General features: G+C 41.5%; 6 protein-coding genes across 22 annotated transcripts in view; 5 read left to right on the plus strand and 1 right to left on the minus strand.

Moving 5' to 3' along the window:
• The first annotated feature begins 1,027 nt into the window (after nucleotides 1-1,027).
• Nucleotides 1,028-20,404, plus strand: git1 (G protein-coupled receptor kinase interacting ArfGAP 1). Of its 2 annotated transcripts, XM_053873122.1 has the most exons (21): nucleotides 1,028-1,419; nucleotides 6,661-6,794; nucleotides 6,910-7,022; nucleotides 7,149-7,254; nucleotides 7,530-7,616; nucleotides 9,970-10,100; nucleotides 10,181-10,275; nucleotides 10,343-10,385; nucleotides 10,823-10,849; nucleotides 11,314-11,362; nucleotides 12,561-12,633; nucleotides 13,174-13,271; nucleotides 13,962-14,073; nucleotides 14,422-14,546; nucleotides 15,104-15,256; nucleotides 15,960-16,316; nucleotides 17,119-17,199; nucleotides 17,330-17,406; nucleotides 17,617-17,796; nucleotides 17,863-17,926; nucleotides 17,987-20,404. In XM_053873122.1, exons 1-21 carry the CDS (start codon nucleotides 1,368-1,370, stop codon nucleotides 18,200-18,202), a joined length of 2,373 nt encoding a protein of 790 aa, XP_053729097.1. In that variant the 5' UTR covers nucleotides 1,028-1,367; the 3' UTR covers nucleotides 18,203-20,404. The 2 variants fall into 2 exon arrangements, with proteins under 2 accessions (XP_053729097.1, XP_053729098.1); XM_053873123.1 differs by lacking the exon at nucleotides 10,823-10,849.
• Nucleotides 20,405-21,082: 678 nt separating this feature from the next.
• tp53i13 (tumor protein p53 inducible protein 13) lies at nucleotides 21,083-25,941 on the minus strand. The gene is made up of 9 exons (XM_053873138.1): nucleotides 25,581-25,941; nucleotides 25,422-25,496; nucleotides 25,170-25,205; nucleotides 24,956-25,014; nucleotides 24,800-24,878; nucleotides 23,005-23,133; nucleotides 22,522-22,704; nucleotides 21,611-22,289; nucleotides 21,083-21,548 (listed from the first exon to the last, which is right to left on the minus strand). The coding sequence occupies exons 1-9, from the start codon at nucleotides 25,671-25,673 to the stop codon at nucleotides 21,442-21,444; spliced, it is 1,440 nt and encodes a 479-aa protein (XP_053729113.1). The 5' UTR covers nucleotides 25,674-25,941; the 3' UTR covers nucleotides 21,083-21,441.
• Nucleotides 25,942-26,313: 372 nt separating this feature from the next.
• Nucleotides 26,314-37,762, plus strand: LOC128764194 (nucleolar protein dao-5). Of its 14 annotated transcripts, none has more exons than XM_053873741.1 (32): nucleotides 26,317-26,359; nucleotides 27,097-27,177; nucleotides 27,438-27,538; nucleotides 27,640-27,741; nucleotides 28,170-28,241; nucleotides 29,154-29,232; nucleotides 30,499-30,527; nucleotides 30,604-30,687; nucleotides 30,901-30,993; nucleotides 31,073-31,195; nucleotides 31,268-31,360; nucleotides 31,907-31,952; nucleotides 32,030-32,088; nucleotides 32,170-32,203; nucleotides 32,267-32,370; nucleotides 32,524-32,604; nucleotides 32,693-32,770; nucleotides 32,846-32,944; nucleotides 33,020-33,106; nucleotides 33,181-33,219; nucleotides 33,295-33,333; nucleotides 33,473-33,550; nucleotides 33,618-33,704; nucleotides 33,891-33,986; nucleotides 34,128-34,223; nucleotides 34,399-34,503; nucleotides 34,707-34,799; nucleotides 36,537-36,638; nucleotides 36,749-36,850; nucleotides 36,972-37,043; nucleotides 37,101-37,145; nucleotides 37,216-37,762. In XM_053873741.1, exons 2-32 carry the CDS (start codon nucleotides 27,156-27,158, stop codon nucleotides 37,567-37,569), a joined length of 2,694 nt encoding a protein of 897 aa, XP_053729716.1. In that variant the 5' UTR covers nucleotides 26,317-26,359; nucleotides 27,097-27,155; the 3' UTR covers nucleotides 37,570-37,762. The 14 variants fall into 14 exon arrangements, with proteins under 14 accessions (XP_053729724.1, XP_053729716.1, XP_053729722.1 ...); XM_053873747.1 differs by having other exon boundaries at nucleotides 32,693-32,710; nucleotides 32,882-32,935; nucleotides 33,017-33,106; XM_053873738.1 differs by having other exon boundaries at nucleotides 31,271-31,360; nucleotides 32,524-32,622.
• Nucleotides 37,763-38,779: 1,017 nt separating this feature from the next.
• wu:fb18f06 (protein FAM133) lies at nucleotides 38,780-40,155 on the plus strand. Of its 2 annotated transcripts, none has more exons than XM_053873387.1 (4): nucleotides 38,780-38,920; nucleotides 39,030-39,100; nucleotides 39,218-39,439; nucleotides 39,907-40,155. In XM_053873387.1, exons 1-4 carry the CDS (start codon nucleotides 38,899-38,901, stop codon nucleotides 39,910-39,912), a joined length of 321 nt encoding a protein of 106 aa, XP_053729362.1. In that variant the 5' UTR covers nucleotides 38,780-38,898; the 3' UTR covers nucleotides 39,913-40,155. The 2 variants fall into 2 exon arrangements, with proteins under 2 accessions (XP_053729362.1, XP_053729361.1); XM_053873386.1 differs by having other exon boundaries at nucleotides 39,030-39,099; nucleotides 39,214-39,439.
• A 2,043-nt stretch (nucleotides 40,156-42,198) lies between these two features.
• igsf11 (immunoglobulin superfamily member 11) lies at nucleotides 42,199-153,424 on the plus strand. 2 transcript variants are annotated; one of them, XM_053873616.1, is made up of 8 exons: nucleotides 42,199-42,644; nucleotides 78,759-78,788; nucleotides 136,414-136,577; nucleotides 147,522-147,729; nucleotides 147,832-147,987; nucleotides 149,044-149,166; nucleotides 149,408-149,555; nucleotides 150,488-153,424. In XM_053873616.1, the coding sequence occupies exons 1-8, from the start codon at nucleotides 42,584-42,586 to the stop codon at nucleotides 151,083-151,085; spliced, it is 1,488 nt and encodes a 495-aa protein (XP_053729591.1). In that variant the 5' UTR covers nucleotides 42,199-42,583; the 3' UTR covers nucleotides 151,086-153,424. The 2 variants fall into 2 exon arrangements, with proteins under 2 accessions (XP_053729591.1, XP_053729592.1); XM_053873617.1 differs by lacking the exons at nucleotides 42,199-42,644; nucleotides 78,759-78,788 and adding an exon at nucleotides 123,988-127,712.
• A 31,083-nt stretch (nucleotides 153,425-184,507) lies between these two features.
• The window catches only part of lsamp (limbic system associated membrane protein), an 879,542-nt gene continuing 775,691 nt past the window's right edge, over nucleotides 184,508-288,358 (plus strand). Inside the window, exon 1 of the mRNA XM_053872548.1 lies at nucleotides 184,508-184,703. Within this exon, the coding sequence (XP_053728523.1) occupies nucleotides 184,640-184,703 (64 nt within the window). The 5' untranslated portion in view covers nucleotides 184,508-184,639. The remainder of the gene's footprint in view (nucleotides 184,704-288,358) is intronic.

Raw genomic sequence — 288,358 nt, forward strand, 5'->3', positions numbered from 1 at the left:
AGAAGAAAGGGTTGCCTTTAGCAGGTGGGTAGCAACCACCGGAAATGTCCATCAGAATTCTACACTCTATTTTGAGGGGAATGAGATTTAACCTTTATTTTTGTATTACATCTGATATGAATAAGGTGTTCATTTTCAGCCTGGAGTCAAAGGTAACATGGGGTTTAGATGAAACTCAATCATGCGCCAGGACAAAACACAGTCCAAGTCGCGAATAGTGCACATCAGGGACATATATGACAGAAAATTACAACCTAAACAGAATTCCATATCAGTCTATATTTTAATTCTTGGGTGTCAATGTTGGCATGAAAGATTTATGAAAGATCACAGCTTTAAACACATCCACTTTCCAATCCCATGCATTTGCATCAATGTTATGAATTTTCCAGATTTATTTATGTTTAAGCAGATATGCCAGTGATGATGTCGACATATAAGAGGAGATGAGCAAGGTCTCTTTTTGTGCCAAAGCTCTTGTCCGAAGTGATTTGGCAGGCACTGGACCTAGAGTTGACAGGGGTAGAGGAGTTTGTGGACGAAATGAGATGCGCTTGTATTTTTTTGTTTACTAAAAAAAGCCCTCTGTATTGACACGTTACGTATTTAAATTGATCGGTCACCCCAACTCAATAATTATCAATACTTATTTATAACCCTTGGGTTAATTTTACAATTACCGCCAGCAAAAACCCAACCCTAAACACGACTGAATATCTTATTACAGGATTTTTGTATCTGTTATTGAGTTTGACACTTTTTTCATGCTTTATGCAGAATGTATTTTATTTTTGAAGCCTCAATGTTTTTTTGTTTTGTTGTGTAGACACAGAAGTTTGTAGAGTTTCCATCTCCAGGCTAACTCATTAAGTATTAAAAAGAAATGTTTATCAATTCAATTATTATTATTATTATTATTATTATTATTATTATTATTATTGAGCTCTCAAGGCCAGTGAGGCGATGTGGCCCCTCCTCACCTCTTTGCCCCGCAGGTGGGCTGCAGAGTCTGGGTGTGTGGAGCGGAAACTGACAGGTAGAGAGCTGCCGTCTCCCGGCGAGTCGATGGCAATGCAGCGAACAGATTCAATAAATATTGCGGTAAGAGCTTCCCACTGGTGGTGATTAGCTCCGCGATGTAAGCACAAGTTGAGGACCGGCTTCGAGTTCAGCTGTGGACGTCAACCAAGAGGGGGGAAACGGGGAACTCTCGTGTCACTTGGCCGGAGCAAGCGCTCCCACCACCCGGCTTCCGGAGATTCAGGGGCCGCATCGCTTGACGGCAGACGTCGGTCTGTAGCTCGGGGGAAAAGGGCGACGACCACATCTCCGCCGACGTCCACCTCAAGGTTCAAGCCACTACCGAAATGTCACGAAAGCTACAAAGGACTGAAGTCTGCGCCGACTGCAGTGCGCCAGGTAAGGGCGAGACAATGCAACAAGAAGACGCTAGGGTTTTCTTGGAACAATGCGACGGAGGGGGGCGACCTATTGGGACATGGGAGCCGAGATTGACGCTCTGTCAGTGGGACTGCAAAGTAGGAAAACGGCCAGGGCGTCCTATCACAGTTTAGGCCCAAAATAAACAGTGGCAGAGGCGTGCTATTTACGACAAGTAAATCTTTATCGCGCGCTCGAGAGGAGGCAGTCGTGGTTGTGTGTTCCTCACGTCTGCCGACGGACGTGTATTTGGACATTTTGTTATTGTTTACACTCGGCTGGTGTTGTGTACCTGGCTACCGTCGTTAGCTTAGCTTAGCCTGCGAGCTAACTTGGGCTATACGGCAAGTTTAGCGAACCGGGTTTTAACTGCGAGTGACAGAGAGGATATTTGGTCTCTAAAACTGCAGTATTTCCGAATGAAACAAGTAACTTACATTTAGTCTCATTATTCGGTTGGTGTTTTTACTTTAATTTATTTTAAAATTGATGAACTAGAGATACTTGAAGTCACAGTTTTTTTGAGCGAGCAGATACTTCAAACACCACTGTTACTAATTCTGTGACAACAATGGCAACAACCATTACTACACACAAGAACTATGTAGTTTTAAATCAGATGATGCTGGTAGTGATTGTTTTGGATTGTTAAAACTTGCTCAATTTAACACCCATTCCAAGTGAGATTGCTACAACTACTACTGACATTGAAACAATCCAGGAGTGGTTCAACTATATATATATATATATATATATATATATATATATATTTTTTTTTTTTTTTTTTTTTTTTTTCTTCTTGTGATCCTTTTGGCGAACAATCATCTGAGACTTTGGTTCTGAATTGGTAACTATTTAAAAAAAATGGCCAAAAGTGGCCAAATTGTGACAGGCTGCATCGCGGCATTGAAACAAGCCAAACTGCAAATTTGAAGCCTAATATACTGTAGTTCCTACTTTACGCAAGTAGATTGCGGACACCTGCAACTTCAGTATTGGCAAACATTTGATGGCGTTTTCTATCAACTTTTAGGAGTAAACAGGTTGAAAACTAAACCTGCCAGCGACTAGGACCGTTTTAGTTGCTCAGTGCAGCAGTAACAGAGACCTGGAGAGCAAACTTTGACTGACACAGATTCAGAAGAGTGACATTCACAGACTGATGAAGATCGTGTGTGAGGCAGAAAGTGCTTCTGCACGTAGTGACAGCATGCCAGTTTGCTGTGACAGTTCACAAAAAGAACATAGTGGAGCTGATCAATGATTCATGGTATGGGGAACATTAAAATGCGGAAATGTCAAAGCGACATGGTAGAAGTCAGTCACAATCCTGCTGTAAATGACCCTTGGTGATGCCCAGCCATCGTCATCATCATCATTGGTCTTTAGATGAGGAAGTGTTTTACCGGCGAATCAGATGAACTTCTGTAAAAGTTATGCCATTCACTGTGGCCGGCGCCTGATGACCTGATAATATACACGTTAGATGAGTAAATTTACTTCCATTGTAGGCAGATATTTACTTCTCATGATTAATAACTAGCATTTTTACTGTCATTCGTTCAGTAAATGACAAAATGTTTTACTTTTTAACAGTTGAGTTTTCCATTGAGACAATGTTGCATTGATTAAATGTTTGAAAGAATTTGGTTGCAAATAGAAAGCTCTTTATTTCCTCATTTTAACATCTATCCAAGATAGAGAGTTAATGCAACATAGCATAGTACGGGGTGATTTGACACCAAAATTCTGAGATATTCCTAACTCTCATGTTTAACACATTTAAGTAATTTAAGACATAGTGTTGTGGCAACTTAGTGACATATGTATTGTATTTATTTTCTATGTCAAAGACAAAAAATGATGTATCTCTGCTCATTTTAATTCGCTTCTGTGTCAACTAAGATGCTGTCATTGGTGCTCTAAAAATTGCCGCTCAGTTGCGTGCACATTCATTCATGTGCATATGCACCGTCTTTATAGCAGCTGCTCTCTTCACAGCTGCTCACATGGACAGCACTGTTAGCATTTGGTCAAAGCTTAGGGCCCCTATCCCTCAGTTGTCACATATATGAACTAAATGCAGTGTTTGGGTCATCGGTTTGCATTTTGTCGTCACGCAAACTGCTGACTTGGTCCGCAGTGGCAGGCCACGTCCTTGCCACCTAGCCCTGACATACTGGTGGAAAACTTGAGTCGTTCATCCACCAAGACTGATGCAGCCTGTCTTACCGGTGCCTAAGGACATGTTTTATCACATCGTTTCACACCTCATGTATTATAGCAAGAAGGATCATGCCGTGGTTGTAGAGCAAAGTGCAGCTGTTTTATTTTAACCTAAAAAAATCCATCGTTTCGATGGCATATGAAATCACCTGGGGTTGAAATTAGTCCACCAACTGAATTTGTGCATAAACGCAGTCATCTCTCAAATGATAGTGACTGATAGTTTGGTTGACTCTGAATGAGTTGAATCTTGTGGTTTTTTTTGTGGAGAATATATCTTTGTATATTCTATAGGGCAGCAATGTAAAATAGACATGTTGTCAGTGCAAAATGTTTGAGTTATAATCGAGCAAATATGCTGCTGCCAGTCATCGTTGTATATTTAATATCTTAATGGTGTGGTGGTTTGAATGATCCTGTGGGCCAAGCTGATTGTGTAGCCTTTGGAACTTTTCCTATTTTTCGTACAGATTGGGGAATTAAATGGATGCAGCCCAACCTTTAAAACGGTCCTGTTATTGCTCCAGAAACATTCTGCATGGCTTTGTCTCCTATCAAGGCCATTTTGAACGTTAGGCTTCATTCGTAGCAGGCCAAAGATTCAGGCGCAGTTCATCTAGTAATGGATTATTTTAGCTCCATTAATACGCTAAGCCCAGACAGTTTTATCCTGGCCCAAAAAGTGACTAATGCACGGAGTAGCTGTGTGTGTATGGTTGAGCATATATACATACTGACATGCTAGTGCAAACACTCACCTAGAACAAAAGTCTCACCTCAAACAATAACAAAATAAGGTCTGCTACGGATAACTGAAATGTAGGATGTCCCGATGCCACTTTTTTGCCGACCGAGTACGAGTCAGGACAATTGATTACTTGCACATACTGAGTACTGACACGAGAACGTAATGATACCTTAACAACCATTTTAAATGATGCATTTGAAAATTATTCTGCATGACTCCATTGCCACTGATTTCACTTTGAACATTTCAGGTTTTGCCTGGGCAATCTACGTAAATGCTAAGATCGTGGTCCTGCATACTGGTTTACCTGTACAGTGTCCCCTCGGCTTTACGTTCTGATAGTTCAAGCAACCATAATGTGACCCTGGGTTAGCGCAAGTCTTTGTAACCACTGATAACTTAACTTATTGAGCGGTTTCTTGAATTAAGCACAACATGTCCATGTTGCATCCTAAATTTGAACAGTGAACTTTCACAACTTGCGAAATTTGATCAACAAGGATCATGGCAGGGGGCAAGTGCCTGCTAGGAAGGCTTGAATCAGCTGATCTTTTTTAAATCACCTTCTGCGAAGTTACGGTGGAAAACAGTGCCGGAAAAATAAGGTGTCCTCAAGGCGTCCTGCCTAAAAGTAGGGCATCCCATTTTCAGTATCAGACGTCCTCGGGACACCCAGAGCTGGCGTGCAAAACAGCTTGACAGTTTTGATGGAGATCACTCTGTTTCTTTACACTCTATTTGAAAGATCCCTAGACTGTCACAAGAGTTGCAATCTCCATCTGCTTCTTAGAGCTGCCAAGTGGTCTTCACTGGAAAATCTTAAAAAGACCAATATTTTGACACAGCGGTCACTGTGGCACTTATAATTACTATATAATTAGTCAAACAACAAAGTGAATTCACATTTTCGAAACCCTGAAGGTTAATGAAGATATAATCCCGCATTTGTTCAGTGAAGTTAAAGCATTATGTTAGTGATTAGTAACCCAGCACAAAGTAAGTTTTTGATGTTGCTCTTGCTTATCCTTTTGTGGCCTGAGGGTCTGAAAATGACAGACAAAGAAGTGGCCCGCCTGCTTCTGTGTGAACTGGCCCCCAGGCAATTGTCACTGCTGTGGTATGTGTCACACACATCAAACGTTAAGTGTTTTGGAAGACTTTCATCTGTAAATCTCAAAGTGTTCGGAAAGGGTCTGAGGTCTATTATCATGTACGGTAAAGTTCCTGAGATTTGAATTTGATCACACATTTGCGGCAGGTTTATTGGCTGCCCACTTGTGATGGGGCTGTCGTGTTCCACTGCACCCTAGTGGTGCGCTGTTGGATTAAAAACTAGTGACTGTAGAGACCCTTCATATAAAGAGAACTGTTGAACTAATCCAGGGGTGGCCAACCAGTCAGAGGCTAAGAGCCACATACCTTTATTGTGTTGCTACAAAGAGCCACAAATATGTACATGTGGCAGACAAGACTCACCTGAACAGTAGTATCGTGATTAAAGCACATCCCTTTGTGTCACAGAGTTGCCAGTTTGTGTCCGGCGTCCCTTGTGCATTTTAAAATTTATACATTTTACCGTGATGCTCTTCATAATATCAAGCGGCACAGATAGAAATGTGCATGCAATTTGTTTTAGTTTTTATATTTTTTTGTTTTTATATATATATTTTTTTTACCTGGCTCATGCTGCCAATAACGTGGCCCTGGTCTGTGTGTGTGTGGGCGACGCTGCAGACTGGAGCGTATCATGTCGACTCTTCCCTCCACTAAATTCAACGGACTACATGGCGATCAACGATTAATAATACGCGAAACATATGCCATGGGTTTAGTTTTGGTCATGACAAAGTCAAACGTGGAACTAAGTCATTTCAAACGTGTCTCATTGCCATTGTTTGGCGCACATGCGGCGAGGCGCATTGGTTACGTTTCAAAGTTAAATGCGATTCAAAGTCTTCGACCAATATCTTGAAATTTCGCTGGAATAGCTCTTACTGTTCCGGCTTATTTTCGCGGCTCATGTGGTGAAGAGCCGCATGAAACTGGGTAAAGAGTAGCAAGTGGCTCGGGAGCCCGGATTAGCCCGGCCTGAACTAACCAGTGTGAGATAGTCTGAGATTTGTGATGTGGAATACCGTACCGATGCTGAAAGACCGTAGAAGACTGGTCAGAATGTCGGTAGTTCACCAAATCAGTTCGTACAAACGTGTCAGTAAATGTAGCTCTGAAATTTTAATTTCTTGCAGACCCAGGGTGGACGAGCATCAACAGGGGGGTCCTGATCTGTGATGAATGCTGTTCAGTCCATCGCAGTTTAGGTCGCCATATCTCAATAGTCAAGCACCTGAGACACAGTGGATGGCCTCCCGCACTGCTGCAGGTAAAATGCTGTTTAAGGATGGTTTGATGAAACCCTCTCCCTTTTTTTTTTTTGTCGATGGCATTTCAAAATGTGTAGCATCTTCATTATCTGGCATCATTGCTGTCTGTTGCAGATGGTTCAAACCTTGGCGGGGAGCGGGGCCAACTCCATATGGGAACACAGTCTCTTGGATCCTGCTCAGGTGCAAAGTGGTCGCCGAAAACCCAACCCCCAAGACAAAGTCCAGTGAGTTGCCGTTTTAATAAACGCCGAATGGAAAGTTGGATATATTGATTTGACTTCACTTGTCAGGCACTATTATTGGAGATATTATTATGTTTTCATATTGATCTGTTTCTGTTTTCTCTGCAGTCCAACAAAGTCAGAGTTCATCAGAGCCAAATATCAGATGCTTGCCTTTGTGCACAAGCTGCCCTGCCGCGATGATGATGGCGTCACGACTAAAGACCTCAGCAAGGTGAGAGCCGTGTGTTCATCTTGAGATATGAATGCATCTCAATGAGTCAATAAGGGCATATTAGTCTGCTAAACCTGCACATTAGAGCTCAGCTTGCGGCTTCTCTTATGGGATGGTTCTCGCAGATTTGAATATCTTTGATGCAGCCGGATGATATAGTGATACTATCTTAATGTGCTGTAACTCCAGGGTGGCTTTTTAGGATATTTTTGTTTATCCACCCACAACTCTGCTGTCTTCTTTATCTCCTCCCCCTCCTTCTGTTTCTCAATTAGCAACTTCACTCAAGTGTGCGGACAGGGAGTTTAGAGACGTGTCTTCGGCTGCTGTCTCTCGGAGCTCAGGCCAACTTCTTTCATCCGGTACGTATATTGAATTTGCCTGCTGACACACTGTAATCGAGGGGAAAGGCATTATGTTCCTGTTTGTGTCTTACATAAATAAAAACGATGAAGACAGTACATCTGCAGAATTCACTGCTCTTTTCGAAACACTGCCATTTCTATGTGTGTGTTTACCAACTGAGGGCTGTCCTGTCCACTTTTACGAACATTATATTGGGTTTGTGTTTCACAAGTTGGAGTTTTTTTTTTATATTGGGGAAGGCATATTAACCATTGGTCAGCCATATACTTGCTTATTTACTGTTAATAACCAGCAATTGTGGTGTTGCAGTGAACTTTCAGTGACCATTTTAGTGTTAAATATAATCATGCTTAATAAATTGTTCATCCGTACTTAATACCGTATTTTCCGGACTACAGAGCGCACCGGAATATTAGCCGCACCCACCAAATCTAAGAAGGAAAATGGATTTTGTTCATACATAAGCCGCACCGCTCTATAAGCCGCGGGTGCACCGTTGCTGTCTGCGCCACAGAAAATGCATGAGGATCACTTCTAACGATCCTCTAGTACTAGTTTTGAAAACGGGGTCCAGTGTCGAGACTGACTCATGAAACAATCTTGCCAATGTTCTGAACTCCAGTCATGAACTCCTCACATCTTATTTACATTTAAAGTGTTCAGAAAGCGCTGTTTTCACCCTCCAGTAGATCGTCTCTGTTAGCAGAGCTGCGGACACGCGGGCGAAAACAGCGCAATTTGAGCGCTTTAAAGGTAAATAAAACGCCCGTGATGTCATCGGTTTGATGTGACGAAGCTCAATATTTTTGCCAGCAAAGAGCATGTTCATTAGACTCTAAAAACTCGGGATGCTCCGAGAGACAGGGAGAGCACTCAGCTGAAGTAGCTGTCTTCAACCTCTTTCATGAAAGTTCTCACTCTGGACGGTTGCAAACGTTTCAGATTCACCGCGAACGCTGCATCTGACACACACAAGACTGCAGCGGATTCAGTCCCGGTTGATTCCGTCTTAAAACGACACCTGAGAAAGGCTGCTCATCTGGCGCGGTGAAATTAATGATTATTTCTCGGGCAATATGCTTCGCGTTCTGAACGTCACGCTCAGACCGGCGAGTGTCGCGAGTGACCGCTGGTTCCTGCAGTTTCACTTTCATGAGCACCAGAAAACTCTGTGCTCCGTCAAGTGCTGGTGTTTTAAATATCGTATTGAATTCGTGGCGTTGACGCCCTTTAACGTGCATGTGCTGCAGGATGCAAACTTGACATGACAGACTGAAAAAAGCTTCCGCATTAGACACGCCGTTGCCAAGCGAGTGGCGAGTCGGCAGGGAGGAGCGGACGCATCACAAACCGCGGGCGGTGCCTCATCAGAACGGCTGCTGTCACATGTGCTCGGATTTTGTGACCGGCAATGACAGGCAGTGGTCGGCATTCACAGATCACAACCAGTTCAGCCTTTCATAATCGGTGGCCGATTGTTTGGAATATCCCTGTAAAAATCAATATATTAGCCGCATCGTTTTATAAGCCGCAGGGTTCAGACCGCGAGAAAAAAGTAGCGGCTTATAGTCCGGAAATTACGGTAATATGTATTACTGGCTAATATGCTGCTGATACGAGTGTGAATAAGTAGTTTCCAAAACTAACTTGCAACTAGAATTAGACGTCTTTATTGTTCGTGCAAGGATGTCTAGTTTCCATGTAGCATAATAAAGTCTATTTACATGGAAGGTTGTTTTTTTTTGAGATCCACTCTTTTAGTATTTTCTCAATCATTATAAGGTTCTTGACGTCAGGCTTACAGAATTGGACCACTTTCAGAATAATGTTGAATTACATGTTTGCTAGGAAATTGATTCAGAATTAGATCGAGAATCAGAGGTGAAATTTCAACGGCTCACGTGGGAACAAATTCTATTTGAGTAGAGGTGTGGGGGAACAGCCTCAAAAGCAATGCTCCTTCTCCAGTGATTCTGCTACAGATGAAGGCTGTAATCATAATATAAAATTTAGAATATGGAGCACGTAAGAATGAGCCGTTTGCTAAAGCGAGATTACTGAAGTCACCAGTGGTGGTGGAGAGAAACTCCGGATCACCTATAGAGACTGTTTAAACAGAGCAGAGAGGAAGAGGGAACTTCTACCAACCATATGGTAGAACCACACTAACACAAATGTACACTGCAATAGTGGGGGTGAAGCTGTGGAACTTCAAAATTAATCTGGAGAAGAAACTTCACTGATCAGAACCGACTGACGGCAACACACAACTGACTGACTGTAGACAGAATTGCACAATGTAAAGGACATGATGTCATTTTTTTTCTTTGAATGTTGTGTTCCCACCAGGAAAAAGGCACAACCCCTTTACATGTAGCAGCCAAAGCTGGTCAGATCTTGCAAGCTGAACTATTAGTAGTATATGGTGCAGACCCAGGAGCGCCGGACATCAATGGGCGCACGCCCATGGATTATGCAAGGTACTGCTGAATTGAAATATACAGTATAACCAGTACAGTTAGCTGATCTGTGCGTTGATGTTATTGGTTGTGTGATTCAGGCAGGCGGGCCATCTGGAGCTTGCTGAGCGACTAGTTGAGTGCCAGTACGAGCTAACAGACCGGCTAGCTTTCTACCTGTGTGGCCGGCGTCCTGGTATGCATACTTGCATTCAGAGAAACACAAAAGCTGATAACTAAGTTCTTGACCTTTTCTTTCTCAGACCACAAGAATGGCCACTATATCATTCCTCAAATGGCAGACAGGTATGGACTTTCTTGTCAGTCTGTGGATCAAGCTCTGTTATAGTTGGTGATTATAATTATTCATGACAATGCGGTGGAATATTCTACCCAATGAGTGGCGCTGTAACATATGAAGAAGATTGACTGCATTAATATAATCGTCTTCTTCCTGATGTAGAAACATGTGCTTTTGTAATTGGGAGAAAAGATTATGACCCGCTACGTTTTTATATCAGTTCAGCATTAAAACCAGGACACTTGAAAATCATCATGTGACCTCAGCGGATTACTTTGGCTGCACGCTAACTCCACTTGCATCTGTTCTGTTCTTTTGAGTGATTCCTTTGGTGAATTAAACTGGTGTTCATGTGGCTTCTGTACTCTTCTTTCTGTCTGTGTCTATCTCTTTCTTACTCGATTTCTTGTTCTCTCCTCTCCGCTGCGCTTGGTGGAGCCAGAGCTCGTCCTAAGTGCCCGTCACAGAGGTACCTTTACTTCCCTTGTTCAGTTTTTCTCACAAAAAAATCCCTTCTGCTCAGCATTTTCTACCCTTTTCTATAGTGGAACTCTAGTGGTAGATTTTAGGTTACGTTCTGTCCATTATGGTCTTATATTAAGCTGACACCTACAAGTATTTACGAAACATTTTTCACACATTCCTATAGCCAAGTGTTGATGAAGAGCAACACAAGCATTCCATTGCAATGGCTACAGTTTACACAAGAATATGTTTTTCATGGTTGGGGTTATACAATTTTCACCTCCTGCTTCAGTCTTTTGAAATGCTAGAGACTACGCCTCCCCTTCGATTTCACTATGCTACTGTTCTCTGCTGATCCTTCATCTTTTAATTCTTTCACATTCCTTCGTCTATGTGCTACACACCCTACCTTTATGATCCTGTCCAGTTTTCTTCTCCCATCTAACCCCTGAATATTGTCTTTTGTAGTCTGGACCTCTCAGAGCTGGCCAAGGCTGCCAAGAAGAAGCTGCAAGCGGTGAGTTCATTCGTGATGCTGTTGAAGATATGATCTCACTGAAGTCTCACATGGGGCTTTTTTTGGCGTATAACGCTCCAGTTTCTTGATGCCAAATGCATGTTTTACTCAGCTATAAAGTGAAGTCCTCAATTTAGATTCTATGCACCCGATGGGTTTAAAGTTGGTCTTCAGTTGCAAAAGAATGTATTGTGTATTTCACATTTATATTTAGGGCTCCCACAGAAATATTTATTTGGTGTCAGAAATCACATTGAATTTCATTTTGTGGGAGCATTTCTAGTCTAGTGCATCGTGGTCTGCAGAGATTTAGGAAGTCTGAGGGAATGGATATTGCAGATCATTAGCTACTTACTTGCTCATATACTTTAGTGGCCCCTTGTGCTTGTTAACAAATGCACAGCACTGAACAGGGTGATACATCAGTGTCCTGCTGCTGTGCGTGTTGTAATTGTTGCACTGTTCTTATTGGTTACCATTTACTCATTATCCTATGAAATGTTCTTTTTATTTATTTATCTTGCAAAGCTCTGAAATTGCTCCTGTGGCTAATGCTGAGGTGAAGACATGCTTGTAAATATTTGTGTAAGATAGAAGACATTTGGTCTTTAATAATGCAATAAATTTGCTCTATGAGCAAAGAGTATTCTGATTTAAAAGTAGAGAGCACATTCCTGAGCTTTTTATCTCATACCTGTGCATCAGGGACATGAAGAGGTGTGACCAGGGAAGATTCAGTCGATAGTTGCAGATGCTGACTTTAGAGTGTCTGAACCCTGCAACACCTAATGCTCCCAATTGGCTTCAAGTTGTTTCCATTATACCATCAGCCAACAACATATTCCCATAGTGAGTGTACTGGTATTTCACTTCACTATGTACCACTTTGTCGTGGCTGTTTTAAGCAGATACCTGTAGCAGAAAAAAAGGATTCGATAGGTTAAAATGGAGTGGTCTATAGCTGTAAAGATTTCACATGACACTGATAGTGTTTTCCCTCATTTTTACAGTTGTGTGGTTTGTTTCTCTGTCTGTGTCAGTCTTATAAAATTCAGTCAGATGGATATCAGCTTTTTTTTTTTGAAACCATGACAACAGCCTTGATTCATTTGATTTTTTTTTTTAAGCAATTTTCTGCCCGACAGATCTCAATGACTCTTTGGACAGCCATGCTAATGTATCTGTTTGTGTGTGACAGCTAAATAACCGACTGTTTGAGGAGCTTGCGATGGATGTCTATGACGAAGTTGACCGCAGAGAAAATGACGCAGGTGATTTTCTTTTCCTCTCTCTGTTAAGTTGCACTCAAGAAGAGAAACTAACTTTTTCCCATTACAGCCCATGTGGCAACATGACTCTATCCCATCATTGATGTAATTGTCAGAGATTGGTGAAGTGATGTCGACTGCTTTAGCAGACAGGCAGCAATTTGGAGAAGCTCAAACAGAGTGTGAGGAGGAGGAGGTGGGAGGAGGAGAAGCTGAGGGAGGAAGTGCCTCAAAAGTGTTGACTTTCTCCTCCTCTTTGCCTCTTTCTTTCCCTTAGTGTAGCAGTCAATTTGTGCTTTTGACAGAAGCACAGCAGGTAAGTTGTGGGGGCACACGCAGACACTCACACTTCATTGACAATGGAAGAGCTCACAGTACAACAGCTTGATTTGTGCTTTGTTGAGACCAGTGTGTGTGTGTGTGTGTGTGGGTGGGTGAGCTGGCGAGTTGGCTGTTCATGATCCAGCCAGATGATTTTGTTGCTTAAACAAGCTAAAACTCAAATGCAAAGACTTATTTTTGACCATTTATTTCTGTCTCCAGTGTGGCTGACGACTCAGAACCACAGCACTCTGGTCACTGAACGAAGCGCTGTGCCATTTTTACCCGTCAACCCCGAGTATTCTGCAACTCGTAACCAGGTAAACACTGCACACATGCTTTCAATTTATTGATTGCCATGCATGAACACTTTTGATTCCCCATGTGAATATTGAATCAGGACTTGTTTTGAGTAACATGATGATCCAATGCTGCATTTAACTCTCCCGTTTAATGAAGAAGGTACACGTGTTTCTAGTGAAGATGTAATCTGTCAGATATTTTTTTTCCCCCTCCTGTCTGTGTGAACAAGAAAATCCCATGTGTCCTCTCACATATTTTCTCGTGATGTGTTGGGGCTCATTTGTGTAAACATTGACTTTTAGCAGGGACACAGAAAAAAAAGCGCCACGTTTGCTTTGCCTTGTGTGGGCAGTTTGTTCTGCTCCGTAACAGCAGTCTGCTTGTGGTGAGAAAGGAAGCAGTTTTTTTTTTTGCTTTCAGAGGTGTTGTAAAATAGTGCTTTTCCTCGTGTGTCCAGTCATGAAACAGATCGTTGTCTTCATTCCGGCTGCTAACTTACAGTAGTTCTAAAACGGCACATGAGGGATGCATGAGCGTCATCTGTGTTTAGGATGAATTGGTTTTTCCACATCACATGGTCGGTGACCACAGTCTTCACATAGTGTTCTCTGCATGTGGAGTTTAATAGTCCACTAAACGCAATTTCTGAAATGATAGAATCTTGAAAACTAAATTCTTCTAATGTGGTTGTTGCTCATCTCTTCCAGGGACGTCAGAAGCTCGCTCGTTTTAATGCCCGGGAGTTTGCCACCCTCATTATAGACATTCTGAGTGATGCCAAAAGGAGACAGCAGGGAAAAGGTCTCAGCAGCCCCACTGGTGAGCTCTCCAGAAGGGAGGGGTGGGCTGGTTCTAATTTGTCAACACTGAAGGTCAGAAGTTTAATCTCGTGCCCTCGCTGTGTGTGTTCAGAGATGAATGTCATTTCATGTACTGTATATATTGCTACCTAAAGAAAGAGGTGTGGAATTAACCAGCAATCTTCAAACAAATCATCTTTATTGCATGGATTAAATATATAATGAGGAAATATTCACTATTTTACAGTAACTAATGAATGCTGACTTTTTGTTGTTTACATCTTGTCACCTTTTAAGTTTTAAGGTTTAGGTGGTTTCATAAAAGCTTAACAATAATTCAATGCAAATGTACTTTTTAATCCTTCAGACCTACTGGATATTGGCTTTGATGACGACCAGCATGACTACGACAGTGTAGCCTCTGATGAAGACACTGACAGTGAGCTGACGGCCCAAAACAACAACAACACGCAGCGGAGTAACCGCGCAAAGGTAACACACATGCTGTCTTCGGTGGGGGATTGCTACTTTGCATCGAGAAAGGCCATAAAAGCCCTTCCATAGCTTCCTCCATTTCTTCTTGTCCCAGCATGCTGTTGAGGGAGTGGCCACAACGCAAGCTGCCACATAGCTCCTGAGTGACATCACATGCTATTCTGGGTCAGAGAGGCATTGTTCATTCAGAGAAGGAGAAGGGAATGATTATAGTGAGTGAGTGAAGTGATATAGTTCATCTTCAGATTTAAACATTGTGAGCTGCTCTGCAGAAACTAAATAGCTAACATCAAATGGATATAGGCATGATTGTTTTTTGAGAAATTAGTATTGTAAACGTTCCACATGAACAAGAGGTTCTGTTCCATGAGCTGAAGCTCAACTCTGTGATGTGTGTGAGGTCAGCTTCTGTGGTCGTACAATGGCTTGAACTCAATTTGTCTGTTAAAATCATATCCTCTGGTTGCGTACCAGGAGGTCCAACACTGATACCTGTTGATATTTCAAAGGACTGAGATTGCTTTCTTTCTGCTCCCTCCCCTTCCCCTCTTCAGAGCATGGACTCGTCTGATCTGTCGGATGGTCCCATCACCCTGCAGGAGTACCTGGAGGTGAAGAAAGCGCTGGCCTCTTCTGAAGCAAAGGTGCAGCAGCTGATGAAAGTCAACAACAACCTGAGTGAGGAGCTCAGACGGCTGCAGAAGGAGGTACAGAGAAGAGAAAACATTGGATTAATTCGATGTTTGACCCAGAAATGATTTGGGAGGGAGATGTGCCGGGACAAATGATGAAAATTTGGGGGCTGTGAAAGCAATAAGAGAGAGGCCGGGTGGGAGCAATTGATCCAGACAGAAGGAGGGCAGCATGACGGAGTGACATCTGAATATTTCAATCTTTTTCAAAGTGTGTCATTCTCCTCAATATTGTTCATTCGATGATGTATTGTGTGACTTTCTTTTCTCAGTGTGGTAACAGAAGAAGCTGCCATGTTCTGCATCAAAACTCTTTTATTTACTACCATGTCATGATTCCCAACATTTATTTCCTGAATGTGAAATGCATAAGTAGGTTTATTATGAAACAATCCGCTGTCATGCATGGCGGAATATTATACGACAGGTTTTATAGTTGTTAATTCAGGTATGTAGCCTTCCACTCCTTACCCAACACCCACTTCCTGTCTCATCATCCAGAGCGTGCATCCTACGTACCCCTCCTGCCAGCTCATGTGTGAAGTGCCCTGTTTGACCCATTACTGTTGATGTTATTATGGATGCTTGTCTTTGACCATTCGGTTGACACCCTCCCCTTCCCCACAACCGCCCCATTTTCCCTCCTTCCATGCTTCTCATTCCCCCCTGCTCCCCTTCCTCCCTCCTCCTCCACCACCCTCCTCCTCCTCTTCTGTAGATCACACGGATGCAGACAGAGAACGGCGTGCTGCGGGGGAGCCAGCAGGCTGGGGGGGCCGCCGGCCATGGGGTCGGGGGACCTGGTGGAGGAGGAGGAGGCGGCGGCAGCACCCACTGGCAAGGTGGCGGTACGCGAGGAGTAATGGGTGGAGTGGGACTTAGTGGATTTGGGTCAGGAGCAGATCCCCCTGGGCTCTCAGTGCCCTCCTCAGTCACCCCCCACTCCCACACGCATCGGAGGGACCGCCAAGCCTTCTCCATGTACGAACCAGGCGCTGCCCCTGGCCCCACTGCCCACGGCCCCCCAGCCCTGGACTCCCTAACAGCTCGGCTGCAGCCCCTCAACACACCCAGCGTAAGTTAGAAATCTTCCGGCCCCCTATTTTTAATTCCCACCTTCCTCCTGGTGGTCCTGGTTGGTTCTCTTAAGCCTGACTAATGGACGATGGTCTGGTCCTTCTCTCTGTTTTCCCACTGTCCCTGCAATTCCCAATCTTTCTTTTTGAATATCACTGATGCCAAATTCCCAATATTCGATAGCCCTACGCTGTCCACTGAGGATCAAGTGAAACTTTCATCCCACTGAATTGGAAAGGGCATGGTTGTGACCCAACAGAGAAAGATGGAATATGGGGATTGTCGTGTCTGTCCTCCTGCCTGATGACTCGGCTCTCCAGCCTGCACTCGTCGTTTCCTTCCAATCTACTAGCGCTGGGGCACAAGTCCATAACCATTAAGATGGAGATACAGTCTGCAAATGACATTCACCTTCACCAACTTTGGTGTTCGGCGCTTCTGACCACACCTGTTGGTTTACCATCGCACATTGACCTGTCTGCTTTTCTTTCCATCTATCTCCTCACCTGTCTGTCTCTGGCTCACTGTGGTGCTGCTGTGCATCCCGAGGATGTAAGCAGTCGCTCATTCATTTGTTTGGCATTCCATCTGGAAACAGACCCTGCTTGAGAATAGCATCCACATGAAGGTCCACCGCAGTTTTATTGAATGTTACTGTTGAGTCACAGAGAGCTTGAGTGCACAGCAGGGGAACAGGATAGCTGATCTGGGCGCTGCTTTCTTTAGTCTCTGCCTAGTGTTTCTCTCAGTCTTTTATTTGTTCATGGATGTTTTTCCTCCGTCGCCTCCAATCTTCACAGGTGCGGAAAGGTAGCACTGGTGGTTTAGCATCGTATGGTGGCCATCATATGTCCTCGTCTACAGAATCAAGCCGATACATGGTACGTTTTTTTTACCTTAATGAAAAGATTGCAGATCACGACACAGCTTAGCTTCCTGCAGCCTTTGTCTTCGTCATGTTTTCGCAGATTAAGTGTTGTAAGTAGTACACGTTGTCTGTCTCCCTCACAGGTGACGAAATCAGAGAGGCACGGCAGTGGAACTGACAGCGACTACGACAACACGCACACTTACGACGTCTCATTAAGGTTAGAGGCTGAAATGTTTCATGTCAGTTATTGTGCCTCTGTGTGTTTATGTCTGTTTAAAATGGTTTTATGAGGCTCATTCGCATAACCCTGACAACCGTCACTGACCAGTGGAGAAGTTACACTAAGCTGCTCACTCAATGCCGACCAACTGTCTGGGTGCAACTGTCCCAAACCTGTTAGCGTTGAAGTGTGCGTGTCTACTGTCAGCATGGGCCGCAGCAGTGAGGAGGAAGGTCGTGGGGAGTCGGAAGAGGGAGGTGGGGGAGGTGACGTCGGCGAGCCCGATCCTACCCTGCCCTGCACAGAGGACGTCATTCTGAAGACGGAACAGGTGACCAAGAACATCCAAGAGTTGCTGCGGGCGGCGCAGGAGTTCAAACATGACAGGTCAGTGTCGACCTCACTAAGTCTGGAAGTGTACCCAACATTACTGATCGTGATGTCTCTCGACAGCTTCGTGCCATGCTCTGAGAAAATCCACTCCGCAGTCACTGAGATGGCCTCTCTCTTCCCTAAAGTTAGTTCAACATTCACCGCTGTTGTTCCGTGCGTAGCTGTAACTGTGATGTCTCTACAGCGCCCTGCTCTGGACGCGGTCCACGGCTCCTTGCGCCTGTTGGCTTCCAGCGCTTCTCGGTTACAAGTGGAGTGTCGCAAAGCGGCGCCCTCAGAGCCCGGCGCCCCGGCTGTGGACTACCAACTACTCACCCAGCAGGTCATTCAATGCGCCTATGACATTGCCAAAGCTGCCAAGCAACTGGTTACCATAACCACTCGAGAAAAGAAACAGTGACCCGGCAAACTTGCATGGTTGGATCGCAAGGAAAGACGAGGGCGGGGTGGGAGGTGAACGTGTGGGTGAAGAACAGATGAGAGGGGTCTTCTGGAGCAGGGTGGAGGAAAGATTTTCTCCTACAACTCAACAATTAAACTGGAGTGAGTGCGGCAAATCTGAAGAGAGATGACAGACGCGGCAGCACCTGTGATGTTTCTAGCCGGGCTGTCACTCACCATCTCTGTTTTTTTGGGGGGGAGCAAGGAGAGCAGAAGCTTGAAGAGAGAGCTGAAGACAAAGGGAAGCAAGCCAGCGCCAACTTAGACCCTATCGTTTTCCTGTCTCCTTTCCACCTCCTCCTCCTTCTGTAAGACCGAATCTGTCTGTCCCTGCCTTGAGCGACCGACTCCCATCTAGCTCCGCCTGACTCGGACCCTCGCACTTCAGGATTGTTCCGACAGGGGTCTCTGACTATTTAGCAACCTCCCTCTGTTAGTGGGACACAGCATGATCCAGCATGTTTTCATTTCTCCTTTTTTTTTTTTTTTTCTTTCTTTGATGGAGGTTTGATCTGCACCTCTGATGAAATACTGACTAACAAAACACTTACACTGGAATCCTTGTGATTTGTCGTTCTCATGCCTTTTTTAAGTATTGATGTTTTTACTGACTCATCTTGATTTAACTGTTCATGTATGTTTATTATTGTTTTCCGTCTTAATGAGTTTCATTTAACGGACTTGGGAGAGCGGCGAATGCGTCGGACCTCATCCTGGGATTTCTGGATACCTGTGAAACTATCCTGAGGATTGGTCCAAGCACTCTGAAGATTTTAAATGTCCTACTCTGCCTCGGATCCTCAGCTAGTCTGTTTCTATGTGCGATTTTTGAAACCAGTGGGATCATCTCATCATCCTTGACTGCAGGAAAACAGTGAACTGGAAGTCGTCGTGGATGTTAGGTGGATAGAAACTGTGCTAACTCGGCCTGGAATATCAACTGACAGATGTGCCACTTCTGTGCTTGATTTCGTTTGCCTTGGTTTTTTTTGTTTTGTTCCCCACTTAAAAAAAAAAGTCTGGCAAGCACAATCAAGCCCACATTGTGATTTTTTTTTTTTTTTTTTTAAGTTCATTTATTGACAAGCTATTCATGCGGTTGCCACCTGTCACTCTTTAGAACGTTGGGATCAAAACTGTGTTTTCGTTATTTAAAAAAAATAATATATTGCACTTAGCCTATAGATCCGAACAAGTCTGAGTTGAACAGTCGCATATTTCTGCCTTTGGCATCAAGGAGACCTTTCTTTTTGATGCCCTTTCCCCCTGTCGAGCACTTTTCTCTCCGGTTTCATCGCGCTAAAACGCTTTCCAGCCCTCCTGCTCAACAGCTGTGCTCTCTGTCCGTGTCAATGATCCCTTTTTTTTTCTGTCTCTGGAGGCAATCGTTTAGTCTGTTCCTGTCAAAGCAACTCGTCTCCTGAGGACTCTTGAAATGTATCGTTTGATATCAAATGCCTTTGCACATCATCTCTCGTTTGACTGGCTACACTAACATACTGTGCTGAGTTGGCAGACATACCTGAGCGTAAAGGGCGGGGGGGGATTCTTCCCTGCTTCATGCTATATTTTTATTAAGCTACACATGTCAGTGGGATATTTTAATAAGCCAAAGTGACTCTTGGGATTTGGTGTCATGTTACCGCATCACCCTTAAAACTCCTGACACCTCATACGGAGTGAGTCGCCAGTGATATTGTGATATTGCACTATTTTTTACCATCATCTGGGTGAACTCAAGTACAAGCAGTGCAGGACTTAAGGGGCTTAATGTGAGACAAAGCCTAAGTTGCACTTTGGTTAAACACTACAGTCATCTCATAACAGAGGGGGAGAGGTTGGAAAAAAAACAAAAACAAACGCACATAGCCTCCCCCGGGGTCAGCAGACACTGTTCTATGGTGCCTCGCGTGAATGTTCAAAGCTTCAGTCTGTTTACGCCCGATAACTTTTAAGTCAAACTTTCCAGTGTCAGACACCCTCTTAAGTTGGACCAATGACTCTCTCCCCTGTTGCCTCATTGTTCTTTACTTTGGGAGATGAGTGCCGTGAGACATGTTTTGACAGAATGAAAAGAATTGTACAAAGTAGAGACTTAAAAGGGTCAACTGTTATGAACTCATAAGCTGTACATTTGTAATAAAATAAAAAGTTAATTGTCCAGCTTTTATCGTTTGTTTTTCTCCACTTTCTGTACAAATTCATGGACGGATGTTTATAGTGATGGGGCTTCATGATACAGAGTCCTTATTTTCAGAGATCAGTCGGTGGCGCTCTCAGTTTATAAATGTTTGATATTAATTTGAAAAATGGAAGGTTTCATTGAGATGAGTCAAACCCAGGTGGTTTGGAAGCTTACCATCTTGCGGGTTCTGAAAGTGAGGGCACTGTTTCATGAAGCCTCATGAACCCATCACTAGATGAACATCGTCTCATCATAGGGTTGAAATGGATGTGTAGTTCACCACACTTCAAGACTTCTGACCATGATCACCATGTTCTGTGAGTAATTTTTCACCCAGCGGTTGGTGACCATTTCCACAGCACCAACAAAGAGGACATCAGCAGTGCCTTTAAAGAATGTTTTTTCCCTGTTTATATTTATGGCATCACGCCTGATATTCCATATTTAAGAGCAGAAGTGAAATGGTGTTGGTGGCAGCATTTCTTTGTCACGTGTCAGTTGTCCTGAGGTCATCCGTCTCGACCCAGTGGGTCGAGTTAAAGCCACATTTGACCCAGTTCGGATACTCGGGCCACACCTGAAGGTGATGGTGACAGGCACTGCCTCTTTAAAAACACAAAATCTTTGCCCTTTACCAAGCAAATACTTGCACATCATAAAACCAAATATTTATTGACACAAGCAACAACCGGTTCACTCAACAACAAATGCCACAAGCTGTTGCTTAAAACAGCAACTTAAATACAAAACTCCACATTGTACAAAAATAGTATCTCTGAGTGGCTGAAGGAAATATTTAAATCTACAGTTACTTCAATGGAAACATTCATATTTACTGACTTTGTAACAAGTGCAGTGATTGTACAGCACGGACCTGAGTTCCTCACTTAATCCTCCTCGTACCTGTATAACTACTTCTGAATGATACAAATACACAACAGTACGTTGTATTCCAAAAATCATTTAAGGAAGAAACACCAGTTAAATATTTAAATATTCTTCAGGAGTCCATTCTAGAGTTGCTCGTCTGAGCTGGAGGAGCTAGGCGGATGAACATACTCCTGTCTTCGGCTCCTTTGTCGCCTTTTCTTGGTGATTCGAAGCCTCCGACGAATGACATCTGAAACAACGCGGATGTTAGATAAACTCCTGCAACTCTCGACCCAGTTTTGACTCACTCACCTGCTACGTTATCGTAGTCATGACACGGTTCCGGCCAGTATAAGCTCGGGGTGATTCTCCAGTGCCGGTACAGACGTGTGTAGAGAACGGACACGACAAGGAGAACAAGCAGGAAGCCCAGTGCCGCTGCGGCCCAGAAGGCATCGTCCGTGCGGGGCGTTCTGGGCATCCCGTTCCTCAGGAATTTGTCACCAACCTTAGCTCCCGATCCCTGCTGTATGCTGAGAACCTGAGAGGTCGGGGGGCGTGGCAGCAAAGACTCCGGCTTGGACTCTTCCTCCCTGCTCTGCACCACTTCCCTCTCCTCAATCCCGGCGCTCTCCTTTTCCGACAACGTCTTGCTTGCATCATTTTTCTTTCCCGACTTACGAGAACGTGCACCGTCGTTTTTAGATTGATCGGCTTCAGGCTGGGATCCATCCTTCGAGCCGACCTTTGGGGGGCCGTTCTTCACTTGCTGAGGAGCGATCTTGGTGAGGTTGGCCTTGACGTCAGATGGTCTTGATTCAACGTGAGGGCCGATGTTTGAGCTCTGGTCCTGTTTTCCTCGGATGCTGGCTCTTCTTTCCCGTTGAAGCTGATCTTCACTTTGATCGTTGACAACATAAGACGGGTTTTTCTTCACGGTTTTGGCCAGCAGAGACTGGATGGTCTGCTCACAGCATTGCCTCAAAGTCACCTGGAGAAGAAGCGCGAGATGAATCAGTTCTAACATACAGGCTTTTAGCTAGGAGGGCGTCTGGGCGTCTGCAAAACATGAAAAAATGGACGGCTGATTCCCGACTGTATCTTGGCTGCCAGACTGGTATATGGCAGCATCTTGTTTTGCAGACGCCCAGACGCCCTTATGGCTAAAAGCCTGCTAACCTTAGCAGCGCTTTACTGCCATTACGTGATGAAGGATCTCAAACCTTGGATTGTGGGCGTCGAGGTCCAGGCCTGGGCCTGATCAGAAACAACTTGTATTTGTTAGCCTGGTTCCCACTGCTGAGCATGTTGTTGTTGGCACCGGAGGTCTCCAGCCAGTCACAGACATCTGAGGAGGCGGCAGTGGAGAGCTCCAAAGTGCGGCCCCAAGCCACCAAAGCCACCGGCTGGACACAGAACACAGAGCTTTAAATGGACGGGAGACTTCAGTTACTCAGTTCTCTTCAGCAGGTTTCACATGTCGTGCAGACTTAAACAACGTAGCACCTTCGATAACACGCTGGATTTTGTCTTCAAACCTGACCAGCTTAGCAGGTTTATGTCATCCAAGTGACATACTCACTGTGATCTCTCCCTCTTATCAATGCTATTGCAGCTACATGCGTGTGTTTGAATGTGGTTTCATCAAACGTAAATGGCTCCAACAAACATTTGAACTTAAACACGTGAGGCTGAGTGCTGCCTACCAGGGTTCTGTCGAGCTGAGGGTGCGGGGTCATGACGTAGTGAGACAGGCAGGTTCTGGCCACGCCAGACAGGAGTAGACGATCGCTGCTGGGAGCACAAGGGTGGTAGAGGAGAGCCACTGCGCCTCTCTGGCGTATAAAGGAGAGCAGCATGTTGAAAGGAAGAGAATTTCAATGTTAGATTGTCTCGCCGAAAAGAAAACGCACATTCATAGTAATTTATGTTTTCTTTTACCGACATATTCAAAACGCGGTACAAAATATTCACATATTGAAGATTTATCATGTCAACATGTGTGTAGAATGTATATATTAAATCGAATAATACATTACCCAATAACCCTTTTGAGCCTGATCCTTGCTCTTACTTATGAACTCAAGTATCCTTTTGCATCATAGTGATGCTTCTTTTTTGTCGCATTTTGGTTCTTCTGAGATATTTAAGGTGACTCCTGGAGAAATTTAGTTAACCTCTGTTCAGTTAGGTTTTTTGTGTTTCTCTTTTTTTGTCACTTTTATGAAGCAATTGTATTTTCATGATGAATTATAAGATAACAAGGAGGAAAACTAAAGAAGAAAACAACTTACAGCGCATTAACAAATGAAAAAGAGAATACTAAAACAATAATAAATATATATGAATCTAATGGGAAATCCAAGTTTTACATTGTAGCAGTGTATACATGTACTCAAGTTTGACATTTGTTGTTTCTCCTTCATCTCAGTCCACTTGTCTTCAAACTGTGTCTCTTGCTGTCTTGCCGATGCATTATTCTTTCAAAACTAAAATATTCTCAACAATATCAGCCCACTGTTCGCAAGTCCCTGGCTCACATTTCCCCCATTTGAGAGTAACTGCTTTTTTACTTGCTGTACGCAAGACATTGCTCTTCAAATGTGAAATGTTGAGAGATAAAATGAGGGGTTCAATGCTCCTCATAACACAAAACACTCTTCAGTGCATCACAGATCACATTGCAAAATGTTTGAAGAAACGGCCATTTCCAGAAGGTGTCATTGTCCTTCTCTCTGTCCTCTCTGTCCCTGTCAAGTTTTTTCCAAGAGCATTCTCTGCATATCCTTGTGTTGGTACATGTCAGGTGTATTTTCCTTGTTTTACCTACTCAGCACTAATTTGAATGTTCAATTCTCTTTCACATTTTTCCCCAATATAGCCTGTCGATACATTTGTATTTAAAGACTCATATAATTTGAATTGTTTACAGGCCTTAACCATTATTTATTCAACTGGGCCCTTCTTATTTGTTTCTTTTTTGTTTATTTTATAATAATCTAAGTTGTCGAAATAAAGCATAAGTTGTCGAAATAAAGCATCTTTTGCTTTTCTAAGTTTCTCTCGATGTTGTGAAATCAAAACTCACATTCTTTGCAGTCTCCACCTTCTCCACCTTTAAAACAAAAGATTTCTCCCCTAGTGTAAACGTTAGCGACTGCATTACGCTATGTTGTAATAGCTGCATAAAATAAAACTGTATGTATGGCTTTAAAAAAAAAACAGAACAAATATGAATGGGCGACGCACAGTGTCAGACCTGTGACTGCCAAACCGTATTGAATACAAGGTGAAAAAGAAAGTCGATGCGGATCATGTGAGCCGATGTAGATGATGAACAGGAGCACTTGTTGTTGTGTCAAGCAGTTTAATCACAACAGTCTATTTACGCAGCCAAAAGTACACATCCGCCAGTGTTAATCTGTTTTCACCATAGGATACACTGACCATATTGTGCTGCGCAGGATCAAAGAGGCAAAACAGCCTTTCAGCGTGACTTACATGCACATTATGGAGCCATCTTTGAGGAGGACAGTACAAGTACTCTCCACTCTGGGCTTCCACCGGTCGGTACGCACCACTGCAATAACACAACACGGTGACACAACACGACTGTCGTGACCTATATAACACTGCAGGAGGGAACGGCGGCTTTACCTGTTGGGTATGGAGTTGGCGTACGTGATGGGCTTATCCATGCAGACCTTCTTGGCCGGCTGTGGGAAAACAGCTGATCTTATTGACTGAGGCGACACTTTTGAGGTGATGGAGCATTGATGTTGACTTTTGGGTTTAGGTAAGGTGTCAAAGGTTGTCAGCAGGGATCAATGAAACAGAAAATAAATGCTCTGTGCCTTTGGTGTGGACTCACCTCAGGATCAAAAACTTTATAGATACTGGGAAGAGTCTGTGGACAGAAGTGCAAAACGCTCAATCAGCCTGAACAAACAGAGAAGCGGCCGCATGTGTGGACTCGGGTAACATGACTTTGCACTTTAGTGGGATCATCGTTGACAACCCGTCAATGAGGCAGCGTCACCTTGTACGTTGATTTATATAATTTCATAGTGTAGAAGACGCGCACTCTTGATATGAGGGTGATGTCTTCAGTCACCATGGTTACCTGAGCTGGAGGCTCGGGCCACGCTGGACAGTCCCACAGACCAGCATCCCCCGGGAGGTCCCGACGCAAAGACAGCTTCAAAACACATATTAAAATAAGCCTCTTTGTCCCACATAAATGACAGCACACTGAGCTCATGACTTAGATAGTCACTCTCACCTTGCTGTTATCGCACCCTGGGTCCAGTGATCCGGATATGGTACAGCGACCTACGCTGACCCACAGCGCTGCCAGGACAGTCGCTGTCAGCATGGTGACTCCTACTCACTCATTCAGGCGTGTCATCGTTATTTATCCTCGTCTAATGGCTCTCCTCACCCGTCCTCTGAGATCAGTCCAAATGTTGCCTTCACTTCCACCACAATCGCGCGGAGGATGGTTGTCAAGCATCACACAATGCCCAGCTGCTACGTGACGACTAACACGCCCACTCGATCGCGTCCACGGTGTGTGGACGGCCGCGACATTTCATTTCCACGCCTCAACTGTATCTGCGTTTATCTTCAATGCAAACCAGCCATGATACACATTCATTTAGCACATTTTTTTTATTTGAACTTCCTTAAGAGAGCTTCAAAATAAGACATTTTGTAAAATAATATACAGGCCAGTTGATCTAAGTGTTGATGAATACATTTATTCAGATGGTTGAATAGTTTTAAAGTACGTTTAAATAGGTTGCATTGTTTTTTCCATTTATTGTAGGTATTTTTATTGGCCGATCTGTACTTTTATTTTGAAGAGGCGTGTGGCTCTAGAAAGTCAAATTGAGCGAGCTGTACAACTACGGAAACATGAAGGGAACAAATGCTAGTAAATCGCGGATGTTGTAGTTACAGAAGGTGGACACTGGGTGTCGACATTCGGTCGGTGTGGCCAGCCATTCACTTTATTTTGGTACGACGTGGAAGCTCGTTGAGAACTATGAATATTAAAATGTAAGTTGTTCTTCACCAGCAAGAGTTAAGTAAATAAAAATATTCTGAGTAAACCATCCGTTTATCACGAAGTAAGGTATACTTTAGAGCGTTCATTCACGCCTTCGCATGACGTCAGAACAATGTTTTTTTCATACATGTTGATGGATGAAGAATTATGCAGCATTTTGTGTGGGGCAGCTGGAGGTATGGAAGGAATCTGACAGCTGTCTTTGTGAGGGTTGTATGTGTGTCCTCGGGGGGCTGAAAATTATCACTTGTCTGTGGGTGAAAGTGACCTCATAACACTGTGAATTCGTCAGTGAATATCTGAACACAGTTTATTCTGTAAAGAAACACCACCCGTAACAAACTGCTTTATCGATTTTATATGTTCATTCATAGCTTTTAACCTGCAAAAAATGTGTAGCACTTCACTGCTGATGAATCCTCAGGCAACTAAACAGGATTTTCCTGTCAGCACAGGTGAAACGTCCTTCAAAAAACAGCAGGGTTTGGCTGCAGGTAGATTTCAAAACAAAATTATCCGTGACATTTAATGTCAATTGAATGGACCAAGAAGTCATGCGGTTATGTATTCACCTTCATCTGCCTTGTTATTAAATATGGCAATGACGATTTGTTGCTTCCACATCTGTGTTACATGATCAAAATACAAAAAAGGCTTTTATTTTGAAACCAGCAGATCTTCCTTAACACACCTTTTTCCCTCTCCCTTCTCTTTCCACACACATAAGTACACACCTTTTTGCCTCACTGACTGGGGTCTCAGGGCGGAGGAGAAGTCGGGGCCACCATGGAGGCCAAGTTCCCAAAAGGTTTGACGAGTTTCATGACTATTTTTAAGTCCTTGCAAATAAATGAAACACAACATTTTCGTTCATTCTGCTATTGCATTCTGGAATGTTGACTTTGCTTCTCATGCTTGAGTGACTCGTCTCTAAGAGACATTGTTCGAATCAGGACGTTGAATTGCATAGAAGTTCAAATATTATGGTCAAGATGTCAGCATGCATGTTTGCATATAATTTGCTTGCGTATTTTTTATTTTTATTTTTAAATGAACTCTGTTGCTCAGGTGGACCTGGCAGTGTGGAGGAACCACGAGTGGTTGAGTTGGAGCCTATTGACCTCGGGAAGCTGGAGGTGGACAAAGGTCTGGGACCAGAGGTCGAGCAGGTGAGCGGTCAGGCAACTGCAAAATTCAGAATGAGTCCATTTTGTGAATCTTTTTTTTTTTTTTTTTTTTGAATGACGTGCATTGTTTTCCTCTCTGCCAGGAGCAACACTCCTTGGACAGCTCTCCATCATCCTCGGACAGTGAGGATGAAGTCAAGAAAGGAAAAAAGAAGAAGAAGGTGAAGAAGAAGAAAAAGAAGAAGGTATGGGTGGAGATTTTACCCTTGGAATTTGTCAACTATTTGTTTTTTAGCGATTAGAAACTTGTATGTTATCAGCTCATCATGCTCCCTGTGAGGGTGTTGCCTGGATTCAAACAAACATTTCAGGTTTGCTTTGCACAAATCAAACCTGCTGAGTGGGGCGTCGCCTGGTTGGTAGAGCAGGGAGGAAGTTGGAATGTCATTTGTTTTGAAACTACTGGGGCTGTCACTTTTGCGGTTCGTTTTAATGGGCGCTGCCTTTGTTGTAAAATGGTGTGATGAATTGTTGCTTTATGTGTTGCCAAGTGACGAAGAATTAAAGTGACTCATTCATTTGTTTCTTTTTCATTTATCATTTTATTTAACAAAGGAGAGAGCAGGTGAACCTGCCATTCCCACCATCATAAAAAAGCTATGTCTTCTGACAGGATTCAAGCTCGTCCTCTTCTTCCTCCTCTTCCTCTTCATCCTCCAGCAGCTCTTCGGAGAGTGACAGCGAGGTGAGTTGTGGCGATAAAACACGCCCGTCATGCCATTGCATGTCACACAATCAAAGTCATCACACGCCTCACAACACCCCACAGCAGGTCTTGACTCCGACTTGACTGCACATGATGGAAATAAATGCTTCTGTCTTGTGCCAAAATATCTCTCTGAAAGAATGTGTTTCTTTTTTTCCCCACGCTAATCCAGTAGAAACCTCTCCTCAGAGCACTGCTAAAAATGAAAACCCATGCCATGAGCACAAACACAGTGACGTCAGCCTAGGCTGATTGTGTGGTTTTAACTTTGTTGCTGCTTCAGGGGAGGATTTAAAATCTGACAAAAGACTCACAAGGAGGTGATCATCTGGCATCTTCCGAAAAGCTAAAAAAAGATTCATAAGTCTCTCAAATACGGTACCAGTGGAGCTCCGGCAATGTTTGAGTCAGGTTTTGCGAGTGAGACACCCCCCCCTCCTGTTTGACAGCGCACACAACAAATTCAAATTCAGTCTGGCATGGAGCTAAAATGTGAGAGAATTTTTGATAAGCTCCAGCAGGCCACATAGCATGACTCCGGGGGCCGAATTTGGCCCCTGGGCTTTGAGTTTAAGACAAAACACTGACTGGTTGTAATCTACAATCTCCAACTCTACTGTGAGCCTCTCCCAAACAGCAGTGGAAACTTGTGACCTGTAACCGCGTTCCTGTTCTCTCAGTCGCCACCTGGATGTTATCACCATCGATATGATTAGGGACAGAGATCCAGATTTGTAAACATGCAACACAAAGTTTCCAAACTCAGAAGACAGAGATCACCTCCGATTCTCACCATGTTGGCAAGACATAGTTAAGAACCATGCAACACAAAACCTAAATATGTGTATGATTACTGAGAAAGACTAATGTAAAATGGTGTGTACCGTGTAGGATGAAAAGAAAAAGAAGAAAAAGAAAAAGAAGAAGGAGGGAGAAGTGACAACATACGTGTGGGATAATGTCATCATTGGTAGGTGGAGGAAATTCTCCCATGTACTATGAATGTGTATTTTATGATTGTGTTGTGTCCAGATTTAGATTAACATTTAACAACATTTAGATTTAACATTTACTTTGAAATGTGTGAAGTCTCAAGAGCTCGAGATTTGATGTAAAAAAAAAAAAATGGGCAGAAGACAAAAGGCAGATGAGCGAGGCTTCAATTCGACATGGATCATTTTTGTTGGCAGAACACTGACAGGAAAAATGGACTCCAGTGTATTCAGTCGTAGATCAATGGCCTGTTACACCCCCCAAACAAACAAGTGAACTGAAGCTCCATAAATTTTTCAAAAAAAAAACCAACTTCTACCAACCAATAACTTTCTATCTGATTGTCAACACTGAGACAATTTACAACACTTCAATAAGAAACTTGTCGTGACTGACCATGAGTAAAGTAAGAGCGACTCGTGGGCCACATGTGGCCTTTTGACAGCATTTCTGCAGCCCACCAGGTCAACACGAAACTATAAATCTGATGAGGTAGGAATGTTTCCAATAGCAAACAATTTTACTGAATAACTTAATTTTCTCTATTTCCTTATGTCTTGCTTGTGAGTTTTTTTCCAGCCGTCAAAATAAAGAAAAAGTGAATAAATATACAAATAAAAGCGCTTTTAAATCACATTTTCATGTTTTGACAGTCAACGTCCATGGTTCCTTTTTACTTATAGTTTTAATAAATTACACCATACTGTACATGCATACAAAAATATAATCATTTTTATACAGCCATCATGACATACTAATACATATAATTTTCTCATTATTTAAAGTAGTCAACCCATATTAAAAATATGAGGAGGAAAAAAAATGTCAATAGTTTTTTTAAATGTATTTTTAATAATTGCAGAAATAAAAATTAAAAATGCTAAATGTGTTTTTTTTTTACATTTGTTTCATTGTGAGCAGTTATTGTAGAAAAATTCAAGAGAAAAAGAAAAAAGCAAGTGATGTAGCATCTGTCATCCGCATGTCTGTCACTTCATGTTCTTCATCTGTGCTCCATCTGTGTTCATGATGAACACCAGGTAAACACCACATCGATTCTAGCAGCAGTTTTTGCTCCATTCCATTCCATTAGCATCATAAGGCTGGCGAGCCTCAGGCTTTACTGGCTTCATCAGTAAAGGTGACAGGATTTCCATAAAACGATCATAAGTGTCTGTGCCTGCGATGGATGTTGAGACGGACTCATAAATCAGAGTAAATGATTTTGCATTTGTGTTTTCAGATTCCAACTGTGAACTACAGGAGCAGCATGTGAGTGAAGCATCAACCCGTTGAACAAAACACTGCTATTTTGGAAACCTCATCGCTAAATCATCTTTTACTTCAGGATGTAAGCTCTTCAGAGGATGAGGACAAAAAGAAAAAGAAGAAGAAGAAGAAGGATAAGAAAAAGAAGAAGAAAAAGAAGAAAGTAAGTGCAATTTTGAATTGAAATATTTTAAATTATGTCTGTGGAGCAATTAAGTCTGAGTAAGTAGAAAACATTTTTATATGTTTTAACAAAAAACAAATCTCATATACGTGTGAGACTAGAAAGACTAGATACTAATATAAAATTATACACATAATAAAATACGATCTGCGGGAGTAGATGAAGCCATGAATTGTTTTGCCATTTCTGCAGGATTCCTCCTCCTCTTCTTCCTCTGACAGTTCCTCTGACAGTTCATCTGACAGCGAGGACAAAAAGAAGAAGAAAAAGAAGAAGAAAAAGAAGGTGTCACCATTAAACAAACACACAAAAAGTAAAATACTTTCCAGATTTTAAATGGTTTCGGTTTTCACATGTCCCACAGGACTCGAGCTCTTCCTCCTCAGATAGTTCCTGTTGTTCATCATCCTCCTCTGACAGTGATGACGGCAAGAAGAAAAAAAAGAAAAAAGACAAGAAGAAGAAGAAAAAGAAAGACAAGAAGAAGGTAAACAAATATGGAGGTCTAAGTATATGCTTTTGTTTAATTGGTTTATATCATTCATTTCTTTTATTGAAGAAGGATTCCAGCTCATCATCCTCATCCTCTGACAGTGACGAAGATAAGAAAAAAAAGAAGAAGGATAAGAAGAAGAAGAAAGATGAGAAGAAGGTAAATGAGTTGAATTCACCACGACTCATGACAAACTGTCAGCAGAGAGGCTGCGGCGTCCGATAACCCTGTTATACTGGGAAAGGGCAGCAGAAAATAAATGACCTTTCACACTCTCGCCTCCACAGAACTTCACAGCGACCAGTGTATGTGATGAAAACGGCTTGTGTTTTGTTGAGTTTTTTCTTCAACCCAGTGCCATTTTCACTTTTCTATTATTGACAGGCTTATGAGGCTTCATGAAACAGTTTCCCCATTTTTAGAGCTCACGAAATGGCACTCTCCGCTCTAAAATCCAGTGAAAGCCCACATCATTTTGAAGCCGAATTGATCAGATTAAAAACAAACAAAACTGACCAATGCTATGTTCTTTTTGAAAACCTTCACTCAGAGAAACACACGCAGAGAAAGCAACCAGTGTAGCGTTGAGCCTGTCTGGACCTGTGCGAGTGTGTCCTCAAACATTCTGCTTCACCTCACCTGTGCATATTTCTGTTCACTTCTGCCTTATTAAAATTGCTGAATACATAACTGTTAACGTTACAGGATGAGGAGCAGGAGGAAACTAAATCAGCTCAACTTTCAGCAGCAGGTAAGTTAAGTTGTGTTGTGTGTTGCCACAATCAAACCGGTTCGTCGTTGACAAAGCAGAACTTGGATCCTCTGTAGGTGTCGAGGGAGAGGATCCAACTGCTGATGGTGTTGTCGCCAAAGTTCAAGATGACCAGGTGAATTACAGATTGACTTGTTTGAATTTTTTTTCTTCAACAATATGTATTAATAACTGTGGATTTTGTCGCGACAAATAGGAGCTTCAAGCAGCTGCAGTGGGGAAAACAGATGGTAGGTCTTCATAAATGTTGCAAGCAGTTTGGCGAGATTGTGAAGATTGGTCTTTCCCTGGAGAAGCAGGAGGGCTTGGTGTTGACGATGGCCATGTGAGCGACGACGAAGGAGAAGGAGGAGAAGATGGACAAAAGAAGAAAAAGAAATTGAAGAAAAAGAAAAAGGTTAACATGAAACTTACTGAATTGTTGACACGGTCCTTCATCAATGCACCAATGTCGGCTCCGCAACAGGATTCTGTCTCCAGTTCCGATGACGATAAAAATACGGAACAGCTTTTTCTAGTTCAATATATTGATTGAATTTCTTTATCCTAGGATTCTGCTTCCTCATCATCTGACTCTGAGAGCTCCTCTTCTGACAGTGACGATGACAAGAAGAAGAAGAAGAAAAAGAAGGTGAAGAAGAAGGACAAGGTTGGGTCTTTGTTTTCATGCGTCATGTTCGCTTGGCTTATAAGTAGCAATGGATTACTTACCTTCTCAGGGTTCCAGTTCCTCCTCATCTTCGTCTGATAGTGACGATGACAAGAAGAAAAAGAAAAAGAAGAAGAAGAAGAAGAAGGTAATAATACAGAGGATTGGTTTGTAGATTGCAGCCCAACCTCTTTCACTGATGCTTCTCAACTTTATTTTCAAGGATTCAAGCTCTGATGACAGCTCCTCTTCATGCCCCTCTTCGTCTGATAGTGATGATGACAAGAAGAAAAAGAAGAAGAAGAAGAAGAAGAAGAAGAAGGTAATAATTCAGAGGATTGGTTTGTAGATCGCAGCCCAACCTCTTTGATTGATACTTCTCAACTTTATGTTCAAGGATTCAAGCTCTGATGACAGCTCCTCTTCATGCTCCTCTTCGTCTGATAGTGATGATGACAAGAAGAAAAAGAAAAAGAAGAAGAAGGTGAAGATCAGAATGATATGCTTGTTAATATTAGTCCATTTGTGCAGCTCATCTTAGTCTGCTTTCTTTTGAAGGAATCCAGCTCCTCTTCCTCTGACAGCGATGATGACAAGGTGAGAGAAGCATTGACCAAAGTCATCTCATTGCCTGAAAGTCTTTCTGATAAAACTGCTGTATGATTTATGTAGAAGAAAAAGAAGAAGGACAAGAAAAAGAAGAAAAAGAAGGTGAGCTCATTGCTGTCATGTCTGGCCTACGGTTATAATGAAATGGAGTTTAACAATTGGACATCAGTAAACATACTACAAACGGAATTGTCATCTGTAATTTTACGTTTTTGTGTAATTCACGTTTTTTTTCTTTTAGGATTCATCCTCCGATTCCTCCAGTGATTCCAGTGATGGTGAGAAGAAAAAGAAGAAGAAAAAGAAAGACAAGAAAAAGGTGAATAAAGTCAGCTGCTTCACATCCATATGCATTAAAAACTAAATAGTTTTTGTCTTCCTTACAGGATTCCTCCTCTGACGCTTCAAGTGATTCTTCAAGCGATGATGACAAGAAGAAGAAAAAGAAGAAAAAAGACAAGAAGAAGAAGAAAGTTAGTGAAGACACAGGGTTTTGGATTTATTAGATTATTAGTCTGTCGGTTCTAGTTAGTCACAAAAAAAACTGAAGTGTCGCTTAAACTACAGCCAACGTTGCAAGAAGGTTGCTTACACCTCTGTTCCATCACTGAGTGAAAAGTCAAGACTCCATCTCAACGGATGCTCTTATGCATGTACAGGATTCCTCCTCTGACTCGTCCAGTGATTCTTCTTCAAGTGATGATGACAAGAAGAAGAAAAAGAAGAAGAAAGACAAGAAGAAAAAGAAAAAAGAGGTAGCTATGTCAAATACAAATGAAAGGTTTCCAAGAATGTTGCAAGCGCTCTTGTTTATTAGACCAGTGAGAGGCAGGTGCACTATTAATCCAGGAAGATTCTCGGAAAATGTAATAACAACAAATGATGTGTCTTCTCAGGATTCCTCCTCTGACTCTTCAAGTGATTCTTCCAGTGAAGATGACAAGAAGAAGAAAAAGAAGAAGAAAGACAAGAAGAAGAAGAAGAAAAAAAAGGTAGCTATGTCAAATACAAATGAAAGTTTTCCAAGAATGTTGTGAGTGCCCAGTGAGAAGCAGGTCCACTGTTAGTCCAGGGAGATTATAGAACAATTTAATAACCAAAAAAAAAGACAAAGACAAATTAAAAGCCATGTGATTTTTGATAACAGCAAAAGATGTGTCTTCTCAGGATTCCTCCTCTGACTCTTCTGGTGATTCTTCAAGTGACTCTTCGAGTGATGATGACAAGAAGAAGAAAAAGAAGAAGAAAGACAAGAAGAAAAAGAAAAAAAAGGTTGTTGATATCAAACAAAATGTTTCAGAGCGTATGGTGTGTGAATGTTGTGTGCGCTCTTGTTTATGAGAGCAGTGAGAAGCAGGTACGCAATTAATACTCAAAATAACAAAACTGTCAAAATCAAAAGTGTCATTTAAATATATGTGGATTTTTTTTTTTTAAAGCATATTGAACTAACAACAAATGATGCGTCTTCTCAGGATTCCTCCTCTGACTCTTCGAGCGACTCTTCTAGTGATGATGACAAGAAGAAAAAGAAGAAGAAGAAGAAGAAGAAACACAAGAAGAAAAAGGTGGGTGATGTCAAATCATGATAGTTTTTTTCAAGTCTTCCATATGGGTGTCATGTTTTTAGCGAGAAGATGATGAATAATTATGGCCGAAAACTCAAGAAATATAACAAAAAAGTTGGAAACAAGAAAATGTACGTTAGGCATCTGTGTTATGACAAGTGGTAGCCTCTCTCCTTCTTTAAGTATGAAGATGAAGATGAACTAGTTTATGTGTGGGAGGATGAGTGGGTGGAGGAGTTAAATGGTTCCTGTGTATATTTCATGTCATCTAAGGCAAAGAGCAATGAATCCACTCTGTTACTATCCCTTCTTATTTTCCATAGCAAGGCTGAGCGTCAGGCAGGCCAGTCCTCTCAAAACCAATTCTACTCTGTCACATGATGAACGTGCAAGTCAGAACAGGTTCTGCCTGCAGTGTTGTTAGCCAGCTGGACACTGATGGAAATTGTGTTACTGTTGGCTGAAGAAGAGAAAACAGGGGGCAACTACTGTATAAGGACGAGTACAGTAGTTTCATGTACGGTAGGAACGTTGACTGTGGGGGACTATGACTGGAAAGGATCATGTGAGCTGGTATGTTCAGAAAAAAGGTAGGCATGTTATGTGTGCTGGAAACTTGGAGTAGATGGGAAGAAAAATGAGGTGTTTTTGAAGGGCAAGTATGTGGACTACATGAGCTTGAAGCTAGAAGTCATGAAGAAGTCCTTAGGCCTCACCTTCAGGATGTCTGGGAAGAGGAGTTGTGGGACAAGCTAGATGAGGTGACAGAGAACATTTTCCTCAGGGAGAGAATCGTGATAGGAGCCGACTTCGATGTAAGAGGGAGAAGGAAACGGAGGATATCAGGAGTAGAGTCAAGAAGAGAAATGCTGAGGGGACAGATGGAGGTAGACCTTGATAAGAGAATAGAGATGGCAGTGGTGAGCTTCCAGACGTAAGAGACAAGAGTGGAGAGAGGAGCTCACAGGTAGAGAAAGGAAGACCAGGAGACTTAGTGGTTGGGTGAGTAGGTGCTTGAGGTGAGTATCAGGATAAAGAAGGAAGCAAATAAACTGGGGCATAAACTGAGAGGTGAGGAAAGCAGATGTATAATATGTCTGCTATAATCATTTGTGTGAGACACTGAATGACCAGGAAGGAGAGAGGGATAAAGGACAGACAGGGGGTCAGGGACTGGAGCAAAATAGCAAGGTGGAAGTGGGATGAGGAAGGGGGTGAAGATACCTGGCAAAGTGGAGGAGTGTTTTGGTGTCCATTTCCAGGACAAAGGAGAGCATCAGAGAAGCATGTGAGGGTTGTCCAGGATATGTCTGAGGACAATGGTGAGGTATGTTGTAGGACAGTGGTTCGTAACCATTATGCCGTGGCCCATGGTTGGGCCGCGAGACGCTTAGTTTTAATACATTTGTCACATATGGTGGCAGTAGTGTGTCACTGCATTGACTTGACAGCTGCAAATCTGTGAGAGTTCCCAACTAGTTCTTCAAAAGAAAAACAGTAAAAACTGTTCACCTGTTGAAGCAGTTTTGAAAATGACAACATTACATTAGTTATATCCTCTTTGGAGTTCAGATAAAATCTATTATTTTTATTTTATGATAATGAATTGTAAGACGATCAACGGAAATGCTTTTCAGGTGCAAAAAATGATGATAAAGTAAAATATTCTCGTATTTGGTCAAAAGTCTCAAGTGACAAAAACAAGGAAATGATGCAAAGGTTGATTTGATTCTTCAGGATTCCTCCTCCGACTCCTCCAGTGACTCTTCTAGTGATGACGACAAGAAAAAGAAAAAGAAGAAGAAGAAGGACAAAAAAAAGAAAAAGAAGAAGAAGAAGGTGATACAGAGCACTACACCCCATGGATTTATTTATTTATGGATGCCCCTCAAGAAACCCGGAATATGTTATAAGTTAACATCATTGCTGATGAACATCATCCTGTGCAGGATTCCTCTTCTTCCAGCTCCAGCGATTCCTCCAGTGATGATGATAAAAAGAAGAAAAAGAAGAAAGACAAGAAGGAGAAGAAAAAGGAAGACGAGAAAAAGGTAGCTGAGGAGCCTGTTATCCAATAAATCTCCATCAAAATCTATTCAGCCTACATTACATCTAGCGGTGATGGGGACCAGGAAAAAAAGAACGGAACTGATGCATGTTTGCTCATTTCAGGACTCCAGTAGTCCGAGCTCACCTGACAAACAGGATGGCAGCGACAAAGAAAACCAACAGAAAGAGCAGAAGGTAAATCAAAGATAGCCTTCTCTCCAACTTCTGACTCGTTCTCTGCTTGTCCTCTAGACTTGTGAGTCCCTTGACAGTGAAAGCAACCCGAACAAGACTCTTGTAAGCGCATCAGCCTTTGGTCATTGGGTGACTTTAACTTTGTTTCACCAAGTTGTGTGCTTTATTTCAGGGCTATCCCGGGGTCAAACAGGAAGAGCAGCCTAAAGTGGAGCAGTCAGGTGGTACTGCCCTTTCAACATCTGCGACCACCAGCCCGATGCCCGGCGGCAGTGGCGGCGGCGGCGGCGGCACTATCATCACATACGTCACACTTCCATCCAAACCGGTGGTGAAGCTGGATCCTGCGGGCTCTCCGTCTGTTTTGAAGCCATCGCAAAGCGTGAGAGACCCGTCACCCTCCCGCAAACCAGTCAGCGCCATGGAGGCTCTGATGGGGAACCCAAGGCGGTACGGAGAAGGGAGCACTCGCACCACCACCCACCTCACCTCCCTTGACCTGCTGAGAAACCCCAAACAGCAGTAGATGGCAAATGGTATTGATCTGAATTATCAAGCGCACGGAGCGCAGTGGGAATGTGATTGAAGAGGGGGGCGGAGGTGTTGTCTTGGTGTCAAAATCTCATGACTTCATGGGTCTTAACATTTTTTTGACTTTTAAAGAAAAGGTGTACTGTGGAAACAAAACATGCTGGATGAAAATTAAAGGCTGCTTTGAAATGAAACCTGTTGTCTACCTATGTCTACCTATGTCTGGTAGCAGAAGAAAATGTGTTGTCAAATTACTGCAATGCAATGTTCCCTCTAATTTTTCATGTGTCTGAGCAACACACAAACTCTCTGAGCAGTCACTTGGACACTGTGAGCTATATATATATATATATATATATATATATATATATATATATATATATATATATATTTCGAGATGAGGTATAAAACCTTTCCTGTCTCCGCACTGGACCGTGGTAGAGTGTCACAGGGGAGGTGCTCGCTCTCCACACCTCCGAGGCTGGAGCGCTCACTCCAGGGTTTGATGTCCTGTTGTGGGCTGGAGCTGGGACAGGGATGAGGCGAGTCTGGGACAGAGCTAAGTTACTTGGTTTATGACTTTGTCACAGCCAAACTGCACAGAAGCGCACATTCAGAGCTGGACACGCACCGGGCACCTCTTCACTTCTGGAGAGACGTCACTCACTCGGCAACCCCTCCCACATGCAGCGGCCACACACATAGAGGAACAGCGCACCTGCAGCAGACACTCTACATTCACTCCTACAAAAGACTATTTTAAGGCTTGGAACGCATTATTTCTTTTTCCATTCATTGTAATGGGAAAAATCCATTCAGATTTCGGCCATATATATATATATATATATATATATATATATAATTTTTTTTTTTTTCCATGACTGATTTTGTGATTGCTGCCCTCCGCTATAGTCCAAAAAAGGCGTGAAGGTGAGCTCACATTCATATCATGGTTTGACCAACGAACATACGCGGACAGGCAAAACAAAACAAAACAAACTCGATGTCCAGCACGCAGAACCCGGAACAAGGGTGCGTTCAGGGAACTACGTCATCACCGGACTGCTCGTAGTAACATTTTCAAAAGTCCCTATTAAAGGATAAACGTTGCTTTATCGGACCTTATTCCATTCTCGCAAACTGGGCTTCGAATTGTCCCTCAAATAAATAAAATTTCTGGCTGCGGCGGTCACGTGGTTGCCAGGTGTGGTCACGTGCCGTTGGGTGTGCCGCTGTTTCCCCTGTAGAAGAGGAGCGCAGTAAAGTGCTCGTCGTTTACTCTCGGGAGCTTCTCGTTCCACTCTGACCGCTGCGAGCATTGACCATGAGCTTTTCCCTGGGTGACGGTAAGATTTAAGCCTCGTCTGAAGCTAGTTTTACGAGTGCGACTTTGGGTGCATTCACTCGTGCGTATGAAGCGTCACAGCACTCGTTTGTGCGTCTTGTCTCGTGCAGCCGTGGGTGGTGAGGATGAGGTGAAGAAGAGTGACGCTGAAAAGAACGAGATCTCGTGGCCGTGGAACAAGGTTTCAAATACACTCTTCCACATCATGAACTTTGAACACTGTTCCTGTTGTACTTAGCATGTGATGAACCAAATCCATTCTTGTTCATGTGACTTTTCTGGGATGACTTGTTCGAAGAAATCCGATAAGGCGAAGGACAAAGACAAGTCTAAAGACAACAAGTCCGGTGAGAAGAACAAAGACAAGTCCCACGACAAGTCTGAAGACAACAAGCCCGGTGAGAAGAAGAAGAAGAAGAAGAAAAAGGAGACGAATGAAACCAAGGACAAATCTGCCGAGGAAAAGAAGGATGGAACATCATCCTCCTCTTCCTCCTCCTCTTCCTCCAGCAGTGATGAGGTACGCACAATTCAACTCAAAAGTGCCCAGTAAAGATGAACTTTCATCTGAGAGTCTGAAAAAAATGCTGCTCATCGGGTTGCACACTGCCACACCTGAGGTCTCTGTTAGCTGAATCATCGCATCATTGGTGTGTGGAGAAACCCACAACAAGTTCAACCTGCTGTGCGTGTTCAGGTAATCACTGACACGCTGCGGCTTCCCACTTTGTTTTATGCAAACACACGCACACCTTTTCTGATTGGAAATAAACAAAGAAACGGTGCTTTTCAACAGAAAAGCAAACACTCCTTTGACTTGTCGGAGCAAATTCCTGATGAAAACTGAGTGAAGCGAAGGCGACACTTGTTAGAAACCTGGTCTGGCCTGAGGACGCCTCCTTACATTCCATCTAATTCATGCTGAAACTAAGATGTTGATCAGTGCGGTGGTATCTTTAAGGACTCGTTTTTCATCTGTCGTTTCAGAACTGATGCTTCCTGACCGACCACACTGTTGAGTCAGCTTGAACCAGCTCTTCAACTTCAACACTGAGTCGTCGTCAATATTCTGCTTCACCACTAGATGGTAGTGTTTCTCCTGTTTTGAGTATTTAAAGAATTGTACGGCCAAAACATGAACCACGGTGGCGTCACAAAAAGTGAAGGTGCATGAATCGACTGCCCACTGAATAATCCAGCACAATTAAACACACTATGATTCTCACTTTTGTGTGTTTTTGCCAGGCTTTCTGTCACAGTAAGCTTCGTCCTCGGCTGCCAGACAAGTGCTGAAGGCCTCCTCTGGGCCTTCTTAATATTTCATAGATCAAGAGTCATGAAGTCACTTGTGAAAGGAATCGATTGTAGAGGCGACTCCAACGCTGAAAATGTAGGAAAGTTGAGGAAGCTGAACATTGTGGGGAAAAAACAAGAAATCTATTATCTTATATTTTACACAATGACATCATTATATCATTTATATTTATCCGGTTGTAATTGATCATTTTTCTCCAGCTTACCAGATTTTTTTTTCCTTGGAGAATTTTTATAAACTTACCACAGGGAGGCGTTGCTGTCTCTTTCGCTCACCAATGGCGTCAATGGTCGCGTAGCAACAGCCGGGATAAGAGTGACTTCAATCCGAGCCGCTCTCTTTCATCAAGCGTTAGAAGACGCACACGAACTCGAACAGGAAGTCCTCATCTGCTATTAGCAAATCAAAAGCACCAGTTCCCCCCCCCCCCCCCCCCCCCCCCCCCCCCCCTCTCTCCAGGTAAGCTGTGTGGTTCGGCAGAGGCCAAGGTAAACACACTGTCATGTGCCAGGGATTATCTTGTGACACACTGCCCCACACGTGTTATGCAACCTGAGATTTTAAGAGTACAGCCATGTACTGACAGTCAAGATATTTAAATGGACAGCTGGCTTTCTGTGTCATGAGCCAGCCACCTGTCCTGGATGCAACCTACCCAGGTATAAAGAAGTAAAAAGTGGTATGAATTAGTGATGATGCGGAACACAATTTCTCTCTATCTTTTTTCAGCGCCTTTTTGGTCCATTTGTGTCCTTGTTTGGTCGAGAACATGACTCTCTGGCCTGTGTCCACGTTAAATGTTTGATGAGGAGAAAACAGGTTTTAGGTTTTATTTGTCATCTGACAGCAGTCGAGTAAGCAACTTCCAAACTTCGCAAAAACAAAACATATCGCTCACGGCTTGTCCAACCAAGCTTTTAGCTCAGGTATTCACGGTGACTTAGTGGAGTTCAAAAACATGGAGAGAGACTCCTGGAGACTTGACCGCGGTGAGGACGCGGGGGCAGCAGCCGGTGCAAAGAAGCCCAGACATCTCTCTTGCCAGCAACCTACTCCAACTATTCAGGGGCATGCTGAGTGTGTCCTGAGACATCTGAAAAGATGCCAGAGCCCCAGCTGACCTGTCGCGTGGCCAAACACCTGTTCTACTTTGAGTCTCTCCCTGATGACTGTGTTTATCTTCCAGCTGAGAAAAGTAAGTTCAGCCTCTTATATATAGTTATTTAAATAATTTCCCATAGCTTCTTTTCAATCAGTCTTGCATTTAAAAACATTGTTCTGATATTAGTTATATTTCCTAAGGTGACGCATATCTTCCATGACTGTTGTAAGGGGTTGTGAAGGCCCCCTTTTTCACCACATACATTGTATTTAAATAATATTCAATATCTTCAATACATTGTTAATAGCACGTAGATGGACAATTGTATTTGTAGTTTTGACCTCACTACGGCCATATAAATATAAAGGCTTTATGTGGTCCCCAAGTTGCAGTTGTCCCACTTATTACTAAGACAATTCTGGGTTGAAAAGACAGACTTTATTTTGGATAATTTCCAATGGCTTTTTGTTGTGTGCGTCAAATATTTGTGTTTGATTAAACAGTAGATTTTGCCCACAACATTTTAAAAACTTTGGTGGTAATGTTGCTCTTAGTAGTAATAGTAAACGTTTTTATGATGCCATTATCACAAGTTAGAGACTGTAAAACCTTGATAAAATTCGAGCCAGAAGCATTTAAAAAATAACATTACTCCAAGTATTAACAAACCGAATTGATAGTTGAGATACATTGTTTAAAAAAAATAAATATCAGATTTCATTAGATTTTTTAAAGGCTTATATTATGGCGTTGAGGTGTAACAAAAGATAAGAGGAGGCAAATATCAAAACGAGTTTTATTTTGAAGGGTGCGCTGACCGGAAGCGTCGCAGTTATTAAGCCCCGGTGACTTTGCATCAGGTTCCACGCTCAGCTGCTGCAGACACAGAATCATGGAGCGCAACAAGAAGCGTCGGAGAGTGTCAGCGTGCGGACCGGAGCGGAGTCAGCAAGTGCTCAGTGCGTGAGTGCGAGTTGGGGAGAGACGCCACGCGGTGAGGAGGCGCTCAGCTCAGTGTTGGAACAGTCCGAGCGGACAGGTACAGAAGCGCCGGCGGGAGGAAGACATGCTCTCGAGGCTGTTCCTGGACATTTCCAGTCGTTTTGGGAAAATGTGCGCTGCCTAAAGGGGAGAGACGGAGTTCGCCGTTGCGTCTGATGCCGTCTCCAGGAACTTTTCTCGGCGGACTCTGAGCTGAGCGTGTGTTTCCAGAGAAGGGGCCGCAGCCTCCTGAACACCGAGGAGCCATGGTGAAGTTCCATAACTCGGACCTATGGATTGCCTGGATGCTGGTGTTCTGCATGGAGGGTGAGTGGCACGCGCGCTCGTGCCATGTCAAATGTAACCGTTCTAGTGGGCATGCGCGCGAGTAGGTTTATGGGGATTTAAAATTTTAGACAACTTCTCTCCGCGTGCGTGCCATGTCCATTTGATCCCCCCCACCCCGCTCCTTAATACTTTTGGATCAGGCCGCTAAATCCGCGGCATTTCTACCCCCCGAAAAAAAAAAAAAAAAAAAACGAAAGCAGCGATTTGGGATCACTTTTCCTGGTCCTCATCCCTTTTTCTCCAAAGCACTTTTGGTTATGCGCGTCGCACGTGCCCCCTTTTTGGGGGTGTTTTACGCGCGACCTTCGACCTGCGCGCTCCATACCAGCACATCCCTGATACACATGTCGCGGGGGGGAAAAAACCCGATTTGATCTCCCGTGTTTTGAAATAGAAACGGAGCAGACGGTGGAGAGTTGCGCCGATAATCCGCCCGATTAAGGAGCAGCATGGTGACCGAGCACAGAGCAGCGAAATCACTACATATCCCTGTAATTCTCCTGTGGGAATTAAACTGGAAATACATGTGCGTGTGTATTCCCATCATCTGCAACTTTGATGACATTATGTCCTCTTTGGTCATGTGCTTTTCATATTGTTGAGCAAGCATGTGACTCGCGGTGCTGATGCCGGAGTCTGATTCACTGCTCTTCACAGGGGACTTTTTCTGTCTCGGTTTAGACAGCAAAGTAAGCAATACCTTCTCATGAGCTGTGAAACAAGAGCTCTTTGCCCGAATTCAATGCCTATAAAATGCAGAGCAACAATTTAAATCCAAGCTGAACCTTTAATTTAGACATTAAACAGACTTTTCTGACAATTTCAGTTAAAAACCGAGTCACAATATTTGCCAGCAAAACAGACCACGCTCCTTGTATGTGAACATGAAATACTGTTTTTGACTGAGCCATTGTCAGGCTGCATGGGTTACCTGTCACTATAATTAAATTTCCACTCACTTTGTTTATTTTCATTGAAGGAAAACTGGAAAAAAAACATTCAAATATAATATATTGTCTCTCAAATGATCCTGAAATGAATAATTTCTTTCCAAATACGCCACTCTGATATGACTGAAACTCCACAACAGCTGTGTAAACCCAGGAAGCTGCAGTGTAGCTCAGAAGCACTGTTTTCTCTCCCTCTGTCAGCCACAACCTGACGTGTCAATTTGGACAGGACACTTGTGTGAGATTGAATTCAATCCCGATTGCAGGTGTTTCACTCCGCTGCTCTCTTATTTAACAGCGAATCCCTGCCACTGTAGTGTATATGGAGCCGTGTCGCCTCCACTCACAGGACACACACACACACGCACGAGCGCTCAGAATAGTTTGATTTGATCAGCTGGGGCCATGGTCTGGTGAAATGGCTCCGAATGGAAAAAGGTACACGGTGGCCGGACGGCCTCCTTGTGGCCACCCAGCTGGAAAGTATATTTCAGTCTCTGTATTGAGTGAGGGTGAGTTTTGTGCTTGATCCGAGAGGATGAAGAATGTTTCCAGGAATACAGTGTGAGGCTGTAGAGTCAGTATTGACTGTGGTTTGTTCAGCAGTGTGTGCTGACCTGCACTTTTTTCCCCGTCAGACATTGTCACTCGATCAATCTGATCAGCTTGTTTTGTCAGCGGATCCTGCATTGATCTGACGTATTACACAATCAAGCCTCAACTTCAGGTCGTGGAGTTTTGATGACGGATGTAGAACGCGGGGAAATGGGCAACTGTCAGAGCGAAAAAAGGAAAAGTTACCCAAGTCGGACAAACTGCCTGTGTTTATGTGCTGCTGGATTGACAGCTCCCACTGGGCTCAAGTTGCTCAGCGTCTTCTGCAAAACAGACCCAGACCTGGAGGAACTACGGAAAATGTATTTCTAAATCCACTTCCTCTAAAGATTCCTGCTGAGATCGTACCACGTTAATGCATATTTCAATATATCTGGCAAAGATATACCAATATTTCTGCGGTTATTGCGTCCGCTGGTTTCTATCCGAGTCCCTGAAGCGGAGCAGTACTTGCATTACTGAGCATGTGATTTAAATGCCGGAAAAATAAAATGCAAATGGGTGTTTCATAAATTGACAGTGGATGGATGTTCTCAGAAATATTGATCGGGTTATGCTCCGACATCTTGGCATTAAATAATGACATTTATTCTTCAGTGTTTTTGGAAAAGTGCTTTGTCAAAATGCATCAATAGACACGCATAGTTTTCTCGTGTCCTCTACCGTGAATAATCTGTTCCTTAAATACAGAGATGGAAGCTTTCTTGCCCTTGAATTGTTTCCGTTCCTTTCATCTTATACAGTATATTGAATCGACATGTGTCAAACTCATGACCCGGGGACCAAATCTGGTCGGCTGGGTCATTTCTTCTGGCTCACAAAAGCTTTAGCAACAAGCTAAAGTTTACGACAGCTTCATATCCAAATATAATACACAATGTAATAGTTGATGAATTTTGATAAGAAACACTGGGGTATTTTATTCTGAAGTTAAGGCCCCAAATGACTGTTAGTGCAGTGTCAATAAATGGCTTGGATCTGCCCACAACTTGGACATCAGCTAGGTTTCCATTAGGTTTATTTGTAAAAGACAGGCAATTATATTTCCAAAGTTTTGACCAAGTACTGTTGTCACATGTTTATGTTGCAACAGAGTTTTTAGTGCTGCTGTGTTCTCTCAGAATTATTTTGGGATAAAACTGTGTGCATGTATTCGACGTCGTAAAGAATGAACACCGAACGTTTTCACTGCTTAGTAGCCTCTTATTGCGGCAGACTTGTCACGCGACGACCTGTGTCTTGAAAGTATTTTGGGGATTTTGAAACAGAATTTTACATCTTAAGTCTCCATTAATTATGGTTGACAGAGGCACGTGAGCTTCTGAGACGTGAAATTACTGAGGAAAACTTTCCGAGGCGACGTCTTCACAGGCAATGAACTGCGCTTCAGTGACTCATACTAGCATGCTATCAGAGATGACCCGATAAAGACTACGTTGCGAACGGAGTTGCATTGTGACTGACGTCAGCAGCGTGGGAAATACAGCAGACGATGCTAGCTGTAGCCTACATTCGCAGCTACTTTATGTCAAGGTGCTTGAGGAAAAACGTCAGTTTAGAGGAAGCATTTTCAAGGGCAATGAAAAATAATATGCCCCCACCTTGCATGAGTTCGACACCCGTGCGCTTGGACTCCAAAGAGCGGTGAAAGAGCTCCACAAACAGATCTAACCCGCTCTGGGTTTTCCCTGCGTATGAATGAAGCCAGTAGCATTCATCATGTGATCCTCTTTCAATCCATTTGTAGCGTCTCCTAGCATTGTAATACTCGCTGGATTGTTTTTACTCTCTTAGCTTTGTTGCTGGCGAAAATGTTTTTCTCAAGTTTGAGGAGTCAACAATGGTGGCTCTGTGCTAATAAACCGATTGGTTCAGCAGTTGTCACAACGAGGCCCCCCGGCAGAAGCGACACAGAGCGGCTCTGTCTAGGATCCAATTGAACGATTCTCACAGAACATCCCTGAAGGGCGTGGTGTGCACCAGTCCGGACGTCCAGTCAATGCACAGAGCCAAACCCGATCGGTGCTGCTGCTTCTGAACATTTGATTTGTCCGTGAATCTATTTTTTTTTTTTAAATAAAAATGTCCAGAAACCTTCAGACCAACCTTCATTCTACTGCGCTGAAAGACTGGGTCAAGCTTTCATGCGCTTCTCGTTGACATGCAGGACGTTTAGGTCGGCATCAAAGCTCCGCAGCTCGCCTTCAGCTTGTTAACATTTGAGGCTCCGCTGAAAGAACCACTCTGAAATTGCACATTAAATCAGCCCTGTTTGTTGTTCACACCGTTGCCGTGGATCAGTTTGACAAATCGTCCTTCACTCAGTTCTTCACTCGGTGACCTTCAAACGCCCTCTAAAACAGTATCATAGCTGTTGTGTTGAGCTGAATCAGTGAAAGACATAATTTAGCCGTAGGTTTTGGAATCACTGGAGGGATCCTGGTGCATTATTTATGGCTCCCTCTAATGGTACACTTTAGTAATGTTGCTATTAATACATTGCAAAGTTGAAGATAATGGCTTGTGCAGGATTTCTGCTCTTTGGTTCAACTCCACTTGTTCACAGGTCTTCTGGTCAATATAACTTTCTCTACACATTTTAAAGTTGAGAAGTGCTAAAACGGTAAAACTGTTCAACTCCCAACCCGGGGGCTTAAGCCAGCCCACCGAAGTCTAGTTCCCTGGCCTCCGGATGGTTGGCTCATAACTAACGTCAATGATACACTGATCCAGTGGTGCATTATTGCTGTCAAGTATATCCAGTGGTGAAAAAAACTTTTGGACACCCTTGAAATGTGACAAATATTATCAAGAAAAATCTTTCTTGTGTTTCAAAAGATGTGGCTGCATGATATGGATGCAAACAAATACAAATAATCTGTTTTTTTTAATGTATTTATTTGAGAGAAAAACTAACTTCAATGTGATTGTCAGCATCAAAGTCAACAGGGAATGTATTCAAAACTGAAAATAATGATATTGATAAATAAGTACATGAACCATCACATCATCAAATGACATTGATGGCACTAGCTGACAGACCAAAGCATGGTGTGTCCAAAGACTTTTTTTCCGCCACTTCAGATGCTTTCCAACATGGAAAACATGATGCAGAAAGAATGGAATTTGATGGATAGTAGGTTGACTGTCTGTGAAGGAAGACAAACACCAAGATAAAGTTTTCTGCCGCTCTATATTGCTTGACATTTTTACCATGATGGGGCTGATGACGCTTCATGAAACAGTGTCCTCATTTTCAGAGCTCAGTAGGTGGCGCTCTTGGTCTAGAAATGATGTGAGGCTTCAATGAAACAGTTTTTCAAACCATTTTTCAAAGGCAGACATTGCCAGCTAGTTGGTTCTGAAAACCTGTGCACTGTTTCGTGAAGCCTCATCTCTATCTCATGTAGTAAATCTTCTCTTCTTAACAGTAACATGCTCTTTCTCGCTCTCATGGTCATATGAAAGTGACGGAACACAGTCGGAGACATTACGAACGGGAAGGAATCTGGTGATACGATACACATCCTAATACTGGAGTGATGTGTCACAATATATTGCAATGCTGAGAGTACGGTGTAATATTTGCTACAGGGAGCCTTTATTTTATGGGAAGAAAATAGTGGATTTAGCCTCCAATTTTTTAAAAAGAGTTCTGGTAATGCACCGTTGAGTAATATGTTATATTTTGATGAAAATAAAATATTCTATAATAATATATATTTAGATATAATATATTTGACATCAAGAATTTGAAATTTCAGAAGGTTCAAAGTTGGCGTAAAGATCAGATTTAAAAGTGTAGCCTCGCTCTCAGTAAGATGAGTTCATGAAATATTCTCTATGAGAAGTGTTTTTCTGATCCCCGATTGGTTCATAAGGATAAAGGGAGTCTTGCGTACACATTGAGACATAGTGATTAAAAATCCTATTTGACTGTTTTTTTTTTCTTCTCTATTTACTCGTTTTGCCTGCTGCTAAAAAGGAGCAGCTGGAACGCGAGTGTCGGACAGATGGAACTTTCCACCTCGATTACTTTTTGCCCTAAAAATAGCCTCTAAAAAAATTAAAGGACCTCTGGGACCTCATGCAAAGTGCATGCTTGTGTGTGACTACATGTGTGTGTGTGTGTGTGCGACAGAACTTCAGACGGCGAGGTCCTCTGATGATGGCGGCAGCGGGCATCCAGGGAGTGCCAATGAATAAATGATAGGCAGATATTTGGGGGGATGGAGACGAAGACGAGAGCGTTCAGCCCCAGTCCCACGGACTCTTATATTAAACCAGGCCCCAAAAAGTCCACCGCCGGCCGCTCGGCGCTCGGCCTGGCATCTGGGGCGAAAGCATCTGATGTGGTCACTCCGCCCAAACCTTGAAGCTTTTATCTACCTTTTTTATTCGGGGGTAATTAGGGTGTTATGACTGAATCATGAGTACTGGGAGCGAGGCGAAGCTGCGTATGCTAATAAGTTGTTTTTGAAGATAAAAAAAAAGTGAAGAACTCATCAAGTTGAGTTTCACCTCTGAGCCCTGCGCACCTGTCCGACTGCTCTCAGATAAAAGTTTCAAATCTTTTAATACTTCGCGTGTATTAAAGGGCTTCGGGTGAATTCATTCGTGTCAGAATAGAAGTGTGACCCCTTCGCCAGCATCTTTAGAATAGGTATTCATTTTTTTTTTCCACCCATCATTCCGTAACACTCCAGTGGAGCGAGCGTGGAATGGCAGTGTTGGTCAGAGCAATATGTGATTGTTGTTTTGCAGGAGAATGTCATACTCTTGTTTCTCACATTGATTTCTGTGTTAACACAGTGACCGCTGCTCTGGAGGTTTTCAGATACGAGGGATGAACGTCTTTCTTACTTCATTTCATCAAATTTAATAAAATTTTTTTAATAGTTGCATTTGCAACTATTTTTTGACCATGTTTCCACTTCATTGTTGACGTCACATTGGAATTTGAAAGTAGTTTTTTTTTGTGGTGTGCTAACAGTCAGGGCCGATTCAGCAAAAAAATTGTCATGGTTTTTATTTTTTTTCATATGATTAGATTATTCTAGATTTTTTTTTAAATTAATTATTTAATTTTTATTTAATTTTTATTCTAGATTTTTAATCTGTGAAGAAAACTTTAAAGTTAATTCACATTAAACAAATAAAGCAAAAGTACAGTGGCAATAAACAAACACAAAAAGAATCTCCACCCTACAAATGCAAAAACAAATATACAGTTCACTCTATAGGAGGAAAGCAAATGAAATAATTAAATGTAATAACATAAGCACTCTCCTCTTAGCACACTAAGGTAGAACCTCACATTGTACCGTTGTAATGCTTCATAACAGATGTCCTCAGTTTTGGTTTCACAGTCTATGAGAGCTCATTCAGAATACTCAAACTATGTTTTGAGCCGGCACTTTTTCTACGCTTCATCGTCATCGGTCTTCAGAACACGGCGACCTCTTATGGTCAGGGTGGAGAGGTGCATCTATGCAAGTAGCTGATGGGTCAGTATTTAATTGAGACGCCACTGGATTTCCTGTGTCAATCATGGACCGACTCTCCATGTGACTTTTTGCTGCCCTGAACACATGGCATCCGGTTGCACCACTGACCTCACACGGCCGACCGTGCCCTGAACAGACAGGATACGGTGAGCAAGGTCTGCAGGCAGATATTAAGCCAAGTGCCTTCGAAAACATGCAGCTGTCACTCTGGGATTTGGCAAGTGACCAGGCCCAAACCTGCCCTTTCCAGCATGTCGCTGGGCACAAAAGCTAGATGGAAAAAAAGTGTATACTCTTCGTTTCATGTCATTTTTTATTACTTGTTTTTTTAAAATGTATTTTTTTGTCTGCAGCAGACTGTAAGTCTCATTGAGGCGTGCTCCTGTTTCATGTGTGTGTGATTGAGACGAGCCCCAGGCTCATCCATATTTAAAGCGGATGTCGTCCTTATGTCGTGACACCCTGAAGATCTTCAACTTGAAATGAGCAGTTTTGCTTTGCTGGCTTTTGAGCTCTGACAGGACCTCTGCTGACGGAACTTCCACTGCGCACGGGCACCTCAGGGGATGTTGGGAAGCAATATGAAGTTAAGTTTTGAATGAAAAAAAAAGTCTCTCTGTGACAGTCTCCTCTGAACAAGCAACTTTCAATGTAATGCCCATGAGCTAGTCATTGATACTTGAGGAAAGGTCAGGCGTTTGTATATATATATATATATATATATATATATATATATATATATATATATATACACACACACACACACAGTGCTACCTCGGTTTTCGAACGTCCCAGAATTCGAGCAAATCGGAGTTCGAACAAAAAAATTGAGATTTTTTTGCTTCGGATTTCGGACGAAAATCCAGAACTCGAAAAAAGCCGGAAAAAAACATAACGTGCGCGGACCGATCAGCTGACCCACAACGCACTTTGTTATTGTGTATAACGCAGCCTCTGTATGCAGACGTGTTCCGTTAGCTACATTTACTGACTGTTTTTTCTTCATATTGAGGTGTAAAACCTTTCCTGTCTCCGCACTGGACCGTGGTAGAGTGTCACAGGGGAGGTGCTCGCTCTCCACACCTCCGAGGCTGGAGCGCTCACTCCAGGGTTTGATGTCCTGTTGTGGGCTGGAGCTGGGACAGGGATGAGGCGAGTCTGGGACAGAGCGTTACTTGGTTTATGACTTTGTCACAGCCAAACTGCACAGAAGCGCACATTCAGAGCTGGACACGCACCGGGCACCTCTTCACTTCTGGAGAGACGTCACTCACTCGGCAACCCCTCCCACATGCAGCGGCCACACACATAGAGGAACAGCGCACCTGCAGCAGACACTCTACATTCACTCCTACAAAAGACTATTTTAAGGCTTGGAACGCATTATTTCTTTTTCCATTCATTGTAATGGGAAAAATCGATTCAGATTTCAAACAAATCGCTTCTCGAACGGCCGTCTGGAACGGATTGTGGTCGAGAACCGAGGTACCACTGTACATATACAGAGATAGAAATTGGATATATATATATATATATATATATATATATATATATATATAAAAAAGTCCCTTGACATTTATAAATGAAATACTGAGAACGTTACAGATCACTTCCTGTTTCTTTAAAAGGCTTTTCCATGCTGATACATCCTCATAAGTGTCACGCTGACCGTCTCTGTTCACTGTATCTATTCCACGTCTGTTTTCTCTCCTGTGTAACAATCCATGTTAATCGACTTACACCTCACAAAGACCCTCCCACACCATCACTCCTCCCTGTGCGTGTTTTATTGCGGCTCTCCATCACTTCTGCCAGGCTATCGTTAAGTTGATCTCTGGTATTACCAAGAATAGTTGTTGTGTTTATCATTGTAATCCTTTATGAGCTCAGATCAATGGTGAAGGAAGTGCTTCTCCGCGCATGTTATTCCCACAAGTGTGCGCTGTGTGTGCGTACATGTGTCGGCGCGTTCCGCTGCCAAATAAATCACAGCGGCTCCCCCAGGATCAAGGTTTCCGCCGGACCGTTCACGCAGCTTCAGACCGTCTGATTGTTCTTTCGCTTCATTTGCTAAATTGGAACTCTCTCGTGGGGAGATCTCCAGGAAAGCCTTTTATTCCCCTCCACACTGGGTTAAAGGGGCACTCGGTTAGTTTTCAGTGAACCGCTGACAAAAACAAAACAAGCATCTTCTGCTTTAAAAGCCCAGTGGGACGTCACACTGTGATGTTTATTTACTCAAATGACCATTATCCTCCATGATGCTTCTGCTTCCATGCTACATGACACATGAGAGCCGCCACGCTTTCAAATGTTCTTGTTTTAAAGATGAACTCCCATGTGATTAAACTGATTTAAATTGAAACAAACCAATAACACATAACGTACCACGGAGGTCGACATGAACATGAGGGTTTTCGGCATGTTTTTCATGAAAAAATCCAGTTGCTCGTGGAACTCAAATTGCGCACCTGACTGGACATATGAAGAGATGGATCACTTGAGGGTGTGTCAAATGACACATTCACAACTTTTTTTTTCCAAAAAAGGGGTTCATTATTTTCCCTTTTATCTCTGCATTGTTGATAAAAAGGGCAACAAGTGTAGTAATCTGATAAAACTATTGAATAGATGCATGAAGCTACATGAATAAATAGTTACATGGCAACATGTTATCTGTAGTGCTGTCAAACATGTTGCTGAAACTTTCCTTTCCAGAATGTTTTCAAACAGATACAGGATAACTTGCGATTAATTGACTTTTTTTAAACTATTCAACAGCCCTAATTTTATGTTATTTTCACACAGCATGGCACGCTTCTCCACTCTTCCATCACGTCACTGTTTCACACAGTTTTTTTCCTTTTACTCTGAATTTACATTTTTAATTTCCGACCAAGTGGAGGCAGAAATGCACAGATAAATAAATGTGGAAAATCTGAAAATAAAAATAAATGAAATGTAGAGAAAAAAACATTAAATAAATAAATGAATGTATAAAATTTTAAATGTATGTGAAGATGATATACATGTATAAATAAACAGAAACCTGTGTGATATTAACATAAAATGCTCCCATTTAATTATTATTTATCTTTACTTATCTGTATTTTTTTTTTTGTCCTTCTTATGTTGTCAAACTGAAAGAATATGTCTGATCGACCAATAAAATCAATCTCACTTTTCAATTGGCATATTTTTTTTGAATGAAAACATGATTTTTTTTTTCTAAATATAGTAAAGTGAGCTAACTCCAGTTAAACCAACCCAGTGGAGGACACGTAGACGCATCTCTCTGTGTGGTGTTTAAACGCCTCTCTCTCTCTGAACGTCTCCGCTGAGATGTCGTCACGTTTGTGTTTCCAAACGGCTCCTGAAAGAGCGACTCCAGCTGCTGTTGCAGTATTTTAGACTGCGCTCCCCGGAGACCAGCCGCCTCACATCACTAATTTGAAATTGATTGTTTATCGATCCACACAATGACTAAATGACCCTGCAGCACTTGATGAACCCATCGGCCGAAGTGGCCGGCGTCACACGCGGAGATGGTTCAGATCCTGCGACCTGCTTCCAGGGCTTGATGGTGAGCGGAGTTGTCTTGGCCAGATAATTGCATCCACTCTAAAAATACACTGGATCCTTTCAAATTCCAGCGGAATGTAATTCAGCAAATTGCTCACCGTTGCGCACGATGGCTTGTCTCTGCCCGTCTGTAGTGGCTACCTTCAGCGGCAGGTGCTCTGCAGGAAGGATGTTGAGAAATAACCAGTCCGGCTTTGAGATTCTGGAGAATCCGCCTGTTTTTAACAGCTAGAAACACCGTCCATCCATTGTTGCATTTACATTGAAGCTACTTCTACAGTTGAGAAACAATTTGAGATTCACACTCACTGTTGCTGTGTGAAAATACAGCATTAAAAGAAATAAAAATGTAAACTAGGCAGATTCTGATGCATTAAATATGCCCAAAGCCTTTCGCAGCCATTGGTAATTTATAAACTGTCTCCGAGGGTGAAACGCTGCTGTTTCTGGTGCATTTGCTCTCCCTCTGTATCTTCTCTCAAAGTCATTTAACATTTGCCGATGCGAAACAGATGACGGGGGATATTTCAGTTCCCGACACAGTTCCTGGGCTGTTTTACCTCAATGTATTTCTCTCATATTACGGTCATGGGGTTACCTTTTCTGCTTGTTTTCTCCTGGGTTTTGAGGACTCACACACTAAATCGCAATGAGTCAGGAACATCGGCAGCTCTGACTCATAGCAGTGTGGAGGTCAACTTGTTTTTAGAGCACTGTTGAATTTGCTTTTTAACAACTTGTAGTAAAAAGGCCACATAAAATGACTTGATGACTATATTTGGCCCCCGGGACTTGGGTTTGACTTCAATTATGTCCTTGAAATAATCATGACTCGCTCACCGGAATGTCGGATGGTGTGTTTTTATGTGCTATATTGATGATGCAGTTAAACAATAGTGAGGTGGAAATCTGCATTCTAAGAAAGCATGCGTTTCAGATGGCTCCTCCTCCGACCACGCCTACTCTGTTGCATGCGGATCGAGGTTGAGGGTGGTAGACACCCACACATGTGTATGTATAATCGTGTTACTGAAATTTGACCTCAAATGTCGATACTTTTCTGAACAATTGAATTGGTCATCTGTTGTCTTTCCTTTGAAAGTAAGGCTGCAGCCAAAGACCGAGCTGAGGTTGAGGGATGCATAAGGAAATGCAAATTGATGGCAGAATCCGAAAAACAAAATCAAATTATGCCACTTATTAGCACCTCAATATTTATGCCGAATCATGTTTCGAATTATAAATCAATAACAAAATAAACAAAACAATGTCTGATATAAAATGAAATACCATTCAACACAAAACAAAGGCTTTGAGCCACTTGTACGAGCGTCTGACTGACTGACCAAAGATTATAAGATGCAACTGATCTTAAAAACACAGTGCTTTTAAATCATGTATGTTTTTACGTCGAGGATTTCTACTACACAGTGCATTCAAGTGCAACTGCTGAAGATGATATTTTCTCAGCTCACAGTGCATTTCTGCAGCTAGCGTCTCTATTAAGACCCACTGTTGTGACGTGGCTGTCGCGGGGAGCTTGCGGACAGGATCATCTATTCTGTTCGCAGAAATAGCTCCATGCCACAGACCTGATGGCTGTATCCAGACGGTCGCATTCTGGCTGTGTTTGGAGAGGTTAAAGGCTCTCTGAAAATTGCATCCCTAGTATCATGATGCTAAACTTGCCATATCGAAACCCAGGAAAATATTGGCTACTCAATGCCATTATCACGCGATGCGTAACCGTATTGCTTCCCGCTGGGATGAGAATAAACAAAAATAAACAGCACTAATGCAGGAATTAAAGCGTGTATTAACAGGCAAGCACAACCACTGGCAGTCAATTCAAAAAAATAGTTCTATATTCAGAAAAAAACTGTAAATAAATAAAAGAGAATCACAAGTGCAGATCAAAGCAAAGTGAATGTCTTCAACTTAGACTAGACTTTATTGATCCCTTTGGGATGACTGCCTCCAGGAAATTTACTGGCAAAACAGCCACTTCCCTGACCGGGAATCGAACCCGGGCCGCAGTGGTGAATCCTAACCACTAGACCACCAGGTAAAAACCAGTAGACCAGGGACTATGGGAGCTATTTATTAAAGTACTTGATCCTCAGATGCAGAGATGCAGAGTGACCAGGGTTTGTTTTTTGTTTTTGTTTTATATAATTTTTTCTTTTAAAACATATGTTTGTGATCAGGTGCGAATAACATCAACTCACTGTCTCAGTAGCGGCTAATATTGTTTCATCTCCTGGAAATATATTTAAAGTATTCGACCAAATTGTCACACTTTCACTTCAGCACGACTGGTGCGTTACCACTGGCACCGCCCACTCAGTAAGTTGCTGTGATGCACGTGGACTTCTTGAAGTTGTGAAGTCAGGAATTCACAAGTCTTGGTGTTGTGTTCACAGATCGTGGGCCCTTTAGATTTCTGAGAAAAATACACACATGTACTTCAAAATGTTGTTGACAATACAAAGGTATAAAAATGAAGATATGAATGAAAATAGATGGTTTGAATGCTTCCTTTGTTAACTGGCGTTTTAGAGGATGAAACTCTTCTTAAGTGGAAAGTCGAGTTTCATTATTCTTGGTGGCCTTTGAATATGAAAGAGTCAATAACCTGTTTTGGTTAGATTTTTTTGCTCAGATATTGAGCTTAATAGTTGATAACATGCAACTTCTGCAAAAAAAGAATATGAAAGAAAATAATGCACATAGCTAAAACTCTTCTTGTACTGTTGTGTAACATGCCGAAAGTTGAATCTTTTCCAGTGCTGCTTGAGTTTTTGTTACTGTTCTGTTTTTTTTTTTTTGTGTGTGTTTTCAGCTTCAGAAGTTCCGACAGTGCAGCATTACTCTTATCTAGAGTAAGTGCAACCTCACATGCGACCATTTCACACACATCCCCCTCTCACTGTCTCTTCATTCTGCATCCACCGACTCATTCAGTTCCACACATGCACAAAAATGACTTTCCAGGGATGAGAGTGAGACTAAAAAGTGGTCCCCGGTTGTCCTTGCAGGGAACGAATGAGCATGTCAAATCTGATGCATGTGAACAACCAGGAGGAACAGCGCATCCAGGCACACTCGGAGAGGAATGGAGAGAGGAGTGTGTGTGTGAAAGAAAGAGATGGAGCGAGAGAGAAGGAGACCATCTGTGCTTTGTTACAGTAGACTTCACCTTAACAGTGTGTCTATAGCGAACAGAGCGAGAGGGGGGTCAGGTTGGACGGACTTGGGTCACATGTGCGCCCACACACACACACACACACACACATGCTCACAAATGCACCACACTTCAGCATAGAAGCAAAGAAACCTAAACTATGAAGCAATTCCGATACTGAGCTGTAGGTTTTACGGGGAAAAAAATGTTGCGTTTAAGGAAATATTTACCTAAAGCAAACATGGAAAAAGGTCTCGCTATCTTGCAAAACACCCACACGCCTACGCACTCGCCGCATCTGCCTGCGCAAGCTAAAGGCGTTGATCAACTTTGAAGTTGTGCTTCACACAAATGCTGTGATTTACATAAAGGGTGTTTATTATTGTGGGCTTTTCCTCGAGTTTGTATACGATTATAAAATAACTAGCGGCAGCTTGATGAGCTTACTGCGCGTTAATGCAAGAGAAAAACAATCCCTTTATTATGCAAATACAAGGAATGTCTGTTTGTCTGGGGCTCTTTCTCTACGTTCTAATGAGAGCGCGCACCATTGTTGTCGCATTGTCGTCCAGACAGAATAATTTCATCCTTGTTAAATGCGTTGAGTAATGGGAAGAATCCTATGTTCCAGTGTCGTCGTAATCCAGGTCAATTGTGATGGAAGAGAACGTGATATTTTGTAGGTCCTCACAGTGATTGCGTGTTTGTAATTGTGCTGGCGGAATGACCAACATTTGTCATGAGTTTATGGACTGAAGTAATGCGAGTTCAAAGGTGTACCACGGTGGTGAAATGCATTTTAATGCTGGACAACCTTAGGTCCGTGATGCAGCTTTCACACTGAAAATAGCTTGTTGACCTTTGATGAGGCTTCATGAAACAGTGTCACAGCTCAATTCCAGAGCTATTTTGATTCATATCATGATCATGGTTAGTCAAATGATTATTCCATGATTTAAGATTTTGCTGTTCTTGAACTTTCAAACTTTATTGAACAATGAAATACAATGAAACGATGCTTAAAATTATGATTTTTTGTCATTTCTAATGAGATCTTGAGGAGGAAGTCACTCCTTTCATAATAAAACTTCCATATTTGAGCAGTCTTCCTGCTGTCCGCTGCGTGACTGAATGACAAGGAGCACTTGGTTTTATCACCCCTGTCTCTGGTTGCACGTGAGCGGTTGTTTTATATATATATATATATATATATATATATATATATATATATATATATATATATATATATATATATATATATATATATATGCACTTGAGTCTTCTCCTCTGAGGTTCTGATGCTGAAAACCATGCCACCGTTGTACAGAGGACCGAGTCAGTAGCTGACGGTGGTTAATATTAGTGTCCCCCAAGCCGTGTAAACAGAGACTCGAACTCGCTCGGTGACAGGCAGAGCTCATGTGTAGCAGGTTTACTGTGCCTCCTAAAGTAGCTTTGCACCGGGGAACTTCCACAGGAATGAGGCATTGTGCAGCGTTTGGGTGCTCTCAATTTAAGAATGTGGTTTCATTGGAATGGTTGTTCAATTGAACAGATTTTAGAACAGAGAGTGCCACCTAGTGGGCTCTGGATATGAGGGCACTGTTTCATGAAGCCTCATCAGCCCATCACTACCGTCCTTCATGCAGTAATCGGTTGCGTTCACACTGTCACCAACCCAGGACTTACCTCTCAGTGAGATGCAGTATGGCTGCTTCACACCCTCTGCGCTGTGACGTACGAGGAGAAATGCTTTGCAACAAAGCTTTCCTGACATGCAATGGTAAAATTGTATTTTATTTTGGTTATGACTCATACATATTTTTTTGTGATGGTAGGCGGCCCAAAAAAGTTCAAATACAAATGAATATATAGCTCTTGGTGAGTTCCTTCTTCCCTGGTGTGCTGGTTAAAAAATAAAGACCAAGAAGGCGAACCTTGGCATTTGAAGTTCTCTTCTCCTCCCTTGCCTCACCCTTGGTTTCCAACTCCAACGTAATGACAAGACTGTGGATGCAACCAACTGAAATCAATATCCTTCTGAAGGTAGCTTTCATCTCAAGGCCGGCAGCTTCTTTGTGTGGAGGTTAACTAGAGGAGCTGTCGGAAGTGCGGATGAAGCCTGTACGACCGTGACCCAGCAACAGGTCAAAGACCAGTGATATGGAGCTCTTTTATAGGTGGAGAATTGGACTTATGTCCCGCTGAGTGGGATCCAAAGAAATTTAAGTGGCTTAGTGGTTTTGCTTCTTCTGTAGTAGTACCAACACACTGCAACCTATTTACCCACAGTGTGTCAAAAATGAATGAAAGATAGAGGACGGTTCACGTGTTTTGAAACTAACCGCTAAAATTAGCCTTCTGTAGTTAGTGGAGACAGTGATGTCAGATTCAGTTTAAAGTACTTCTTCCCATCAAATGTTGACATTTACAGACGCAATAAATATAAACGCATTGTTAAACCCACGACCTGCTCTGTATTTGAAATCGCTCGATGTAATCCGATTCCAGCAGTCACCGAGCTATCGAATTCAATTGTCTCTGCGACAAAAGGATCCTTATATTTTATTAACACATTTATGATCAGAGGCAAGTCAGAGATGTTGCCCCCCTGCAGGGCGCTTGAGAGGATCCTTGGAATATCAAAGTGGCCAGGAAGTCGGCATGTGAATTCTTCTCCACAAACGCTGAAGCCCTGGTGTTTGGACTGGGTGGGCGGTTGTAGTCCAACAACAATAAGGGGCATGGATATCAGGGGGCACCATATGCTGCTGTGGCCCATCACCCTTTAATCCCAGCTTCCACTGTCTTATCAGCTCGTCCTCTCTGACTGCCTGGAGCTGCGCGGAGGGGGCTGTCCGCAGCTCTGCGCACTACTTTTCTCAGTAATGTGCTCAAAATGCAAATCCTCCCGACCTCAGATAGTCTTGCCAAACTATGCTAGAATTATACAAACCCACTTTTCCTCTCCCCCACGCGTCATTACGAGGAGAAATGTGTGCTGCCCTCACGATAATGAGATAGCGCTGTTGTTACGGGGACACTGCGTACCAAACCAGTCCGGCGACAGGGAGATTTTAACAAACACAACAATATAATAATATAAGACCCTGTCACATGGTGGCGCCCACGTTGCAGGCAAGTTCCTGAAAAGTTAATCTGAAATCGTGTGAAAGTGTTATGACACATTCTTCGCAAAGACAGCTTTGGATTGATGATCACACGGCCAGGCTTGAAGCCCTGTTTTGATCATCAAAGGGCGATGGCGGCCGCAGCTGACCCGCACTTGGGCGTACGTGATGCATTGGTTTTTCGTTGGTTCCACAAATTCTCTCTGAAAGGGCCCGAAGTTGATGAGCTTAAAGTATTTGTGTGTGAAATGAATCTTGCTGAGTCAGCGTGTTCAAGAGCCATAGCAGGATCCCCACAATACAGTAACCCCACTGTTTGACAACGTAATAAAACTCGGAATAAAGGAATACTCACATTTAGATTTGAAGAGCTAAATGAAAGCGGCGTTTCACTTTATGAACTTGTTTGATGTGATTTTATGGACCTGTTGACAGCATCACGAGCTTTTGTGGACAATAAATAAATATCAGGCGGAGAACAGAGAAGTCTTGTTTTCCATGTTTAATTCTGTACTTCCTGAGTATATGCTGTAAACACCTCTGCTGCATAAAAAAACAAATAGTTTTAGATGGTACTGAACATAATAATAATTTTAAAAATGAGTATCGGTGAGACCTCATGATACAATACGTGGGTCACAATAATACTGGATATATATATATATATGGTATATTGTAATATTCAGCAAAACTGAAGAAAGAACACAAAATTATACATGAAGTTGAAAGGACAAAGTAAGTCAAAACAAATGATCACACTGTAGTTGAAAGCAAAGTAAAAACACAAAAGTGACTGGCAGCTCCAGTGATGGGCTGATGAGGCGTCATGAAACAGAGGCCACTAGATGGCGCTGAGCTCCACAATCCTTCGATTTGAACAACCGTTTCAATGAAACCTCACATCATTTTAAAATCAAGAGCGCCACCTGCTGAGCTCTGACACTGTTTCATGAAGCCTCACCTGCCCATCACTACTGACGTCACAAAAAAAGTTGTATTTTACGTCCTGCTTGGACGTATGTTTAGAACGCAAAATCGCCATTAAACTGCATCAATTAATTTTTTTCTTTTTAACTCTTGACAAGTCCATTGAGTTTCTGCCACTGTCCCAGCTACACAGGGAGCCCTAGACTGATCAATCCCGATAAACAACAAACATTCAGGCAACCATTTTAGTTAGTCCCCAAAATGCCTCTGTGTGTTTTGGGTCCGAGGGAGGAAACCCGCTCTAACTCGACATTGAAGGGAGAGAGATGAGCTTTGACCAAACTGGGACTTTCTTTCTCTGAAACTGTACACACAGGACTCTGCTACTGGGCCACCTCATTGTGAATGTCAGGTGGGGAAGATATCAGTGACTTAAAATATGAACAAAAGAACAATCCAAGTTGAAATAAGTCGCTTCAAAAGACGGATGTTTTTGGACGAGATTTTAAACAAGCGGAAAAGCTTTCATGTTGTAGTCGACACATTCTTCAACCGTGCAGTTCGGACAGACAAAAAAGTAAACCTGACCTAATGTGAGGTACAAGTACTACGTCATTAGAATGCCGAGAAGTGACAGTGTAGTTGGCGTGTGACGGCGGCCATAACAGTAGCGGTTGCCCACAGGGACAAGTGCTGAAGTAGCGTTATGAAATTCATGAAGCAGGTGTTCGCTCAGATGTTTCCCTCTGTTAAACCCTGTATGCTACTGTGCAAGCCACCAATCACCACCGGAGAAACTGGAGGCATTGCGCTTGTCACCAGTGGCTTTGCACTTAAATAATCAAGTATATTTCAGATATTAGTGTTTAAGACGTGATAAATGCCAAGAAGTCCTGTGGGAAATAGACCAGAACTCCACGAACAATGGTGAAGCGATGAATGTTTTTGCTCTGCGATGCCATTTACAGGTGTTTTCAACTTGTCTGTGTTTTACGTTGCGTGATCAAGTTGGACACCATTTAGTTATTTTGAACCATCTGAATGGAGAGTGATCGTCTCAAGTCAAAGAATTCTCAGTTGTTGGCAGCTCAGTAAAAGAGGATACCAGCAGTAGTCACCGACAGCTGCACTTGTTTAATCCAAATACCATATATTTCGATTGAGAATATCTGCACTCAAGAGTAAACTCATAATTTCTCACGAGATTTAAGTGTTGCTGCTGGTTGCACAGTCTGGTGACTGATAAACTTAGATTGGCTTTTTATTTAAAGGCACAGAAGTCTGACTAGGAACACAGACATTTGTCATCAGACAGCAAAAAATCTGAAAAGATGACATCACTTCTGACGGTCAAATCTGCAAATTGCTTTTTTTTTTTTTTTCTAAACAGCATTTGCTCAGAAACTGTTGGTTCCCTCTCATGTTTTGAGCTGCAGCTGCTCAGTGTCCCCTGCTTAGAGGTGATTTGTGAATATGGAACAATGTGTGAACGACTGAGCCAAGGCCCAAATCATCTGCTAAAATGGGCTTTGCTACAGATTATGTCCTTCACTTGGGTTTTGACCCTGGTTTTATAGATTATGGGTAGCTTTGGCTTCATTTTGATCATTGAACAGACCTTGCGTGCAAACCGCAAACAGGCTTCCAACGAATATTGATTCGATATTTTCCACCGATAACACCTTTTTGGACTGTAATGAAGAGCAAAATCTCGATCCGATCGACGCGGACACTTCAGAAATGCTCAGATTGGCAGATGAATGATCCTCACGTGCTCTGTGGTGCGTGTGCTGGAACGTGTGATGCTCAGTTGGGAAGCCCCTTGAAAACGGCTCACCATAAAGTAGCTGTGCAATTGCTTATCATTCCAGGCAATACTTCAGTCAGAGAGACGTAGCAGTGGTCGGAAATGCTCGACCGCTTCCTAATTTCTTTTTGCCCGAGGCATCCAGCCTCCTGATCAGAAAACATGATGGGGTTCATAAGGGTGAGTGGTGAAGTCAGATAAGAATAATTGTCTGAGCATATGTTTACCATTTATGACCGAGCAGCAGAGTATTCAGTGATCACATCTTGGGAAGTATTTCACTCAAAGAGTACCTGAGTTCGGAATATATATTCTGAACTATTTGGAATAGAATATAGGAATGGAATGAAATTGGAATAGAATATATATATATATATATATATATATATATATATATATAATCTGCAAACATTGCATTGTATTTAAAATAAATTTTTGTGTTACATATTTAAAGAATACAGACAAAAGAAAATGGCATATCGGTGTTTTAGTCGCATCTCGTACTACTAAAAAAAACAGTTTGGTTTGTCATTTTGTGACCTGGATTTATTTGGGAATGAATGAATAAAATTTAGTCATTTGTAGTAAACTGGATAGTGCAACTTTTAGTTGTAAATTACATTCATCTCTGACCTTCAGTTTGCAAAGGAACGTATTTGCTTGTAACATGATGGAGTCGTGGTTCAATATTGAGATATTGCAATATGGGCTTGTTTGTTGTATGAGCTACCGGGGAGTATTACCAACTTACTGCCCAGTTATGAATCAACTGGAGCGGAACAAGAAAGCAAAACCAAGTTTCCATCACCGCTGATCGCTCACTTGACAGCAATAACAGCACAGTTTCAATCCAACATTGAAAACATCATTCGATCCAGCACTGTCGCAGCTGTGCGTATGCGCCGGTTGCTTTTATTCAAGACAGCTGAAGACTCCCACAATAAATGCAAATGACGGCGCATTCATAAAATGTGTGAGGAAACTCGGACCAGTGAAAGAATACATTGATTCAGGAAGATTTCGGTGTCGGACTTACTTGTCTCCTGCTACTGCTTACAGGTGGGAGGACTGCGTAAAGTACATACTCACCTGCATGTCATTTAATGTTACGATCTAATGGATACGGTGGAGGCTGCATGAAACATCCAGTGTCATCCGAATTTATGGCCGTCTTAGCAGACTGGGAACCCCTCGATTATGCCGGTTATTGCCGTTAAGATGAACAAAGGACAAATTGAAAATGGTCTTTCAGTGGATCCAGACAGTTGAAAGGAAAGTGCTGAGAAATCCACACTCATGAAGGTTGTTTGGAAGCGCCCTGGCTGTTCCAACAGAGACTCCCGCTGTTTGTTTTGGGCCGATCCTCGGCGCACACTCACCCAGACGGTCTCCGCAAACACGTATGCCGCGGCGTGTACATCCTCACAATGTCAAACAATCCAATTAGCTGCGATCTAGTCAACTGGGGTAATTACCCCGAGACTATTAAGCCGTTTTCTCCCTGTGCTCTGTCACAGCTGTAATTATGGCAAAGCAACAATGATGTGCAATTACAGCTCCCTGTCTGTCGGCGGTGATGGGCTGGCAGGCAGGAGGCCCGGGTGATGGAGAGCCTTCTCTTCCGCCGCGGACACAAGTGGCGGCTGCCAGGTGGAGCTGGTGAAGGACGAGCTGCGTCCTCGCCGGGACCCGGGAGTCTCAGCCCCGCTCTCATAAACAGATCTGAGAATCAATGGCAGCGTCTCCAGCGATCCGTCTTGTCTGGCCCTGTAAACGCTTGACATTTCCCCTTTATTAAAGCTGCGAGATGAAACGCGGAGTTTTAATGATGACAAGAGATGATCAATGGGGCCATTGTGCTCGGCGGGGAGGCTGTGTTTATTAACACAGGGCATTGTTTCCTCCAAAACGATTTCTCCGTCTTCATGGCATGACTCTCCCCGCGGAGCTCGGGTGGCTCAGACGGTAAGGTTCCGTCCCCTTTGTGCATTGTAATCACGCGGAAAAGAGCAAGATAGCGCTCCGGCGGTGGCGACCCGGAGACGTCGCTGGTCTCTATTCCTGCACCATGAGGTGGCGAGACGCCTGACAAAGGGAAAACGGTTTGCTCAAATGGGAGAAGGCTACAATAGCTCCCAATGAGACCACCAACAGTGCGCTGGCTCATTCATGATTCGCCATTGTTATTGTTCAATATAGCTTTGATAAAAGCGCATGAATAGAGAGATGAAACGGCCACTTTGTAATGGATTGTACCTTCTCCAGGCCGGCGGGGAGGACTGCAATTTTAATCTGTTCTTTAATTTGAAGGAAAAGGCTTGCGTGAATGGGAGATTAGATAAAGACAACAACGCGCTTCAACACGCCGCGGCTTTTTCAACAATATGAACAGAATTGGTCATCCAGAGTGAATCGCGAGCGACCTCATTTCCGTGTCGGTATTAATTGCGTTCTGTGAGTTTCGACGACTTCTTCTTCTTCCCTCCTCCCCCTTCAACTCGAAAACATCTGGCGCCAGCCTAAATCCCCCAATCTTAAACCATTTAACACTTGTTTGCTTTGTGTCGTTCCTCGATCTGCCGCTCTCTCTCTCTTCCGAGGGCAGAGGGCTCTTGACGACTCAAAAGCTCAATTTATCCCCTTTTCATTTCCGTTCGCTGCCTTCCATTGTGGGACTGCGAAAAAAAAAAAGAAGAATTTACAGTTCATTTGCACCGCGCTTTCTCGCCGCAGCCGGGTAGAGACTCAGGTGGGCACGAGTATTAATAGATTTCTCCGTTTGTGACGCGGGACTGAAATCACACTTGCACACTTCTTAGCATTCAGATGGCGTTTAATGTTCGACACAGCAGTCTTTTCTAGTCAGCGCTGTTCTGCCTTGCAATAAAATTACCCATTTACTTCTTTGTCAATGGGTTGCTAGCCAGCCCTCTGTTCGCACCGTCACTCACTCTTCTGACTCACTTTACCCTTTAATGTGTCTGTCAAACCATATTTCACCGCCGCGCTCCACTCCCTGCTTGTGTTCCAATGATGAATATCGTTCTCTGCCTTTCTCCACTTTGAAAAAGGCCTGGAAAGCCTTGTGGGGTCCGAAATGCTAAATGCCAGTCTGTCTCTGCCAGGCGACCGCTTAGCGCCGCCGTCTCCTTGGTGATGAGACCAGTTATTGGGCAGCTCTGCTCCAGACACCGATTTGTATGTGCGTGGCAGACTGTGCGTCAGTACATGTTTTATGTGTGAGACTTTGCTCAGTGTGTCGACGTGTACAGTGTGTAAGGGAGTGAAACGCAGTGGTATGGCGAGACGTGGATTCTCTGGCTCATTATCATGTGAACGCATTATGTTTCCTGTCAACAAGCTTCTGGCAAACAAGGGAGCCTCTGTTCTCGGTGCCAGGGCTTGAGCGGCCACAGCGGCCAGACCCCAGTGCGGTGCAGCTCTGCTCTGGCACCATCCACCAGTAGTTTAGCTCCGCACACACGGCTGTTGGCCACTTCCCGCATCAATCCGTCTATTTGGCATTCTAACAGCCTGTGAAGAAGAAGTCCTGAGGAATGAAACGCAAAGATTCCCAAACACTGTTTAAATCCACTTCAGCTTTTTAAAGTCGTGCATTCCACTGAAAGGGAACGCGTTTATCTGACATGCCATTATCTGCCCTTAACATTCTTGGACCATGGTCTATATCAGACCTGGGCAATGTGTGGCCCGGGGGCCAAATGTGGCCCTTTGACTGCATTTATGTGGCCCTCATGGAGTCAGAGTGAGACTATAAACTATGTAAAATTAACATTGTTGTTGTCTCTGACATTTTTGTGGTGTGCATTGTTTTTGTTCATTATGATGCAACTGAAATGTAACTTTCCTGGTTTGATTTTTCTCAATTGTTTGTCTTTTCCGTTGGCCATTTTAAGAGTATTTCTTGTCCCTTAAAATACATCAGAATTCAAAGTAGATTTTGAGATGTATGAGACACATAGAGAATCTTTAAATGTAATGCAGTTTAAATTAAATAAAACACAACAAACCAACATTTTCTGTGCATTTATAAAGTGTAATTTCATACTTATACATGATGTGATCACTGGAGTTTTATTTTCAAGTTTCTCTTACCCTCCTATCTTTGGGTTTGACAGCCCCTCTCAATGGTGACATGCCAACTCTCGCTGCTATTCTTTTTTCATGGTTGTAATTTTAAATTTAAGAAAACGTTCAATAGTGACATTAGTACTGGCAGAGACCCTTATTTTATCTGATGATCACTCTGTAGTTGAATATTTATTGTGTTAGTCATTGGTAAATACAAATTTCTTGGGTGAGTTTTGTGTATTTCTACTTTATTAATTTATTATTTATTTATTATTACAAGTTTTGTTTCACATTTGTTACTGTTTGTATATTTTTTTACATGAAGCATGTTTTCCCTTATGAAAACACATGATTTTTGAAATTTGTATTGACAATTTTTGCCATTATTGTGATGCCCTACTACCAATCTGTTCCATGTTTAGTTCAATACTTGCAAAATTAAATTAAATATCATTTTGTTATTCTTCAAATTCATTGATAAGCGGCAACAAGATAATTTCCTGACACTCACACACACACACACACACATATATATATATATATGTATCGGTTTCGGTAGTGGCTCTCTGTCTGTGATGCTGAGGATGAACACGCTGAGCTCTTCCAAAATCGAACTGGCGGTCCTCATTAAAAACAGCTCTTGGCCTTGGTCATTATATGGCCACTAATTTTCCACAACAAGCCTCACCATCATTAATGGGACTTAAGCTGTGTGTGGCTTATTGATCTGCCTGACAGAGAACAATTCTTTGATACACAAATGTAGCGTTGGAGGTCAGCCCTCCGGTCGGTGCGCTTGCATCTCACTGGGACCAATTTAGAGCGAATAGGCCCTAAAAGTACGGATCCCCACGCTCATGCAAACCTGAAGTTCTGGGCCTGGCTTCCTGTGACAGCAGGTTACATGGTGTGTCCTCTCTGGTGAGGAGCTAGTACAAGGAACATGCTGGTGCTCTGAGTGGCTTTGTGAGAAACTACATGCTGCTCTGCACTTATTATGCCTTATACTGTCTGGTTGAAGATGAAAAAGTCATGCTCAACACAAGTGTGGAGAAGCGCTCATATTTTATGAAGACCACCAGGCGCTGCTTCTGTCCTCAGCCCAGGTGAGGCTGCCTGCAGGTGGGTTGGAACGTTGTTGATACATGTGGAACACTGGGAAAGAATGGAGTGAGGCATCCGTTGAATTTTTCATTTCTTGCCGTCAGTGCTTTCGTCAGGAGACATAGGGAAAGCTGATGTTTACATCAACATTAAGCATGAGTCGGTCAAATGATTTTCAGTGTAATACATGGAAAACAAGACACAAGCAATAAGGCCAGCTCTTGTATAGGTGACGGCAGCATGGGCATCAATAAATAAGTGCAAACTTCTGAACATCACTCTGAGAGTGTAAATACTTTGGTAAGAGACTGAAGAGGAGAGGTAGACAAGGTAGAACAGGAACAGTGGCAGCTGCAGTTACAGGGAAGTACCATATAGAGGCCTGTCATGATGAATGATGTAGAGACAGTTCAGATGCCAAGGCTTGAAGCAGAGTTGACTCCGTATTTTGTTTGTCTTGTCCAGAACATCGTGGAATGCGCATAAACAATCTAGTCCTAACTATTTGTTGAGTGATCTTACAGTATGTTGATCCCTTTCTGTACTGCAAAATGATTTGTTACTTACGTTTTAAGGACCTCTGCTATATTATTTAAGCTTGATCACAACTGATATTTCAGTCGATGACACTTCTCTGTAGCCTCAAAAAAAGAATGAAATTCATGTCTGGCTAATAGTTCGACATTATTATGGTCAAGGATCCCCGCTGCATGTTGGCGATCGTGTTGCAAGCGGATAGCACGGAACACATCATGTAGGTGGTCTGTTTTATTGATTTTTTTTTTTTTTTTTTAAATACAAAGAATGTACTTACAATCGGAAATTGAGTGTATGTGCATGCAAAGCTTAATGTTACAGACAAGCTCATGCTACTGGCAGGACCAACCAGGTAGCCTTACTTTTCAAACCTCTGTCATTGTTTTCAAGGTCCAAATGCAGGGTTTGAATTAAAAATATTTAAGAGAAAACAGTAACACAAGTTAAAAAAACGTCATTTGTATATGTTTGACATGCGTTCCAAAAGTGTGTAGCTGGTTTACAGTGGGTTCCATTCATCGAGTAAAACGTTTTGCTAGGTGGTTGCATATTGACTTTTGGAGAGCAGGACTGGAACGTAGTCAAGGGTTGACTGTACGTGACCTTTCTTTGATGGTCTTCACCCAAGATGCCCTCACACTGTGATAGTGTTCCCAGTTTTGGTTGGTCTTGCGTCTGTTTCACAGGGAGGAGGAGTACACTCTTACATAAGTACGTTTAAATTGCTCATGCTTAACTGAGGTTACGATGTATTCACAAACAAGCAGGGCGCTATCGATCAGTCTTTATGAAACTAACCTGAAATAAAATGTATTTTCAGCTGTGAATTGGTGAAACCACCACTGTCAAACTCAGTCATGAAAGGGACCAAAATGTTAAACACAGTGTAAGTCACAGGCTGAAGTCAATTGCTGTTGGATTAGGTAACGTGCCACAGATGGTTACGGCAGAGTCACCAGTTAGAATTAATGGAGTATTTTCCATATTTACTCATCTTATTCTCTTCCACTATTCCCTACTGCAGCAGCAGCTGGAGACCCATATAAATGAACACTCATGCACTAGATGGGCAATTTAGAGTCACCAATTCACCACTGGATGGTGGGAGGAAACTGGAGTGTCTAGAGAAAACCCACAAAGGCACAGGACGACCTTCTTCCGCTTTTTTGTAAATTGTCTTTGACTTCAATTTCGAGACAATTATATATTGTCTCAAGGCCCATTTAAAATTGGGCCTTGAGTTTCACGTGAGTGGATTAAACTTGATTCAGGAGTTCCCTTTTTCACATTTCCAAAGGAGGCCTTATTTGCCGGATCTTACGTGTTATCTCTGGTCCTGGGTCTGCCTGATTCAAGCAAACCACCTCAACTGTTCTTTGTCATCTGCACTGAAGTGCATTGAAAAGCAGCTCGGAATTCCAGGGTCTAACCTCTGTAGAAACCCGGAGATTTATGGAGGTGGTGAAGGAGGACGTGAGGTTTGTAGGTGTGAGAGAAGAGGAAGCGGAGGACAGGGTGAGATGGAGGAGGGTGATCCACTGTGGCCACCCCTGAAGGGAGAAGAAGAAGAAGAGCCTTCTTGCTTCTGGGGAAATCATGGTTCTTGAGTCACATGTTTGTGTTTCCTAACCCTGGCAGATGCTCTGTTGAAGGACCTATTGTGAGGATAAAGCATAGGCAGATCATAACTGGGCACTTTGGTGCTAAACTCCCATTTGGCCTTGACAGTGTAATGAAAGCCTGACTCGGGATGAAAGGACAGTCCTGCGCTCAATGAATGCACCAGTGCACTCAGTTTGTTTACAAGGTGTTTCCACTCTTTATTTGGTGGAAGGCATCTTCAGTGAATTGGTATGTACGTGCATGCGTCTTTATTATGTTGACTTATAGGACGTCTGAGCCCGGGCTTCTCTCCTCACACGTCGGCTTAATTGACCTCTGGAGACTCTTCCTTCCTTGGCGATAATGAATGGATTATACGATTATTCTGCATTTGCTTCAGATGTGAGATTTGTTTCGAGCTGCGAGAGAACTGAAGAGGCTCATTATTTTTTTAAATGAGCCATTTGAACACCCCATCTCATGTTTTAAACGTTTCTTTGATGAGGCTTCAGAAATAGTGCCAATAGGAAACACTGGCTCCATTTAGATAAACAAGCGTTTGCGATGAGAAGATAAAACGTCAGTGTTCTTTCAGAGTTTGCGTCATTTTGCGCTCCGACTTCCAGTCTTGTGAGCGTCGTAAAAAAGGGGGGTTTTGGAGGTTTAGCATTATTTATGTAATAATTTTCCTCTACCGGGAAGACAAGTTACCGTTTCGCATTCGCCAGCTCTTCAGGTGAGCGTAAATATTTTACGCGCAATATTAAAAGGTCTGATCATCAATGATTTATAGTCTTTGTGCTGTAATGTAGGTTAGGGCCCGGGAGGCTTGCAGGCTGAAACGTAAAACAAACAAATCAGTCCCCATAAAGGAAAACATCTTTAAACACCCTTGATAGCTGAGAATGGTGAAGATGAAAAATGATCCGTCCAATAAAGTCTCTAATTTGTTCCCCCAGTCTTCAAGGACGGAGATTCTTTTTCACAGTGGACTCGCAAGCACACGCACTCTTCGCACCTTCACGATCACCAAAAGAAAAAAGGAAGCAGCGCAGCATATCTCTTGTGAAACAAACAACCTGATTAAGGCTCAGGAGTGGAGAGAATCAGGTGTGAACACCGTCGGCGATGAAACCATGTGTGAACGTATGCCAAGGATGTGTTTATGAACAACGCAGTTTGTTCCGATTTAAGAGACGCTCCACCTCCTGAGGGAGCGCTTCCTGGGCACGTTGTCTGCATTATGGCCGCTCTCTACCTGGTGATCTTCCAGCTGAACGCGTGGAGCCACGCGCGGCCTCTGGGATGTGTCTGTTTCCCTGGAAGCTGCGTTTCAGCTGGGCCCACTGAGCATGCTTTCCTCTGCAAAGAAAAATTCTGCTTGTTTAATGGACTCACTTAAGACACAATAGTTTTTAATGGATTATGATAATCACCTCGGCACGAAATGGGGGGATGTAAACTGCCACTTTGCAGCTCAATTAAGACTAATATCTTTATGTCTATTTGTTGCTCTACAAGTCAGCGGGGATTGATGGCTGAACCGGAGGCGTTTTTGACTTTTCCTCTTTTGAATTAGTTGCCAAATTAGGATGTCTGGCTCCATTTCTTTGGACAATTTATCCGCTAACTGTGAAGTTTTGGACTAAAGTAGCCCAAACTAATAGGTATGTGAGAATGGCATTGAAGCTATCTGCACCATATGTACCATAGAAACCGTAGCAAGGTCTCTCAAGCAAGAAAGAGAGTGGCTGGGTGTCTTCACTGTTGTTTAAGGGGAGACTGTGTACGCCTCAACCTTTCTATCACAGTGGACCGGTCGACGCCTGACCATTTGAATGTGGCCCGAAGTTGCCTTTGAACCGTCAGATAAGGCCTCTGCACGTTTGTGTGCTTGGCACGTGGGAGTCACCGATCATGATAAATCCATATTTCAAGTACGACTCCTGCTATTGTCTGTTAAAACTTCTCTTCTCCTGTCTTTTCACAGAGCTTTTTACTCTTTGTAAAGAAACTTTCCAAAGACGGATGTTTCTGACTCATTTTGCATTTTTGAGCTTGTGCGTTACATTTTGGCTCTCATATGACTCTCATGTGTGAGAAGCTGGACTTTTTCTCTAAATAAAAGTTTTTTCTTCAAAATAAAAGATCATTCAAACTCGGATAATACATAAGAGAGAAATAATTAATAATTTTTTGTGCGGCCCGGTAACGATTGATGCACGGACTGGTACTGGTCCCCGGCCCAGGGGTTTGGGACCTACTGGTGCCTCCCTCGTCTCGTCATACTTACTCCAAACTTTCAATAGGTTCAATAGGTTCAATTGTAAAAAGTAAGACATTCGGCTTCATATTTGCAGCTGGGCTTCTTTAACTGCCTAGATGTTGCCTGTCACAATTTCACAATAACACGACACATTTTAGTCACCCGTAGAATGTATTCCACCATCCAGTCAATGAACCAACCCTTTTGAAATGCTTGCCATAAGTTCCAGGCTAAATAGTCCTGGAAGAGAAAATAGGAAACAGACCAAGAGCCGGCCAAGAACGTATGAATTACCTTCACACCCAATTGTTATTGTGACGCTAAAAAATGTGCCACTGTTCGCTAACTTGTATTGACACAAGTGTAGTGAAAACCATAGGGGTGCACCGATCAATCGATGGATATCCCTAAATTTGCAGGATCGGCAATTGGCCGATATCATTTTTTTGGAAATGGACCCTGTCTCCTGATTTTATCTACCAGAGTCATCGGCTCTAACGCAATGCTAACGCATTGTTGCGATGCAGGAACCAAGCAAAGCTGAAACGAGTCCTTTATCAAAGTACACACTGACCAAAACACACGTACGGCAACAGAACATTGTCACACAAAAACATTTGACATCTTTAGCCTGTCACTCTTTCATTGCCGGCTGAAATGAGGGAGCTTGAGTGTTGAAGCTATTGAAAACCTAAAAAGTCATTTTGCAAGTGCAGTATTTCACCACATGTGATGACATTCTTAGCTGTTCGTTGTCCATGACTCCTCCTCTAATAAGTTACTTAGTGCTACTTATAGGAGTTCAAGTGATGTAAATATTAAGTACAACAATTAGAAAAGGCGCAGAGTGAAAAAAAATCTTTAAAATAAACCTGATGCATCATCTCTCTCAGTCTAAGTGAACTTACTCTCATTGTTTAAATTGTTAGAAAGCTTTTAATAAAACTGTTTTTGACTTGACATATTTATTGGTGAACCAACAAGCCTTCCTGTGTCGAAGCTGCAGAATGTCAAGCTTTCATGACACAGTTTCAAGATATACTTGAGCACAGTTCGATATGTCAAAAAGCTGCGATTGATATTTTCCAAAACCCAACGTAGAACATATGTGAAGACAGAAAGGCACTGATTCCAACTGATGCAATGTCAGATGGAGCTATCCAGAGGCCAGGTCTCATGGAAATGCAGGCTGGTTTGTGATATGTTGCATTTTAGCACTCCTTTTTTAAGCTGCTGGTGAGAGGGTTTACAGCCAGGGCGGTGTGGTCTCCATGGAAACTGCCATTCCTTCAGAGGTGTTTGGCAGACACTGCCAATTGCTGAGCTTTGGTAATGGTCTGAAATTTCTCTGCAAAGTGCTCAGAGGTTGAGATTAAATTCAACCGGCCCGGGGTCGACTCACGCTGTGAGCAATCACGTCGCTTCAGACGCAAGAAAAGAGCATAATGACATTCAGCGAGGAAAATAACCAACTTGTTGCTCTGATCAGATGCTAATTTCAGGTGTATTTTTCTTCCTCATCTAGACCTTTATTTTGTGCACATTGTGGTTAGTGAGTCGCTGGCCTGTTTTACTGGCGCCTCGATGCTTCTTCATGGTGGACTTGAACATGTGTTCAAGTCTGGGCAGGTATTGCTGCTTAACAATTCGTGAAATTCGTTCGCCTGCTCGCCGTTTAGGTCGTTCATGGCTGTTAGTTTGAAGGTCTGCAGCTGATCGCTGGCATGTTGATCACAAGCCATAAAAACATCAGCCAAGCCTGGTGTCAGGTTTGTAACGCTCACAAATTCTGAGGGATTTATACTGAAGGCTATCAGGACAACATTGAAGCTGACTCCATTGCTACTCCAGATCCACGCAGATGTTGGCATTAAACAATTATTTTAATGTAGTTGGACAACGACAACCCATTTTTAAAACTTTTATTTTACATTAGAGATTCTTTATTTGTCCCAGTTGTATTATTATTATTATTAGCCTTGTTTTTAAACAGATTAAAACTGAATTGCAGGGTTTCCCCTAGGATTTCTTTTTCAACAGTGGCAGTGGTTCCCCAATGTGGTCGCCCTCAAATGCGCTTCGACTGAAGCGAAACAAGGAAGCGAACGGTGGAGTTTCGGCATTCTTTGAATTAATGACAATAAAAAAAAAAAGTTAAGAACCATGAGGGGTATCTCTCACACCAATATGCAGCACTCCTCACTTGTGAGGAATTTAGCTCCATGTGCAGCGGATGTGTTGCTGTCATTTCTTATGATGTTTGGATTTGGATTCCTCCCTTAATAACGTGCCATTATAGTCATGTCCACATCTAAGTGTGTTGTGTTTCCACTTGTTGTGATGTTTCCACTTTGTTTTATCATATGTGCCTCTCTTAACTCGCCACACCACAAGTTGCAGAGCGGTATTTATATAGTATTATATAGTATGTTGTATTTGGTCTCTAATTGTGCTCAAACACATAGTTTTGATTTATATGAAGGATTTATACAATATAATTAACATTCGAAAAGAGACCATCTGCCACTATAATGTTTCTGACAATTTTATTTTGTGCATTTTTCAAAGAATATATTTATTTTTCATTGTGAGTGCAACTGTAATATAACTTCCTTGTTGTATTTTGTTCATATTTCTTGTCCCTTAAAGTACATTGGAATTGAAGATAGATTTTAAAATATGAGAATCATCAAGAATCTTTAAATGGAATGTGTGTTACATGAAATGAACAATCAATGTTTTTGTGTATGTTTTTAATAACTTATGTATTTCATAATGATATCCTCATTTGAGTTATTTTTTTTCCATTCAGTTTTCCCATCATGTCGACATTTTATTTTCTCTTTGCCTCATTTCTTCAGGCTTGAAGGCCCCCGACAAGAGTTCATAGAATGTGGCCCCTGGAGAAGTGTTATTGCCCACTCTTGCTGTGATGTCTGAATTTAACCTATACTGTATATATGGACTAAAAAGTCAAAAGAAAATACTTAGTTCAGACATTAAATAATGAAATTCAATTGACTGTTAATATTGCTTCACCTGCTAAAAATGGTCCTCATCATTTGTCTTAGATTTTTTTTGAAGTCGACATGAGGACAGAATCCCAAGTTGCATGCCAGCACTATGTGCGTTCATGTCAGTGTGTCTCGTATTTGTATGCCACGGTGGCTCTTGTTGTTTCCTACAGCCTGGTGGACCGTGTCCATTCAGTCCTATAAAACAAGGGGTCCCAAGTGAGGACACATCGAAACACCCATATGCATTTTCTTGAAAACCCACTTTAATAACTGGCTACAGACTTTAGAAAAAAATATATCTGTATCATAAAATTGATCATTGAAATGTTTCATTTAAGCATTGATAGAAATCTTTGACTCTGAAATCTCTCAAACTACTGAATTATTCAAAACCATTTCACTTACATTTTAATAAAGTTAACAACCATTCCTGCTTGACTGAAGCGTCTCTTCCCATCCTGGCTCCAGCAGGAAGTCGAACTCTATGATTCCTCTTGTTTTAGTGCATTAATTCCCTACTGGAACCAGTAATTTAGGGCAGCATGGTTCTGGGAATCGGGGAGAAAATATTGTTTAGGGAAATTTACTTCTAGCAGTGTTGGTGGGCACATTTTGGCACCCGCAGGCGTATAAAACATTCATTTAAATTCCCACTGATTGCATAATTTATCATGTATCAAAACTGAAGCGGCAAACACATCTACAAAGTATTTTCTGTTATGTTCTCAGTGGCAGTTGGCAATGAAACAAGCCTCCCATCATGACGATGAAATAAAGTAAATCCCACTTCGCACAGCAGACATGTATCTAATTTGATGTTCCGGAATATCATATTACCCACGTTTTCACTATTGACCTGTCGGGAAGTAAGATCTGGCTGTGCGCAACATTTATGTTTGTTCGAGACAAACAAGATTTCTGGATGGTTTCCATATCAAGTGACTCCAGTCCGTCGGTATCACATGAGTTATTCACCAACCCTCAGCTGGGGATGTCGCAGCTGGCTGTGATGTCGATTATCTTAACATGTTGACAGGGAGAAGTGCTGTTAAATTCCAGTATGAATGTTATTTTTATGAGTTCAGTCTAAACCAGGTTCTCCTGAAAGGGCTTGCGTTGTGTTAGCATAGCATCGCACCTATGCTGAGCTTTCCGTCCACCGTCTGAACAGGAGTAGTGAAATACAAGTCAAACTGATGTTGACTTACCGACCCATTTACACGTTTCCCCTTTCTTTGGTCATTTCATTGTTGTCCCTGATGTCAAGTATCAAGTGCAACCGGGACCATCCGCCGTTATGGCAACGCTTAAGTGGAAAGTGTGATCCAAACTCTCCATCCAGTGTTGAAAGTGTTCAGCCACACTATCTAGTGCCTTCGGTTTATATTATCCTATCAGCCTATTATATCATGGGAAATGTTGTTTTAGCTATTATTATTACTAGAAAAGCGAAGTCTGAAATATAAAAAAAAATGTCAAAAATATTCTATCATCAAATATGATATAATATCATCTAAACATGAACTTGTATGTAAATATGTTCTTGACTATTTATGTAATATTTAAAAAATGTAAAAAATTATTATTATTGGATCATTGGTATTCAGTATCATTTGGTATTCGGCCAAGTTCAAATTTTCATCCCAAATATTAAATGAGATCACTTGTTGGAGTCTTCAGAAATGGAAGGTAAGCACTCTAGTTCAGCAGAGCTGAAGCCATTAGCTACTCAGCCAAAGTACAGTCACCATTCCTTGCTAACAGTTGGAGCTGCGGGCGAAAGTGGCAGAGGTGGATATGGCGCATTTGAGTGCCTTAATGTCGATAAATCAGTCCTGTAATGCCATGGTCCGATGTGATCATGCTCAATCTTGGCAGCATTAAGTCCATCCATACTGTGGTGACAAAAGCGTGATTGCGTGACTCGACTGACAAGCACCATGGGAAGTCACCGGAACTGAGTTTATAGTTGGGAGCGCACATGCTGTGCTTAGTTTGTGCTGTTAATTGGTTGGTTACGAGCAGCGAGGGAGGAGTCATCGCAGGACTTCCATGTAATCGGTATCTTACGGAGCGAGCAACAAAATCCTGCGTAGTGGTGAGAGTTAGCTACTGTGTGGGAATGAGCCATATCTGTGAAATTCATAAAAAGCAATATAGTAGTGTTGTAGTCCTCGAAATTGGTCTTGGTGTCAAGACCACCTTTTTAGTCTCTCGGTCTCGTCTAGGTCTCGAATGCATTTTTACTCGGTCTTGTCTCAGGATGGGTGGACTCAGGATCTCTATTCAAGACCAGTCAAGACCGACAAAAAACTGCTATATTTGGTACTGGTAAGAATACTGGGTTTTTGTTCCATTTTTTGCGTTTTTTTGTGTTTTTTTTTAATCTACTGGAGGGTCACAGTGGGTGCTGTTTTTGGTTGCAACTAACCAGGAGGATACCCAAACACCTATGAGGAGTCTGGCGACTGTTGACAACCTGACTCACTTGCCGATCAGTTGCCGACTCCTTATATAAAATGTCTTGGTCTTAGTCTTGTCGTATCTTAATACTCTTCAGTCTGGAGAATATCTTGGTCTCGATTGAAGTGGTCTTGACCACAACACTACCATATAGGACACTAATAAAATTTAACTTAACCATGTATCACTCAGCACGAAACTGATGCACAGTAAGATTGTTATCATAAATAGTGATTAAATAGAAAAAAAAAAAAAAAAAAAAAATATATATATATATATATATATATATATATATATATATATATATATATATATATATATATGTAGAGAGAGAGAGAGAATGAGAAATATAGGATGCAAACTTGTAATACTGGAGAGAGTATACACTTTCTTTTTTATGGTTTTCTGCATAAGTACCCGATACACAAACCTAAACTTCATATTATATTTTCATTCAATTCAATTCATGTCTATGAAGGGTTGGGTTTACAAACATTAAGGAGAGGGGGGCTTGAGGATCACTTCAGGTCATGTGTTTTTGCCTATATATTCCAACTTGTATTGCCATGTTTGACATTTTATCGTGTCTAAATGCTTTTTTTAAGCCATAATCTAACAATGTCATCAGTTATGCACAGAGAGTGTGTACATAACAGATTTGCATTTCAGTGTTAACACGTGGCTTGATGTATTTAGCACACGTTTCTGTTGACTTTTCGGCGGCTACGCATCCGTGCACAATAATTACTGAATGCTCAGTACCAGGCTTTAATTAACTAACCCGGGCATGGTGCATCATTTGTCAATAACACCCATAAACACCCAGTCACGTTTCTCTGCCTTCAGAGGACATCGAATTGACTCCCTCGCCGCCGCGTTCTGGCAGTTACCAACACTATAACTCAACCTTGAAACCCCTTCTCCTCGCTGCACTTATAGAAACGTCACATTTGAGCACATTTGTGAAGCACCTGTTCACTTCCATGTGAAGACCGTGCGGCGAATAAGTGTGTCGGACATGAACGCTGAGGCGAGATTGTACAAACAATGACTTGCTGTTGCAGGAGTATAAAGAACACGTCCTGAGTGACACGACTCAATAGGCAATTACAGCCGGAGTATTGAGTGTGGCTGCTGACAGGAACAGAGACGGTGTGGTGCGAGCTTTGTCTGCCCACCGAGAGAAGCCAATCCTTGATGCCTTGAAATGACTTCAGCAGGAGGGGAGAGCTCTGCATGATCTGCCCTGGATTCTCTTCTGGAACAAAGCAGTAATTATTGTGTTTTTCTGTGTTTTCTTTCTCTTCAGGCTCGTGGCTTGACCTGCACGCTGGGAAAGGTAGAGAAAAAAAGTTTTGATCCCTCTTCCAAATCTCTTAATTCTGTCTCCTCTTTTCCTTTCATCAGTGTGCAAGAGAGGAATGATGATTAGGAGGAATTAGACTGTATCTGTGTGTGTGTGTGTGTGTGTGTGTGTGTGTGTGTGTGTGTGTGTGTGTGTGTGTGTGTGTGTTAAGCTAGCAAGGCATTATTGGGGAGATTTGTGAGTTGGTTTTATGTCAAATTTTACTGCACACACACACACACACACACACACACACACACACACACACACACACACACACACACACACACACACACACACACACACACACACACACAAGTGCCTAATCACATGAGCACAAAATGTGGATTACGGGTGTCTTATGGTGTCAGTCATAATCGCACACAAATGCATACAATATCCCACACACACACACACACACACACACCTGCCATACCGTTATAAAGGCAGCCATCTGTAAAAACTGCACGCTTGAGGAGCCACAATGTAATGGAGGAGCATCAGCAGTGGGCTTTTTTTCTTCATGCTCTGATGTCCCAGACACAATTGTGCTGTTTGGTCAATGTTATTTTGCCATCTAGGCAGCGTTTCATCATCGTCGCGATAGTGGACGCAAAAGCCATTTTTTTTGTGGGTTTATTTCTGGCAGATGGACTCTTTGGTTAATATCTGTGGCCTACGCTCGGTAGATCCCAGAGTATTTTAGTCCCGAATAATCCTCACCATCTGCTGTCTCTTCTGCAACGTTTGAGCCCTCAGTATCGCTCATTCTGTTTATTTCCTGCTGCTTTCAGTTACATTTTTGTCTTCCCGCGACGTCTTTCTGTGAGCGCTTCCTGCCGCACTTGCCATTCAGGAGCGCTCTCTCTCTCCCCTCTCTTTTTACACATTCACTCTCTCAACCTACAGCGTGTTCCTCCGCCCTCATACACTCAGTCCCAAGATGACTGCTCCCTCTTCCTCCTGGGCTCTTCATTTTATTCATCTCCGCCTCTTTTTCATGATCTAATCCGCGTAACAGCCTTGAACTCCATTTTAATTTTCAATTTAACTCCTTCTCGTCGGGATTTTTGTCACTTTGCCTAAGTCCTCCGCTTCCTTTTATAGTCACAACCTCATGAAACCATTATGGCTAATCCTTATCTGGCTTTAATGATACTTATAATTAAAAGTTAAGTTTTTCTCCATTTATAGGAGTTGACCATCATGTAGCTGCGTCATTTAAATATTTATTTTTATGATTTTTCTGGGCTTAAAGCCGAGTAAGATGACAGCACGTTCTTTCTTTTCTCTAATGCTATGTACATTGATACGGGTCTAAATTCTTCTTGTCATAAACCAGGTCGGCCTCAATCTATTTTCCATGTTGCTGCCCTCGGTGAACCCAAGTTATTGTCTATTATCCTTTTACATGCATTTTTGATGTTTTAAGTGGGTTATGATGTCACTGGCTGATCCAATACAGACCCTGATACAAACTGGTATGACATCACCGCAGTGGTTGTCTGTCATGTCGACTTTTCACCAGCACACAGCTGGATTATCATTGGCTGAATGGATTAATGTGTGTTTCCGTGTTACAGAGTCAGACTGTCTCATAAACCAGACATGGTAGCGATGACTCCCGTGTCAAGTGGGTATTTGATAAAGCTGGATACCTTAAACAGACATAGATAATACAGATCCTCTTCTGGCTTCAGCTGGAATGTCATCATAAAAAAAAAAAAAAAAAAAACGCGCTTGCTGTGCTTTTGTTCCTTGGATTTGATGGCTAAACTAAGTGGCCTCTTCTGAATGAACGTATACGCTCTGAGTCGCTTGGATTGATACTGCTCTCATTGTAAACTATTTCTCTGGGCAGACAGTTGTGTAACGATAGCTTTCGTTGCGGTTGGAACTTTGGTTTCTGCCCATTAAATCTCTGCTCTCAGAGGCTCAAAGCCCCTGTTTACAGGCTTCAAAACAATTTGGGTCAAAAACAAACGGCATATTAGTTGTTTTAAAAGCCTTTTTATTGGCCATCTTTGATTTCTCTTTAAGCCGAGACGTCTCATATCTCTGATGCTCGTATTAAATATCTGCCACCGTCACGTCATTTTTATTTTTTTAACTTTACTGCCGCACGGCTAATATTTTTCTTGGATTACAGAATTGGAGTGTAAAGCTCTAAGAATGCCAGCGATGAATAAAAGCCATGCAATCTGCTTCACTATTCAAAATCTTTCTAATTGAAATGCTGAAAAGATAGCTTTGGTTAATCAGCTTACAGATGTAGTCCGTGTTCCACGGATAATGGAGGGGTCTTAATACGGAGGAGTCGATCACCACCTCTGAAATTAGAGTTCACATAATGCGACGTGACATCAGTGAAATATAGGTGAGAGGCTCACTGTAGTCCATATAAGCTCAACACTAGTTGCCTTTAAGGAGACGGCAAAAATGACTAAAATGTACTCCAGAGTTTGACTTGAGAACATGACATGAGAGCAGAGGGAGGGAAAAAAAAGCCTAAATTGAAGCATAAATAACTGAAAGAGGCGATTAAGAGGAAGATCCCCGCTCACATGTCTTCCTTAAAAGGATTTGAACGGAGAGTGCCTTTGGCTATTGTCAGCCTCTCAGCTTTATGTTAGTTTTGACGTAAATCAAACTGATAAATTCTGCAAAAACTCTACAGGTTTTTTTTTCAGTTTTCCTAGAATATGGGAAGAAAATCTACATGAAATAACAGTGAGAAAGAAATGTCTTCAGCTGAAGATACTGAACGTCCGCGAACTGAAAGGCAGTTTCTGCTCTTAAGAGCTCGATTGCATGTATTTCTGTAAACATTCCTCAGAATCCAAACTGTTAAACATGAATGTTAGCGCTCTCTTTCGAGGTAGTTAGCTCAATAGAACAACTCTACATTTCCGTATTCTGCTCTAGAAGATTTCAAAACAGTGAAAATCAGTGTTGCTGCCTTGCTGGTGTTAGTGTTTTGAGTGCATTTCCAGTGTCTACATATAGATAAAAAGATAAATATTTTGTTATGAGATTATAGTTATGATATTTAGTTATTAGTTATTTGTAGAAGCAAGACCCAAATGAAGGAATTAAAATTGTTGCTGTGCTGCTGTGTCTCTTGCACAGGAGACAATTTTTTTGTTTCACACTTTGCGATGACTGTGTGTTCAGTGAATGTTGCAATAAGTGTTCAATATATTGTTGAATTTCCCCACTGAGGGACAAATAAAGGTCATTTAATCTAATGTAATATCAATGCCCTCTCTCCAGTCACTCGAACGTAACAACTGTTTAACTACTGAGTAATTACACTGAATGAAATACTGTGTCTTAGAATCTGAAAAAAATTACTATTTTTTTTTTCATAGATATAGATATATCAGGGTTCTCCCCAAGAATTTTTTCACGTATTGTATGTCCACTTTATTGGTCCTCCATAACTGTCTGTCCAAAGGGGAGGAGTCATCCTTGACTGATGACAAAGTAGTATAGTCATTGTGCGTCATATGTGACTACATATCCACCAAAACAGCAGAAAACTCCCCCTACACTGGGAGAATCTGCTGGTGACAAGCCTGTGTTTAATGTTTGATACATCCGGTCATAATGCGTGAATATTCTTCCTTCAGTTACAAACAGAAACATATCTACAAAAGCACCCAGAGAGCGCAGACCTCCAACAGGGAGCTCATTTCACCTGACTTTATAAAGCAAATAAAATCTTATGGACTTATAAGGTGGAATCGACCAAAGCAAAACCCACGACAAAGGAAACTGTGATGTGAGACCTCGCGTGTCAAGCTGTTGGCGATCTTTTGTGGCACGTTCTGTAATGTCTGTGGTGCAGCAGTAGTCTTACGAACGTGGGATGGAAATGCGGAACACCACCAAAATTAATCATGAATTCCTTGTGGCTTCACCAATATTTCCTGAAAATGTGATTGAATTACATTGAAAACTCTTCAAGTTACTTTGCTTAACAGCAGATAACCGCCAGCTATCATGCAACATAATGTCTTGGTGCAGGGAGTAAACCAAAAATGTGTCCGTCATATTCATCAAACCAAACAAACCATGCTGGCACATTCATGTACTGAAGAAGATGTATTTGGTGTCCTATAGTTAGTGCTGATAAGCACTCAACTGTTCAGGCAGTCTTCAGTAGTGGTCCTTGAAGGCTACTGTAAAGACAGTCACACGAGGTCCATACCCCAGTTCTCTTCTTTACGTTAGGTGTCTTAAACTTTTCAGGCACTGTGGGAATTTGAATGAAAAGACTATTACTATAATTCCCAACAATAAGATACTACTTCTAGTTTAAGATAAAAATAAGTAATTGAATGAAATATACTTTCTTTTGCAGCAAATGAATGCCACCAGTTTGGCACGTTTTCGAGGTCATTGCTCATTGACCTTGAGATTGGCCGGTCAACAGGAGAGACTACATAGGGGTCATGCTTGAATACAAGTGCCAATAGTTGTGACTGACCCGCGTATGCCATTCTCAGCCTGTCTGTGAGCCTCTTTAGGTTTGTCAGTGAAAGCAGGCGAATGTCAGATTTGTCGGCCTGTAATCTGGGAACCTGATGCCTCACTAAATATAGGTTGTCAGTGCATAAGACTTTCAATCAAAGGGATTTAGCATTGCACTGTTTGTGTTTGTCCCTCATCTCTGACTTGCGCGCTCACCTTTATTTCTTATCTGACAGAGCACTCACACCCCCACACACACACACACACACACACACACACAGATCTGAGCCTCTGTTTATGAGATGGGCAGCGGTCACGGCTCTGTTACATGAGTGGAATGTTAGCACCTCTCGAAGCATCGCCAAAGAGTCGGCTACTCGGTGAGACGTGACATCTCACCTCAGAGTTCCTGAGCAGCCTTTACGGCTTTAAGATGACTGCGGAGTTCCTGCTGTAACTTAGAAGGGAACTATAATTCAATTTAAGTTGAAACCCATGACATATGGAATGAACAGAGCACGTCACATGGTTATTTAAGGGCTCGCGCATTTTTCGTTTCTATCCTTGAGGTTCCGTATAATCCTTTTAATAAGCACTTCAGAATGGGATCTTCGTGACCTTGTAGTGAAAGAGTTATCGACGGTAAAAATGAATCGATTAAGAGTAGAACCTTGACCGCGCCAGATGTGGCAAACAGACCTCCTTGTAAATAAAAGGAGCATAATTGGCCTTTGTTCCAAAAGTTGCGTAACAGACTTATGAGAGAATTTCCACCACTTGCTACCGTGGTCAAAGCTTGCCATAAAACCACATCTTAGAGTCACGTTGACGGAGAGTGTAGGGAAAAACACCAACAAAAACAATCCAAAGAGAGAGATGAAAGGGAAGGAACATTTTGAAAAGAACAAATTAGTCACTTAAAACGCACGAGTTACATCAAATTTGTTGCGTAGTTTGATGTGGGTGTAGCACAAGATAGTTTTGCATAACGTATGTGGGTCATGTTTTCTTGATCTTCCATAATGCATCCGATAAAACAATGACTTGCTTAAACACCCTTCTTTTTTTACAGCAAGAGTTTTGGGACAAAAGTGCAGATGACTACGCAGAACACTTTCAGTCAAGGACGTTGTCTGCTGGGTATTTTTAACAGTCGGAGAGAAACGCAGACGTCCTTTATTTTACACAAAGACACTTCGTCTCAGTGACTCAGCAAGAGTAATATGGATGACATTTAAAGTTCAATTAGCAGCATAATGAGTGTCACCAGTGACTGAGAGGAAACACTCTTGTACTCCTGAGAAGTTACTCTGGGCCTCTGACTTTTGTTGTCTTCCTCTTTGTTGTAGTTCATGATGAAACTATTTCAGTTTTACTGAATTCTCATTTAGTTTTGGCCTCATTTTGCTCACCATTTAGCTGTTTTTTGATAGCAACAATATAGCTTCACATGAAAGAAACAGTGATAACTAGGCCTGTCACGATAATCGATGAGCCATTTAGTCGTACGATAATTGAATGAACTCCTGTCGATGTCGATTTATCGCCATGTTTGTTTGCTTGTTTCATTTCCTCCTCTCTCCCGATTGCTAACTAGCCGGTCTGACAGGAGGGTTCACTCTGCCCCACGATTTCAGACACCTCTCCGGTGGCATTTGTGTCACAGCAGAATGAACTGAGTGAACCCTCTTGTCGGTCACCTCAGAGACAGTCGTCTAGTGAGCACTGGATCATTTTAGCAAGCGAGTGAGATCCATGAGGAGCAACACAAGATACTGTTTGTTTGTGGAGCAGCGTTACTAAGCTCAATTCTTGTTCACTGAGACTATGGTTGCATTTTGTATTGCATTTTTTATTAATTCATTTTTAATTTAAGATATTTAAAAGTTCTTTCAAAGACATTTCAACTACAATGTTAAACTGGACAGAAATAAAAAAAAATATTATTATTATTATTATTATTATTATTATTATTACATCAATGGTTCATTTGGCATCGTAATGTTGGCAATAATATTGTTTATTGGCAATAATTTGTTGGAATACCTATTGGCCAGCAAACTTTGCAATCATGACAGGCCTAGTGATAAGTAAACAATGGTTTTATATTTAATAAAATAACCTTGACTATGGCAGTTCAGGTGGCCACCTGTGACTCTCCCAGAATGTAAAACGCTTTGTGTTCTGATATCAGTCTTCATTTCTCTTTGTTGCATTCCATTCATTTCCATTTTGTTTCACTTTTTCTTACATTTCAGTACCTCACAGTATTATTGACCATTTATTATTTATTTTTAAGCTTTTGTTTCTTTCAGCTGTTTTTAACATATTAATGTTGATAGTCATCTATTCATACATTGTTATTGGGGTAAGATGGAAATATGATGGAAAATATTTTGTTTATGACTTTGTTTTTTTTATTGTGATGAATAAAACATGTTTTATTTCTTTCACTTTTTTGCATTTTTTCCCCCACGCTCATTTTATCACACATACATTGCATTCATTCTAATAGTATTTTCAATTGAAAATGAATAATGATCTACAAAGAGAGAACTCTGCTTCAGATAGTTTTTTTTTTTTTTTTTGGATTTTGTGCTAGATGGATGTAAAAATGATACTTCCATTTTTACGTCTTGTTTTGCTGACACCAGCTTGACTGGTGTAAGTGTGATGTTGTCTGTGAAGTTCCTCATGTTAATATTCTTGGGACTTCCAAATGCCAGCGTTCTGCCCTTCGCCAGGTAAATGACTGAAGGTTTTCTCACCACGTGCGAGGTGTGCAGATGCCACAGCCACAAGAATGTAGGGAAAGGGCACAGCGAAAGTCCCGCCGCTCATTACCATCACTAACAGTATCATTAATCATGTGCCTGGAACGTCCATGATCTTAAACTGGGGGTTGGTTTCATAGGATTCCGGCGATATTGAAAGGACTTCCATTATATAGGCCACAAAACAGTGACAGCAGCCATGTGTTAGCTCCCAACAAGGTCAGTGACTGGGGTTTGTATCAAGTGATGAATTACGTGAGAGTAGAGGTGTGAGACGTTCAACACTGTTGCCCCACATTTTCCTCTGGCTTCGCATTAGAAATGGAAAATGCAACGCGATCTTTCAACGCGAAATGTCCCATTTTTTTTTTTTTCAGTTCAAACCTACGTTGTGTCTGTGAAGTCGGGGTTGTGGGTAACGGTGAGGTCAAGCCCTGGGGCTTCAGCAGTTACTGTTGGGGTGTTAATTTAGAAAGTGTCGCGTCAGAGAAACAAGAGCCAGGAGGAGACTCCTGACAGTGCCGTCGCATTAGACTCCAAAACATGGTGGAGTTATGAAGAAAGGCAATGAACGGTTTTAGATGGGAGCAAAGGTGTTATTGGTCAGAGGCACAGTTTAGAAGCAAAAGGCACAGGGGAGGGAAGAGGTTCAGACGGAAGTGTTCTGTGTGACTGACAGAGAAAGAGGGTAGGACCAGTAAATAAGGGGGAGGGTGTAAGCAGCTGTCTTCAGATGTCTGTCTCATCGGGCTCAGGCAAGAAACATCTCTAAACCACAGGTTTGGAACAGCAGTGGATTTGAAATGGAAAAACATCTCTAACCTTTCATTCCTCCTGATGCCCTTCTTTCTGTCTTCTTTTTTTTTTTTTTTAAACCACAGCGGGCCCAACTACATAGCAGCTTCTCCACTAGTGCAGACAAAAAGTCAGGTGGAGGTTAAAACGGTTTAAGCAATCTCCAATTTGAATTTCGAGACTGACCCCCTCTTTCTTCAGACTTTTCCTCCAAGCCTCAAGACTATTCAATTTTTCATTGCAGTTCGATTGAGGGGGCGGGATAATCGGTTGTGTTTGATAGACATGTGCCTACCAATGGTTTTGAATTAGTCCGTTGAAATGATGGACCTGTGTTTTTACTTTATTACTTTTTTTTATTTTGCATTAATAGTTTTAATTGTGTGCAGTGCAAATTGCAGATGTGTGCGGGCAACACAATCTCTCTCCCTTGGTGTCAATTTGCATGTGTTTTTTTTTTGCATCCAATGTTGACGCTGAGGTCTGCCTTGCTGCATTTTTGTGTCATTGGAGTAAAGTGCTTTCTCTCCCACACCACGTTCCAAAAGGAGGGTTTGGATGGTTGGAGGGGAAGATTGTGCACTCTCAACGCTACTTTGACTTCAAAGTTAGTTGGTCTATTTCGCAATTTATTTAGCACAATCCATCGTGACATTTGCACTTCACCGACTGATTTACTTCCATTACTCTGTGCACAGTGCATGGCATTTGAGGTGCTACATAAACTAAGACACAATAGATGCTACAGAGAGAAAGAACTATACTGTGGAATGTGAAACGTGTGTCAGTTGATAGTGGAATGCGTCGACATGCAAATGAGGGGGAGTCCACTAGTACATAATGGGCTGCAACTGATGACTATTTTAATAGTGGACTAGTCACTGACTCCCCAAACAATTCGGCAACAATTCACGAACATAACAGCATGTTTGATTGTTGTGTTGTTAAAAAAAAAAAAATCATAAAAAAGACAATTGCATAGCTTTTATTGTTTCAGTTTGAATTTAAATTTCTCAAAATGTTGCATCTCTTGTAAGTATAAATTTCCGATGTGTTCATTGTGAAACGTGCTTTCAACGTTTCGATGTTATGTCACAATACATTGTGCTAAGCTTGTTGTCTCATGAACCCATTAAAGTGGTTGCAGCCCCAGTTGTAAATAGTCGCTATTTGGAAGTGAGAATGTGTTGGGCTCAGTCGATGGCAGTCTCTTTTCTGTAATCGATAATTCGGAACCACTTTTTTTTACTGATACCTCACATTATTTTACAACTCAAAGCTGTCAAGTTTAGGTGGAAAAATGCAAAGCCTCTCCTATCCTACTGTTTGTGGTCACAATCTCAAGTTCCACAAAGAGGAGTCCGTTACAACAAATATTGATTTTGTTTCGTCTCCACTCTGGCTCTGACACCGAGCATGACAAAACATCACTCCTATGACTGAAGGCTGCTGCACCTGTGGGAGGAAAAGCAGAGTGACTTTGTGTGACATATCTCTTGTCCCCGCGGTCACTTCATCGTCTCCATGACAGCTTCTCTCAAAAATACACGCAACAAGCCTGAAATAAAACACGCAGCTTTCTGGACATTTGGTTATCGGGCTATGTGTTTTAAGGGTGGCTCGGTTCAAGTCCTTGTACACATGAATTATTCAGAAACGCCACTTTCTTCGCTCAGGGAGAAAAAGACCACCTGTCATTTTGAGAAAATTAAAGGATCGTAATGCGTCTGTTGTGGGATCAGCGTTTGCCGGCTAATGTTAGAATTACTCTTTCCCAGGTGCGGCTGTGATTTTCTTGGCGTACGAGAAGGAATATTTCACAGTCATTATCAAAGACAGGCGTAGAAAAGAAATATTCTCTTTCAAATCAAGCATCACAAAGATGCCTTTGAATATCAATCTGAATAAATGAATTTTGAGGTGAAGTGGAGGTCTTTTTTTTTTTCATGTCGGCCATCCGTGCACGTCACATCTGCTTCAGGAGAACTCATTACTCAGCAATCATGTGTCTAATTTTTATTTTCGGTGAAGGCCATTGGATATAATTTATTTACACATCTGTGAATTATTCAGAGAAAATGTTTCTAGATGGAGCTTGCAAGCTAACTGACTGCCGTCAACCAATGCATGGTTTATTTCATGATCCCCTTCGCTCTCTTTTGTATTAGCGCATGCCTGTAGGCGACTTCGCAGCGGCTCTTCAGAGACTCTTTCGATTGCAAGATGGTGTTCGCTTCCCCTTGCAGTATAATGCTGCTTTAAACTATTAAAGCTGCTTGTTTGTTCCTGCTTTTCTCTCCCGCAACTCTTGTTAGATTCCATTCATTTACTTTTAAGGAAACCAGAATGACAGTTTTTCATACACAGCATGGTAACTCTACGCAAAAACCGCAGTTCATACAGATTAGGATTTCTTTATTTCCCTGTAAGTGCAGCATCAAAAGTTTGTATTTAATTCTGTGCACGACATTAAAAACGTGTTCTTCAACCAAAACTTTTACATTTCAACACCAAATCTTTTTTACTTGTGGAAATATTCCAGTAATGCAGAGAACATGAACACCGATGCCTCCTCTCTCACTATTTTAAGTGAAGTGTGAAGTGTGTCTGGGTGCTCCTGTTATGTGGCATCATACTTCTCAACATATGCAATTAAACCAAACTAAAAAATAGTAACTAAAACGATTCCTACAGTGCGGGAGCAGATGAAATGGGTTAACTCTTCTTTTTCGCTGTCTCATAAATCTGGAAATGAACTACATGAGGCATCAAATGTCAGCAGCTATTTCATTTGAGTATGGCTCGGCGCACCATTCACAAAATTAGCTGCTGGATTACTTCCTGCATCGAGGTCTTGATGCGGAATAGAAATCTCCAGCTCCCTTCGATTTCAGTGCAGAGCAGCGCGGTACCGTACGGCTCAAAAAAACGTTTCTAGTGTGAGTCAGGGGTTAGCGTCCATCTATAGCTGGCCATCAAGTTTTTTTATTTTTCTTTAATATTGAACAAAAACATCTTCATTTCGATGTATTTCCGATCAATTTGCTACACAGAAAAGCTGATGTGGCACCAGGTTTTAAACAGCTCTTCGCTGTGCGTCCAGCTGAAGTGTGTGTTGTGATTCTAAATAGCAACAGGCGGACAGCGTGAGGTTTCTTCACACATGGTTTCAATATTAAGTGTCCTTCATTCATGCGGTAAACCATCACGTCTTCGGCCAGGGTCAATATCCTCTGATTCAACTTTGCTGATAACCAGTTTTATGCACGCTAGCTTGAAGAATGAGCGGGTTTTGCTGTCCTTTAATTGACATGTGGGTGGTTCGCCTGATGTCATTTTTACGAAACAGATTCGTGGAGAGGTTTTACATATTGTACCTTTGATGCTCTCCATGACTGTAAACCAGTGGTGATGTGATTTGTGTGGCAAGATGACTACAACACGTGGTGTCCTGTACACTTTTTGTTTTGTTTTGAGCCAAGCTCCATTTTACTGTGTAAATCGTTTTGCATTTTGAATTTATTTCCTTTATCTGGCCAACTTTTTTTTTATTGTATCCATCCTGTTTCTTTGTCCTTGCTGTCCTCTTTCATCTCTACTGTGTTAGAGACCACAGACTGAGCCTTATCAAAAGCTGTTTTATAAGGCCTCTTGGGGTTTTCCCAAATGTGTTTGAGAAAGGCATGTGTCTTCAACTCATATCTACAAAGCCATATCCACCTGTCAGGGCTCACAGGGTATCTAAACAAGCTCTCCTGTATCACGTGGAGAGGATGTTTCTTTCTCCTCAGTTGCTGTTTTGATCTTGCAGAGGTCTTTTGGCTGCTAAAAAGCATCAAATGTACATCCACCTTCTTTTGTATTCTGAGTATTTAGCACTAAACATTTGCGGTTCACCCCTCACGGTCCTCAGAAGCCGCTGAAGGCAGTACATTAAAGTTTCTGTCTCACGAACGAACACACTTCTCCCGCTCCCCTGACCATGCTGCGAAGATTCCCTCCGTGCTGCCTCTGATCTTCTGCACATCAATCCCTCATTCCTCAAAGCAAAAATGGGGTGAAGGAAGGGAGATGACAAAAATGAGATGACAGATCACCTGCTATTTATAGAGCAAGTCTTGCGCCGGTTCCCTTATTCATCTTCTCCCATTTGCCCCACCAAACCCCCCAAGCCTTTTTGGCTGTACCGTTGGCTTGGCAACTCTTCATGCAAATTGACCCGTCGCCCTGAAAAATGTATCAGGTGCTATGTGTTTGATATTGGGTGTCGTGGAGTGGAGCTGAAGCCTGAGGGCCTGCATTTGAGATGTTTTATTAATAGTTCAGGGGGTCAAATATTTTGGATGTTGCTGATCTATTTTAAGATATATGATAATAATATATACATGCATCCATCTCTCTGTATATATTATATTCAAAATCATTATTATTATTATTGCTAATAATGCGAACATTTGTCTTTGCTGTTGTTATTATTCTGCAGTTGCGCTTTTGTCCTCTGTCTTTATAATTTTTTTGGTCCTGTTATTGACCTTTTATCTGAGATAAATGGTCATACTAGAGCGTAAAGCATACTTTGTTTAAAAGCAAACATAAATATACGCTTGGTTTCCTCTTGTTTCATGTCTATTTTACGACATTTATTTAATCACATAACATTTATCGGGGTTTCTGCTAGGATTATCATCAATTATATTTATCATTCTCATCTGATATTCTTTTGAAATGTAATTGAAAAGTCTTTCTTAACATCATTACTTTTAAATCTACATCAATAAAGGCCATGTAATCTAATGTAATTCAAATTATTATGCGAGACGGGATGTAGGCAGTAAAGATAAAAGACACTATTTGGGATTTCATTGTCTGGTCTGTTTTTGTTCCAATCTGTTTTGTTTGTTACCAATAACTACATATTTGTAATTTGCCAGTGTTCAGCTTACATGAAAATAACAACATTGAAAATCCATGCAGGTCCCTGTGGAAGTGGACTAAGGTCTCATAGCTTTCTATTGATGTTTTGCAGTCAATACTGAGCAGCAGTGGTCTCCTGGCACAACAAACTCTGTCTAGAAAGAGACAGATTACCCAAGTCTGGAGCCTTCCATTCTCCATTCCCTTCTGTCCATTTGTCTGTTAAGTGTTTCTATAGATTGTGTCACCAGCCAGATTCATGCTCTACGCACTCCGCGCAGCGATAGTATAAAGTAAAGATTAAAACTCCACAGATAATCTGACCATGTCATCTGTCTGTTTCTCTGCTGCTCTCTTCCTCTTTACGCTGCTTCTTTTAGAGGCGTTTATTTTTCATCCATGATTTAGCGCCTGGAGTGACGATTGATAATTTGTTTTGCAAATGAATTCTCGGATTTCTCCCACCATTCTCAACATGTTCTGCCCCTTGTATTTAATCTTTTTGAACACACTGTAATTCAGTTAAGCTTCAAAAAGTGTTTAGTGCCGTCATGATGAATGAAAGTGTCGGCTGCTGTCTGAGTCGTGAAACTGAATTTCCTCCCTAACATTGTGATTTTGAGCTTTAAAATGGCCTTGCTATCAATACACAAGTGAATACGTAAGACACGGAATAAAGAGAAAATGTCTTATTGTGCAGTCGTGTGTGTGTGTGTGTGTGGAAGATGTGGTGCTTGATTTTGTTTCGAACACCAGCAATCAGCGTCTATTATTCAAAGAAGTGGTGGAACACACAGTGGTGCACAAGCCTCGGTGCATATTAATTCAGTTTTACCGCCGTTTTCACGCTCCCTTTGACTTTCATCTTCCATCTCACTCATCAGCATATCATCAGCATATTGCTGTGTTGTTCCCCTCTTCCGTCAGTGTTTAACATCCGTGTGGCTTTGCATCCACGCTACTTATTCTAATCTATTAAGCCAGAGGGAGGAACAGGAAGGATAACCTTCTATGGTTTATTTCCTTAAGTGTATTTATTAGAAGCGTGTGTGGTGCCGCTGTAAAACTCAAGTGGGAAATTCCACTCTGTTACACCACATTTTCGCAACCTGGCTACATGTCTTTTAGGCAGGAATGTGAAAATATGAACGTGAGTACTTGTAGGGGGAGACAAATTGGAGCCAGAAAACTATTCCTTCTCCTGCTGGGAGGAGAAGTAGAGCTCCGTTAGCCCAGCTGACATTCCACTTAATTTGATTCATTACTGTGTGGGGACGCTATTGTAGCCACATGCAGAGGGAACTGGGCCACTGGTGGAGTTCTGAGTTATGTTGATGGAGGATAGGACAGCGGACGCTGCGTGATGAAATGAGCCCAACTGCTGCACCTTTTTCACAACTGCAGTTCCCACCACAAATTGCCTTGGTCACAATTTCCAGCCATGTTTGCGAGCCAATTGTGGATACAAATTGGGAGAGCAATTTTTTTTTTTTTTTGTGGGGATCAAGTGCAACCAGAACTGAGCCTAAGTTGGAGCCATGAAAGGCTGAACAGTGTGACGTCGGCGCTGCTTTAAAGTTCAAACTGAGTTAGATAATGAGGACTGTAGCGATGCAAAACTGTGACTCACGTCTGGTGTTGAACCCCTGCTGAAAGTTTGGTCTGCATCTTTCCAGGTCCAATGCATTTATGATATGCCCTTCTCCAATTCTAATTCAATATGATAACTTCAGTGGGGCTGAACTCTCAAAGGTTGCTGCGCATTGAAGTACATTTTGAAGCAGCGATTACTTATTCTCAAAAGTGGATGAAAAAAAAACTTTTTTTTTTTCAAATAAAACATATGTCCTGTCTGTGGTTTCTGCTCTTTATTATTTATTATTCAGACAATAGCTGCAATACTGTTTATTTATACATCTTCCTGGTTAGTATTTATCTCATATTTATTTATTTTTGAACATATAGTTTTGTTTTTAGAAACTGGGGGCTTCAGACCGAAATTTTGTTGCCATAATATAGTGACATGTTTTTGTTCAATGACAATAAAGAAAGTCTAAGTCTAAGTCTTCATATGAATTGTGAACTTGGAATGACTGTTTTAAAAGGAAAGACACGACTGGCCTGATGTAACCTTGTTCATGCGGCTCCCTGCCACAGACGCAGCATGTTCTGTGGCAGGGAGACCGAACAATACGTGGCTGTAATATCATGACATATGAATGGGTTCACAGGGAGAGGCAAGGACGATCTGTCTGCGTGACTCATACAGTATGCACAGAGTCCAGACAAATGGTGCGGTGGGTGGTTTGAGCTTTTCCAAGTCACTCCATCAAACACCTTCACAATACATTTGAATGACCTGACTCCAAATCCATTTGAACTTGTGGACCAAAACTCCAAATCCATTGTCTGTTCTAAACTTTCGTAAAATGTGGACAATGATTCATCATTTTTGGTCGGCAGAAACAAACGTGATGAGTAAATCCTTGTGTGTCACCAACATCAACTTAACCAATACATGAGTGGAAAGACGAAATACTGGGTTTTCATCTTGTGTAGAATATATCTATATGAATAAATAAGCTTTGCTTCCATACGCTACCATAAACTACATTGTGATTCTGACAAGGTTCTAGTAAGTGGATCAAACACCGATGAAACATCTTGTGAGTTCAGTGGAGGTACAAAACACTGGCGCACTGAAACACTGGAAGTAGCGGCATGTTCTTTTTTGAGGAAGAAGAACAGGTTCATGTAAACAGAGTTTTATTTTTATACCCACCATGTTATTTTGAAAGTGTCGACTCGATCTACTGAGAGAGGATGAAGTGTCTGAACAGTTCAGAGACGGACGGCAACAGAGAACGATAAATTCCTTTCAATCAGTTCCTGGTGATGTTAATTGTTGACACAACGTTCGACAACAAAGTACTCTGAAGATGGATGCATTGTCAGGCATCGTGATTCAGACAACACATTATCACTCTTGCGGTATACAATACTTGCTTTTTTTTTTACACTTCTGCATCTATGAGGGCGGCTGTTATCTATTTCTATGCTTTTACAGCTTTATTTTGGTTATTTTACTGCTATTTTAGTACGTTCATACTATTATATTTTATTATTTATTAGTCAGAAAGTTAGTACATTTAGTAACTGCTATATCAAGCAGAATTATTTCAAGCTTATAATATTTAAAAAGTAGCGATTGGAGCTCATGGTTATGACCAGTGGAACGCACGATGCTGTAAAACGACTGGACGGTGATCTGTGCATCAAGCTCAGGTGCTGTTTGTCCCGCCCTCCCCTCGCCTCTCTCAATCTCACCGCGGTAATAAAGAGTGAGCGTGAGGTCCTGGAGAGGGCCTTGTGGGACTGAACTGCTGCTTGCTCAAACCATTTTCCAACATCATCTACCTCGGCATCTGATTTAATCAGGACGGCTTTAACATCCAGTGCAATGTTGTTTGTTTGATCATGGAGGAATTATTCCTGTCAAGGAAGGCAGTTCAGGGGTGGGATTTTTTTTTTCTTGCCAGCTTATTTTTTAATGCACCAGAGGACACGTGGGGTCCAAGGAGCAACGCGCTTTTGCATTATGTAGAGCAAGATGTCAATTTCTGAATTCGGCATGTCATTTACATACCATTGCAAAGCATTTACGCTTGTTGGGTAGGATGCTCCCATTGAATCTGAAATAATAGAGAGGTATTTGAGATGATATTATTGAAAAACTGCTGGGTGTAGTCTTGTACTGAATGCTAATTTTGTCACTATCAATTTTAAAGATGTCATATATGCTGCATGCATGCTGCTGCATCACATTATTCATTAATCTGCAGGGAGCAGCTCCTCCGACCCAACGTATCTGCATCACAGGGGTCCCCACAGCCAATGACACATATCATTTTATTCATATAAAACACACATACCCCGGTTCTTCTCAGGGTACGGCCGAAGAATATGCATTTAAATGATCATTATTATTTGTATTACACGACAGGTGAACACATAGTTATTACTTGGGTTCTCATTACATGTGCTGGATTCCTGCTGAGCTTATTCAACAAATGCTTTTTTAGAAAACTATAAAAAAAGAAAATTCATTTGGCTGTGCCTTTTCTGTCATCCGCACCTCTTCGTACGCTCGCTGACGTTTTTTAATAACACATTTGGCCGCTGCTGAAATGAAACGGCGACATCATTTCCCTGTTGGGATTGATTTTGGGGCGTCCAAGTAAGCTCCCACGTTTTTTTTAAAATATCTTTATATTGTTTGGAATCAACTTTCTGAGAGCATCAGCAGGTTCTACAACACAATTTTAGATTCAACTCCTACATATCTCATATCACAACTCTTCAGTTTAATTCACACGAGAGGGAGGAAAGTGGTGAGATAAAAATAAGATCATTAGAAGGAGACAAAACGGCTCGGAGGCGGTGGATGGATTGTAATCCTGCTGTACACCGGGGGAGAGGCATTTTGATTGACACTCACGGACCACAGTCATTCATCATGTTACGCTTTCTTACTCCGCCACAGGTGATTTTAAACCTACCCATCCGCCAACTTCATCTCCCAAAGCCACGTTTTTTTAGCGCTATAAATCATCATTGAGCCGCTGGCTGCTGGCTGCTAAGTAAGGTGGCTGTGCTCCGCGCTACCATGTGGGAAGTGGAGAGAATCAAAGGAGGGCAAGAGGTTGAGGAGTCGAAGGCGAGTGGGAGATGGAGGGACTTCAGAGTATATTCATCTGCTTGGCTGTCACTATGGGTGGGAAATCTTTGATGTAAACTCTGCGACGGGTGGCCTTGTTGAGACGACTCTGACTTGAGTGAGCCCTGAGTAGTTCATGTCACCGAGCAGATGATGTGCTGGCTGAAAATTCAGACGTTTATTTGCTTCCAGGAAGTGGCACTTGTCCTATGGTAATAGGTGTGCAGAGCTTTGGAATAGAAACCAATGGCACAAGCACGACCGAGTCAGAATAAGGCAGTCGCTTGACCAAACCTATTGGATGGAATCTTTTGTCTCAATACAGGCGAGAAGTTTGAATTATTCAGAAGGCAATGTCACTGAATTTGAGGTCGATCACTTGGTACAGTCATAATCGAACCTAAGGAACTAATGGCTACATTCAGGCGTAGCTGAGCGACAAGCTGGGTTATCGATGTATGTTATAGTCCAGCTAGAAGAGAATTCAAATCGTTTTTAGATGCATTCTAAAAGTCTGTTACTATTTTTCAATCATTCTTCTTTTTACCCCTTTGTCACCCCTTTGTTGTACTGAAATTATTCAATGTTGTTGTCCTTTCCTGAGGCGCACACGGTTGGTGTCAGATGCTCTCAAGCTCCCAAACTAAATCCTTTTTTAACATAATGTCGCGGTCAAAGCAACTCCGGCTCTGACTGAGTGCTCTTTATTTCCAACAAAACACACTACAGATGAATGGTGTTTGCTTTCATGAGGGTGCATATTTTTTTCACTTCCTACTACGTAGTTTATTTGACGACTAAAGATTTATTCAGCTCGTATTAACCTGCCATCAAAAGAAATGAGCTCATCCAAGCAGAAGCGGAAGGTCACGATAGCAGTTTACCCGGGGAATTTGTGCCTTTAACCTGGTTGACTCCAGCTCCTTCTTTATGCAAGATGGTGTGGACGGAAAAGCATATTTAATTTCATTAATCGCTGGCTTAGACTTAATGACCCGTGTGTATTGGAGAGGAGGCACCAGAGTTGCTGCTGCCACTGTACTTTGTACATTTAAATCGCTCTTGTGTCACATTGTTGCATCCTAGAAGGCGATGAGGGCGTTTGCTGCTGATGAAACGGAGCACTTAGGGAGTGAATTAAAGCAATGAGCTTGACCAGACAGGCTCAGTGTGTCACATTGACCACCGCCGTGGTTTGATTTCCTGCTTCATGACTGAGGCTGTGGGTGAAGCTTTTTGTCATCTGACGTGGGGCGGGACTTGTGCTGCGAGATGACTGCATAACTTGAAGCGCAGCAAGGGAAATAAAGCAGAAACAAATCCTGCTGTTGTTTTTGTTTGTGATTGCGTGCGGAAATTGTGGCGTCTTTGCAATGTTGAAGATCTGCCATTTGGCTTCTGGACTCATTTATTGGTAGTGTTCAAAAAGGCTTGTCAATAATTTATTTTGTCTTAATCCGAAAGCAACTGGAGGTCAGAATACAAAAATAGCATTTGGAACATATGAAGAAAATATTTGACAGGCAACTTTTTAATTTGATACTTGGTGAACTCAAATGTTACAAGCTCTTACGCTGCCGTATTTCAGCTTTCATCGGTCATGAACTTTCAAAGGAAACTTCCACTTCTTAATTTGGCAAAAATATTCAATATGCAAATAGAAATGAACTCTAACACATGGTTATTGTCATAACTAGCTGGTAAAATCAACATAAGCCAAAATTAAAGCAAAATGGTTTTAAAAAATCAGAGGTAGTTTGACGCGGACAAAAGAAAAATAGGAATCTGTAACCTATCTTGTTGGTTTCACTCAGCACTGTTGTCACATTCAGTTGATGGAAGGCCAAGTGTGTTTTGAGCTTCTTAAACGTAATATTGGCATCAGTAAATCAAACATATGTTGTTGAAACAACAGAAATCGCATTCGCAAAAGTGTGGCACAATTGTAATTTTTTTTTTTTTCATTTGCATGTAATTGCTTCATGATGGTCTCCTGTCACTAGTGACTCAAAGCCCACATACTGGCATAAACATGAACGCTGGGCACGAGACTTTTCAACTGTGTTGGACTGGGCTAAATGACATGGACAAAATATAGTACAGTGGATCCTCAGTTTCCGAACGTCCCGGAATTCAAATACAAGTTGGAGTTCGAACAAAAATTTTGAGATTTTTTTGCTTCGGATTTCGAAGGAAAGGCAGAACTCGAACACCCCCGAAAAAAGCCGGGAAAAACATAACATGCGCGGACCGATCAGCTGACCCACGACGCACATTGTTATTGTGTATTCCTCTGTATTCAGAGGCTGCGTTATACCGCACATTCAGAGCTGGACACGCACCGGGCACCTCTTCACTTCTGGAGAGACGTCACTCACTCGGCAGCCCCTCCCACATGCAGCGGCCACACACATAGAGGAACAGCGCACCTGCAGCAGACACTCTACATTCACTCCTACAAAAGACTCTTTTAAGGCTTGGAACACATTACTTCTTTTTCCATTCATTGTACCAGGAAAAATCGATTCAGATTTCGAACAAATCGCTTCTCGAACGGCCGTCTGGAACGGATTGTGGTCAACAACCGAGGTACCACTGTATCTCTATATTCCTGCCAGATATTTTGACAACTATTGGAGATGGCGACAGGTTTAGTGAAAATAGATTCTTATTCAAAAGGAAAATAAGATGTTTGCCATTGGCTGGATTCAGCTGTCCTACAAAGGCGAGCTTCAAAGGGGGTTTTTGGTGAGCAGATCTTGGCTTCCCATTATTAACTTTGCCTCGACCAAAGCTTGACAAGAATATATCATATCTCATTGTAGATAGGATGTATTGGTCAGCCTGTTGGAATTATGTCTCTTACTGCAGGTCATCGCACTGAGGAAGGAGAGATTGTGGGGCTGAAGTGGAAGCCAAGCAGCGTCTCAGTGTGAAAGTGATCGAGGCATTAGTCCTCTTCTACTTCTATTTCCTTTGCTTCTGCCGACTGTATGTGTCTGCTCCTTCTACGTGTTCTACTTCCTCACCTTCCCCTTCTTCACTACTTACAGTAATTGCCTGCATCTTATCCCGCTGCTGCCCCGGCTTCCTTTTCATGTCACAATATTACTTGAAGATAAAGCAGTAAATGACGTGCTTTTTACAAAAGCTGTTCTTCCTGTTAAAACTAATAGCTCTTTTACCGTGGAAGGTTCTTTTCTGTCATACTATCAATGTCATGCTTGTATGCCAGAGTACAGGCCTGGCAGGGAAACTCTGTCTAACTGCACTGTATTTTGTCACCTCTGAAGGGGTTATTCATTATTGTATTTATTGGTTCATAGTTGCCAAACTTTGACAACTCATCCATCTTCAACTTCCTTAAAATAGGGTACTGCGAGTCAGGTTGTTCTGTAATTCAAAAGGAGCAGGATTGTGGATTTAGGATGGTGCTGCGAGACAAAGGAGAGTGACAGCTCTTGTGTCTGCCCTGCAGCATCACTGTGACGCAGACCCATGTAGTCACACAGACGGCATGTGAGCAGCAATTTCCTGATGTCCGCTACAGATGGCCTGTGTCATGACAGATTAATGGCACTATTGGGAAGAAGCGAGCGGGAGGGAAGAAAAAAAAAAAAACGTCTGACGCAGAACATTTCAATCGACAAATTGTCAAACTAAATTCTTAAAAACTTGAACCCTTCAATGCTAAAGATGATGGTGACCTTAACAAAATAAATATAAGGATTAATCTTTCATAAATTTTGGCTGCTTTGAGTGGTGTGACAAACAAGAACTAGCCCTTCTTCGCAAGAGCTCCATCACCTGTTTTAATAATATGTGATACAGGTGTGATGCAACTTGAGGTCAATATCTGCTGCTCTATGGTTAATATCTGTCACATCGCGGGCTCTTCATGTTTGCAGGGCCGCTGTACAGTGCTGCGCGGCGGGATCAGTGGTCAGACACAAATACACACAGTACTCCCACTCGCTCCAGGCTCTTCTTCTGCTTGGCTTGCAAGTGCTTGTCCTCTCCTTGGCTAAATGGCTTTGGGTGGCCTCTCGGATTTGCTCTACGATATCACCACTTAACTTTCCCTTCAAGAAAAAAAGCATGTCTATTGTTCCAGCACTTAGGTCTGACTGGCCGTTTGTCCTTTTTTTTGGCCAAGTGCGAGACAAAAGAGCATCACAGAGTCTGGTTTATTATTCTCACACCAGCTTGCACTAATGGGTTTTATTTTTTCATCATCACCACATCCTTCAGCTGAAAATCATTTCAATGTTTGAGCATCCTTAAGTGGCTTAATCTGCATCTGGGGATTTAGAGTGTGTATACAGTGGTTGATATTGAATCCATATATATCCTGCGTGCAGTCTCACATGCACTATTTGCCCACTAAACTGTGAGTTGTCATCACTTTACGTCCCAGAGCTTGAGCAGTTGTTCGGGTCTATTTGTATCCACCCCGATGTTGTTCCCACAACACAACTCTGCTTTACAGCAAGCTTTTACGGTAATGTGTTCTTTTGAACTGTTGCATGGTTTACATTAAAAGCAGGCTGAGGTGTGTCAAATTGTTTAAAAAAGAACACACTTCAAAGAAGGGAGGAATCTAGGGAAATTTTTTACTGTTGCGGCTGTTGCTGCTGGAAACCCGGAGGGAAGACACGGGGGGTTAAAGCTGACTGAACCATGTTTTTCTCTGTGTGTGGCTCGCCTTGAGTAATTGCTAAAGAGATCAGGCATGTCAGTAATAAAACTTCTGCTCATTTTCACAGAAACCTTTTACATATAATTAGCATACCGGCATAGATGGGTAGCTGTTAACTATCTGCTAGATGTCGGTGTCACCAACCATGAGCTCCTGTGGGAAACTTCTTCCACTTCTTATCAAGGATGTTGTTCAAATAACCAGTGGAAAAGAGGGTCAGGTCTCGCACCTAGAGGTCAGAGTTTGCTGTTGTTGGGATTGTCACTCTTTGCACTGCCACATTTCATCCAGTCTGGTACGATGTTCAGTGGGCAATGTGCCTCGGGTTGCGACCCAAACCAGCTGTCTTGCTGCTCTGGCATGTTGTGCGCTTGTGTGTCGGTCTGCTGTGCACAGTGAGATGCGGAGGGTCATCCGGCACCATCGATCTGTTGATGTCACTCCTGAACTACTCACTGCAATTATCTGCGACCTAACCGGACTCCCCGCTGAGTCTGTATCATCATCCTGGATCTTGGAACCGTCACTCTCCTTTTTCCAATATGCGCACGTTGGTTCCCTCTTCGCAGTTGTTCAATGAAAAGCCAGGGTTTGACAACCTGAAACCTTCCCCTCCATCTAGTCTTCACGTTGGTTTATTTGTGAAAGCAATAAGTCGGACGTGGATCGAAGTATTTCAATGACATTTTAAAGGTTTGGTTGGAGTTTATTGAGGGGGCGACACATGTCACGATGAATGGGCTGCCAGATTTTCCCTGACCAAAAATGGCAAATGCCATGTTTAATTCCGCTCCTGACATGAAAGGTGGCATGGAAGGGAAAGTAGGGAATCAACAATCCCACAGAGAAACAAAGATGCCAAGGGGGGTTAGGACCTTTCTTGAATTGATGACAAAACACACAATAAATTTCACTCCTATGTCGTTGCCCAGTCCGTTCCGTCAGTATATGGGCAGCAAACTTTAGTTCTGTGAGCAACTGACATGTTCCTGTCATTTAGTCTGAATGATAACTTGGGATTTTTCAGTTCAACATACACCTAAACCACCATCACCATGTCCATGGCCTTGTTCCATGCTGCTTTTTACGTGTTGTTGTGATGCTTTGTCATTGTTTTATCCGGTGTTACTGTATGAGTCGTGGTTTTCGCTTGCAGGTGGAGCTTTTAGATAGCTGCCAGCACCAAGTCTTAGTGTGTGGTGTGGTACGTTGAGATTATCCGAGCGCACCACAGACATAATGTTACAGATTTTATCATCATTTGTGGGGTCTCTGACAGCTAGAAAGTTATTATGTGTGGGGCCCCCTTTTTCATTCGATTTAGGTAGCGTTCCGTCATGTCATCTGAATTCACTGTCATTTTTTAATTCACTTCTGTGGGTTCGCTGTTGTGCAAACTTTTCTTCATGTGTTTTGCAGAGATGCGTTTTGCTGTCTGTTTGAGCTCATTGTGATCAATGATATTTCTAATGCAAATTATGCAGATAAAATCAATGCAATAACTCAGGATAAAAGGTAAAATCACAATGTGGTTGGTGGAGGTTTGCGCTCTCTCCAATACCTTATTCTATTATGTTATATTATGATAATATACATTATTATATGAACATCAATATCACTTATTAATAATAATGATTTGTTCCCTTATAGGAGACACAGTGTGCTGGATGATAATAATGTAGGTTTTCATATTGTAAAGCAGCATTTAGTTAAACTCTTGAGAATATAAGAATGGTAATATTGGGCTGTGATATTTTGAATTTCTTATAAATGCTGTTCTTTAAATGGACACGATCAATCGAGCGTGTGGAACTTTGAACGCCTCATCAATTGCACTTGATATTAAAGCTAAATGTTGCAGAGATGAATGTCGGAGACAGACACTTTGTCATGACTTGGCACAGAAATGAAAGGTTCCACACCTGCTTTATCAGGATTTCATCTCCTCTTTGCATGTCTTGGGCTGTCAACAGCATGTAATCGATCACGCGTTTTCCAACGGCTCTGACTCTTATCACCTATCAGCACCTCACATCTGACTTAATGATTTCTTGTGCGACACCTTAAGATGAGAGTTCTATTTTCACACCGCAGCAGCTGAGGCATTTGGAATGGATGAGCAGTTATTTTAGGAGTTTTTACGCACCAGGGCAGACCATATAAAACAGCTTATCCAACTGGGTGTGTTAGGGAGGGAGATTGGTGAGAAAGAAAAAGCAGGAATGTGAGCGTCTTGTTTGACCCCAGAGAAAGTGACATGGAGATCAAGTTGCCGGTGCCGCTTTACGGCGGTGGCTATTCCAAGAGTCAGGGTATGGTTCCATCTTTGTCGTGTAGGAATACCAAGCAAGGGGCGAAGTCCTTCTAGACTTGCCCAACTTAGCGCAGGATTCATGTGTCACTGAGTCGCCTTCTCATCGAGGTATAACAGAGGTGTGGAGAGACACTAGGCATGTGTGTGAGATTGAATGGTACAAGGATATCCCCGGCCTGGAAATTGCTCTTGTTTCAAGGTGATCTCGGCTCCTAATTTTGGGAGGGGTCGTAATATAATCGCTGCGGCGACGCCGCTCGGCCGTCCATGTGCAATTAGCTTTTAATTGGATAAGCCCTGTCCATCATCTAGTGTCTAAACACCAGCGACACTGCAGGGTAGGATGAGGCGCCTTATCTGCTATACGTGTGCTTTCCCATGAATATTACTTTCAGATACGCGATACCTCACGGTTGTCGTTAATGACATCCTTTAGGGCTCTCTGATCGGTTTAATAGTGTAAGGTGGACATAATTAACCACGCAGCTCCACCACTTTATCAGGTGCTTTTTGGTTTCTGTAATGATTCAAATAGTACCAGCAAAAAATTGAGGGTCACACACGTAGCTACATGAACAGTGGTGTGAATCTCAAGTGACAGTAGTCTAGACTGGAGCATATGAGCTCTTGAATAAGTTTTTTTGAACAAGTTAGATGTTTCATGTTTTGTTTTTTTTTCTGCCGAAGGAAACAGAATTGGACTGTTTTTAATGTGAGGGTCAAAGGAAAGTGATGTGTCAAAAAGGACGCCAAGATTTTGGACAACTTGACTCGTGATTTTGGACAGTGGCCCGAGGCTGCTATCAGGGGAGCAACGAAACCTGAAGCCACGTCCGATGTTTTTCCGCACTTGTTTCAACTGTGCTGTACAAACTCAGCCGTTTCTGCAGACCACACAAATCCATTGTAATGTTGAAAGAAAATTAAGAAGACGACATGGCACATGAAGCTTGTGCATAACGGCAAGCGTAATGGAAAAAAAATGGAACTGTTGCTATGAGTCAACACTGAATTACAAATCTACAGAGACACTGTTTTTGAGTTTTTAGCAGCTCTGTGGTCACCGCTTTGATGATCCATTGACATCTGCAATGGAGTGTAAATGTATGATTTCAATACCATCAATACAATAAGTTCTTGACTTATTGTGATTTGAGAATTATTTACTATATATAATTACAATATTGACAATACCGGAAACGGTTGTTGACAAATAAGCAGTACTCCGTATTCCGCTGTTATTGTTGTGAAGCGCTGACTTTCAGAGAGACAGACAGGGAACAATTTCAAATTTATTTGTTTTAAAATGATCAGATTTGGTGAGTGATATTGCTGGTTCGGTGTGGGTGAAAAGCCTGTCTGATGCTGAATGTGTGCGGATACGACCGACTGCATGTGGACAGGACCTTAGTAAGGGAAAGAATACTATTTTTGACTGGTTCAATCGAATGAAACCAAGACATGCTAGAACTGGTTCATAACCTTGACAATCTTTTGGTTGCCAGTAAAAAGACCCATTGGATGGTCTGACTGAGTGGAGGTAGTGATTGTGAAAATAAGTTGGGGCCTCGAATAGGATCTTGTGGAACGTCTCTATACATTTTTGTGTCTGCATTTCCTTCCAATATGTAGTTCTCTTGCCATACAGTACAGAGCTCCTTTGGAGTTTCTTGAGTGCATCCTGGATGATATTTTATGTCACAGATAAATGAATGAAATAAATGAAAATAGCCAAAATACACAACATCAGAATTCCTCAGTAGGATTTGGAATAAAGACACATTCATCTCATGTCTTACATTTGTACCTTCTTGTGCTCTCATTCCTGAAGTGTAATTGCTGAGATATGACGCCACTCAATATGTCACTCTGATAAAATGGCAGGATTTTATTTTTTTAATTGATATCTGTTAAACCCAAACCCCCAACACCATGAGACACCGTCCTAATGAGCTCACCCAACGAGCCGAGGACGCTAACGGCCCGAGACAATTCGTCCTCACCAGTCATTAGCGCGCACATCAAACAACACGGACTGGACTGGGAATCCATCAACAGCTTTGACAGTCGTCCGAAATCCACGGAACATAAATGCAAATGCGTTCAGAATCACGTTGAACACACGAGTCATAAACAGCTGCACTGTCATTTTGATTCCTCCTTCAGGTAGAAAAAAAAACTCAGACTCATTGCTGAGACTCGATCAATCACTGACGACTGCAATAGATCAAGGTAGTCAAGCACGAGTCAGTTAACAAACCGTTGTGATGACTGACTGAAATGGTCATGTGAGTGAGTGGAAACGCATTCTGATAGCAGCGAGGCGAAAATGCTTCATGACACACCAGTTGTTTCTCATGGATGCTAACCTGCTGGTTAGAGAGCAAATCTGAATTCACACAAGGGAAGAGTGCGGAAGGCCGATCTGAGCTCATTTGCATCATTTTCCAAAGCAGCATATGCAACTGCGTGTGGGAACTTGATCTTATCAATTCACTGTTTTCTCTTGTATTTTTTTGCCTGACAGTGTAGTTCAGGACGTGTACAGTGAGGATGAGCTCCTGCTTGTGTCCCCAGTTTCAATAGAAAGTTAACTGATATTATGCACGTCACGTCAGCGCCAATTAAGCCCGTGCTTACTGGAGCCCCTTTAAGTGTGATTTTTCACAGGCGCCAGTGTGAAATCTCAAGGATTGGATGGAAATTACACCAAATCTATATTCAGAGGCAGCGGCAGGCTCTTAACTCCTTTCATCTAGTCTCTCTGGGTTAGTCACCTAATGAAGGCTCTCCAATTCTGCCATTTTTAGAAAGACACAACAAGTTTGAAGGACATTACATTTAATGGTATAATAATCAAATGCACCTGTCTAAATAAATAAATTAATAAAGCTTGCCATGTCTATAACCTGACCTGTGGTTTCATGTCATTGGTAAGTGTTGGTGGTTTCCCCTGGAAACCTCTGTGTGTGATTTGAAACTAATCCTCCTGCTGGTGTGCGACTCAAACCCAGTCTCTCTGGGATCCCTGTGTAATACGCAAAGTGATGGAGAGATCGCCGCCAAGTGAACTGACTGACGCTTTGTATTTTTAGATGAAAATGTGGTTTACAATCTCCTGCATCTCGTGTTACTGCGTGTTACCGATAAAGTCCCACATGAGAAATTAGTTGGCATGGAGATGAATGGCCTTGGCTCTGTTTATTTAAACAGGCCTGCTTCATGTCTCATTACCAGTTATCGAAATGAGAATCATACAAGAACAAAAAATGAAAAAAAAAAAGTTAAAACCCAATTGAAGCAATGCTTCTTTTCTGTTTTCCGCTTCCTGTCTTTTTAGTCTGAAGTGTGAATGGAGTTGTGTTTTTGTCGGTCTCCATCTGTGTAGTGCTGTGTTGCTAAGAGAGTGTGCGTGTTGTATCTCTGAGTTTACAAGGCGTAACCTTGTCAAATAGGGCTGCATCATGTGCTGATCATCTCCCCCAACTGTCCCGAGGACAGGCGCTGCTCTTTTCCCAACTCTGTGAAGGATCTCTGTCCTCCCCATTTATTCAACTGCGAGCTTCACAACTTACAATGAAACGTAAATGTTTGTAGTCAGATTTTCAGCTTTCTGTCTTTCTTTTGATTCAGTGTGGTTTTCCTCAGTCCTTTGATGGACTGGTCATAGGACTATGCTGTCCCCTGCAACCTTTATTTGTCTGCCTCCTGTGACACAAACTCGTGTGGTTTCTTTTCAAAAGACTGTTTCAAACAGTAGCATCTTCTGTGTTTGGGAAATATCAACGGGCTGTACAGAGTGTGCCTGTGTCCATTGGAACTCATAACAAATAAATACTATAAATGATGTTAACATTTTGTCGGAGAATGGTTTCCAGCATTGCAAATGTGGCATGTACTCTGGCTTACGAAGCACTCCGGCCAGCGTGAAGATCGACTCTATTTCCAGATGCATAATCTTAAAAACAAGTTGTTCTCACAGCGGTGATTCTTCAACAGCCTCAGTTCCTTGGAGACAATGAATTGAGAGTGTGACTGCAGTATATCTATGAACAGAAATGGATATCCTAATAAAATGAAACAGCACATTTAAAGGCACATTTGTAACAGTTTTTACAGGGATCAAAGGAAAATAGTCCTGACAGGGAAGAATTAAATGCTTAGCCCCTTCTGTGTGTAAAAAGTACATGCATACATTGTACAAAACAGTGGTTTACTCTTGTTAATAATAATAAGCACAACATCCTTCACGGAAAATTCTCTGTTAACAGTGTGGCAGCTGTACCTCTTCCACCTCTGAGTCAACCAATAAAACTAGATCAAGCTTTGCCGAATTATCACAAAAAATTCATTTTTTTTTTCTGAATTTCTTTACTAAAATTAATGCCTCGACACAGTACTTCAAAATTCAAATATAATTAAAGCACATCCTGTTCTTCTTGCTTTTATGTCTGAAATAGAGTGAATCTTGTTGTTCAGGGTGGTTAAAAAAAGACTCTTCAGTTACAGTCAAAATACAAATTTCAATTCAAATTGATGCATGTGGTGAGAAAATATTTTTTTTACTTTTTTAATTTTTTGTTGCGTAACATGAATACATTGAAAAATTGTCAATAAAAAAAGAAAAACTGGATATGGCAATTGTCTTGCTAGTGGATATTTCTGTTTGTAAAAAGTGAAATCCTGTGTAAAACAGTATATTTGAAGTCTGCTACGAGGGCAGCTGCCATACACGCAGGATGCTAGAAATATGAAGAAATGTCAATATGAAGATGTGATCTGCAACGCTGTGAGGTCGAGGAAAGATGACCTCAAATGTCGTGCAATCGATAAGTATGACTTTATTGCATTGAAAGACTATTTGGTGATTGAGGACACAGGTTTTTGGCAGCTGCTGTAATTTTCAAACTGAAGGTCTCCATTTGCAGGTTCATCAACATTTCAGATGTTGCGATTATAAAGATTCATAATAATCTTGTGTTTTATGTAATGGCCAAATGTGTATCGTGTGGTAAAGTATAAAAGCAGCGACGCAACATTACCGCCCCTTATTGAAACACAGCCATCTATGCCCCTGAGGTGCCTGAAAAGTTCTGTATCACTTTCTACTTTCTCCTCTTTTACATGCTGCTTTTATCTCTGCTGCTTCATAAAGGGAAAAAAAAGGAGGGCTTCACCCTGAGCAGACTTTCAAAGAATTGGTTGTTGCTAATTGATATTCCAAAACGGCTCATCTACGCCTTGGGCAAACCCTGTCTCGATGAAACAACACAGGATAACCAACAAAGCCTGCTGTCTTGTAGATCGCTGAGAAGCTGGGATCTCACCATCAGAAGTTTCTCGAGCTCAGCCTGGGTTCAGGATGTTCTTTTTGAGGTTGATACATTTCAGCCACCAACGATGACCATATGTATGATCTGTCTTGGTCGATGTGGATGAGATATATCCTCTTTAAGAAGCTATCTGGTGAAGTTTTTATTCATTGTGCTCGGAATAATTTCCCAAGGATCCCCTGAGAATTCCTTTGAAGGATAAGTGTAGACGGCTTACACGGTGGGATAACACACCGGCATGGCTGTTGCATCAAATCAGAGTTCCGTAAGTCCATTCGTTCAGTTTAACAAGCTATACGTGCACGCTGATTACCTGACTCTAAGATCTAGCCGCTTGCTTCCTGCCAGAGAACTGCAGCTAGCGACTCTACTTGCTCATGGGTAAACACGCCGCTCGGGGAGGATGAAGATCAGCACTCCTCGCCCGTCATTTCCCCGCCAAGACCTGAGCTCAAACCGTCTTTCCAACACCATTCCCCAAGACAAGTTGTCGGGAGGAGTTTCAACCAAGGTCACCAATTCATTTTCCAGCCCGTGACAGTTCTGTGGTACAGATATGGGTCAAAGCTCTGGGAATGCAGTCGTTCGCCTCCTTTTTTCTCCCTGACCCTCCTCGAAAGGGCTTTATGAAGGAGGTGGGAATGACTGCGGAAGGGTTGCAATGGAGGAATGGGGGGGGTCGTACGTGTATAGTCTCTCCGTTCTCCGCCGTCTCTGTGGATTTTCAGTATAAATTTAGAAGCTCCTGCAGCATTAAGTGCCGAGCGAACTCTTCAATGATCTTTCATTGATTCCGCAGCACCATATAGAGGCCCATTAAATTGATCTTGGAGGCGGCTACTCGAGCAGCAGCCTGTTCGTATATATCACTCCGGCCCCACTCCCTAGTCAGTGTTTTGAGAGGAAGGACGCCACATACTTGGACCGATTATGGTGCTCATTATATGTGAATTGTTTAGTACCAACGCCGGAAAGTAATCACGGATTCATTATGCCTGTGTCCCACGTGGGATTAATGTGAACAGGAATGAGAAAAGTCGGAATGTGTGGTACCATTGGCAACACTCACAATAGGGGACAAGCACTTGAGCGATCTTTAGGATCTCGTATGGTACCAGCAGTTCCCATTGGACTGACTCGTGAGGCATCTCAGCCAAATGCTTTTCTTCCTTGCAACAAATGAATGGAGATGATGCTGGCTCTCAGACCACATTCTGTGTTCATTTTCTTCCCATTGTCTCAGCTCCCACTTGTATGAAATGCACACTGGCCAGCAGAGACTGCTCATTTTGCCAGCCTCTATTTTCTCCAACAATGAATTCTCTTTGTTATAAAATGAGTTTCTTTTCTTTAAGAAAAAATAGTCCCCAGATCATTCATGTTTTTACCAGCAGAACCCAACAATATCTGAATGAGTGCAGACACGCACCGTATATCCATCTGTGTAAGAAATGGCATTCTTGGCCGGGGCGCTTATCGAATTAGATGACAGCGCTCTGTGCAATATCATGAGAGAAGAGTGGAGATTAACCATGCACGGTGAAATAGATGTGGTTTCAGGAACGGTTTACACTGCTCTTTATCCTCATAAGAATTATTATCATGAGCTTTTTCACTTTCAGGGTGAAGGGGGATGTGAAGCTATCCATTTGAGAAATCGAAAGTTCTTATATCGGCGAAGATGAATGCATGAATCATTCATAATGTGAACCTCTCTGGGCACGTGTTTGCCCTTCCCCCCAGCCTTCTTCACAATTTTCCCGACTTACACACGTTTAACATTCACCGTCCGCCGCGTCTTCTCATCTCGCCGTGTGAGTTTGATTGGGAGGGAAATGTAAAACTCACCAGACATGTATAGATCTCACCTTTTTTTTTTTTTTTTTTTAATCCAACATTTTGTTGCCTGGAGTGACTTGCAAGCCTCTATAGCTTGCATTCATTTTTGTGGTGTTAGCTGTCATTACCATTCACTTGAGGTGGGCTCTCCCATGAGTTGCACGCGGTAAATTCATGTGTCCTGCATGTCGAAATATTAGTATTGAGTTGCTCCACATCGAGAGGAACCAGCTGAGGTGGCTCGGGCATCTGATCCGGATGCCCCCTGGACGCCTCCCTGGGGAGGTGTTCCGGGCATGTCCTACCGGGAGGAGACCCCGGGGAAGACCCAGGACTCGCTGGAGAGATTATGTCTCTGGTCTGGCCAGGGAACGCCTCGGGATCCCCCGGGAGGAGCTGGAGGAGGTTTGTGCGGACCGGGAAGTTTGGGCTTCCTTGCTCCGAATGCTGCCTACCCGACCCCGGATAAGCGGCAGAAGAAGAAGAAGAAGAAGAAGAAGAAGTTGCTCCAACATATCGTGATGACAACTATCTTTATAACTATCATTAAAAACACACTCAACTTTCTGTACATTTTGTCGTGAATGTCATAAATAGCTTGCCTATTTTGCGATTAAAGGGCCCATGATGTGCTAAACTGACTTTGTCACACAATCATAAGCTATTTTTCATCCAACAGTGGACCCACACATGGAGATTAGAGACTACTGCTGTTGATTTTTAAGACTGGTGCGCCCTGATAATCTCAACGTACACACCACCCACATGGAGACTCTGGAGCTCATCTGGAAGCTTGAAGTCTCACGTGATGAAATGAAAATCCGGAAAACACAACGCATCACATGGAAGTGGACAGGATGACGATGATCTTGAGTGTTTCTTAAGGGAAAATCCAGAATGAAAAATCATGATAACAAAATGTCGGGGACAGATCTGCTGCTCGCAGAATGAAAACTCAAGACTTGAATGCTACTTGTTTTTTTACTCAAATCAATTCATGTCAGAACTCCCCTTAGCTTCCTTGTTTTTCTGTCGCCTGGATTTCCAACATTCTGTTCCACATCACAGTTCAAGTTGGGAGTGATTCGAACTCCCCACACAGGATTTTTGACAATGGTCGAATGTGTCTAACGTTTACGATTGTCAACGCCAACCGTTTTTTTTTTTCCGATTATTTGGGCAGATCCACTCTCAGCGCTCCTCAGACTGATGGATTCTCTGATAGCATCATCACGCCCAATTGTTGTTATGCGTGTACCGCACTATACTTTGCCTCATCATTCAATACCAGCAATACGAAGTGAAAACTTCGGTGCATTTTTCGCTTATATACACGTAACATCCGACTTACGACCTGCTCGATTTACATCCACCCGTACTTGTGACCACAGCCAGCAGATGCGTATTTGTTTTTATTCAATGTCTGGCACCACAGCACGTAGCAGCCCGGCATTAGGTACAACAATTGTGGCAGCCAGCCGCCATCAGTACAGCACAGTATTCCAGCATCTTACGCTCACACAGCGATCTACCACTACAGTTGTACCTATAACCCTCGCGTCGGCTATTTTGAATGGCATTCGACTTACGTCCAATCTGACTGGTTGGTTGAAAGCGATCCCGGTGTTACTTGAACAGATTTCTGAAATCAGCTATGCCCCCATTCCAACTTCAGAGAATAAACTTCAGTCCGACTTCTTCGGTATAAATGTGCAGTATTCAGTGACTCGGAGTTGCGTACATTTAGATATCGCTTTTTTTTTTTTTTGGCACCAGATAATTTAATATTTCTTCCCGTTTAATGACAGAGTTAGAGTTTTATTCAGAGATACTTACTAGTGTGAAAGTTATGTGGAGACAAGAGGGAACAAAAGCCAAGTCGACACTGCCAGTGATGCAGACAGAGAGAAACTAAAATAAAACCAATGACAACTCAGAGAAATGGAATCTCTAACAGTCCCATTCAGAAATACTCTGGAGGCTTTTTGGAGCTAAAACTCTGAAAGCTCTTTCCTGCGATGGTGATATGTTTTGCTGGTTTTATAACCATCGAGGACTGAAAGAAACGGCTGCTGCCAATGCGTGTAAATGTTTGATCTACATCCATATCTGGCAAGTTCACTTTTACTTTCAGCAGCTAATGGAGTTTTTTTTCTTTTTTATCCCCAATCCCTGAAGTAGGAATGAAATCCTCTTGAGATAAAGCGTGCGAAGTGCAACACAGCATACATACATTTTCTTCAATCGACACAAATATTGTAAGGATTTGTTCCTTGCTCTGTTGATCATCCTGTTATCTTCACGGCTTCTGCAAGATCAGAGTTGCTTGATTTACTGTGAGGATAATACCATATGTTCTCAGAATGAGATACGTGTTGTCCTCATGCGCAGGTTAACATTGTATTTCCAAGATGGAGAATTTTAAAATAAAATCCATGCAATATTTACAGTAGGTTTCAACTGTTACGCGAGCACGGGTGGTTATAGATGCGTTGCGTGATATTCCAGCCCTGTTCAGCTATGTCTCTCCGGAGGTAACATTAACTGATCAATTTGTGTTTTATTCATAATTCAAGAAGCATGAAACATTTTGCTTTACGGTGCTCTAGATGTATTGCTATCTAAGGTCATGGAAAGGTCTATTATTTATAGAGCTAACTGCACAGCAACATGCAGTTTAACATCTGCAATTTAGCATCGCCGCGCTCACCACGGATATTTTCGGGAACTATATATATCAGCGTGTGAAACTCTGGCTGGAATGTTCGTGCCCACCGTGTTTTCTGCCACATGGTCCAGGTGGCATTGGGAGGCATCCCTTCCGGCTTCCAGTCCACACACATGCACACACACCCGCCAGCAAACTCCGTTGGATGACTGCACGTTTCTACGGATGATCACATTATGTAAGAAAACACAGACCTAATAGTTGGTAAACCCAGATTACGCAGGATTATCATCCTTTTTGCTCCGCCTCTGCTCCATCTCGCTTTCTCACTCCCTTTGTATGTGTGGTTATGTTTGGTAAGAGTGGATGATGAAGGATGAAACAGTAGGATGTGTGTGTGTTTGTGTGTGTGTGTGTGTGCACGGTGGGGGGGTGAATGATGCCACAAACACCAGAGCCAGATGGGACAGAACCCCTAAGCAGCTTAGAGTCACAGTAATCACGCAGGCTAAGTTGCCATCAATGGTGTACGTCCATGTTTGTCTTGCTTGTATGTATCCGCTCGCCAAATATTGAAGATGCTTCATGAGAGTCTCCAGAAAAGTATTTCGGCAAAATGAAATGAACAACGTGGGTCAAAATGTGGCTTTAAAGTTCATCACCCTGCATTTGACACCAAAATATGTGGCCAATAACAGTAGGTATGGCGGACTACAACTCCAGTGCCCCCCAGGGGGAGGTCCGATCGATGGGAACCCTTCAATTGCTGCTTTCATTTTCTGTTCTCCAACCATGAAGGGAGACGTATTTTCACTCGGGAAACGCACGCACGGGGTCATCATTTCAAATATGTATGCGCTGTGCATGAATATATTTGTAAACATGCGTACATTAAGCTTGCTTCATAGTGAGGGGAGAGCTGTAGAATCACAGGGGAAAAAAAATCAGAAAAATGAATACAAGCAAACTGTAAAACCCTAGAGAGACACTCGCATGAATGTATTTACCTACATGAATATTCAATAATGGGCTACAGCACTTCACAAAGGGAAGTAATCACTGATTTATTTATTAGCGTTTTTGACATGCCATGCAATTATACGGCTGGCGGCAAGCTGTTTGGTTGCACTCTGCTCGGGATGCGTGTGTTCGGTGCTCCTCATTCTGTTTAAAATTGATTTCAAGGGATCAATAGTGATGATTGTTCTGTTGGATCTGTAGTAGCAGAAATCAATGGCATCATGATTCGGACTGTGTGCGTTTGACTCTGGATTATTTGATCAAATCCGGTCAGAACCTTCAGTTGTCGTCAGGAAATGAAGAAAACTGACATCACCTTAAGCGACTATCACTGGAGCCACAACTATATTGCCGACGTTTCTTGTGGTCTCCAGAGAGGAGGGAGATGACAGGCCCGCCAAACTCTCCGCTCATTGAACATTCGGCCGCACTTTTGATGGAATTCATTTGAATGTAAATGATGCTGGGATGGATACAAACGCTTCCATTGGCCCTGTCGCTAACTTTTGCAGGGTGATGCCGCCTTGATGTTTGAGTTGGTCCGCAGAGAGAGCGGAGAAGGGAGAAATGAAACCACAAAACATGTCAACAACATGCCGCCAAGAGAGTCTCTACAGTCATTAACAGTTCGGTCACGCAAAGAAATTACGCCGTCACTCAACGGGGCGTGTCAATAATTTGATCAATATATGTCTTAATTCTTAATTTGTTGCTATAATTTCCTTCCAACGACACCCGTTTGGGCTATTGACTGATGAGGGCCGCACAATAGACCAAAACTGTTGATTTCTTTTCAATGTTCTCGTGTTTTTCTTTTCTCTTACTTCTATCCACAGATGTACTTAGAGTTGAATGCATCCAACCTTATTTTCGGGGATCAAAGACACGAGACGTACAGGTTGCAAGTTGGCACCTCAGTGAAACATCTGCCTACATCCCATGTCTCAATTCCTGAAGTATCTGTGTTGTGTCAATATCTCTCTCTAGCTCTTGTGTTCGTATAACTTTATTGATAGACGTCAACACAACACAGTGGTGAGGGGCTTATGGGAGATGACGTCACAGCTGTTGTGAAAAGGGTTGCTGCACATTTTCTGAGCATTTGCGCTTGTATTTACAAAGTAAAGTGAAAGTGAGCACGAAGGACGGTACTGAGGAGAAAATAGGTGACGCGGAGGTTATCTTGTCATGTCAAATTTTGGTGTAACTTCATTTAACAAAATCATTTTTATTCCCGTACAGACTGTTCTATTATGACAGTTATTATTTTTTTAGCACATTTTTGTAGCTGATGGATTTGAGTTCCGTCAAGGCACATGTGAAACGGTATGGCGCCACTTATCTGCAAATTAATGTTGCTGGCCCATGTCATTACTGTGTCATTAACTACAAGCCAATGATGCACTAGAGCCAGCAATTTTGTCTAATGCCTTTCTTGATAAACATCACAACTAGCATTCTAATATTGTGTGGCTGAAAGGGCAGAATATGCTTTTTTATACCACATATTTCAGTGTCTCTATTGCAGGCTTTCAGCTGGAGGGGCGTCTGGGCGTCTGCAAAACATGAAAAAATGGACGCCCGACCATAGCCTCGCCTGGCAGCCAAGCTACGGTTGAGAATCAGGCGCCCATTTTTTCATGTTTTGCAGACGCCCAGACGCCCTCCAAGCTAAAAGCCTGATTGAGAGGCCTTATTGGTGAGTCATGGATCATAAATTCCTCTCCTATGACTGAAAATACTTAATTGTTAGAAATTGTCGCCGACGAAGTTGTGTTGCATAGATACAGGAGAAATCAAACTCATGGCTGTCGGGCCAAATATGGCCGCATATGTGACCATAGGAGCAATAAAAGCATATGACTGATGCGAACAAAGGGTGTACATTGCTTTAAAAGGTGAGGGCTCATACCAAGGATATACATTCTGTGACACAAAAGAGTGACTGGCCCCTGCCTCTAGTTTGAAGGCCGTTGTCCAATAAGCCGAGGTTTTTAATCTCAACATTTATGCTGAAACGAAACCACACAAAACAAAAATCCTGCTTCCATGAAAAAAAACAACCACGAGAAATAAAATTGGCTTTTGCAGTATGTCCTTTTGAAAACCACTATTATACTGGTCAAATTATGGTATTAGTATGATTGTTTCTTCGTACATAATATCAAGATAATCGTCCATTAATATAAAGAAAGGGACGACAGATGAATATGACTGGGGTTCATTTTTCTTCACAGATTTTAAAGCTATGATTGAGAACAGATCGATATTTTTAAAAAAAAAGTCTCGAGATAAGAATATCCCAGCGAGGACGAAGGTTCAAGCCTCAGTAAATAGATTCCTGCGCTCGTGCTCATTTCAGTCCATGTTAGAACCATTTAGCATCATATAGATCTACAATTTATGCTCGCACCCATCTGCCCTTCACCCCTCCACCACTAATCACTGTGCTTTATGAGGCAGCTCCGGTTTCCTTCACGTTCTGAGGTCTGACATGACATTCACCAAACCAAACCTTTTTACACCAACATCGATTTCCGGTGTCGACGGGGACGCGAGTCCTGTGGCCATCTTGCCCTCAGCACCATAGATCAAGGAGTATTAAAGCTTCCCGTTTTATATGGCTCTCTTTATATCATCATAGCCTTTTCAGAGGCCTGCCTTAGCAGATATATGGTCTCTCTGAATTGATGCCTGCAAATTGGTTACATACGCATTTGAGCGCAGTTTGGGGGAAACATATTTCTTCTTCTCTTTCAACTTTCACAACCCTTCCCGTAAAAACATCAGCATAATTCTTATGCCGCTTCAGTCCTTCCCGATTGGCCCGCAGAAAAATCTGTAATATCGCTTTGTAAATTGTACGAAGTCAGTGTTCTCTCCACCGCTCTTTGAGACCGGAATAGACGGATGAAGTGTGTGACTGCCTCCACAGTCATTATAGAATGAATACGTTCATTCTGTGCGTCGCCTCGAGCAGTGAATAGCTCAACTGATTATTTAGGGGCGTGTTCTTTGTTTGCCCATGGAGGGACGAAGGAGCGAGACACTCACGGAGACTGAAGGAAAATGTGTTATCACTACCATACAATCTAATGTGTCAGAGGGTGCATCAAAAGAGACAAAAGAAAGATGAAAAGAAAAATCCAACTGCAAATATTTCAGTGGGTAATGTTCAACATAATATCAACATTCAACATGGCCAATTTATTTGTTGCAGTCCATCATTTTATTTCAACACACATCAACTGCACTGCTTTTTTTTTTTTTTTTTTTGACACTTTAGTTGTTGCTAGTGCGTATAATAAGCAATTAACTGTGCAATAATGTAGTGTATTATCATACAAATATATAGATTAAATACAGAAACACAGACACAGAAGTTTTCTGCTCTTTTGGTTGAGGTTGTCAAAAGTATCAGGACTCAAATGCTGTATCTGCATACAATATGAATTCACCATGGTATCGCATGCTGCCCAGAAAAATAACCCAAATATGATCCCAAGTCAGCTTTGAAAATGAGCAGCTGTGGCAGAGTACATCTGAGGTTCAACCCACCCAATATATATATATATATATATATATATATATAATAATTCAGGTTCTTTATTATGAATTTATTTGCCCCTTTTTTCTGAATATTTCATGTAATTATTATTTATCTGAGGTTCTGTTTTTAATGTTAATTAAAAAAAAATTCTGCCGTTTTTCTTTAAATCTCAAATTTGGACAGCAACTAACTAACTATTTTTGATAGTCCACTAGTCACTAGATCTTAACACTCGGGCTGATGAACATGCTGACATGTCGGATTGTGGTGTTGTGGTGTATGAAAAAAAGCCAAATTAAAAAAAAAAAAAGGAAGTTGAAGTATGTACTTTTATAGTTTTAAATGTCAAATTCTAGTTGCTCAAAATGTGGTTTAAAAAGTATGTTAGCAAGTGCTCAAATGTTGCATCTGACTTTAGACTGTCATGTTTCTATTATGTAACATTCTTCTCAGACCCAGCCATTTCTCCACTTACTGAGCATGTACCATCAGCATGTTCTAAATAAAAACACTGTTTGTGAAAAGGTTTGACTGTGCATGACAAATATATGAAGTTACATTCTGAAAACACTGTATTACATGTAAATGCCCTATTCGTTGCAGTATTTTGGACCTTTGAATGTTGCAAAACATTAACATCATCTATTTTTACTCTATAAATCCCACCCACACTATCTCAAACTAGTGAACTGTCAGTCTACTCGAATTCCTTTTCCCATGTTTGAGTAAAATGTTGGAGCCGGCACCTCATCCAGGGTTCAACATTGTAAACCCTGGAGATGGATGCTAAGCCCCATTAATAATACCCTCCTCTTGCAGTCCAACTCATGGGGATTTTCCTTCACAGAGGGGATACAGTGTGAGAGGCGGAGTGGCACACAGGCTGAGATGGATCACGGAGGGATAATGTACAATGGCTTCGATAGCTACACCCTGAATGGACCTACTTTTGGGTTTGCCTCGGGGCTTTGAGAAAGAAAAACGGGATTCCGCTCTTCAAAAAAAATGAACGAGGAGATAGCAGGGATGTGCAACTTATAGTGTTGATCTTACATTTTGAAATACCATAAATGATCACAAGGAGAGGAGCAGACCTCCACCAGAGAGCAATGAGAGCAAAAACAAAGGTCAGGAGATAGTCTAGATTTGTTTTTATTGTGCATATTGTATGATCTGAGTGCTCACTCGGTTTGTTCACGAGACTCCCTTGTCTCTGCTTACACACAAGCATGGACACATACGCAGAGATCGCATCAGAAGAGCTGCATGTCTGTCAGAGCTCTGTCTCCGAGGATCCTCCCCTGCGCAGAGACGAGCAGAAAAGATCAATGGACTCGCATTTATCGAGCTAGATATTTCCCCTCCCACCCACATGAAAGTGTACACAACTTTTACTGCACAATAATGCCACAACCCACCCAACGGTCGCTGACCTGCCCCTGGACAGTGGGGAAGGTATTGATTTCACCATAATAATGCACCCTCCATGAAGAGCCGCAGGCAGCAGGGGAGATGGGGGAGCAAGGAGGGGCAAAGAAGAGGAGAGGAATAAAAATATCAAGAGGAAAGCGCTGGAGGACATGGGAAGGGGAGGCGCAAGTAAATGATGATGAATACAGCTAAGCATGGTGTCTGTTCGGCTGGAGAGAAACACAAGTGGAACCAGTCAGTGTGAGAAGGAACTAAAACTAACAAGCAAATAATTGAAAAATTGCGCCCCCGAATTATCCACAAATTGTCCCACAAATTGACTGAGCCTTTTGTTGATAGGGTCAACAGTTGCTAGGACATGCGTCTCCGATTGAGCCATCAGCTGCTGTCTGACAGGAAAGGCACTTGTCTCTCATGTGTCCAGACCAGCAAGACTGTCTGGTCCTGAGCTATTTTGGGAGAAGCAAACCTGCTTCATGAAATGATTGAATCCATCATTGCAACACTCGATGTGCACCAGTGAGTCTGTCTCCGCTTACTCTGTTGCGCTGAGAACTAGTTGTTTAGATCTTTGTAAATAGATACAGTGTATTGCGATGAAGATCGCACAAAGAAAGGGGCGACAATCCATTCGACTTACAAGAGGAGACGATACTGAGTTCAAGAGAAGTCAGACGAAAACCGAAAACACATATGTATGACCACACTTCAGCAGTCAGCCAATGTAGTTGCACTCAGGAAAGTGTTTATGGATGACCTTATTCTTTTTTCGCTCTGCAACTTTCAGCTAATCGCTGTATGCACTGAATATGGACAGTTTTAAAGAAAATGCCAGTGCATCTCAGACCAACTCTCGCATCGCTGAAATGCATGACTGTGCAGTTCCGAAGACTGTGTGCGGTGGATGCAAACATACTGGGAAAATACTGTTTTAATAAAGGAAAAGAAATGTATCCAAATATATGTCTTCTCATTTAAGCAGTGGCAGTGCACCTTGCTAGTTAATACGTGGCTGAAACCCTGCATTACAAATGTAACATTTCATGTAATCTGCAAGTGTTTCTATAATTATTCCTTAAGTCCTTGATAAATCCATATTGCGTGGTAAACTTTATTTTATTACTGATTATCATTTTTTCAAATGTAGTATATTGCGTGGTAAACTTTTTAAAAATTTTATTTGTGATTCTAATGTATTCAAATGAAAAGTCATATTTTATCATGAACAATTTTCACACATTTTTTTTTTTGGATCAAAGTTGCTAATGTATGCAGCTATTTTACTTTCAGTACTCAAATATTGTTTGTGTCCGTGACTAGGTTGGTGTTTATTATTTCCATTGGACACTCAAGATGCTACCAGGCAAAAACATTCAGGTATTCTCTTGACGTCATTCCGGTTGCACCCAGTAAGCTGCTGCAGCTACTTTCCTTTGTCCTCTCTGGTCGGTTTTGGCGGAATGGATGTAGTTTATGTGCACTACCACCCTGCACAGGTTGCAAATAGAAGGATAAGTCAGTCTGATGGGCATTTGCTGTTCACTTTCTGAATCCAATCTCCCGTCATGTCGTAGCATGTGATCTCACCACATGACATTTGACCACACGAGTACCTCCAGTGATGTTTGCTCAAGAAAACCTTCAGACTTGGTGGGACAGTTGAGTGTTTTATAAGGCACTGCCAAATCGGCTGGAGTTCCATATGTCCCTGTGCAATGTCCAGATCGATGATGAATAACCTCAAATAGCCCTGCTGGGTCGGGCACCCGCTGAATGAAGATGGTGAATGGAGCAAAGGGTCATGAGTTCATGCCTGTGTTTGTCATCATGTCATCACTATAGATAAGTGGCTGATGCCGTCTGGCAGCGACGTAGGTAAAGCTGCAGCTTCACTGATCAGAATCCTCCTCTTTCTGGGGCATTTGAAACGATGTGTTTGGAGGTGGAGTGGAGTCCTCCTCAGAGCCTGATGGGCAGCACGTGCGGCTCCTAGCTTGTCAGCTGTTCTGCCTTCCGTCCCCGGCGTTGTCTCTCACGCGCTTTTTGTGTGTAGGGCATGCACACTCCTCTTTTTTCCTCTCTCTTTTCATCCTAAACTCTTTGTAGAAGAGAAGTAGACGGCGTGTTTGCCAGCCATATGGCGGTGCCAGAGGCATCCAGAGCAGATGTGCTCAGCATTGGAACTCTGCTTCATCAAGCAGACGCACAGATACCGAGGCTTAATCGGGGCCTGTTACCGAGGAAGAGGTCACCGAGCGACAACTAAATTATCCAACTCCCAAAGTACAGAGGCACACCGGCTGCAGCAGGATACAATCCACATTCAGACTCCTCGGAGAGATTAGCGGGTCAATGAACTACCGGCCATTGATGTTGTGGTTCTGCTAAATATCACAGTGATGTTGGCAATGTTGCGTCATCTTCCTTCACCGTGCCACATTTCTGTTTTTCGGTCCCCTATTCATCATTGGTATTTTTCTATAGTAACTTAAGGTATTCGCGTCTTGATTTTGTTTTGTAGAAATGACAAAACCTGATGATGTCATACTGTCAGAACGGGATCTGAATTTTCCTCATACTACAATGCCTCTGTTTCATTGATCCCAACGCTTATTTGCTCGACATTCAACAGTGATGAAAGTTTGGTGCTTTGACTTTTTGATATTTTTGTTGCAGTCTGGGAAAGAGCCCGGGTTTGCTGAGGAGTGCTGATTCAGCATGTTAGTGTTGATTTTTTCCCTCCTCTTTTCTTGCTGAATAGTAGAAATGACAGAGTGTGTAGGTGTGCGTGCGTGCGCGCACGTGTGTGTGTGTGTGTGTGTGTGTGTGTGTGTGTGTGTGTGTGTGTGTGTGTGTGTGTGTGTGTGTGTGTGTGTGTGTGTGTGTGTGTGTGTGTGTGTGTGTGTGTGTGTGTGTGTGTGTGTGTGTGTGTGTGTGTGTGTGTGTGTGTGTGTGAGAGAGAGAAAGAGAGAGAGAGAGCAGTAAAGTTTCCTTTGGAAGAAATGGGATGTAAATTTGACCAGCGTGCAGAATGAAAATACAGGCCAGCTCCAGCGCCTGCTGAGCCAGCATGAAGAATATGTTAGAAAGCATCGCTGCTTTGGTCAACACCTTAAACCAGACGCTACATATAAAATCAAAGGCCAGAGTTTCCCACAGCAAAGCACTTTCATCCCCTTTTCTGACCCAAACTATCACGTTTTTAGACCATCAGTACTGAAGGCAGACAGTATTTTTATTTGATCATCAGAAATGATATATTAATATTATTAATAATCTAATATGTTAATAACACACACAATTATGAACTAAGTGTTTCACATTTATGCTGTTCATTAGAGCAACAAGTCATTTTAATGGAGGGATATTTATGTTATGTGATGTTCAGCGCACCTGTGAATGTAGCGAAGTAGAGTTGACCTTTGTACTTAGTGATCCGATCTTTCTTTTCTCTCTTGCTTGTGCACTCCATGACACCTCCATCCTAACTTCATTGTTCATTTGATTTCCCTTTTTTTCTTTTTCTTTTTTTGTCATTCATGTGTCAAGGTTTCCACCGTCTTATATAGTTGCAATTTCACTGAGGCTTTTTTTTTTATTTATATATATATATATATATATATATATATATATATATATATATATATATATATTTTTTTTTTTTTTTTTTTTTTTTTTTTTTTACACATTAAAGTACAGGCAAACACATTATTTACATTCTAACTCTAAATACATCATGTGAAGAGCTGAGATGTTTTGAAAGCGTGAAAAGAAGTAGTTAAATACAACTGTCAAAGACTGTCAGAGACAGAAAATTACTTGAATACTTGTACAAAAAAAAAATACAGTGGCATAAAAAGCAACATTAAATACAAAACATAGACTTACAGATAGACTTACAAATAGTACAATTAAAAAATAAACATGAACAACACAATATTTTAGTGACATGTGCCAGTGACTTCACTGTAAAAGCAACTCACCATGAGCAAATGGTTTTATTTACATTACCATACTTTTTGGCTGTAAATGGGACAAAAAAAAACGTATAAAAAAATTGTTAGCCGAGAAAATAATGTACCTTCACTGGACAGCTGTGTGCTAACAGTGCGGTCGATGTACCACTTTAACTGAGTGGATAGATACCAAAAACAGATCATGAGACATTGGTTGAATCTAATTTTTTTGTCTACATGAGGAAAAAAAAATGTAGTTGGTAGCGGCCTGCGGAGTCGATTCACTGTGAAACATTACTACTGTACTGTTGAAGGCTAGAAGTAGTGATGAACAGATTATCGGTGTTGATATTTGCCATTCTGACATATCGACAGTCAATAAAATGAGTTGCAACCCATAGCACCATCTGATTGGCTGCTGAGTGGACACGCTCCAGAGAGCAGTAGATAATGATATAAGAAACACCTGAGTCCTCTACAACGCAACACTCCTAGTAACACATGCAGCTGCTGCGTGTGCTCGCAGATCAATATGGAAATGGTCTGTGAGAGTGAGAGCAAAAAGCTAATGAAGTCTATTCTGTCCAGTTTTATTGCAGGGAAGAACGTTGAGGGGAAGAGCGATTTGCTTTTACACTGTGCCGTTGGACCAGTCCAGTTTCTCATCCTCCGGCTATAGAAGCAGACTGAAGCAGTGGGGAGAATGTCTGTTAGAGTGGGATTTCAGTTCCTTCATATGACATGCTGCTGAACCTGGGAGCTCCCGGCACTTTCTTGAATTTAAAGGCGAAAAGAAAAAATCCACATTTACTGAGAATCAATCTCCAAAACTGGCTACTGCTCAGTGTCAGTATTGAGGAAAAAACACAACACAAACAGTGAAAGAGCGCCGTTCTTGAGGATGGTTCCATTGAAGTAAGGCATTACCTCACCCTCCCTGCCGTCCCGACTTCTTGGGTCTATCATGCCCATGATTTGTCCTCTCATTTTCAGACGCATTTCTGGGCAATGTGGCACTGATTCCTATCCTGGATTCATTCATTCAGAGGTTTAAAAAAGCCCATTCATCTTCCATGACCCAATTTCTATCATGGAAACATGACAGCCATGTTTTATAATATGTGACTGACACAAAAAAACTGAAAGCAATTCGGGGGATTTCCATAAGCCTTGGTTTCTGTGGTGTCATGCAATTTCTTAACTAGTTTTTTGATTTCCATCGCAGCGCAGGCCGACATGGACAGACAGTTCTTGGAAACTCATCTGTATGATGCAGTGGTGCAAGAGGGAGTAAAGCTTTAGTCCTCTCTGTAACATGTTTGTGAAATATGAGGTCAGACTTTTTGTGAACTCTCTTACACGAAACTGTGCTGATCATTTGACATTTGTCAGGGTTTACCACCGTGAAAATGATGGTTAACTTTCACTCTAACTAAGGAGGTCACTAATGCGTCAGTAGGGCGTTAATGAGGAACAGCTGTCTACTGAGGGACGTCAAATTTTCTCACACTGGGGCAACCGCAGTTTAGTGTTTGTGTAACAGCTGAAAAAGTGCTGTCGAAGCTTTCTAAAAATAGCAACGACTGACAAGAAGGATAAGTGTGTGAAAAGTGGAGATTGTTTAGGGAAAAGTTTCAGAAGGCTTTTCCCAATGGCAAAAAAATGTAATAATGTGTGACTCTTTCTCCCACATCTGCCTGTTTTAGCCCACTGTGATGCCTGCAGACTGCAGAGTCACTCCTGTCATGGTAAAGGCAATATTTTTCCCGACATAGGGAGGATAAAAATCAAAATAATGATAATAATTCTGGCTTTTTTTAATGACAGTGTGACGTGTACTGTAAGTCAGGAAACCGTCAGTATGTATAACAAAGATAATAACTTGTTAGTAATACTATTTTGCTTTACGACATTACTTAGTTTTACATTGGTTTAGTGACATACTTGATGCACGTTTTAGAAAGGTATATACACGTAACATCCAACGTACAACCTGCTCAACTTACATCCACCCGTACTTACGACCACGGCCAGCAGATGCTTATTTTTTTATTCAATGTCTGGCACCGCAGCACGTTGCAGCTCGGTAACACGTACGACAGTTACGGCAGCACAGTATCCCAGCATCTCACTCTCACACAGAGATCTACCACTACAGTAGTAGCTATAACCCTCGCATCTACTATATTGAAGGGCATTCGACTTAATTCCAATCCGACTTACAACCGGTTGATCGGAACTGATCCCGGTCGTAAGTCAGATGTGACGTGTATATGTATGTAGCACTGCCTAGTTTGCTCAGTATTGAAAAGAAACAAGATGAATGAGTTGTTTTTATTCACGTTTTGACATTTATCTGATCAACTTTGCTTTGGGTAATATTGTGTTTTTTATAAAGCGTAATTATCAATACTTAATGTGTGTTCCCCAATCTAACGTGTGACAGAATATCACAGTATCGTGTTATACAGTATCATCGTACCTTGACCCAAGTATCACCATATGCATCGTATCATCTGATTCTTGACTCAACCTCACCAGGTGCCCGCCAAGTTAGGTTTGTTGGAAAGTAGCTACTTTTCATTGCAGTCTGCAAGTTTGTCTCTCGTACATATTTTTGAAACTACATTGAAGAGAATTTAATTCATAGTACAATTTTGATTTCAACTTTTCACTCGTGTCATTCCATCCTTAGAGCACTGGTTCTCAGCTGGTCTGGATTTGGACGCCCAACATCACCCCTCAGTGGCAATCTGTCACCCAATGTACAAAAATGATCATTCCACAGCTTTATTTAAATATATTTTACAGTGCAAAAATACTTGACTTGGGTTCTCCCCTGCACTTAGAGCACCAGGGCCCCTGAATGTGGCAGGTCCTCGCCCTTTAAGGAGGACTGTCAAGAATGTACTATGTGCTGTGCCACCCCTGTCATGGTGAGAGAAAACAAAACGCGAGTACAAAGCTCTCACACGAAGCACAAAGCTGATAGAAAATAAACAAGGAAATAACCAAGGAAGCAGCAGAAAAGGCACGGTCAATAGAACTCAATAGAGCTAAGTCTTGAGGGGATCTTTACCGGTGGACGTGGAGCAACCATCTGGCAGTGCAGACTGGAACCAAGGTGTAGAAATAAGCAGAGCTTGATCAGCGGATGAGTTCCAGCTGCGCTGCTGAGAAGTTGAACAGAACGAAGGAAACGGAAACAATGCACTGGAAAACAGGAAATAACAAAATAAAAGCACACAAAAACCGAAACACGACAACCCAAGTCGAAACAGACTCCGGCCCACGCTGAGAAAACACCCTGACTTATCAGTTCAAGGGCTACTTTTTTTGTCCAAGCTAAGATCTGATACCTGCTGATACATTTTGGGTCCCAACCCCCCAGTTGAGAATCACCGGCTCATGCTCCCCTTCCGCCTCAAAACATTCTAATTTCACAAGTGTGAAACACTGCGCTCTGATAACATACTCTGGCTTCAGAGAGTTCACGAGGAAGGTGAGTCATACTGGGACTCAATCTAGCGATAAATCATTACCAATCCCAATTCCAGCAAAAATGGAGTGACCAAATCACCCTCAGGAAGTGGACCTGCTCCCAAGTGGCCGGACTGGTTAGGGCCTTTTTTTTGTTTTAAATCCCTCCTTCATTTAGAGCAATACCACCGGGAGCGAACATAAGGAGGGGTCAAAGACACAGAGATAAAGAGATGAATCCAGAGAGCATTGTGGGGAAAGCAGGAGTCTGAGGGAAGCATACTAAAGAATACAGCAGTTTCAGAACACAGCACTATCTGCCAAGGAGCCAATTAGTTGCTGAGGGGCTTCAGACAAGGTTACCTCAGGTTAAACCGAGGTTCTGCAAATAGTCACCTTGTATTATCTACTGGCTGGCGCCTTGAAGGGAGAAGCTTAGTCTGTATTTATGTTCGTGCAGACAGTTGTGGGAGCAGGAGAAAGGAGTGATGACCAGTGCAGTGACTGATTCAGGGGCATATCTGGATGTATGTTGCTTAAGTTTCATTGTCACAGTGCGGCAGTGAGAAAAGAAGGTTATGTGTCTCACAATAGTATAAATGAAGGTGGCAAGAGTAGAAAAACTACGCTCAAAATACCTGGTGGCGTGATATATAATGAGTTCCTTCTGCAGAGTTCTCTAATTTATTTGGAAATGTTTGGCACAACCGGGAAGTTTAAAAAAGACTTTTGGAATGACAGCTGCCAAATTGCGAAACAGACTCGGCTGCCAATCTTGTCATCTTACTGGCAGATCAGGACGCCTGCCAGGATGTTAGATTTACATGCAGACACCGTCGCAGGTTTGCCAAACACACACCCCTGCCAAGAAAAGGAGTTACGACACACAGAGACGGCAGGGAGGCTGAGTGACAGCTGGTGTCTGGTGGGGAAACGAGTTTGCGTCTTTCAGGTATTGTGGCGTTTTCGTCAAGTATAAAAAGCTGCACATTTGCGCGGCGCCTGTGCTTGTGCATGTGAACTCTCAGATTAGGGATGCAAGTTCATGATTAGTGCACTCTACTGAAGTCGGGGCTTGATGTTTTAGTCTGTAGATATCTGCGTAAAGCTGTGTCCGGGGCTACATGTGCAGAGCCATCTGTTTCATGCTTTAGCAGTAGTCTTCCAGTGCGCGGACTTATCTGTGCGCGAGGGCAGTGGCCTACTTTAACCTTCTGCTTATTCGCTTTAAGCAGGCAGGCACATTAGTTCAGCTGATCACTCATCAGCATCAGCAATAACTTTCGCTGCTGTTAAATAATGGCAGGACGTGTAAACTTTTTACTGCCGTTTTGTACTTCAGCATGAGGCGCGGGCGTGCAGCGTGTGCTGCGCTTCAGCGGATACGCGCCTACCCGCGATGCACGATGACACGTGGTGGTGAAGTGTCTGAATAACTTCTCCAGACAAGGGTCCAGTGTGTGTGAGGCTTTGTGGAGTGGTGCATTAGGAGCTCAGTAAGACGCACTAGTCCGACTCAGTGGAGTTTAGATGAGAGTATTACGCTATGTAGGCTAGTCAGAGGCCCCTGTTCGAGAGTTGGCTGTAGTAGCTAATAGGTCAACTCCGATGGGTGGGGCGGGAGATAAGAGGGAGGATGAGCACGGGATTTTTAAGGCCCTTTTATTGGGCGAATGTTTGCTGGATGAGCTGTGGAGTTTAGAGATGATACAATATTTTAAGGAAAAAATCTGTCAAATGGGTGGAATCATGTGAGCAAAAAACACTGGCAGATGTTGGTATCATTGTTTGTTGACATGTTACCACGTGATGTTAGAGAGGAGTGACACTGTTGAGTGTTAGAAATGCACGTACCAGGTGAGATAAAGGAGTAAAGGACGCAATGAAGGAGGACTGGAGTAGAGATGAAGGTGGCAACCCCTGATGGGAAGTACAGAAAGAAGAATTACGAATCGGCGAGTCGTCATAAAGAAAGAGAGATCACTTGACTCAAATTATACATCGTCTCATGTAGCCTTGCGTTGCCTTACCGTCTTAACAAAAGTGGCAACAATTGAAATTGTAATTGCAGCGTACGGTTGGGCGACTGAAATGATGACATGAGCGTGAATGAGGCAGGTAGAGGAGGAGGATGAGTGCAGCTTATCTGGCTCCGGAGAAAGTAGATGTTCAAGACCCAATCTTGGTGGAAAAGTTTTGCTGGCTTGCTCAATGAAAATGATGCACAGGCCAGGGGTTCTTAACCCTTTTGATCTCACTACTGCCACCATATGTGGCTAATGTATTAAACTGAGCGTCTTGCGGCCCTCATGGCCCAAAGGTGTAGAACAAAGAAAGTGGCCCTGTAGGAGGCGCTCATGGCCCAAATATCACTGGCATAGGCAACCATTTTACCGGCGTCTTGCTTGTAGGATAAAGTTCACGTTCAAGTTGAATTATTTCTTGAATCTTGAATTTGTTCTGAGCGGTAAAATAGTGTATGACACCCTATTGCACATACCTACCATGGGCTGTCGACATACACGGTCACGGCACAGTGGTGCATGGAAAACAGGCTGCATCCATGTCAATCAGAGCACGGCTGTCGGCTGCAGTACCTGCAGGAAATCTCTTGATAAAAATATACAGCAGTATTTGTAGACTTTGTACATCACATGATACTCTTGAATCACTAACATGATAATGAAGCCCGGCGACACTGGCACCGTATGCTGTGAAATGGAGACAGCAACAAGAAAAGTGATCATGACTAATAAAAAAAATCAATAATGCCTTATGTTTTTGGCATTTTTACAAGGTATAATATATGTAACATAAATATATAAAATAAATGTAAAATAAAATACATATTATAAGCTACAATATAAGTATAAAAAGTTACAGTACAAGTATAAAAAGTATTAAATAAAATAAGTATATAAAATAAACAACATTAGAAACCTAATGATTTTGAACTCATGGTATCGTCATTCTCTATTGAGTAAAGTGGTGACCCGTGAATGACGGTGATGTACCTGAAGATTCCCGCACCTGACATTGATATGATGAAGGCCGACTGTGACACCATCATGTGAGCAAGTGTCTCCCTGAGGAACACATCAACACAAACAGGTCAGCGCTGGGATTCATTCAGAAAACCTCTCAGTACCTGGCCGACCACTCTGTGATCGTAGTGATGCCACCCCTAAAACAATGTACCTTTTACTTCTTTAAAGCTGAGTTACTTGCTAAACCCGAATGTTTATCCTTGTGTTGCATTGGTGATAGCACTCATGGTCGTGTGCATGTGTTGATTTAGACCTGCACGATTGTTTTGAAGCGCAGCGTTTGATGTCTGGCCATCAAGCAGCTGGGGCCGCAGCTTCACCACCTGAGTTTTACATGGATTTCTTCACTCGCTTTTTGACTTAGCCCACTGGCTCCTGGGCAGTGGCAACATCACAGCATTGGCTTCGCTCATAAGCACAGCTTACCATGAAGCCCCAGGGTCTGCGGGAACACAAAGTGCAGCATTTGTGTGGGCACAGGTGGTGGCCCACATGAGTCCTTGTGTTCTTCTCTTTGTGTTTAATTTCACTCTTTAACTCATTTTCATCCCAATTTAGAAGCATTTTTTGCAACCATAAACCGTCTTTGATGCCAGGGAAATGGCAAAAGGATAAAGATTAAACATGAAATATGATCAACGCTGCCAACTGTCACGCCTCTAGCAGGAGATGCAAGATTTTATGCTCGATCTCTCTCCACTCAGCACTTACTCTTTTGCTCGCACTTCTTAAGAGGTCTCATGCTCGGAGCAAATGCAGCTGACATGCATGCAACTGTCCAACAGATTTTTGGCTTGAAATTGTTCACAACATTGTTGGAAGTGAAGAACAGAGATGAATGTGAAGTCAAACACAAAGACTCCAGACGTTCACTCACTGTCGCCTTCAACCACCACTCTACTGTATAGAGGTTAAAATTAAGTTTAATCCCTTTTATTTATGTTCACTTGGAAGAGGGATTTTTTTTTTTGGTTCTTCATTCATTCTTTAAGAATGACTGACATGAATTCTAAAATTGTATTCATACTTTTTTCTTGTTACAACGACACCCATTAGAAATGAAATAATAGAGGTATATCTTACTGGGTCACACACCAAAAGTTCACCCACAGTGCCTCGAAGTTTTCACACATTTAGGGAGTGCTCTACACATGATATACTTTATGTTTATGTGCAAGTATCTTTTGTTTTGGGAGGATCAGGCCTCAGCTGATAACAGAATAAGGGAGTGTGTGCTGCTTTCATCGCATTATAGCAGTAAATCTGCTGTCAAAGGAAGAGTAGCTGTGTTTTTCTCAAAGGTTCTTTGTCTTAAGATGAGCTCTGGGTCACCACATACTCTTCTATAACTGTTAGAGCTGAGCTAAGAAGCTACATGCTTGGTTTTTCTCAGTTGCTTGCTTCACAACAGACATAACTTTACTGAACCCTCACGCTGCTGCTCACATACTTTATATCTCTCCAGGCTTTCACATGCGTGACTCTTCTATACAAGTGAGTGAATATTCATTTTCACAGCCCAATATCTGCCATAAACAAGGGTGTATGTCAGTGTTGTATTCCGTCCGCCCTCCTGCGCTGAAGTCTTGCCGAAGGCTCATCACGTCACAGCATCTGTTTAGGAACGGAAATAAGTCTATGAATAATAGTTACAAGAACACAGCGCGCAGAAATGGCTTACTTTATGTTACACCGTGCGTCAGTGTGAGCGAGTATGTGTTTGAGAGAGTGTGAAAGGGGAAGTGTTGTATTCAGCTCGCATTTGTTCTCCATCCCATCATGCACCTGCACCTTGACGGACTGAGTAAGCACATACATACATAAAGAATTCCATGCACTCTGAGGTGCATGTTCGTCTCATGCATAAAACAACGGCAGTTTTGACACTTGGCTCTACATCGGAGAAAAAAAAAAAGAGAGTTGCTCTGAAAGAACCTCTCTTTTTGGTTTTCTCCTTCACACCAGAAGCATTGCCTCGGGTTACTTTATCAATTGGGTCTCGCTGCTAACTTTCGTTTGACTTCTTCACTTCGATTTTTCTTCCCAACTTTTTTTAGACACCTCTTTCTTATTTCTCCTTGTGTACATGGCGTTTTACGAGTGCTGTCGACGCTTTCTGCCTACTCATCATGACTCAGCCGCATTGTTCTGACATTTGAGATATTTTGATCAGCCGTTGTCAGTTAAGGCATTGTCCCGAGTCACCACGAGTCCCCTCAGTGTCAGGAAAGATTTGAGTTTACAGTGCTGACACATTGTATAGAGTGTTAAAGCGTGGGAGGTCAAGGCACGGCAGGAACATGATTTATTTTTTCATAATGGTTGCTGCAGTGAATGTGAGTTCAAAACAAGAAAGGTGTGTAGGTGGCGAGGGTGAGACCCCATTCTTCAACTGAACATCACACACAAAGTATGTTCTGCATGTCTTCTGAGGTTGTTTAATTCAGGTGCAGACCCCCCATTATTTGAGAAATAATCCTGGGGTGAACCCTGATAACTGCTACCAATGATGACTGTTGTAGGTTGACAAAATGTTCGTCTTGGAAAAGCACAATGTAGCGAAAATATCAGTGAAGATTCCGATCATTTAGAAGGGATCAGATAATAATTCATCAGTTGGATTGGGATTTTGACCTGAGGGCACCTGGGGTGAGCAATGAAATGTGTTATGAGGCTACATTATACAGACAGCAAAAAAAAGAATAATGTATTTAAATTGTGCGACTTCAGTATGACAAAATATATGCTGGAAATATGTTTTTGAATGTATATATTATTTGAATTTAAATACATTTTACAGTAATATATTCGAAGTGCTGAGTATCTTGAAACATATGGGTAAAACAATATGGTACAAAGGCTTTTATTTGTTTTATTTGCTTTTATTGTATTTTTGAGGGTCAACAGATACCGTTTAATGATCTCCACCCAATGGAAGAATCTTTTGTATTTTGTCATTTTGAGGCCCTCATAAACGCATGTGGACCCCAGGCTACGGAGCAAAGACACATGATTCTTTCAAGCTCCAGCTCCACCTGCATGAAGTGGTTGCTGACTCCATGTCGCCGTCATGTGTGTTCCTTCTCTCTCTCTCCCCTTCCCATAAATTATCTATATTTAAGACAAACCCAGGAAAGAGGTAAAGCATGACAGGCGGTGATAAATCACAGTTTCCAGCATTTGCATATCCACCAATATAGATCTGCAAATGTGTGCTTTTCATCGTAACCTCTGCCAAGGAGGTTGATGTTTACACGGTCGGGTGCTAGTGCTGTTACCTGCTTTGGTCAGGAATATTAAATACTCGCTGGCGTCGTATGTCTTCAACATGATTTTGTATTAGTCTAGAACATAGTGACAAGTACAGCTTTAAATTGGACCATTTCAAACATGATTTAGTGAATGAATTTATTAAAAAATATTGTATTTTTCATCTTATTTTATTGCATTAAATTTGGTGCTGTATTCACTTCATCATTGTCATGTCTTTTTTATTTTACTTTATTTTATTTTAAAATCAAAACCTTGCCCATTCTTCTTGTTTTTTCATCAAAACAGCTGAATAATAAAATAAGCTATTACTTATTTTATTACTTAAAAAATCGCCCAATATTAACAGTTAAGAACTTCATCTTCAGGTCTTCATTCTTAGCATCCAATGAATGACACTAGGGTAAGTTGAACTAAGTTGATCTATTTTAGTTTTGGTCCAATAAGTTCTCGCTTCTCTTCCCATGAAGTCTTCAGTCAGGCTAGTCTGGAACCAAGTGCCTCAGGATAGCTGAGGGCAAGGTGGCGGCAAAGGAGTGCAAAAGATGTTTGTTGGCTCAGCAGAGAACATGTAACAAGAGAGAAGTCAGTGATGCCTTGTTTCAAAACCATGGAAATCATCCTGTAGCACGATACCGCTAGTGAGAATACTTCAGAGGCATGTTAGCCAAGAACAAAACGCTAGAATCTGCACAACCACAGCACGTCTGTGGTACAAGCAACAAGGCGGAGTTGTTTTTCTGTTACTTTGCTGCTTCTTGTCAAACGTCTATATGTCTGGGTTTCAGCAGGGCTGGTGTCGACTGGACGTTTTCTGAACTGGTCCCGCGGTTTGGTTGCCATCCACGCAACCGTGAGGCAATCATTTGCAACACTGTAGTGAGGTTGCTGGGCTGACAGAGCAACAGAGTTTGTCTCAGATGAGTCCCTGCAGAGCCACTGTACGTGTCAGATGCCAAATATGTAACAGACGGCCTGCCTTGTATTTGTGCGTAGTCTATGATCACAGTGGTGGTTGTACAGTAATGGTGTGTGTCTGCGTGGGTGTGTCTCCTTCTTTGACGTCCAGCGCTTACATGATGAAGATGTTTCCTGATCCTCTGTTTTGGAATGAGCCGTCCAGCTGTTGTGAGCCTGTCCAGAGAAGGCTCCATGTTGTATAATGTTGTGTTATTTTTCACCAACTTAAAGTGTGAGTTTAACCAAAGGTAGATCTTTGACCCCTGACGTGATGGTTAGAGGTCGCATCGGCGGACGATGGGTGACGTCCTGTCTCAGCAGGGAGCGGATCTGGGTGGTGTGTGTCATCGAAGTGACTCACCCAAAACTTGATGAATATATTTATAGACTGAGTCACGCCCAAGAAAATGGCATGTTCCCGAAAGGACTGCCAGGATTACGGTCATATTAATATTGGACCGTGTTTTGATTTTTGACGCGTTGTGTGATGAAGTGTTACACTCCTTGATAGTATAATCATATACTTTGAAGGTTGTGTTCTCTCATCTTAGCGTGTAGCAGTTATTGCAGAAGTTAAGTGACAAAAGGTAGCAAGTCGTTGTAGTATGCCCTTGTTGTGAAAGTTGAAAAGTGGCTGCATTTGTTTTGCATTAGGTTCTGGTTGAGACAACTCTCCTGAATAATTTTGAAAATAATGACTGGCTTCTATTTCAGGCAAGTTAACAGTGCCAACAGTGAGACATACACATACTTTAGATGGACTCATTTCTCAGTTTGGTGTTGAATGGCTGGAGCACATCGTACAATGTGTGTCACTTAGTTCAACATTTCCCATCCAGAGGTTGTGTTTCAGCTGGACTTGCAAGTTAGTTTTGTCGCCTTTTTTCGGTTATTGTCACCACTTTAAAACAAATTCTGCAGACTGTTATTGTTGACTGACCTCATGCATGAAGTTTCACACACATGGGGCAGAGTGCGTCCTTCACGATACTCCTCAATGGCCTGTCTCCTAAAAGGTGGCGTCCTCCTCGACTGGCAGTGAGGAACTGCATGCAGAAAAACAACCAAAAAAAACATGGGAAATCTCTCCCTACGCTCGGAAAGTCTCATCATATCCTTCGATTAATTGACTTATTGATCGTGAGGACTTGCCCATTGTCTCAATCTAGTTATGCCTTGGTCGTGGTCTTGACTTGGGCTTGGGTTTGTTGGACTCAACCAGAGCAGTAGTGCTCATATTTCAAGAGAATTATAGAACTGAGAAAACCATCCTTGAAATATCTTATTCTTATCGTCTTAGTTTCTTTGTGTGAAACTGCTGCTGTCTTTATTTCTCTCAAGTGTGTTCAGCCAATAAAGGAAAAAAAAAACATCCATAATTTGTTCAAATCATTTTCATATATATATTTTCTTGTGAGGCAAAGCAAAACAGCATCTTGAGCCCCTGGTGTGTAAAAGGAAGGAAGTCGAGCGCAGCATTTCAAGCAGGCAACGGAGCGAGTGCAAAAAAACCCCAAATTAAACACATTCGATGTAATAACTGACAATGCAGTATGATTTAATAGAGGTATATTTACTTCTCTCGGTTGCAGTTGAGGTTGAGCTGTGCTCCCGCGTCCTGCGCGTAACTGCGCATCATTTTAAATCATCCCCAACAAGGACGGTTCACAGGACATGATCAATTATCTCTAACAACATCAGCGTCATCATTGGCTTCGCCAGCGCTAGATAAGATGACTTACCAGTAGGCGTATTCAACATGGACACACGTATTCGGGGGGAGGTCTAATGTAATTTAGAATATAATTTCTTTAGCCGGTCTAGAAATAGGTTGCTGCGTGTGCAGCTTTGTCTCTGTGAATGTGTTATGGCTGACAGCTGAGTCCAGATGTGGAGAGCCGCCCCATATTTCCTTTGACAGCCAACAGCCTTTACCATGCGGGTCAAACGCTACGAGGCTTGTTTGGTATTCCGCACCAGCACAACAAAAAGCAAATTGGCTCCACAAGCGGCATTATTATCGCGCCTTGTGTTTGCTTGGCGTGTATTGATATGGACTGAGTGGAGCTGCGCCTCGTCTTATAAAATGAATAACTCAAGCGACGGCCCTGACTTAGCCAGCTTTTCTCCGACTCGCTCCCTCTGTGGTCCAAGTCTGTAGCAGTGAGGAAAGAAATTTGTTTACTTGTAAGAGTTTAAACACAAATGAAAGGCTTTGAGGAGACAAAGGATTAAGAGATTAGAACTTTCATTTTTAAGGACATTTTATGACCACTAGCTTGAGCCACACAACGTGTCCAAAACGTTTGTTGATCTGCCCTGATGTTATGAAGAACTAATGTATACTTGATACTCACCAGTCCTTTCCTCTTGCAGTGCATGTGCGAGCTCTCGACGTGACGGTGTCCCAGAGCAGCATCCAGGTGGCTCGCGGACAAGCGGCCACCCTCCCATGTTCCTTCACCACCAGCGCTGCTCTCACCAACCTCAACATCATCTGGATGGTGATTCCACTGTCCAACGCCAATCAGCCAGAGCAGGTACTGTTCCATGTGGCACCGCTACTTTGTTCTCATTGTAGACAGTTTTTGCTTTGGTTGGAGTCCGACGACGGCTGACTGACTAACATGTTTTCCGAAAAACTCCCATGTGTTTGCAATACCTGGACATCAATTATTTGCAATCTCAACATACAGTCGAAACAGGTACATGCAAATACAAACACTGATAGCTTTTTGCTAGTAAGGTGCTATCAGATGCAGCGTAAGGGAAATTCAACCAACCACCATCCTGAGTCGAGGGGCTCTTCTTTTGATGGCATTCAATGCAAAGATGGATACTGTCCAGTACCATGATGGTGAGGACGGTCAGAGAGGAAGATCAACCATTATGTGCCGTCATTTTCGGGTTATAAGCCACTACTTTTTTCTCGTGGTCTGAATCATGCGGCTTATACGACGACATGGCTAATATATGTATTTTTACAAGCTAAAGAGCGTCAAACAGCGAAATATTGAGCCTTGTCACATCAAACCGATGAAATCACTCACGTTTTATTTACCTTTAAGCGCTGAAAATACGCTGTTTCCGCCCGTGTGTCCGCAGCTCCGCCGACAGAGCCGATCTCCTGGAGGAACGGAGACGAGAAGAAGCAGCTGAGACCAGCTGTGTTCTCAGCACTTTGGGCACATGGGCGAAAACAGTGCACTTTGAGCGCTTTAATGTGGATAAAAGACGTGATGAGTTCATGATTCAAGTTCAGAACATTGCCCAGTTTGTATCATCGGTCAGTCTCGATGCAGGACACCGTTTGCAAAACCAACTTAGAAGTGATCCTCATGCGGTTTTAAGCCAGGTGCACCACTTTCTACGGTGCATACAGCACCAATGCACCGGTGCAGCGTATGTATGAACAATGATTTACTGTATTTTCCTCCTTATATTTAGTGGGTGCGACTAATATTCCAGTGCGCTTTATAGTCCAGAATTTGCGGTATATCATCCACTTGCATAATGCTCTGTAGCTGCAGTCACTGACCACCATCTGAAAAATTAAGTGTTGTCCTCAAAAGCTGAAGCACTTATTAAAACCATTGATTTTGGCACATTAATTCTCTTGTGACTTGTGTAGATTCCGTTTTTGACTGATGTGAAAAGTCATTCCGATTTTTATTTTAGACTGTAAAATCATTAGTACTTGTCAAAATGTGAATGCAAATGTTTAGGCACATTGAGGGATGAAAGACAAATATTAAAAGACTGATATTACTGCTTGTTGTTAAGTCAAGTTAGACTACAAAATGAAGCTTTGCATTGGAGCCGGTAGGCTGGTCAATGACACCTCCGAAATGATCCTGAATGAACAGCTAAATCCATGGACAGGCTTAAGTACTTTTCTGGAATTATGAAAATGTGAAAGCTGAAGATATGGCTTTGTTTAAAACGTGTAGTATCTGTAACTTCATGCCTTTTGAACAACATTTTCTATTCCAGACATTTTGACTGAAAGTGGCAAAACTTGAATTAAAATTAGAATTAATATTGACTGAACATATGGCTAAATATATATTCATCAAATTAAAATGTACGCTACGTGGGATAAGTAGTACTTATGAAATTCTAATCTTGAATAATGAGTGTTTTGTTTGTACCTACAATTGGTACTCCTTACGTTATGGCTGCGGCATTATGATTCATGGCTTCATTTGCAAAACTGTTAAGTGTAACTAAATGCACAAAATAAAAAGTGACAGGAAAGCAGTCGAATTTCCCCACTGTGCAATCTACATAGAATAATAATATTGTTTAAATAAGTAAATGACTCATCTAAATGCAAAGAACAATCATGAGGTGCGTAATATTGTAAAATGTGTAGACGCTAAATATGCAAAAAGTTATCGAGTAGAATGTCAATGACGTGATTCTTGAAGTGTGTCTTCAAATGAATCATCTCGCTTCTATTTACATTAAAAACTTGTCAACACAAAGCAGTTGTTCTCTGAGTGTTGAATGAAGATTAAAATTCATGGAGGTTTCAGAAACACAATGAGTTAGTAAGCTTCTGATACAGCGATACAGTCGATATTGTATTCTTCGTTTTCTACCACGAGATGTCTTTGAATTAAATCGCTCCAACAGAGAGTCTCCCTAAAGTTCGGCCCACAAGGATGAAGAAAAAAAAGCTCTCGCTGCGTTGCATCTGAAAGCACCTTTGTGATGTTACATTAGAAGTTGTGCTGCGCATCATGATGTTGTGTGCTAGCTGACATCAAAATACACTGCCTAGTAATATCTATCCTTCCCTTTGCTCGGTAGCCCGTTGAAACGTGTCTGGTTGGCGCAAGCGTAGACTCCCCAGCTCCTTGCTCTTTCTCACCTCTCCCCGCTCCTGCCTCGCTCATCTTCCCTGCTTGCGGGGGCTTCTGTGATTCCATTTGAGTTGTTTAACATGCAGCTGCAGGCCGTACAAGCTCACCTGCCTCCCTTCACTTTGAACCCCGGCGCTGGTCGTCCGTCCAAATAATACAATCATCTTCTGCACTAATTACCTCACGCCTACGACAGGCTCTACATCGCAGCTGTTCTCATCGCACTAACTGGCACACACACCGGCACGCGCTCAAACTAGCATCCAGCGAGCTGACTGGTCCGACTGAGCGTGCGTACCGGGCTTATATGTATATGAAACGTGTTCACACACGTATGTGCCAAGTGTCAAAAGGGAAGGTTGACACCTGCGTATGAACCCAATTTTCCGTCAAGTGGATGCAAAGCTCATGCATCAGTGGAGGTGTGTGATGGCCGCGGTGCACTTTTCCATCCCCCCGTATCACGTATATAATATACCATCACGCAGACAGTCAGATTCACTGCACTTGTTAAGCTCAAGTTCCGTGCAGTAAATGGGGAGAAAACAAGAGAAGAAGGTATTTCTCTGATCAAGTTTGTTGCACGACTTCGTGGAGCTGTCTGAAGAGTGAGCCATGAGGTGCGGCGTGGGGCGGAGGAACAAGTGTGAGGCCATTTAGGAGGAAGAAAGTGTCATAAATGATTACGGCTGATGCTGAAAGCCATTAAGAATTACTGAACAGAGGTCCTTCCACTTGCACACCCTCGCAGCCGCACTTCCTCGGCGCTTTACAGCGAGCTTTGGAATCACTGGCTCATCTGAAACCGAAACACACAATTAAATGGTGTGAGCGGTGAACTGGTGTTCGTGGCACGGCTTTGTCAACCCTCTGGCTTTTGTTTCACACCCGTCGCCGTATTATGTCAGGTGAACCTGCGCACTCCAGAATGGGCGTCGTATATTTTGTTAATGCGCTGAGTGAACATTGTCCATCTGGGCTCCCCTCAGCTGTCTGAAGAGGTTAGCAGACTGGCTGCTTATGAATTCAACGTTATTTTTAGGTGTGTGAATAAATCTGGAGCATAAATGATATAGAACTATAGATTATGCCCTTGTTGTTGTCTCACTCTGTCTCATTCATGACATTGGTTTACAGTAAGTGTGAAGTGTTAATGTATCCTCCACTTCCATCCTGTTTTTGCTTCATGTGAAATGGAGAACTGTTGAACTCCCTTTTCATTTGTACGCCACTCCCAAATATCGTCAACAGTCGGGGCTCCCTCTTGAGACCATGGTGAGATCTGTGTTGAGTAGCAGTGGTGGGCTCATGAGGCTTCATCAAAGCTCTCATCAGGTCCTGTTTTCCCTCTTCAGTATTCAAATCTCACACACTAGTAGAGTAGCCTCACATCAAAATAAAAAGTGTTTGTCATCACATGTTAAAGTACCTTGCTCTAAACACTCCTAAAAACTACAAACAACTACCAAGATGGTGCATAAACTGTGCCTGTGAGTCCCATCCGGTTCCAATGGATCACAAATGTCCTTCACTGAAGCGTGTAAAGCAGATTATTTAAAACCTGTTTGTTCCTCAATGAAACTGAGTCTTGCGTCATTTGTTGCGGCACCTAAATCAGTGCATCCGTGTATGTGATGCCACACCAACTCCCAACGCTGAGTGCTGTTCCAGGTGACCCAGACGGGCACAGCACCGATCTGCCTGGGTCACATCGAACACACCCACTGTTCATACATTGAGACGTTCTCCTCTTCCCTCCATTCGTATGTTTCACACTTCATTTTTCCTTTATCCAAGACAAGTTTATTGGTGTTTTAGTACGCAGTAAAATCACAATATTCACTTCAGTGAGTGAGCAGATTTCGACATCAAAGTCCAGATCCAGGACAATGCTTTTATTGGAGAGATGCTTTGTCTCTGTTCAATTAGAAAGAGACATGTGCCTGTGATAGTGTTTGTATCATGTTTGACCCTATTTTCCGAGGAAAAAAGTAACAGAAGGATTGCTTAACTGTGGGGAGGACAAATACATTATTATTATTATTATTATTATTATTATTATTATTATTATTATTATTATTATTATTATTATTATTATTATTTATTTATTTATTATTATTTATTCATGTTCAAGTGTTGCTTATTCAGGTTAAATATGATATTTAGTATTGACTAATGTAGCGTTGGTAATGTAGCGTATTACCAAAACTACTGCAACCTGGTAGCATGTCTAGTTCAAGTTGAGAAGATTTTACTACTACAGGTATGTGAAAAATTACTATCATCGACAACTACAAGTGTTAATAATTAATAAGTTGATTTTTGTGGGGTATTTGTCCTCTAATTCAACAAGGAGCCGGTCTTTTAGGCATCTGTTTTGCAAGGAAAAACTTGGGCCTCTTGACTCTTTTCAGACTGTGGCAGCCTGAACTGCTCTATTTTGTAAACTCATGCATTTTAAATGTGTTTTTTGGTTTTATCGGTCACATTATCGTGATACAAATGTCTCTCAATGGCCCCACTATGGCATCTGTACGTCCTCAACCAATCACAAGAGAGTAGGCGTGGCCAGGAGCAAGAGAGGCTTTTATGAAATACACTTCCCAGACTGCTTTCTTCAATAGATAACTTTCACTTGTGTTTTAGTAAAATGTACATCCTAAACTCCTCCACATGGGGGACAGTATCAATGTTATGAAATACAAACAGCCCTTTAGAAGGAACTAGTCCTCCACAATTGAGATTGTTTTCTTACATTAATACTGTTTAAATAAGCCATTATTTTCCACTGGAGCACATTTTTATTGCCTGAAACATGTGGAATAGTGATTACTTTCGCTAATCCTTTGAATCTGATTGTCTGGTGCATAGTGGAGCTCGTGGTTATCAAGTGAACATTGCTGTGCTCACAGTCTAAAACCTTCTGTGTAAGTGAAATCTGTGTAGCGCTCGGGTCAGTCGATCGAATTATACATAAAAACCCACTGCAGCACTTGTGGTTTGATTTCATGTATACACAAAGTACTTGTCCTGATAAAATGTGTCGGCATTCACCATTTGTTGAGTCTGATCACAAAGCGGGTGTGTAGCTTGATCTGTGTGAATGTGTGTGTGTGTGATGTTCATATGTTGTTTTCTGTATGTAAAGCTGCTCAAGCTGTTGTGATCAAATAGCATGACCTCTTTTTCCATGCTGTTGCATGGAGTGCGATAATCCAGATAAACACACAATTGGAGAACACGTGACTAAATGACGCTCCGGATCCCATCACTATAGAAAAAAAAAAAAGTTTGGGGATTGTTCATAAAATAAAGCTCTTGCTACAACCATTGTGGGGAGACGGACCAGTGACTGTAATATTTTCACTGATCCCTCAAATCTTTTGAAATCCAATTATGCGGCACATTCTCGACTTAAGTGATCCTTTCTTTCATGCTGCAAACATGACAGGACCAGTTCATCACTGTGACGGATCCATTATAATCCAGTAGAGTATATCCAGCAGATACCAGGATCCTGTGGGTCGGTGGCTCAGGACCAGTGTAAGAATTAAGCAGTTTAATGGAAGGGCTACCAGGACTGGGTGGTGATGCAATTGGCCGCTGGCATCTTTAGGAACCGACCTTTAATGCTCGAGTAGCGTCTGATATAATCCAGAATCTTTTACACGTACAAGACGCCAGACGTCAATATTCATTAACGTGCCTGGGCTGAATTCCCCAGTGCAGACAACAACAAGATTAATGTGCTTTGCAAAAACTATTTAGGATTTACAGACACTGTTTTAAATGAATTATTGTCTGTAAGGACACATTGAAAACACAATACTGTGGTTAGAATGAGAGAATGAGGGATCAGTATGTGTGCACTCTTGATGGTACATTCATTGGCTATTACAAACCACTACTACTGCTGCTGCTTCTACTACCGTATCACCCACAATATCATCACATACTATAATAATACTATAATATATACTGTAATGCCTGCTACACAAGCCGTAACATCATCATTAACTACGACTATGACAACTACAACTTGTACTGCTTCTGTTGCAGGAAACTGTTACACATCCCGATGGAAAGCTATTTGGTCATACATTTGGCATCAACCTTGTTTTGGCTCCACAAGTACTACATTTGCAAAGTAGTTCTCAATTTTGTAGTGTGCAAGCACCTTACTAGTAAAGCAGTAAAAGTGTCCCATGTACGAATACTAGAGCTAAACAATGCTCCCTAATAATACTAGTCGACATACATTTAAAAAAATAGCTACTAGTAACCGTTATATGCAAATAAATGAGCAAGAAAAAGTGAATAGTTTCTTCCTATTGGATATTGAAAATATTATAACATGTCAGAAAGTGGGATATGGCAATATCCCCACCCCGACGTTTGCATTAGGTCTACTTGTGCTACTAGTGTTGGGGTCGGTTTTATTAGCAGTGATCATAAACCAAAAAACTGTACTACGAGTGAACTTTTTTCTTGTTGTACTAGAATTACTAAATATAAAATAGTGATTCTTGTGAAGTTTTTTTGCACTCTAGTGAGACTATGTGATACAAGTGAAGCGATTGTTTGGTGTCAGGAATATTACTAGTAAAGCTAAAAATGACTGTTTTTGTCGTTTGCTAGTAGTATAAGTAACTCAAAGGAGAATATGGCTTCACTTGTATCACTGGTCAAACAAAATTGAGAACTAGTACACAAAAATGTAGAGTACATGTAGAGCGAAAACAAGGTTGATGTTGAATTTATGACCAAACAGCTTTCCATACATCCATCAACATCACCCAAGTACCACTACAATTACTACTACTGCTGTTTCTGCTACTACTACACAACCCATAACATCATCAAATACTTCTATTACTACTGCCCCCACCGACACTCCTGTTATACTTCCATCACTACTGTTACTATGTCTACGACTTCTACTGCTATTGCTGCTACTACTATTACACAAACTGCAACATCACCCAAGTGCTATTACAACTGGTACTGGTGCAGCCATTACAAGTACTACAACAGCAAAAGAGCTGAAGAGCTATTAGCAATTAGCATGCTTTGTTATCCATTTGCATGTTTTTTATTTGGCATCTGATTTAATGTGTGTTTGCATGCAAAAAATGTATTTTTTCTATGGTTACATTAGCAACCTGTTTGGGTGCTAAACTGTCCGACTCTGATATGAGTGATGGAGCTCTTGAACTCTCTTTGTGCTCATGTGCACAATGTGCTGGTGCGGGTTTTGTAATATAATATATAATATACAGTGGTACCTCGGTTCTCGACCACAACCCGTTCCAGATGGCCGTTCGAGAAGCGAATTGTTCGAAATCTGAATCGATTTTTCCCAATACAATGAATGGAAAAAGAAGCAATGCGTTCCAAGCCTTAAAATAGTATTTTGTAGGAGTGAATGTAGAGTGTCTGCTGCAGGTGCGCTGTTCCTCTATGTGTGTGGCCGCTGCATGTGGGAGGGGTCGCCGAGTGAGTGACGTCTCTCCAGAAGTGAAGAGGTGCCCGGTGCGTGTCCAGCTCTGAATGTGCGCTTCTGTGCAGTTTGGCTGTGACAAAGTCATAAACCAAGTAACGCTCTGTCCCAGACTCATCCCTGTCCCAGCTCCAGCCCACAACAGGACATCAAACCCTGGAGTGAGCGCTCCAGCCTCGGAGGTGTGGAGAGCGAGCACCTCCCCTGTGACACTCTACCACGGTCCAGTGTGGAGACAGGAAAGGTTTTACACCTCAATATGAAGAAAAAACAGTCAGTAAATGTAGCTAACGGGACACGTCTGCATACAGAGGCTGCGTTATACACAATAACAAAGCGCGTCGTGGGTCAGCTGATCGGCCCGCGCACGTTATGTTTTTCCGGCTTTTTTCGGGGTCCTTCGAGTTCTGGTTTTTCGTTTGAAATCAGAAGCAAAAAAGTCTCGAAATATTTGTTCGAACTCCGATTTGTTCGAAGTCCGGGACGTTCGAAAACCAAGGTACCACTGGATATGGTTTTGTAATGTAACATGTCATCGCGGACGATTAGCTGACATTGTCGTAATGTGATTTGGGTGATGGCATGTCTCGAAAAAAAAGAGGAAAATTATTTAAGACAGACAAAAATAGACAAACAAAGTTAGTTAGTAATTTTAACAATGACTCTCACTTTTTAACCCGCTCCGTACTTTTACTAGAGCAGTTCCAAAACCATTCTGAACCTGATTTGACAAGTCCAAAATTTTTTGAATTTGGCAATCAACAGATGTTTTAAGACATTCCATTCCCACAAGAGAGGTTCACTGGAGTGACAAAAAAAAAAAAATCTTAATTCCACAACACAGTTGCCTTAGGAGACACGGAAAGGAAATACTTTTTGGCTTAGTTGTTTATTTTGTTGTCTTCCTCCGTCATCTGAGGATTTGCAGAGTTAATCCACAGCTACAATCGTGCACTACCAACCGTTTAAAGTGAGCAGAATAGATGTCGGCCCATATTGTTTCCCAGAGCATCTCTGAGGACACAAAACAGTGACAGCTTACTGTCAGTGAATTAGAGGGAGGCTGCAGGGGTTTAAAGGTTTATTGGGGCTTTATTTAGGCAGGGGCAGCATCCCTGGTGTCCTCGGCCAACAGGGGTTAACCAGAAGTAGGCCACGGACATGAGTACGGTGAGGTCACGTGTGAACACAAAACACGCTACATCTGTTGCCCGTGTTTTCGTGATCTACGAGATCTATCCGGTAGATGACGGAGATGTGTGTTGCCTGACCAGCGTCCAGACTTGAGCCAGCAAAGTTCTTAGGAGCGTCTGCCATCTGAGCTCCAGCCATGACCTCTTTTCTCCCCACGCACAGCCATAACCAGGTCACATGACTGGATGAGCTGATTTATGGCCATACTAAGAGATCAAAATATGTAGATTAATCGCCGAGAATAAACTTCAGGACAAGATGGACGTGCTTCTGCGATGTGTGTTTAAAAAATGTGCTCTGTAAGTGATGGTAAAATAAAACAGGCTGAAACTTCTTGAGAAAACATGAATAAAACTGAAGTTTCACTGGCTCCGACACCGCAGCTCTATTCTGAAAGCGGAGCCAGTTTGCTCAGGTTTTTGTCGTACGTGCGAAAGTGCAAGTGTGGCTAAAAAAATGACAATAGCTGGGTGTGTGTGACGGAGGTCAGGTTAGGGTCTGCCTCATTCCCTGGCTCATTCATGCGCAGTCACAAGCAGCGTGTTGCCTTAAAGGTCAATCGATGGGATCATTTTCACCGAGCATGCAGATTATATTGTTAGATCATCAGGAGCCCTGCGCGGGGTCACATTGGTGCCGCCCGTTTGAGAGCGTTCAAGCACGAGCTGTAGGAGAGGAACAATTTGACGGGCAAGATTTAAGTGCAACCACACAGACATTAACACCTTGTAGTGGCTGAGGCACTGGCAGAACAATCGCACACACTCATAACTCAGAAGTGATACACTTCCCACGAGTAAATGGATGTGAGCTGACACACACACACACACACACACACACACAGAGGAGATACAGTTGCAGGCTCTCATCACAGCTCAGGAGCTGCCTATTCATCTGCACATAAGAGGACAAAGCGAGCGGACTGCACTCAGGAAATTGCAGCCGCGCAATTTACAACCGTTAAGCAGCGGTGGAGGACACAGCCGCGTACACACTCGCACATGTAGACGCTCGCACACGCACACACAGAAGCTGGTTGTTTCACTGCTTGGCTCTTTGAACAGTTCAATGAGGGCTTTTTTTTTTCTTTTTCACCCAAGTGAATAGCTCCTCTTATGCCACCCCGTGCTCCGAGTGTGTGTGTGTGTCAATACATGCTATGTGTGTGTCCTCTTCATCTTTTGTGTGGGCACAGCTGAGGACTGTTTTGCATGTGGCTTTGACTTGGAGGAGAATTTTTGGAGGGATAAAGGGCGTCGCTGTTTGACAATAATCAAAGTTTCGACTCCTTGTGAGTCAGCTGTACTCATGAAAATTTGAGAGAGTTTCCTTTGTGGAATTTCTCAAGAAAAATAACTTCATTGTCCACTTTTTTCATGAGAATAAAATTAAAATGAAATAGATCAAGCCCGTACAAGAACATAGTGAAATGACTGTAAAAATATCTTATAAAAAAATCCCTTGTGTATATTTACCTTGAGCCCCAAACTGCCCCAACAGTAACTTCCAAACAAACTTTTTGTGTTTTCAAAAGAGGTGCGTCATACAGTAGCTCTTATTGATAGAGCTTGGTCTCCCTCTAGTGATTGATATTATATGCAAGGAATCGTTTTGCTGATTGAAATAGATATGAATTATGAATATGAAGCTAAAATGATCATCTGAATTTAATCATGTCATATTCGCTCACTTTCCTGACACTACTCTTGGAGTCCAAAAGTTTTAATGGGTGGTGGGGGCGGTGATGTTTCTTATTTAGACAGTGGGGAACACAAAAGCAGAGGGCGTTGTACATCCCTCGCTGTCCTTCAATGGCGGAATCCTGTTCGAAGTGAGGGGTTGAGGGTCAGAAATCCCAAAGTAAGGGGCCCCCTATGCTGCTAAAGTTCTCCACTGACTGTGTTCCTCTTGTTCCACACCAGGTTATCATCTACCAGGGCGGCCAAGTCTTCAGTCTGGCCAACCACCTCAATGGTCGCGTGGGCTTTGTGGCCACTATGCCAAGCACAAGTGCCTCCATCTTCATCAATAACACCCAGCTGTCAGACACTGGGACGTACCAATGCCTGGTGAACAACTTCCCAGACAGAGGGGGGCGCAACATTGGCGTCATTGGCCTCACTGTGCTAGGTAACCAACCGTTCGGTGGATCCTCCTAAAACCGGCATCAGCTATTCCCTGTGAAATAATCTTCGGTTTGACACGTCACCACCTACTCTCTCCATCTGCCAGTGCCCCCATCGGTGCCAACATGTCGGATCCAGGGCACGCTAGATGTGGGGAGTGACATCATGCTGCTTTGCAACTCCGACGAAGGCATACCCACCCCGTCCTACTCCTGGGAGAAGCTGGATGCGCTGCCCAGGCTGCCGCACAACGCCATGCAAGGTATTAGTCACAGGCTGGCCGTCGGAGTTCCTTTTTGCCCCACCTTTGCTGGTAAATGTCACACAAGTAGAGTGAGCAACGACCCCACCATCACCTGTGGTGTGCCAGGCCCAGACCTGTCTGAAGATTTCCCCTCTCTGATCCTGCCGAGGGCTGATGATTGGTGCGTGAATGCGATGAAGTGGAGCGTGTGCGGATGCACTGAATGAGTTGTTCTATTGCCTTTCTTCCATCTCTCATGCTGAACACCGACTCCTCTTTCTGAGTTCATTAATGGTCTATTTTTAATTTTCCAATCTGGACCGGCCTCAGAATGACTTGAGGGCCAGAGTTCTCCGCCTGCTCTGGGATCCTCCAGAATCACTGGTTTTCAGCATCAGACTCAAAAGTGACGTGGACTCTCCTTTCTTTTTCCAGCTGTGCCCATTTCAACAGTATGAATTTTTCATCACTGGTCAGCTGTTTCATGTGAAAACAAGCGGTCCATCACAGTCCACCTTTCAATGAACTGCAAACAACAGACTGCCCAAAATATTAGCTCCCAACGGGAAGCCTTTTAAATTCTTCATGGGACTTTCCAAAGCTGCCGAGCAAAGCAAAGGCAGTTTACAAACAGAAAACAACATTTAATTCCATGCAGCCCGGGCGAAACAGAAGTGGGGTAGTGTCTTTATAGCAAATATAAACTCTGCTGTTTGCATTTGATTGAAATGGAAACGGCATCTTGACTTTGTGAATGTGTCGCTCACTGAGCAGACAAGCGGCGATGTTTGTTGACAGGCTGTGAGGGGAGCTGGTGAACTACTGCACCTGTTCCTCACTTTAAAAAGACGCTCAAGTGTCTTCAATAATAAAACAAGTTTAGTTATTAGTTGCACTACTGTGGCAAAAGCAGTGTTTCTCAAAGCGCTCTATTGCCATCTAGTGGCGGTAGAAGGAACTTGAAATTGAAGGCTATGTTTGTTGTTGTTTTTTTTAAATAAGTGTTGCTGTTTATGTATTTACTTTGTCTATAATTAAACACTAAATTTATGCGTATCGTTTTGTTCACTCCAGACCAGATGCAGGGAACGGTCACGTTGAGAAACATCAGCACCAGCACCTCAGGTCTATACCAGTGTACATCCAGTAATGCCATTGGCAAGAGCACTTGTCTGCTCAACCTGCAGGTGGTGGCACGTAAGTGAACTCATTCACTTCCAGGGCTGTGTGATGCCAGGAAATTCAGGCTTCACTAGACCATGCAGAGATGCAAACTCTTGAGTTTCTCCAAGCACATCTGTTTCTTGTGCAACGCTATTTCGTTTGTATCAATTTGAGGTTGACAAGATTGAAATGTAGCGGCGCATGTTCATCTAGGTCTGTGCAAGCCCACGGTCTAACATGCAAATATTAACATTTTAAACCATGTCAATCACAGCGCAGCCCCAGAGTGTGGGTCTGATCGCAGGAACCATCGCCACTGGAGTCCTGGCAGTCATTATCTGCTCCCTGCTGGTGGTGGTGTCTCTCTTCTACTGGAAGAACAAGAACAAATACGATGAGGAGGAGATTCCCAATGAGATCAGGTCTGTGACAACTGTGTGTTCTTCATTGGTGTTTTGAACTTTGCTCCAAATGATCATCTGAATGCATGGATCTATTGAAAAAGCGGACAAAAGCTGACGGCACGCTGTAAATTTTCCATATTTACGGTATGTAAATAAAAGAAATAAATAGAACTGACACGTTTCTTAGCATTACTCCAATACCAGTGGTATTACCAGCTGCTTATCCAAGGCACAAAGGATCATCGCAGACTCTACTCATCCCCACTATGCACTGTTCTCCCTCCTGCCATCCGGCAGACGGTTCCGTAGCATCCGATGCAGAACCACCAGATTCAGGAACAGTTTCGTTCCTGGTGCTGTCAGGCTGCTGAATGTTAGACAGTAGCTGCAGTACTGTTTATTTGTTTATTTGTACATCTTCTGGACTAGTATTTATCGAATATTTATTTATTTTTGGACATATAGTTTTGTTTTTGGAGACCGGAGGCCTCAGACCGAAATTTCGTTGCCATAATATAGTCATATGTTTTTGTGCAATGACAATATAGAAAGTCTAAGTCTAAGTGACAATGAATGACTTCCAAAAAGTCCAAAAGAAACATCACCATTTCAGAATCTGAGGTTTTGGTTCTCGCCAGGGTATGAATAAAACCATGCTCACTCTTATTTGGTCGACTTGCTGTTCGCTCCCCCTGGAGTGCTGACGCACCGCAGATGTGGGTGTGACCATCTTGACCATATGAGCTTGGTTGTCAGGAGGTTATAGTAACAGCAAGACATTTTGTGACTGTTTAATAGAAAACCAATCATCACAGGAAACAACTGTGTCAGTGATCAATGATATTTCAAATGCTCAAAAAGTATCTTAATTATATAGATAAAATATCTATAAATGTGAGTTAAAAAATATCACAATATGGGCTTGTGTAACAGCCTCTTTTGCTCCACAGAGAGGACGACCTTCCTCCAAAGAGGTCATCATCCGTGAAAGCGTTCCATGCCGACGCCTCCTCTTCAGAGAATGACACGCTGACGTCCACCAACACCTACAACAGTCGATACTGGCACAACCCCAAACCCAACTATGACACCAACTCCTACACACGGTACAACGGAGACACACGGCAGACCTTTTCCGCGGCAGCTCCTGGAACACACGGACCCGGCCAGTCCCAAAATGCGGGACACACGGGACATGCGGGGCACACAGGGCACGCAGGACACACTGGACACGGGCACAGCTCTGTGGTCACCGCACCGGGCTCCGTCCCACTTTCCCGCCACGCGCAGGCCACACCGACGGCAACGTCATTTGCCAACGGCAGCCACACACTCCCGCCGCCCAAGACTCTGGTGGTCACCACAAACTCTGCCCCCTCTCCCCCCGCCATGGTGCGCAGCAATGGCTCCGTGAGCCTCAAGCCCGCGGTGACGTCCGCGCACGGGCAGCACACACACTCCTACGCGGTGAGCCAGGCCACACTGGAGCGAATGGGGGCGGTGCCCGTCATGGTGCCTGCCCAGAACAGAGCAGGGTCACTAGTCTAAAATCCGCTGCGGCAAAAAGACTGAATTAGTTTTTCAGCCGTTTTTTGTCAAAAGAGAGACTGGATTTGGACTGAAGCAGTCCACTGCCCTTTACAAGTGTGTCTTTCTGTTTGTCACCACCTTCGTATCTCAAACTTGTGCAGAGTTCGTTCAATGCCAATTACTTTACGGGAGAGGACTCGCGTCCGATCGGATCAAACCTAGCTGGATCAGTGTTTGCTGAGGGGTACAGCGTTTTACAGACACTTTTGTACCAAGGTGTGTTTTCAGACTTCAGGAACAAAAGCAATTTATTTGGCGTCCACGCAGCATGGCTGGACCGGATTTGATCTCCACACAGATGCACGTGTTCTGTTCTTCTTGGAAAATGTAGTCACTATTTTTGGCAGATTATTTTTATTTGACTGATGGTGATGAAAGGAATGATGAATGTTGGAACGACTTATAGATGAAAGTACTTGAAATGGCCTTAGAAGAGTATATATAGAGAGGAACAGCTTTACTCGGTGCAATAGGACTCCCAGTTAACTTCAGTGAATGAACTGTTTTAATTTTATTCTGGCTCTTTCTAGAGCAGCTATATATCATAAAAACTACTGAAGACTCAACTGTCTTAGTAATGTGATGCTTCTCCCGAGCGTCCTGACTCCTTCTGCGGGTACAGTGAGTAGAACTGGGACGTCCTTTATGTCTCTCACTCATCTGTCCTGGACGTTCATCTCCCCGTGTTTGTCATGTCAGCCATGACACTGAGATGACCGCATCTTATTTCAACATTATTTTAGCTAACCAAATATACCGTACACTCAAAGCTGAACTGTTTTCTACTGTACATATTGTATCTACAGCAGTAGATTAGATTGCAAATCCGAGCTACCCTACGTCTGGATTATTTTGCAGCTGATGTGTCTTAATTTTGCTCTTTTTCTTTCTGGTTAATTTCACCGAAGGGATTTCAGCGTTTATAAAACCATTCTCATCGCAGTGTGAGGCCGACCCAGTTTAGTTTTACGAATACTCAGACAAAATACCTGGTGAAGTGTAAGAAAGTCTACCCTTCAAATTTTTTTTATGAAGCAATATTTGGTCTTTGTTTTGATGCATTGTTTGGAAATGTTTTTCTCTCTTCTGTAATGTAAAATTTTGTTTTTATTTGAAACCTGCAACACCAATTGGAAGAAAACATCTGTCTTACTAGATTTAATATGATGGAATTGAATATTTGTGGAAACTATATTTTCAGAGAATTGTTAGTCTCACGTGAGTCTGATACAATTTATGATGATGAAATATTATCAAAAACTCAGCCGTTTTATACTATTAATATATAAAACAAATGTTTTAAGTTGGTGCCATTTTTTGTTGTGAGGATGACGAACAGTATGAACAAAACAACATATTTGTTTTGAACCTGTTTACCGAATGCAAAAAACAACAACAAAACAACGACTTCACGTTACACATGATGGTGATTTATGATGGAATATTTTTAAGGCTTTAATATCATTTTCACTAGTGATGGACAGGTGAGACTCCTCATTTTTAGAGCTCAGTAGGTGGCGCTGTTGATTTAAAAATAAAGAGCGGTTTCAGTGAACAAATCCAGAGATTTTACAGCTGAGAGTGACATCTAGTGGGCCCTGAAAAGGTCAAGGTTTCATGAAGCCTCTTCAGTCCATCACTAAAAATTACATCTGGAGATTAAAAGAAGTTGATCATGTGCGGCAGCAATATATCTTTTCTGTGCATTTTTTTAAACATAAAAAACACTCAGATATTAACTAATGATCAGTACTTTTATGATAACAAGCAATAACATGTTTCGTCGACACAACATCTCACCCACATATTGAGGCCAGACCACCTCACAACACGCGTTGAAGGAAGAAATGGTGACACAACAAACCAACACAGTAGCATATACTTGGATCTGAGTAAGTAACAGATGCCAATCAAACCGTGTGGTCCATGGTGTGTTCATGACATTATTTTGATATTCTCTCGTAGATCAGGTGTCAGTGTCTCCGTTGTGAACACCCCTCTCTTCTTGTCCCAACCGTCCAGGTACTCAGGATAATCTCTTCTTCAGAGGGAAAAAATGGAGGTGAAATGCTGGAAAGGGGGTGGGGCTTCATCCGTCTAAAGTTCTATTGAAATCCTTTCATTTCTGCTCTGGCCACATGTTGTTTTATGTTTACAAGGTGGTATTTGAGTTTGTACATAGACAAATAATGACCAAACCAATGTGTAAATATGTAAAGAATAAAATACATCAGGTTCTTTCTGCTGGGTTGCTAAGAAATAGGCAAAAATAACACTGGAACTTGTAGTGAATAAATCTTGTTAATACATTTGGTTTTGTGTAATTATTTGGGTGCGTATGAGTGTGGTATATATATATATACATTATATATAAGCATTTTATATTTATTTTAAAAAATATATATTTAAAAATACATTTAAAAATACATTTCTTTAATGTCTTGTACCATGTCTAAAGACTTCCAATATGAATGATTTATACTGACAATATTTTAATAAAATGTACATAAAATAATATATATAACCAAGTAACATATTTTAAGGATAAACTACGTATCAGTATCCTCCATCTCCACCGGTCTGGATCATCCTCACTGGTCACACCAATCTTCTCCATGGCTTGCAGCTCATTGCTCAAATCTTCAGTCGACCTTCCCTTCAAGCTCCTTCTGACCTGCTCTTTTCCAATCTAGACACTTCAATGAAAACCTGGGCGTCTTCAACTCCAGTGCTCTGCTGAGCCCTGCATTCCCTTTGGTTTGTTTTTCTCTTCAAATTTCCTCTGGTGTATGATCATATTGATCCCGATTTCTCTGCTGACTAAAATCTTTTCTCTTGATATAAATGCTGTCTCATGTTCAGCTCCACTTTTCTGTGTGGAGTTTGAATTTCATCCCTGGTGAACTGCACTGAATTCATGCGAGCGACTCCCTCTGTGTGACACACGTTTGTGGGTTAATTGAAATCCCAAAATAGCCAATGTTAGGGGAACTGTGTGGGTCAGAAATCCACCACTAGATGGGAGTGTTCACACACTGCTCATCCTCAGCCCTGAACACTGACATTGATGTCAGGGTTATTTGAATGGCGCATCAGAGGAAAAAGCGCCTTTCAAACTAATTTCTGATCTTAATCAGAGCACTTTAAATGACATTTATCATGACGCCTCAGTTGAGTTTTCGCCTCTGCTCCTTTTATTCACTTTCAAACTGCGTTCAGAATCAACAAAAATGACCTTTAAAAAGGCCACGGCTGGGAGATCAATGAACCGTGGCCCTTCCAAATGAGCTAACTTTCACATGAGACCTCAAAAGGAGCGATTGTGTCGACGTGGTCTGTTATCATTCTGAAGCATGCGCCTTCTAAACCTCTCTGATATCTGATTCAGCATCAATTTTTTTATTTTTTATTTTTTTTATGAGCTCTGACTCGACTCGAAATAACTCCCAAAAAGTCTCACAAAACATAGCGTATGATATGTAACATGACTTGGACAAGTTTTTCGCGCGAAATGTCAAACATCTGCCTGTGAAGGTTCTTGTAAAAGTCACATTTCTCGCGGCACCTTTCTATTATGCATAAGGGCTCCTTGTATGTTTGCTAATTCCATCTAGAGCACGGCAGCCAATCTTCTTCCCTGGCTTTCCTCGATGATGAGAATCCCTCCGTAAGTGCTTCATAAATAATCATAATAACGGTGATCAATGGCCGTCCTAATGCTCTGATAAATGTCTTTGTAGATGTACGAGGCCGTCTAGACAATGTCTTTTAACCTTGCGACATGGCGGGGCGGCAGCGGCGAAGCTTTTAGCCTTATTGAACTGGTAAATTAAGTTAATGGGGGCCACGGAATATCCACCGCACAGGGACAAATATATTTTGTGGCTCAGCACGCTCATGTTCTTTTCGGCTCAAATGCTAATGCTGGCTTTGATGAAGAACACTTTGTGTTGCGTCGGCTGTGTATTAAAAATATTTTTCTAAGCCTTAGATTAAAAGGAAAAAATATCAGAAAACTTTATCTACCCCATGTGAAGGCGGCTCCGCAAGTAAACACTTTCAGCCCTTAAATATGCTCTCACTAGAAAATAGACTTGGGCATTAGGCTTGGTTTTCATGGCTTTTTAGCTAATCGATAGCACGATTCCAGCTATAGAAGCAGCAATGAGCTTCTAGATTTGATTCCAGCCTGATACGGGGGAATGCATGGGAGAGCGTTCATTTATATGCAGCTCACAAAAGTGAACACACTGACCGATGAAATGGCGAACAAATGAAAGAAAAGGAGAATTGCAGAAAGCCATTTCCCAGCAGAGCAGACATGTGGAGCAGAATATGTCCAATCAAGCCTCTCTGGTTTCAGGCCTGAGAGCACAAATCTGTTACCGAGAAATCATTTTGGACATCCACTGCTCTCCAGTGTCTCTCTATCCAGCCGCCATCTCATGCTTCTCTCTTTATTTCTCGTTCTGTCAGATCCCTGAGTCCTTGCAGTAACAGACTTCATGAATAAGTGTCCCAACTGGCCGCCGGACGTATGGACTATGTGAAAAGATAATTGTATCCTCACAACTGCCGCTGTATATTCTCTCTCGCTCTCACTCACACATCGGTGTAGAATAATCCTTTCTCGAAGGGAAAATGTTTAATTCTGTGCGACGCAAATAAAGAGACGCATTGACTCTGTCGCCTTTGTTCAGTTTGAATTACCACAATGACCGCTGCTGTCTGGCTTCGATGCCGGAGAAGAGATGGCTCCCTGCATGAATGATTGAGCTGGAGGTATATCGTCCCTGTTTACTACGCGCATCACCGGACCATATGGAAAGATATTATCACCGCTCAGACAATTCACTTCTCATTTCACACACAGCCTGGATGGAATGGCGACAGAAGAGCAGGTTTCATATTCCCAAATCAAAGTGTTACCCCAGAGGCAGTGCAACTCGCAGGTGGATTACACTTCTGAATTGTTTTGTGTGAGATCACTGCCGGGGATTGGATGAAAGTTTGTGTTTTTTTCCCCCCACATTCGATGTGAAAACAGATTACGTACTTGAGATCAGTCATTCAGAGATCAAGGGAGTTGAAGAGGAAAGTGCGGCCAGGGTGGAAGCCAGCCATGATACCTGATTTAGATACAGTTACTCGGACGCTCTGGTTGGGACATGTGGCGATGTGAGAGAGGGAACATGTTGGACAAACAATGTTAGAAATGAAAGTTCCAGCAAAAGAAGGAGAGGAAGACAACCATCTGGTTTATGGACCTGATAGAAGAGAACAGGAAGAAGATAGGTCTGACTGGAGAGGTTGCACAAGGTTCGCTAAAGTGGAGGATGCTGTGGCAACATCAGATGGGAGAAGAGGAAGACTAAGAAGGATGCGAATACATGTTAGAAGTAGTAATGGGGTTATGATGCTTCATGAAGCCCATCACCAGACAGCTCATAGGGAGATGTTTGGGGACAATAGTTAGGAGGCCAGATGTTTCACTTGGAGGGGTGGTGGACAGGGGTTGTTGGACCAAGTTTGTAAGAAATGGGAGTACAAGGTGTCAGATGAGGGGAAAGACAACCAGTGAGGATCATAGATGCAGTTACGGAGGACATTAAGGTGTGATGGAGGATGTGCAGGCTTGGGTGAGGTGGATAAGCCAGATGGGAAATGGTGAGCAACAAAGAAAAAGATGGCCGTATGGTCTGTGGAAATATTCAAGTGTGACACTCTGTGACACTCTACCACGGTCCAGTGTGGAGACAGGAAAGGTTTTACAATATGAATATGAATATGAAGAAAAAACAGTCAGTAAATGGAGCTAACGGGACACGTCTGCATACGGAGGCTGCGTTATACACAATAACAAAGCGCGTCGTGGCTCAGCTGATCGGTCCGCGCAACGTGATGTTTTTTCCGGCTTTTTTCGGGGGTGTTCGAGTTCTGGATTTTCGTTCGAAATCCGAAGCAAAAAAATCTCAAAATTTTTGTTTGAACTCTGATTTGTTCAAAGCCCAGGATGTTTGAAAACCGAGGTACCACTGCATATCCACGTCCATCCAGCTGTTGAACCTCAACCTGCTCACCAGAAACTTCACCCTTCTACAGTATGATGGCTCTCTTGTATCTTGTCATCTATCCTAGAGTTAGCCTCTGCAGCTATGGCCCTCATCTGTATGGGGCATTGTCAATTTGCGACATCCTCATCTCAAGAACAAATGGAACGGATCATATTTATTATACTGCAAATGACCGTGGCGGTTGTCACTTGTAGTTACTCTTAAAATGGCAACTTGGCACCAGCAGGCATCAAAGCCTATTTCAGAATGACTGAAACATTGAAGTGTGTTGCCGGTGTAGATTTTGGCCCCACAATTCTTTCACAGCACCCGAAGTGTTTTATTTTACAGTCAGTCGCTGTTTGATGGATGAAATGGGAAAAATAGTTTGTGACAGCAAGTTACCCAGAAGTATAACTGGTTTATGAGATGATTTCCTGTACCCCGACTGGTACAGAGTTGGAAGCCCTTTTGCCTTGTCAGCTGCCTCAACTGTGGCATAGATATGTTGGAAACATTTTCCCAAATTTTGCTCCATAATGTCACAATGGTAGCTAACAGTTCCCATACATCTGTTGGCTGCACATCAGTGATGTGACTCTCCCATTCCATCGCACCTGAAAGATGCTCTATTGGATTAAGATCTGGTGGCTGTGGAGACCACTCAAGTAAAGTGTCATGTTCAAGAAACCGGTGCGTGATTTTGCAGGAAATATCCATTAGAAAATGGGTGCTCTCATAAAGGATGGATGTGTTCAGCAAGAAAACCCGGATCGGACGCATTTTAAGTCAGTGGCTCGGTTATACAAAGTGGCCCAAAGTGTAACAAGAAAATATGCTCTACGCCATTACATCTGAAGACAGGATGGATACATGCTTTCATGCTGTTTATGCCAAATTCAGACCCAGAATGTTGCAGCAGAAATCCGCAGTAAACTTGCAGTATTAAGCCTCCAGATTCCAGTGTTGTGTGGCGCATTGGTTGCTTGGCCTCTCCATATGTCCCTTATGTTCTCATTATTTCCTGTTGCTTGAACCTTACAGAATATTTCTCTGTGTCTGTCATTGTACCCTGACATGCTTTCTGTTTGACTTGGTTTTCTTCTTTTGCCACGCCAACACGTTCTAGCTCCTTAGGCGTCAAATAGCAACTATTTTCAAGTGACTTTTGAGCATAATGTTGATGTCAATCTCATCCAGAGAGAGGCGTGCTTTATGTGGTACTGCACAATAGTCACCATGCTTCCTAGAAGGCACCTCAGGATATGCTGCGGAAGAGATGTTATTAAACTGAAAGACAAAAGGTGGGCCGCACACACATAAGGATTTTCAAATTCTTTATTTAAAAAAGACTCCACAAAGGAAAGCAAAAAGTCTGCCGTTGATCATGATGTCTGTGTTGTTCACAGATGGTTTCATCGCTGCATACCACACACAGAAAGGTTTTGGCTCAATGCTGGTCAACAATCATGTCACCCAAATCTTGTGAGATCACAGATGATAAAATCAGGTGGGGACATCACAACAAGCAACAAACACAACCCACAACATGAAAGTGCTGTGAAAGCGATGGTGTGTGATCGGGACAAAGACGGCCCAATAATCGTGTCAGCATGCAAGATGTTGGATGCAAAAGTCTGTGAGAAAATAGCCACTGTTTACACAGTAAAGTAAAAATATTTCATTCGTGACTCTTTTTCTAGTGTTGCCAGCCAGTCTGTTTGATTCCATTGAGTGATCTGTTCATTGTTCTTTGACCTTCCTTTCTGATTTCTTTTCTTCTTTCTGCGTGTATGTTCGCGTGTAAACATATTTCATTGTTCCTCTTGTCGTTCGAGTCGCTCTGCCTCCAGCCACCAACCCCCCTGGTTTCTGCCTACTTCCACAATTTTTGTGTTCAAATGGTACCCACGATTTCCTCTTCTGACAGGATTGGCACCTGGCACTGCTCTTCTGAAGCACATCTGCTTCTTGTTCACCCAGAAATGGCGTTCTAAACACCATGGTAGTTGAGTTACTGACCATCCTCATCTTGACCTCTGACATGAACAAGGCATTTCCATCCTCTCTCTGGATGCTTCCTCTTCTTTGCCCTAAACTCATGAGGACGTAGTGTAGTGTGTGCTTTTTTTTTTTTTTTTACAATATTCATATGCATGGCAGCAGACCATGTGACTGGCCTGATGTTTGTGTCCCCAAGTGATTACACGATTGAACATCTGTTTATTCATATCTGTTAGGATAGTAACACACTTGTCGTGATCCTCGGTGGTGCAATAATGTTGCAATATTTAGGGTGTGCTGTGTCAATATTTAATGAACGGATACTTGGATATCTTTGTGTTCAGGCTTCTGACTCCTCATGGCCTGGAGCGCTGCTCCCCACTGCACCCCCTCGTGATACCAAGCTCTTGCAAGCGTTCAAACCTGGGTCCTGTGTTAACCAGCACAATGGCTGACACCTGTAGCATCACGATTTCAACCATCGTGAAATACTTTATAGTGATTTATGACAGTGATTTATGCTTGTTTTCTGACAAGTTCTGCAGCTGTTGCAGCTGTATTGTACAAAATATGGATCCCAAGAATATAGTGGCGCATGTTTAATGTGTTTCCTATCGACACATTGGAGCTGCTTTATCGATTAAGGCTGAATATTGATCAAGTGGCCCACTCCTCCTTGGACTGTGAAATGTAAATGAGGCTCTGTGGGAAGTGTGTAACAGTACAAACTTGCTGTTGTTGTTTTTCGAGACATAAAAGACCATAGTGCAGTTGTAAAGCTTCATGATTATGTTTGACAACTTCTAAAAAGGTTTATTGGATATTATAAGGTGCAGAATTTGAACGAACAGAGGTCTCTTATTTTGGACTACGATATACAATACCAGGTGGTTATTTTAAGCAGAAGGGTTCATGGATGAAGGCTCTTTAGTAGTGATGGGCTGATGAGGCTTCATGAAACTGTGTCCTCATTTTCAGAGCTCAGCAGGTGGCGCTGTTGGTTGAAAAATGATTTGAGATTTCATTGAAAATGTTTTTTCAAATCCAAAGATTTTACAGCAACGAGTGCCATCTGGTGAAGATCAGGACACTGTTTTATGAAACCTTATCATCACACTTGAGTCTTGACTTGATCAAGTTAAAGCCACAACAAACCTTGTCATATGTTACCATACATGATTCTGAACATACATGATCATAACATCTTCTATGAGGCCATATAAATGGACGTGTTCAGCAACAAAACCCGGATCGGAAATGGCCTATGAATAAAGTGATCATAAACCTGATTATTTTTCTTGCAAGAACAACCAATCCTTTATGTATATATGTTGTGTGAACAGTGAATCTGCCCATCATTTATCTTTGATAATCTAGTTTTCCAAACAGTGATGTGCTAAACAAGCAACTATTTGGTGTCTGGACAGTTGGGCGATCAGATTTCACAAACAAAGCACAGCAAAGGGCAAAACAAAAAGGGGAAATGACAGAAGGCTCTTTGTATTACTTGCCATTTATCATCAGCATGTGAAATGCATAGGTGCTTTTTAATCTTTGAGCGCACTTCAATGAACCACTGGTTATTAAAGGCTATTTATTATTTTCATAGTTGTCCCTTTCTGACCGCCGTTGAGAGAATTCACTCAATTCTTGGATTCAAATTTTTCCAATTACCTTTTTGTGATGTTATTTTGGCGCCTTCGGTGTGAACACCATCACCTCATGAAAGGCACAGAGACAGAGAAGAAGCAGAAGAAAAAGAGGAACGTCTTTCTGTCCACTGGCCTGATAGTGTTTCAGACCTTGTATAGATGTTGTTAACCCCACCGAGTCGGGGGTCAAGGCAGTCCGTCTTGGGGAGAATCAATGGAGAATGGGGAAAGAGAGAATAGATTCAGTGCAGTGATGGAAGTGAAGAATGACTCACAGAAACAAACTTTAAACAAGATAAAGTTGACAAAGCTAATTGATATTCTGGATTAAAGAGGGATTGATCTTGTTTATGTGAAGTTGTGATGCCATGTTTTGTTCAAACAATCTGTCTACAAAAGAAAGTTCTGATGAAATTTGCTCAATGAAGTGGGACAAAGCTTCAGTTTAACTGCCCAAGGATGTGAGCAGCATGGCTGTATAGCTATGGATTAGACTGCAGAGTGTTGCTGTGATAACCGAGTCTTGCTGTCTAGCCGATTCCTGCTCAAATGTTACAATCAGAAACGAGGGGAAGTGATTCTCTGTGCACTTGTCTGAGACTCATGAGGAAGGCTTCCTTGTGATTCTGGTTTGCGTCTGTAACTTGACTCTATGCGCGGCAGATGACAGCTCAACATGGGGTTCCGGGTCAGTGGTGTGTCATGACTTGGACGGGGTCAAACCTGTGTTTTCACATGATTGAATGTAGTGTCAGTGTCTTGATCTTACTTGCTATGTTGCTCTGTCAACCAACCATGGAGGAGGCAATAGCGAATTCAACAACAGAACGAAAAATAAGCAAATGCTTTGCACAGAAAGGTTTTCGTGTGCATCCTATTATATATTATTATATAAAGACAGGCTGATTTCAAAAGGCAGTAGCATCTTTGTTTTAAATTCATAGTGTTGGTAAGAAGATGGAATATATTCTTTAGATTTCAAACAGATCTGATCTAATCCTCCTAAAAATACACTGCATTGTGGTGTTATCACGTACCGTCACTGACATTCATTGTGTTTGCGTGAAATTCCCATCTCCAAGCGGCACTTTATCTAAAACAGGATTAATAACTTAAGTACCAGGAAAAACAGTCATTACTCATTGAATACAATTTCACGTTTCATTATGACCTGCAAGATTCAATTCAGTTAAATTAATTAGTTTTGCAAAAGCAATTATTACTTGAAGCACAGCAGCAGCAGCATGTATCTCTCAGTGCGCGTTACATTGGACAACAGATTCATCTAAGCAAACGCCATGATGCAATGAGGACATGGTTGAATTGGCTGTACATCCATTATACTGCTCTTCTTTTGTTTCTGTCGAGTGTGTCTACATATATTAAAAAACAATTGACTATATTTGTTTCAAAAGATTCTGCTGAGGTGCACACAATATTAATTCTGCTTTATTTCGAAATATATTTCTGTGTTTTTTTTGTTATTAAAGGGTTCCTGACAGGGCTCTGTAACTATGAATAAATATGCAGTACGGAAATACACCTTACATCATCAAAATCGGTTCTGTTTAATTGGAAGGTGAATGAGTGTAAAACTGTTTCTGAATGAATGCAATAGTGTTCCCATAAGCGAGAACTGAGACGTCACGTGAGGAATGTCTTGAGGTCCGATCTGTGTGGTGTCTCTGTAAACATGCGTTTCATCTTCAGTGTCAGTGAAGAAATGATATGTGTTGCGTGGCTGTTAGACCTTCCTATTGTGTTATTGAAACTTTCTCATGATGTCTTACATCTCTTCACCCATGGATTTTCTTCCATGTTAGCTGCACATAGCAGAAAACACTACGACATACACCTTCTCCTGAAGGCTGCACCGAATATGTGCAAGGGAGATTTAAATTCAGGTTGTAAATGTAGACCCTTGACTGGTGCCAAATATCCGCTGTCCACTGGGTGCTAGCAGACAGGTCCCTCCCCCAGATCCATCGCATGCGGTGGAGCCGAGGTTTAGTGACCCACGTCCAGCCGAGAGCACGGCTGTTTTCCAGTTGTCTGAAATGACTCCATGTCTGGCTTCTCACCATGGGGATTGTTTGCCATGCGAGCCTCAACAGAGCATAACAGGAGGATGCCGAAACCCCTTCACATCTGTGATAGTTCCAGGAGGTTTATGCCTAAACAATACAAATATGATAATAAATGTACCAGAAATGTAATAACAAAATAATGTTTTTTTGGGTTTTTTTTTTGACATTGCAATGTAAAAGACATTTGGTTCTGGAACATTTCTGCTACCTGCTGTTTTAATGTCTAAGAAGCTGTTGCAATATTTAGAAAGATCTTTATGTCTTCCTGTCAGACGTGGCCACAGCAAGTCAGTCTCCTCCACCTTCACCGATCTTGTGCATCCTCCCTCTCACACCTATCCTTCTCCTGAAAAAATGTCAGGGACATGTTGATGATTCCGTACATCCTCTCCTCCACCCCCAACCTCCCTCCCCCCCGCTCTGATGATCCACAGCACAAATCGCTCTCTTGTTCTTGCCGCATATCATCCACCTCCAGGTTCTCAAATTACCCCGCTTCTGCCCATCAGTGACTCCTTCGACTCTGCCTCCCTTGGATAGAATGTCGGGGTGAAGTTCGGGAATCCACAAATTACCATAACCTCTGCCAAGACTTGATGTAAAGCATCTCTTTAAAGTTGACATTCTCGCCCTGGGTTTGTCAAGTCACTGTGATTGGAGGATGGGTTTTCAAAAGGTGGAGCTGGAGTGACATGAATTAGAAACCTGACAATCTCAAAATTCTATTTCCATTTACGATTTCCATTTTGTACTGTAATACAGATGAGCTCAACGCTCTGTTGTTGTAACTGGGACAAACATTGGCGCCGTCTGTTGACGTAATGACAGGAACAAAGGCTGTGAACAAACATGGCTGAGTGTATTAAAGCAGAGGAGGTTGCCATCAATAGCTGTGAAGATTTGAACACTGTGTCAATAGTTTTTGAGGAAGAAGAACAGGTTCATGGCAATGAAGGACAGCAGCCCCATGTTTTCTAACCACATCATTCTTGGTGTGAGGACTTGTCAGTGATGAAGGATCAGAGATGGACATTGGTTGGCTCAAAAGCAATGAATCTTGGTTATTCAAAATTATTCATACCCTTGCTAACTCTTGTGATTTTTTTATTTTGTGATGAAATGAGATTTTGATTTTATTAATGGAGTCCCAAAAAATGTCATGTTCAAAATTATTCATACTCCAGTTCATTGTCTTATTTACTAGACAATGGCATAGCCTTTATTCTTTATGACCGCTTCTAGACGATTCCTGTACGTGTCTCCTGTGGGATGTTGGTCCACTCCTCCTTGGCAAATGCCTCAAGATGGGTCAGGGTTGTTGGTCTCCTCGCCATTACTCTGGTCTTCAAGTGATGCCACAAGTTCTCAATGGGACTGAGGTCAGGACTTTGACTTGGCCATTCCAGACATTGACATCATTGTCCTTGGAGCATTTCTTCACTACCTTGGCAGTGTGTTTAGGATCGTTGTCGTGCTGGCACGTCCAGTTTTGGCCAAGCTGGAGTTTCACAGTGGATGCCTTCACATTTTCATCAAGTATCCTGATGTTATCCTCCTTTTCATGGTTCCTTGGACCCTGACAAAATTCCCTGTGCCACTGGAGGAGCATAACATTATGCTTCCACCACCATACTTGACAGTAGGCAGTGTTCTTTGGCCTATAGGCTTCTCCTTTCTTCCTCCAGACATACTGAGCATCCATATGGCCCAATAACTCCAACTTTGTCTCATCAGACCACAGGATAGTTGACCAAAAGCTGGGATCTTGCTTCAGATGACGTTTACCAAAGGCCAGGCGAGCTGACAGATGTTTCTGACTGAGCAGCGGTGTCTTCCGAGGTTTACGTCAATGGTGGACCGTGACACCTTTGTCCCTGCCTGGTTTCCATGAGGGCCTTGGTTGTCATCTGTGGGTTGGTGTTGACCTCTTGGCAGATGTCCCTCGCAGGTTTGGGGGTCACCTTGCACTTTGTCCACAGCCACTGAGGTTTTTAACGGTGTTGAACCTCTTGTACTTGTTGATGATGCTCTGGATGGTTGAAACAGGGACATCATACTACTTGGAAATAGTCTTGTAACCTTTTCCTTCACTGTGGCTACGAACAATACGCTGACGCAGGTCCTCGCTGAGCTCCTTCTTCTTGACCATGATGACCAGAAATTAAGAATGACCTGAAGACTTTCGCCCTATTTATACTGTTCTGGAAAGATGTCTTTTTTTCACTTTGACATTTAGACAACAATGTTTACTTCATTGTGACATCTTGAAGTCAGTACTAGACAAAAAATTACCTCATTTGGCACATTTTTGTTGAAAGATTGTCAGGGGTATGAATAATTTTGAACATTTTGAAATAAAATACCCCAGAAATAAATTTTTTTTTAAAGTGTTGTATTTTTGTCATTCTTTCGATTGTTGGCCACATATAACTGACACACAGATTTGAAAAAAAAAAACCTCATCACAAAATAAAAAAATCACAAGAATTAGCAAGGGTATGAATAATTTTGAGGACGAGTGCATATATATATATATATATATATATATATTAATGTGAGTTTGCTGGTTAAATAGAAACATTAATTGAGCTTGTACACCCCCAATCTGATGAATACACACTATTGGATCAAAGTCTAAAGAGACTTGCAACACAATGCTACCATCCATAATGTATACAAAAATATCATCTTCAGTTTGTTTTTATTTGAAACCCGTGGGTATGCACTTGTTTTTTAGTGACAAATATTCAGGCCTCAGGATCTACCTATAGACTCAAAGATCGCTGCAGTATGGAGTACGGACGAGAGCTTGAGTTGTCATTTGTCCCTTGTTCTCTGATCTTGCATCGTATGTATACTGTGAAGATTCAACAAAATTCAACAAAACCAACTGATATACCGACGATATTAGATTTCATATTGCATATTTATGCGTAGATACAGAACTTTGTCACATACCCCTTCAATCACAGATCTTCAGTTGAAGACACCATTGGATTGGAGGCGACAGATCCTCAAAATCCAAATCACGTTCCACAGCGTGAGACCGACCAGTTGTCCTTCTGTGGTGCAATGCAGATGAAGCTCCAACTGCTTACTGCAGAAACAGACTCCGCTTTTGATCTTCCTCTTCTCAGTTATTTCTGATCACTTTTGCCTCCCTCTGAAAGCAATGTTAATACACCTGCAGCTGAAACAATGACAACTAACACCCACTCAGATCTCAGTTTGGTCACTATATTTCAATGAATTATATATATATATATATATATATATATATATAATATAGAACTGAGGTCTATTTCCATGAGCCCAAATGATGTGATAAGATGAGCCTTACTCAATAAAGTGGCACGCCCACATAAAGAGAAAAAAATGTCGGAATTACAGACTGTAAAGAATCAACATCTAAATGGGGCCTATACTGCTCTCTCTCAGCGAGAAGTATCTTTCCGCAGAATGCAGCTCCATCTTCATAATTCAATCCAACGTGTCCACATCTATATTAATGGCACTAATGTGTTTGTGTGGGTGCAGCTGCTGGTTTATAATGACTTAATTGCTTGCATTGAAAATGACACGGGGTGTTTTCAAATGAACAGAGCTCATCTGATGATGGCATGCGGCAACTTTGATTCCGATGGTGAGAAAATGACTCTGAGGAAAACACAAAGAGTTTGCGGGACACTCTGCAGGGTGTTGAGGTGGATTTCTTCGTCTTGTTTTGGCATTTCCATCGAGCCTTCTTCACCTCACCTGTCCTCATAGGTCTTCATGAATGGCATTTATGAACCACAATGGTTGTCCTCCTCTCACCCTTAGACCTGCTATCTCCCTTCAGTTCCATGCCAGTGAAGTGACCTGGCCGGTGTGCTCCCCGATTCTGGCTAGGGGAGGAACAAATGGGTGAGACGTACTGGGGCTGGGTGCTGAGAGAGAAGGGTACATTTTCCATTGGCAAGTGGAGGAGTGTAGTTGATGCTAGTCCACCTTTGCTACATACTGGAAGGTGCATAGTGGTGGACTCTCACTAGGCTCATTGTTCATTGTACTATTTGTTGTCTATATTATTGTTTATCTTTTATTTATTTGTTTTGTTGATTTTATTTCAGTTTATTTCTATTTTTTATTTTTCTATATTTTTGTTTATTTCTCTCTCTGTGTTGATTGTGTTGCTGCTTTGTCAACATCTTTAATGTTTAATGCTTATTTTTTATGTTCATTATGGTATTTACAATGTAATTGAAATAAATATTTGATTCATTCATTTCAAATGCTTTTGACCAAACTTACCTTTGACCATAGAAGTCTGTCACCATGCTTCACAAGCTCAGGGGCGGGCAACTAAGGAACTTCAGGGGCCTCATTATATACTGCTGTGAAGGGCCCCCAAGCCAATAGAAATAAGGGACAAGTTAAAAAGGACAAAAATGGAATACATTATATTGCTTTCATATTATTCCATTTTATATGAGCCGTATTTAAATATAAATTAAAAAAAAAACAAACATTTGCCACAATTTTTTTCATGTGTTTTGAGGGGCAAGAATTCCTCACTAAAAGGAGGGCAGAACAGAAAATGAACCACAGTAAAGCAAGCTATATTTTGAGTTGAATTACTAATGAATAATGAAAAAATATTTCTATTGTTATCCTATATTTCTACTCCGACCACTTGAGGCCCACAACTTCAAGGGTAGCTTTGCTCAGTGCAACTCTTCCCGGCGTCTCCGTACTTTTCCGTCAACATCCAGTTGAATTATTAACATTGTTAATTATCATAAAAGCAGCGGAAAAATTCTTATCTGATTAAAAGTTGCGAGAAAAGTTTGTGTGAGTGACGCTTACATCCTCTCAGTCTGCAGCAAAACCTTTTATTAGAATGCATTCGAGAGTAGAGGTGAAGTGCTGGGTCATTACCTCCTCCATCTTGGACCATTTATCCATAAGAGTTAAAAAGATGGTGCACCAATCTTCCCTCCTTTTGCATGACGCCGCTCTTTGAGAAGACTCCATTTACACCAGATAGCAGCCAGAAGAAGAGATTGCGATTCCAGTGTGAGGGAATTGAAATTCTTGGAAGGAATTGCATTAAAGTTATGTGGCCGGCTCTTGTTGCCTGTAATGCAATCAGCTGCTGGCGGAGAGTTTTGAGCTTTTAGCTCAAACCATTTGCACCCACACACCTCAAATATCACTCTTTCTAACACAGAAGGCTGATGCGCCCGATTTGCAGTAACATTACAGTGTTGCTGCGGAGAGAAGCTGCGGGTTATAATTGATATGAGTCGGGTGGATTGATCGTGTGGACTGAAGCAAGACATTTGAGTGTCGACAGTGAGGGTCCTGTGTGTGCTTCATTCTGTGAGAGTATGGGCTTTTACCTTGTTTTATATCGTGCTTTATCTTCCTGTGGTCTCCCTCTGTTCTCCCAGCTCGGCTGTTAGGGCTGCACACCTGCAGCTGAATACAATCCGTCAACACACCTGACAAAACCACTGCCTCCCTAAAGACCCATTTATGCTCAATGTTAGGTGCGGAGTCGGATACGGACGGAGCCTTCTGTCCGTGCTCTGCGATCATTTGTCCGTATTTCACCACAAAGCTTACGGATACGGACCATACGTAGCTCTAGAAGACATAACAATGGTGGAAATTCTCCGTCCTACAGTCGCAATATATTTAATGGCCTCACCAACCACTGCCTCTGTTTCGTCTTTTGTGCAAGAGGTAGGTTAATAAATGCTTCATCCTCAGTCGCCATGTTTGTTTTGGAGTTTGCTTTTTGGAGTTTGCTGTTCTAATGAACGTGGGCTGCTCCCCCTGGTGGATATATTGGTGAACAGCAATACTTCGTAAAGAACACATGAAAGTATGTGAAAAGTGACGGCGATATCACTTGAAACAGACGGGTACAATTTAGTACGTGAAGCAGCATAAAATGGTCTTTTTCCTAAAGGGCCACATTAGAAAATGTAACTACTGTGAGTGTATGATGACAAAACATAACGGAAAAATATCCCAAATATGTACATGAGTAACAAGGACAAAATGACCCTAAAAAGATTAAATGTGAGTAAGGATATTAATAAGTGTAAATATGCCAAGAAACCTGTTGAAATATTTCATTTCATATGCACTTAATTTGAATATAAATCAGCATAACTATCGACAAGTTGTTAAAGATAAACAGGCAATTCATTTCAAGATATATTTTCAGTATTCACTCAATGTATTTTGAGGAGCAATATCATAAACATATCAGTTATAGTTTTAGTCTGACGTCAAAAGGACCATAAAAATACAGGCAACGGGCCGCATATGGCCCCCGGGCCGCACTTTGCCCGGGTCTGTCTTAAGGCGTGCGCCAGATTGACATTGATAACTTGAATCATTGTTTGTTCTTGATCTGGTTTCTTCTTCACTTCCTTTAATAGCCCTGGTTTAGACTTACAGTTGCAACATTTCACCCTTTCTGTTCTCAAAAATAATTTTGTGCACCATACTTTGAGCCAGTTGGAAACATCTTTCTAATAATCTAATTCTGTGTTTCAGCAACCAATGATCAATCCAAAAAATATTCAAATAAAGTGCAAGTCAAAGTTCCGTCACATACTGTGACGTTACTGCCTGCCATTCCTCTGTTTCGCTCCGTTTATGTGAAAAGGTACATCCGGAGTGATGGAAAAACCTTGTTTCCTGAAGCGAGTTCTCTGTTTGTGTATAAACAAGGAGTGCAAACAAAGATATTTCTTTGTTTCTAAAAATAGCCGACTACACTAAACAGGCCGGTAGTTTAATTGTCTGTGAATCAGTTCTGTTCTGCCACATGCTTTCGGTTTTCTTTTGTTCTCTCTGTGTTCTCAGCCGTGTCTGCGTGTTTCCAGCTCACACTTATTTTTGGCTTGTTCTTATTTCTTCTATTTTCCTGAGTTTTTGACCACTGCTTTACTTTTCCTTGTATTTTACCACGGTTGAGCGTCCGACCGTGGTGTATTGTGCATCTGATCTCCACACGCATGTGCTTCACTGCTGTGTGATTGTGTGTTCTGGTTTATGTTTTACTCTTGGTTTCATGACTTTCTTCTACCCTCTGTTACTTTATGAATTAATAAGTAGTTATAATCGTCTTTTGTTGTGGCGTCGCTTTGCCGTTGGTTACCACTGGCACTTGGGCTCTGCGCACACAGTTCTTGACAAATGTTTCTTGACCGAATTAGTTCAAATTCTCAATAGTAAACCAGTCAAATGAACAATAATCTTGCTCCTAAATCACAAATTTTACTTGTGAACTAGTACACGCCTAACTAACTGACTAACCCATGGTGACGGGGTTTAGATTCTCTCTAACATGAAAGTTTGGCCGTGTAAAACCTGGGAAACATCACTGATATTGTAGCAATGGTGTATACATTGTCTTCACTCAAAAAGCAGTGAAAGCTGCATATTGAACATTTTTATTTTTGGTTTTATTTGTCTATTTAACAAAGAAATAGATTTCAATCTGACCTACAACCCGCCCCTTGCGATGTTTTTCCGTGGATTGAAAAGGAGTGAAGAGAAGAATAAATTATAATGTCTGCCCCTTTCTCATGTATTTTTTTCCGCCCCGACGACTTGTCCACTTTAGCTTCATCTCTGGAGTCCTGTAACTCAGCTGAAATGAAGGCTGTTAAATGCAGTAGCGTGCATGTATGACGTATATGTACGACACGCGGCTGAACGTAGACATCAACTGCCAGAATGAAACTTGAATGGTGGACAAGAAAAGTCAAATCCCAGGCCACTTTGGCATTTGCTCTGTCATTAGTTTCAGATTTCAGAGCAGTGCCTACTTGATCTAAAATCAATTTGAAAGCCTCTGAAAACACAGTAATGGAGCTTTAATAAACTGTGCAATTCTTATTAATGTAAGAGTGAAAATGGGCTTAGACTACCTTTTGTTGAATCATGATAAATAGCATTTACACAGGTATATCAAAACGTCAGGGAAAAACTCGCCTTTCACTATATATGTGTGTGTGTGTGCGTGTGTGTGTGTGCACATATATATTGGTTATTACTGAATATTACTGCTGTATAATGCAGGGATTTCGAGCCAAATTGTCCCTGCCATAGCTTGATGCTTTCACACAAAAAATATCTGAGTTTAAATTGTTGTGTGCGCTTCAGCAGACGGTGATTTTAGCTCATAATCTCAGATAGTGTAGTGCGTTGTTCGAAGTATAATCCTCACCGTGTTTAAACCTCAAATTGTCATAAATGCGTTTGCAAGCTGTTGACAACATGCCCACAATCTCACTCTAAGTATGCAACAGTAAGTTTGGCTCTGTAGCGTACTGTTTCTCACTGTAGCTACTGTGCTTTAATATGCAAACTCTTCATCGATTGTTCAGCTCCAAATTCTGCCTCTTGATCCCGGAAGAGTCACCTTATGGCATGAATAATTTTACTTGCTGCCTTCATGCTTTGGAAAAAAAAGGTTCTATTAATGCTCCAATAAACGATCAAAAAGATGGAGATGCAGTGGATGTCGGGCATTGCAATAGTTTGAACAGTTCAGCTGAAGCTCGCTGCAGGGAGCGGGTTGAATGGTAGTCAAAGCAGATCAGTCACATGAATAAACTCTGCGAAGAAAGGGCTCTGTGTCTCCAGGAAATCTTCCAAGTGTGTTCTTGTTTGTAGTCAAATTTCCCTTCTCTCTTGTCTGGCTGAACCTTTTCTTCAGAGAGTCAAGGATCATTTCTGATCTTTCTGAAAACACCTGCTCTTTTGTTCGACATAACCACTTTCGCTGGATTTCCATGCAGCGTTTTCCCTAAACCGCGTTTCTGCTTCATCCAAGCCTCCGCTGACAATATCAATCAAACCTGATTTCCTTGAGGCTCTTCGCACTGAAGGCTGTTTCTCATTTCCTCCGTATTCATGTTGCTTTGATCTTGCCAGGAAAGAGACTTGTCGGAAGAGATCTTGGCTCTTAATTCCTCTTTCTCTTTACTTCCTCTGCCAGAAGGTTGTGTTTGCAGTAAGCTGTACATCTATGTATTTGAACAATCCAGAGCTCTTTTAAGTCCAGTCTGGTATCAGACAGGTACAAACCACATAAATGTTCACTTATTTGCTTCCATGTCATGAATCTAACTCGCCCCTATAATGTGGAATTAACCGCCATCATTATGCCGAGTTACATATTGACTCTCACTGTGGGACTGTGCACTGTGTAAATGTCATGTTGAATGTCAGATGTTTCCCTCATGCCTTGTATTTTTTAACGGCTTTTATCTCTTTATGCATGTCAGGAAATGTCCTTCCCCATAAGAGAGCCATTTCACTCCAGTTAAGTAAGTCAGAGACCAGTTCAGTCCCAGAGAGCAACACACAGAATCTGTGGATCACCACGCACAGCATGACATGATTCACAAGTGGTGGGATCACTGCTATTTGTTTGCATATAGTAACACGTAAAGCTATTTATTGAGAGAGCACACAGTGGTTCACATGTTTCAGTTTCTACCACAATGAATATGCAATATTCAACATACACATTTAATTCAGCGAATAGACTCCTGCAATTTAGAATCTTATCTTATCGAATATGAGAGCAGTTTTCCATATTGTTGGGATGTACAGGGGTTGGACAAAATAATGGAAACACCTTAAAGCTTTAAGGTGTTTCCGTTGTTTTGTCCAACCCCCCGTATAGTTGTGTACTTGACTCGAGGGACTGGAATGAGAGGAAGACACAAAGAAGGATTTTTTTTCAAGGTGTGAATTGAGGATTGACTGATGTCACGAGAGTCAGGTGACCTGACGTCCCATCTACGTTGATGACCCAAATACAGACCTGTAACGCAGAGTCTAATGTCGCTGAGAGAATTGTGACAGTGAGGAACAATATCTTCTCTTCATATTATGACTTTTTTGTGTGAGTTTCTGTTTTTAAAATCTTGCAGTTTTATGGATGTAAAGTTATACGTGACACATCGTAAAATACTGCTTTGTAGCAAGCTTGTTGTTTTTCGTGACTCAAGGACCACACATTTTAGAAGCACCCTCCACTGTGCTATTAAGATGGAATTATGTGACTGTCACTCCAAGCTCCCACTGTTGGCAACTGTGAAATACACAATCTCAGATTCACACTATGTATGGGTATTGGTTCACACACCAAAAAAACTGAGCAGTTGACCTCGGTTTGACACTGAATCCACATTAGTGATGCCATGGTGTCTCAAAAAACTGACAAACTATTTTTGTAATTTTTAATATTTAATCTGAACCCAAGAATATTTTAACAGGAAAAGCCTAGTTCACGTGATCCGGGAAGACTTGACTATTGTGTGTCAGTCGAAGTCAGACCTGGGCAAAGTGCGGCCCCGGTGGCCATATATGGCACAAATGCCTGTATTTTTGTGGCCCTTTTAACGTCAGACTAAAACTATAACTGATACATTGTAGTTTTTCTGCCTTTTTTGTTCTCTTTTAGTCACCACTCTTCAGCATTAAATATAGCATCAAATTTTCTTCTTTTCATTTGCCATTTTTGTGTGTTTTTCTTCTTCATCAGATTACATTGAAGGGATACTGAAAATATATTTTGAAATAAATTGCCTTTTATCTTGAACGTCTGGTCCATAGTGATGTTGATTTATACTCAAATTAAGTGCATATGAAATGAAATATTTCAATAGTTTTCATTGCATATTTACACTTCTTACTATGCTCACTAATATCTAATCTTTTTAGGTCAACTTGTCCCTGTTACTTAAGTTTATATTTTGGACATTTTTTTGTTATGTTTTGTCATCATTGCTGTCTTCCTTTTGATGATGGCCCCTCAGAGCAGTTATTGTTTCAAATGTGGCCCTCCAGGAAATTTAATTGTCCACCTCTGACCCTGGTCTAAGTGAATGCTCGCGCAACTGCTGCCTCATATGAAGAGTTTCCAAGCAATTTTCAATGTGATGTGTGGAAGCAAGGTGGCTCCTGAAGAGACTAGCTATTTTCTAAAACAGGTACTCAGTTTTGTCAGCTCAGTAGGTGGCGCACTAAGTTTGAAAATTCTGTTCACTGTTTCACTGCAAGGCTGCACGCCACGGTATATTCATGCAGGAGTAAAATGAAACTTATTAAAGGGGCCCACTTATCGTATCCTGTTTAAGAGGTATCCACAGTATTAACAAGATGAAACACCACCTTCACATGTGGTGAAGTGTGAAAGAACCATGTTCAGTAATTCAGTTCTAAAAATAAGCCGGCACAATACAGTGCGTTACCCCTCGGCGATCTGTCTGCTTCATGACGTCAGTTCGCATCCATGTGTGGACAAGGTATTAGGGTCCATTTAATCCTGCTATGAGGCAATATAATGAAAGCCCTCAGAAAATTCATCATATTCAGCGGCTCACCAGACACTTCGGTGCCAGGAATCCTACCAGGCCGTCATTCTTATTTGTATACATCTATCTATACATCTATACATCTCTTGCACACACTCGAGGGAACAGTCAGAATTGACAAGTAGCCCTGGATGCAGGACCCTGCGATACACTGTTAGTTCCTACAGCTCCAGCATAAGCTTCCCTTTTTCCTTTTCTAAGAGCTGTTACAAGGACCACATGGACCGAGCTTTGCTCCACATGTTCAGGAAGTAGCCAGACAGACTGTTGGCACTTTCGCTTCTTTGGACCTTTTTCTATACAGCAACCCAGGATTCTGCAGAGAAGTGTAACTGTCCACACCATAATAGCAGTGGTCATAATGCTACAGCTGAGTGGTCTGCATTCAATTCATTAATATGAAGCAAAGAAACAAACGCTTCCTCGCGGCAATAGAAACATATAATTAAACTCAGAGTATGAGCAATAATGAAATGAGTCAGAACAGCTTGCCTGGCAGGTGGTCTTTGACTTCAACAGCCGTGTAATGAGCAAATCTCTAGAAGCCATGAATCTGGTCAATAAACCCTGAACATGGTGAAGAACAAGCTGGAGGCAGAAGTTCCGAAGACAGAAAACTGTGAAAAGTGAAACTTTCAGAAATGCAGTGTGCATTCTCTTCCTTGAGGGAGTTTTGCTTATGAGGAGGGGGGGGGGGGGGGGGGGGTGGGGGGGGGAGGTCGGGTCGAAGGCAGCTTCCCTTTCTGCTGACACAAGAGTGCACTCTTGAAATAAGGTTGACAGCCACTCAGCTGCTCGGCAGACTGGACAATATGACGGCTGTTAGAAAATAAAGAGGATGAAGAGGAGGCCGAATGCGCCAGACTTGGTGATTTATTTTCCACATCCATATGTGCCAACGTTGCTTCTTGAATCTCAATGAGCTACCTCTCCAATGGCTGCTCAAAATCTTGATCGGCACATCCAGGTCTACTTCTGCCGTCCCACTGTGTGTCATGCACATGTATGGTAACTGTGTTTATCCAAATATGCTGCATTATTCAGTACATATTTCTTGTTCCATCTCAATAACATTTTGCAGCATAAGCCATTTGTTTTCTATAATATACTTATTTTGTTGCGAAATAATACTGATCTTTTCTGATCATTTCGGAATTCACGCTAGAAGGAAAATAGGTTTTTGTGATTTGCAAAACGCTGTACAATGAGGAGCGACCCAGCTTGTAGAGCTGTCCATGGTGCTGAATATGACACCAGACAGCGTTTGTGCGAGACACTGGTTATCTTTCCACACAGCTTTCTGAGCTCAACAAACCAAATCGAAGGATGGTATTTTATGCACTTTAGTGTGCAACAGCCTCCAAAAAATTCACCAAAATTACTTGGTTGCAAAACTAAATTTTCGAGGGCTACAATGATTGCATGGGGGTATAAATGTGTTTTCTACATACACATCACTTGTGAAAATTTACAAGAGAACAGTATTTTTTTGTTAAACCCGTCCACTCTTTACCAAGCTGCCTTGCTTCTTTCCGAAAGGACCCTCCCCAAATTGAAACATTTCAACTTAAAATCCAATATATTCCTTTTTTCATAGGCTTTCGGGCGACTTCCTTCACAGCCTCAGGTGTGGGTTCTTTATGGGCAAATTGTTTTGTTCCTTTCTGAACACAATAAAGTGTGGAAGGGAGTCTAAGATCGAATGCCATTCTCTTGAATTATGTCCTTATGGGTTCAGGTCCTGATTCAGCCACTGAGCACAAAGAAGAACTATTCATCCACCGAGCCAAACAACCGCTCGCTCTCTCTATCCATTAGTCTTCCCTATCTTATTAAAACCAGTTACATGTGCCTTCGCTAGGTCGACTGACAGATACTTTATCTTTTTGAATTATTCATAGGTCAGTTTATGGTTTCTAAGTATTGCAAACTGACAGGCCACAGCTTGACTGAATATTCTTGGAAAAATGTTCAAGTATTTCCTCACCCTGTTTAAATAATTGAAGGTTTATCATGAGCTATACATCACCCATGTGGTCTGATAACAACTGCTATTTCCGCTCCCTTCCGGGACCAATAAGGCCTCAAGCTAAAATATTACTTTACCATAATAAAGTAGCACAAACAATACAGGGATTTGCTGCTATGCTTTTCTGGTCATGACTGCATCATGTGTTGGGAAAAAAAAACAATAAATAAACAAAAGGAAGTGCTATGATTGGCACCCAAGGTAAAGAAACAAAACACGTAAAGTCAAAATCGTTCTGCATCCTGCTCTCACCCTCGGCTAGAAAGCAGGGACAGATAAGATCCACATTCAAACAAATTGGACCCATGGGAGCATCATGGTCTCTCAAGTTCTCATAGACTCAACGGCTCATGCAATATTAATCATAAGAATTGTCATATAATATTACAGTTTATCTAAAAATAGGGCGGCAATACAGTACATTGAGCTAACCCTATACGGATACATTACACTTCTATTAAACTAAAGTGTTTCTCAGTGTCCGCAGGGGGGGGTTTTGATCCCGATGCCCTGCAGCTGAGAGTCAAGCCTCTGATGTGGCAGATAGACAGTTCATAAAACTCCTGTTTAATTGCAGTTAAGGTCCCGAGGAGCTGGTGGGGACGCGACAAAAACTTTTTTAATTAGCTATGATGGTCCTTGGGCTAATAGTTGCTGATAATCCTGAGGCTGTAGAATAAGCAGGTGCATCATAAATATAAAGTGAGGCTGACAGTGACCCTGACTGTTTTCAGGACATCGATAACTTGTGCTTGGTGATTGTTTTATGCTCTCACTCAGGGTATCTAGAAGTGAGTGTCAAATTATGAATGTCAACTTTAGTCGCCGGATATGATGCAGAAATTACTGAGTTTTGTTCTTGAACTATTTACTGAAACACCAATAGCGTTGAATTGCTGTACCTATCTATACAGCATTAGGACTCTTTTTGTTTATTTGTAAACAGGAAAAACTTACAAATGGTTGGTTGGAACCAGTCAAACCTGGAAGTGATTTACTTTTTGTGGTGTTCTGAAGTTTCCATTGGATTTACAAACCAAATGTGCCGTTGATCACATGACCAGCTCCTGTTAGAAATGCCGCAGAGCTAGCGAAGCCATTGTTAAAACAGCCCCTTGGGTGAAGGCTCACGGCAAAGGTTCAATTTCCTGGACAGGAACTCAAATTGGAATTTGACTTAACAGCATTGGTGTGGAATTGAAATGACCAGGGGGCCACCTGATGTACTGAGGCTTTTGTGCGGGGGCCGTCGGGCCAACGGCTGGGAGGGGAATAAAGAGTCTAAATTAAAATTTCATTTGAAAAAGAAATGTGCTTAAAAGTTCAAAATAGACAGTTAGAATTTATTCCATGAAATGGCCAAAGCGATACAAAAAAATAGACATGCAATTATCCAAGCATTCCTCGTATATATGTATATGTATACCAACAACATGTGCGTACTGAAATTTTCAATTGTGAATAAGATTTTTTTTTTTTAATAGAACGGTATATTTATTTAATTTGGGGCACAGGAAACACTCACTGGTGTCAGACATACTTAGCATTAAATAACAATATTCATATCCATTGGGAGTGATAAATAACAAGTGCAATTTGATTGACTATTATATACATCTAAATGCATTCAAATTGGTGAATACTACAACTACTACTATTACTTCCACCAGTACTGCTATTACTACTCATACATTTACAGCTTGCACTGATGAATATGTGAACATTAACTTGAATCTGTCAGAAATACTGGATCATAATCAACTTTAGAGTGTCTGTCCTCTTGAGGGCCGCGCAAATATCGGCAAATGCGGCCCCTGGGAAACATGTCTGAAAATCAGACAGTCAGGGTTCTAACAGTCACACGCAAGTGGTGTGACAATGAACCGGCCATGTGAGTGGCAGCTGGACCAGCTAAAATACATTGGACAGCGTCAATAGTCAACAGACATTGCATCGTGTGATGCTGCAGCTGTCGGTTATCAGTTTGAGCTCACTTCCAAATATCAATACAATCTCCATAGGGCAATAATATTTGAAAATAAAAAAAGAAATTACAACAACTACTACTATTACTAATAATAATAATAATTCATGAGAAAGCAGGTGGAAATGAGTGGCTTGGCTTGCGTGTCTTTCCAGTTTGTTCTATTTACATATGCAGTTTTGGTTCAAGTGGTACTGTATATTAAGCTCTCATATTCATGCACTGCTATCAGTGGGATGGATAGACTGTTGAATGTCACTGTTGCAGAGGAGCAAAGTACTTGCTACCCCGCCGTGCTGAGCCTCGTGGTCCGAAGCAGCAAGTTATTTGATCGGAGGGTGCAGATTGAGGGATGATTAGATTTTGTGGGGAGAGAGGCGCATGGTGAGTGAAGTATTTATAGAAAGGCAGCAGAACTTTGCAACAGATCTGGGACGAGAGCGGAAAGCAGTGTCGTGAGTGGAGGACAGGAGTTTTGTGATCATACAGAGGGACTGTGATGCTTTTATCACATTTGAAAGTCCATTCCAACAGTCCAGAAGTGCGTCGATGAAGAGGTGGAAAAGCCTGACTACATCTGTAACAGTGTGATGAGTCACAGAGAGCCAGCTTCTCACAGTTGACTGGCTGCAGACAACAAACATGACTATTTCAGTCGACACTCCAACAGTGAACGGTGAAGGTGGCCCTCAAAGATGGTGGGAAATGAACATAATTCATTAGAAAACCTGGCAGTGCAACATCTCCCACAAATAAGTTCCTAAGAAACTTCAGGTTTGGTGTCGAAACAACAAAACTGAGTCATCTGGGTGGTAGTTTTAAGTTGGTAGTTTTATTTATTTCTCCACAAAACCAGTAAAGTTGGCTGTGTAGGGAGACCCAGTGTGTGTCTCTGAAAAACAAACTGAACCCCGTTTAGAAAGGCAGACTCATGTCCGTCAGGCTGTTTCTACAGTGTGGTGAATCATCGATCTCATAATCCTCTGCTGCTTCCATGAACAAGCTTTCGTGACATCAGTTCTGTCTGTGGGCAAAAGAAATCTGCGAAACAGAGCGTTTTGTGCAGGTGATCTGCAGGTATTTTTTTCCCCCAATATTTTTATTCATTTTTATCAGCCTCAATAATAGTCATATTAACACACATACAAAATCAAGATTTTGGCTGTAGGAAAAAAAATACTAAAACTAAAACAAACCAGACTGGATAAAAAAAATTTAAAAATAAAAGAAAATTCAGAAAAATAAAAAAACCCCAATCATTTGTTCTCTTAAAGTCCAATGTCTGCCCCGCATATATAGCTGCATATAACAAGCATCAAGTTGCAAAGGGCAAGAGCATCACTCATATCAGACCAGATTTCTATGTTTCAGATAGTCAAGAAATGAACCCCAGATCCTTTTGAAAACACTTTCCTTCCCTCAAAAAAGACATCTTTTCCATGGCAACACAGGAGCTCAGTTCAGTTCACCAGTTTTGAATACTTGGAGGATTTACACATTTCCACTTCAGTGCTATCATGCGCTTTGCTTCCGAAAAACAAAGATCCATACATATCCGTTGCCATTCGGTATAGTTATTTCCTGCAGAATAAATCCCGAATAAAAAACATTTTATCATCAAATTTAATTTGTGTACATAGGATCACTTCAATCTTGTAGGTTCCTTATTTGATATTTTTTGAACAAATGACTCCTAGATGGATGAACATCAGTCTTATATGTTAAGGGAACATTTCATCTTGGCAACACTTGAAGCTGAAAACATGGAAAAGCACACTAGGGCTCCTTTAAATGGTTCAATAATGAATGGCTGCGAGTGGATATGTATGTTTTGAGTCGGGTGATGAGACTGGGATACCAATAGTTTACATTGCTTTACGTTTTTTGTGATGTGTTTTGAGCTTGATATCCGAAGCCCAGGAGAGATACAAACTACCTAGGGCATGTATGAGGCAGGTGGCCACTGAGTCTCCCACTTTTGACGGATAGGAAACTTTCACAGATGTTTAAATGGCCAACAGACATCTCAATCTTAGTGAACTTATTTAGAAATGAGTCTCTTAGCCAACAACCAAATGAAGCGTGTGACTTGTAGTAGGCTTTCAGTACTATATGGAGATCATTTGTTTGCCAGCTGTGCATCTGAGTGGCCAGATGAGGCCCATGAAGTGAAGTATTTGTGCCTCAGTTTCTGATGTACTCCTCGCTGTAAAACAGGGGGAAAAAACACAGGCATTGGCGACTGGCGTTAACCTTCATCCAGCCTTACAACGCAGTCACAAACTGCAGGTTAATAGACAGAACCATCAAGGAAACACCTCGTGTCATGAGTGGCTGAATAGCAAATGAACCAAACAACCTGCCAAGGTGAAGCAAAGGATTCTGCTGGGATGATGCTGTCTGAGGTATCATCGAATTCTCACTATAGATTTCAACTATTTTAACATTTTGTTGTCTTCCTCTGGAGCGTTTACATTGTTACATACTGCAACTCTAATGGTGGTCCATCAATTTTACCATGAAAGGGATCAAACAACTGGCATCATACGCACTTTAAGCCTGACTCTTCCAATCCGAATCCTCTCCTGAGTCGTCTCATTACTTCCTTAACACAAAACTACCACTGGACTGGATGAATTAATGCGACTGGTGAGCCTCTCTCTCATGAAACTGTTTCTCCTCTACAGTGATTGATGACTGGCAGAGTGTGAGATTAAAGCTGCTGCTTTATTGCTGTCTCACATTAAACGGAGAAAGGACGGGGAGCACTGAGCACAGTGAGTTCATTAAACTCACCTGAGAGAAAATCCACCCCCCAAAAAATAGATAAATCACAGCTGGCACCTAGAGGTATCTGGAACTTAGTGTCCAACAAAGCCTGAGAGCTCCACACATTTGAGTCACTGCTTTAAGACGGGAAGGCCAGCGCTTCCAAATAAATGACCCAACAAAGGTCATGGTGTGTTCCCTCAACACTGCACAGCACTAACCACAGTCCAGTTGTATTATTTATGCATTACAAATTATTATTATTATTATTCTTGGCTTGAATGCAGTGCGCTGGCTTGCAGGTGTTGATGGACTGGGTGTAAAGGGAATGCAAAATGACACATCTGGTGGAAATGGATTTGAATATAAGATATTTATGCTCTCTTATGTTTATGAATCACCCTAACTCAGTCCTTCTCAAACAGTGGGGCGGGCCCCCATGGAGGGGAGTGTCGAACAATGACCTCGAGGAACATACTCTGTGGCCGTACTAGTATAAAGTGTATTTTTTTTATTTTAGGCAAATTGCACTCTAAGTCTTTTCTGTTACAGACAAAAACAATGTCAATGAAGTTATTCTTCATAGTAAGATGTTCTATATTACTTTCTTTTTTATTTTCAGGATTCACAAATGATGTTGTTTACAGAGAATTGGAGGGGCGCAACAGGAAATAATGGAGAAGCACTGACTAAAGAGTGGGTGTGCAGTGATGGGCCAAGGAGGCTTCCTGAATCGGTGCCCTCATTTTCAAAGCTCAGCAGGTGGCACCTTTGGGTTAAAAATGACGTGAGGTTTGATTCAAACGATTGTTGAAAACCAAGGATTTTTGAGCAGAGACTGCCACATATTGGGCTCACTGTTTCATGAAGCCTCACATGGCACTGCTTCTGCAATAATAGTCTCTCCTTTGCAATGATGTAGAGATGTCTATTGTTCATGTTTTTCATGTAAAAAAATGTGACATGATATGATACAGTATTGAATTTGAATCACTGAAATAAATCAACTTTCATGTGGCAATGGTGACAAAATGTGTGTCCATGTCTGTCCAACTCCGATTTAAGAGACTGGTTAGTTGTGATGGGTTGATCAGACTCCATGAAACATTGTCAACATTTTAAGTGCCCACTAGATGGCACTCTCTGCCCTTAACTCTTTTGATTTGAACAAGCAGTCCAGTGAAACCTCACATCATTTATAAACTGAGAGCGCCGCCTACGGGGCTCTGAACATGAGAAAAGTGTTTCATGAAGCCTCATCTGCCAACCACTAGTAGTTAGAGCTATGATGACTCCATTGCAAGACAAAACACAAGACGCATTGGTTATTGAGCACAGCGCCGATGAATGCTCGGTTGCTGGTCTGTGCCTGGCAAGTTGCTGTTACATTGGACATACTTAACCGTGAAAAGCACAGCACAAAACACTGTTTGTACTTGCTTGATGCTACAGGTTAAAGGAACAGTTTGCTCAGCGAAACATGAGGATGGAGAAGGGCTGTGATGGAGAACACTTATAAAAGTCATGGATTGGGCCAGGGAACAATTCGCTCAACAACTCAATTGATTCACTCAAGTGACGGGCTTATGAGGCTTCATGAAACACTATAGTCATTTTATATCCCACTAAATAGCATTCTCGATCGGCTTTACAAATCTCTTTCATCATTTTTAACCTGACAGCGCCCCCAAGTGGACTGTGAAAATGAGGACACAGGTTCATGAAGCTTCACCAGCCCATCACAGTGGAAAAAAACTGAAGAGAAAGAGACTGAATTTTTAAGGGAAAAAGGCTTCAGTTAAAAGTGCAAGGACGGTGCTTGGGCACAACTCGGTGTTGATTTGTGCATGTGGCTGCCCTTGAGTCTTGGAAAAGCACTTGCAGAGCGCAGATCTCTGCCAAGCCGCTCAGCCGCCCTTTTCTTTGTGACCCAAAGTTATTACCAGAAGGGTGAGAGATGGAGTTGTCATCTCCATAGAACCATTGCAGCCATGCTAAACAATTATATAAAAACACTTATTGCATATGTCAAAAGAAGAACTTGACTCCAGACAAATGAATTCGGTGATAACTTGACAAGACAGCACAATATGTGCTAAAATAAAGAAACACACAGGAGTGTTTTGAAGTGGAAAAGTGTCCAAGAGGGGGATGAAATGGTCGAGTTCATTTGAGACTCTAATCCAGGGGTTCTAACATTTGACAAAGGGGCCGGACCAGGACAGCGGGATGGAGTGCTTTGGTAACCCCACCTCATTGGGAAAAAATTTCACATCTTGGGATGGTGATGTTGACAAGCTTACTCCAATGAAGCTTCGCATTTTCCATCAGACTCCTGGTCAAACAAGTCTTCTTCCCGTGTTTGTCCTTTGAGGGACTCCATTGTCAAAAACTCCTCCGTTGTTTCAAAAGTGTTGTTGATACCTCGGATAAAAATGAGGAGCTGAGCCCTGTCTTTGACGTCGTTGCGTTCATCCAGTGCTAAAGAGTACAATGTGAATGACTCTGTCTTTTTTTTTTAAGCTACTGGTGATATCTTCATCTATTAGTTCCACACGTCGAGTCACTGTCCGTCGTGCTAAACTGATTTTCTCAAATTTGTCTTTGCTCTCCGGGCAAATACCTGCTGTCTCCACCATATATTCTTTTAAAAACTCGCCCCCAGGCAGACGTTTGCTGGCCTTTGCTATTATGAACAAAATCAATTTTCCTCCATAATTTTAGTGGGTGCTGCTAATATTTCGGTGCGGCTTATAGTGCGTAAAACACGGAGATAGGCCAACGCTTCACCTCAACTGAGGCAATGTATCGACAGTGCGCCATCTAGTGGGAAAATATCAGAATTGTATGGAAGGTTTACTCGTTTAATTTCTTCCAGTTCAGCGGGCCGGATTGAAACGTTTAACGGGCGCTTGTGGCCCCCGGGCGGCAGTTTGCCCATGGCTGTGCTAATCCATTCAGTGTGAGGCAAATGTTTAACTGTGAATGGTGGATATGACCACGAAATTTTGTCCAGCCAAAGAGATATTTTTCTTGTTGTTGCAAGGTTAGGCTGGTCTTTCTTTTAAACACATCACCTGCCAGTGAATAGAAATGTCACTTCTCTCTGTATGAAATGCTCGTCAAATAAACAGCTTTTTTCTTTGGTTTGATCTGAAAGCGCCATGACTATAAAATCAGACTGGTGTATTCTGACATATATCACCTTGAGAATGCACTGTCAAAATGTGAGTGAGGCTCATTGAGCTCCGCTGCGTTAGAGGTTTGGTTCCAAGTGCCGCCGCTAGATGGAGGTGCAGACCAGCGCACGGCCGCAGCGGCAGCAGCGGACGCTGGCAGACAGACAGGACGCCACTTCTCCCGGCTCTCCGGCACTTCTGCTGCTGCTGCGCTCCCTCAGCTCTGACTGTCTGAGACGCTTATTTCGCGAGGATAGCCCTCTGACTTCGAGCTCAAGACCTTCCCAGTGGATACAGATCCTCGCCCGGGCGCCAAGTTTTCGACTGGAGCAGCTGGACCTGGTTTAAGCCACACCATGCGTTACTTCTGGATTTACAGCGTTTGGATCCCAGGCGTCGCTTTCCTCTTCGCATTTCAAGGTAAGAAGCGCCTGTTTCTTACTCTACTAACCAAAAAAAAAAAACAAAAAAAAAACACTTAGTGGGTCATTGTAGTGACTGACAAGTCGGTGCCATTTACTCTTGCGCGCAAACCAAGGAGTGCGCGTGATTGAAATCCCAAAACGCCCTGCAGAAGAGAGCTTTAAAGTGCATGACAAAAAAAGAGAACTTTCATGCGTTCAGGTGTGGCAGACATCAAACATTTATTTTATTTAATTGTTATTTTCTTAGCGCTTGGGAGGCTGATAGAAAGCGCGCTCACTAACGTGGTGGCAACAGGCTTCAGGCGTGGTTTAATAACGGATCCAAGTTTTCACATGTACTTGACATAGTTTATTCATGTTTTACATTTTTTTTAACGTTTTAATAAATTTTCTCGGCATCTTAATACAATATATCTAACCAGTATTCATCAGGTGGTTTGACTGAGTCATATTGGTTTAAAAATGTGCGTCCATCTCTCCATGAAAATATATTCTCCAAAACCAAGCTTTTGGTCCCATAAAGGGCCACTGTTCTTAATTGGACAGAGCTTTTAAGATTTTATTTGAGCAGATCTTGTAAACCCAGTCTTCATTTACACGGCTGACCTTCCAGATCTCTCTTCCACCGCAGCTGGATTGTTCTAATAAAGTCTCTTCCACACGTTTCCGCAGACTAAAGGGTTGAATCAATTAGCTTTCCGCCTCCCAAAGGAACACGGTACCTAGAATAGCGGTACGGCCTGACCAAGCATGTTGGCTTCACTTTCGCACTGCTCTGACTCTGGCAGCCGGCCCAGAACACGAGTGCCAGAGAGGGAGGAGGAATAACAGGAGACCGAAAACAAGAGAATGGACTGAGATGCGAGCAAGAGGGAGTCATGTTGAGGAGTCGGAGGGAACCAAAACACCACAACACAGTTCGTGTTTATGATGAATTCTGGGACCTAGTTCCTCTGGTGCTGCTTGTTGTCCGGCCAGCAGGTTCTACGCTTCTCAGGGCGTAGAGTCAGGGGCAGAAAGAAGCAGAGAAGTAGTGGGATCCAAGCTTTGGTTTATTCCAGATCAGCATCAGCATGACATGGTATCATCTCTTCAACATCGCTTGGCATCAAATTGTTCAAAGTACAGACTCTTTAAATAGAGAGTGGATCGAGGGTGTTCATCGTACCAGATACACAATATCACACACACGCACGTGCACATGTCCATATTTAGTATTGCAGGCTGTTCAATTATTGGAAGTATTACGCCTACTTTTTCCCTTGGCAGTTATGTAGCAAACTCAAGGCCAGTGGGCCGAACACAGCCCGTCAAGTCATATTAAGGGGCCCACAAGAAGTTATTTAGTATTGTCGCCTCAGTGATGAGGGGTGGTTTCGTAACCTATGGAGTGAGCTATCATCGTGAACCAAAGTCTCCACAACTCTCACACGCCGGTGTCGGCTGTCAAACACCGCGGAGCTGGAGAGCGCGGTGCGCCGTCGCAGTCTCGTCATGTTCATGTATGCAAGTCCAATGCAGTGAGTGAGCCACATGTTTATCGAATTTATCGATGCAGAATTGTCATCGTGGAGATTGTGTTTGTGCCTCAGTAGTTTACTTTCAGTAAATCTGGTGATTTGTCGATCAGTCAGAGAGCACATATTGTCGCTCCTCAGAGCCCACAGTTGGCACGCGGAAGCCGCATTGGACCACCAGGCATTATTTTGCCTTCTATAACATCACATGCCAATTGTTGGCAGATGGAGAAGTCGTCTGCCGTCCTTGAACCTTGCACTGAACGATATTTGCCATATGTTCGGGGACCCTCCTATCATGTCCAGAATTGACTTAAATCTTGAGAACCAGACTTGACTCTGTACCAAACTGTTTCCTCGTCTATTTTCCTTTTTCCATTTGCACAGCAGTTTAGGAAGTAGAAATAAATGAACCAAACACATTTCTGTTTTGAATCACTGGTGCTATTAAGTCGTAAGTGTTGGCTGATGTTTTTAATTTGTTCTAAATTCTGAAAGAGAGGCAATGAAGAAATGTATTCGTTGTCATGCGGCGGATGAGGCCAGATTACCGCGCCTCACTGTTGAACAACTCTTTATTCAAGTCAGTCTTCTCTCTCTGCCTCTCTTTACATGCTGCTCACATTCAGCTTGCGCTCCGCGTTGAATCTTAAGATTCTGCTGAAATATTCCGTCTCAGATCCCTGTTTTAAACTGGGTAACCTGCAGCTTCAGCAGGCTCATCAGTGCCCGCACCGTCCCTTGAAATGTGTAGCATCACACCTGACATGGAGGCATCATCAGAGAGCGCTGCTCTTGTTGGGGTTGGTGTGGAGATTACCACAGATGGGCAGATGATGAGAGCGCCTGTTGATGCTATCTGCCAATCCGAGGACTCATCAGCGGCTCCTGGCTTCATCACTTCAGAATCAGTCTTCGGCAGCTTGAAGGAACTTTGCCAGTGCTTGACTCCACAGTGGAATTAGCAAAGAGAGATCAGCATTTGCTTCAAGTGAAAGGTGCTTAAGATCACAGCTCCAATACATTTCCAAGAAGCTGTTGAATCAGAGCTGGAGAGAGCAGAAAGGTAACTTGACATGCAGCAAGGAATATGACCTTTGCATTGACTTTAAGATTGCTATTGGAGTGTGGAGCAGCAGCCTGTTTTGCTGCATTGTTCCAGCCGATCCAAAAGCACGTCTGTGATCAGGAGGCAAGCGGAGAGCTCACGTCACATCAGCTTTTATTTTCACCTCGCTGATCTGTCGTTTACTTTAGAACATTATAAAACTCTGACCTTTACTTTGAACACCATCTCTCACAGCTCTGCTCCTCTGCTGTGGGGCAGCGAGCTTTGCAGATTGCCAAACAAAGAAATGCTTTTGGCGGCAATCCTTGTGTTTCCAGGGAAGATTTTTTTTACACGATTATTCATGTGGCAATGTTACGTTCAGAGATATTTCAATCGATTAAATAACCCGGTGTGAACCATCTGATAAATAAGAGAGACTGGATTTCATTTTCTGCCTGACAATTCACCTTTAAACTGGCATCACCAAGACAGGAAGAAAAACATCAGCCACAAAATAGCTGTGTGACAGGTCGGATTTACTGTGGACTTTCTCCTATGAAGTCTTGGTTAAGTGAAATCTAATGTCTTCATCGATCCAGCGTTGTTAAGGACCGTGTTTTACTCACCCAGGTTGGTCGTCATTGCTTCATTTGACTCATATTATTTTATATTTTTTATTGTTAGACGTTTCATTGTGCTAAATGCTCCTTTTTCCGCTTGTACCTGACTTGTACTTCAAAGGCCCAGCTGTATTATTTTAGTATTACGAAGGCACAGCTATATAATAGTACTTTAGTGATTTCAGCAACGTAGTCAGGAGCACAGCCTGATCGGCCACAGTGGGTGCGGGTTTTTGTTTACAGTTAAACCAACCAGGTTTCATCTGAAACAAGGTGCACCAGACTGGCGATCAACTTGTTAAGATGTGACCTTCATTGGTTGGACAAATACCTGCCCCTGCTGGCCCCCTTATAAGACCCCCGCTTGAAATAGTTGCTTCTTTTGATAAAGGGTCATTGCACGGAAGGGTTTGTCTGGCAGTGCAGTGCCTCAGCTTCAACAAGATCTTGCGAAGTTTGTTGGTATATGTGCATCATTTTATTTGTTTTTTTTTTTTGAGAAAGAAGACAGTGAAGTGTGTTGTGTACCAAACCTGTTAAAACTATACTATAGTCTTCATGAAGCATGTTTTCACAGTGCACTTGGGTAGAGCTTTTAGTTGTAAACAACAAGTTTATTATTGAATATTAACTGGGCTCTACAGATGAGCACAGTGCTTCATGAGGCTGCATGAGCCCGTCCTCAGTCACTGGTTCAGTTCACCGTTTTGATGGACAATATTTTAGGTATAGCCAGGTGGCAAGGGTTCCCTGTCTGGATGCACCTCCAGGTGGAGAAGGTCAAGTACTTTGGTCTTCATGTGTGGGAACGATAGAGAATGAGATGGAGAGACGGATCATTGCAGTGTCCTCCTTCATAAGGACTGGAAATGACCCATAAGGCAACTGTTTTTCCCCCTCACCTAAAGGTATCACCGTGCTGGATATATGGATGGATGGATAATGTGCTGTGCCATTTCTGTACGTTCCTCTCTCATGTTGCAAGTCTATAGGGATTAGAACAAGCACGTTTTATGCCGGGGTTGTAATTGCAACCTTCCTGCTCGAGCTTTGATCATATATTCCTCTTGATAATATCGCCCGACTTTCCTCCTCTCATATGCTTTTTAACTAATGAGAACAAAGTGTTCCGTCATCTACATCAGAACCTACGTTCTCCTTCTGCTGAATGATGGATAGAATTTCCACATCCATTGATGAACAGCAAACCTTCACCTGGCAGCCTCCAACACTTTTCATCTGCCATTCTTCACTCACGTTTTTGAAGTGGTTGCCATCAGACTCGATTTTTACGTAATGTAAGACCGTCTGTCAGTCACTCACTTATTCCTTCGGCCCTTCCCCGGCCGAGAAAGCTGGGGAGAGGATTGCTTCTGACAGCCGCAAAGTCTCCGTAAGCCTCCCGTCATCTCTGATAACTGATGTTTTCAGCTTTTAGGTAGTTGACAGTGTCTCTGCGGTGTTTCTGCAGTTGAGAGAAAAACCCTCCGCTTTTTATCCGCATAAAATTCCAATAAAGTAGCTTTCTTGACACCAAAGGAAGATCTGTGCCTCAACGGCTGACACACTCTTAAATTCCACTGTTCTATGAGTCTTACTGGAGCTACCTGTGTCTCGGCAGACTGGCGGTCCGTTCATTCACTGACTGACTGAGTTCACTAGATGAATGGCTGATGCCAATTTCGGTAATGTAGCTATTTACTTGGTGTTTTTTTGTGTTATATTTCAAGAGATTTCCTATTCGACATCCTATTCACAACACCTTTCACAGGCTGATTTCCTGTCAGACACTCCCTGCCGTGCCGTGCTCTGTTAATAATGTAACTGTTACTGATATGAGAATGGATGTGGGAGAATAGATGGCAGCCAAATCTGTGGAATATAGCAAGGAACACTTTAGTAGTTATGGTTTATGTCACGAGTGTTATGTCATGAGATGTATCTGATCGCGAAACAGGTCGGTATCGGAGTGAGTAGCTCTATTGGTATCGGTATCGGCACATCCTTAGTTAATATGTCGTGTTTTTATTCATACTGGTTTGGGGGAGCACGGGCTGTTATAATGGTTGAAAGTAGGGCAGTGTAAAATTACGTGGATGAATTAATCGTGCTGATTCATTTGATAAAATGTTTTAATGCGATTTACAGATGGTCTTAAATACTTTAGTGACTCTCGCGTAAATAAACAGTCGAGGCTTTCAGGCAAGAAGTGTGCTTTTATTTAAAGCAACAAGATGCAAATAAACAACTCAATAACTGTCACCCGTGTCCTTCTTCCAAGGACGTCTTTGAGGCGCATTCCAATAATGAAGTTAGCAAAAGTTTTGGTGAATTTGCTATTGTAAAGTTGGGCTTTTGGAGCGTTCCAGTGTTGGTTTGCACTGCAATAAAAATAACTTTAAGAGAGGTGATGGACATGCAAGGCTTCATGAAACAGTGTGCTGGTATTCACAGCCCTCTAGGTGGCACTCTTGTTCTAACATTTTGGGATTTCAACAGCTATTTCAATGAAATCTCACCGCATTTTTAAAACCAAAAGCGCCACCTATTGAGGTCTGGAAATGAGGACAGTTTTATGGAGCCTCGCCAGCCCTACTTTTGTTAGGATAGAGCTTTGTTAAAGCACGTTTCCTGCCGTCCTTTTCAGTTAGTTCACCGTTGCTGTGAAAAAAACGGTGTCACAACTCTTGTTAAAAGTGTAATCCATCTCTCTACATCTATTTAATTACACTCATTGACATAAAAGGAACATGTAGCACTTATTTCCAAGATGCCCTTTAACATCATTCTAAACAGACACTTCCTTCTCAGGTGTATCACACAAACGCACAACCCCCCTCCCAGGTGCGTACACATTAGCTTGAAGTGGCAGACGGGGCCAACAGGATCTGTCACATTAAAAGTTCTGCTCTTCACATTTCTATTACTGTCATGTTGCTAATCCTCCCGAGGCGCCTGGATACCATGGAGACACAGAGATGTAGCTGAGAGGGTTTTCAAATATATTCCTCTCTGTCACCCTTCCCTTCACTGCAGGACATTCTACCTCATCCGAGTTTTACTTCTGCCACCATCAAAGGCTGCTGTGATGTGTTGACACGCATATACATTGTTGTCATGCGGCCTGCGATTAATGCCACTTGTCTGATTATCCTCAATGAAGAATCTACTTATCGTGAAGGGTGAAAATGGAAACGCTAAATTCAAATTTATGTCATTGGAATTGATTCCATTTTCACTGTTAAGTGACATGAAAGCACTTCATTTCTTTGCTAATGGGCTCATAACACCTTTTTATGATTTTTTTTTTTCTTTTCTGTCACCGCCGTTGAGTACATTTTAAGCTGATTTATCGTTTCTTTCTGGCCACATTGTTCCATTGTAACCACGGCTTCATGTGTAGTGTTGATCCATTTTGATCCAGTTCTACATGAAGCCTTTTTGTCATCTGATTGTGTGACACCACGACTCCTGTCCTCTCTGTGTTTTTGATAAATGCGTCTGTCAGAGGACAACACAGCTCTTGTTTCCAGGAAGAAGAACCACAATCCTTCTGTGGAATGATTTACTGCTCACTTGAACCTGTCATTTTTGAAGTACAGCCTCGTTGGAAGCAACACAGATGTATTTGTTGTGCAGTCACGCGGCGAAGTGTTGCTGGGAACCCAATAGAGAAGATGCCTCAATGATCATATGGCTTTGAGGAGACACTGTCTGAGTTCTACAACCAGTAGTGTGCAGAATACTTTTTTTTTGTAGCGATCGGCTTGTGAGGCTTCATTAAACAGTGTCCTTATTTACAGAACCCACTAGATGGCGCTCTATACTCGGTTAGATGTCCTTTATTTGTCCCGCACATTCAAGTGAAAAAGATCACTGCGAAGTTGTTCCCGAAGTTGTTGAGGTGAGTTGGCCATGTGATGAGTCATAGGTCTGGGATGATCGAGTCATTGCAAAGATTCGCCAGACTCTGTTGCCTGGATTTGTTTGTGCTCACATTGGCCTGAACTCATTTGTTGCCTTGTCTCATTGACATTTTTTTCAAAAGTTCAGTTTTATTTTTTTTTGGTTGTGGTTTAATTCCTTTAATATTCCGGCTAGAATCAGACTAAACCCTGCAGAGGCAGGCGTCTTGTGTTTGTCTGTTATTTGTTGGCTGAAGCTTTGCCAGATTCATCGCCAGAGTCACGCCTGGCTTGTTAACAGTCAGCCGTCAGAAGAATGATCTGTAGCGGGATATTGTGATCCTTGAAATGGTATTTTTTTTTTTATCAGATATATACTTCTAAATAATTTAATGTTTTGGCTGAGGAGTGTATGACTTGTCACCCGAGTGTTTGTTTTAGTTTATTCAACCCTCAATCATGATGTGATGCTAAACTCTGCATGGTCTATCGGGTTTCTTATTTGTGAAGTGAAGCCCCTCGCAGCGCAGTGCGACGGACCTCGACGTTCTGAGGGCAATGCAGAAGCAGCTGGGTTGGCGCCCAAAGCACTACTGAATCATGACAAAAAGATCTGCTGATGGCTTCATATGTGCGAGGAACTAAATAATAAAATAATAAATAAAAATGTACTGGTACCAGGCTTTTAGCTAGGATTTTGAAACAGGCTGTCCAAAGTCCAAAAGTCCAAAGTCATCGTCTGACATGACAAGTTGCTAAGAAAAAAAGAAACTTAAAAATAAAATAAAATACAAAGAACTTTTTATTTTAACAAACATCTGAGTCAAATTTTCGTTAGCAGAGATGAACTAAGTTGCTGCTTTCAGATGCAGGGGTCTCCTGGGCAGCTGTTTTACTTGACTGACCCTGATGAATTAAAAAAAAAATTTTTTATAATGATTCTTTGCCTTACAACAAGCTAAGTGCCAGAGGGCGTCCATTTTTCCAGTTTACGGGACTCACGCCCAGACTCATGTATGACAACCTGACAGTGCTGTATCCAGTTACGGTTCTAAGTTGCCAAGGTAAGGAGATGCAGCATGCCAGACCTGCACCATCGCAAGCAGCTCAGCAGGCCGACAGCAGGCTAGGCGGGCGTCTGGGCGTCTGAAAAACATGAAAAAATGGACGCCCGTTTCTCGTAGCTTGAACACCAGATGCCACCATATAACGGCATAAGCTGGCGGCCAAGCTACGGTCGAGAATCGGGTATCCATTTTTTCATGTTCATGCAGAAGCCCGGACGCCCTCCTCGCTAAAAGCCTGGCCGACTGCGAGACCGGGCTTTGGCAGGGAACATCTGTGAGGACCATGACTTTTGAAGTGTTTGGCTTTTTTCCATCCCCATTGTATTGCGTATCAAATCTCCCTGGATATTGACACTGCGTTGCCATTTTTTAGCATTGTAGTGACAAAGTCGGCACGCCCAGTTAAATCGATATCATTGAGGAATGGTTAAAAAGGAAGGTTAAAAACAAAATAGATATCCTTGTGAGCTTGTGTCGATTACTGAGAATTAACACTTTTCTCCTCTTGGCAGGAGGGTTGATGCTTGTGCTCAACATTTATTCATGTTTGCAGGGAGTGACTTATTTGCTTCTTTTGATGTACAATATACTTTTATGTTTGGATGCGAAACACTGTAGTGTTGGTTATTATAATAACTCAATGAGCCATGCACTCATGGGGGCTTCATTGTTGCGAGAAAATGGAATCTAAATGGACTCTTTGATGCAATATTCCTTAAAAGGCACTTTCGATTTCAGTGATGAATAACCATAAATATTCACTTTCGTTCTGCGTTGTAATGCTATGGAAATGGAGAAGTTTGGCAGAAGAATTCTTCACTCTGTCATAAGAGTAACAGGAGTTTTTTTTTGTTTTTTTTTTCCAGAAATGACGTGCAGTTTGTTAGCAGCAGTGAACGTTTGACATAAACTTGGAATGGCCCCTGGTGGAGAACAACTCTGCAGTCTTTCTCATTGGAGCTTGTTTGTGATGTCATACTGTGGGATAGAACTGTGACATGACCTGACCTTTTGACGAAACCTTGAGCTTTTGACTTTGACTTGTGCATTTCATTTTCGGAGAGCGCCCCCTACTGAGCTCTGAGAGTTGGGACACTTTTTCATGAGGCCGTAGCAGTTTTTCTACAAAGATACTTGAGCTCTCCCAGTCCCCCTTGTGCTATCTCTGTCAGATGCTGTGGCTTATCTTCACTAAATCTGTCATTCACTGAAGTGAAACCGGTTTATATGGCAGACAATCCGACCAAAATGTCTCGCAGGCTTCTCTAGTTCTACATGATCTAAACGTTCAAAAGCTTGTGGTTTAAAAATTGGTATTTTTTAATGGCAATTCTTCATTTTTGTATTAACACAGATGGTGATCATGAACTTCTCATACATTTTTTTATCCTTTCAGTATACAAGCTAGAAAGCTGGTGACTGTAGTGCATGCCTCACCATTTATGACTTGGATACTGGTCTGGAAATTGACTTTTGTCAACAATCTCAGCATTGTTTCCTTCTCAGCAAGGGCATTTGCTTGGGTGGCACAGTGCGCTTCCAAAAGAGACTTGCACTGCAGCGTTCACGAGTCAGGCTCTTTTATTGTTTTAGTCTCTGACTCCTGAATTTTGTCTGCATAATAACAGCCTTATCGGTGATATCGCCTTATCGCAGACCACATGTCTGTGCCTCGAAAATGAAAAGCAAAGTGTCATACTTTTTATATTAAAAGATACAACAGATTAATCACAGCCAAATAGGTTAATCTGAAAGTCTATTTTAAGAATATCTCGCTGTTTGGACCATTCATTTACAAGTTGAAAAAATACTTTTGAAAAAATGAGGTGTTTTACCCTTCAATCATTTAGAAATTCTGGCTACATGGTGGTCATTTAACCATTTGATAGTAGACTAAACAATACGTGGTGTTCTATTGGTTAAGAACACTACTGCTGTATACATTAGAACTGAAAGTTCTCTTATATACTGCATCAGCGGACACAAATGCAGGTGACTCTTTCCTCACTGCTTGTGCCATAGTGACATCGCAGGGCAGTTCAATATCTTCTTTCTTGTTTCCTGACTTTTCTAATTTTTATTTCACTTTAAGTATCACTAAGAAGATCTCTTGCCACTGAGCCGTCGGCTCCCTGGCAACTGAATTATAGAGTGATTTTTATTTTTTTCCGATTTATTTTCCATATTTTTATCATTTTTATGTGTTGCCAATTTACCTTTTTGGAGTGTGACATGTGAGAATCGACCTAATTTGTTCCATTTGTCATTGCTCTGGTGCAAATTCTTGTTTTATATATATATATATATATATATATATATATATATATATATATATATGTGTGTTGCAAAATTAACAACAAGTTTCTTGAGTTTTAGTTGTCGGCTGATTTTTTTTTTTTAACTCCACTTGCTAGCGCCACACCAGTTGTCCTCCGGGGCTTCCATAGATTTCCCCGTTTTTAGAGTGACAGTGCTAACATGACTAGTGGTAACCAGAGTTAAACATGGTGAAACACCAGCGTGCAGCTCTGCATCTGGCAGTGAGTGAGTTTGACCCTCTGTTTACACAGACTGGGGGACCATCCGCGCCACTGGTTGAATGCTATGCAGCGAATTCTGACATTGTTTTCAGCGTTATTCAGACTCACAACAGCAGTTGCTTTTTTGGAGATATTGTGAAAACTAATGATTATTTGGATGTGTATAAGTGCATCTCACGCGCAACTTTAGATGTGGTGATGAAACCAAATGCAGCATGTGTCACTGAACACTGACTGCAGCAAGTGCACTAGAGTAGGGAAGTTTATAAATCCACCTGACTTTCATGATTTCAATCCAAGCCCATGTGTCTCACGCAAATCTATTTCATTCTTTATATCAACTTCCATGAAATTCTTCTTATGTTTTGTTTTTAAACCCAGCCTGAGTGCGGAAGACTCTTTCTGATGGAACACTTGTCGCTGGAACGCACAAAGGCTTTTGAGCTTGTTGCGTAACTTGTGGTATATTTATCCCTGGTGGAATTCCCTGCATCTCACTATCAGTTTTTGGTGTGGAAGGATAGGCCTTTCCCAATTGATGGCCTCTCTTAGCGATGGGAGGAAAGTCGATCACATCACAGTGGAGGTTTTGTGGTATGAATATTTGGCCACACCTTGCTGCCCTGCAGGACTCAACACCAACAGAATAGCCTCCAAATGAACTCCTTCTTATTCCCTTCAGGCATCGCATGACTTGACTTCTCAGTACAGAATTCAAACATAGAAGGCTGGGTTCCAATACCATGATGTGGATTCCAACAGCTGTAGATGGAGCGTTATGGAGCAACCTTTAACTTGATTCCACCTGAGGTTGAAGCACTACTTTATCTTCATCTCTATACAGCAATATCAGATGGCTGTTTTGCATTGTACACAGCATGGTTATTAAAATTTCCGCCGTTGTTTTCGTTTTTAAATTGTTATACTCCTCTTCACTTAAAACAGCTGGCTTGTTACTGTTCGCCGCCTGTCATTTATTGAACACATCAATCATGATCAACATCAAGCCAGTCTATCGTGACAACAATCGCATCATTAAATTGGCGGTTAAACAAATGACAACTTGCTGTTGTGCAGACACTTCTCTTTGGATGCTTGCACATGAACACGTTTTCAGTGAGTCAACTCTGCACTCTCTGTCCATGGTACTGATTTTGAAGTCAGCACGGCTTGTGAAGTAAAGTCAGTGGATCAGGTTTGCTAAATGTTCCCAAGTAGATCTGCCTTTCCCACCCTTTTTTTCCCCTTAAAAGTTTGCTTCTTACTCTGGCACAAACCTTTGGCAGATTTATTTACCATCTCAAGTATTAGAGACTCAAAGATTTTCAATGCCATTCTGTCGCGCACACTGCCGAATAAAGAAAATGTGGTTAAGAAAAAAGAAATATATCGACTTTGTTGTCCTCCCTGGCAACAAATACTTGTATGAAATATTGCCAATATGAATCATGAATTAAATAACTAGGAATAATAAGTTTCAGTCTTATGTCAAGATATTTAAACTTGCTCATGAAAAACCTTTTTTGGTATCAACCACTATGTATCTAACATTGTCAGTTTTTGCAGACATCAGTTTTCTTTTGAGATGTGATTTCAGGGAAAAGCCAATAATCAATTTCTCTGAAGTGGTATATGAAATATATTGACTTCGTTGTCCTCCCATAACCCTGATAAAAAATTGTATGAAATATTGCCAATATGAATTATGAATTAAATAACTAGGACTAATACATTTTGTCATTTTTTTTTAATGTCTGATTATTTTTGGACAAGAAACATCGAAATTTACGAAGATATTCTTCCCTCATTACTGTTGTCCCAAAATCTTTTAAAGTCTTATATCAAGATATTTAAACTTGCTTATGAAAAACCTTTTTTTGTATCAACCACTATGTCTCTAACACATTGTCAGTTTTTGTAGATATTAGTTTTCTTTTGAGATGCGATTTCAGGGAAATCCAAAAAATCAATTTTTAAGTAGAATCTCGGTTAAACAGACAGTGGAGATGTTAAATTGAAACCCCTCTGGTGGCGTCAATATAGATGGTGAAGCGTGTTCTCAGTGAGGCAACAATGGACGAGCTATTGAGTCGAAAGGTGAGACTGAAAGTAGCTTGTAACGCAATAGTCTGTCTCATTAGCCTATATCTTCTTCTCAAAAGAGAAAATGAAATAAAGACGCATAATAATGGAATTGGAAGAGAAATCCAATCAGTCTGAACTCTCAGTCGAGCGACAGCTTGAATCCTCCAGATGGAAGTGATGGATGATTCATGAAGTAGCTGCAGGAACAGCGTGAGGGGAGATTCTCAAACGGGCAGGAAGAAAACCAAGGGTTTCTGATCAGAAACAAACTCATGTAGTCACCGAGGTCTGGAAGTGGACAACTGTCTCATCCCTTTTACTTTTGAATTATTTAGTTTTTTTTTTAAGAATTTGCCTTTCTTCACTTCAAACCGTTTATCTCTCGAAGGCAAACCTGGGCTTTTTCTTTGAGGTGTTTGCTCCCCCGCCTTACGTGTGTGTCCTGACAGTCGCAGTCTTCCATCATCTTCCATCATCATCATCAGGGGAGGAGGAAGCCCCCCCTTTTGCATGAGTAGTCTAAGCAAAGTGGGTGAAAATCCCGGCTGGGGGGAAACAAAGAGGGTTGACACCATACAGTGCTTAATGTAACATTCAGTCTGACAGATTACAATGGGTCGCTGCAAGCCTTGACCTTGTCTCATGCTCCTGAACAATCTACTTTCCAACAACTGGTGTTCACTTGTGTAGGTTGGTTGTGTTGGTTGGTGACCGAGTCATGAGAAAAACAATGAAGGACTCAGCTCAAGAGTTCTCACGTCTTGTTTATCTCGCAAAGTGCAGCAGGGTTGACATTTTGCCACGTCCTGATAAGTGGAACCATGTCAACTTTATGTATGTACGTATGTGCTTGCCGGAGGTATGTCTTTGAAAGGAATCCAAATACTTTGAGTTCCTCCCACATCTCATACACCTGGGCCAGAACTTTACTGTGTAGCACGGACATCCACGATGAGCATGAGTTTATGCTCGGCATCTATTTCTGCTTCTCACCACAAAGTTTGCCCCGCGCTCTCCATCCCTAAGCACAGGAGGTAAGTCTGTCGGCAAAGTTTTGAAAATGACTGCCTCACAACGCAAGAAGCGGCACTCAAACGTCACACCTGGGTTCCCCAGTTTTGCTCTGCTCATGAAGCTTTGGCGTTCCGAAGAACGGCTGTTGCTCCAGCAGTGCCGACATGAGCCATTTCCCCCTGCATGTTCTCCTCGCTGGAGATTGTCTGTTGGGGCTCACAAACTTGGCAAAACAGGAAGTTTTCTCCGGTGGTATATCAAGTGTTTAGCATCCATACACAATCTGACGCCTCAACGCACATTTCCTGCTCATGTTTCATTTTAAAACCACACTTTCAGTGGAACAGCAACCTGTCATCCCTGCATCCAGAATTCATCCTGCAATGAGTCTAACCACACCAGAGATGTTTAACTCTTGCTGATCCTTTTGTTCATGTGATGAACAAAGTAGATCTTGTTTTGAAGTAACCGATGCTTTCCTTTTTCCACTTGCTTTGCCCGACACTGTCTCACTGTTATATCCCTTTTCCCTGCACACTAAGCTGTCGTTTCCTTGACAGCCAACCCAAATGACAGATAACTTTCGCTGCCCTGCCTGAAGCTGGCTGTCTTTTTCGTTTTGACCTCCATTCTTCAGTGGCCCAGCGCAAAGATTGAATCCACTGTCTTGATAAATACAAGTTGATTGATGCTTGTCAACTCTCTGCTCAGGCTGTCAAACCACAACCGAGTTTTATTAGTTAATTTCTGCAGTTCCAGACCTGCCAGTGTTTTCTCACCCATTATTGACATGGCAGAGCTGCAGAGAGGCTTGATAACAGGACTGGTATTCATAAAGGCAAGGCATCATTCCTCTCCCCTTTATTTGTTGGCACTATTTTTCTGTGGCATATTTTCGAGCTGCTCCCAAAAAAGTGCTGCCGTACTTGGTATCTACCTGCAACACTGTTATCCTCCCTGAACTTTGTGACATGTTAGTCTGGTATGTTGTTGTCCAAAGTCAATGCAGGAATAATGTGGCGTGAGATGAATGTTCCAGTTTTTTTTGGGTCTGATTTCCTCGCGTCTTGAACACACACCATGTTCAACCTCCAAAGATGATGGATGGTTTGTTGGATAAAAATCACCTTGCACAGGGGGCCACAATTGGAAAATTAAAAACAACTCTTGTGCAAAACAGACCGGTTTATTTGTTCATTCCAAACAGAATTCATCATCAATTTGAGTTAAGCTTCATTGTTGTATCCAAAACTCGAGAGGAAGAAGGACTGGAGGTCCGCAGCAAGATACCCACTGTGGTTTAGCTTGTTCATATTTGAGGGCAGAATATGCATTGAAAGAAACTATTTGTACTTTTTCTTTCCAACAATTTTTGTTGACAGTTTTTTTTTCAATTATTGATATAATAATGCATGTATAAATAGTTTGATGGAATAATTTTATAAATAGTTTTTGAAATGGGTCAGCGATATGACAGCATGACCAGTCATCTCAGCGTGACGTGTATGAAATCATTGATGTACCAAAACAATATTAAGAAATGAATCATGAAGTATGGTTGACCTGTTGACCGAACTCCATTTGTCGTCTGACTTGGGAAAGTATCGCCAACCATAATATATCCCAAACTTTCAAAACAAATTGAAATCTTTCTGTATTCCTCACCAAATACTAGTGTTGCCTCTATGGCCACATTGTCAGTAACAGTGTGCTCTACACAGTATTTTCAATTTATACCTGTAATGTGAACAAGTGTGGGGGGGATGCGCGTGCCACAGATAAAAAATAAATAAATAAATAAATAAAATATCCAGGCAAAAACTCGCAAGAATTGCATTTGAAAAAAAAATGTTTGAACGACACGTTAAATCATTTTAAGACAAGTGCACCACCAACTAAGCTCTGGAAGTGAGGACACGCTTCATGAAGCCTCACCTTCCCATGACCCAGTCAGGGGTTACTACAACAGGTCAGTCACACCCGTGTCCTCCCTTATTACATCCTTGAATCCCTTGGTTGGCTTTTGTCCTTTCTCTGATGCTTCCATCGCTACCATTCTTCATCAACATGTCCACAAGTGTGGCTTCCCTAACTTTGTCATGCATTCACTCTTTAGCAGTTGTCAACCACTTTGGAAGACTATTTCTTGTGGAAGAGTAAATACCAAACTCAGACCGAGTGGTGCAACAGAACTTGGTAGTGGTGGTGAGGCTGTGTTGAAAACAGGGCTTCTGAATTATTCCAGCGGGTGCAGAAATGGAAGCGATTCGCTGTCAACACCAGTCTGACTGTGAGTCTGTTAGTTTCGTGTCAGTGACGGTCACAGATGTGGAGGTTGCAAAGAACAAAAAAAAAATTAAATAGTAAAAAGGAAAGCAGGAAAAAGTGGCAGGGATGCAAAACAAAATACAGAAACACTTCAGCAGTGGCGTTTCAATTGATGTTCCTGTTGTTTTATTTGTGTTTTAGTGAGGCGGAGTGTGGTTTAACAGATCAATATATTTCTTCTTTGACTGCATTAAATAATTAAAGAAGAAGCAACTCTTCAGTATTGATGTCTTGTCAAATCTTGAGGTGTTCCACTTCCACCCACTTGCCAAATCTGGACCACAACATCATCACCAATTCACCAAACCCTCTCCTCCATTTTTCCTGCATGAATGAAAGGAAGATGATTCGGACAGGTCACTGTTCATTCAACGGTGGAGATGACTCTTATTGTGTTTGCCTCTGCTTCTGCTGTCGAGTCCCTGACAAGTGAGATATGCATCTATTTCACGATAAATGAAAAGTGTTGTGGGAATAACGTCTAGACTGCAGGTGGCAGTGTTGACTTTCTCAACAAGCTGCAGAAAACGAGCTTATGAGAGTTATTCCTAACTTCATTGAGAATGGAGGTGAATATATTGATGACGGGAAAGCTTGTCATAGTTGGGAAGGAGGTGTCCTTGAACGCATCGCCAGAAGCTAACGTCTGAACCGGCTAATCCCCACGTTTTTTGTTGTAGGTTTTCACGTTTGACGATGTTTTCTTGTGTTTTAGTGGCGCCGGTGTGTGAGTCGAGCATGTGTCAACACCTTTCGTTTTGGTTCGGACAATTTGCTTACTAGTCATTTCGACGCCATTTTGTTCGGATCATTCGGCTTCACGTGGATTTTGGATTATTTGCTTGCCGTATAAACTTTGTGGACTTTGAAAAAAGCAGATCTTTTCTGCATTCGGGTGCACTGCTTTGCTGCACGCCACAAAGCTTTTATTGACTTTTATCTATCATGTTTAGTGCTTATTTGCGGTGGGTTTGGCAGACAAGGTAGTGACACGTGAGAGGGAAATAGGCAATAGAGTCTGAGTGAAGGATGTTGACATGACATGAAAATGCTCTTTTGAGAGCAAACATTGGGTTTAAATATTGGATGAATCAATGGGAACTTGTTGGCTGGTCTATCCTACATTGAACACTCTCAAGATAGAGCTCAACTCTGACCTCATTCCCTGGATTACTGCCCATCCAGAAATTCCAGCGGAAGGAAGGTGAGTGTAAAATCGGAACCTCATGAATGGTGGGTGGTTTTCTTTTGTAAAAAGAGAAATACTGGTCAAACTTTGGACTATATTTGAAATAGTCACATCCCGATCACTTCATGTGGTTACACATGGCATACACGCACTGCAACATGCACCTGATGGGCTTAAACACTACGACCATCTGCCTTCGATCGAATGCCTATTTTCTTTCCAAACCTTATCTAATGAACCCGTTTTGTGTGTGTGATTCTTCATCTGTTTATAGTTGGTAAACGTCTCAGCTTTTGGACAGACAAGACATTTCATTTAATGTCTCTCAAGTGTTCACATTTAAGCTAACAATGCGACAACTATTTCTCGCATTTCTCTCACTATTTCTCGATCATTGAAGCCCTATTTATGAAATGATTTTCCTGTCTTTATTTTTTTTTTTTTTTTTGAACTCTTACCTTATTTTGGTGAATAATTTTGACTCAACATTAATTGGGTTTCAATTTGCTGCGTAGGATGTGTCACAAGACACAGGTGGTTAAGACGTTTTTATCAAGAAACACATTCTTTTGGGGATGTTCAGAGTTGCTATCTGTGTGACATGCAGTCGAGCCTGTGTGTAGTTCGAACTGAAGTTCTCATCTCTGTGACTGAAAGGTCAATTACCTCATGCACAGTCCAGACTGCCCCTGGCCTTTGTCTGTCCAGTTCTATAGTTGCAGACCTTAATGGGTTTCACTCTGTTTTCCACCCTTAGCTTTCTCTGTGAGTATGAAGATGGATGAAATTACATTTCAGAGGTGGTGAAATACACACTGGGGACCACACAGCATATCTCCTACTCCTTTAACTACCTGCAGTCCTTTGTTGCTCTTCATGTTGTGCTTGTATAAACATCCTTGTATTACCTTACTGCCAGCAGATGCAACTGGAGAGCACTTCTCTTTAGTGTATATGGTTTCATTTTTTTTTTTTTGAGAAATGTTTGAATACCAAATGGCTGTTTGGGTCACACTGGAGCAGTCAAATTTTGTACAAAACTGCACTTATCACTCAGCTTGTTTGATGGATTCAAGCCATTTCCACATCCATAATTCGATGTCCTATTTCATGTTTTGCCAAAGTTAAATATAGATGTGGGATTCATACCTTTAACTACCTTGACTCCACTCTATTAAAAAAAACAAACAAACGTCTGACACGATTAATATTGTGAAGCATCATTTTATCCCCACTGGAGATCCACTTTGATGATTTTACATGTGGCACAAATCAATAACTAACTATGTCAAGTGTTGTTTCCTGTAATGCACATCAAGTAACAATGCCTCTGTACTTGTGAGTTGGCAGTGCTTGATAGACTGAGGTGCAGACTGAGTGGTCAGAGAATCCACAGACAACATCAGGGAGATTCAAAGGGAAGGAATGGAAGAGTCTTTTGAAGGGTAAAAAGCCCACATGGGGATTTCACATCAGCTCAGTAGATATCGCAGCTGTCAGACCCCCTCATATTTATAACTCATCTATCTTACAGTCTTCCATTTACTGCTTGCAAGAAGAATAAAAAAACTCACATGCTAGTTCTGGCTGCTGGATAGTGTGACCCAACCATGACCCCTCCACCTGCTGCACCTGCACCTCTGTGAACTTTGCGACTAAGGTGGCCCAGAAGGTCCACACTCTAATACTCGTAGAGCTTGTTACACTCATACTACTGAGATTTCTGTTCGACGTGACCTGACTGGGAACTGGCTGTGCTGTTGGTGCCAAGTTGAGTAGATTTGGACTGGAATATTTCACTCCCAACAAGACTAAATGGGAGCAAACCGCTAAAGAGATTTTAGAGGAGGGAAATGGGGCCAGGGCCCAAAGCAGAGAAAATGAAGAGCATCTCAAGGAGCTTACACTCGCTGGTACGAAAGTAGAGGTGGATGTGCTGTACACAGCGCAGTAGATCTACTTCTTACCTGACTGAGCACTTAGCCCCCACAGTGTGATGATGGCCAACACCAACCTGGACACCCTGTGAGTGAACTACTGAGGGGACAAAGCAGTTTCTTGTGAGCTGATAATTCACTGCACCATATTGCCTCTCCATGGAAATGAAGGCAAATAAGGTCCCTGTTCAGCGCCCAGTCCTTAAGCCTGCATCTCAGCTAACATTAGACATGGAAATAAACCAAGTGAAAAAACATGGCAGTCACAAAAACAGTGGCCAAGTAAAAGTCTCCTTGTCCCTGCTACCAGTTATCCACATGAGTGGATTTGTTTTCCTCACCTCATTATTTTGACATTAATTTGCTATATTCCCTCGCCACTTTATATATTTTTTTTGTATTATAACTACACATTTTTGTATCTTTAACTTGTGTGTGACTTGTTATACTTGCATGTTTGAAATGAAAGTGTATCTGACCCTTTCAATGCTAAATCAAGAGCCGAGAACACAAAGATATAAGAGATAGTAAACATGGTGACCGGAGTGTATTTAGTAACAAGCATTGTGAAAATGTGCGCGTCACATGAGGACACTGATTTATGAGCTCTTTCCGTTTGCTTCCATCAGATGAGCTGTCTCTTCTTAAACTAACCTGTCTGCTTGATGCGACTCGCTCTATCAGTAAATGTCTCCTGCAGCTGTAAAGGTTAATGTTTCAATGGTCTTTGATGACAACCTCACCAGCTCAGAAGTCATCCTTGATTTAACAGAGCTGCAGGTGTCAACACCTTCACGCCTCTTGCTTCCCGGTGACTTGCTCTCCGCTGACAGGTCACTCAGCAACCTAGCAAAGTTGTCTAAAAAATGTTTTCGCACTGGGAACAGTGACGTTTTTTGGTCGGCTCTCTTTTAGGGCTTTATAATTGATAAGGGTTTGTCACATCCCGATTACATCTCAAGTCGCTCTACATGAGAACCTGTGAGGAGATCACGCATCGGGGAAAGTTTTTAAAGTGGGAGTGAAACACATCAGCCATTGTTTTTGTTAATCGTAGTGACGTGAAAAACCTGTGTCCTGTTTTGCATTTAAAATAGCCGATTTATGTAGACTTCATTGTCACCTTTAAAAGTCTGGTGTGTGAGAGTGGTGGTCTTTTATGGTGGTAATGGTGGTAAACCTCGGGAAAAACAAAGTAATCAAGTAATATTTTTTGTGTACATGTTGAAAGGTGTGAAAGGTCAGAGAACAGTTCCAGGTCAGAAGTTGGCCAGGGACAATAAAGCTATGAGTCAGCGGTAATAAGGAATTTAAAAGGCGTAAGAACATTTATAAAAGGGCAAATGTGGTCATTTGATCCTCTTTTAAAATGATACAGGACCCTTATCGAACGGTCTGTCTGGCCAGACTCACTATATTTCGAAATATTTATATCAGAAAATAAGCCCCGCCCTCCGGAAAGGCATTGTTTTGCGCATCCACTTCTGTTCTTCTGTGATTGGAGGAAACCTTCAGCCCGCCTCAGCTGACAGCTCAAAACAGCAGGGAACCTGTCGCTGCACTGTGAAATCCCAAACTTCACACTTGAGTTAAAATCACTTGTTATTGATAATAATTACAGATAGTAATGCATAACTGCAGAGTGAAGAGAATTGTTCCATCAGAGTAGTAAAACATACTTATGTTTCCAGCCAGCACCGGGACCTCAGAAGGCCGAAGGAAAACGGGTTGAATTTCTTGAATTGACTCACACCGGAGGATTCATCCTTCCAAACGGAAGACTAAATTGATGGCAGCTGAAAAGGATGTTTGAGTGTCAAAATGCCTGGAGCAGAGATGAGGAAAGGCTTTATTTAGGGATTTGCCCTCCAAGCCTTTGAATGCAGAATCAAATATGACAAGAACACAAGTATAAAACACTTCATACCATTCAGTCTTTTTATTTTTATCGCCAAATAATATATAAAAAATTCAAATTAGCAGACTGGAAACTCAATCTGATGAAACTATTCTGGAGGCTGAGTAGAGGGAAACATGTTATCCAGGTTTTAGGCTGTTCATTTGTGACTTTGGGGCTCTTTGATATTTGAGTTGGTTACAGATTTCCACAAAGTTTCACGTGTACCAGAGCATTGGATCACTCATTCAAATTCAAAGGCAACAGATGAGATTGCGCAATACACCAGAATTGCTCTATGCTCTCGACCAAATTTGCTTTGAAAGAAGATTGAAGTCAGCTGTGTTTTTCATTTTCAATAGTCAAGGGTGGGAATGACTAAGACTTTTAGAGAAACACTGCCTACAGGAAAAAAAAAAATGCAAAAAAAAACAAAAACGAAACCAAATACTAAAGCACCAAAGTCTGAACGTGGAAATACAATTATAATGATCCTGGATAAATTGTCCCAGATGTAGTGAAGCAACACTCGAAGGAGGTTGAAGCAGACAGACTTTACAAGAACCAAGAACCTCCATGTACTACAAGCAACACCTCAGAATAGACCCTTCAGGGCACATGTGGTTTGCTGCCAACAAGGAGTCTCGGACAAGAGGACGCTCAGGAACCAGCACAAGGAAATAACAGTAAGGCAGTCTGCTGAGTGCTACCAGAACAGTGGTGAGCCGAGGGATGTCTTTATTGCCAATGAATTTGAGTTGACCGAGGAACTTCTTGGAGAGAAATACGGTGGAGAATTCACATGAGAATGGAATGAATCTCAGTATCACTGACAGCTGCAGCCCAAGAGACAAAGAGGCCAAGCTCTCACATAACCACCTGAACCCAGCTTCCTGTTGAACCCCAAGAAACCCAACCTCATGGAAGTGTAAGAGGTAATCGCATCAGCCAGAAGAGCATCATGAGTTTTGGATTGCCTTCGGCAGATCGAAAGTGGAGGCAGGTGAAGCCACCTCAGCGGTGGAGATACACAGAGAGTGTGTGGATTTCAGAGTTTACAACATCTCCCTTCTCAGTGTTGTGTGCAAGATCCTCTTCAGGACTTGTCAACTGCTTCATAGCATTTCTCCTGAGAAAAAAGAAAAACAGGTGCAGAGGGGAGGAGGGTTTATCGAACACAACAAGGGTGGTGACTGAATAGATCTGAGAAGCACAGGAAGGGATACCTGGCTGTGCTGTGGCTTGACCTTGCCAACGCTCATGGAACAATAACTTTGTGAGTGAAGGAAAGTTTGTTAGTGGAGCTCACTGGTGTTCTCCTGAGCAGGTACCGTCTGCCACAGAAAGATACAGAACCTCATCCTTGTCACAACTTTGGTCTGAGGGTGTCGGCCAGGACAATCCACCAATTTGAGATTGGTGGATTGTTTAAAAAAAAAAAAAAGAAACTCCCCTCGGATCTCATATCAACTCAACCCCCCCCTGAATTTAGCACAGTTATAGGACCTTTATCAAACAAGGCCAGACAACGTACTGACTTCCTCAGGATTTTAACTACCTTTTACCGCTCTGCTGTCGAAAGCATCTTAACATATTGCATGACGTCATGGTGTGCAGGCTGCATTGAAGTTGTAAGACCTGCAACACCACTTTATGACATTCCTAACATCCGCTATCACACAAGAACCAGGACTACAATACACATCAGATCCCACACCACCAGATTCCTTGACACCCAAAGGCCATTCATCTCACCAACAATCACCATAGTCACCTGCACATGTCGCATCGGTCAGGAAATTGAATTTGTATTGCACTTTTAAATACTGATGCTCTTACGTTGTGTGTGTTGCTACGATTGCTGATGATGCGCATGGATCGAGTGTTGTTTATGTGGCAGTGGGCACCTACAATTGTGTTGTATTGATTTGCAATGACAATAAAAGGCTCTATCTCTCTCACATCCACTGGGATACCCAAATAATGTAATTCACCAGTCTGTCTTTAAGAAAAAACAGCACTGTTTCTAACCAATATGTGGGTAGAATGAAGGTAATTTAATCTGAAACAGTCCTGTCTTTTTTAAGATTTTGTAATTTTGAAGTGAAGGGTTGTAATGTGATACTGTTGAAACTAAATACGGCTAAAGGTTGACTTGACTGGTCCTTAACACTGCAATGATCTGGAGTGATGACAATTGAGTTGCGAGACACATTTGCAATTGCAATGTGTGCGTTTTTCAGGCCAAAATGAGTGTATATGTAAGGTTTTTTCATGCTATTTGTATGGCAAGTGAGCGTGACGGACATGAAGTTTCAGTGTTTTGAAGCATATTCTTGTGTTGTAACTGTGTACTTCTAATGGTGATGAAAAGATGATTCATGGTGGTTCATGTGCCAGTCATGAACCATCCTGTCATGGAGGATAACAGCATCACTGTCTAAGAACTGGTCAGTGTGGAATAAAAAAAGATAAGTTTCAGATAGAATCATCGCTTTTAAAAACTCATTAATGCTGCAGAACTTGGAATGCAGATGTTAACGCTGTTCATTAACAAGACATTGGTCCAAAAAAAACCCCAAAAAACAGCTACAGGATGAACTCAAAATGTTGCAGCTTTTTCCCCTTCAGCCAGAGAGTCTTTCTGCAAGAAGTAGAATAATATTCTGGAGTTAAATCTTTAATCTTCGCATGCTACTGGGTTGACTTTGCATACGTTATTCCAAGAGTTGGTCTGCCATGCCAGAATCGCTCCTGTGTTCAAGACGATTTTCACAGCTGGATTATTTGGCATCCAGCTCAGTGTCCAATCCTGATCTGCCTGGGTGAAATATTGGTGGAATTAACTTTGCATTTCACTGATGTCTTTATTTTGTTGAATTTCCATCACAAATCCCAAAGATTACAAGGAAGTCGGGACACACTTTCAGCTGAATGTTGAGGAAGGTGAGAGCAACTTGTACATTTTCCCCCATAAAAAAGCATTGTTAAATGCACGGCTTTGCTTCTCTGACTGTTTAGCAGATTGCTGATCTTTAAGGTCAAATATGGAGCAAATATGACCCAACATTTTTCTCTTTGTTGCAAGTATTGGCCTTTGCCAAACAACATGTTTGTTGATGACAAGCTTGTAAGGCTGAACAGTTTTAAGTCACGATCATGATTTTGTTCTTGGTGTCATATAATCCTTTACAAGTCTCCAGATCGCTTCCGAATTCTGAGTCAACACCTGCAATTTTCAAACCGACTCTCGCATGTTCGATCTGTAAGACCTAACAGCCGCTGAGGTTTCATCTTTTAGCTACAAAACAGCGCTGCGGTGTCTGTCAATCATAAATCACCTGCCACCTATCTGAAGACTGTGTGTGGCATATGTGAACAAGCCGACATGAAACTGTGTCCTTCTTCTCAGAGCCCACTTGATGGCACTCAATGTTCCAAATTCTTATGACTTGAACAACCATTTCAGTGACATCTCGCATCAGTTTTACACTGACAGCACCACCTACTGAGCTCTGAAAAAGAGGTGACTGTTTCTGGTCAGCAAGTGTACAATGCTCGGGGAAACCAGGAAGAGACATTAGAACTGTATTTGTTCCTGTGTCAATAGAGCTCCTTATTCGTCTATGGTAAATCCTAAATTCATCTGTTTTAAACTTTTATTTTGTCAATTTTAATTGATACATATTTAAAGTCTCATTTAGCATTAAAAGCAGTTCACACTTTTTTAAAGTGAAGGAATAAAAATACGGTTATATGGTTATAAAATACGAGCATCATGAAAAAACGTTATTAATAGTCATGTTTACTGCACTGATGATTTTGTCCGTAATCTTGCAGCCTTGCCACATTGTCTTTATGCCAGTGCTTCTCAAATATTTTCGGTGACATCCCCCCCAGCTGGAAGAAAACGGTTTGCGCCCTGGATAGTTCATCCACACATGAAGATGCGATCGTCCCTCTGAAGTGACTGTAGATTAGAGCTGGGTAATTCATGGATCTAAATTAATAATCGTGGAACATTTCTCATAATTTCTTTTCATTAAAATCCTAATTTCATCGTAATCCATTCCCACATCTAAATAACTGTCATTCTGAGCATTTATTTTGTGGAGACATACATTTCCACAATGGGCATTACTACCCATGGATCTTATTATAGTTAGTATTTTGGCTGCATGTGAACAGGAGCCTTGCTTTCTTTTCCTTTCAAACACAAGGTTTTTGGCTGTGAGAGTTTATGACTCTCCTCCCAGTCACTGTCATACTCTGACTGAACCCATGAAGGGAAAATAAACACTCAAGTATAGTACAAATGACGAGCACAGATACTGGTACCGTCCCACTACGTCAACCATCTGCCATCGCACTGTAGGAACAAGTGTGGCGTCTCGCCTAAACAATAGAACATGTGCTTGTGTTAACAATAATGGGACACCAGTGACTATAAATGGAGCCGCGGCGTCTTCCTGAGGTGGTTTTGTACATCAGTTTTAGTCAGTTTATATGGCTGCACATCCATCAGCCTCGAATGCAAAATATTTCCACAAAAGAACCAGGTTTATCGATGAAGTGAAATGTTGTGTTTACACGACGGCAAAGATGGCCAGTGGACTTCTTTGATGCTGCCCCCATTGGTATGGTGAAGAATTGACATGTATTTAGGACTGATGTTGAAAGAGGCTGCGTTGTGGTTTTTTTTTTGCATCTTAAACCCTAAGAATCGGTTCTTGTGACAACCATACCTTTGTAGCATGGCTGCTTTCAAGCAAGAACAGCTCATGAATGTCAATGTTCCAGTGTTGTTTGTGTGTTTCCGCTTGAAGGAGAAAAAAAACTGTCATTCCAGATGCAGGTAATGAGTGGTAGGGAGGTTTGGGGACCCCCTTGAAAAGGCCTTGGGGTGAGTGCAAGGATTCAGGGATAGAAAGGGTGCTTCCCATTTAAAGTTCATCAGATATTTTGCTAAAAGAAAAAAAGAGATCAAGGTAGTGTTAATGTAAACATATATGCGGACCTTTTTTTCCTCATGGTTTATTTATGCTCTGGATGAGTATCATTGTGAGGCTGAGCCCATCGAACCCATTTTCCATTTTTGACTGCACACTATATTTCTGTTTCATTGACAGCGTCTGCTTTATTTCTGTCATAGGAAACAGAACATAATGGATGGGAGCAGTGCAGGGAAAAATGTCCACTGGTGAAACACCTCACATTTCACTGAAGGGCGAATGCAAATCACATTTGACTAAATTTGTGCTGCAGAGTTTCTGCACACGGAAACACAACGGCTCGGTTGGAATGGATTATTTTAAGTCAGTTAATCTCTCAAGTTGTGTAAGGAAGCTGTTGAACAGAGTTCATTGGTTCAGGCTACTCTGGCGAGGGTGCGAGTACAATTCATAAAATGGCCACCAAGTCGTCCTCAAAATCTTTGATCAAAATGCAATTCTCATGTTTTGAGAGCTAGATATACCGTTTCTGGGTGGAATTAAAAAACAAAGAGGAATAACGGAATGACATTTCCTGTCATGATTAACTGCTTTAACTTTAGTTTTGTGCATGGAAAAAAAATGGATCTATTGTTGGGCAAGATGGCCGTATGCAATCTGCTAACAATTACTGGCAGCTTAGCTGTTTTTAATGTCTGGGACTCCTCCCAATCTTTCCCTCTCCATCGGCCAAAATAAGCTTTCTGGAAATACAATCTTTTATTTGTTTCACAAACACTCCCAACTGCACAATTAGCCAGCTGCAGAATGTTCCACTGCCATGTTTGACAAGGCCAACTTTACGATTTTGTCCAGCCTTAAATGAAACTTTGCCAACAGCAGCATTGTGAATTCAAACTGACCAATGGTGAAGTGAAGTGGTTCCCCCTGTGTTGTTATATAGTTAGTAGTATAGTTAGACGGTGCCAGTCAGCTTCAGCTGAAATTTCCCTTGACATTTTTGACTTACTGTATCATTGAGTTTATGCTTCAAGACAGTCTCAGAAAACTGTCATTGACTACTGGTTGAATCTAGTTTCAGTTTTTGAAGTTCAACCATGTATGCTTCAATGTGGTGCAGTTGGACGTGGAGGACACACAAGGATGGGTGCAAAAAAAACAAATAATCTCTCCTCACTTTTCCATTCTTCACGTTACGTTCAGTAAGTTTGTCGGCGTTTGATCCGGATAATCTTACGCATCCTTCCTGATGTTTTTGAGCGTTCCAGATCTCAGCAACTGTACAACTCAAGCAAATGACCTCTTGTGAAAGGACGCTTGTGTAGCTTTATTTAGACAACATGTTTAAGAAGAATAGTTTTAGTCGCACTACTTTGCCTTTTTAAAATGTTCAAAGTGAATCCATGTGAACTCAGGTTGCTGACATCATTAAGACCTACCTCTCTCATCCCACTCGAATAGTTTTATCTGGGAGGATTTGACATCTTTGCTGAATCTTCACCCTGGTTGTGCTGTTCATCATGTTTTACCCTGCAGACTATTAGGTCTAATCTTGCTGGAATGTTCTCTTCATTCAGAGGATGGGATTAACGCTAGACAGCTGGGGCTTCCGCTGCTTTCATGACACATTTATATAAACAGAAAATGTAATGTTTTGTTTTTACATTTTCAATCTGGAGGCTGTTATGTCTGTATGGAATATTGCCACCTGTGTGATTGATGGTTATCTTTCTGTCTGTGAGTCAAATGGAAGGAAATATTAACAATAGCAAGCGAACAAATGTCAGAATGCTACTGCCACCTGCTGGTCCGTCGAGCTCATTGCTAACAACAACATTTGAAATGCCAAGACGATATTGGATTTTATTGAGAAAATAAATAGAGAGTGATAATATTGGATCTGATCTCAGTGTAAATGAGGGGCTTTGTGGAGGTCTGTGCTTTTAGACTATTTCTTTACTTCCATTCCATGAATCTGCCATTTCCTTTTAGGACACATCGTATCAGTGTCTTGCTTGTACAGTGACGTTTTGATCGAGTTCATCTCTTCACCCCAATGTGCCATTGAACTTTTCTTGGCCTTTTCTTGTATCTGCATTTTTAAATTGAGGGGACAGATAAAACCTTTAATTTGCGCATATATTTTTGAGTAAATCTAAACAACATACTGAGCCGTTACAACTGAACCGTACATATTGTGCCGGTTTTTGACTTCACTGAGTCAAATCCAGTCGAAGCAAGAGTGTGGTGATTCAGTGGACCTGGTTTCCAATGTTTCGTTTATTTATATTTCTTCAGTAGGAGCATTTCATAAGGTGTCTGGAAGCGTGTGCTGCCTTTATATGAGCAGACACCCAGCTTTGCCTGATGTTTTATTCACAGCTATTCTCACACACTGTCACTCAGGACATAAGGATCTGATGTCTAAACAAACAATCTTATGGGAAGTCAGACGCATGGAATTATGATAATCTAGTTCATGTCATAATCGTCCGTTGTGCTTCTTCATCTTATCTTAATTCATTCACCGACTGCCTTGTATTTCCACAGAGATGGATTATACCCCAAAAGTCACATGATTGTGCCTAAAGTTCCACTTCATGACAGCAGGTGGAGCATGTGTTCACCGTCACTGTGAACTGGAGTATATGATTATTGACAGAACTATAAGAAAAGTTTGGTCGTCCATTCATGCATACATATGACTGTATGAATTATTAACCAAAGACCATAAAAAAGTTGGCTTAGAATGCTACAAAACGAGTTAGTAGAGTTGACAAATACAAGCTATGTTTGCGTCTGAAATATGAATCACATCTGAAGCCACTCCATGTTCTTAGGACTCTGGAGAAATGGAGAAAACCACTTCATAGCTGAATATGAAGTTTACAAAAGGGACTTTTGCTTCTGGATTTGCCTCAAGGTGGATTTAAACCCCTGCAAACCCCTGACTGTCACGGTGAAGCACCATTGTGTGGACCAAATTTTGAATTTGAGTCTCGGCCAGCAAAAGAAGAAGAAAAATAATTCCAAAAAGCAAATCCCTTTCGACGATATGTACTGGCAAGGCAAGAACCAGGTCGTCTCTCCTGCAACCCTGTTTTTCTGGCACTTTATGGGATGTTTATGATGGCTGTGGCTTCTCTGAGAATTCACTATGACATAAAGTCCAAAGCTGTGTGACCAGCATGAATATCTCCACAACCCCCAACTTGAATTGAATACAGAAAATAAGTGTTCAGATTATTTAAGTCAATCCTAACTGTAAAACCAGTCAGATGTGACAATCGTAAACTATAATAACGTATTGGCATGGTTCACTGTTTGCCTTAAGTACTACTGAACGTTGGGGTTTCATGCTTTGCTGGATTTTCTTCAGCATAAATTGGAGAAACAACCTGAATATATGTTTTTCCCTGCTACATCAGGGGGAGGCAGGGAGCACATTGAATGAATCTCCAGTGTAACACAGGCCATAACAAGACAGCGTATGACTGTTGCAGAGGTTTCTGCTGTTTTTTGTTTTTTTTTCAAACTGATCTTACACTACACTACAAAAATATGTAGCAGGATTGCTGTATCTGCTGTGCCAGCAAGTGAGGAAAATTGTATGAGCACAGACCACTTTCTTCATACATATGTATTCATGCGTCCATAGAAGATTGAATCGCATATTGATTTTCTGAAGTTAATATTCCCGAGCTAATGTCACTGCAGCATCATGGCTTTCACATTACATAATGAATGAAGTAAAGAAATAAATAAAAATATATGTTAACAAAGTATTTGACTGCAAGTGCTGGTGCCAAATATTGATATTTTCATTAACCAAATAGAACATTTCACACTCTCTCCAAAACCACGACAAAATAAAGCATGTTTTGTTCGTGATCATGGTTTTAAACATGTTTTTAATATAAGAAACTCACAATACTGGCAGAAGTTGTTACTGAGACTCTGAGTCAGAGTTGGGTTTTATTATTATATTGGATCGTATTGTTTCAAAACAAGTTAAAAGGACATTTTTGCCTCAGAAATGACAAAGTGTCTGTGTGCAAATTTAGATGCAAACTACACTAACATTGGGACTGTCTAGTTATGACCAACTGTAACAGCGACACGCCATGACAGCTGAGTTCCATTGTTGTCTCTGATGGATTTGTGTCCCTGTCAATGTACAGTAGCTCATACAGGCAAGATGTCATTCTATGAATGGCGAAATGGAACCAGTAAAAAATGTAAAACACTATGTACAGACTTATTGTATAACTGCATTTCACGTTGAAGCATCATCATGACAGTGTAGCCAGCGGCACTTAAACTTCAAGGTGGTCTTATATGACGTTTTACTCAACAAAGAAATGCTGGTGACACAGCGCTTTTTGTAAACACCTATTTTATGGGTACTTTGGGTGCCAAATGACTTGCTTATACCATACAGTATACGGCAGAGTGTTTGTCGAAAGTGTCAACGCTAAATGCCAACTTGCTTAAACGGCTATATATATAACGAAAAAAAAAAAAAAAAAAAAAAAAAATATATATATATATATATATATATATATATATATATATATATATATATATATATATATATATATAATTTTATTTTATTTTTTTTCGTTTTGACTTTCATCAAAATAGTGGCCCACAGATGTATATGCGACCAGGCTTTTAGCTAGGAGGGCGTGCGGACATTTTGCAGATGTCCGGACGCCCTGGATGCTCTATTCTCGACTGTAGCTTGGCCGCCAGATGCAGCCATATACCCGCGTAATCTGGCGACCAAGCTACAGTCGAGAAACAGGCGTTCGCTTTTTCATGTTTTGCAGACGCCCAGACGCCCTCCTTGCTAAAAGCCTGCATGTGACTCCGTAAAACCCTCTACTCTAAAATGTGCAAGAACCGTCTTCTCAGAAACCATCCAGAAGCAAGTGAAGGTGTGGTTAACTAAAGAATAGAAAAAGAAAAATCAGCCTGACAAATTGGAACGGCAGCACCTTAAATCATCCAGATAAAAATCTTGCGACCATCATCCAGTTGTTGGATTAATTCTGGGCACTTACCTGTTTAACTGCTGGCTTGCAGAGAAGCTTGCCTTGGGCAACGTGTTGTAATATTCCTTTTGCAATGTTTCTAATAATCACCAGCTGCACAGTCTTAACTGACATGTTCATAGTCAGGAATGATCCTACTTTTTGTCCAGGTGTCTTGTTTCCTCTCAAATCTATGGGATGGACACAAGAAATATGGTTGAATATTTCGGTCTCAATTTGTAGACATGATGTTTACACGATGATCTACAATTCATTCCTTAGCTGGAAATGGAGATCTGAAATTCTGTGGTGAAATTTTAACTCTATTTTTATTTGTTTTCCAAACAGATTCAAATCTTCTCACAGCACCGAGTTAATATTCTCTCCCTGTCAGTCATGAGCAACTTTGGTGGGTGGGCTAGTTTGCTCTTCGTGTGCCGGATGATGGTCTTCTCACCCAATAAATGAGCCTTAGGGGGGAAAAGAAATGATTTTTTTTTTGTTATGAGATTGAGTCTGTGACTAAAGTTATTGATTTATATGTTCTCCTGAGTACGACTTTTGCGCAACCTTGTTTTGTCACATCAGAGTTGGTTTTTCTCCTCTTAACTTGACACCAAGTGGGTTTTTCCTCATATTTGACACAGGTTTTGACTATTTTGTGAAACTCAAATACTGTGCAACTCATTTTTTTTTTTGTGCAAATAAATTGCAAATATACTGCATTCCGTCCTCCTTCTGCAACACCAAAAGAAGGTCATATTTAAACATGTTTTCACAGCCCTGAGCACAAGAAGAGAGTGAAACTCAGCCTGGACTTCAGTAAATGGAATGTTCATCAGAAATATTGAAGGGGTACTGATAAAGTCTTGGATGGTTAAGGGTTATGCTCATCTTCCCACACCCCACTATACTTCTACTTGTGCCTCTTCTGCTTTTGCCCTTTACTGCCATTTCTGTCATTCTTCATCCAGCATGTTCCCTGTCTCTCCTTGCTACCGAAAGGTCTGACTCTGGCCTTCCGGTCGTCTATTTTCTTATGTTTTGCAGACGCCCAGATGCCCTCCTCGAAAAAGCCTGTATTTACTGTATATTGTACTGTATCCTTTGCAACTCTCACATGCCTCTCAGATTTTAGTAATCAGAATGCAGCCTGCTCAGGTTTTTAATGGCTCATGGTTTGTTTTTGAAAACTTTTTTTATGCTCCTTTTCAGACGTGAGATGACTGAGGCTGTTCAGATGGTTCAAATTCATGCTGGACTGACTTAAGAAAACAGATCCATCATTCAAACAGATCATCCATTGTCAACTCAGGCTTCATACTTATATGAGCAAATTCACTATTTTTGTTGGTGTTTAATGTTTGAAAACATTCAGATAATCTCAGCATCATCTTTGGTTTCAAATTGTCCATTGCTTAAGACATTAGGTTTAAGATATAATCTCCACTGTGTTGAGTACTCATTCTTTACTTGTTTGTACTGGCACTCACACTGTTATTTAAATGACTCTCTTCCATGTCTTTTTTTTTTTCTTTCCCTGAATTACATTCTGATTGTTTTCCGGTCCCAGTAGGACGGTCAGCGAACAAAGACCAACATCATTCTTAATCCCTGGAGAGGGACTGGTGATCACAAGTTATTCTGCTTTTGTGTCCATGTTTTTTACATGCTTGTTGTTTGATGGCAAAGTGTAATATTTCTTTTCATGACTGCCTCCATATAAGCCAAGCGGTGATCATTAAGTGAGTCATTTGAAAGATTAAAGGCTGACCACCAAAATTGATGCCGGGTTATGACACTATTGGTGTCAATTATCCTGAATTAGATTGTGTACTGAGCTGTGGAAAGCCAATCTGGACTGGAGTCATTAATTTCGCTGATGCCGCGGCAACCCAACCAATGCATTACCAACGAGTCAGTGCCATGGAGTTTGTGAACAACGCCGGCACACATGAGAAATGGACGTGAAACGGAAACCACTGAAGTTGTGAGGCGTACCTTTTACGATTTTGCAAATGTCAACTGACAAGACAAGCGACAAGCTGAGCTCCTTTTGTTGATGTTAAAAATCTTCCTCACGTAAGACTGTTTTGCTGTGGAAGAGTGGAGTCAAAATAGGTGAAAAACTTGAAAAAGTTTAAAGACAAAACAGATCTAAGGGCGCAGCTCAAAACACACACCAAATGTGAAGTTGAGAAGCTGTTGACCTAGAGTTTATATACTGCCAGATTTCTTGACTTTTCAATACAATCTAAGGAGGCTTGAGTTGAGCGTCTCCGCAGGTGACCTCATCGCGCCCGTCAGTCAGTATCTCTTCACTGAGTCACTGCATACTTCCCAGATATATTGCTCAAGTACCTGGTGTTGTGTTCGTAACTAGCTTGAGGTGAAGAATATCACAGGATGAGACAAACAGCTGGTTCCCCACTTCATCATTGGCGAGTCCAGCATCTGTCAGATTGCATTCAGTGCAAAATCATATCAGCCAATAACTTGAAATTCACAATTCTCTCTTAAATTATTTTATATCATGAGCAGTTAATAAAGCAGGTGACAGCAATTTGGCTGACTACACCCTTCCGTTGCCTACAAGTTCTCACTGGGTCTCACTGCGTTCTCAATGTCAGGTTCATACCTGGCATCGATTTAAACTGAAGTGACATGGCTCGAGTTATTTTTCCACCTGTTCGGAAGGTGCAGCATGAGTCACTAAACATGGGGCCTGCGCCAGCATCTGCATCTAACACTTTATCAATGTACATTCTGTTTTGATATAGCATAATGTGAAGTAGCAACAAGTTGTATATCATTCAGATATAGCTGCAGAACACTGCTTGGTAGTGATGGGCTCATGAGGCTTCATGAAACACTGTCCTCATTTCCAGAGCCCACTAGATGGCAATCTCTGTTCTAAAATATTTGAATTTCAACAACCATTTCAATGAGACCTCACATTCTTAAACCAAGAATGCCACCTACTGAGTGCTACGAATAAAGGCACTGTTTCATGAAGCCTCATCAGCCCAATACTACTACTTGGTAATTAAAGCCCTTGCTTTATTTTCCAAAACAGTTCTCTTTCACTTCTAAGACATCACATATTGACTGTTCTCAAATAGGGATGCTCCGATCAAGCTTTTTGCTGCTGATCACAGATACCAATCATGTGGATTGACCATGACTTTGTATTCAAACCGATGAGACCATCTGCGAATTTGATGTGGGGAAAAAAATGAACCATTAAATCCGTTTAATTCAGACATATTTTTATATACCTCTTCAAGGAGGTAAAAAAAAAAATTCTAACTATTCTGTCTAAAGGTCAACTGAAAACATTTAATTCAATGTGAGACTACGCAGTTTGGTGAAGCTCCAGCAGACCTTGCGATGTCCGTGAAATGTTTCCAAGATGGGTTGTGTAGCTGGGTTCCGAGACAGAGAGAAAGAGCACTCATTTTTCATGGTCAACGAATGCTGCATCCGGCACAAGGCTGTGGCAGATTCGGTTGTTTGCGTCTTCACGTAAAAAAAGGCGGGTCTAGTTTGGTGAATTTTGTGATTGTTTTTTGGGCAATTTGCTTACATTTCCGAATGTCTCGCTCGGACAGGCGGGTGTTGGTAAGAGCTAGCTGTGTTGCCTGTCGCTGAGGAACGCTCTCCTTGCTCGATCAAGGGCTTGTTCTTTCAAAGCTTGTTTGATTTGTTGTCTTAAAGCCCATTAACAGGCCTCTGCGCAAAGCATCTGTACACCTCAAAGTCTGGCCAGGGCACCATGGGATCCTTCGACGCCGGTTTCTTTAAGGACTGTGTCAAAAAACAGTCTACATTTTTCAACTTATTTCAGTTCAAAAATACATTTTGGACCATGAATACTATGAAACTTGGTTTAATGAATGTATATCCTGTGCCATGGTTGGTGGTCAAACCAGGAAATAAGATGTATGTGTATAGTTCCTGTAACATTCCTAATATCCTGGTATGTGTGCGTTATATTTTTCTCATGCTCTTACTTCTACTATGACTTAGGAACCACTGCCTGAGCTCAAATAAATCCATGCTGTCAATGTGGCAATAGTAAGCATGGGAGTTTGACATTGTAGAAGAGAAACACTGTCTTCAGTTTCAAGCACAACAACAAAACAAATGTGATATTTTTGATTTGTATTCATTCAGTATCACAGTGAATTCATGTTACTCATTCCTGCCCCAGTCTGGCAAAATTTACATTTAAATCAGAACAGGAAGCAGAGACCGCCTGTGAGTCTGTTCCTGATATATGTATAGCAGTAACCGTGTGTAAATATGGAGTATGTGTCAGGATTCAAATATATTCTGACATTTTTTGTTTGTCATTCTCCCTCCTCCTGTTGCTGTTATTCCTGGAGCTTGTCTCTTTGTCGATGTGGAGGCATCCAGTTACTCTAATTCTTTAAGTGGGGTTTGTCCAATTTTTGGGATAGATTTAGTTTCAGTCAAGCACAACTTGTCAGCTTCTCATGTGGAATCCACAAGAGCTAAAGATGTGGGTGTGGTCTGAAACTGGCATGCCCCAAATTAAGAGCCAGCAATGTCAACATTTAGATTCATATCATTACTGTAAGGCTCTCCAAGAGTTCTGACTCTAAACTAGTTTATACTTATACAGCGGTACCTCGGTTTTCGATCGTCCAGGAATTCGAACCAATCAGAGTTTGAACAAAAATTTATAGATTTTTTGCTTCAGATTTCGAACGAAAATCCAGATCTCGAACTCTCCCAAAAAAAGCCGGAAAAAAAACAACGTGCGCGGACCGAACAGCTGACCCACGACGCACTTTGTTATTGTGTATAACGCAGCCTCTGTGTGCAGACGTGTCCCGTTAGCTACATTTACTGACTGTTTTTTCTTCATATTGAGGTGTAAAACCTTTCCTGTCTCCGCACTGGACCATGGTAGAGTGTCACAGGGGAGGTGCTCGCTCTCCACACCTCCGAGGCTGGAGCGCACACTCCAGGGTTTGATGTCCTGTTGTGGGCTGGAGCTGGGACAGGGATGAGGCGAGTCTGGGACAGAGCGTTACTTGGTTTATGACTTTGTCACAGCCAAACTGCACAGAAGCGCACATTCAGAGCTGGACACGCACCGGGCACCTCTTCACTTCTGGAGAGACGTCACTCACTCGGCAACCCCTCCCACATGCAGCGGCCACACACATAGAGGAACGGAACGATTGTGAGAACCGAGGTACCACTGTATTAAACAAATATGGCTGACCTGTTACAACCATTCTTTGAAATGGATTTAGTTTGTCAGAAAAGTTAGTCAGATAAAATGTCATGGACTGATCAGTTTGGACCCTATTATGATTGAATATATATAACATATATAATATATTATATGTTTTTTTTTTTTTAAATCAAATTGTCGTGCCGTGCTGCTGTAAGTCCATGTTTTTAAAAACTTGTTTGACTCCAGTTGAAGAATTGAAGAATGTTATAATGTAACATTGTAAATTCATTTTTTTTCTCATTTACTTGGTATGAACAAACTCAAATTTTTATTTTAAATTCTTAAAAAAAAAATTCGTGGTTTCTGTCTCATCCTTGGATGTTTATCTAACCTTGTCTTAAGCACCTGCACATATTCTTTAACTTATAGACGTTTTAGTCTGATGTTTATTCATGTGGTGAAAGCCCTATGATATGACTACCTTGTTCAACCATTCCCTAAATCCTGTGATTTAGTTTATGAGATCAAAATCTTGCCTGAACTGAGGCCTCTTTCAATGTTTTTTTCCTTTGACAAAGAACACAAACAGTCCAATTGCATGCCACATTTCATACAACATACCTCCTGAACGTCCTATTTTGAGTCCATGTCAGGTTACGTTTGGAAAACCTGGAGATGTATCTGCAGGCGTGTGATCGTGTGCGCACAATCAGATCACTGGAGCTTTCATAAAAAGTGAATTTGTTCCCTGGAGAGAAAATCTCTGAGGCAAAATAAGTTATGAGATTTTGAAAGTTGTGAAGTGATATAGTTGTATTGAGGTCGCATTGTTCTGAGGGTCATGCTGGCCTCAAAAAAATACCTTTATTGCACAAAATGATTTTCTTCGACTGCTCTGGTATTTTCTCTTGTCTTGAATTGGGTATCTTTGTAGGGCCATCGTTGTAGAGCTCTTCTTAATTCTTCGTACTTGACTTGAAAAAGCACATGGCTTCTCATAGTTGAGGCTTAACTGAAATCATCCTACGAATGTTCAGTCCTAACAAAAATATGACATTTATAGTTCTTGGCACCATCCGACTCTTCCCTCTGTGTGTGAGGTTCAGTGTGTGTGTGGAGCTCCGGACATCATGGTCACAACCGCAGAGTGTTAGTGGGATGCTATTAGAAACACAGCCGGCATCGGTGGACCACCACAGAGTGACGATTACTCTGCTCCTTCCTGCAAAGCACTAACAATACTGAGGTGGCTGCCATGATTATAAAACGCTGACAGCAGACGGCGTGAACCGATCCTCCGCAGTCATCCACATTCATGGGCCTGAAAGCTGCCGGCAAGATACCATCATTTCTTTTTGGCAAACAGTCTGTGGGACTGAAGAAGAAATTTAAATCCACCAGTTGATCACAGAGTTGAGATGAATTGTGCCAGACAATACCATACAGCACGATGGCAATCCATGTTTGTGTGGATTACAATTTTGAGAGGTATGATCCGGTATTACATGCTCACAATGTTCTTAACTCCGAGGGATGCGCAATGTAGGCTAAATTATAATTCTATTATTCGTGTTTGACTCGCTACAATCTTTCTTGAAAGTCCTGCGGTTTTAAGGTGATACTGAATAGTTTGCAGTGCTGGAGTCTGTCTCCAACATAAAAATAAAATTTGTTTGTGTTAAAATGTCACATTATGATCCTATATTTATAGTACTAAATGTAGAGGATGAGGCAATGAAGTCAAGGGACAAAGTAGTTTTTGCCTGGGCGCTGGCAGTGGCAGCTGCATGTGTCGATCGGATCCGTGTGTCAGAAAACACATCTGGATGGCTTGATGTTACAAAACTGGGTGACAGTATCAACAAATAAGTACAATGCGGTGAGTACTGCAGTTTTGTATAAATATATTTTACTGTAAGATGTAAAAATTGTTATCATGGAGATTGTTTTTAGCGGTAAATTGCGCACGAAAAGTTATTGCCCGTTCTTATGCCCCTGTACTGTTGTGAAGGCTTTGGGAGGAAATGTTGCATGAACACTTGTCATTATAAAGCAGCGATGTGACCACAAATACTTCCACCGAGAGCTGATTTGAGGGTTTCCCAATTTCAATTTCAATTCGGATTATGGTTGTCACGATACCCCAATTTCAGTCGTTGCCACTGATTCCTGTGCATTTTTTTTCTTTAGTTATTCAAAATCCTGAAAAAAATGAAGCTTGCATTTTTATTTTGACTTGATGTCAATGCTTCCTTGGGTCAGTCTTGACCAACTTGTAACAATTGACATGCTGAAAACTCTTTCAGGCGCTGAACTTGATATAACAATAGAATGGTTTGACATTTCTCAGCAAAATCTCTGAGCGCTGGTAGAATGCTCTTCATTTCATTTCCACCAGCAAAGCGGATCTGCACCGATTTCTGACATTTTATCGCATCACCCGACTCAACTTTCTGCCTTTTGCTCCTGGACAGATACGTTCTTTCTCCTCAAATTTGACTGCAGTTGTTTCATGTCATTCTTTCTTTTATTATCAGCTTTTCTCGGCTTGGGGCCTCTGCCTGCATTTGTCCAGCCATAGTTGCATCTTGTGTCAGCCTCAGCTTGTCCTCCTCCCCAAGTATCCAAAATTGTAATGTCGGTATCATAGGGCAATAGGCCACTGTTTCCCGTCCTCTGCCAGCACTGCTCACAACACAAGTTGGTGCTGCTCCAAAACCTCTCCACCATGTCATGCAATGCCATGGTTCATCTTGCATGAGTCTAACTGTGACAGCGCACTGTTTGTTGGCGAGTTGACAGACCTTGTTGAAGACCTTCTTGTTGGTGGCGGCGGCGGCATCTGTTGTTGTGCCTGCCATTCTTGATATGTCAACTTCCCATCATCCTACTTGCTCTCCATTCCTTCTTTCAGATTCTTATCAGAATTGTTAAAAACAAACAATTTTCTTTTAAAGCTGGCTGGTTCAAAATGACTAATTTCTGCAAGCTCTGAGCAGAGCAGGCCGAGTGAGCTGCAGCGATGACAAGCCACATGAGTGAACGACTGATGGAAATGTGTTGTTACACGATTAACATTTCCTGCAAAATGCATCCACGTTTGCACATCTTAAATACTTCAAATTCACAAATGCTTCTCTGTGCTGGATGTTGTCTTATAAACTCCGATAAACATGGAAAAACACATGAAGAACAAAGCTTCAAGACTGGTTGTAGAAGTTCAACTGGATGCATGAAGCATGTTTTCACTCTGGTGATGCTTTACCAGTTTTCCACTGCACTGAATTTGAAAAGTTATTTTTCATTTCATTCTCATGTTAGAGTTGAAGATGAGGCAGCCTGTCAGGAGTGGGGCTCCGCTACTGTATCTTGGCTACAATAATGAAATTGGTTGAGCAAACCATGATAGTTCACGTCTTTTTACATAGAAATGATACACTGATAATCCTGCCTACGGCTATGATGCCACGTTCAACACAGGATTGTTTCCAGAGAAGTTTTGTAGTCAAAGAAAACCATTTATCAGGAGAAATGTGATTCATAAATCGCTGTAATTCGAATATATTTGCAATCCTTTCGTCACTGTTTGCCTGAGGTTAAGGTTTCGGATTCTGAACAAACACATCAGGGAAGGATAAGACTGGATGTTGTGAGAGAAAATGGTTTTCTGTGTAAAGACTCACTTCCTTGAGATCAGTAACTGCAGCAGTGGCTTCCCAGAATAATCCATCAGCGATTCCACTCGGGCTCCCCTCTTTCACAATATGATGAAATGTTTGCATTTTCGGGCGAAGGCCGGAGTTTATGAACATATATTCCTGCTGGGAGGATGATCAAAACCTCAGGATGCATTCATTTTGGCCTCTGGGTCGAGAAGCACAGACGATGGGCGATAAGTGGCCAAGAAAACATTGTAATCTAGTATAATCCTGCGAGAGTGGCTCCATTAAACATATTAAAAGACAAAGGTGTGAACCCCATTTGTGTCTCTGACTAAATATAGTTTGTTTTGAAAGGATCAGAAAATGTAATCCTGTTTGTGATCCCCATGTTTTTTGGCCTCTCTTCTCACCCTCTTAAAGCTAAAAGCCTAACCCTAAAAAAATAGTTTTGTTGCTGAGTAATGTACTTCCCAATTTCCAACATTAGCAGTGAACACTGGACGATCTCAGGTCAATTCAAAATGACTGAGACAGTGTCGAAACGTACTGTAAATTACTTACTCTTACTAACTATTGTATCGATACAGACGTGACAAGCGCTGTGATGCTTATTCAAATCTCCCTCAAGTGGACATCTTTGTCCTGATGTATTGTTCCATTTTATTAAGTTATTGTATGAGAATATTGCTCCTTTGCTGAAAAGTCCAGATATAACAAATTGGCTGATGCTGCACATTCCTGACTATCCCATAATCCATTGCAATTTCTTAGTAACTCCAGGAATCCTTTTTCTACAAATGTTTGTTGCTGAAACTTCACTGTTCCACTGTTTTGTTGGTGACTGTTTTGCTGAATGTTATTTCCTTGTGTAAATGCAAATCCATGTGCCCTCTCCTGACTGAGATGCGGTGATGTGGGAAGCCATGTTTCACTGCGTAGTAAATATATTTGTCTTCTTTCTCGTCGTATACAAGTATGACATTCCAAAGAAATCTGCTGCTAAACTGTTGGCCACATGCTGCCAGTGACAACAAAAGCTGTGTTCCACATAACGCACTGGAAATAAAGATCAGAAGTATTTTTACCATGTCCATCATTCATTTTTCCCATATCACGGTGACTATTAAATTATACCAAATGTTAATTGTTTTGCGACATGGCAGAAGCGTCATATTCACTTCTTTGATGCTGATTTTATCTTCAATCTGATACAGGTCTTGTTCATGTGCCTTGTCCTTTTAACTAAAATGGTCTCACTTTCATTTTCATCTTCCAAGAAAGTAGCAACTATAATAACTGTAACACAAACGTGAAGTGGAAAATGCTCTTCATCTTGTCCCATGATCCGTTTACTTGAGTAATATGAGGCTGTTCGATACTGTTGCCATCAGTCAGTGTAACAGTTTCAAAGCAGGGGACTCAAACACACACTGAGTCAGAGCTTGGTGCTAAATAGTGGTGATAAAGTATAGGTTTCTGGTGTTGTGGGGAAGTTCCCAGATGAGTGGCTGTTGAGGGACCAGGGATCCAGTGGTGGGTGCTGGGCGTGTTGACAGGCTGAATTTCTGGGACAGAGAACAGCAGTTAGAAAAGGTAATGCAGAGCAGTGAATAATAGAAGTCATGTCAACCTCAGTTTCCCCCCCACTAGAGTCGTTCATGATGAAAACTCTATCCTTGTTTGAGATGAGGATTCCTGGATTTGTTCTTCAGTATCTGCTCGTTCACACACCTTCTACATCACACCCCGTCAGTCACTGGATTTTCACATAACCAACATCTGCTGATGAATAATAATGTAGTCAGCCAGATGCTCAGTCTTCCTTAGTCAACTCTTTTACAGTGCCAATTTTCATCGTTTCATGCAATGCCATTATGGCATTTTTTCACCTTTTTAATGGGACTAACAAGGCGTTGTAGTCCCAAAGCCCTAAAAAGTGCTTCGTAACCATTTCCAGACTGATAGATCTTGTTTTCTTTCTCATTTGTTCCTGGTGTTCTTTGTATATCGGCATGGCGTCAAGCTTTTGAGGATCCGTTGGCTTTCATTGACTTTGTCAGGCAGGTGCTATTGTGGACTTGTGCTTGAAAAAATAGGTGAGAAATAGACCTCAGCTGTGATAAACCATGGTTTTAACAAGGTTTTAACAACAGTTTTTCGTGAAGGTCCATGAAAAAATGTCCACCCACCTTTTTTGCTTTTTCACATTACTATAAATACCACAAACATTTTTGGTTACTCTTTTTTTTTATTTTCTTCATCCAAAAATACAGCGAAATGTTTAATATAAGGTCTAGTAACGTAACTATAACAACAAAAGACAATTTGTATGATTATAATGTCTACGAAATCCACGAAAGTTGAGACAAAAATTAAAGTTTTGTGGCTTGTTAAGGCAGGAAACGCCATCATCTCATTTTCACTCAAGAGTCTGACTGACAGTTTTTTCTATAAAAGTCCCTATAAAACATCCCCATCCAGTATCTTAAGTCTCTACAATGTTTGCAAGCCTGCATGATGTGTTTTACTGGCATGCTAATAAATGCAAATTCTTGGCTGATGACCAAGACTGAAAACTGTCAGATTCATCATATAGTGCCCTGATTCTCAGAAACCACTTGATGCTCCAGTGAAAACAATAATTTCATTGACACCTCGCATCATTTTAAGAGCTAAGAGCGCCACCTACTGACCTCCGAAATGAAGACAGCGTTTGAAACCTGATCAACCCATTACCAATTTGCACATATTCAAAGAACTGAAGTTACAGTCAGGTAACCTATTTGTCTGCATTCTTGAGCTTCGCTTTATTCCTACATCCACGCTCGAACTTTATCACCCCAGCAAGTGCTGTCATGAGGAAATGTGGAGGAGTAAAAAGTGTTTTGACCCTGATCAGGACGAAGCGGTGGTTACCTGTAGATGTATGTACTTATATGTGCTTCCGCCGTCTCAACCTCTTTGGTCAGAAGATGCGAGCGCTGCCACTGACGTCTACTACTGGAACTTCAGAGCACCTGGTAACTTTAGTTTGCAACCCCAAGGAGGCAAGAGGAGAAATGATGTTCTCTATTAAAACCCAGTCTCGTGACAAGATTCTCATGGGGAGGTCATAATTCGCGCAGCCGTCAAGATGCGCTTTTGCGTTGAGGTTATCCATGTAATAAATGCGGCATAAACTCTGATGCACAGCCTCTTGTAGTATCAGTATTACACGTAAGATAAGACTCCAATGGACTGAAATACCTCCACCCTGCTCTTGTTGACTATATCCAGACGGTCTGGCTGCAGCTTGCGTCATTACAACACTCTGTTTCGGCTAAAAAGTGGGTTGAAGCAGGATGTTTTTGGCAATATCCAGTTCTTGTTCTCCTAAAGTGCTACAATGCCACTAAATATAACTGTAAACTTTCTGTTGTCCATGACAAGAATGAGGACAAACTTAAGGGAGGTAAATCCAGGTAAAACCCAGCGCGGATCAAACTGCGTCTCAGTCAGGAGTTTGTGTGATGTAAAGTGTTTTCAAAGTTACGCTAATATACGAGCTAAAATCATGAACGTGGACAAACATTTTTTTTTTCTGTGATTGTTATTTTTGATCAACTGAACCTGGAACGAAATGGCGGAAATGGCTCATTTGCAATGTTTGCTGCACCTGTTGCTGGCTCTACGTAAAGGAGAGCTTTTTGAGCAAGACTTCATCTATATATAATCTGGTCACTGCAAACGCTTCAAAAAATGATTTACTTTGTGCACCTGAGGTTCAACCACTGAAGAACCAAAAAAAAAACACTGGGCCTCTTTAACGATTTTTTCTCTTTATTGTTATGCAGATCAATTCTCACCGACTCTTCACCAGCTGCAGGTCAGGGAGGCGCTGATACGATAATGGACAAATTCAAAACTGGCTTGAAACCAAGAACACTTTGAAAATCCTGCTAATGGTTCAAACCAAAAGAGGAAAAAACATTTAAATAAGTGACAGAGAAATAAACGAAATGGATTCAATGAATATCATCAGCTTTTCCATTGTTTCACAGAACAGATGTTCTCAACCTCTGTCATTTTCAACAAAGGAGACATGCATTTACTGTATCCATGAAATGGGTGGGAGGAGGTCGCGATTCTATTTATTTGTCACAGATCTCTAGGCTTGTCTTTTATTTAATAGGAGCATTACAATCATTACAATAACACACACATCTCCAGCTTTATGTCTTGCTGCTCAAAACACAAACATGACCAGATAAGATAACCTTGCTTCTATGTAAAGAACTACATGTGGACTTCACAAAATAAAGGAGGCCCCAGAATGCTTGACGTTGTTTGGTGAATAACACTTATTCACAGTTGTGTTTTAAATCTTAAATGTAAGTAACACACTCCAAAGTTATGGACCTGTCAAAAACTGCACATACAGTAATTCATTTGTGTCACTATATATATATATATATATATATATATATATATATATATATATATATATATATATATATATATATATATATATATATATATATATATATTCAGATACACAGACCTGCTCAATCTGAGGGCCCCAAAATGATACATTATATTTAGCGTCACGACTGCTTGTCGGGAGACAACTGTGATGACTGCATGTAGATATTATTAACAAGAACACACTCCTGAATTCACATCCATCTATTATTCTCTTATTGTCTTATGGTTAATTTATGATGCGGTTGTTTGGGTACTTGGAGATAAGTGTCATTTAATTTTCATTATTTGCAGTCTAATTTCTCAAGTGCCACAAACGCAAGCCTGTGATGACTTATCTGAATTTCTAATGTGAGATAATGGCATGCAAATTTATGACAGTGCACTTTGATATTCATTTGCATTGGAATTGTTCTGTGCCGTTTTCACTGGTTCGCTTTGTCACTTTGTCGCCTTCTCTCATCACCTCTGTTGCTAATAAGATTCACAGACAGGAGGAATGGAAACCTCACCGCTACAAAGTCTTTTGTTTTTACATACAGCTAAGACTATTTTTGTGCACATTTTTGTCAGATTTAGCATTTTTACTTCCCCATTTTCTTGTTGTTTGATGATCTGAAGAATTTAAGATGCTGCACTGTCAGCAACATAAAGTGAATATAACACAACAGTGACTTCATCAATTGAGTTGATAGTTTCCTTTCAACTGCGACGTTAAATTTGTGTCCTTTTGACCTTCACCTGAAGTGTACTCTACGCACAAGGACACTTCAACAAACGTCCTCAATATTCTACAGGTATTGCTATGGGGATAAAAAGATCTTAAAGCGTAAAACTGCTGTGGATTATTTTGGTTTCCCCTTCCTCTTGTAATTCTCTCTCTACCAGAGTTTTGCCGATCCGCCTCGATATGTCTTGAGCTATCACAGATGAGCATCTCCAACATCCTTTGATGCTGTAGATGCTGTATTAACCCTGTTCGTGTGATCGAGGGGACTCTGGGGTGCAGAACTGTGGTGGAATTAGATGCTTATTTAACACATCTCTTGCCATTTTCTTGTGTTGCGTCTGAGCAGTGTCTCACTTTCACTGAAACTACCCCAAAACGATAATGGCAAAAGTAATAACTGCCAATATTTTGAGTCATATCATAATCACAGTTATTCAAATGATTATTTAACTATTTCATATTTTGTTGTAATGAACTTTCTAACTTCATTGAACAATGAACAACAACAAAACAAAATCTAAATAATAAAATATATGAAATATAAATAACAATTTACCAGTTATATTTAACCTTCATCGTGTAGGTTAAAGGTTTCTCCCTGGAAACCCTGATCTATATGATCTGGCTTTAGAGAACAGTGGAGACATACTAAAGTTGCTGTATTTTGGGACTGTCCCTTATTTTCGGACTGAAATCCATGGAGTTATAAAACACTCGTCAGGCCATTACCTTACCTCACCTTGGTCACCATGGCACAAAAAAACTTTTCAACTGACAGTCATGCACTCCAGTGGTGCGCTTCACACTGGTGTTTATATTTTCTACCCACAAACCTTTCCCATTCCCGGGATTTCTTTTTCCCATTCCCACGCTTAGATCATTGGATGCACTGAAGTTGCACTTTCATTGAGCCCTGGAAGTGACATGCATGTGTTTATTTTGTTGTTGATGTGGCATGCATGACTTTATTTTTTTTTTGCCATATCTCGAGATAACAGTTATCTCGAGATAACTTTTATCTCAAGATACAATCCAAAATGTCGTAAAAAATGTACGGAACTGCCTCTCTGGCAAAGCATTTTGTGTACATCCTCCTGGGACCACAATGTCTCCCATGGCTTCGTAACTGTTCGTCAACATTGTCAATCACTGTCTGCAAGTCTGTGCACTTTTAACACTCTGATCAAGTGCCTTCTACTCAAAATAATACCATGTGTTTCTTAGCTATACGTATTACGCGTCCCTGAAAGCGACATGCATGACTTTATTATTTTTATCCCGAGATAAAAAGTTATCTCAGTCATGTAAATGTCTTTTAAAACTCTCTGACGAAGGGTCAGTAGTAAAACGTATATAATGTTTACCTGTTCAGATCCAAAGAAGACACACCAATGGCGGACACTCGTCTTCCGAGATAATTTGTCTCTCAAGATAATTCGTATCTCGAGATACAAATTATCTCGGGAGAAAAAAATAAAGTCATGCATCTCACATCCTAAAAAATAAACACATGCATGTCACTTCCAGGGTTCCGTAGGCCAGAAAGACTCATTGAAGGAAAATATTATCTCGACTCATGATTTAATGCAAACAAAGTGGTACTGCCTGGGCACGAGGTTTTTATTTTTATTTTTTTCTCGACTGATAACTATGAGAAACTGAGAGGGCTTCTCAGCACCAGCATACACTGCCATTGCATCACCCGGTTTGACACATTTCCTGTCAAGGTGCAGCCCAACTCCTGAAGCAAGTTTTGTGAATGCTGCATACAGCTACACCTGTTGTTTACTTCACTTGGCTCAGGTTAATTCATTCATTCGCTTTCAGCTGAGCATTTACTATGTATGTTCCGCTTGTAAATCCAAGTCAGCTCAGTTTCTTTGTGATCTCAGCTTGTAACTCTACACTTCCTGTAAGCTCTTAGATTCCCTTGTTCTCTCTCTGAAGGGCATTTGATTGGGTGTTGTTGATTTAGCAGCAATTCAAATTTATTCGTGCAGCTGTGATTGCATCAATATGAAAATGTGACTATAAAAAATTTAAAAAAGGAAAGATCCCAACGTTATAAATGGCTAATTTAAAATAAAACCTCTGAATGTGGTTTGTGCGATGTCAAATTCTCTCAGGCGGCAGCTGGAGGCATGAAACCTGCCTTTCAAAAATTTCACCCCAGGCTCCTGTTCACAATCCCTGAACTGAAAATGATTGAAATCCAGTCACTCTTACGGACTGCTTTTGCATTTCTAACGCTTCAATGGCTTTATTGTTATTTTTCTTATTATTGTTGTTTTTGTAATTTGCACTTATGTATGAACATGATTTTAAACAATCATTTTAAGTCAATACAAAAGGGCCACATTTACATTAAAAATGCTGATTTGGTGAATCTCTGATTCTTTCACTGCATGATATCGGATTCATTTGTTCCGTTCATGGCTCTTCAGGGGTCAATTTTTAAAGAGGACCTCGGCTTCAGCTATTCATCTACAGTATAAAAATTTTCATGCTCATTTTCACATCAAAATAAATATTTGTTTTGTGATTCAAAAGCTATAACAAGTTCAACTTTGCAAGGTGGCTGCCTCAAACTGCACCGTCTACAATGAATGCCTGACCAACACTACATGACAGATGCCTCGTGCCCGCGTGTCCCATCCTGTTTTAACTGATGTCTATCACCGAAGCTGTTTCAGGCAGTTTACACATGTCCCACTGCATTGGTGGAACCAGAATCTGCTCTGAGCAACTTTCTATTTCCCAAGAGAAAGAGAAGGGAGGAAAAAAAAAACCTCACATGATGTCAGACTGAATGGACCTGGCTAAAATGGACAACATTTTACATGAGTATAAAACAATATTTGAGACATAATGGAGCAGTTAAGTTAGCGGTGGACATAATGCGACTTCATTTTTAAATGACTTTATCATCAGGAACGTTTCACTTGGAGCACAGCCATTGTGAGGGTTATTGCCACTTCCTTTCATCACCTGAGGCTGATGATGATGTTCTTTGTGTCCATCGATGTCCGTCATTTGCAATTCACTGCAAACAAATCCGTTGGACTGTCTAGATGAATTGCTCATGATTTACCATTCGAGCAGTGCATGTTGAATGTGTGGGGCTTGTGTTGTTCACAGTTAAACGGACATGTCTTGTGACTGGTGTAGCTTCGCCTTTTGTTCCACAGACATACACATAATCCACTTATCTGTGGACTTGGGCCTCGCTGCGTTCTTTGTGGCTTCTGTGGATAAGCATCTGATCATAAAGATCGGCGCTCCTGGAACTGTGGGTTATAGCTGATAACATCGAATCCGAAGCAGCAGGAAACACAAACACACATGAGCTATCGTCCATGGACTGAATTTACTTGAGTTTCATGCTTAGTCTTTAATGTGTCACCAACATGACTGTCAACCAATAGGTAGTTGGAAAGAAGAAACACTGGGTTTCATTCTGTGTATGCGAAAAAAAAGTACTATTTCGTTTCCATCACCATATATAATACATAATGTGAGTCCGCAAAGGTTAAGACTTATTTCTATTCAAATAATGTTCTTATGGAAGCAACGACTCGGCGACTTGTGACGTGTCTGAACGGATCAGAGACAGTGGCACTTCTTGAACAGTTATGTCAATGTATGTTAAAACTCTCTGATGAAGGGTCAGTAGTACAAAATATATATAATATATAAAATAATGTTTCGCTCTCGACTCCTCCGAGGCTGGAGTGCTCACTCCAGGGTTTGATGTCCTGTTGTGGGCTGGAGCTGGGACAGGGATGAGGCGAGTCTGGGACAGAGCGTTACTTGGTTTATGACTTTGTCACAGCCAAACTGCACAGAAGCGCACATTCAGAGCTGGACACACACCGGGCACCTCTTCACTTCTGGAGAGACGTCACTCACTCGGCAACCCCTCCCACATGCAGCGGCCACACACACACACACACACACATATACCTCTGACTTCACAGTCACCTATTTGTTTTGAAGTTTGTTGTTGTCATAAACCCAGCATAAAAGATAAATGGGCCTTTAGCAGCAGTGATGTGACTTCATAAAACAGTGTCCTCATTTCCAGTGCCCACTAGATGGCACTGTCTGCCCTAAAATCTTTGGATTTCAACAGCAATTTCAGTGAAGCCTTAGATCATTTTAAAACTGAGCTCTGAAAAAGACTACAGTGTTTCCAGCCTCATCTGGCCATCACAACTGAATTGGTGTGCAAATGTCAAATCTTGTCTGCGGCAGCAGGTTTGTCAATGACTATCGCTGTTCTGACTCTCTCAGTCTTTCTACATCTGCCGAGTGTTATCGCCAAGTCGCAATTGCTTGTGAAAAACAGAGTTCCAGGTGGCATTCTTTTCCTGAAATAAAAGCATGAAGCCGTTAGTATATATTATCAAAATAGCCATGAAAATGGTTGCAATTTTAGCCAGCTCTCTGACGTCTCGCCAATGTATGCGCAAGGAGATGTGAGAGTACATTTGGTTCCAGAAGCTGTCGCTTGCATAATGATGTATTGTTCCGGTCCTGTCAGATGTAAGTGCTGCAGGCTCCTAATGCATTTGCTTTATATGCTGTACGACTCAGAATACTTTTCAACTGGATTGTGGAACAGGCAGTGTGTTCGATGTCGTGGGGCCCGGTCTGTTCAGATGCTTGCTGTGTCAGAGTGAAGTTCACAAGGGGGGAGCTGTGATAGGTCAAACGGAGCTGGAGCCGATGCCCAGAAATGTTTGCCTGACAAATATGGCCGTCTGTGCAGGGTTGTGTCAGCGGACCTTAGATGCAAGTCTGTTAAGGAGAAACTATTTGAATTTACTTGAAGGATTACAAATGTTGTGTGGATCATTAAAAAGAGCAAAATCAATTTCAAGTGCCGACAACAGCACAACCTGTAACCAAACTTCAACTTGACATGACATTTGCAAGACAGCAATGATCCTCCCAAATAAGCCTCACACATACGATTTGTAAATTTTTTTTTTTTCCACTCCAACCAATTCAATTGCCCACCTTTGATCCTGTGTGAAAACAGGCGTCAGCCATTCAGTTCCCAGAGGGACCACTTTTTTTTAACTTTGACTGTGGTGAGGGTCCAAAAGACAGGACAGAAGAAAAAGTCAAGAATTCAGCTTGGTTTTTGTTTCTTTGATAATATAAAACAACATGGGGAAAAAAAATCATGGCTGGGACCATATGCTTAAAATATGTAATTTAAATGTATATTATTTTATTCTAAAACTTTTTATTTAAAGCTTGTCTGTATAATAAATATTGGAAGTGCTGAAACTATTCAACATAAATGCTATATTTTTCTATCTCTAATACAGTAGCTTTTGAATAGCTTTTGAAATCTGTGCTGACCTCTTCAGGCTCTCTATAAAGGGCCACATGTGGTCCGTGAGCCACATTTTGCCCATCAATGCTGTTGATGTTATTCATTTTTTATGTCTTAAAAGTTTGTATCTTTTTTTAATCCTCCCCCCATACAATATACTGAAATAAAAATAAATGAAACATGGTTTTTTTTTTGTTCCTCTTTGCTTCTTTGTGCCCTCTTTCTGAGTCTATATAGTGTCGTCCTAAATTTTAGGATGTGATTAAAGTCTTCATCAAAATGCTGTCATAACGATGCAATGCACAGATCTAAATTTAGGGCTGGAGGAGAGTCAAACCGTGAGCCATCTGTTCAGGCGACATGCACGTCCCTTTGATTGGACTGAGGAACGTCACTTATGTAGTGCATGTTTTACAGTTTATATTAAAAAATAGTATTAATAAAATACATATATAAAGAAAGAAAGTAAAGCAGGAAAACATCCACATAAATGTTGGTTGTGCTGATGTTTTAGGAAATAATACAAGGACAGGAAGTTTGACTCACGGTTCCCAAACACAGTTTTGGTACAGCTCTTAAATGTCAAGCAGGTGCCTTGACATTTAAAAGCTGTTCCAAAAGTGTCATGTAAATTGAGATGTGACTTTCTTGAGCACAAACTGGTATTCATTTTGGTGGGTGTTGAACTCCTGTACTTGAAAGCCTGGGTTAAAGGTCTGTGTATCATTACATCTTTGGCGAAAGGTTACTGACACCACACGTCTTTGGCAGATCTAAACATTAGTACTGTATTTTCTAGACTATTGAGTGCACCTGATGTACAAGCCTGAATTCCATCATCCATCCAACAGTCCATCCATCCATCTATCCACCCATCCATCTCTTGATCATCTCTCTATCATCTGTCTACCATCCATCTATCTATCTGTCCACCCATCCATCTCTCTACCATCGATCTACCATCCATCTATCCACCCATCCATCTCTCTATCGTCTCTCCATCATCAAGCTACCATTTATCTACCATCCATCGAGCCATCTATCTATCATCCATCTACTGTCCATCTATCATCCATCTATCTATTATCTAGATACCATCCATCTATATATCCAGCCCTCTATCATCCATCCATCTACCACCCATCTATCATCCATCTACCATCCATCTATCTATCCATCCATCTATCTATCTGTCCACCCATCTATCTCTCTATCATCTCTCTATCATCCATCTATCATCCATCTATCCACCCATCCATCTCTCTATCATCTCTCTATCATCTATCTACCATCCATCTATCCACCCATCCATCTATCTATCTGTCCACCCATCTATCTCTCTATCATCTCTCTATCATCCATCTACCATCCATCTGTCCACCCATCCATCTCTCTATCATCTATCCACCCATCCATCTATCTATCTGTCCACCCATCTATCTCTCTATCATCTCTCTATCATCCATCTACCATCCATCTGTCCACCCATCCATCTCTCTATCATCTCTCTATCATCTATCCACCCATCCATCTATCTATCTGTCCACCCATCCATCTCTCTACCATCGATCTACCATCCATCTATCCACCCATCCATCTCTCTATCATCTCTCCATCATTTAGCTACCATTTATTGACCATCCGTCTATCTAGCCATCTATCTGTCATCCATCTACTGTCCATCTATCATCCATCTATCTATCTATCTATCCATCCATCTATCCACCCATCCATCTCTCTATCATCTCTCCATCATCTAGCTACCATTTATCTACCATCCATCTATCGAGCCATCTATCTGTCATCCATCTACTGTCCATCTATCATCCATCTATCTATTATCTAGCTACCATCATCTATATATCCAGCCCTCTATCATCATCCATCTATCATCCATCTACCATCCATCTATCTATCCATCCATCTATCTATCTGTCCACCCATCCATCTCTCTATCATCTCTCTATCATCCATCTACCATCCATCTGTCCACACATCCATCTCTCTATCATCTCTCTATCATCTATCCACCCATCCGTCTATCCACCATCCATCTCTCTATCGTCTCCCCATCATCTAGCTACCATTTATCTATCATCCATCTATCATCCATCTGTCATCCATCTACCATCCATCTAACATCCATCTATCTACATCCATCTATCATCCGTCTACCATTCATCAGTTGTCTAGCTACCATCCATCTATGTATCCAGCCCTCTATCATCCATCTATCATCCATCCATCTACCATCCATCTACCATCCATCTATCATCCATCTATCATCCGTCTACCATTTATCTATTGTCTAGCTACCATCCATCTATGTATCCAGCCCTCTACCATCCATCTATCATCCATCTATCTACCATCCATCTATCTATTATCTAGCTACCATCATCTATCATCATCCATCTATCATCCATCTACATCCATCCATCATCCATCTATCTACATCTATCTATCATCATCTACCATCCATATATCATCCATCTACATATCCATCCATCATCTATCTATTCTCCATCTATCCATCCATCTACATCCATCTATCATCCATCTATCTATCATCCATCTACCATTCATCCATCATCTATCTATCTACCATCCATCTACGATCCATCTATCATCCATCTACCATCCATCTACCATCCATCTATCTACATCCATCTATCATCCATCCATCTTCCATCATCTATCTATCCATCTATCATCCATCTATCTATCAACCATCTACCATTCATCCATCATCTATCTATCTACCATCCATCTATCTATTATCTAGCTACCATCCATCTACCATCCATCTAAGATCAATCTATCATCCATCTACCATTCATCCATCTACATCCATCTATCATCCATCTACGATCCATCTATCATCCATCTATCATCCATCTACCATCCATCTACCATCCATCTATCTACATCCATCTATCATCCATCCATCTTCCATCATCTATCTATCCATCTATCATCCATCTATCTATCAACCATCTACCATTCATCCATCATCTATTTATCTACCATCCATCTATCTATTATCTAGCTACCATCCATCTACCATCCATCTAAGATCCATCTATCATCCATCTACCATCCATCAACCATCCATCTATCTACATCCATCTATCATCCATCTACCATCCATCAACCATCCATCAACCATCCATCTATCTACATCCATCTATCATCCATCCATGTATCATCATCTATGTATCCATCCATCTATCTATCTATCCATCCATCATCTATCTATTATCCATCTATCATCTATCCATCCATGTATTTATCCATCCATCCATCCATCCCAATGAAGCTTCAGTCCTGGTGAAGGAAATGTTTCAGCGATTAAACGGACCTTCATCCTCTTGCATGATTGATCGGATATACTGTGTTTTCATGCGCCATCTTTAACAGTTCCGTGCTGCCAGGTGCTAATCTACAGAATTAAGCTGCGCCTTGGGGAGTGGATCATGCTTCTTATCTGGGCAGCCTCCTCATCTAGAAGTGTGTTACATTTTCTTTGCTGACACAGTTTAGCTGCAATGTCCAAGGACACGTTAATGTTTTATGATGGACCCACTTCAGCACAATGAGCCAACAAATATTAAATGCACACCATGCAAAAATGTGAGGGTCACATGCTGAAGAAAGTCAATGATGCTCACTTGATTATACGTTTCCTGTCTTATGATGAAGGAACAAGGTCAGCCGAGAACTGTGGTGCAGAAATATGATGCTGCAGTTGCAAAATAGGCTCCGAAAGAAGAAATAAACCCTGGATATTCCTTAAAAAACAAGTTATTGACCGTTCCCCGAGGGATCGCTTTGTCTCCCCTCTTCTTTCTGAGGTTAAGAAGGTCAACCCTCTTAGACAGCCTGTTGAGATGCGCTGGCGTTACAGATCATCCACAGGGTGCGTTGCTCCAACTCACTTTTCTAATTAAATGGTCTGCGTTTGGAAATCTTTCCAATTAGTGTGTTCTGTGTTTCAGATTCATTCACTTTTATCCATGGACTCTTTTATATTAATCCAGAAATATGTGCATTGCAACAACCTCTCAGCTTAAAATCCAAAAGCGAGTCAAGATGTGATGTTGCTGAACGGTTTAAAGACTCAAAAAGTTAAAACCTGTCGATTCCTTCAGATGAAATGCCAACACTTTCAATGAAATCAGTTGAACATCAATCATCTTTTTCAATATTTTCTCCACTGTCCCTCATAGCTCCCTTCTGTGTCTGATGCAGAAACGGCTTCCAGAAAGTCATATTTTTTCTGCCAAAGAATCTTTCCTCTTTCCATAGTTTGGGTTAGTGATTCGCCCATGAGGCTAAATAAAATTTTCAGAGGCCTCTAGATGGCACTCTCTGCTCTAAAATCTTTGAATTGGCAAAACTATTTCAGTGAAACCTCACAGTTTTAAACAGCGCCCACTCCTTGGCTCAGAAAATGGAGACTGTTTTGTGGTTATCAAGCGATGAAGGGTCTGACACTCAAGCGTTAGCTAACCACATCCACAACTGTGAAAGTGTATATAAAAAGATAAAAATGTGCAGGATGTAATGCTCTCTTAGGAAGAATAAAGCTTGTGGGTAAACAAAAGGACTATTCTTCTCCTGCTGGTTTTGACGGTGCTGCTTCTCTGTGCCGCTTTGATATGATCCTGTTCATGTTGGAAAACCACCCAGTTTCAGTCGGTTTCTTGACCTGTTTGAGATGAACTTTCAGGCCAAAAGGTCCCTTCTCAAATATGAAATAATTGTTGAAGTGAGACGACGACACCAATGGTTGCCACTTGTCCCTCGATCTTTTAAGTTTCTTCACCCATTTCTTATGACACTCTACATCTGTAGGGGAGAAGAGGCTTCCATGCATGATAAGAACATGCAGCCGCCACGACGTGAAGCCGATGGCGGTGGCTCTCGTGACGACATTGACGTTTTTTGTTCAGTGCAGGATTTGATTGACTGATTCAGGGTTTCGACAACATTAAAGTAAGACAATATCTTCACAAACAAATACTTTTCCTTCATTTTAGTCTTTTTATTGAACCAAATATATGAAATATGTCTTCAGGATTTCAGACAGATGCTAGTTTCTTTCATTCACATAAACAGATAAAGAATTATCTGGGAGTTGTTTGAACACTGGATATTATTCACTATATTTACAGAGTTTTACCCTTCTCGACAAAGAGCAGTTGTTTCGCAGTGATGCTTAACTTTAGTTAACTCATATATTGCTCTCTTGAGCGTGTGAAATTGCTTTCCCGATCAGTTTTGACTGAGCTTCTTTATTATAGTTTATTGCCTATATACAGGTAATGTGAAAAGAATATGTTTTCCACTGTTGGTGAGACACACAGTGTTGTAGTACTTGCAAAGTTCCCAGTCTGAGAGAGCAGTGTGGAGGCTTGTAAAAGTGTAATTGAATGTCTCAACCCAATGATACAACAAGGGATGTGTTAAAGGGCTTACTGTGTGGACTCAATTATTTATTGCTCTTCACAACATTAATTCCAAGTATTTGTTGGCCTGACTGTGCGTCAGTGTTGGCTGCGATCTCAGAATATTCAGGTCATAGATAAGAAAAGCTTCCCCTCAGGGAACTGAGCTCGATCGTGGCATCTGAAGACGAATATGGTTTGTTCCTGCATCTCTTTATGAGACGCTAATATCTGAACAATGCAAAAATGTCATGAAAAAGTGCAGACGTAATCTGTTTAACTCCCTGATACTTCGAGCCAAGAATGACTTTTACTTTTGATGAATCGATTCTCAACACATCCATACTTCATGATCTTTGTAGATAGCTTTTAAACATGCAAGGCATGTGTTAAACTCAAGGCCATGGGGTGAAATCTGGCCCAATGAGTCATTTTATGCGAACACTCGGTCTTTTAATGTTGTGTCAAAACTTAATAGAACTTTAAAGTACACCGAAGACCAGATCAGTGTCACTGGCACTTGATATTTAGTTTAATAAGTCCTCTAAACAAATAAATACATAAAATAAAAGTCAAATGTAGCGGATTTTGTTGAATGATATGAACATGGATGAATGCTCCATGAAGAAAAATACTGTCCGTCGGGAAGATAAACTTCAAAGGTGTGGACCCTTTTTGTGATTGAGTTTGATACAGTATATGCCATTGCCTGGGACTGATAATCCTGATCGAGGGCGCTCACAATATGAGTGAATAAAACTAACAATGGGCCTGTCGATTCTGTAAATGGAAAATAAAATGCTATTTAAATTTTTTTTAGTTTTGTTTTTTTTTAAGAATAAAAACCTTAAAGCTTTGAGCTTTAATATAAACGTTTCTTCAGGAAATGTATACATTTGCTGCAACCAACATTGAGGTGATTTTAACCAGTTTTGAAATTGAAATATTGTCACAAATGCTGTGAAATATTGTATGCTTATTTTTATTTTCCATAATTGTGTGTCCGCAGTCCATTCAATGAGCTGTCACAGAAGTGTATCAGAAACTTCAATTGCAATGGATGAAATGATGTGAGTGATTGGATGATGGAAAAACAGTGACTGCAGTATGAAAGAAGTCACAGACGGTGACTTAGAAGGACGGTGTAGATTTCAGTATCAAGAAAAATCAAATATATTAAGAAGCATTGAGGTGCCATTGAGTATGTTTTGGAAAGAATATGATGGTAGGCGGGACAGCTGTCTGGAGTCCACTCTCTGTTAAAGGAACCAATATTATGTGTCTGACTTTTCAGTCTGGCCAGTGCCAACAGCACTTTTTAGTCCACTTGGAATACAATGCAATGAGTGAGTGGTAAATGTTACAGCTTCTGACAGTGTACATTTACTTCAAATGTTTGTCTAATATAAGTCAACTTACTGGGCGGTGGTTTGTGCGGCAGCTTTCAGATCAATAAGGATGAGGCTTTTCCTCTGCAAAACAGCGTGTCATCCATTTATTTTCTGGATGTTCGCCAAGTGAAGAGTCAGGTCTTCCGTTTTATTCCTTCATTATTTCATCAGGAGAAGCACTCGGACGCAATTTCCGCCGTCTCAAAGTCCCACACAGCAGATGCTCCAGATTAGCAAAACATGATGTACAGTGAGAGTGCTGTGATGCCTCCTACATTCTTCTATAATTTCCCTAGCTGTAACACGGTCATGTAATTCCAAGGCAGTGATTAAAAAATAAAGGTTAAGACCAAGTTAAAATATCAGTAAATACCAGCTAAATGTCAGCAAACTTTCTCATTTGCTGGAATAACCTATGCTGTTTGTATTGTCGCAGCAGAACCCAAAATGAGTTGTGGGACGTTTTGCTGCACGTAAAAGTGGGAACAGCTTGCTGAACAAGATTTGTTTAGGAGGTTGTTTTGATAAAGTCTCTGTATCGGGTGAAAGGAGTTTTTGTGACAGCAACTTCCCTTTGACTCCTCATGCTCACCATTTGTATTCAGGTGTGATTTGCCATGAATTATTTTTTTTCAGTGTCAGGTATTTTTACAAGGCTTTGTTGACCATGACAGGAGACGTTGATGGAATTAGCATGTCCTCAATTCCTCTCGAGACAGACGTCGATCAGGTTACCTATTCAACCTTCGTCCTTGTACAATTGGGTGGGGGGACGACTTACAATTCAAATTTGGTGCAAACTTTTTTTATTTTCCAGCGTCACGTGCCTCACCTAAAAGTGCCTTTTGGACTAAGAGAATATCTGAGAGAACATGTGTTTCTGCCAATATCTGAGCTAAATATCTTAAGCTTTTTCCTGTCTTAAGAACATAGAAATGAGTCAGAAACATCTGAAGGAAGCAGATGATTGATGCATTGACTGTCCTTGCCTGTGACTCATAAGCATTTCCGTCAAAAAATTATCATATGGTGTCTGATGTTTCAACAGTCCTGAATGAGTGTGTCCTTGTATAAATGTATCTGCTTCCCGACTTAAATAGCTTTATGGTGTTGTGGAGTCCATTTTGTTTGCTGCATCGTGATCTAAACTGTCTCTTCCTTCTCTCCGCAGGTAAGTGATGCCTATGAACTTAACCAGGAAGGAACTCACTCAACCTCACTGTGAAGGTTTCTGCTTGCTTTTCTGTCATACTTTTCCATTGCGATCGCGACTTTAATTATTTGAATCCAACCTAAATCTCGATGATGAGTTTTTAATGACGTTGGATTATATTTGCATTTATTTATTTGGATGTATTTATATATATTTTTCAAGAGGGATTTGCTAAGTATTCTTGCGTCACCTAAGCCATTTAATGCATGTTTACTGGCCAAGAGTGAAGAATAATATGCCTTCAAATGGTGATTTTCACCTTCACCTGATGTGTACCGGTGATGGATGTAAGTGTTGTCTTCAAGAGGTTCAGAATTATTTTTGCTTGATCAGTGGACAAAGTGGGTTGTCTTTTCCTCCAACAAGCTATAAATCACTTCCAAATATCCTGTGCTTTATTAATCATTAACTGTTGCATCTTAACCTATTTCCCTCATGTTGAGATGATACATGTAAAGCGTTTTCATTCATTCATCTCACACTATGTCACTAAAGGATGAAGTTACACGTTTAGAGAGTGAGGCAGTTTTTACACCAGTGAGGTCCCTTTCTTTTCTTGTCTGTCTTATATAGAGTCTGGACAAGGCTGTGCAGTCCAGCTCGCTGGTTCCTTGGCACCCTATGTAGCTATTAATCTTCACAATCTCAGTCTGTCGACCTCCTGGGTTAGGGGTTAGGCTGAGGTTCCAACCCTCTCTCAAACGGGTCGGCAGAAGTTCACCTCCAGCTCTGTGATTGTCCTGACATTTATCTGAAGCTGGCTCAGCTGGGACTGGCCCACGTCGTCCTGTTTCAGTGGTCTCATTCTTCCCTGTGGAAGACAAGCTCGTCCTTTCAGACTCCTAGCTTTGTAAACATTTCTCTTGCTGAAGAGGATTCAGTTCCGAATCATGATGGAGTAATTCAGTCAGTTTTGTTTTTGATTTTCTTCGACACAATTCTGCCATCAGTGCAACACAGATTACTGTGTCGATCTTCCATAACATTTCTTCAGGGAATTAAGTCTATTGCCATTACAAACCTTTTACTGTTGCTTTCTGTTGCTCTCAGGAACCACTGATGTATTCACACGAAATAATGACTTCAATTTTTTTTTCTTTTGTTCTTGAGAAAGAATTTACATTTTCACAATGTTAGAAGAAAGTTAAAAAGTGGCTCAGCATGATAAATAGATGAATACGGTGGTCGTAATTTGTCAGAGCCACCGCTGATAAACTATGGAATTTTTTTAGAAGTTACCAGTCCCGTTTTGACAGATTTTAATTTTCATATATAATTTAATCCAGTTTGACTGAGTGGCAGGAAAACAAAGATTCAGCATTTGCTCCAACATGAACGCACAAGCAACAGGATGCAGTAGCAGTCACTCACCTTTTCTCCAGGACAATGACTTTCAAATCAGTTCAACTCAATGAGGCGGAGGAGAAAGTGGAGCTAAGGGGAGAAGAGACTCACTCGACAGCAATCTTGTCTCCAACGGGCTACATAATCATTTTTCGCTCAGGATGTAAGTGTCTGCCTCATAAATCAACAAGAATGGCCACCAACCACTTTGCCTTAATGAGAATGTACTGACTTCCGTCTCACTGGTGCAAAGCACCAGAGGAACGAGACCAAGGACTCATCATACTATGGCAAGTTATTTTAGCTGGATAAGTCGGTTAGTGATTTATAGCTCGCCGCGGACTATGGGTGTCACAAAAAATTACAATTGCTATAGATGGTCATGGTCGAGGACAAAGTAGCGAAAATGCTTCTGAATTTTAAGACAAAGGAGTTTTACATGGCTCTGTCCGGTGAGCCAGTGCTGAAATGCAAACGCTGTCCCCAAATATTTGACAGAAGAGTACTTCACTAGTTCAGCTTCCATTTACTTTTGAAACGTAATGTGGACTAAGCCCAGGGTTCTTAACCGCTTTGATCCTGGGGCCCACCTTTCCCAGGACAAGTGGGCCCGGGGCCCATTCCACTCAAATCGTATTGGTTTCATTTGTGATCAGTAACCATATTTAAACTACTTACACGTAAACAGGAAGGAAATGACATTTGTCACTGAAAAGTCCGACCTGTGGCAGAACCACGTGTAAGTCATATTCATCGAATTTACGAAAGAAAAAAAGGAAAAAAAAATACCCTTGATGCAAAGTGTTATATATTACAATTTGGAATAAAATAAATATAATGAAACCATGTCTAAATATCATAAAATAAAAATAATGTATTTTATTTAAACTCGGAAGAAGATATTAGTCAAGCGTAAATAAAAATATCGCCATTTTAAAACTGCTTCAACAGATGCTTTCATCAACAGTTTTTACTGTTGGGAGGGCAGCATCACTTTCTTTATCATTTTTTCTTTTCAAGAACTTCTACATAGTTGTTAACTATCACAGATTTGCAGCTGTCAAGTCAATTCAGTGACACACTACTGCCGCCATATGAGGCTAATGCTGAGCGTCTCGTGGCCCTCACCGCCCAAAACAAAAAAAAACTTTTAGCGGCCCTCTAGGAGGCGCTCACGGCCCAACAATGGGCCCCCAGCCCTATGGTTAGGAATAGCTGGATTAAGCCATGGCAGTTGGAAATGTCACAGTCGTATCACAAATAAATCACATCACCCTCTGCACCATCTACAACTCAGCTTGGTCTGTCCCTCGCTGCAGGGTTTCTCATGTCTTAGCTTTGGTGTTTTGGCTCCTCTGTCTTCAACATAGACGCAGGTAATTCCCACAAAGAAGACGTGGATTCACTGAAGGTTTGCATGCATTGACAGGCGTGTAGAACATACAAAGCAGGTTATCAAGACATCATTTACTTGTTGTGAACCTGTATCCCAGGTAGCATGCTTTTGCCAACAAATGTCCACTTTGGGGTGACTGCACAGCATATTCTAAGGGGATGAAATGCAAATCAATATTAATGAATACATTATATTCAGCAAGATCAGTTCATCAAACCTGAGAAAGAAACAGTGCCTGTTCTTTCTCTTTGTCTCTAATGTACAACTCATGCCATTAGGGTGACCGAGTACCTTAGACAGTAATTGAACAGCCTCTGTTTTCTTTTGAATTTCTGTAATATGTAGCACATTTGTGGTTTGTACTGACTTATCATTTGCTCTTGACAGTGTAAAGCCTTTTTGCCTTGCGGGACTAGAGTGTAGACTGCTCAGAAGAGCTGTCCGTGGTCCTTAATCTGTTTGTAAGGTTCAATAAATTGGTGTGGTTTCTCTCCCAACTCACCATGTTGTAAACCATAAAATACCCAGACTTTTTCGTTCCACTCATTAAAACACATTAGGCTTTTCAAATGAATCAAATGTTTAAAAGGGATGGTTGAGGCTATGTACTAAAAAACACAAAAATATTTAGATACACACCTCTAGTTTACAGTATGCAGGGGTTGGACAAAATAATGGAAACAAGCTTAAAGCTTTTTTAGCTTTAAGGTGTTTCCATTATTTTGCATAGTACCTTGTTTGACCATGAGCTTGACTTGTGGTGCTGAAAATGAGACATTCTCAGTCAATTACTTGTTTTATATATCTCATGGCGCCATATTTTCTGCACTGTATTTTGGTTAAACAAGGTACTATATTTACCAAGTACCATCAAACATGTTGGAGAGTCCAGGAATTGTTTGATTCAGTTGATACCCTACGCCATCAATGTGATATGCGGAAGGCAGGAAGTTCAAAAATCCACTTGACAATCATCAATATGTGACGCTATCTCAGTAAAAATGTATGGCTTGGACCCATGGCCCAATAAATCCACAGTCCTTGTTGTTTAGTGCTCTAGCTGGGAGTCAGTCTGCTGCTGAGCTTACCGAACAAGTGGCCATTTTTACTTGTCTTGTTTGCCTTCCACCATTTTTGAATAGCTGCCATGATAGCTGTGGTTATCAATGTGCTGCAAATGGAAATGTATTGTGATCTCAGTTGAAAATGAACTTGAGAAGATGAATTCATTGGAAAAACGAGAATGTTGCAGTTAATACAAAATTTGGAGTTGGAGAGAATGAAGAATAATGAGAGAGGAATTTTCCTGTCACCTGAATGAAAGTCAGTCCACATCTTTTTGTTACTTCAACAGCAAATCTAAAGGTCTGTGCATCTAACCATTAACACAAAAAGGGACTTTTTTTTTTCTTTTCTCTGATTTTTCAGCTCTTTCAGGTGTGACATTTACTGACACTCAATGTTCATTTAAAATGCTGACTGAATCCTGAGCAAAGGAGAAAACCACACATGCATGAAGAACACTCCCCACAATGAACAACTGAGGTACCAATGCGAGAGTTTTTTCAAACACATATCATACCCACATGCACCTTTACACCGCAATGTGGAACGACCGACGACTCTTCCTTTCTGTGCACCGGAGCAGCAGACATTTACAAGTCAATGATTTTGTTGTTGCAGTGGCAGTGAACATCACATTCAAACTGTATTCAGCCGTGACAGAAAACCTGGACTCTTCTCCAGCATGTCATTGAGGTGCTGCTAAAATGAAACTGTTCAGTCCATTCCCTGTCCATTGTTGCTTCCATGAATCATGAAGCAAGATCATTGGCACTGAAGTGACTTCAGTGTAAGTGAGGAGGTCTGTTATGGCTGAAGTAGAGACACCTGTTTGTTTAAGTCAGTGCTTCTCATTTATTTTCTGTTGCGCCCCTCTTCAGGAAGAAGGAAATGTTTCTTGCCCCCCAACTTTATGCTGCCTCTGTATATATTATCATTTGTCTATAAAATTATTACACCTCAGCATAACATTGTATCCCAGAAAATACTTAAAGTGCATCAATTTGACTGAAATAAAAAAAAAAAAACCCCACGATATTCTAGTACAGCAAAGAAGTATGTACCGAGATCACATGCGCCCGCCCCACTATTTGATAAGGACTGGCTTAAGTGCATCTCATTTCCTCAACTATTTGATGTGCGACTGCGAGTGAACTGTGTATCCTCTGTGTTGTTATTTAATGCTGGAGGTGGTTATGCTGGTGCCAGTCTCCCATGAACAGCACTGCATCTGTGTTATTCAACAACAAGCCTGCCCTATACATTTCACTCTGCTCTAACAACTTGACCAGGTAGCCAAACCACTGTACTTAATTCAGCTCCATATGTTTTTGTACAGCGAGTGGCATCTTTCGCAGCTGCAGCACTCAGCGTGAACACCACATCCAGATGAAGATCCCCTTCTCAGCTACTTACACATTCATCTATGCATATTTTCCAGCCTGACAAATGCTCTCAGGTGTCATGTGGTAGACGTCTGCAAAACATGACCACCTGTTCATGCATCTGACCACTGAAAAGGGGGGTGAGTGGAGATGTAAGTTGGTATCGTGTCTCTTTGTCAAATCTCTCTCTATTGTCAGCGGTGCACAGGAAACCTACTGTACAGCTGGAAGGAGCAGGTTTATGTACTGAGGAGCTCTTTCCTGGCATCATTATTAGACTGTAGAACAATACAGCACGTTACATCCTGTTGTGATCGTCGCTTTGAACCGTATTTATCGGTGCTAATCCGCTCCTCAGATGGCAGTTTGGAAGCAGCATACCTGGAGAAGGAGCTCCCTAATATCATTAATTTGTCTCAGTGATCCATTTCTCATTTCATCTGTGCATATCAATTATCCTTGCTTGTTTAAGCGGCTGAGAGAAAGAAGCTGGAGCCATTCTAGTGTTATTTATTATGATTCATTCTGTCTTCATTCCAATCTAAAAGGGGCTTTTAAAATGCTAATGCACTGCTGCGGTATGTTGCATTGGCTGTTGTCTGATGAGAGACAACTTATCCACCCCCAGATTTGTTCTCTGTTCAGGTGCTACCTGTTAGTTCGCATTTTCTTGAAACTGCGTCAATATGTCATGTCCCATCAGATCGGCTTTGACATTTATAAGACCTTCAACGCTGCAGGTCAGAGAGCAGCAGGGTCTGTTGTCTGAATGTCAAGTGTCACCCAGACGGAGTCAGGAGAGACTGCACTCGTGGAAGTGACCCACATAGCGCAGACACAACAGTCCGCTGAGGTATTGAAGTACGGAGGTAGAAACATTCTGCATGAGAGACACATGACAACCAAAGTGCTAATGACTAAGGTATAACAGTACACCTCTTTTATTACTCTTGTTGCAATACTGTTTAAAATTAAATATTATTTTAGTGTTATTTTTCCTTATGCTTTAGCATATTTAATCTAGTCCAGGGGTGTATATGACTTTAGTCCACAAGATAGGCTCTCACTGAAGCAGCCCTAAACAGGCTTTTAGCTTGGAGGCCGTCTGCAAAACATGAAAAAATGGACGCCAGATTCTCGACCGTAGTTTGGCCAAGATACGGTCAAGAATTGGATGTCCATTTTTTCATGTTTTGCGGACGCCCAGACGCCCTCCTAGCTAAAAGCCTGACCCTAAACCAGCCTGTCCCTCAGCCTAAAGTTTTCTGACTGGTCAATGTGAGTGGAAATTATCTGCTTGTATCGATTGTTCACTTCTTTATCCATCGGTGGAAAACTCGACTGACACCATGTTGTCTTTCTTTACCTCAAAGATGAATCAGACCATCATCTCTCTGTGTACTGACTGGACGTTTTGGTGAGATCATATCTTGGTCTAAACCTACAATGTACCTTTATTTTCATCAAAGGTTCACACGCCTTGAAGGCATTTTCCACCTGGCAGTCTGCTGCACTAGGTGCGAAGGCTGCTCAAATTCATCAGCTGACGTGAGGCTTGAAGCATTACGCTAAACTTGGTGCGCTACGAGGATTTAAAGGGATCAGTAATCTTCGTAGAAATGGAGAGTTGTCATCCTCCAGATGTGTTGTGTTTTTGTGTGTAATGCAGGCATCAACTCTGTCCTTAACAGCATCAGTTCCATGTCTCACACATTTTGTTTGTATAAATGATGTTGCCTAAAATTCCAATACTTGACCCCCCCTTGCATCTTGACCTCAGATAGGGGTGATGCTTACATTGTGAGTACAGTGTTCTATTCTTATCTATATATAGCAGATGAGTGAAATCTCAAGTGACTCTGTATCATGTCTCACTTCCGCATATTTGAATAAAATTTGAATGACAAAGAGCGCTGAAGTACATGTTGACCATTCCAACTGGAGATAAGAAACTTTTTAAAGCACACCATGTCTTTTAGCGCATTTAAACTCTTGGGCTGTATCTATATTAAGAACATTGCTTCATTGACTTTCAAACGTTCTCACCTGGAGGTCCATTAGTGCTCACTGATCATTTCTGTCTGGTTCTGACCCGTGCCAGTAAACTCTGACCTCACTTAAGACATTCATATCCGACTAGTTGATAAAATGTGTCATTGATTCCCAGAGGATAGAAGTCAAGACGAGGCAACTTGGCAGAAGTGCAGTGTTGATGGAGGTGCTTAACTGTGACTATCTGGACGGCCCATTGTTGTTCTTCATGCTTTTCTAATGGTTCCAGGAAGTTTATGATTGTCATGGGATTCTTTCATTTAAATAGAGTCGAGGGTTTGCTGAAGGGGCCCATGGAATCCCTGCTAAACTTCAAAATCTCTTTAGGTCTCAATAAATATTGCCATTTCTGAGGATCGGTTAAAGCAGCCCTGGGCTTGTTTGCTAGTTCTGAATCATGCGTGATGTGTCAGTTTAAAACTCATATGCAAGTGTGATCGCAGCATGAGTTTGTGAGCATATGAAGCAAAGCAGTTTGCACTGACCAACGCCAGAGTAATGCTGCATCTGCAAACAGAGAAATGTAATGCATACATCTTCAGTTAAGCACCACTTCGTCCTGGTCAGGGTCAATGCCCATCTCATTTGCTGTCAGTCCAGTAGTCAAGCAATGATCTCCACGCACCATCTGCCTGACACGCTCAACATTGACCTCAGGTTGCTGAGGGGCTTCCCCTCCTGGTGTCATCTTCAAAGGCCTCGCGTCCTTCTTTTAACCATTTTGCATCATTCAAAAACACATGAGCATGACATTGTCCCATCTAAATTTTGTGTGGCGCCAGTCCTGGAACCTTTCTGACACCTCATATTACACCACAGGAGAGAGGATGGGTTGAAGTAAACATTAAATGTCAAACTCAGACCTTAACATTCTGATTTTTTTTTTTTTTTCACAAGATAGATGTTTTTTTTCTTGTTTTTCTGACTTCCTTTTCTGGTAGAACATAGCTCTGGTGTAAGATCGATGCATGTTTATGATCAATGCACGTCTTGTTCACTTTGTATCAACTATGCAATGAAAAGAAAACAGGTCAAAAGGTCTTTTAAAAAACGATCCATTTCAGTATCCAGGATTGAATAGGCACATCTGAAGCACTGCAATTGAAGATAGAGGTAGAACATGGAGGGAGTGATCTGTCAGGAAGCTTTTAATCCTTCTCACCTCAGTCTGAATAGGACAGCCTCTATTTTTTTATTTGATGTGCTGATACAATATCTGAACAAATGAGAAACCCCAGAAACACTTGACAGGAAAAAGTTGTTCAGCCTCTAACTCCAGGAAAAACAAGGTCAGAGAGTCAGCTCTCTCTGCAGCTGAACAAAAACAAGGTCATTAGAAATGCACATTTATCGATGCATTTGTTTTACCAATTCTATAGTTACAGACCTTTGGAGTGAGCTTTATTCCATGGATGGAAAGAATGGCCATTTATTGTCAAATACACTCACTTGTTTGTAAAGGTCAGTGAGTTTGGTTTTGTCATAGAATCAGATCCCAGTGTCTTATAAAAACTGACATTTTGGAACCTGTAGGATAAGATACACCATTATTCAGATTGCATGAATTGTGCCTAAACCATACATACATTTGAGTGGAAATGAAGAAGTGGTCTTCTGCTGAGCCTGCATATTGAAACTATGGGTACGCATTAGTCCAAAAAAAAAACAGTGTATAACCCAAGTATCCGGATTTATATGCGCACCCAGAATCCACGCACATTTGCTTTATACATCACAGCTGAGCGCAGATGTAGGGGAACCCCACCCCTCCCTAAACTTCCGGAACCCCAAATAGACGGGAGCAAAAATGGAACAATGCAATGGACCTCAAAATTACTCGCAAGAACATGGAAATGTATTTATATATAGCACCTTATTTGCTCCTGCACTTCTGTCAAGAACTCGCTGTGAGTGAAGCGGCTGATCATTTGAGGTGCCATGCATACCAAGTGACTCGACTGGATACTTATGGGGCTTTTCACACCTGAGTTCGAACCTGTTTACCACCATCAGCTTGACCACCTTATTTCTCTGTCAATTCTTAGCACGACGAGTCATCGTCACCTCAGATATTAACACAGCATTTCACAGCCAAAAGTCAACATGAAACAGATAAACATCTGTTCTGCTGCATCACACCAGTGATAGCAGTCTCTGTAGAGCGCAACATTATTCACTTAAGTGAATCTGTCTGGTAATAAAAGCAGATGTTTATAAGTCACTGGAGCTCTATCACACTTTATTTCTTTTACGTGATGCCCTGCCTATAGCGCCAAGATGCAACATGGAAGGCAGACTTGGGTGTTAATCTCTTTTTTCCTTGGGTTGTTATGGCACCATACAAACACTAAAGACAAACATTGAACTTTAGAGACAAAGACTAACGACAACACTGTACAAAGAGAAAAATAACATGACAAAATGATTTTTATTTAAAAAATAAAAAAATTAAATAAAGACAGCCCCCAAAAAATACAACAAATATCCAACAACCAACAGTGCGTTCAGTCAGAGTCCCCACTGTGCAACCTGACAGCAGTGAGCAGGAAGACACGATGCAGAGGTCCATGTGAAAGCAGTTGCTGTGGTTTAACCAGCAAAAATAAGTTCAACAACAAGTCAGCAACTACTTCCATCAGTAATGTCTGTGTTTGTTGTGTCAAGCTGTTCGTGAGTTCCCATTCCCGGACTGTGTTTAGTAGGCTTGACTCTGGAAGAGCTTGCTTGGCCATCTGTTTCTGGCCCTCCTGGACGGAGGCTGTTGTTGCCAACCGTGGGTTTACGTTTGTAGCCACATGGAGTTTGTGGTTAGTCTCTTGTGTGACTTGGTCGTGGCGGTAAAGCACCAAAATCAGTGTTCTACAATAGGAGGTGAAAAGGCAAGTTTTGAAATATTTTATTGAAAGGAACTCTGGTGCTCCGCTGGGATCTAATGTAGTTTTAACAACCCTCGAAATGAATGAATGAGTATGGCCTCCTGTAATGCCATGACTATTTCTCAAGAGGCTGTAGGAGGAAATGTGACCGAAGAAACATATTAAAACAATCCACAGCCAAACACAAGCTATTTTTCTAATGGCAGTTACTGTAGCTGTAATGGAGGTGTAACAGATCGTTGCTTGGGCAAAAGGGAAGTAACAGATTGGCATCAGTCTTATTAGATTTATTTACAATAAATCTATTTATTATATTTTATTTATTTACAACAATTTGAAAGGCAGATCATGTGAAAGGTCAGGAATGACCAGAAACTTTCGTAGAGTACAGTCGAGTCAAGATGGGCTGTCAAAAAAAGTAGGAGGGTACTGGTACCACACACGTCAGACAAGTCACTAAAAGTTAGCGTTAGTTAGCGTCGAATATGTTCAGCTGAGGTGAACTTAAGTAATAGAAATGAATGGAGGAATCCTCAGAACGCCCATGAATCCAAACAAACCTACGAACCTGCTCCAAAATCGTGTCACTTGTTCTTTATCCCATTCCTGATATGCCCTATTGTCAAAATCTGCACATGATTTTGGATTATGAATATTATTAGGTACGCTAACAGACAGACAACGCATCTAAAAAAAATAATTTTCACCCAGGCACAGGTAGAAATGCAGACCCTGGCTGTAAGAGAGGCATCTCGAACCTCTGGTTAATGGCTCAGGAGGTGTACGGATTGCATGTCTGTCAACGTTATCTATAAAGGCTTGATAGAAAATCTATAAAAAACATCAAGCAAAGAATGCTCCAAGCTGCAGAAAGAAAACTCTGTGGACAAGTTTACTTGGTTACTGGTGCCAGACCTGAACTTGCTTGTTTAGCTTGTGAGTGATGTTGTGTCTCTGCTGTCATCTTCAGGAAAAGAAAAACTACTTTCTCTCTAAAATGATGACTCCATACTCCTGTAAGCTGCTTTACTGCTTTACGGTTATTTCAAATCCAATACTTTATCACCACCGCTGAAAATAAAACTTGATCATAGAAATGCAGGGATTGTATCGCCACAGGGCAATGAGCATCCAGTTATGAAGAATTATTATTTTTTGGCATAATCTGAATTATTTCTCCATCCTTGAGTTTGCAGTTGTTCATGATTAATGGATATATCGGAGCGTTCATATTAGTGATAATAAAATGTTTTATATCATTTGTCTCTTTCTGTTTTTCTCTTTCTTTATCCTCACAAAAAATGTAAGTATTTCCTTTACCTTTTAAGGAGTAATCATCTCGAATATATAGTGTTGTATACTTTAAGTATTAGTATTAGTAAGTATTTACTAATAAAAAACAAATAAATACACAAATAGAAAAGTGTTCTTTCATGTTTTTGCCAGCTATTATTATATGTTATTTCCTGCCGATGGTGCGTGCGTGCGTGCGTGTAAAAACATCACAAAACATGATTCATCATGCTTCACCATGTTTTGAGGGGACAGGTCGGGGTCCTAAAACCTCCCAGTATTCACAATGTACACTGAACAAAAAGCACTCTATCTTCTTTGTCGCTGACCATATGGAGAGCCACGAGTTAAGTGAAAGTGTTTTTCTGAATACTACATTGTCAATGGACTTGAATGGCACTGTCGTTGTTTTTATTAACTGACTCATTTCTACTGAATAACTTTATTGTCGATGCCCCATTATCAGCTATATGTTGAGGGTCATTTTCTTTTTTTAACCACAGATCTAGGGTGATACATTTTTTCTGAAACATTTGTCCGTCTGTCTCATGAAAGGTTTGTAAAAATACGGAAATGGCCCAGCCAGCAGCAGAGGCAACAGTGCGTGAAGGGAAAACAAATGATTCACTTTTAAAGTGGGACTTTGCCAACCATCAGACTGGCGGGACGCACCGGAATCTTTTGCCTGACTCTGCAGCCCATCATCACGTCAGTCTCTCAGAGCTAAAAGAGGCAGTGAGTGGGTGGAGCAGAATAACACTGGGCTGCAACATGATAAATCTCTTGAGGGCTTCAAAGTCTGTGGAAAGTCTAGTCCCTGGGAAGCAGGAGGATTCATTCATTCATTATCATATTCTTTGTTGATTTTTTAAACACCATTTTATTTCTTTTTTATTCTTTGGATGCTGGTTCTGGGCCACATTGGGCCTCCTTAGTATTTTTCTTAGTAAACAAAATGTGTGTCATACAAATGTGTGTTTCCTGAGCTCCTAGCATTTGCTCTACTGTTAAACAGAACTGTAAAACAAAGATAAAGGTTTTCAATGCTGATCTACACCTGTTATTTTTATTGCCAATATCTATTGCTTCCCTGAGACCAAGGACCAACATGTAATTTTATTCAACCAAGTACCTTGGTGTTTACCCGTCACTGTCCAATTGTTCGTCCCCCAAGGCTGCTGACACAGACGGTGCAAACATTCCAACAGAGTAAACGGAAGTACTGTCTGTAGAATCTAACCCAGGCTGCATTGTTCATTTGACAGTTCATTATGATTATTTCTGTGATGTTGAATAATTCCCATCCGTCATCCATCATCTTCGACTCACACGCACACATGGCCAGGCGGCTCTAAGGTGCAGTCCAGGACCTCCCCGACATGACTCTTGGTATACGCAGTAATGGGAAGGTACCCCAGCTGGTTCAGTATTCCTCAATTTAAAGTAGTGGTTGTTGGTATAAATATTTGAAGTAGGATGTAAAAAAATAAATAAACTAATCATAGTGTCTCTTTTATTTAAACACAAGCTCTTTTATTTATTTATTTATTTTTTTTTTTCAGTCGTCTGAATTTGCATAATCCTTCACATGACAATGAAAATGACCCCCAGTTCAGAGGAACTGAGCTGCTGCCACACTTTCAAGTCAGCCTCAGTGCATGACTGTTCAGTGATAACACACAGGGAAGAGAATGAAGATGGGGTGTTGAACCCATTAACTTGGTCCGGTCTACTGGGATCAGAGGAACAAGACGTGTCAGGGTTTGTGAGAGGCAATGGTGAATATATGGACTGCTAACCGTGTGTCAGTTTCACGAGAACATTGACATCACCAATGATAATGCTAATACCATTAAGATTATTTATCGTACAATCACATACATATTTCAAACTTAAAAATAAAATGGATATAGGTTAAATACGTTAATATTAGTGATCAAATATCCACCCCTCAAAAAAAAAGGCAAACAAAAGTTCTAACTCTCACAGTCTCTCTCAACTGAAAAGGTAAGCCTTATGTGGCCAGTTGCTGGATTCTCTTCATCCCACTGAACTATTAAACTGACATCTGGGAAACCCAGCGTCCTCCTCTTCAGTCAACCCCTAAACCATTTCCTCTTCTTCTTCCTATTTCTCACTGTTCTGATCTATTGTGTACGTTTGCCTCAGCAAGTGCTCTTCATTAAAGTTGCCTTAAATTGGAGGCAGGTTATCATGTATAACCTTATGCCACTTTTTACTTGATCTCAAGTAGGAGTACCTGAGAGTGGTATTTGCGGTACAATGGACATTTTATTTCTACATGCATCAATTAGAAGAGAACAAAAGTCTCCCTTGAGTTGGTTTATTCAAGCAATGTCAAATGAATCCAAACAAAAATGCATGTTATAAGACCAGTATCATGTCTGAAATAACAATGGAAGCTGCTGCACATATACATATACATGAATACTTCATTTTAGTACTTACAATGATATACCACAGTGACAATGATCTTCATATTCAAGACTTTTGAGTCAAAAGACGGCTCATGAAACAACGTACATGGATGGTATTGAGAGACATAAAGGAGAAAGACTCAGGTCTTTAGAAGATTCATTCTTTATCACATGTACACCAGAACTAGAAGCAAAGTTTTCCAAGATTCACGAATGAGGATATTACACTGTCATGCCGTATTGATGTTGTATTTACCCAGCGACCCACAGCGAGGCTGAAATGACTTGGGATTTTCATCCCATCCGAATTGTCAATAATTCGGATGGGACGAAAATGTCAATAATCACACGACAAGTAAAACTTTTGGTGAAAGACTCTTGTTTTTGTCCATTGCATATATACCTGTGGTTAGCATAGATTACCACATGACAAATTATGTGGTCCTGCACCATACCAGGTCTAATTTATTTCTTTTGGACGTAAGCAGCTTAAAAGCAAAAACAAACAAAACAATGAACCAACAGGGAAACAGTGCCATCTAGTGTCCAATACCAGTTATGACACCGTCTCATGAAACTTCATGAACCCAGCTCAACACAGGATTCCACCATTGAAGCATGCAGTTAGTTGTAAATAGTCTGGACTTGCTTTTTCATTTTTCACCGAGGTCCCTTCCCTACTTTGACGTCCAATATACAATACAATGATTTCTGTGTCTGCCGGCTCACATGCTCTCTGAATGGTGGTGAACAGGTGATGCATCACTTTCTGCTTGTTAATAGCTGCACTGGCAGTCAGTGAATCTGTAAAGAACCAACATCTGGGATTGAGCTAATACTTTGATGTGCTGTGATAAAACAGACGCCCTGAGCCAGCATCAGTCACACGAATGATCCCAGTGATGAGTCACTTTGTTATGTTCTTCTTGTTTTGTTTTGACATGTGGGTGACAGAAGTCAAAAAAGCTTTTATTACTATGTTGTTGTTTCGGTGCCGGTGGTACATTTATTGTCAATGAAACACAATGGGACGACAATAATTAAATCTGAATTACTCAGTTAATTTTGTTTGTTTTTCCAGAAGAATTAATGGTTAGATGCTCTCACTTTGTTGAATTTATTTTTTTCATCATTTGTGAGCATCTTTTTTAGATATTTTTGGTGAATGAATTAGTAAATATAGATCAGTTCATACATTTGGTCGTTGAACATATAAGTAAGTCTCTTCACTGTAGAAATATTGTGATAGACTTTTACATTTTTATATGACAGATCATCAAGACCAGGCCCTTCGAGAGTTATGATCAAATAAATAATAAATACATAAACAAGAAAATAAAATAAATAAATACAAATAATTCCTGAGATTAAAAGCAGAGTATTAAGACAAAAAAAGTCTCAAATTCAGTGTGACCTGGAGAAAACTGTATCGCTTGTCGTCCAACTGAAATGAATAAAAGATGAATAATTTTTGTTTTAATCCTGTCCATATAAATTGGTGCCCTCCACAGCTCAGGCTAGTCCAGTGAAAGCTCAATCCAAAATCGATAATGAAATCACTCATTCTTAAAGCGTCACTGTGCGTTGTCCTTTGACCATTGACATTTTTCCCGTTTCCTTTTCTTTTTTTTTTTATGATATATTTGTTATCGACTTGGATCATTTTCATCTTTTTTTTTTTTTCTTCATCTACCCAGTCAAATCTCTGCGTGGATTTTCTGACATTGATGGTCAAATCCCCTTTTAAAAGGAAACCCATTCAGACCTGGCATATGACATTAAGTGTCCCGAGTCATTCCCGGTCACATCCTGGTGCCACACGCATGCCAACAAAACATAGCTACGATTGGTCGACCATGTCAAATGTTAATGGTAAATATGGCATATATTACATCACAAGTTTTCTGTTGATGCTTCTCCTGTTTTCTGGAGATGTTCCTTCAATCCAGTTGAGATTTGCAGTGGTCGGAATTTTTCTTATTAAATCTTTGTTTGAATTTGTTTATCATGCTATTCCCACAATGTTTTTCACAGGTATAACAAGCATTGATCCTGGTATTCTCTTTTGAAATTATTGCACACACATATAAATATATTGTATATATATAGTAGTATAATCTATGTAGTTCATGTTAAATATATTCCGAATGAAGTATGCACAATCCCACTTCAGGTGGCAGTGGTAGTGTTTTGGAGCTCCATCATATACAGTAACTTATTATAATGCATTATAGTATAATATCGGTCAGTCATTGTGTTCTCCAAAAATACATCCCAAAATGCGTCTTAATAAAATCCGTCACAGTAGAAGGCTGCATCCATCAACTGTACATTTATGCGTGTAGCTTCCTGTAGCTGTTGGCCCGCTGATGTGCTTCAGGAAATGATCTGTTTAATATATATTTAACAAGAGCAAAGTCAATGAATGTCGACAAAGCCATTTCCCAACATGACGGATCTCTGCCAACATTTGCAATGTTAATGCTTCGCTGTAGTGGGTTGACTGCGCTCCATGATAAACACAGCCGCGCTCAATATCAGCTAAATGACAGTTTTGCTGGTGCTTTTTGTGTGATTGATGCCGCTCGGTGTCTGCAGTGAAACATCAGCTGTCATGTTTCAAGTGTTTGCTTCTGACGGATGGCACTTTCTCTGCGTCTCCTCTTACGGGAAATTCAAAATCTCAAGGTAATTCAGCGGGGACAACAAACCATAGTAAATCAAACAAGGTAGATGACGCTGGTGGACCTTTTTTTTTATTTTATCTAAGGACTTGTGAAGAAACGGCTAATATTTTCGTCCAATTTCTCTCAATAATGACGGCTATTTTCGTTTTCTGAGCACCGCAGTGAAATCTCTTTCCAGCGCCAGTTCATGCAAAGGTGTTTTCATATTTGCAACAGTAATGGGATGTGAAATGTTCGGTTGCAGCCATCCACAGCAGCCACTCCACATCATTTCTCCGGTGAGCAAATGTAGATGGACAAATCAATCACTGGGGTTTCAGAAGTATCTTTTGGAAAGACACCACGACTTGCAAATGTAATACTGAAGCTTCAACATTGATGTCCCATCTGATTTCAAGTACAAATCTTGCATGTTTTTGAATCCCAAATCATCAGGTCAGAGTTATTTTGCCTCAGTTATGCTCCCTCAGCAGCTGTTGATAAAAAAAAATGTCTATCTAATAACTTTATTCACATTTTAATAACAATTTCAACATGAATTATCTTCACGTATGTTTTTTATTTCACGTATTGAGGCACTGAACCATTCCCACTGCAGTATGTGCTGACTCTGTTATATAGTCCTCCTGCGAGAGTGGTGAACTCCAGAGATCCATCTGGCCAGCACAGGGAACATCTTGCGTTTTAAAGTGTCAGAATGTCAGGGGTGCTGTTCCAACATGCAGACGGTTGACTGTGACATTTGCTCGAGTGAGTGTGCAAAAGTTTTGCTGCTGTTACATCTGTTGGACTGCCGAAGAAAACAACCACATGACATCCTTGACATGTCAAAACAAAACTTGTCTGCTCTGTGTGGAGGAATATTGTTGGCTCACCTTTTGTTCCAATTATGTAACTCAAAGGTTCAGATTGTAGTTTTTTTTAAAGGAAATATGTAATATCTCACTGTGTAAACTATGTACATATGTGGAATTGATTTGAATGTTTCTAACTTCTAGCAACCCTTTGCTAGAACCATACTGAGACAACTGTACGCTGCAGTAGTGGGAGTGAAAAGGTGGAACTCACTGACAAAACAAAATGAGAATTTTCAAGAAAATCTGACTCAGAAACTGCACAAGTATTCTACTCTACTCGAGGACACTGACAATCGCAGACAACAAAAAGGACCTTGCACAGACACAGTTCCAAAAATATAATAATTCAATATTGGATGCTACTTTACATTTTAAATTTTGAGTCCTCTAAAGCTTGTTTTTTGGACACTTTGAATGACTTGCTTTGGGTCTGTTTAAGGCCTGTGGACTGTCTTAGAGTCTTGGAGTTCTCTCTGAATTTAGCCTGTTGTATGGCTGAGCATTAAGTTGGAGACATTTGGAATTCATGCTACCGTGAGTGAGCTAATGGTTTTTTTTTTGCAGTGTGGCACATGGTACCGGTCAAGTTGGAGAAGAAATAATTGTTCATGCAGGAAATGAATCGATAAAAGGGAAGCATTCCTTGCATCTTAACCGGGACACCAGACACAGCTGACAAAGCTCAGTGGCACAAAGTGCCCAGAATCCAGGAGCAAGAACGTTGCACTGTATTCAACAATGTCAATGAAAGACCAATGTAATGCCAACATAAATAACATTCTATAACAAGAAATTATCCCAAACATGCGTTAGACCACAACTGGATTTGGTGAGTCACGGTAAGTCAAGGTAGAAGCATTGTTTTATTCAATCACTGTCTGTACACCTGAGGGACAAAAATGGTCCTTTTCCATTTTGCTTTAACGGTCTGGTGAAATTGAACTCAGCATTGTTCCAGCTAGAAACTGTCTGAATACACCCAATAGGAATTGAATCCAGGTGTGTGTCTGTATATACTGTATATAGTTCTCTCAGCAGTCGACTTGGATTTGTTGCAGTGAACTTGGGTCTTATAAGTGATCACTTTTTCACCATCTTTGGCTGCTACCTTCTGCTGTTACTGAGACTATAAATATCCAATTCTTTTTCATTTAATAATGAAGTATCAGCATAAATACATATTAGTGTTTCCATGAATTGATGATAATCATGTTAGTCTGATGTATTTGTTGAGAAAAATCACGTATTTCTCTTCATCATTTGTATGAACACTTTGTTTTGTCAGGATCTCTGTCCGAGTCCTCACATCCACCCCACTCTATTGTGCTGGGGGTTTGCCCTCAATCACCCCCTGTTAATGCGATGGCCCCATGATTCGACCTTTTCTATTGACGTAGCTGAGGTCCACAGGGCTTTGAAGTAATTGGATCCAAGTAAATCTGCCGGACCCGACAGTCTTGGGTCTTTCTTTTTGAGGTCAGCTGCAGACTTTTTAGCAGAACCTTTGTGTCATATTTTATGTCTGCTTATGTTGCTGCCCTGCTGACACCTAGTGATCCCTCCAAAGTTTACCACTATAGGTCAAACTCTATATTCTGTCTGTAAAAAAACAAGATCAGTGAACTCAATGGATATGCTGATCTGATAATACGGTTAAAATTGTCAGTCGTCACCGCTGATAAAAGTAAGTTTTGGCTGGATGGGACCTTTTATTTTGACGAAAACTGAAATGTTTTTTCCCCCTTCTGTAAGAGTTTATGTTAAAATGATCATTGAAAGTCCAAAACTCCTGCCTCTAAGGGAAAAAAAACAAAGCATTAAGCCACAGTGTTTCCTCTGTTCATAAATGTAATGCACTGTAGGAAGTTTTTGAGACAATTCTGGTTGCCCAACGACAGACTCCAGTTAGAGCAACAGTTGGTGCATGTTGTAAAGCGGTGGCTTTTTTGTCCTCATATTTCCTTACAACATGCATCGTCTTCCCATGATGGTGTGTTCTGCTGCTCTATTTCATTGCGATCTGCGTTTGGTAGCAACCCACTTTGCTATTGCGTTGCTTTAGTTTTCTTCTTATTGATGCCATGGTGGTGGCTAAAAGTACTGCGGTCAGTAGTAGTACAAGTACTGTCAGGACTGATTTTATGAACATGTCCTGAAGGGATTTAGATGCATTGCTTACCTCCATTTTTCTTCTGCCATCTTCTGTTCCTCCTGATTTCTGAACCTTAGACCCGTGTCATTGGTTAAAAAGCATGGTGACACGCATTACACACAGTCCTTTCCTCCAGTGAGGCAGAGCAGTGATCACCCACTGAAAACTGTGTTAATGTGCAAGTCGTTTCTAAACATATTCATTCAACGTTAGACATATGTATTGGTTTATATTGGTTTTGTCTTCATAATTGTAGAGGTTGTAATGTCTTCTGCGCTTGGAATTATTGCTTAGATAACGTTATGACTGGGATCATTGGATGAGGAACATAGTCATTTGTGTCCGCAGGCAAAACATTTCCTTGACTGTTCCTTGATGTGAGAATGGCACACACAAGGGATCTCTTTTGAGCATTTTTAGGGAGCCTTTTAAATGGCCCACTGGTTACTGTTGCTTCTGTATTTTGTTTATGACCAATTCAAGTGTTTGTATCAGTCGGCCAACTCTATGCCAACGAGTATGAATATCGAGTGCTCTGAAACAAGCTTTTCTAACTTCAGTATGAGCTTTTTTTTCCATGGGTGATGTGTCAATCTGTTGCTGTCACATATGGAGTCTCAATTTTTAATTCATAAGCATATCCAATTAACAGAAACATTGAGGCTGCGCTGCAGTTCTGACTCCATTAAAGTAGAATGAAGTTCAACTTTTTCACCAAATAATCGATGAGTCAATCCTCCCACAACTGGCAGAGTCAATAAATCATCCCTTCTTGCTGCAGAGCTGTCTTTCATTATATGTTACAGTTCTATGACTTATACTGCCGTGGACATGTCGGAAGTGTGTGGTGCCGCACAGTTTTGAAATCTTGTTGCTTTACCGTCCTGGTTATCGGATTGTTCCGAATGAGGACGCAGAAGTTGATGATCGCTTGAGCAGTTCAGGTTAATATAAACAGCTTTGTGCATTTTCATGTTTGAATTTACGATGAAAACTAAGTGTTAAGAGGTTGCTGATAGGACTCACGGATGATATCGGCTCATTTAGAACAATGGGATATGAAACAGTTCTCACTCTGTCTGGATACTTGACTAGTGCATGTGACGTTTCCTCGATCCTTATTGTTTCTTACATGGCAGTGTTTTTCAACCTTTATAAGCCACAGCATACGTCCCGAGACGCCCCACCAGAGGAACCTCGAGCGGAATTGGGCTTAGAAAACCCTCTTCATTTGTGAAAAATTGTAGCATTTTTTTTCTTTTTTTACATATTTATAGAAACTAATTGCAGAAAATGTATTTCTTTAACATGTCTCCAGAAAGAGGTGGGTGATACAGGCAAAAATATATCGTGATTTATTTATTTAAATAAGTGTTTCAATTCCATCACAATGGTTCTTCTTACTTCACGTTTTGGTGGTGGTTTTGTTTGGTTTTGCCTTTAACCATGAAGAAAACTTTGATGTCTATGAGTGTCAAAGTCACGTTGGCTCTGTGGTGCTGACCTTCTTTTGCGGGTCCAACAAGGAGCATTCCATCTTTCTGTCGTGAAGGTATATGGTCAAGTTACAGGCACAACAGCTTTAAAAACAAGTCGAAGTTGTGCATTTTCTTCGCTGTGAGTGTGTGGTAAGAGGAACGCTCAATGCATCGCCATAGATCTTTAGCCTATAGTAAGTGACCTATAAGAGGTGGCACATAAGTCCTCAGGGAGATCTGAGATGCAGAATGGTCTTTACCAACTGTGGGGAAAATGCAGAGGAAGGGTGAGTGAGACCACCTCTCACTGCAAGAGCGCGTGGTGATTGTATTCCATGAAGGTTCTGCTGAGGAGTCCACCGTCTTATCTAGTGGGGCGGGCAGCCATCTCGACATTAATATTCAGATGGTCAATTCTTTGTATTTCTGCCTGTTAAAGAAGATCAGTAGAAGAAAGAAAACAATTAAATGGAAAGCAACGCAATTGCAAGAAGAATCCAAGTGGATTAAAAAATCACTGTAATCTCTAGTGACAACTTGCAACTTCAGTCCTCCAGATAGGAGTTAATACATGATTCATCTACAACCTACTGGAGCTGAGCAGAGGAAGGATTTCCACTGAAGAGGAATCAAAGCTGAGCGCCTCTGATGGGAGAAACACTCTTGTGGAAACACTGATGCCATGAGAAACTGGCTCCTTTGATATATTTTCACTTTCTTTTCACTGTTCATTTCTGAAGAGTTAGGCTACATAATTATGAGATTTTCTCTGAAGAAAACAAGACCAAATATCCAGAACCCAGTCGCTGAACTTCAGGTTGTTGCTTGTGTCCCATACGAGAGACTGAAACACAGCGGTCCCTCTGAGATTCCCGCCTTGCTACCTGCTCCATTTCGTTCACCTCTTCAGTTCACACGAGGATTGCAACATGGGAATTTAAAGGGGACAATAAAGCAGCTTTGTGGGTGTTCATTATATAGCGCCCTCTAGATTTGATGTGTTTGAGTGTCGTGCACTTGTCAATAGCAGCAGTGTTGTTGGGAATGAGAGCAGTAAAAGATCTTGGGCTGTGCGACCCTTATTTGCTCTTTATTTGATCACTTTCCTCATTGTCTACAACACGGTATCACTTCCTAGACATGGTAGCGCAGTCTTATTCCACGTTACGTGTTGACCCAGGCTTTCAATTGAAACATGCCTTCCTCGACATATTTATGACACTGTGAGCAGCGTGTCATGTGATAGAAAGCCGGAGTTTTGGGTTCGGTTTGAGCGATGGTGTGGCGCTATTTTCCCTCACACTGCAGTCTCACTTGTGTCCAGTGTTTCCCCCAGGTTTTTGTGTTTGGTGGCAGAGATGTAGCGAGATGTAGCGTCACTTAAAACAGTGATTGATGGAATTTAGCAATTTTGACGCATTCGCGTTTTCACATTGAGGAATCAAAAATGCTTGAAATTAAATCAGAGCCTTTTAATTGTCTCTGAAGTGAATAGTTTGATTTAATAGATATTTAACTGAATCATAGTGTTGTCTTCAAAATATGTTTCTTCACAGAAAAGTCACATGACATAGTTGAAGATGCTGGTCATCAAAGAACTGGAAGCAGCTTTTACCATATATCCCCATTATTTATTCTTTCTCAAACTGATGAACGTCATGAATCTGTCTATTGTATATTACTAGTGTATATAGCAGTGTCACTTGACGGTGATGTTACGTGTGCAGTGGTTAAAATGCGTGTGTCACCAGTTGAATGTGAGAGACTTAAGAGCTCAGTGTAGTGCATCTGCCCGTGTCTCCGGCCTGCACATTGAGACTGTGCTGAGAGCGACAAGATGAGGATGAATACGTGCAGACAGAGGAAAGAGACATGACACATTGACGGGAAAATGAAAAATAACGGTGAGGGGTTTTTGAGCTGACTTAATAAAACAACAAGTTTAAAGAGCTATTCAACAGGAAAGGTAACCTTCTGCCACGTTGCTTATGCTTCAAATGAAATCGATACAGTCCTCCTCAGGAGGCAGGCCGTTCTGTTGGGGGCACGGTGGCCCCTCAGGAGAATAGCGGGGGAAACACTGTGTGTGACTTGATATATTTGACACCTGTCTTCATGCCTGAACATTCCAATCTATTCGAATTTCATGTGGAACCCACGGGTTCTGTAGGGAAAAGTTGCTGTATACTTTTGCTTACGTGGAGAGCCAGGTGGCTTCTGACACACCACCAAGAAGCGGTGCTGCGTGCCTTGACTAGAATGAAAGCAGATCGGCCTCCAGACTACAGTGAGTCAGAGTTCCCACTTTGCACCTTGTTTTTAAAGCTTGATGATGCCATCACGAGTGAACAGATGGTACATCAAGTTTAAAGCCATGCGTTAAACATTGCATTTCTGTTACCTCGATACTTAACAATAAGAAATGTTTGTTCAGTCCAAGTGACTTTGTGTTTCCTTTAAGAATTAGAACTCACATTTTCAGTGAACAAGCAATAATCTGAAAGCTTTGGAGCCTTTTCATGTTCAGCTGGTCCTTGTTTTACTGTGATTCAAGTATATGTTGATGTGGTAGAAAACAACTACCATCTCTGTTGGTTCAGACTTGTAAATGAGGATTTTTACAGCCTCTCCTGGAGAAGGTTGTTAAAGGTAGTTTACATGGCTAATTTATTTGAGAACAATATCAGGGCTTCACAGGGTGTTATTAAAAAATGGCCCGAAGCTGCGTTGAGAAGCCAAAGCCCCCATCTTCATGAGGATACAACCTCATGAAGGTGTGGATTTATTCATAAAATGTCTTTTTATTCAGGTGTATCCTGTTGGTCTTGTTGTTTATTGCTGCAGAACTAGTCACAACAAGAGTGCTGTACAGTTGGTCAGTCATGAAATCTAACTTTTAAGCACAAATGTGTTTTTCCCACTCAGCCACTAAATGTACAGAATGTTCTGCATTTCATTACCATTGAGATGCTTCAACTTGTCAGGTTTTTGAATGAATCATTTGTTTACAGTGAACATCATTTTTTGTCATTTCCGCGTCTCTGCAAATAACGCTGTTGATGTTTTCAAGTGAAAATCATATGGGCAAGTTATCTGACTGGTCAGCCTGAGCTATCGTATCAACTCTCATATTACTGAAAGATGTAAAGTGTTACATAACAGGTTAAAACAAATAAAAAATGAAATTGGTCTACATTTCAATGAACAGGTTTGAGTCACATGATTCTATGTAGGTCTTTTGGATAGAAAAAAAATGCATGAGCATGACAGAGTTAGTACATATGTTGAGTACTTGTAAAAGGATAACACAGGCCCGGGACCAATTCAAATGTTGAACTGTAATGGTACTCTTGATTTAAGTTGTATGAAATAACTATTTGTACAATTTCATGAGAATAAACATTGTCAAATGATGAAGTTATTTGCCATTCAAACTTATAAGATATAATGTAAATTATAAAATATAATCAAATATAAATAAATATAAAGATTCCGTCCCAGAACTGAGCAAGAAGTTTGTCCTCCGAGACAGAAATCTCACGTGATCGCACTTGATAAAGAGAAGTGGAAACATCACAACAGGCAGAAAACACAATATGTATCATGAAAGTACTTCAAATGATGGTGATTTTATTTATTTATTTATTTTTTTTTTTATGGATGAATCTTGAAAGATACACAACTGAATTACAGGAACACTTGCTGCTCACGGAACTCATGCTCAGGCTGCGGATAAGAGTCAGATTTACCTCTCATGACTAAAAACTTGAAACTCCATTAATTTCTTTCTGAACACATAACAGACCTAAGAATTCTCTTGTTTTATAACCTCAGGTGAGGTAACCCTTTTGGTCACCTGAGTTTTCCTCTATTAAATATTCCACTTTGATGTCACTGTTTCTATTGTATCTGCTGTGACTTGTACATCGTAACCAGGAATGATTTGATGGTCTGAGCCATTTCAGGCTGAAAGTAGTTTTTGACTGCAGTGAATTCTTTAACGTTTTTTTCTTGCTTCAGTTCAGCATTAACCGAACTATCTTATGCCTGTTATTCCACATACTGACTCAGTGCAATTTAAATAGCGTCCGTGCACTGGTGTTAAAGTAGTGTCAGTACGGCATGTTTTAACTGATGTCGCTGTCTAGTTATTAAAACCAAACGTTTGATGTCAAAGTGAAACACAGTAAGGGAGCTAGACAATGCTGGAGACCTCCAGAGAACACTGTCTTTCATCATGTCATTTATTTTGTAAAGATCATTTCAGTTTATTGCACTGCAAACAAGATTCTCTTGAGGCGTTGTCGTCTCTGTCCGTGGTGCTGAAGTTTCCATTAAGCGTTATAATATACTATTTGTTTCAGATTATCTGTTCTAAAACGGTTTAAATTATACAGTTTAACCTTGAGGTAGAAAAAAAGTAATTGTTACTATTGTTGTGAGTGGTAGTATTCTATTTATTTACTTCCTTCATTATCTTCTTGACGTCTCTTCTATTGTACAGACATTAGATTAGGACTATATGTAATACAAAATAAGGCACCACATGACACTAACTGTATAAAATACTGTAAATGCATTTTTAGTTGAAAACGCATGAACAGGAAAACCATGCCGCAAGTTATTTTATTCTGAAGACTGAATATAAAGTGATCTGAAACGGCGTCAACAACCTGCAAAAGAAAGGGGCGAACACACTGCTGCATCCTGCAGTCCATGCAGTTTCAGTAGAAGTACCAAAACAGAAGCCGTCTCAAGTGTTATGTGGCCTTCATCGGGCAGGTGAACGTCATCCGACAGTGGAAGTATGAGTGGACGAGCTAACAAGTCTGCAGGGACCGCATCTGAAGCACTACACTGACATGAGCCTCAGCACTAACCTGAGGAATGCTTTTTCTCAATGGAGATGGACACAGTACTCTTAAATGAGTAGAAGCAGCTGTCTCGAAGAGCCTTTTGAAAAGAGAGCAGAGATTCCACTGTTTAGCAGGCTCTTTAGTATCGACTGGGCTTGGCTCGCACCGCCCTGTCTTCTTCAAAATAAGTGGTTATAAAGCTTTTCTGTGAAATATTTTACAGTGAAATAAAAAGGATTCAGCAATGGATAAATCCATATCGGCGCATTTGCTTCTGCTGGAAAGACCACACGGGAGTGGTTTTTTTTTACCCAACATTCCAAGGTCAATTTCAGGTGACAGTTGTCCAATACGTTTTGCCAAAATTGCTGATCATGACCAACCAACAGAGGAAGTCAACTTCTCAATTGACACTCAATCATTCTTTGTTCATCGCTCCGGAGTTCACGTTGTTTTGTCCGAGTAGGGTTTGTGCTAAGCCCGCACGCTCCATACATTGAGGAGCATGGATTTGCTACGCATGGCTGTCAAGTCCTTATGGGTTCAGTCACGTGTTATTTTGTTTTCTGACACATTTAGCAGAAAGGTGCAGCTCCACTATTGAAACCGCTGAGGGCCAAATGTACCGAGGCTGTTTAGGGGCGTTCCCCGCTGACTGCGTCATCCCAGGGGATGAAATTTCCACTGGGGGGCTGCATGAAAGGAGTGGTCATGAACCAGTCACAGACCTTATACAGAGCCACCATGGAAAGCTGGCAACTTTTGAGCTGCTTCATGGGTCAATCTTTATTAGACATGCCGCTGTGTAGAAGTCTACCTGAGATACTCTGTATCCCGCTGCCCTGTGTGGCAGGGATACATGCACACATGGCTGCAGCAGTATAGCGACATGAAGACATTAATATAGGAGGCAATAATATAGGCAGATCCTTTCAGAGTGAATTATTCAATCATGAATGTGATGCCTGAACAGTCCGTCAGCTGTTGTGTAGCTTCTGTTCATCTGCTCTTCCTCAGAAGCCTCTTCATTAAATACACTGAGGTCATTTCATTCATCCCTTTGTTCTGGTTGTCAAAGGATTATAAAGAGCTATTGACAGCCAGAGCTACTTTTTTTATATCTTCAATGCCACTTCGTAACACAAGTATTCATTTTCAGAGAAACACTTTTCAAGTTGGTGAACAAGTTGCAGCTTCACCTCGGAGAGTTCAATTGATTGCCCTAAAAGGGTCAAACCCAGTATTGATTTCCCTCAGTGCGCTCTCCTGCAGTGAGAACTCTCTGAAGCAGTGAATAGTTTGTGAAGCTCAATGTGTGCTGATAAGAGAAGAATGGAAGTTTACCGTGTCCACACCGGTCAACAAGCTCACAACCACAGTCCAGTTGGAAGTAACAGTCGACCGGCTGTTCGGGATTTGTAAGGATGGATGAGGTGAAGCCAGTTTGCTCTTGGAATCGATGGCAGTGGTCTGGATCACAACCTATAAATGGAAGTCAAAATGACTGTACAATGTTTAAAATCAAGCGAATGATTCAGAAGGTTCTGAATGTTTCAACCAAAATGATGTGAGCTGAAATTGTACACATTTCATTGATTTCTATAGACAACACAAGGAGCAACCAAGTTGTAGAAATGAAAAGTTAAGAATATTTTTTGACATACATTTGAACTTCATTCCAGCTCTGAACGGTTGGGTGTTTGTGCTCCATGGTGATTTAAGATCGCAACTTTGCCACATTGGTAGACAAGACACAAGACATTTGCAGTCGCTTGGTTCCTGCTCTGTTGTCATCTTCAGCAGCAGCCAGCCATGTTTAATCCCATTTAGTGCTTTAACTAGCCTACAATAGAGCGATGTGAAGCTTTACTTGTCCTCCTCTGAGAGCACCAAAATCCGTCTCATACCAGCTTTTACCAAACACATTTCCAGTGGATCATCAATTACTTAATTTGTAATGCGTGTAAAAACACAAACCGCTATTTGTGCTTTCTGCCCACTCATCCTTCAAACAATGCTGGTCTCTTGGTGGTGCTTAGATTTTATTGGCGCGCTGCCTTCCATCATTTCGGGCATACATCGGGGTACTTTTGATCAAAATAGAAATAATGTTAGAGACACAGTCATATCCACGTTATCCATTGATTCACTCATATTTATGTTTACTTATTTTATGTGATCTTTACAGTTCTAGTCAAGTCAAATAGGAGCAGGTGCTGCAATGACGAGTTCTGGATTTTAGTTTGAAATCCAAAGCAAAAAAATCTCAAAATTTTGGTTCGAATTCCGAGACGTTCGAAAACCGAGGCACCACTGTTTATCGATACATTTGTGTTGGGCAATAATGTGGTGTAAAAATGGTCATGTGTTTTACGTGTTTAGACATGCAGCTTTCTGGTGGTTTGCACTTTACACATATTTTTTTTTTGTTTTTTTGAACCATTAGTTCTCGTCTGCATATCTAACATCATCAAAAAAAATAAAAACAATCACACACTTCTTGCTCATGGAACTCATGTGTCATAGACCCATTTGCTGTAGGTCAAATGTACAGTCTTTGCAGGTAGCCTTTTCATCAGCGTCATTAACAACATTACTCCTCCATGCTTCCCCTGCATAATTCGTGCCCCCCATTCCATCGGTCTTTTACACACTCCGAAAGGGTCGTCGAATATTCTATTAATTGTCAGAAACACTGATATTGGGCTACAAATAGTAATTTCATGTGAGTTCTCTTGGGAAGTTGAATGCTATTGTTCAGTTTGGCAACACTGTCATAATGTAACTGTAAGGTGACCCAAGAGCAGATGGTTTTAAATTCACAGAGGACTCGAGACAAGCGAGGTTTCTGTTAAACGGGAGATTTATTACACTAAAACACAAATTATATACAGACAATAACCATGAACTGAGGGCGGCGACACCAAAGAGCGCGGTGGACACAACACGAACGGTGGGGGAATAACCTACAACAGAAAACAGGCGTGAGTTACACTGCGCTGTAAAACGGGGACAACGGAAAACAATGCACTCGGTATAACTACTCACGAGGCAAAATATGATAAAAGACGCTCCATAGAGGCACAAAACTAACACGCTAGCCCAGGAAAAACTAGCGAACAAGCTAACAGAAAGAGCGAGTAAACAAACACTCGAGGAAGCTAACGCGGAGCTAAGGAGAGAGTAAACAGACAGCGAAGAGAGAGGAGAAGGACGCGGAGCGAGAACGAGAAGCAACAAACCAGGGACAAGAGAATCAGAATAATTGCGAGAGATCATACCACGTGTCGGCAGCGGACCATCTAGCGACACACAGTGGGCAGCAGAGTAGATATCCATGGGAGGATCATCAGTGGAATGAGTCCCAGCTGTGTGCCGCCATTAAACTGGAGCAGGACAGATGAAAACACGGAAGCGGGGAGACAGGAAGTACAATAAAAGCACGCGGAAAAGACAAAGAATAAGAGCAGAGTGCGGAGCGTGACACATAGATTGATATACCATTGCACCGTTTCTTTACACCTTCCCCATTGTGTCTCCACATTTTAAAAAAGATGTTTCACAAGTTATCAGAGACCCTTGTACACTTGTGATCTGCTTGACTGGTAAAAGAATCTCAAAGGGTACAGGATTCCCTGAACTGCGATAGAAGCTTGAGTCACCATTTGTCACCCCTTTCACCCCAAATTTATCTTGCTCGCCTTTCTTTCTGTCACTTTAATGCCACTGACTTGCACGACACGGAACCCCTGGGATATTGTCGTCTGAAATATTGAATTAAGAGGGAGGGGATTTGTATATTTGATTGTTCAGAACTGCAGATCAGACAGTTTTCCTCTTGCTTGAATATAATGTCAGAATGAACGATAGGCTCCAATGCGTTGCTGAAAACTGTGAGCTTTAAGTGAACAGCTGTGAGTGCAAAACTAATCCATTTTCTCCGACAGATTGACCAAGATATTATTAAAGATACATAAGTGAAGCTGCACTTGTGTTCAGTGATGCAGTCACACTAGATATATATTGGTTGTATTCGAAAAACTACGTTTTAAAATTTTTGCTTTGTATACAATGGCATGGCTGTGTTTTTTATATAATGCTTTTGGATCTATTCGAGCTTTTACCATTCTTCACTGACTTATTGCGGATAAACATCTGATTGAAGAGATACAGGCTCCTGCTGCCGGAGGGAGGCTGACAAAATCCAATTAAACATCCGGGCAACTCATCCGGAGCCCTAAATCCAGGGACTGTGAAGGGATTGTTGTTTTTCTGGGACAATCAGTGGTTTTATATACATAACAAGCAGTTAGCAGTTAAAAGATTCCTACCTTCAGTCGACATTTACAGTTTTAATGTGAAATAGAAAATGAGATTTATTTTTTCCTATCTTAATACATATCTACTTGTAAACTTCACCTTCCTTCACCTTCTTCTGCCGGTTATCCGGGGTCGGGTCGCGGAGGCAGCACTCGGAGCAAGGAAGCCCAAACTTCCCGGTCCGCACAAACCTCCTCCAGCTCTTCCCGGGGGATCCCGAGGCGTTCCCAGGCCAGACCGCAGACATAATCTCTCCAGCGAGTCCTGGGTCTACTTGTAAACTTTTGAAATGGAATTGTTGCGACTGTGGAAGATATTTTACAGAAGTTTGATACAAGTATCGATGACCATGGCCATGTCTAATTCCACTGCAATGGTTAAAGTAAACATGAGAAAGATACAAGTTAGAGATGTGACTGTTACTGCCTGATGTGGTCCGCTGAAAATTCTGGTGCTGAAACCGGAAATTGTTGTCTTAGCAACTGACGTTTACTGGTAAGCGCATGCGTACATGGTTATATTGCGCAAAGGTGATGAAGTTTTTTTTACTTATGACAATAGTTTTTTGTTTTTGTTTTTTACTTAAAATAGTTCAGTTTTAGAAATTGTATGTTTTTATCTGATATTCTATTTTTTTTTTTTTTAATCCAATGACATAAACAGACCCAAGCACTGCACCACGGTAGACATAAACCTCTTTCAGGGGCAGAAGTGCTCACTCCTGCTCCTGCTAAATTTATGTGAAACAAATGTTAGGAGAAATGTTTCCCATACAATCATAATTCAATACATTGCACAGGTCAAATGTAATGATGGAGCTTGAAATGTTGATTCAATAATGCAGGATTTATTTATCATGCAAAAGTGATGACATTTTTTTATTAAGTATTTTTTTTTAATTTTTTACTTAAAATAGTCTACATTTAGAAATTGTAAGTTTTTATCTGATATTCTATTTTTTTTTTTTTAAATCCAGCATTATTGAATCAACAACATTTCAAGCTCCTCCAATACATTTTTTTAAGTTGTTTCAATAAGTCACATACTTCAATGAGTTATCACCGTGGCGCGATATATAACCATGTACGCATGGACGATATATAACGATGTACGCATGTACGATATATAACCATGTACGCATGTATGATATATAACCATGTACGCACATACGATATATAACCATGTACGCATGGACGATATATAACCGTGTACGCATGGACGATATATAACCATGTACGCATGGACGATATATAACCATGTACGCATGGACGATATATAACCGTGTACGCATGGACGATATATAACATGTACGCACATACGATATATAACCATGTACGCATGTACGATATATAACCATGTACGCATGTACGATATATAACCATGTACACATGGACGATATATAACCATGTACGCATGTACGATATATAACCATGTACGCATGTATGATATATAACCATGTACGCACATACGATATATAACCATGTACGCATGGACGATATATAACCGTGTACGCATGGACGATATATAACCATGTACGCATGGACGATATATAACCATGTACGCATGGACGATATATAACCGTGTACGCATGGACGATATATAACATGTACGCACATACGATATATAACCATGTACGCACGTACGATATATAACCATGTACGCATGTACGATATATAACCATGTACACATGGACGATATATAACCATGTACGCACATACGATATATAACCATGTACGCATGGACGATATATAACCATGTATGCATGGACGATATATAACCATGTACGCATGGACGATATATAACCATGTACGCACATACGATATATAACCATGTACGCACATACGATATATAACCATGTACGCATGGACGATATATAACCATGTACACATGGACGATATATAACCATGTATGCATGGACGATATACAACCATGTACGCACATACGATATATAACCATGTACGCATGTACGATATATAACCATGTACGCATTTACCAGTAAACGTTCATTGGCACCAGCATTTCCGGCGGATCACATCAGGCAGGCGGACCAGATCAGGCAGTGACAGTGACTGGCCACTGTTGCTCTGCTCATCGGGGTCATGTCTGCACTGAGGAGTGCAGGCGGAGGGAATGTCATGGAACAGAACCACATTGTGGCTTTACTTTGACCTTTTGTTCAGGAGTCTCAAACCGGTCCTCAAAGGGCTGAAGTGGCTGCAGGTGTTTGTTCCAGCCAATCACCTATTCACCAGTCAGGTGTCTGTTTTCAGGACTGTTATCAATGGATTGTCACTCTCGTTGTTCTTGTTTCAGCTGACACCAGGTTGGTTATACTGTGTGAGACCCCTGTATTAGGGAGATACTGTACATAAATCATCTGCCATGTGAAGTTTTAATGTGGCCATTTTCGGTCAGTGTGTGGCCAGGTCTGCTCATATTCAGGAACATACTTAAATCATGTGACTCTGCATGGTTGAGCTTAACACTGAAATATATTTTTCCATAATCATTTGGCTTACATTCATAGGTATCTTGACGTCACGTCAAATATAGTAAGCATGACGTATATGCTGGTACAAAGTGCATGTAGTTTGGTCCACACTGATCGTGTGCAAATGTTGGATAAACCCCACCACACCACAGATGAGATGAAGGTGTGCAATTGCACACAGTATGATGCCTAAAGAAACTTGTTTTGTTCCACCACTTTACTAAAAAAAACAAACAAAAAGAAAAGGAACAACACCAGAGTAATGAGAAGGCCCTACGACACTTGTGGTGGAATGTTTGTGTCCATCAAGAAATTGCACCGTGACCCCAAGAAAATCAGGAACAGGGCAGACATTTCAAGTAATTGAAATCTGTCTGTCTGGAAAAGGTAACAAAGCCATTTCTAAAGCAAAGACCCCTGCAAGCCTCTAATAGAAAAAGAAACAAAGAAGGAACAGTTGTGAAAACTTCTATAAAATGAACCCAGAGGCACAGCGATGACTCAGCCAAAAGCTCACAAGAAACCCCTGAATCAACATCAAAAGAACCGAGGGTCACATGTGCTTCAGTGAAGCTCAGCGGAGGATCCAAAATACAGCAGCAAGTGTGAATCTGAATGGCTTCAATATAGAGAAAATCCAGCCGCGAATGTTGATTGAGGTACCGTATCATGACCTGAAAGTGGTTTGTGTTTGGACAGCATCCGAAGTTTCCTGCCTTCATGTTTCGTTTTCATTTTTTATAAAGCTTTTAAAGGTATGGTTGGATAACTGGAAGGGTTTTCTCGTGTCTTGCATCACACCCTCATCGCTACCAGTTAAGAAAATGTTAGAGCAACAAATGTTTACATTTTGGTCATCTGTGGAACTGTGGAAAATAAATAAATAAATTAAATTAAATTGGGCGGTGATATACTTTTGAAACTTAGATGCCGTTTGTCCAGGTCCTTGAAGCAGTGAGCCATGAGTAAAGCTCTGGAGTTTTGGGGAGAAGTTTCTATAAATTTCAAATTCAAATTCCTGTTTGCTCTTGCTGATTTTCCGAGACCATCTTCCTCAACATGTTTTTTATTTGATACTTGCACTTGATATTTTAGACTTGGACTTTCTTTACTGACTTAGATATTCTTTAATTATTTACATACTTTAACCATTTCAACCATCACATAATTTTATGTGACTGCGCCACCTACTGAGCACTAAAAGGAGGACGTTGTAACATGAAGCCTCAATAGCCTGTTGTCAAAGTTTATTTCAACCCCACATCAAACAAACAACAGCTTTCATCTCAGCTTGATCTGAGGGATTCAAAAGGAGCAGCAAAAAGAACAGCGCTTATAGGTGGACAGAGTTGCAAACCCTGGCCTTTATCTCAATAAGAGTCACCACATATTGTCACTTCGCAGGCACTCTTTTGTGGCACTTGTCTTCGAAATGAGGTTGGGACCATGAAAGAGAAGTCACACAGTGACCTTTGACAAGAAATTTCAATGAATTCTCTCATGGCAAGAAAGTAAAGACAAATGAATGGCCAACATTAACTTAAGAACTGTGGGAGAGTTTGGTGAAATGCGAAAACTTTCAGTGCTGGGAAGAAAGTGGTTCACACATCTGCTCCTGTGGAAAATACGGTGGTTTGGGAAAAAGAAACATGAGTTAGAAGATGGCACCAAGGATCGCTGAGTGGTGCGTGTTAAGGTCATAAAATAAACATCAGCAGAATTATCGTGCTGCAGTTCAGGGAGAGTGAGCTCAGGCGGGTCCTGAAAGTGGATCATGCATGATGCAATGAGCAATGGTCCCACCAAACCTTGGGACATAGGACCAGACCAGTTATCGAATTTGTAGCCCAATACGATTACGGTTTCCTACAAATATGGAAACATGGTAAAGGAGGATGCAAGCCGTCCTGAGCCATAACAGTGATGGCTGCCTGTTGGAGATGTTTAGAAAACCGAAAATTGGAAGTGATTCAGTGCATAAGAAGAATTGCTCACACACATTCAGCGACACAAGTGGATTAACCAGGCGCGCCTTGTGTCATTCAACAGGCTGCATGTTGTGTCATCAAAGTGGCTTCTGCTCAAAAGGATCTCATGACAAAGAACAAAAACTGCTTGAAATATGAAATCGCTCATTACATCAGAACCACAGAAATATCTTTGCAGATGCTCAAAGAGGGTTGTCAGCACAGGTGGAAATATTGGCACCTGTCTCGACATTGTTTTTATTGTTTTTTTTTAATGCCGTAAAATGAAAACAAATGTATATTAAATCCAAATCTTTCATGTTCAGTGGTCTTTGCCGAGCACTGAATCTTTATTTGAATCACATTTACACATTGAAGAGCTTTCCACATGTAAAAGATATGGAAATGAGATTGGATAATGTGACTATATTTAGCTTTATGATTCAGTTGTTTCTTTCTGAGTGCACTCAAGAGAGAGTGCAAATTATAGAACTCTTGCATAACAATTATCTGTCTTTACTCCATGTCCCCATGAATCCAACTTTTCAGTATTCAGTCACGCAAGATCAGGACATCGTAGAGGCCATTCAAGACTCCACCAAGGTTAATGGATTCGAAACCACTCTATTTAAGCGCAATAAAAAAGCTACCACAAACCTGAAAGCACAGGGACACATTTCTGCAAAATATAAACTTTGTTGGATGCAGGACTGAGCTCATGCCTGACTGCGCTGAAATGTGAAATGGATGATTGAATTCATTCTGCCCTCTCTGTCTCTTGGTTCAAAATGAAATTACACATTTATTATTCCAATATGCTGATGGCATTATGATAATGAAGGTCACATAAGTGCATAAAAAAACAAAAAACAAAAAAAACAAACAAAAAAATAAAACATGAGTATTGTTCATTGATTTAATACTCGTGTTGAACAACAATAATGTCATCTTTCAATTCCATCTAATGATTGGCTGACGAGGCTTCATTGAAAAAGCCTCCTCATTTTCAGAGCACAGTAGGTGGTGCTGTTGGTTAAGAAGTAATGTGCAGTTTCATTGTTTTTAAAACTCCAACAATTTTACAGTAGAAAGTACCATCTAGTGAGCTTTGTTTACGATGGCGATGGACAGGTTGACAGAAGATGCCCCTTGGACAATGATGTTTGCAGATGACATGGTGATCTGTGGTGAGAGCAGGGAGCAAGTGGAAGATAATCTAGAGAGGCGGAGGTTTGCCTTAGAAAGGAGAGCAATGAAGGTTAGCTGCAGTAGGACGGAATACATGTGTGTGAATGAGAGGGAGCTAAGTGGACAGGTGAAGCTACAGGATGCAGAGATAAAGAAGGTGGGGGATTCGAAGTACTTAGGCTCAACTGTCCAGGGCGATGGAGAGTGTGAGAAAGAGGTGAAGAAGCAGGTGTAGGCAGGATGGAATCATTGGAGAAAAGTGTCAGGTGTGATGTGTGACAAAAGGTGTCGGCAAGGATGAAGGTGTAGAAAACGACGGTGGTGAGGCCAGCAATGTTGTATGGTCTGGAGACAGTGGCACTGAGGAAATGACAGGAGGCAGAGCTGGAGGTAGCAGAGATGAAGATGCTGAGCTTCTCTCTGGGAGTGAGCAGGATGGATAGGATCAGGAAGCAGTAGATCAGAGGGACAGCACATGTCAGGTGTTTAGGAGACAAAGTCAGAGAGGCTACATTGAGATGGTTTGGGCATATACAGAGGAGAGACAGCCAGTACATTGGTAGGAAGATGTTGAGGTTGGAACTGCCAGGCAGAAGGTGGAGAGGAAGGTCAAAGAGGAGATTGATGGAGGTGGTGAAGGAGGACATGAGGTCTGTAGGTTTGAGAGAAGAGGAAGCAGAGCACAGGGTGAGATGGAGGAAGATTTTCCGCTGTGCCCACCCCTGAAGTGAGAAGCCCAAAGAGAAAGAAGAAGAGGAGGAGTGCCATCTAGTGAGCTCTGAAAACCTGTACTGTTTCATAAAGCTACTGACTGGAGGTGTGACCTGGTTTCCAATACATTGGAAGTGATAGATGTCAGGAGAGAAAAAAAGTTGTTGACAGAAAATGTCCTACTTTGTGCATGTTTACCATCAACTGTCAAACAGGTTCAAATTGACATGGATGAAAGGAGGACGCTGGAGGTGAGTGACTCTTGGGTCTGACTGTATAAATAGCTTCCACCTCAGACACAAGTGGCTGCCTCATAAATCTGTAAGAACCAACAACCACTCCGCCCTAATGAGAACGCACCGGCTGGTGTCGGAGTGGAACAGAGGAGAACAAATCAAACTATGAAAAAGGACTTCAGTCAGGAAATATGATTTATTGCTTGACATGGAGAATCATGTTCAGTTGTCCTGCTGAATACAGGAAGGCTCTTGGCAGTCGGCGGAGAAAAATGCTTTTTGAAAAATGTTTTTTGAAAATTAAAAAAATAAATACAAAAAATAAGTACATAAATAACCTGGATTCAGGAAGTACATTTCACAACAAATATAAATCATCTGTTGTGTTTACAACTCAACAGCAAAATGCTACCGGTCACTAGGAGCCCACCGTTCTTGAATTGTGAATTTAAATTGGGCTTGGTATTAACTCACATTGCGATATATATTGTGATACATGACCTTCAAGATTATACGTATTCTGCCATTACACATCACCATACACACATTTTTAATGTTCACTCGAAAGACAGTTTGGTTGGTTGTGGTTGGTTTCATCTAAACAAGTCAGTCAAATGTGTCACATGTGTTCTATGTCTATATCAGAGTCAAGAGTCAAGTCACCGACTGTTTGCTCCAATGTCGCTTTTTTGTGTTTCGCTCCATATGCTCTGGGTTGTCACAGCTGTAGCACTCAACAGAAACACAATGACCAGATGCAGATCCTCCATATTAACACTCTTCCATATTCAAATGAGCAAATGTTCCCAGGTGTAATTGAGCAGACATCTGCAAAGCCTGACCACCTGCTCATGCATGTGATGCACTTGCTGACCAGTCAATGAGTGTGTGAATGCCGGTGAAAATAGGGATCTAACAGTCAGCCATGTCAACAAAAATACCCTTATCAACAATGTTTATGTAATGCATTCTGGGAATGGCACTGAAACAAAGCAGTGAAAGTATTTGGGATCAGTTATCCAGAGGAATAGACATAGGAGATGAAGACAGGTGAAGAGGAGAGGACGGGGGGTAGAACAGGTGGAGACAGCTGTCAGAAGAGGAGCAGCTGGAGTGAAAGGGAAGTTTTATAGGAGAGTAGTGAGTCCTGTCATGTTTGCTTGTCAGTTGCTCTGACACAAAGTACCAGAGCTGAAGATGCTCAGGTTTTCATGCAGAATGACTGGGAAGGACAAGATGAGACTGGGGACCAAGCTGGTATCATCCAGAGGAGGTGGACTTGCTGTGGTAACTGAAGAAAAGAAAATAGATGAAAAGAAATAGAAGTAAGGTTGATGCATTCAGTGTCCCATGATTTAAGGATAGTGGTTTGGTTCTCACACAGTGTGATACCGTTGCTTGCTCTCCTCTGCACCAGAGGCGAGATGAGCGTTCTATTAGCTGTGCTGCTATCCTTGATGTTGGCTTTGTGCCTGAAAGTAGAACTCACACGGAGCAGTGAGCTATTAGAACTGTATCGATCCTCTCAGAGGTTCTGACACTGAAGTCAGATAAATGATTTCACAGTCGCAGTATGTGGTCAGGGCAGATACTGAGAAAAGAACAACGACAATATCCCTCTGTCAGTCAGCTGTAAGTCAATACTGGAGATAAGCCGTCCACTGGGGTTTTCATTTTCTTCAATGCACAAAATAAGCCTCATGCATCCACTCACATTTCCTTATAGGATGATGGTGATGATTATTGTTAAGGTATTTTTTATTTTGTCATCTGTCCATTTGCGTTTACACAATTTATTTGAAGGCTTGTTGAAGGAAATGGTGATCAGTATCTGAATCACAAAAAAAACTGCATTAATCCCAAGGGAAATAGTGTTCGTAACATGCTCTGTACTCAACATATCACAATAAATTAAAAAGAAACTATATTTTAAGTGCCAAAATAGCTATACAAAAGAGCTGAGAAACCATGTGAACGATGTGCAAGAAAATGCTTGTTGTTGAATCGGTCAAAATATTAACTCACCACCTTGATGCTGCTTCACCAGCATAACACTGAGATGAGGACCTTTGGAATCAGGGTTGTAACAACACAGTTGTTTCTGTCCCTAGGAGGCGCTCCACATCTAGAGCCTCATTGTTTAAAGGGAGCGATACAGTGCATCAGTATGTATAGGTGGAAGCAATGCCTGTAAATTCAGGGTTAAAACATGTCTTGGTTGACAGTATTCTCTCGGGGATATCATCTTACATGCTCCTCAGCTGGAGCCACTGCTCTGTTGAAGAACTCTATTTGAGAAGGTGGGCTTCAACCGAGCTGAGAATGTACCGATGTTATCGAAGGCAAAAATTCTAGATCTTAACCTGAAGTGTACGCCTGTTCTAAATTGGCAGTTGGAGAGCGTCTTCGCTCAGGTTCCCGCGGGAAAAGTGTCATCTTGCCTGTTTACCCCTCAGCACAAGAAAAGCATCTTTTGTAGCTCATTTGTCTCCGGGAACAATTCGTCCTCAATTAGAACTCCCTGGATTCTCTGCGTCTGTTTCACTTGTGTCTGGGAATAATGACTGTTGTGTCATTAAGTCTTGTTCTGATGGCCGCAGACGTGGGAGTAGAAAGCCTTCACGCGCTGCCCTTCCTCCCACCTTTGCTATCTTGGGCCGCATAAATATGTATGTGGGACTTTGAATAATGCGAAGAGAGATGACAAAATGTCTCTTAGAGAAGAGTTGAAATAACTAGGTAGGAAGTTCTGGGAGGGGTGAAGACTCCAGAAATAACAAAAAACAGAAGCCGTCAAACCTCCTCATTATGAAGATAAAAAAGAGGTGGAACTCACAAAACTACCTTTTACTTTTTAGACAGATCACTTTACTGCGGCTGCTTCGCCACAGAACCATCATTTTATATTTGTGGATTGTATACACCACAATATTGGCTTATGTCCTGGCTGAGACACACACAGCTTGAAACATATACAACTGGAAAAATACAAAAAACTAGCAGAGGCAGTGAGGTGAGAAAGACATATCTCACAAGGGAAATGCATGCGGGGGGTGATGGAGGTTTGTGCACTCGATGTTTGATGCTGCTGTCATCTCTGTAGAGCAGATTTACCAGACAACAGTGAGAGGGAAAGATTGTCTTGATATTTTATGCAACAGTATTTAACACCACATAAGCTTTGCTCGACATATGTTGCGAAAGTGAATCACTACGTGATATAAACAAGTGGGGGGGCTTGTCTTTAATGTCTGGGCCTTGACGTCATAGTCTGTCCTTGGGGTGGAACCTTTGGCACTGACACACGACATTTGGTCCCTTTGAGAGCATTTGGATCAGAAATGCAGCATATTTGGCACAGAAACCAAGCAATTGGTGACTTTTATTTGACATATTAAACAGAAAATGTAAGTGTTGCAATGCATTTGTGGAACGTGTTCCGCAAAGCGTTGCTCTCATGCAGAAATGTGTCATGTTGGCTCTCCTCCTTACAAAGGCATCGTGACTGCAACACCGTTTACATACCTGGTGGAGCAATACCACATGCAGAGCGAAAAAGAGTGTCATCCCACCTTCATTCCTTTTACGCAACGCACTACCTAAGGTGTCAGGATATGCCTCGGAAGGAGGTGTTTCCATGGCATCCTGTGCTTCATATGTAAGGGGGCCTTACGTCAACATGTGCTGCTGAAAGCTGAAGTTCACTCTCAAATATATTATGGCATGCAAGTGAGAATGTGTAGCTCTCTACACCAAGTCAGTGTAGAAAATACATGTCAGTCTATAAAGAATGCATTCTTCAAAGTTATTATGACAACCTCAACAAGTCACTTTGCTTCATTCTTAATTCCTGACTCTGTCTTTATCTTTAAAGATGCTCATACTTATAATTTGTAGTCAGTTTTCAACCTCTTTTTCACCTGGTTTTATTCACGAATGCTCTTTATACTTTTGTGAACTTGCCCACCATGTTTAGTTGTCTCACACAAATGTAGCATCCACTTTTGCCGAAAATTTGTACAGTACTTTACAGTACTCATCATTTATTTGAGTTTGTAAATAGAATATTTTGTCATAAATGGTGAATGGTATCTTCTCTTTCAACTATTTTTGAGTTACCTTCAGTGGATCCACACACATCAGGACTTTCAAAAACTGAAGCGGCGCATGAAGACTCGCCGTTCATCGTTCTCTCTGAGCTGCGCACCAATTGTCTCATTGCTGTACACCACAGACACACACACGTTTGTATTGCTTTCCCTGTGGATACATTCTCAGTGGCATTTTGCTTTCCACAGCTTCTCACCCTTGACCATCCAAAACGCATGGCTAACCTTAACCAGGACTCTGAACCAAACTGAAACCCAATTATAAGCACAATGATATTTTGAAGTCTTCATCCTCAAATTGAGGTTTGGACCTGTTGGGACCGGCAAAAGATCCCCACAAAGACATACAGTCCCCACAATGATGTCAAGAATTGGTCCCCACGAGGCAGTATAAACAAGCCCACACACATTAAGATTGTGTTCCACCACTGATCTGGAAATTGGTTGAAGTTGAGTGTAGTTCATGTTCAGGTGTCTTGTCAAGAAGCCTCCTGTTCTCTGTTGAGATGTTCCAGATATGTCCTATGGGATGGAGGCCCCTGACTTTATGCAGTGGAAAATAGCAAACATTTGTTTCCTCAAACACCACATCATTTTGAACATCACACATGAATTCATCATCTTTCACTATTTCCGATTTGCCCTTCATAAACAGAGAAAACACTTGCATCCTAACGCAGCAAAGTTCATCAGGCGGCAAACTGACAACTTAATAATATTATTCTCCTGTGTCTCTCGAACAATTTGCATTGCCAATTTCTCTGGTGCCGCCTCTTCTCTCAGCAGGAACCACTTGTTGAATGACCTCAGGTGTCGCGGCCGCTCGTTCTTCCGCCTGCGTAGAACCATGAAAATGACAATGTGGCAAAACAGAAATCACTTCCCATTGTCAGAGACATTGAGACTTCTCCACCCACTTAGCACTGTGCGCATGAATCACAAATCAGCCGTGTGTGAGGAAGCCAGCAAAATTGTCCCGGTGGCAAGGACAAAATCCGGACCACTTTCTGCAACAAATCTCTGGTCACACAACATTCCTCTTCACTTTTCTGGTCGTAAAGGGCATGTGTGTTTGTCCAAGTCCAGGTGAAATGACTGAGTGGCTTTTTCCTTTTCTACCAACTGACATGGGGAATCAATCGAAATATGCATTTAAAATGCAAATTGCTGTGCAGACCACCTCTGCCGTGTGAGGCAGCTTGGATCACCGAGGGTGCTGTCTGTTGAATGTCACAAGGTTGAAGTTCAGACTCATGGAGAATGAGCTAGTTCAATCCCAATGTCCTGTGTTGAAATGGCTTGCAACACTCAAATCATTCACACACTGCAGGTCTGTCTTTTGTGCTTTACAGATGCCTTCAGTTCATGTCATATGAAATTAAAGAATACTAAAGTAAATGTTATGTATTTTGTGGGTTGACCCTCACTGCTGTTTCCATTTGGCATATGAATTTATATTCATTTTTTATATTACAACCGCAATTGATTTCTCCTACATTTTTATCAAGATTTGAAAATTTTTATCTTCAAACTTTAGATCTTTTATGGCCAACAAAACACCAGTTGTTTCATGCTTATTTTGAATTAAGGCACTTCCTTCTGCGATGTGGTTACGGAGAACCTGAAGAGGGTTATCGCCTGATTCAAGTTCCACTTTGGCCATATTTATAAGTTGTTGTCAAAGGCTTCTATTTTCCGGCATCCCCATTTTAGTTTTCTGACTTTTTGACTTTTGAGGTCCCTTATCCTGGCGCATATTTAAACGCTCTTGGAATGCAGATTAAAATAAATAAAATCATAGTGATCATTTATTCAGTCCGTATTTGCTGTGATGTTAACTATGACCAACAACCAGGTTTTTAAAACAAAACCTTGTGTTGGCAACAGCTTTTCATTTAGCCAGACATCATAGAATATTCATAAACATTTCACTGTTGCTAAGTTTTAAATAATTCATCAACACCTTACAAACCAGAAGAATTTATCATGGGACTTTCAAAATATATTTTGTTCATTGTTCAGAGAGTCATGAAGAGGGATGTCCTCGGCCTCCAGTCCAAATAGCAGCTAGGCGGTTAGATTCTGTTGATCTCTACGTCTGTCCCGTATTATTAGAGTAGCAGGAGCCTCAGGACTCATCGTCGCTGCATCTCAGCAGATGGTTTCTTCATCACAATTCATCAGAGTCATTTGACAACAAATGAAACAGAACTACACTCCTTGCTTGTCACACTGACTGTTGCGAAAAGAGATGCTTTTTCTTGTCCACTTTGGATAACAAATAGACAAGTGACACTATCCTGTCTCTTTAGAAACAAACATTGTGGCTTTAAGTCATTGTTTTCCACATTAATAATATGATAATAAGCTTCAATGCACCTGAAACATTTATCATAAAACACTGTTATAATTCAGATTTGATTCACCTGACTTTCATCGCTGGATATTTTCTCAGATTTTTATTTTCATGCGGTGCAACACAATGACTCAGCCATTGCTTTTCATTTCTCTCACTGGGAATAGTTCACAGAAAAACAAATGAAAAAGGAAGCAGAAGCTTGTTGCCCAAGACAAACCTTGGTTGTCAGTCAGGACATGACTAGATGCCTCATAAAACATTTAAAATGCATAACTGACGGTGCACAAGGTGCCTGCTAACTAGCAAAGGGTGATGGGACTGAGGAATAATGCTGGTACTCAAGAGGGCTCATTTGCAAACTTCATCCACGGCTAGCAAACCTGTTCTTGCTAAGACGTCTTCTGACTAGATGGCACACAGTGTTACAAGAGCATGTGCGATAACACAATTACATAACACAATAACAATGCTATTTAGCGTGATGAGGCGTAAAAATGTAAGTCAGTGTCTTCACTCAATCGTACGCTATCAGAATGATCAAACTTTTGCACTTATAATTTTTTTTTTTTTTTTTTAGCATGTGCATAATGAGAGCAGAAACACTGGACTGCCAGTATCACACAGGTGTGAGTTTGAAAAAAAAAACAAAAAAAAAAAAAAACTGATAAGTTATGGACAGAGGTCCATGCTTCTTGGCAGAGGTTTGCTCTTTCTGATGGATTTTCTAGTTTAAAGGCATCAAAAGTTGCTCCGTAAATGTCACAGCAGGCATCGAATGACACTGTTAAAAGTGGTGAATGAACTGAAGGAAAAAACATTTTATATTTTTTCTCACACATTCAACAGCACATGGGTGATGGAGAAAAGTTAGGTACTGACTGGTGCAGTAGAATCAAACACAGCATGCTCTTTGTTTAACACCCTCCTTTATTTAGGTCAGAAGCAATATTCCTAAATGTCATAATGATGGAGACCATCAATATTTATTCATCTCATCATGTGGGAATCCATAGACCACAAGTCCTTCTCTGCACACTTTATAATCGGAAGTTCTTAGGCTTACTCACCTTATTAATGTGAGTGCAGTAAGATGTATGAACACTCGTCTCCAGAAAGAATTTATTTCTCAATAATTACTGAGATTTATTCATTGATGTCACATGAGAAATCGAAGTCGAAGAGTTCACTTGATAAAATCTTTTTCAGTAACATCATGTGATATTTCAGTCCATCTGAAGCTGATGGAAATGTTATCCCCAATAAACCTGTTCTTGCTGGTGAATAGATACGCTGCTAAGTACACGGTCGAAAAATAACACAATAGATTTCCTTCAGTGGATTGTGGCTCTTCTTGTCCATGATCAAAACTTTTTCACCAAAGGATATGACCGTTTTTTTGTAGCAATGGTTTCCCCAGGGGTTATCTCACAGCCACCTACCGTCTCTTTCATCAAAAAAGACATCTCCATGTGACTGTATGAGAATAACTTACTCTGAATGGCCACGTGTGGCCTGCTTCATTTTCATTTCAGCCAAGCATCGCAAGTGCAACGTTTCCTCCGCTACTGCAGGTGGCATCAACGGTGTAATTGACTGTAAAAATAGTTTTGCAGACGCATAACAACAGGTCAATTTCTAAGTAATAAATGCAGAGGGGGGAAGCTCGAGCGCTCACTATGCAAGTGCACAGGGGATCAAAGGACTCAAAGTTGAAACATTACGACTTGGTTGCTGTTTACTTCTGAGCAGCGTTGGGCAATTTACTTTCTGTTAAGTTCCTAGTTACCTC

This window comes from Synchiropus splendidus, chromosome 8, assembly GCF_027744825.2.
Source record: "Synchiropus splendidus isolate RoL2022-P1 chromosome 8, RoL_Sspl_1.0, whole genome shotgun sequence".
Classification (NCBI taxonomy): Eukaryota; Metazoa; Chordata; class Actinopteri; order Syngnathiformes; family Callionymidae; genus Synchiropus; species Synchiropus splendidus.

Coding starts and splice junctions, on each gene's coding strand:
- LOC128764194 (XM_053873734.1), top strand. CDS start 27,156: ATGGAGGCCAAGTTCCCAAAAG. Junction 34,224..34,398: donor AGAAGAAGAAGAAAAAAAAG/GTAGCTATGTCA, acceptor GTGTCTTCTCAG/GATTCCTCCTCTGACTCTTC. Junction 36,851..36,971: donor AAAAGGAAGACGAGAAAAAG/GTAGCTGAGGAG, acceptor TGCTCATTTCAG/GACTCCAGTAGTCCGAGCTC.
- tp53i13 (XM_053873138.1), bottom strand. CDS start 25,673: ATGCTGACAGCGACTGTCCTGGCAGCGCTGTGGGTCAGCGTAGGTCGC. Junction 25,206..25,421: donor GGCCCGAGCCTCCAGCTCAG/GTAACCATGGTG, acceptor TTCTGTCCACAG/ACTCTTCCCAGTATCTATAA. Junction 23,134..24,799: donor GATGGCTCCATAATGTGCAT/GTAAGTCACGCT, acceptor TTTATACGCCAG/AGAGGCGCAGTGGCTCTCCT.
- git1 (XM_053873122.1), top strand. CDS start 1,368: ATGTCACGAAAGCTACAAAGGACTGAAGTCTGCGCCGACTGCAGTGCG. Junction 11,363..12,560: donor CCAAGAAGAAGCTGCAAGCG/GTGAGTTCATTC, acceptor TGTGTGTGACAG/CTAAATAACCGACTGTTTGA. Junction 16,317..17,118: donor AGCCCCTCAACACACCCAGC/GTAAGTTAGAAA, acceptor CAATCTTCACAG/GTGCGGAAAGGTAGCACTGG.
- igsf11 (XM_053873616.1), top strand. CDS start 42,584: ATGGTGAAGTTCCATAACTCGGACCTATGGATTGCCTGGATGCTGGTG. Junction 147,730..147,831: donor CATTGGCCTCACTGTGCTAG/GTAACCAACCGT, acceptor TCCATCTGCCAG/TGCCCCCATCGGTGCCAACA. Junction 149,556..150,487: donor GAGATTCCCAATGAGATCAG/GTCTGTGACAAC, acceptor TTTGCTCCACAG/AGAGGACGACCTTCCTCCAA.
- wu:fb18f06 (XM_053873386.1), top strand. CDS start 38,899: ATGAGCTTTTCCCTGGGTGACG. Junction 38,921..39,029: donor GAGCTTTTCCCTGGGTGACG/GTAAGATTTAAG, acceptor TGTCTCGTGCAG/CCGTGGGTGGTGAGGATGAG. Junction 39,100..39,213: donor ATCTCGTGGCCGTGGAACAA/GGTTTCAAATAC, acceptor GATGACTTGTTC/GAAGAAATCCGATAAGGCGA.